This window comes from Macaca mulatta, chromosome 15 (assembly GCF_049350105.2).
Source record: "Macaca mulatta isolate MMU2019108-1 chromosome 15, T2T-MMU8v2.0, whole genome shotgun sequence".
Lineage (NCBI taxonomy): Eukaryota > Metazoa > Chordata > Mammalia > Primates > Cercopithecidae > Macaca > Macaca mulatta.
The window spans coordinates 8,268,371-8,513,598 of record NC_133420.1 but is presented as its reverse complement, the minus strand read 5'-3'; the positions used below and the strand labels follow the sequence as shown (position 1 = coordinate 8,513,598).

At 53.6% G+C, this 245,228-nt stretch overlaps 4 protein-coding genes, 3 long non-coding RNA genes, 1 other non-coding gene and 1 pseudogene across 47 annotated transcripts; 6 read left to right on the top strand and 3 right to left on the bottom strand.

The window, feature by feature from the left end:
• Window positions 1-2,723: 2,723 nt before the first annotated feature.
• LOC114672698 (uncharacterized) lies at window positions 2,724-18,962 on the bottom strand. The gene is made up of 3 exons (XR_013405315.1): window positions 18,815-18,962; window positions 8,680-8,797; window positions 2,724-5,066 (listed from the first exon to the last, which is right to left on the bottom strand). It is a non-coding gene; the product is annotated as an uncharacterized LOC114672698 (long non-coding RNA).
• Window positions 18,963-19,673: 711 nt separating this feature from the next.
• BRD3OS (BRD3 opposite strand) lies at window positions 19,674-24,842 on the top strand. 6 transcript variants are annotated; one of them, XM_077967209.1, is made up of 4 exons: window positions 19,679-19,902; window positions 20,211-20,456; window positions 20,574-21,651; window positions 23,205-24,842. In XM_077967209.1, the coding sequence occupies exons 1-2, from the start codon at window positions 19,743-19,745 to the stop codon at window positions 20,393-20,395; spliced, it is 345 nt and encodes a 114-aa protein (XP_077823335.1). In that variant the 5' UTR covers window positions 19,679-19,742; the 3' UTR covers window positions 20,396-20,456; window positions 20,574-21,651; window positions 23,205-24,842. The 6 variants fall into 6 exon arrangements, with proteins under 6 accessions (XP_077823334.1, XP_077823335.1, XP_028690462.2 ...); XM_077967208.1 differs by lacking the exon at window positions 23,205-24,842 and having other exon boundaries at window positions 19,674-19,902; window positions 20,577-22,477; XM_028834629.2 differs by lacking the exon at window positions 23,205-24,842 and having other exon boundaries at window positions 20,574-22,477.
• On the bottom strand, window positions 24,691-133,805 carry BRD3 (bromodomain containing 3). 18 transcript variants are annotated; one of them, XM_077965421.1, is made up of 19 exons: window positions 133,239-133,356; window positions 123,917-124,010; window positions 123,500-123,549; window positions 123,265-123,381; window positions 97,464-97,528; window positions 89,930-90,047; window positions 88,315-88,405; window positions 82,538-82,804; window positions 47,527-47,852; window positions 46,568-46,705; window positions 45,820-45,967; window positions 44,639-44,853; window positions 42,356-42,727; window positions 39,583-39,711; window positions 36,149-36,340; window positions 34,411-34,646; window positions 30,377-30,669; window positions 29,060-29,188; window positions 27,082-28,080 (listed from the first exon to the last, which is right to left on the bottom strand). In XM_077965421.1, exons 9-19 carry the CDS (start codon window positions 47,737-47,739, stop codon window positions 27,965-27,967), a joined length of 2,181 nt encoding a protein of 726 aa, XP_077821547.1. In that variant the 5' UTR covers window positions 47,740-47,852; window positions 82,538-82,804; window positions 88,315-88,405; window positions 89,930-90,047; window positions 97,464-97,528; window positions 123,265-123,381; window positions 123,500-123,549; window positions 123,917-124,010; window positions 133,239-133,356; the 3' UTR covers window positions 27,082-27,964.
• On the top strand, window positions 48,554-53,114 carry LOC144334974 (uncharacterized). Its single transcript, XM_077967205.1, has 3 exons — window positions 48,554-48,756; window positions 51,017-51,079; window positions 51,325-53,114. Exons 1-3 carry the CDS (start codon window positions 48,714-48,716, stop codon window positions 51,585-51,587), a joined length of 369 nt encoding a protein of 122 aa, XP_077823331.1. The 5' UTR covers window positions 48,554-48,713; the 3' UTR covers window positions 51,588-53,114.
• Window positions 71,584-73,789, top strand: LOC100429123 (ADP-ribosylation factor 4-like; annotated as a pseudogene). Its single transcript, XR_001439849.3, has 2 exons — window positions 71,584-71,730; window positions 72,356-73,789. The product of XR_001439849.3 is annotated as an ADP-ribosylation factor 4-like (transcript).
• LOC144334976 (uncharacterized) lies at window positions 75,715-77,858 on the top strand. The gene is made up of 2 exons (XR_013405317.1): window positions 75,715-76,987; window positions 77,802-77,858. It is a non-coding gene; the product is annotated as an uncharacterized LOC144334976 (long non-coding RNA).
• On the top strand, window positions 133,253-160,450 carry WDR5 (WD repeat domain 5). Of its 17 annotated transcripts, none has more exons than XM_077967192.1 (15): window positions 133,435-133,481; window positions 133,721-133,884; window positions 137,791-137,929; window positions 138,652-138,760; window positions 139,432-139,505; window positions 139,866-139,955; window positions 140,251-140,340; window positions 140,558-140,641; window positions 147,263-147,318; window positions 151,904-151,950; window positions 155,029-155,104; window positions 155,899-155,932; window positions 156,250-156,324; window positions 157,053-157,140; window positions 158,432-160,450. In XM_077967192.1, exons 3-15 carry the CDS (start codon window positions 137,849-137,851, stop codon window positions 158,530-158,532), a joined length of 1,005 nt encoding a protein of 334 aa, XP_077823318.1. In that variant the 5' UTR covers window positions 133,435-133,481; window positions 133,721-133,884; window positions 137,791-137,848; the 3' UTR covers window positions 158,533-160,450. The 17 variants fall into 17 exon arrangements, with proteins under 17 accessions (XP_077823319.1, XP_077823318.1, XP_077823320.1 ...); XM_077967188.1 differs by having other exon boundaries at window positions 133,457-133,592; window positions 137,808-137,929; window positions 140,558-140,638; XM_015116420.3 differs by having other exon boundaries at window positions 133,457-133,592; window positions 137,808-137,929.
• A 555-nt stretch (window positions 160,451-161,005) lies between these two features.
• LOC144334972 (uncharacterized) lies at window positions 161,006-164,814 on the top strand. Its single transcript, XR_013405314.1, has 2 exons — window positions 161,006-161,913; window positions 163,574-164,814. It is a non-coding gene; the product is annotated as an uncharacterized LOC144334972 (long non-coding RNA).
• Window positions 164,815-165,191: 377 nt separating this feature from the next.
• Window positions 165,192-165,317, bottom strand: LOC114672920 (U6atac minor spliceosomal RNA). The gene has a single exon (XR_003723445.1). It is a non-coding gene; the product is annotated as a U6atac minor spliceosomal RNA (small nuclear RNA).
• Between the last annotated feature and the right edge of the window lie 79,911 nt (window positions 165,318-245,228).

Genomic DNA, 245,228 nt, shown 5'->3' with positions numbered 1-245,228 from the left:
AATTAAGTCAAATACCATAATCCATGGAACGTACCCTAACCTGAAATCTTACTGCCAAATGGCCATTGTTTGGACACCTTCTAGTGACTATTTAGGAGACCAGGGGAAGTTTTCGGTGAGCACTGCCTTGAGTCTTTGAGCTCATGAGTTCAGGGTCACCTAATCAAGGCTTTAAGGAAGGGTAGAACAGTCTTCCCTCCGTGAACGTGAATGGACTTCATGCACGTGTAGGCTGGAGGCTGGGCAGCGTGTTGGGTGGACTTGGGATCTCTGCCGGAGCCCTCTCATCACAGCCCAGCCGGCCAACCCAATGCTAGAGAGGAAGGCGAGGCCCAGTCCAGCTAGGAGGATGAGCCAAGCCCCACATGACCGGCTGTGAGTTATGGGCATGGGTTATGAGCTTTGCGATGCGAGGGGGAGGCTGGGGAGCCTCCCCAGTGTGTTCCTTGGCAGGCTCAGCCTGCCGAACTCTGGAAGCTTTGGCTCTTATTGAAAGGGAGGCAGCACACCCTGGTGTTAGGAAGACACGCCCAAGGGACACCGGGCTTTGAGCCTGCCCATGCCCTTAATGGAGTTCAATGCCACCCTGTCCTGGGCCCCTCCAGCTGTCCTCTAGCCACAGCACCTCCTGAGGGGCAGTAAGGACACTGCCAAGGAGACATGGCCACCCCTACCCTGCTAGACAGCACCCCTGCCAGACCACAGTTCACGTAATCCAACTCTGGGCCATTTCTGCCACCCCCAAAAGAGACCCCGTATCCCTTAGCTGCCCTCCTCAACCCTGCCCACCCTCAGCCATGGCAACCACTAAGCTGCTTCCTGTCTCTATGGATTTGCCTATTCGGGACAATTCATCTCAGTGAAATCAGCCAACGTGTGGCCTTTTGTGCCTGGCTTCTTCCCTCCAGCTCAATGCCAACTTCCCCATTCACCACGAACGTGCACCAGGAAGGACTTCATTCCTATTCATGGCTGACAAATAATTCATTGTAAGTGGAATCAACTTTAGTAATACACTGTACTTGACCCAGTATATTTGAAATATTATCATTTCAATACGTAATCAATGTAGAAATTTATTAGAGAGACGTTTGACCTTCTTTTTTCTCACCAAGTTTCAAAATCCAGCATGTGGTTTGCTCTGATAGCATATTTCAGTTTGAACCCTAAATTTTCATCAGATCCATTTGATATGTATTTAGGTTTCACAGAATTCACAGCTGAAAAAGTAGATTTGCATACCCGAATTGTTTCAGATAAACTTAGAAGTTTGCCAAAAATGGAATTGAGTATCAATTTTTAAATTAATTAAAATTATAGGCCAGGCATAGTGGCTCACACCTGTAATCTCAGCACTTTGGGAGGCTGAGGCAGGATTGCTTGAGGCCAGGAGTTTGAGCCCAGCATGGGCAACACAGTGAAACCCCATTTCTACAATTTTTTTGTTTTAAATTAGCCAAGCATGGTGGCACACACCTGTGGTCCCAGCTACTCAGGAGACTGAGGGGGGAGGATCGTTTGAGCCCAGGAGGTCGAGGCTGCAGCAAGCAATGTTTATATCACTGCACTTTCACCTGGGAGACAGAGCAAGACCCTGTCTGAAAAAACAAAAAACAAATTAGATAAAGGTTCAGTTCCTCAGTCAGACAAGCCTCATTGCAAGAGCTCAGAAGCCACACATGCCTGGTGGCCACTGATGTCTTGAACTTGGGCTTAGGTCTGCCTGCCTGAAGCCTGGCTCTGCCCACACCAGCATGACCTTCTGTCTCCTCTCCCATGAGTGGCCATATTGCAATCTGCCCCACCCGTGGCCATGGGGGTTCTGGGAGAGCAGGGATGTAAACAGTTCTGCACTGAGGCTGACCCCTATGTCAATACAAGAACTCAAGGATCTCTACTCAAGAGACTCTTCTCCTCCATCAGCTCAGACCTGGGCCAGCTTTGCCTGTCTCTGGGAGACTCAACAAAAGCAGGCCTTGGAGGCTGCTCAGATGTACACACATACATGTGCACGTGCACGTGTGTATGCTGGGAACTGGGGAGAAAGTGTGGGGTGATACTTCCCCAAGGATTGGCCAAGCCTTTCTGGGCTCTTTTCTCCATCTGACCCCCATCCCCACCTGCAGGAAGAATGACCCCTTTAAATCTGATCATGTCCCCTGCTGCTCAAAGCCCACCTTTGTGTCTACATAAAACCTTGCACACCTGTATTTATAGGAGCATTGTTCAAAACAGCCAAAATGCTGAAACAACCCAAAAGTCCAACAAAACAAAACAAGAGGCCGGGCGCAGTGGCTCACGCCTATAATCCCAGCACTTTGGGAGGCCGAAGCGGGTGGATCACCTGAGGTCAGGAGTTCAAGACCAGCCTGGCCAACATGGTGAAACCCCATCTGTACTAAAAATACACACACACACACACAAACAAAACAATAATCATTAGCCAGGCATGGTGGCAGTCACCTGTAATCCTAGCTACTTGTGAGGCTGAGGCAGGAGAATTGCTTGAACCTGGGAGGCAGAGGTTGCAGTGAGCCGAGATCGCACCACTGTACTCCAGCCTGGCAACAAGAGTGAAAAGAAAGCAAACAAAAAACAAAACATAGATAAACATATGATGGAATGTTACTCAGCCTTAAAAACGAATGAAGTTTTCTGATCCATGCTACAACATGGATGCACTCGAAATTTTGTGTTCAGTGAAAGAAGCCAGACACAAAGGCTACACGTTGTATGATTCCATTTCTATGAAATGTCCAGAACAGGCAAATCCAGAGAGACAGAAAGTAGATTGTGAGGGGCTAGGGGGTGGGAGGGGGTGCCAGGAGGTGGGGGTGGGGAGTAACTGCTCATGGGTACAAGGGTTGGGGAGTGATGAAAATGTTATAAAATTGATGGTGGCGATGGCTGCACAACTCTGTGAATATACTAAGAACCGCTGAATTGTACACTGAATTGTATAGGTGGATTGTACAGTATGCGAATTATATTTCAATAAAGCTGCTTGCTATATTTCAAAACAAAACAACAATCTTGGGTCCCCCTGCCCTCTGAGCACATCCAGCCTCCTGGTCATGATTCTCCAGGCCCTCTGCACCCCTCACAGCCCTCTCTAATTTATGCCACTCTCTAGACCCACCCCAAATCCTACACTCCTCTTGCTCTTGAAATTCTCTTCACACCCAGCTGTGTCTGGCTTTGCCCAGCAGTGGGCCCATGGGAGGCTGGTCCCCCAGGAAATGTATGTGTCTCCTAAAACACAGCTCAGCCATCTTTTCCCTCAGGGACCATCTCCTGGCCTCCCCAGTGCTCTCTGTACCTTGCTTAGAGGTCCTGCAATGTCTACCTGGGTGTGGGGTGGTCTCCTGTGGGCTTGACCTGTGGGTTTACCTCCTTTGTGTCTTCCCAGCACCCAGAACAGGGTCTAGCATGTCTCTGGGCCACAGAGGCTGCCACCGTGGCCTCTTGCCTCCTGGGGAGGTCTCAGAGGTCCCGGAGGGCGCTGTGTTGTTTCTGAGCACAACTGGTGGGAGTTCAACCAGAATGAGTTCATTCTCCCATCCATCCATCCATCCACCTACCCATCCATCTACCCATCCACCCATCCATCCACCCATCCATCCATCCCTCTACCCATCTATCATTCCATCCTCCCACCCATCCATCCACCCAGCCCTCCATCTATCCATCCACCCCCTACCCATCCACTCATCCATCCATCATCCATCCATTCATCCACCCATTTATCCACCCATCTACCCATCCACCCATGTGTCTATCCATCTACCCATCCATCCATCCACCATCCATCTGTACATCCATCCATCCATCCATCCATCCATCCATCCATCCATCTGTACATTTATCCATCCATCCACCCTGTGCAAGGCCTGGGGAGATGCAGAGTCAGTCTAGGATTGTCACAGTGTCAGGAGGGAGGTGTCAGATGTGTCTGAGAAACAGAGGCTGCCGCCCTGGCCTCTTGTCTGCTAGGGAGGTCCCAGGGGTCCTAGAGGGTGCTGTGTTGTTTCTGAGCAGAGTTAGACACCTGCAGATGCCCTGAGCCCCCTCCTATCCCACTGCACACCCCGAGCTTCATGCTGATGGTGTGTGGCAATTGTGCTGAACCTGGCAGAGGTCCCCAAGGCAAGTGTCCTCCCAGGGTCCCCAGGCTTAGCCTGGCTCCAAAGGAGTGAGTTTTGCTGCTGGGGCCAAGGTGAATTTCTTGGCTGCATCCTGTGGAAGAATTTGAAGGTCCAATTGCAGCTTCTGTGAGGCCCGGGGTGGGCTCAGCCTGGAGATGTTGATCTCAGACCCCAGTGGTGGCTGTGACACATCCAGGATGGGAGGGGCCGGTAGGAATTGCCTCCTGAGACTGGAAACCCCTTGAGAAGAACCCCAAGGTCTGGCCTCCCCAGCCTCTCACACATGCTAGGGGCTGACTGTAGGAGAGCTGGGGGCTTCCCCAAGTGGGGGCTCCACCCAGTCACTCTGAGGTCCTGGGCAGGCCAGTCAAACCTCTGGCCTCTGGGTGAAATGGGCACAGCAGGTACCCAGGGCCCTGAGATGGCTGCATGCCCAGCGCTGAGGACAGCTGACCCAATCCCGGCTCAGGGCCCATACAGTCGCCTCCAGGGTCCTAGTTCGGGGCTCCATGCTCGCCTGCCATGACGCTAGGAAGTCCCTCCCATAGCCATCTCCATTTCCCTGAATGGTCCAAGCTCCCACGGGCTTACTCGGCAGAGGGTGGACCCACTTCTCTCAAACACCGGTGGGGCCGCCCAGGGTCTCAGCGCCCCTGCCACGAAGAGGGCGGGCAATGGGGAGGTGGATGTTCAGCCCCTGCATGTCATCTGCAGCCTGGACAGTTTCCCTCTGTGTCTGTCGCCAGGAACCTTTGGCCCAGAGTGCGGCCCAGCTGGCCTGGCTCCTCCCAGGCCCGGCTGCCTCAGACGTGAGCTTGGAGGTGGCCACTCTGAGACCTCTGCTCACACCCTCGCCACTGCCACCTGGACATGGGGCCGTCCCACGGCGACAGGCACATGCACCAAGACAGGCGTGTCCTCCTGCGGAACATTTAACTTGAGTCGCACCAGGCACTGCGTTATTATTTTTCCTCCCCCCACCCACGGTTTCCCTTTTCTGTCCCTGCAGAGCCAAAACACAGGTCACGGTTGTCATGATCTGTCCGCCTCGGCATCCCAGAGCGTCATGAACCCGGCCAGCTTTGTACCCAGGTGCTGATCACTGATGCTGTTACTGTGCTTGGAACAGGCCTTTGTCAATGGCCGCCATCCCCACATACCCACGCCCAACTGTGTCCCCGCCCTCCTGCTACCGTGGCCCGAGAGGGTCAAGCCGCGCTGTCAGCCGCGCCCCAGGAGGCAACTGCTGGCTTCGTGGCCCCACCGCCTTTTCTCCAGGTGGAATGGACCCTGCTATGCCCCAAGAGCCAGTGGCGTCCTGCCCCCTCCCCTCTCCTCCCACCACTTGGTGCCTGGAGGAACCCAAGGACGCTGACCCCTGCATGCTATTACGGGCTGGATCACCTTAAGGAACCCCATTGCCGAGGGCAGGTGGGCACTGAGAGTCCCTAGCACAAGGGAGCAATCATTAAAACCTTCCCCAGTGGAGAGCTGGGATGAGATGCCCATGGGAGGGAACATACTGGCGGGTGCGACGCCTCAGACTTTCGAGCAGTGGGGGTTCATCCTTAGACGAGTGGCCGTGGATGGCTGTTGCAGGGAGCCCTGAATGCACTGAGGAAAGCCAGCGAGCAGCTGAGGGCCATTCATCAGCCTTTCCGGGGAGGCAGGAAAGCCAGAGGACCTCTTTGGCAGCTTCTGTAAAGAGGCTTTCAGGCCGGGCGCGGTGGCTCACGCCTGTAATCCCAGCACTTTGGGAGGCCGAGACGGGTGGATCACGAGGTCAGGAGATCGAGACCATCCTGGCTAACACGGTGAAACCCCGTCTCCACTAAAAAATACAAAAAACTAGCCAGGCGAAGTGGCGGGCGCCTGTAGTCCCAGCTACTCGGGAGGCTGAGGCAGGAGAATGGCGTGAACCTGGGAGGCGGAGCTTGCAGTGAGCTGAGATCCAGCCACGGCACTCCAGCCTGGGCCACAGAGCAAGACTCCGTCTCAAAAAAAAAAAAAAAAAAAAAAAAAAAAAAAAAGAAGCTTTCAGCTCTGGTGGCTGCCAGAGAGAAAAAGCTGAGATCCGGCCCAGCCCGAGCTGAGGAGCTCCAGAGAAGAGCAGATGCACAAGCTTAGCAAGTCTTCTTGGTCAACAGCAGGACCCTGACTGGGACCCAGTGTGGCCACAGACTCAGGTCAGGGACACCTAAGGCAACACACCTGAAAGTCATACTCCTTACGACCCCTCTGAAACCTCTGGGCCTGGCCCAGTGTAGGGGCTCACACCTGTAATCCCAACACTTTGGGAAGCCAGGCGGGCAGATCACCTGAGGTCAGGAGTTTGAGACCAGCCTGGCCAACATGGTGAAACCCCGTCTCTACTAAAACTACAAAAAAAAAAAAAAAAACCTGGGCGTGGTGGTGCCTGCCTGTAGTCCCAGCTACCTGGGAGACTGAGGCAGGAGAATCGCTTGAACCTGGGAGGCAGAAGTTGCAGTGAGCCAAGATGGACCACTGCACTCTAGCCTAGGCGATAGAGGGAGACTCTGTCTCAAAAAAAAAAGAAAAGAAAAGAGAAAAAAAAAGAAACCTCTGAGCCTGTTAGAGGCTGGCCTGGGCCCCTTGCTGGAAGCTGCCCGAGGCCCCTTCCTAGATGCAGTGCCACAGGTCAGCTTCAGGCAGACAGCACCTTGGGCTATTGGTCTGTTCTCTAAACTAAAATTTAGGAATCATAGCTTTTCTTTTCTTTCTTTTTCTTTTTCTTTCTTTCTTTTTTTTTTTTTTTTGAGACAGAGTCTTGCTCTGTTGCCCAGGCTGGAGTGCAGTAGCAGGATCTCAGCTCACTGCAACTTCTGCCTCCTGGGTTCAAGTGATTCTCCTGCCTCAGCCTCCCAAAGTGCTGGGATTACAGGCGTGAGTCACTGCGCCCGGGCTCTTTTTTTTTTTTTTTTTTAAGACAGGGACTCACTCTGTTGCCCAGGCTGGAGTGCAGTGGCATGATCACAACTCACTGCAGCCTTGGCCTCCTGGGCTCAAGCAATCCTCCTACCTCAGCCTCCCTAGTAGTTGGGACTACCGGCACACTCAGCTATTTTTTTAGGTTTTGTTTTTGGTTTTGGTACTTGGATTTTGTAGAGACAGGGTTTTGCCATGTTCCCAGGCTGGTCTTGAACTTCTGGGCTCAAGCCATATGCTCACCATGGCTTCCCAAAATGCTGGGATTACAGGCATGAGCCATGGCATCTGGACTTATTCTCATTCTTGAAGAGCTGTTTCAAAAGTATCCCACACCATAGACATAGCCATTGAATTCTTTTTGGGGCGCCATCTGGAACCCCAGAGACTTTCACTGGGCTCCTCCTCCCAGGGGACCCCAGGAGACCACCCTTTGCCCCATTCCCTGAGACAAGCAGTATCTTCATTGCTTTTTGCCACAGCCTGGCCAGATAGACAATCCCAGATTCTCCCCATTTTTTTCTGCACCAATTTCTGCATTAGGGTTTGCGGTGGGTTGAATGGTGGACTCCCAAAATATACGTCCACATCACATCCCTGAAACCTGTTCGTGTGACCTTGTTTACATAAAGGGTCCTTGCAGATGTAACTAACTAAGTATATCATCCCTGATTATCTGAGTAGGCCCTAAATCCAATGATGTGTCCTTGTTAGAGATAAACAGAGGAGAGACAGACAGAAGAGAGGGATGCTCAGTGACCACAGAGGCAGAGACTGGAGTGATGCCAAGGAAGGCCAAACATTGCTGGCAGCCTCCTGAAGCCAAGAGAGAGGCACGGAACAAAATACCCCCAGAGCCTCTGGAGTCGGGGGAGCCCTGCCAACCCCTTAATTCCAAGCTTTTGACTGCCAGAATGGGAGAATAAATATGTCACTGGAAGTCACCAAGTTTGTGACTTTTTTTTTTTTTTTGAGACGGAGTCTGGCTCTGTCGCCCAGGCTGGGGTGCAGTGGCTGGATCTCAGCTCACTGCAAGCTCCGCCTCCTGGGTTTATGCCATTCTCCTGCCTCAGCCTCCCGAGTAGCTGGGATTACAGGCGCCCGCCACCTTGCCCAGCTAGTTTTTTGTATTTTTTAGTAGAGATGGGGTTTCACTGTGTTAGCCAGGATGGTCTCGATCTCTTGACCTCGTGATCCGCCCGTCTCGGCCTCCCAAAGTGCTGGGATTACAGGCTTGAGCCACCGCGCCCGGCCGACATTTGTTACGTAGCCCCAGAAAGCCAACACGGAGCTCTTACCTGCGAGTCAAAGGATCCAACCCCCTACGAACAGATGAGGAAAGAATATCAGTAGCTCATGGTATCTCTAGGAAGCTCACAAGCCCAGGCTTGGAAATGGGCAGGAGCCATGGAGTCTGGAGAGCAACAGGGAACACAAGCCAGTCCAGGAGAAGCCCCTGCAAGCGTCCCGAGGCCAAGACAGCCGGATGGAGGCCACCACCCAGCCACAGAAACCAGACGGTGCTGCTGTTGCCACATACTACTTCTTAGAAAGGACTCACGAAAGGGCCAGACGCAGGGGTGCACACCTGTTACCCAAGCACTTTGGGAGGCTGAGGCTCACTTGAGCTGAGGAGGTTGAGACTGCAGTGAGCTGTGATTGCACCACTGCACTCCAGCTTGGGCGACAGAACGAGACCCTGTCCCCTAAAAAAGAAAAGAAAAAAAGAAAGGAGTCACTCCGAATAGCACACATTCAAGAGGAGAAGGCTTAGGCTGCAATTTTTTTTTTTTTTTTTTTTTGAGATAGAGTCTTGCTCTGTTGCCCAGGCTGGAGTGCAGTGGTGCGATCTCAGCTCACTGCAACCTCTGCCTCCCAGGTTCAAGCAATCCTCCTACCTCAGCCTCCTGAGTAGCTGGGATTACAGGCGCCCGCCACCACACCCGGCTAATTTTTGTAATTTTAGTAGAGACGGGGTTTCACCGTGTTGGCCAGGCTGGTCTCAAACTCCTGACCTCAGTGATCCACCCACCTCGACCTCCCAAGCCACCACACCCAGCCTGTTTTGTATTTGTTTGGAGATAGGGTCTCACTCTGTCCCCCAGGCTGGAGTACGGTGGTGTCATCATAGCTCCCTGAAAACTTGACTCCCAGGCCTTGACCTCCAGGTGGTCCTCCTGCCTCAGCCTCCTGAGTAGCCAGGACTACAGGTGTGCAATACCGCCCTTGGCTTAGGCTGCAGTTTTGACGAGAGAAGTGTCAAGGCATTTGGCGTGTTTAAATCCAAAGCAGTCCATCCTCTAGCCATGAATTGTTTATATTCCTTGCACATGCAGAATACACTCACTGCTCCCCGCAAAGCCGCATCTATCACGGCCTCCTGCTCTGGTGACGTAATGAGGTCCAGGTGCAAATGAGAGGCCTCAGTGCAGTTTACCAGTTACAGTTCCTCTCCATTGCGGACCGAAGACTAAGAGGCCGACTGTCTGCCCCACACCCAGTGACTACACACCCAGTGGACACAGGACAGGCTGCTGTAGACCCTCCAGTTCGAAGAGTGGGAATACAGGCCCAGGGGAGCGCACAGCAGCCCCCCAAGTCCATCTTTTCTCAAAGCCAGCGGGGCACTTTGCCACTTCCTTCGTGCAGGCTCCAGAAATGATTCCTCATGGCTCTTGGCATGAATTATTTTTCCTTCCTGTAACTGTGACACGGTGTCCCGCACAACATGGCGTCTGTGTTGGGCGTCGAGTGGTATCGGAGGGCTGTGTTGTGTTTGTTGTTGAGCCTAACCTCATCCCTGCCTTAGAAGCTTGGAGGGAAAAGGTCTCTTTTCATTCCGTACCTTCTCTATCCCATTGGGGCCAACCTGGCTGTGTTGATCCTAGTCCAATTCTCTCAAAATCTTTGTAGGAAGTGGGGTAAGTGACTAGGATCAATGAAAAAGCCATCAAGTTCACTGTTCCTAATGACCATCAGCCATTCTTTCTGAATCACTGTTCCTCAGGTGGAACAGTCATTCCTGTGAATTTCCTGAGCTGCCAAAAAAATTTTACTCTGACGATTTTTGCGCATTTTTAAATGTGCCTTTATGAAGGGGCAGAATTGGGAGTTCCTTGCTCCACAATTTTTGCTGAGAGCCTTGAGCAAGCCACGATTAACTTTTTAAAAACTGCTTTATTGGCCGGGCGCGGTGGCTCACGCCTGTAATCCCAGCACTTTGGGAAGCCGAGGTGGGTGGGTCACCTGAGGTCAGGAGTTCAAGACCAGCCTGGCCAGCAAATTTGCTGGGCGTACTGGCACGTGCCTGTAATCCCAGCTACTCAGGAGGCCGAAGCAGGAGAATTGCTTGAATCTGGCAGGTGGAGGCTGCAGTGAGCCGAGATTGTGCCATTGCACTCCAACCTGGGCAACATAAAGGAAACTCAAAAGCAAAAACAAAAACAAAACAACAAACCAAAAACTGCCTTATTGAGATATAATTCACATACCATAAGATTCACTTATTTAAACTGTATAATCCAAAGCTTCCTAGTATATTCACAGACCTGTGCAACCATCACCCAATCGAAGTTTAGCAGATTTTCATCTGTCTAAAAGAAACCCCGTTCCTATTAGCCATGACTGTCCATTCTCCCCCACCCCACCCAACCCCAGCCTCTGGCAACCGCAAATCCACTGCCTGTCTCTCCGAATGTGCCTGCTCCAGACAGTTCACGGAAACGGAGTCATACAATCTGTGTACTTCGTGTACACTGTTCTCAGGTTCACTGGTGTGTTCCAGCCCTTCACTTCTTCCTAATCCCTTGATAGTATTGCCTGCATGCATCCACACTGACTCTTGAGCAGTTGCAAATGTCTGGCTGGATGGTTCAGGATTTGGAAAGGAATGGATTGGGATCAAGGTGTCTGGCAGTTCTGGGACCAAGTACCAGATGGATGGCTGTGGGGACTGCTGTGCCGGGCCAGTGTCTCTGAGGCCAGTTCGCTTCAGAGGGGCTCAGATTTCCATAGCTGCCCCCTCTGCAGATACCATCAGCCTCTTTTCCTCCACCGAGGAATTCAAGGATGGTTCCTCTGATTTGGAAAATGACACTACCACCTGGCAACTTGGTGTCCTCATTCCACTGCATCAAAACACCGATAAGCAGGGCCAGGCACGGTGGCTCACGCCTATAATCCCAACACTTTGGGAGGCCAGGGCAGGAAGATTGCTTGAGTCCAGGAGTTCGAGACCAACCTGGGCAACATGGACAAACCCTGTCACTACAAAAACAAAATTAAATAAAAAATTGCTGGGTATGGTGGTGCACGCCTGCAGTCCCAGCTACTAGGGAGGCTGAGGCAGGAGGATCATCTGAGCCCAGGAGGTGGAAGCAGCAGTGAGTTGTGATTGAACCACTGTACTCCAGCCTGGGCAACAAAGCAAGACCCTGTCTCAAAAACAAAACAAAACCAAGAAGTATGTGTCTTTACCAGCTGGGATGATTGATGCCTAATGCCAAGTTCAAAGTGAGTCGCGGCTCCACACTGAGGCTCAGGATATGCGGGAGCCCAGGGGATTTTCTGACGTGTGTTTTAGCATTTCTACCCAACAGTAGAGGCCAGTAGAAAGCTACAGCAACTGAACACAAACATATAAAGGGCAGGGTAATCGCGGGTTCATGCCCCTGGGGAACGAAGGCGTAAGTCAGCCTGCTGGCTAAAGAACCCTCAGCAGCCGAGATGCTGCTGGCTGGTGCAGGAACCCTGGCAATGCCCACTGCATAATACACTGTGGCCTCAGGACTGTGATATGCTATGGTCTCGGGACTGGTTGCAGGAACAAGGTTTGTAACAGCTCCGTAGATTCCCTTACCTGTTAAGTGCATGTATGTTTGGATCTAGCTATTCCTTTTTTTTTTTTTAAGATGGGGTCAGGCCGGGCGCAGTGGCTCAAGCCTGTAATCCCAGCACTTTGGGAGGCCGAGACGGGCGGATCACGAGGTCAGGAGATCGAGACCATCCTGGCTAACACGGTGAAACCCCGTCTCTATTAAGAAATACAAAAAACTAGCCGGGCGAGGTGGCGGGCGCCTGTAGTCCCAGCTAGTCGGGAGGCTGAGGCCGGAGAATGGCGTGAACCTGGGAGGCGGAGCTTGCAGTGAGCTGAGATCCGGCCACTGCACTCCAGCCTGGGCGACAGAGCGAGACTCCATCTCAAAAAAAAAAAAAAAAAAAAATGGGGTCTTGCTCCCCTCCCCCAAGCTGGAGTGCACTGGCGTGATCATGGCTCACTGCAGCCTCAAACTCCCAGGCTCAATGATCCGCCCACCTCAGCCTCCTGAGTAGCTGGGACCACAGGTGTGTGCCACAACACCTGGCTAATTTTGGTTTTTGGTAGAGATGGCACCATGTTACCCAAGCTGGTCTCAACCTCCTGGATTCAGGTGATGCACATGCCTTGGCCTCCCAAAGTGCTGGGATTATAGGTCTGAGCCACCACACCCAGTCGAAACCTATTCTTAAATTAAGAAAGTTTTTGTTCTTAAGATATCGGGACCGGGCACAGTGGCTCAATTCTGTAATCCCAACACTTTGGGAGGCCGAGACGGGCGGATCACGAGGTCAGGAGATCGAGACCATCCTGGCTAACACAGTGAAACCCCGTCTCTACTAAAAAATACAAAAAACTAGCCGGGCGAGGTGGCGGGCGCCTGTAGTCCCAGCTACTCGGGAGGCTGAGGCAGGAGAATAGTGTGAACCCGGGAGGCGGAGCTTGCAGTGAGCTGAGATCCGGCCACTGCACTCTAGCCTGGGCGACAGAGCCAGACTCTGTCTCAAAAAAAAAAAAAAAAAAAAAAAAAGATATCGGGACATCGGCGTTTCCTGAAGTACTGGGTCTGTTTAGTTAGTAAGCATCATTAACTTGTTCCCTCAGCCATAAGAGTGCTTCACCTCCTGGGAATGTGACCCAGCAGGTCTCACTGTATTTTCCTCTCATTCAAGATGGAGTCACTCTGGTTTGGACACTTCTGGCAGCTCCATGGGGTCCCTCCTCTAAGCATCTAGGTTCTCATCATTCCAACCTCTTCCCTTTGTTCCTTATCCCTAGGGGTAGTGGTAGTCGCTTCCTGCAGGTGCTACCTTTACCTTTAGGATATTTTAGAGTTATTTTTTTCTTCTGAACTTAACAACTTTGTACTTAGCGAACAATTCCTTATATTTATTTCTCCCTGTTCAAATGATTGGTGTGGTTTCTCTCTTCCAAATAGACTCTGACTAATATAAGTTCCATATCAATCATATGTATTGCAAATTTCTTCTCACGTTCTGTGGCTTTCTTTTTCACTCTTAAAAGGTATATTTTTAATAAGCTTTAAAAATCTTAGAAGAGTTTGTTTTACAGAAAAATTGCAAACATGGTACAGTATCCATATAGCCCCAAAACCAATTTTCTCTATTGTTGACATCTTACTTTGGTGTGGTCTGTGACAATTAATGAACCAATATTGATACATTATTAACTCAAGTGCATACTTTACTCAGATTTCTGTAGTTCGTATCTATCTTTTTAATTTAAATAGTGAGATTTAAATAGTGAGGTTTTCAATTCATAAACTTTCTCCATTTAAAGTTCTTGTGAAGTCCTGAATATTCCTAGGTATTTTTTTAATTTTTAATTTGTGTGGGTACATGGTAGATACATATACTTACGGAGTACATGAGATGTTTTGACGCAGGCAGGCAATGTGGAATAACCACACCATGGAGAATGGGGCATCCATCCCCATTTCTAGGTATTTGATCTATTTTGAAATTATTGTAAATGGAATCTTTTTTTTTTTTTTTTTTTTGAGACAGAATTTTGCTCTTGTTGCCCAGGCTGGAGTACAATGGTGCAATCTTGGCTCACTGCAACCTCCTCCTCCTGGGTTCAAGCGATTCTCCTGCCTCAGCCTCCCAAGTAGCTGCAATTACAGGCATGCACCACCATGCTCAGCTAACTTTTTATATTTAGTAGAGATGGGGTTTCACCATATTGGTCAGGCTGGTCTCGAACTGCCGACCTCAGGTGATTTGTCTGCCTTGGCCTCCCAAAGTACTGGGATTACAGGCATGAGCCACCACGCCTGGCCTGTAAATGGTATCTTTTAAAAATTTGTTTTCTGGCCGGGCGCGGTGGCTCACGCCTGTAATCCCAGCACTTTGGGAGGCCGAGGCGGGCGGATCACAAGGTCAGGAGATCGAGACCATCCTGGCTAACACTGTGAAACCCCGTCTCTACTAAAAATGCAAAAAATTAGCCGGGCGAGGCGGCGGGCGCCTGTAGTCCCAGCTACTCGGGAGGCTGAGGCAGGAGAATGGCGTGAACCCGGGAGGCGGAGCTTGCAGTGAGCCGAGATCGCGCCACTGCACTCCAGCCTGGGCGACTAAGCGAGACTCTGTCTCAAAAAAAAAAAAAAAAAAAAATTGTTTTCTGCTTTTTGCTGTCATTTAGAACAGTAGTTGATTCTGTAGATTAATTTTCCATCAAGCAACCTTGTGTCAACCTTGTTGATGAAAAAAAAAAAAAGCTGTAAAATATTTTTAAAAGTTTATTCTGAGCCAATGAGTGACCATGGTCCAGAAAACAGTAATCATGTGAGCCACCGCACCCAGCCGATAATTCTTCTTCCAATGTGGCCTAGGGATGCCACAAGATTGGACCCCCCTGGCTGGGCGTGGTGGCTCATGCCTGTAATCCCAGCACTTTGGGAGGCCGAGGAGGGCAGATCACAGTCAGGAAATCAAGACCATCCTGGCTAACATGGTGAAACCCTGTCTCTACTAAAAAATTTTAAAAATTAGCTGGGTGTGGTGGCAGGCACCTGCAGTCCCAGCTACTCCGGAGGCTGAGGGAGGAGAATGGGGTGAACCCAGGAGGCAGAGCTTGCAGTGAGCTGAGATCGCGCCACTGCACTCCAGCCTGGGTGACAGAGACTCTGTATCAAAAAAAAAAAAAAAAGATTGGACCCCCCTGTATTAGACTCTCATTTAATTTCTCCTAAATCCAGGAAAGGCCTAGAAAGGAAAGGCCAGGCTCCTAATGGAGATGCTTTAGAGATGTAAATTTCCCCCACAGAAGACGGCTTTGCAGGGACATTCCAAAATAAGTCAAATAAATATATTTGGGGGCTAGGCATGGTGGCTCACGCCTGTAATCCCAGCACTTTGGGAGGCTGAGGCTGGTGGATCACCTGAAGTCAGGAGTTCAGGATCAGCCTGACCAACATGGTGAAACCCCGTCTCTACTAAAAATACAAACATTAGCTGGGTGTGGAGGCATGCACCTGTAATCCCAGCTACTCGGGAGGCTGAGGCAGGGGAATTGCTTGAACCTGGGAGGTGGAGATTGCAGTGCGCCGAGATCATGCCACTGCACTCCAGCCTGGGTGACACAGCGAGACTCCATCTCAAAAAAAAAAAAAGAAATACATTTTGGGGTAAAATATTTTCCTTTCCTTCAGGGTCTGCTATCTGTCATGTGATGCTATACAAGGGTCTGGTTAGAATTTAGTATCTTGTTGCCATAAAGAGTCTGTTTTGGCTGGGCGTGGTGGCTCACGCCTGTAATCCCAGTGCTTTGGGAGGCTAAGAAAGGTGGATCACTAGGTCAAGAGACTGAAACTATCCTGGCCAACATGGTGAAACCTCGTCTCTAGTAAAAATACAAAAATTAGCTGGGCATGGTGGTGGGCGCCTGTATTCCCAGCTACTCGGGAGGCTGAGGCAGGAGAATTGCTTGAACCCAGGAGGCAGAGGTTGCAGTGAGCCGAGGTCATGCCACTGCACTCTAGCCTGGCAATAGAGCATGACTCTGTCTCAAAAAACAAAACAAAACAAAAACTCTGTTTTGTCAATGTCACGACCTCTATTTCAATGATGCTGGTCAGTGGTGCCTAAATTCCAAAAGGGAGAGGGAAGAATGAGGCATGTCCAGCCTCCCTTCTTGTCACGGCCAGGAATGCTGTTTTTCAGGTTTCTCTGGGGTTCCCTTAGCCAAGAGGAGGTCTGTTCAATCCATTGGGGGGGCTTAGGATTTTATTTATTTGTTTTTTTTAATTTTTAAAGCCTTTTTTATTTTTATTTTTTTTTTTGAGACAGAGTTTCACTCTTGTCGCCCAGGCTGGAGTGCAATGGCGTGATCTCAGCTCATTGCAAACTCCACCTCCCGGGTTCAAGCAATTCTCCTGTTCCAGCCTCCCAAGTAGCTGGGATTATAGGTGCCCACCACCACGCAGGCGGATGGATCACGAGGTCGGGAGTTTGAGACCAGCCTGACCAGCATGGTGGCACATGCCTGTGATCCTAGCTACTTGGGAGGCTGAGGCAAGAGAATTGCTTGAACCCAGGAGGTGGAGGTCGCAGTGAGCCGAGTCCAGTCTGGGCCACAGAGTGAGACTCCATCTCAAAAAAATCAAAACAAAACAAAACAAACAAACAAAACAACAACAAAAAAACCCCAACCTTTTGTGTAAGAGCCAAAAATCAAAATCCAAAAAGTGAGGTTAGAAAATTGACTTACCTCTAAGTTTTATGTATTAAGCTGAGTCAAAAACCAAAATCCAGAAAGTGAGGTTACAGAATTGACTTATCCTAAGTTTTATGTATTGAGCTATCAGCTATTTAGGTATTTGTGAACCGTCTTTGATTCAGAGGGTCTGAACACATTTTATCCCTCGAAACCAGCCCTTACAATCTCATGAGTTACCTCTTCTGCAATCGTCCCTGGGCCTAGAGGGAGGGTGCTTGATATCAAATCAGATTGGGGCCAATGGGATTTTAAGTCATTTTCAGACTCTGGAGATATCAGGCAGAAAGAGGGGGTAATCTTCGTTTTTTACTTAATTGTTGTAGCTATAAAATAGCTCAAAAGGAAAAACGGTTTTTTGACTCGGGAAAACAAAATATAAGTAATGTTTCAAACAGAAATATGAGTTCTATATAGTTTTGACAACAATAGGAAAAGGAAGCTTACAGGTAACTATTCAAATTATTTAGTTCAAGGCATAGAACAAATCATATTAACTCAGAGGCAAATTTTTTGTTTATTTTTTGAGATGGGGTCTCACTCTGTCACCCAAGCTGGAGTGCAATAGCACAATCTCAGCTCACTGCAGCCTCCGTCGCCTGGGTTCAAGAGATTCTCCTGCCTCAGTAGTAGCTGGGATTATGGACGCTTGCTGGGATTATGAGCGCTTGCCACCAAACTGGAGTACTTTTTATATTTTTGGTAGAGACAGGGTTTCATCACGTTGGCCAGGCTGGTCTCGAACTCCTGACCTCAAGTGATCTGCCCGCCTAGGCCTCCCAAAGTGCTGGGATTACAGGTGTGAAAAACCACACCCCGCCAGATAGAGGCAAAAGTGTTCAATGGGTCTTTGTATACAGGCTTGTTCTTGTGTCTCTTGAAAGCAGTTTATCTTCAGTTGCTGTCTTTTCCCAGGTCGAAAGACTGAGAAATCACGTAAGATTTAAACGCTTTCAAATTTGTTGAAACTTATTTATGGTCCAGCACGCGATCAGTTTTGCTAAACGACCTGTGTAGGTACTTGTAAAGAAAGTGCGAGGCAGACGGATCACAAGGTCGGGAGTTCGAGACTAGCCTGGCCAATATGGTGAAACCCTGTCTCTACTAAAAATACAAAAGTTAGCTGGGCATGGTGGCGGGCACCTGTAGTCTGAGGCAGGAGAATCGCTTGAACCTGGGGGGCGGAGGTTGCAGTGAGCTGAGATCGCACTACTGCACTCCAGCCTGGGTGACAGAGCAAGATTCCCTCTTAAAAAAAAAAAAAAAAAAAAAAAAAAAGAATGTGCGTTCCACAACTGTGGGCTTAGTGCTCACGCTAAGCATCCTCCTTGGATGTCTGCTATGCTCATTTTCTTTCTTTTCTTTTTTTTAGTGATGGGGTCTTGGTCTTTGGTCTCAGTTGGAGCGCAGTGGCATGATTATGGCTCACAGCAGCCTCGAACTCCTGGCTCAAGGGATCCTCCTGCCTCAGCCTCCCAAGTAGGTGGGACTCAGAGGTAAGCCACCACACCAGGCTCCATTATGCTAGTTTTGTTCATTGGCATTGGAGAAAACCATAAAATTAGGGGAAAGGGGTAGATACTAAGAGTGTTATTGGAGTATGATTGGAGGTGGAGTGAAAAAGGAAGTAGATCTCGCGTTCATGGGGCTGCTGAGGAGCCCAAATGAGCACTATAGAGGCCTGGCTTGGTTGGGTGAGATGGAGAAATTCAAGACCTTTTTTTTTTTTTTTTTTTTTTTTTTGAGACGGAGTCTCGCTCTGTCACCCGGGCTGGAGTGCAGTGGCCGGATCTCAGCTCACTACAAGCTCCGCCTCCCGGGTTTACGCCATTCTCCTGCCTCAGCCTCCCGAGTAGCTGGGACTACAGGCGCCCGCCAACTCACCCGGCTAGTTTTTTGTATTTTTTAGTAGAGACGGGGTTTCACTGTGTTAGCCAGGATGGTCTCGATCTCCTGACCTCGTGATCCACCCGTCTTGGCCTCCCAAAGTGAAGACCTATTTTTGAGACAGTATACCCAGACATTTAATTAATTAAAAATAATCGTATCCATTATTGGGAGTAAGAATGCTAATAGAAACAGTAACAGCAGTGGCAAAAGTAACTACACAAGCAGAATTGGAAAACCACCAAGATGGTAAGGCCATACAGTACAGCAGTGTCTTACTAACACGGTTGTGGGCGTCCCCACTCCTCCTCTTCCTCCTCCTCCAGCTCCTCTTCCACGTCTTCCTCCAGCTCCTGCTCCTCTTTCTCTTCCAGTACCTCCTCAGCCCCTTCTCCTCTTCCAAACCCTCCTCCCTCCTCCGCTCCCAGCCCCTCCTCCTCCTCCAGCCCCTCCTCCTCCTCGCGCAGACCCTCCTCCTCCAGCCCCTCCTCCTCCAACCCCTCCTCCTCCTCGCGCAGACCCTCCTCCTCCAGCCCCTCCTCCTCCAAACCTCCTCCTCCTCGCGCAGACCCTCACCATCCAGCCCCTCCTCCTCCAACCCCTCCTCAAGCTCCTCCACCTCCAGACCCTCCTCCTCCAGCCCCTCCTCCTCCAGCCCCTTCTCCTCCAGCTCTTCCTCCAACCCCTCCTCCTCCAGCCCCTCCTCCTCCAGCCCTTCCTCCTCCAGCCCCTCCTTCTTCAGCCCCTTCTCCTCTAGCCCCTCCTCCAGCCCCTCCTCCTCCAGCCCCTTCTCCTCCAGCTCTTCCTCCAACCCCTCCTCCTCCAGCCCCTCCTCCTCCAGCTCTTCCTCCAACCCCTCCTCCTCCAGCCCCTCCTCCTCCAGCCCTTCCTCCTCCAGCCCCTCCTTGTTCAGCCCCTTCTCCTCTAGCCCCTCCTCCAGCCCCTCCTCCTCCAGCCCCTTCTCCTCCAGCTCTTCCTCCAACCCCTCCTCCTCCAGCCCCTCCTCCTCCAGCCCTTCCTCCTCCAGCCCCTCCTTCTTCAGCCCCTTCTCCTCTAGCCCCTCCTCCAGCCCCTCCTCCTCCAGCCCCTCCTCCTCCAGCCCCTTCTCCTTGTCCAGACCCTCGCCATCCAGCCCCTCCTCCTCCAGCCCCACCTCCTCCTCTTCCAGTTCCTACTCCGGGCGGGCCCGGCCCGGCCTCCCGGAGCGATCGATGGCTCGGGCTCGTCGCACCCGCCTGCCCAGCCTCTGCGCTCGGCTCGCCAGGCCTGCGGCGCTACCATGGAGACACGGCCCCGCGGCCCCAGGCCCCGCCCTGGGAGCCCTGCAGCGCCTCGCCCCGCTGCCCGCGTCTCCGAGGCCCACGACGCGCGGTGACTGGGGTGGGCGACGTGGGGGACCCGGGGATGCGGGCGGACGATAGGGGACTGGAGGATGGGGCGACCCAGAGCGCGTGGGGTCTGGGGCACGGGGATGGGGGCCGCGGGCCATGCGACTGGGGCCCCAGGGTGCGCGCAGGCGGGGGGGACGCGCAATGGGGGCTCGGGACGCTGAGGCTGACCCAGCGCGGGTATCCCAGGACGGGAGGTCCCTGACGCTGCGCAGCTGGGAGGGCGTTCGGGAGTGGGTTGCGATGCTTCCCTGTTCGTTTTCTCCTGACATCGTTTTTGTTTGGGTCCAGGGGCCTCCCGGGAGCTGGATGCTCGGAGCAGAAAGGCGGCCCTGGGGGCCCCTTCCGGTCCCGGGGCTGACGCCTGGCGGCGTCGCCGAGAACCCGCGCCCTTTCAAGCGCCGCTGGCTCCTGTTTCACAGATGGAGACCCTGAAGCCCCAACAAGCAGCCTCCCCAGCACCGCCCAGTGACTGAAAAAGCTGGCACTGGGCGCCCGTCTCACTCCCCACCCAGCTCCCAGGCTGCCCCACCGGACGTAAGTAGCTCGATCTAGGCCGCTGACCCCCAGACAGTTGATGCTGCGCTGTAGACTGCCGCCGCTGCCGGGGCGCTTGACTTCCCCTCGCCTGACTGCATGTTCGTTCCTTTGCAGCAGCATCTTTGGGGAGAGACGAGACCTGAACAGACGCTGGGGCCGGATCCCCAGGGTGGGTCAGAACAGCCGCTGCCCTGAAAGCCGGCTCGGACAGATGCGTGCAGGGCGTGCCACCGGAGCTCCTTGCAGCTTGCGTCTGGGGCCACCATGTCCCTTCCTCAGGGCGCTGGATCCATCTCTTCAAACTCAGTGGTCCAGGCCATGGTGGCAGAATCACCCCCCAGGGTGTGACGCCACGTCCTTATCAATTCCACACAGCTGCACCCGGAAGAGCTGTGGCTGGGCGCCGCTCTGACCTGTGTGCGGTCCCCTGAATGGGTCTCAGGTGTCTTCAGAATGGCGAGGCCGCCTCATTTCCTCGCCACACAACCCTCCTGAGGACGCTGCCTGCAAATGGGCTGAATTCCTAATTTCTACCATTCAGTTAAACGAGGGATCCTTAAACCCCAAAGCTGGGAAAGCTGTCCGTTAATTTAGTGCGAAGCCTGTGGCAGCTGTCCACTCGTGGGCCATCTCAGAACAGCAGGATTCCCAGGAGTCCAGCAGGACAGGGGAGGGGATGAGTGGCCGCGTCCCCCTGGCAGAGAAGGCCTTGTCTGAAGGCTACGCCCGCCTCCGGTACAGGGACACCTCCTTGCTCATCTGGCAGCAGCAACAGCAGAAGTTGGAGTCTGTGCCTCCCGGGACATACCTGAGCAGGAGCCGAAGCATGTGGTACTCACAGTATGGAAATGAGGCCATCTTGGTCCGAGACAAAAACAAGCTCGAGGTCTCCAGGGACACAGGGCAGTCCAAGTTTTGCGCAATCATGTAATTCCCATGTGAGCACCTGAGCCCAGGACCACTCTTCAAGGAAAACAGACATGGGTTTCATTCAGTTGTCTTGATTTCTAATCCTTGCTGGAAGATTTTGAATAATGAATGTGAAGATCAAACCGTGGCGTAAGAACCCAAGCAGCAAAGAATCTGCCCCCGAGTCCCTTAGCACAGCCGCGGTGTGACTGGTGCACAGGACACTTCCCCTCTAGAGTCCCCTCAGTTACTAGTCAGCTGTTTCGACATTCAAATTCTCCAGGTGCTGCTAGGGACGGCATAGGCCTGGGCACTGCTAGATGCTTGGTTTAACCAAGCCAAGAGTAACCCTCCCATCCCTGTTATAAACCACCTTTTCAAGTTTGTATAGGTTTTAGTTTTTTGTTTTTAGCATAAATGGCGGAGTAGCAGCAGCATCTCACTGGGAGCTTTGTCGCACTTACATTTTGTTGCTTGCTTTTTGAGACAGGGTCTCACTCTGTTGCCCAGGCTGGACTGCAGTGGTACGATCACAGCTCACTGTAGGTTCGATCTCATGGGCTCAGGTGATCTTCCCAAACTCAGCTTCCCAGGTAGCTGTGGCTCCAGGCGAACTACTGTGTATAGAGACAGGGTTTCCCTATGTTGCCCAGGCTGGTCTTACACTCCTGGGCTCAAGCCTCCCATGGTGCTGGGATTACAGGCGTGGGCCACCGCACCAAGCCCGCATTTATATTTTGAGTTACCAAAATGATCGTCCTGTGTGAAGCATCATGGTAGCTTCCAAGCATTTGCGGCCCACCGGCCAGTGCCTCCAAAACACATTCAGGAAACCTGAGAGTTGTAAGTTGCACATGTGTGGCGTACAGTGATTTCCATGTAGTAACAGGGCTGAGCAAGGCAGGCTCTCCGTCAGACTTAAAGCATTCAGCCTCTGCCCCCAGGCCGCCACTGACGTGTTCACTGTCGCTGCCACAGCTGGCCACCTGTGTGTTCAGTCTCCATGAAGGATTCACCCTCTGCTCTGACATCTCCTTGGCTACACAAATGTGCAGGTGTCTCTTGTCAAAGCTAATTTTTCTTTTCTAAATAAACATCCTTTAATACACTGCTCCCCTTCCTCACGTTATTTTTATCCTTGTTCGTAATATGCTACTTGGCTTCCCATTTTTTATAGCAGTAATATCTAATTGATTGCTAAAAACTGCAATACAGAAAGGCATAAAGCAAAGCAAAAGTGCTCTCCCTGGGGAGAAGCTGGCTGGCAGCTGGGGGCGTGTCCCGTAGCTCCTCAGTGTGCGTACACGGTCACGTGATTCTGACGGCGTCCTCCTGTACCATGCCTCTTGTGTCTGCCATTTTCTTTCTTGCCCAACTGTACAGACTGGGCATTCACTTCATGCTTTTTTGTTTGTTTTTTTGAGACAGAGTCACTGTGTTGCCCAGGCTGGAGTGCAATGGTGCAATCTCAGCTCACTGCAACCTCTGCCTCCTGGGTTCAGGTGATTCTCCTGCCTCAGCCTCCTGAGTAGCTGGACTTACAGGTGCCTGCCACCACGCCCAGCTAATTTTTGTATTTTTAGTAGAGACAGGGTTTCACCATGTTGGCCAGGCTGGTTTCAACCTCCCAATCTCAGGTGATATGCCTGCCTCGGCCTCCCAAAGTACTGGGATTACAGGTGTGAGCCACCGCACCCGGCCCACTTCATGCTTTTAACCTCTGACTCGCAGCTCTCCCGTGAGTCCACAGATGGGCAGTGACAGCGTCGAAGTTGTCATCTGTGCAAACAGCATGTTCTGAATGTGCCTGTACTCGGTTCGTGCTTCTCTTTGCAGCTGTGCAAGTTCATTCGCAAACATCCTAGAAGTGGAACTGCTGGGTCAAAGTGCATTCCCCAAACGTCCTGCCAGAGGCCTGGTCGGCAGCAGCCTCCTGCACTGCCTGGGTCCTTTCTGAGAGATTCCTGGCTTGTTTGCAGCCTGCGGCTGGGAGGTTTGAAGTCAGACTTCCAGGATTGCAGAATGGAGCTGCAGAGTGAGTAAGCATGGGGCTGGAGGACCTGCCCCGCTAGCTGACACACCCACAGCAAGGCGGGCCTGCCAAGGAAGCACTACACATCCACTAGGTAGGGTTTGTCTACATCTTTTTAGTTCTTCAGTTTAAGTCCTGCCTGGGAAGAAAGCAAACTCCAGAGGCAAATCTGGAATGCCTGTGGGCCACCTTCTCACCGCACCACAGACTCCCCCGAGGATGGGTTGTGGCGGGGTTGATGCCAAGCATAGGAGGCAGCGCTGACACGCAGAATGGGATCTGAGATCATGTGCAGCGCTGGGAGGATGTGTGCTCAAGGGCCAGTCTCTGCAGGGGTCAGGGCATGTGGGCCATGCACAAGCCAGCTGGCACTAAGCTGCTTAGGCTGCAGGAAGACACCATCTGCCTGGGGCGGACAAGGCCCCATGTCCATCCTCAAGGAGGCTAGTCTGGATAAGGGTCACAATCTGGCCAAGAGTGACACCGTGCCCCCTGACTCCATCTGGGGTCGAGTTGGACAGGTCCTCAGGCCTAGACGTGGGCCCAGCCAGAATCTTCTCCCCTGGAATGTCTCCTCCAGGCCTAGTTCCAGAGCTGTCATTCTTCAGTGAGCCGTGCTGCACGCCAGCCTCTGCAGTCTGGCAGTTAAACCTATGAAAATCTGCTTTTGGGATTTTATTTGCATGTCCCTTAGGACTGAGCGCATCACAGGAAGCCACTTCAGGATGGACTGAGGTGCAGAGGGAGGGGACAAGTGGCCAGGTCAACTAGAAGAGCACAGAACCTGGCCGTCTCGAAGAGGGCAGCTTGTTCCAGGGAACCAATGAACTGTCAGTAAAGGGGATCGTAGCTTCCTAGTGAGGCCAGAAATGATGCTCCCTTCATCCTGCCAGGGCACAGGACAAGGGCTACTTAATGGTTTGGTTATTATTATTTTTTTGGGAGAGGTGGTCCAGGCTGGAGTGCAGTGATGCAATCACGGCTTTACTGCAGCCTCAAACTCCTAGCCTCAGGCCATCCTCCTGCCTCGGCCTCCCAAAGTGCTGAGATCACAGGCACGAGCCACTGCATTCTGCCTTTAAATGGTTTTGGGGGGCCCCTTTTGGATGCTTTGGGTGTTTTTGCCAAGAGTTACAGGATGTCAAGTGTGGGGAGCTCAGCACCCTCACTGTGGACCAGTGAAGGCTGTTCCAGACCAGGTGCTTCCAGACATTTCTAGGCTCCAGGAGAGAGGCTGGGAGCCCCCACACAAAGCACAGGAAAATGTAAAATAACAGTCCTTTTTTTTTTTTTTTTTTTTTTTTTTTGCTTTTTATTATGAAAACAAAACAAATGCCCCAGGAGAAGGGTCCATGATTACCAGAAACATCAAAGAGTACTTTCTACCATTTTTATTCTGTTGTGTTGAGGCCAGCATTGCAATAAACAAGCTAAACTACTTACATTGGACTCATTTTCAGTAACTGACATTTACAGGAATATACTAGAAACGGCACTAAAAAGTTTAAGAAAAGTTACGGTAAACTTGCATGCACATCATACAGAAAAGTAACACTTTAACTATAAAAAGGAAAACCCTCCCGGAGGCCTTATGCCAGTGTTAAGAAACGGCGCTACTCTGGATGTGACCAATTCTGTATGTAGGTGTTACTCTTTCCCAAAAGACTGTCAGAGGCGTGAGTGCTGCAAAACAACAACAACAAAAACAAACACCAAAGAAAATGTGTCTTACAGTTTGTAAGCAAGATGACACCGCCCAACACAAAGAGGGGTCTGGAGTTCAGTTCACGCCCGAAGCCTGCCCCCTTGGCCTCCAGGGGTCACTCAGAGCATTCTCAAATCCAATTCCGACACACGACTTGTCACTGCTCCTCTCCCCTTGAAAAAAGCATGTTAGAAGCTGCCCTACAGGTCTCAGCAGCGGGACAATCTAATTTAATCACCGCAGCCTTCTAATACAGAAGACGTGGACGTGACTGTCACCCTCAGCCTGCCGGCGAGGGCGCTGAGGAAGTCATCAATCCTTCGAAACTCTGAAAAGAAACCAGTGTTGAAGTCTGGACAGAAAGCCTTAAAAAAGTGACAGCACCAATGCGGCTGCTCAGTGTACCCTCGGGTGGGCCGTCAGGGTCAGTGGCTTCTTTCTAGATGAAAGGAGCAGAGGCGAGCCAACGCCACCATCACAGAGAACCAGCCGAGAAGGAATGGCCCCACGACGCTCCTGCTGCGCTGCCCCACAGCCGGCTGCTCCCGACAGCTCACACAGGCGGCACGTGCCTCACTGCCCTGTGGCTGGAGGGACATTTCAAGGAGCGCCCCCCATCCCCAGGCACCCCCAGCTTAAGGTGTGCGCATCACCCAGCCCTGTGCTGGCAGCACGTTACCAACCAGCCTGCATGAAGACCTGTCCACTGTCGTGTGTGATTTCCTTAAATTCGGTTTAAATAGTCCATTAACAATCTGTTGAGAAAATACCTTTGAAAAACAAGGGTAACTTTAAAAAATGGAAACTTTCAAATCCATTTATATTTTTATTATAAACAAAACTTAATTAAAAGTTTTAACAAACTGGCTGAAAACTCACCAAGTGTCAGACTTACCAGCAATTTAAAAAGTAGTAACTGACCAGCATTTCCTCATCAGAGCCCCCTCTCCAGTAAGGGTGTACCTACATCTGTAAGGGCCAGTGGACTCTGAATCAATTTTATGTTGTTGTTTTTTTTTAAATCACCATGTATTAGGATATTAATGATAGTCCCTCTATCCATCCAGAAGTGCTGGCAGAAAGCACTGGCCACCATACAGGACAGACGACACCACGGCTCCATAGCCAGCGTCTGCCTGGAGGCTCCCCCACGCCCAGGTCCGGGAGAATGCCTGGTTTCAGTCATTTCCGGGCTAACTGTGACAACGCGTGAGCAGGGAGCACCGTGCAAGTCTCTGGGAGGGAATCCTCCTGGGGCCCAGAGACTCCTCTACCCCTGAGGAGGGCAGACAGGCTGGGGAGGGCCTGGCCAGGCCTCTGTAGGCTGGCATGGGGCAGGCATGCCCACCCACGAGCCCGGGAAGCTAACCCTGGCATTCCTGGCCGAAGCTGCCATGCTCATTGGTGGGCCAGTGTGGGGCATCCCCGCACTCAAAGGCCATATGGCAGCCTCTGGGAAAACAAAACCAAAACATAACCTTCTATTAAACTCTGTATATTATTATTTTTTACAATAGAAAGTTAAAAATCAAGACTTAGATTTACTATACATTTTTTCTCTCAGATTACAAAGTTTATATTATATAACTGGGGTTCCCTAAATCGATTTCTTTTAAAACAGTCTTAAAGAGACCAGAAGTGAATACAAAAGAACTAAACAAAATAAAAAATTAGAATGTGCTGTAGCTGAAAGCTGTCTATACCTGTAAGCCTCCAAGTTTCATACAAAAAAAAAAAAAAAAAAACCACAAAGAAAAAACCCAAAAAACCCAGCGAACCCAGGGGCGAGCGCGCGAACACAGATGTGGGTGAGCACCGCGCGGTGGCAGGAGTTAGCACCTGGAGACGACAGGCCGCCGCCAGACAGGACCCGGGCCCGGCACACCACTGACAAGGCCTGCATCTCTGCGATTGTGTGAATGCATTTCTTCTGCGGTTTTTTCTTATTTTTTTTTTTTTAAAAATGACCAATGATGTTAATAAATAACTATTTATATACACAAAAGCTTGGGAAGTGGTTCCCAAGGGCGCAGCAGCAGCAGCAGCAGGGGCGGCGCTAGCCAGGCGGGGACTCACAGCGGGCTGGACTTCCGTAGAAAATTGCCGAACCTTACAAAAAAAGTCTCCTTTTTTTTTTTTTTTTTTTAAATCTTTTCTTCTTTTTTTTTTTTAAAGTTGAGGTAAAAGCTTCAGTGTATGGAAACCTGCAGGCTGCACACACAGCCGCTCTGTTCCCTCCGAGGAGCTCCTGACATCACCACGATCGGAGAACGCACATCCCACCCGACCCCCACAAGGGCTCCACGCTCCGGGCTGGGGCTGTGACAACCCTTCGCTTAGGCCCAGCCTGGTCCCCACAAACAGGCACATCTGTCCTCAGCCCCTCCAGAAAGAGGTGGCCGCGTCAGACACGAGGGTCAGAGCTCAGGGCCCACATGACAAGGACGAAACAGCTTTCAAATACAGTACCCATGGCCGAGACATTTCCTTGGAAAAAATGCTTTCTCGAGCTGTCGACCAGGTTGGGTCTAAGCAAAGGGATTCCACCAGGTTCTTCGGTACGAATCTCACACAGTTTTCTGGGGTCATCAGGTTAGCATGTGAAGTTGTCATCTCCAAGTGACTGAATTCAGTGATGAAGAAGAGACTTTCTGCAGAGTTCACACCTTCTCATCAAGTCTAACGCACACACAAGATAGACCTCTGACCTATGAAAGCAAAAACTGGAAGATATCATAACACTGAATTAAGAAGCAGACCTGCACACCATGGAACGAAAGTAGTCTATGAACCACAGAGGGGCACGGCAGAGTCTCGGCGTGTGCGACATCCATTTGTCCTGTTCTGTCCGAAGCCAGTTCACTCTGAGTCGCTGCTGTCAGAGCTGGACCCGCTGGAGCTGCTGCTCCCAGACTCAGAGGAGCTGCTGCTGCTGAGCCTGGACGGGCCCCCTGAGGGTGCTGAGCCGGGTTTCTCTGTGGAGACATGGACAGGGAGATGCGCTCTGCACACCCGCTCCTTGACCTGCTTGGCGGCACGTCGTCCATGCCAGTGTGACACCACCACACCGCATGCCACGATCCACCCATTTCCTGGCCCAGTCGTTTGATCAGTATTTACTGAAATTAATCAGGTCAACAAGACTATCTGAATATACTTGAGACAGAAAAACTGAATACAGACTACTAACAGGAAACGATGGATGCGAGAAAGGCTGCCCATCAAAAATATCCGCCAGTCACATGGCCACCAGCAGCAACGACAGGAACACCAGCTGCTGGCGTTTCTGGAACGCTTAGTCTGCCTGGGGCGTCCCAAGAGTGACTACAGGAGACAGACCCCTTCAGTGGGCAGGGTCATGGGCCCTGTCTCAACACTGGGCAAACCATGTCGCAAGGCCATGGCCCCCAGCTAGAACATGCTCCAGTCCAGACAGGACCATACTGTCCCCCGTATGTGTCCTGGAAGCCAGGGAAAGAGATGCGTGCTCTAACAGGGTCCAAAAACGGAGGCAAGGGCTCAAATGCTGGCTCCCCTGAACACAAGACCTGGCAATGCGCAGGGCATGGGGCTGGGCCTCCACCTCTGCTACCTCAGCCTGCTGTGAACTGCTGCCACTGCCAGGGAACAGTCAGAAAGCTCACTGCCTAGGGGCTGGGCTGCCCAGTCGAGCCCCACAAGAGCCCTCTCCTGGGGGGTCCTCTGTCTATGGTGCCCTGGAATGGGGTGTATCCACACACCCCCCACATTGCACACCTCCCTGCAGGGTTGGGGTGTGACCCCCGAGTGACAGACAAGGAAATCGCGGTTTCAGGAGCTCAAGAGCTCATCTAAGAACATGGAGCTCATCAGGTGAGCCACACTCAGAGGTGGGCCTGCTTGATGCTCAAACCCCTATTGCTGACAGCCCCCAACCCCCACCAAAGAGAGGTGGCATGGCGGCGCAGGCGGTACCTTTCCGGGCGGGTTTCTTGCTGCTGCTCAGCTGCCCGCTGACGTCCTGCAGACGCTTTTCCAGCTCCTTCTTCTTTTCCTGAGCTAGCTCCTCTTTCGACTTGGCTGCCTGTTTCTTCCCGCTTGCTGCTGTCGGGGAACAAATGGGCACTCAGACTGCAGAGGGGACCGATGGGGCAGGAGCCAGGGCTGCATCCAGGTGGCCAAGGCCCCAGCCCTGCACACTGGCATCCACACCAGCTGCCCAGCTTTCATGGGTCTGGGAGCTGACAGAGACACAGCTGTCACCAGGGCTTTAAGTGGCAGAAATGACTGGGTTGAGACAGACCCACCACCACCCGCATCTGCTGAGCCCTCAGAGTGTGCAAAGCCTGGATCCTAAGGTGACAGAGGCCATTCCTATGGTGCCAGCAGGTGCACAGGCAGAATGTGGTTTGGCCAGTGTCCCTCATGTGCAGGGCCAGAGCCTCTGATTCATGGACCTGCCTTACCAGGGCCGCTGCTCTCCACTGCCTGACACTCCTGAGTCACTCCCCCCAAGTCGACCCGGTGACCTGCTGTGGGTCAGACGCACCATGACCACACAGATATTCCAGCCAGGAAAAGGAGACTTGCTCTGAGAACGAGCGAGGCCCATGCACACCCAAGAGGCCACATGCAAGTTCAAGTGAGCCCTGCACTCACTTGACAGCCTGTGGGGGCTGCCACAAGGGCCACCTCAGGTCTGCCCTCCCTCCTACTCTGCCAGACCTGCAGACCCCAGCAGTGATTTGTTCCTGCCACTGACTTCAGGGAAGCCTGGGCCGGTGCCCCACGGTCCGTCCTGTGAGGCCTCTGGACTTGTGACTCCAGTCAAAGGCAGGGTGTCCCTGTTATAAGAGAAGCCGGTCTGTCCTGCAAGGGACCATGAGAGGTCACCTGCAGCCAAGGCCCCAAATGGAGGGAACCTCAGGAAGGCATGCGGTGAGGACCCTAACTGGGCCCTGAATGAATGGGGTTTGGGGCCGAAGTCCAGCCCCAGGGTCGCGCGTTCCCTGGACAAGGTTAAGGCCAAGGCACGCAGTGCTGCCCATGTCCCCGACAACAGGGCAAGAGGGCTCTGGCTGGGTGGGGCTCAGGCCTGGGTTCAGCCCCAAGCCCACTGGCCCTGGCTGAGCACAGATATCCTCAGGGCATCTGTGGTGGGACCAAGGAGCCAAGACAGTGTGACAGCCCTGTGCCCACGCTCGCTGCACAGGGTCTGTGAGGAGTGACAGGAGGGGCAGGCCAAGGAGGGAAGAGGAGATTCGAGCACCATGCTCCACCCAGGCAACTTACAGAACGGTTTCCTTTGCTTTTTCTGTAAACAAGACTTGACATATCTCTCCAGTTCCCGCAAAGTGGTGGGTTTCAGAGTCTCAAAGTCAATTTCTATCTCGTCGGGGTTGGAGTCCCTGAGCGAGGGCTCCCGAGACTGGATGATGTGTACCACCCGGCCCAGCTTCTCCCCGGGCAGCCGGTTGATGTCCAGGCTAAGCTGGCGCTTTTCGTCGTAGCTCATGGGCAGGCCTTCCTCCTCTTCCTCCGAGTCGTAGGAGGCAGATGCCTGCTTGCTGCCTTTCTTCAGCTGTCTGGGGCAGAAGACAGAGCAACGTGGCGTTGAGTCTCTGTCTACCTGCCCTGGGAGCCCACTGCACACACCCCTTCCTCCCAACAGCAGGCTGTTCTCTGGGACTAAGCTTTCTTCCCAAAGTGGTGCCCCAAGGCAGAAAATCCAAGGTTAGAAAAGTTGCTCCCAGCTGCCGGGTTTCCAGACCTTGGCCAGAAAACAATTACAGAGGTTAGTTCCTCTCCACACCCCATAGGCATCTCAAACTCCACAGGTCAAGAAATGATCTCCGTATTCAGGTAATCCAAAAGAAGGCAAAAAAGGGGGAACACAGGAACAAAAAACACAGAGGAAAAAGAAAATAATAAAATGATACACCAAAATCCAAGTATATCAATAATTACGTGAAATATAAACTGTCTAAGGCCCGGTATGGTGGCTCACGCCTGTAATCCCCGTCCTTTGGGAGGCTGAGGCGGGCGGATCACGAGGTCAGTAGATTGAGACCATCTTGGCTAACAGGGTGAAACCTGGTCTCTACTAAAAATACAAAAAATTAGCCAGGAGAGGTGGCACACGCCTGTAATCCCAGCTACATGGGAGGCTGAGGCAGGAGAATTGCTTGAACCAGGGAGGCAGAGGCTGCAGTGAGCCAAGATCTTGCCACTGCACTCTAGCCTGGGCAACAGAGCAAGACTCTGTCTCAAAAAAAAAAAAAGAAAAGAAAAAGAAAAAAAAGAAAGAAATATAAATGGTCTAAACACACCAACTAAAAGGAAGAGATACTCAGGTTGGATTAAAAAACGAGACCCAACTTACTAGTGTCTACACAAATGCCACTTTAAATATAATGTTCTAGGTAGGTTAAAAAGAAAAAAGTGAGGAAAAATATATACTATGCAAACATTAGTCAAAAGAAAGCTGGGGTGGCTATATTAATTTCAGACAAAGTAGACTTCAGAAAAAGGAATATTTTCAGGAAAAAAGGACAATGCAGGGACAGGCATGGTGGCTCACGCCTGTAATCCCAGCACTTTGGGAGGCCGAGGCGGGTGGATCACCTGAGGTCAGGAGTTTGAGACCAGCCTGGCCAACATGGCAAAACCCTGTCCTTACTAAGAAAGCAAAAATGAGCCAGCCATGGTGGCGGGCACCTGTAATCCCAGCTACTTGGGATGCTGAGGCAGGAGAATCACTTGAACCCGGGAGGCAGAGGTTGCATGAGCTGAGATCGTGCCACTGCACTCCAGCCTGGGCAACAGAGTGAGACCCCTTCTCAAAAAAATTTTTTAAATAAAAAATAAAAAAAAGGTTTCAAGTCAGTAATCTAATCTTCTACCTTGTAAAAAGAAGCCAAGTCTAAGCAAAAGGAAACAGTGAAGATGAGAAATAAATAAAAGTAAAAACATTTTTTAAAAAATCAGTGAAATCTAATTATGTTTCTTTGAAAGATCAATAAAATTGGTAAGTCTCTATCCAGATTCACCAAGAAAAAAGACACAAACTACCAATATCAGGAATGAAAAAGACACACCACTACAGGTCCTACAGACAATAAAAGGATAATAGGGAAATACTAACCAATAAACTTACGTCCGTAAGTTTGACAATCTGAGCGGAATGGATTCATGCCTTCAAAGGCATAAACCTCTAAAACTCACTCAAGAAGAAACTGATAATCTAATAAGTCTATACCTATTAAAATAATTGAATTCATGATTAAAAACTTTCCAACAATCACAACTCCAGGCTCAGATGGTTTTGCTAGTGAATCCCACCAAACATTCAAGTGTTAATATCAATTCTATAAATTTACTCCGGAGAACAGAACAGGGGCAACACTTTTCAAATCTTTTTTTTTTTTTTTTTCTGAGGCCAAGTCTCACTCTGTCGCCCAGGTTAGAGTGCAGTGGCATGATCTTAGCTCACTGCAACCTCTGCCTCCTGGGTTCAAGCGATTCTCCTATCTCAGCCTCCCGAGTAGCTGGGATTACAGGCGCCCACCACTGTGCCTGGCTAATTTTTTCTATTTTTAGTAGAGACAGGGTTTTACCATGTCGGCCATGCTAGCCTCGAACTCCTGACCTCAGCTGATCCGCCTGCCTCAGCCTCCCAAATTTCTGGGATTACAGGTGTGAGCCACTGCACTCGGCCTTAAATCATTTTTTAATTGCCTCTAATCACTCAAATATTATATCCCAAGACTTTTTTTTTTTTTTTTAAAGAGGTAAGAGTCCCACTGTGTTGCTCATGGTGGTCTCAAACTCCTGAGCTCAAGTGATCCTCCTGCCTTGGCCTCCCAAAGTGCTGGGATTACAGGTGGGAGCCACCACACCTGGCCCCAACTCATTTTTCAGGCCAGCATTATAATGATACTAAGACCAGACAAAGATAGTACAGGCTAGGTATCCCAAAACCAAAAATCCAAAATGCTCCAAAATCTGAAACTGTCTGAATCTTAACGTGACGCTCAAAGGAAATGCTCACTGGAGCATTTCAGATTTTCAGATTTGAGATGCTTCAGATTTGAGATGCTCAATGGGGAGTATAATGCAAAAATTCCACAATCTGAAAAAATCCAAAATCTGAAGCACTTTTTATTCTAGAAACACCCTTATTTTAGATAAAGGATACTCAACCTGTATAAGAAAAATGGATTTTTGCATCCCCCTCCAAAAAGGAAAGAGGGAGGGAGGGAGAAAAGAAGGGAAGGAAAGACCTACCCCGACCATTCCACTCACTGTCTCCATCAATGGCTGACCCAGCCGTCCAAGCGCAAACCCAGGACCCCCAGGCTCCTCTCCTCTCCCCTCCAAGCACCAGGACCTGGCCATGCCGCCTCCCAAATTATTCTACCTCCAGAGCCACACCAATTTATCTTGCCTGCACAACCACGATAACCTCCAAAGGGGTAGGTATCCTGTCTTCCATTCCAGATTCCCACTAAGCTCTTCTCCATAGCGGCAAGGATCCGACCATGCTGAGCTTAAATCCTAACTCCCCTTCATCTGCTTGGAAAGGAAGCGTGAACACCTCAAACGAAGCCGGCCGATCTCAGCAGCCTCAACTCACCTCTTTTCCCAACTTTTTTTCAGTGGTGCCAAATTTGCCCTCATTCCCAAAAGGAACACGTCCTGCTGCCTCTGCGGCTTTGTACCCACTGTTCCCTGTTGTTGGAACTCCCTCCCCAGCCCTCGGCTGCCAAGCTTGCTCCCACACAGCTGTTGCCTCCCGCCCCGGGAAGCCTCCCTTCTACCTGGCTGGCAGAGGAATCCTGGGCCTGAGCTCCTTCCCTACTAGCTCATATTGCTTTGTGGCTCCTGCGTGTCCCCAGCAGACACTCTTCAGGGTGGTGTCCAGCCACAGCACGGGCTCAAGGAGGCTGAATGCAGCTGTGCACGATTCCACCACCCCTGCTCCCTGCCTATGGGCAAGCCCAAAATGGGGCATTCAACTCCCCCAAGTCAAGATCCTTGGCCCAGACCAGGAAAACATCCCAAAAGCTTCAAGATGTGGAGACCAGGCCGTGGCAGCACTTCCATGCCCAGAATCCAGGCCTGCCCTGCAGACAGCTGAGCAGCACCACCTGAGCCCCCGGACTTCCTAGCATAGGTCTCATCAGGTCCTCAGTCTCCCCGCCCTCATCACCCTGGTTTCCAGGTGGCCAAGGCACAAAGCCCCCAATCCCAGCACTGCTGCTACGTGAGCCCCCATAGCACACTGAGCGCCGGGCTCTTGCAGCCTGAGCAGGTCTGGAGCCCACCTGCCGGCCACGGTCGTGCTGTTGGCCTTCTTGGCAGGAGCCTTCTTCTGCTGGGCCTGCTTGGCAGGCGGAGCCACCTTGGCCTTCTTCTCTTCCTCGGCCTTCACCTTGTGCTTCTCCTTCTCCTTCTCCTTATCCTTCTTCTTCTTCTCCTTCTCCTTCTTCTCCTTCTTCTTCTTTGGTTTGTTTACGGGGGCCTGAGACAGGGCGGCCAGCTGCTCGTGCACGGCCTTCAGCTGGAAAAGAGCAGGCAGCTGAGCAGGCGTCGGGCACAGCCCACACCACTGGGGCTGCCTGGGGCCCTGGATGGGAGGGGGCTTGGGGCGATGTCGGAGCTGCCTCCGCTGGGCACGGAGGTGAACCAGGAGCACCCGGGCCCTGCTCTGCCCCTCACTCCCGTGACCCCTAGTGAGTCATGAGCCCTCTCCGCCTTGGCTTCCTCACCTGCAGTGGGGAAGAGATGCCTGGCCACAGGTTCAGCACTGCACAGGCAGCACAACAGGGCAGCTAAGGGCAGCTAACTTTTTAAAAAAAACTATTATACTTTAAGTTCTGGGATACATGTGCAGAATGTGCAGGTCTGTTACATAGGTATACACGTGTCACAGTGGTTTGCTGCAGCCATGAACCCGTCATCTACATTAGGTGGGCAGCTAACATTTTTATCACCACTGTTTAGATGAGGAAGGACTCTCTAGAAGTTTAAATGCCTGCACAAAGGAGATTTTCATCAGTAACTTCTGGGAAGCCATTTGATAACACGCAGGTCTCCGGGGTTAAAACAAACCACTGCCAGCAGCCAGCATTCATCCGGGGCCGCCCTGCAGCTGGCAGTGTGCCAAGCACCTTGCCCTCTCTACTGGAGCCACACCATGGGAGAGGAGAGGCACTGCCCAGGTGAGGACACAGCCTGTCCCTGCCTTTGGGTGGTCTGTGCAAGGAAGACAGTGGGTGGGTGGAGGAGCTGCCACCTCACAGACGTCTGCCCCGCTGTGTGTCCTTGCCACTTCAAAATCAAATATCCGACCCAACTCTGGGGTCTGCAGGGCCATCGCTGTCCTTGCAGCCCTGATTCATGCTGTTCCCCTCCTGACTCGACAGCCCTGCTCTATTTTCTCTCAATCTGGGGCCCCAGAAATCATGCACCTGGCTGGCTGCCGGAGGTTTGGGGAAACAATTCACATCTTTCTCAATTCGACCTCGAGACAGCTCAGAGGGGGCGACATCTGTCCCATACTGCAAACGAGGAAAGCGAGGCAGAGAAGGGGGAGGAAGCACAGCCTGGCAGCTGGGCTGGGGCTGGGCTGGGCTGGGGCTGGGCAGCTGCACGGCAGGGCCCTCAGGACCCTGGAGCCCGCACCCCACCCCACTGCAAGTGACTGCTTGGAGCCCAGGCACTACTGCGGCCTCTGCAAGTGCCTCACAGGCCTTTCTCAAGCAGAGCAAGGCACACATAACCACACATGACCACTGAGCTCCCACCTGAGGCCCGCCAGGTCTCCAGAAACATCCCAGCCAGGAGTCAGCGCAGCCACCCATGTGTGCTGTGGGTTAGGCTCACGCCACGCCAGAACAGACCTGGGGAGGGCACTCCGAGTACCTTTACGAGGAAGCACTGCGGCGGCTGCTGTGGGACACAGGGCAGAGGAGGGAACCATGCAAAGGGACAGACCTTGGGCTGCCGTGCCAGCAATCCCGCCTCAGCCCCTGAACCCTACCCAGGTATGCCAGTGCCCACCTGCTCCTGCAGCTCTGCCAGCCTGGTGGCCCGCTCCTCCTCTGAGTCCGAGCTGCCTGAATCCGAAGAGCTCTCCTCGCTGCTACGGCTGCTCTCAGCACCCTTGCTCACCACGGGGGCTGCGGGGGCAGGCAGTGCCGGCGCCTCCACGGGCTCATCCGGCATCTTGGCAAACCTCATCTCAAACACATCCTGCGGGAGAACAGAGGTTGCCCTGAAGACATGGACCCCCATGGGGCTGCCCCTTGGTGTGGGCCCTCAGGGTTCCTGAAGTGCCCCTGGGGCAGCACACACAGCTGTTACAAAGGTCGGGCCAGGAGGAGACAGGGTCCCGCCTGCCTGGGGACTGTGATCGCTTCCAACTCGCCCTCCCTCCCTCCCCAGGCAATTCCTGGGGACAGGCCTGGGAGCAGGGGACACAGGAGCTGGCTCACAGCTCCCTTCACCAACTCCATGAGCCCTCTCTAGAAGATGCACGCATCCTTCTAGCCTGCTGGCCCGAAGCTCTCCGGGCTGCCCCTGCTGTGAAATGGGAGTGTCTTCCTTTGAGCTTGGACAGGGTCCTCCACAGCCACAGGAGTCCGAGTGTTGACCTCTTCCCATCTCTTCACCCCGGAACTGACTGGAGCATCACATCTCATGAAGGGTTAACTCTAAAAGTTGGTCCAAAAGGCCAAAGTCTAGTCCTATCAATATTTTATTTACAAAAAAATATAAAAATTAGCCACTCATGGCAGCACACGCCTGTGATCCTAGCTGCTCGGGAGGCTGTGATGGGTGGATTGCTTGAACCCAGGAGGTCGAGGCTGTAGCAAGCTGAAATCATGCCATTGCACTCCAACCTGGGTGACAGAGTGAGACCTGTCTCAAATATAAATATATATATAAATATTTCATTTTATATACATATATATTTTACTATTTTTTTTTTCTCTCGAGACAGAGTCTTGCTCTTTTGCCTAGGCTGGAGTGCAATGGCATGATCTCAGCTCACTGCATCTTCCACACCCTGGTTTCCAGTGATTCTCCTGCCTCAGCTTCCCAAGTAGCTGGGATCACAGGTGTGTGCCACCACTCCCAGCTAATTTTTTGTATTTTTAGTAGAGCCGGAGTTTCATCATGTTGGCCAGGCTATTCTCGAACTCCTGACCTTGTGATCTGTCTGGGCCTCCTAAAGTGCTGGGATTACAGGTGTGAGCCACCACGCCCAGCCTACTTTATTTTCTGTAAGGACAGGGTCCTGCTCTGTTCCCCAGGCTGGTCTTGAACCCCTGAGCTCAAGTGATCCTCCCACCCTGGCCTCCCAAGGTGCTGAGATTACAGGTGTGAGCCATCACACCCGAACCTCCTATCAAAATTGACTTTGGAAAGCCTTTGGACCAGGACCTAGGCCCTCAGTAGCCCCTCTCAGCAAACGTCCCCCTCCCCGGGGCAGCCCAGGCTCAGTGAAGACAGGGATGCACAGTGACACGGAAATGAGAGATTTCTTTGCCAAGCCCAGAAACCTGAATCCACACCGTCTGCACACATGATGTGCCTCCACTGTTCAGGCTGGACCCAGCCCTGCAAAAGCCCACCCCAGGCTCTCATATCCCGGGCTCTCCTCTCAGATGTCCCCAGAGGCAACCCAACCCACAGAGCAGCGATCCAGGCCCCCATTCGGCTGACAATCTTGAAGGTCATTCAGGTCAGGTCATTTTGCTGTCGGGCTCTAACCCCACAGCTCAATTGATAAAATGGTACAATTGCTAAATAGTGTTCAGTCATGGAAATCCATCAGCCTCAGGGTCTCACTCTGTTGCCCAGGCTGGAGTGCAGTGCAATCACAGCTCGCTGCAGTCTTAAATGCCTGGGCTCAGGTGATCCACCCATCTCACTCTCCTGAGTAGCTGGTACTAGGGACACACCACCACACGTGGCTCGTTTTGAAAATCTGTTTTAGAGACAGCTCATCTCAAACTCCTGGCCTCAAGTGATCCTCCCACCTCCGCCTCCCAAAGTGCTGGGATTACAGGCGTGAGCACCATGTCTATGCAACAGCACCTGTTGCAGGAGTAGGGGGGGCAGAGCTGCCGGCGTCCCTGCTTGGTCTGCAAGCCTGGGTTTCCATCCTCTATGCTCAGCTCCCTCGTTAAACTCAACCCAGCATTTACCAGGCTCCAGAAGACTGGGCTTTGCGAGGTCTTTTGGGTTCAAGACACAGTGAGCAAGGTCTCGGTATAAAACCGGGGTTCTGATGGCTTCCTCTGGATGTAATGGGACCTCCAGGACCACTCTGCCATCATCCCCCGCAGGACCCAGTGCAGAGAAAGGGTGGCAATGGCAGCAGTGCCTGGGAGAGGACCTTGGGCAGGCCCTGTGCACGGGAGGGTGGGAAAGGCAGCAGGACCCGCAGGGCGGGAACGAGTTTCTCTCTCTGCCCCTTTTATGGGTCCTGTGTCATCCGCAATAATACCACGGGCTGCTCGGGGATTTCAAAACAGTCTGTGCAAGGACTGTGAACATCTTACACAACATTCTGGGTCCCGTGAAAAGGAAAAGCACGCTGGAAGAGAACACGTACCCATAATTCTCCCCTTTCCTCCCAAAATCAAGTCCTTTGATTAAATAACATTTATAATAGGGGTGCTGTTATTGATAAAAGCAAACCACCTGCGATCACAATTAGAAAAGGTAAGAATAGATTCTGGCGCATCCACCCACACCAAAATACGTGTGCAGGACCTGGACTTTGGCAGAAAAATGTACATGCAGGCAGGAGCATGCACACAGGTCCACACACGCACACACGTGCACGCACACAGGTCCACACACGCACACACGTGCACGCACACAGGTCCACACACGCACAGATGTCCACACACACACAAATATCTCTGTGAGGTCTGTGCATGTTCACAAAGTCCCTGTGCTGAGAGCCAGACCAAGACACTCCTGTTTTCCCTTAAGACATCCCACTGCTTCCTGCATCTTCTCCAATCCGCCTTTTACTTCTGTTGTCAGAAAAGCAAAATGCTACACAAGCCACTGTCATCTAATTCATCCACCGGCTGCACTGTCAGGCTAGTGTCCAAGCCTCTCCTTGCCACAGAGACTTGCTGGAAACTATAGTCGGTGAAGCCACAGGAGAAAGGGCATCTGCCCTCCCACCTGGTACATGCGCCAGCCCCCGGTGGGAAAGGCTCACTGCTGCGACACCCCCACGGAGTCCCAGCAGTCCCGCCTGCTCACCAGCTGCCCTGCCCCAGCGGCAGCTCCTGGAACCCAGCTCAGAGCCTGGCAGGACCTGGTTGGCACTCGGGAAAAATGTGTTGAGGGAATGAGGCTGAGGCCTTCCTCAGCTGGACAATTACCTGGGCACCCACCCCACACCGAGGCCAGGATGCCCACAGCGCCGAGCTGAGCCGCCCCACCTGTGCCCAACCTCGGGTTACCTGGAGCTTCCGGGCCATGGCCACCACCTCGTGGTCTGGGGGATTGTATTTGTAGCAATTCGAGAACATCAGCCGGACATCAGCAGCAAAGCCCTGTGCGTCTGGGTACTCTCGGCCATCCATCTTCCTCTGCAACACACAGCGACAGGGGTAAGTGAGCATGGCCTGTGGCCTCAGGACTCTCTGCCACACCCCACGAGATGAACACCGGAGCAGGAGCCACTGCCAGCTCCAGGACAGTGCCTACCGGCCTGGCCAGCAGGACACCCCAGCTCTCCGGCACCTCATACAAGGAAGCTCTAAGTAAGGACATGAGAGGATGACTCGATGGCTTGGCAGGGAGGGTCTGGGACTCCAGAGACAGATCTCCCGGTTGGAAGAAAAAGGCGCTCAACGAGAAATCCCGGGTTCCCGCGGGTGTCCCTTAGCCCCTTCCTTGTCCAGAGCGTCCCTTCACACAAAGTGGGTAAATCTTCACACGCCGACATGCCATCGGCAGCCCCGGGGCGGCGTGAGGCTGCGGCAAAGTCAGATTCCACCAACGACAGGGGCCTGCTCAGTCTACACAAGGAAATGTTATTTCTCCCTTGAGGAAGCCAGTAGCTGTTAGCCAGCTTGCGTCTTACAGAAGCACCCCGGTATCCCAGGGGCCTAGCTGGACCTAAGGGACTCCATGTTGTGTCCAGCGGCAGTTACTGAACCCCACAGCAGTGGAGGCAATGGGGGCGTGTGGGCCGACACCCACCCACGTTTACTCGGCCACACAGAGACCCTAGAGCAAAACCCACCGCAGGTCCCACCTGGCTTTGGCAAGTGGAGAACTGAGGCCAAGGCCTGGGCAGACAGTCCCAGGTGGCAGGGGTGAGGAGGGGCAGTCAGTCCCCAGAGCTGGGAGGTGCAGGTGGCTTGGCCAGGGAGCGGCCAGAGGCAGGACCGTCGACGGATGTTTCCAAGGTGGCCACTAGGAACACACCAGTTGGGGCAAAAAGAGGTCACACTGTGCCGGAGGGAGTGGGTTTCCCATCCCGGGACAGCTTCAAGGAGAGGGACCTTGTCGGGGACCTCGAGGGAGGACACACGCAAGGGCAGGGCGAATCTACCCCGACCGCTCCATGGGGTCCAGGCTGCATTCACCCAGGTGCCAGTGAGATGGAGGGGCTGGGTCCTAACCCGCAGAGGGCGCCCGCCAATTCACGGCCTGTACCCTGTGCACTCGGACATGAGACCCATCCAGAAAGAAGGGCTGGCAGAAAGAACCCGGGAGCACAGAGGGACCTGAAAGCCTCTGATGTTGGGAGAAAAGCTTGTTTTTCTGTTTTAGCATGTGCCGGGGCAAACCATCCCCAAAAGCTCCATCTGTAAAATCTACAGGTCCTGAGGCCTCTCTTGCTGATTCATGCCCCTTCCCCGCGGCGTCTGGGCCACACTCGCAGGCAGCAGGTGCTGCCACGGCACCTGGCTTCTCCTCACGCCAGGACAGACAGAGGTGGGAAGCTCCGAACAAAGCAGATCACAACTTTAAAGTGAACTGGTTTTCTAGAGCTTCTTTATTATGGTTTCAAGGGCAAATCAGACCCTTCGACCAAAACGGAATTAAGCTGAGCTTCAGTCTGGCACAAACGCTGGAACCCCCAATGATGTTCCAGAAATTCCTCTTACTGTGCTGTGGTACAGGCACACAAACCCTGGAGCCGACGCTCCTGGCAGCTTCTGAGCCACGTGGCTCCGGCCCTCAGCTTCCCCACCCACGGCAGTGAAGCCAGGCAGCCGCGCTCATCGCTTTCGCCTGACTGTGCACCCGGCACTGGGGCCTGAGCCAGCCAGGTCTGTCCCGGCCGAGATCCAGTCAACCAGGGAAGAAAAGGCTTTCATCAGGGGATCCTGGTGCAGGGGGTGGAGAATAACTGCAACTGGCTTTCCAGGATGAAAACAAAAAACTGCCCAACAGGGCTCCCAGCAGCTCTTCCCAGGGCCACCAGCAGTTGGCGGAGGAGGCTGGCCACACCTCCACCGCCTGCATGTCCCTGGGAGCTGGCTCAGAGCTCTCCCAGAGGGAGACCAGGTGCCAGCCAGAAGTTTGGAAAGGCGCTCAGGCAAGACCTGGTGGAGCTCACCCTGCCTTGGGGCGGCGCAGCTCAAATGCCACTCCCCACCCACCCCGCCACCCCCCACCGGGACCAGACTCACTCTGACCTGCTGCGAGGCACACAAGAGCCCAGGCAGAGGCTGCCGCCTCGAGAAGACGGGCATGGGGGAGGTCAGGCTCTCAGTCTCAGCTCTGCCACCCGCCCAGGGCCCGCTTCCGTCTGGTGAGGGGGTGGGGCTTGGAGGCACTTAAGGGACAGAAGCCAGGCCATCCCCACCGGCCGCCTCACTCCGGTCTGCTGTGAGGCGCCTGTATCCAGGGCTTGAGGGAGGCAAAGTATAGCTTTAAAACTTGAGCCAACTGTGAGAGTGGCCCAGATCTAGGGGCCCCCTGACCTGATGATACAGAATGGGAGTTGGGAAGGAAATCAATTAAATCACCAAATGGGGTTGATGGGAATAAACAACAACAGAGCCACAGACTCCGGGACCCACGGGCAGGGCACACCTTTCTCACTGGGCCCTGCCAGCCACAGCCAGGGCCGCAGGGGCCAGCCCGGAGGGTGCGCTTCTCCAGCAGGCGAGACCCTGCTCCCCGAGAGGCCCCACTCAGCCGGCACAAGACATTAGCACCCACGGCAGATCCGCAGGACGTGGGCAGAGCAGGGCCTGCCGCACAGCCACATACTTTCACAGTGCTGAGGTCCATCGGGTGCTTGATGATGTCGTGGTAGTCGTGCAGCTCCAGGGCCTCGGCGTCCACCGGCTTGTAGAAGGGCCAGGCGTAGGCCGCGTGCTTCTTGGACAGCATCTCCCTGAGGATGCTGTCGCAGTAGCGCAGGTGCTCTGACAGCTTGCCCTTCTTGCCTGCGTGCTGGGGCACCTCGCCGTCCTCCAGGTCCTTCTTGGGAGGCTTGATGGGGCGGCCACCACTCTCCCGCCGGGCCACCACTTTGGCCTGCTTGGGGTCTGACAACGGCGGGGGTGACTCACTCCGGCTGGCAGTGATGGCCGACGTCGTGGGAGTGGTTGTGTCTGCTTTCCGCTTCACGCCCTTTTTCTGCGACAGTGAAATAACCAGTGAGCCCCGGAAACCAGGCCGCCGCCCCGAAGACGCATGTCGCTGCAACCACGTTTCTGGGGCACTGTCTGCCTGCCTGCCTGGCGCTGGGCTAAGCAGCCACATGCACGGCCCCACAGGAGAGGACACCAAGGCTCAGGGGCCATGTCACTGGCCCAAGGTCACACAGCTGGCAGTGGTGAGGCTGGGACTCTCCCTCAGGCTCAACTCTGAAACCCGCCCTCACCTGGGCGTGGGGAGACCCCTCTCTCCCTTAGCCCCGAGGGCTCAGGGGTCCCGGGTGGGCTAGCCCCTCACACCCCAAGCCGTGTGAGGTGCTGCATGCAATTCACCAGACACCTAACAAGCACCCAGGCCAGGACCCGGGGACCTCGGCGTTGCAGAGACCTGGGAACTCCCTGCTTTTAGAGACCAGCAGGAAAGTTCCAGACAAGGGCCTGACAGCGGGGGCTCCGCAGACAAACACAAGTTTTGCGGGACAAGGAGGAGGCAGGAGAGCATTCCGGACACAGGGCAGGGGCAGCCCAACCAGGAGGCATGAAGCAGCCACAGCAGCTCTGGGAACAAGGGACTTCAGGGGGTGAGTGGGCGAGTCTGGACTCCATCCCGGCGGCAATCGGAGCCACTGAAGGCTATTTCAAGCAAGGAGAGGAGGGAGACGACCCACAGAGCCTTCCACGGGTGTGTCCTGGGGGCGGAGCCAGGCACCAGGCAGACACTCATGTTTAATGTCCAGGCCCCCTGGGGGTGTGCAGGTCTCTCTGGGCAGCCTGCAAGGGCCTCAGCACCCAGCACCCATGGGCATCACCTCAGCGTTCCGGGGCCAGGGCTCAGTGTGCACCCTGAGACCAGCTCAGCCGGCTTCTAATCTTAGCCCAGCGGGAGAGGAGCCAGCCCACGGCACCTGCCGTCTAGAGAGCCACCCACAGTCACTGCCCAGCCAAGCCGCCACCCTCGGACTGGCAGGGGCCGGAGCCGGCTATCCACAACACTTGACAGGCGCCCACGGGCTGCCAAGCGCCAGGCGCGTGCCGCAGAGGGCGGGTGGGAGCAGGGACGGACTCATCTGGCCGTGGCAAATGGGACATGCTCCAGAAACAGCCCCCGCTGGGGGAGGCGGCTTGGCCGGGGGCCACCCATAAGTGCAGGCAGTGAAGGCCACGGGGAGGGGAAGCAACGGAGGTGGCGTTTTACCTTGGGCGAGCCATTTAACCCCTTTGAGCGCCCGCTTCCTCATCTGTAAGATGGGGGAAATACTGTCTGCCCAGAGGGTTGCTGTGAGGATCAAATCGAAGAAGATAATACACATAAGTGCCTGGCACGGGCCCTGCCCAAAGCAGGAGACTCACCAGGCCTCGCTAGCCCCAAATCTTGCAGGGAGCACCCACTCCCTGCCGAGACCAACACGGCCCACTGTGAAAAGCTCCCAGCCAAGTGGGGCGCAGGATAGGCGGGTCCCCATGCTCCCATGTGGAGCCCACAGGCGGGGCCGGCTTGGGTGCCGGCACCTCACAATGCACCCAGGTGAGTACAGCTGGCACCACACTCCTGGCTGTGAGCAGGGGAGGACTGGGACCCCCCGACCTTTGCTTCTCTCCCACACCTTCCCCACCTTGACCGAGCCCTTGGCCAGGGCTTCTGGCCAGAGAAGCTGGGGTTCAAGTTCAGCCAGGCCCTCCCTTACCAGCTGTGTGACCTTCAGCTCCCCAGGCCTAGGTCTCCTCATCTGCGTCAGGAACAACGGCCTGACCTCCCAGGGCGCGGAGAGAGCCACTCCCAGGAGCCGGCACTCAGGGAAAGACGGGAGCCCCCCGCCCGCCGCTCCTGCCCTGACCTCAGGAACCCTGGCTGGGCTCGGACGCCCCAGCCGTCCGGACTCAGGGTGCTCACCTTGACGACAGGCGGCGTAGGAGGGACCACAGGGACGATGGGTGTGGCAGGAGGAGGTGGGGCGGCAGCTGGGGGGACTGGGACCGACGTGACGTTTGCAGTGATGGTTGGTACAGGGGTGGCAGCGATGACAGGCGTCTGGGAGACAGTGGGGGGCACGCTCTGAAAGGGGGTCGCTGGGGAGACAGAGGACACGGCCGCCACTTGCTGCGTACCTTCAAGACAAGGAAGGGACATTTGGCATGCCGGGCTCTACTGGTATTTCCAGAAGCTTCCAGTGCCACCCCTCCAGCCAGAACATGGGGGCCAGCTCTGTGCTGCCAAACCCCCAGCCAGAAGAGCCCTCCGTGCTGAGATGCCCCCGACCCTGCATCTTGGGGGCAGGACTGCCCTGGCTCATCTTGGCTGAGGGCTCCCCGCATGAAGGGGAGACCCCGCCACAGACCATAGGAGGCAGAACAAGGAAGCCAGGGCAGTCCCATGGCCTGGCAGTCAAGGGCCACCCTGGAGTCACAGAAAGCTGGTACCGAACTCGGTTCCCTCGGTAACTAGCTGAGTGACCAAGGCTGTGGCCGTACTTAAGCCCCCAGCCTCTCCCATCTGCAACACGGGACAGCACACGGCACTGACCATCCCGCTCGGTCAGCCTTTCCATCTGGACACGCCTGCGGGCCGGGTTTCCAGGCCAGGTGGGATCCCAGGGCTCACAGCACTAATCACCACCGTGCTCCCCAACAAGAAGAGGCGGTCTTACTTGACCAGGGAGCCAGGCAGGTGACAGTGACTCTCAGGTCACAGAGAATAAAATGAGTGCTGAAGAGACAAAGTCCTAGGAGGGGCACAGGCCCCAGGCGTCATGGAAGAAGTGACTTCAGGGCTGGAGCTGGAAGGGGGAGCAGGATTTGGGAGGTGAAGAGCAGGGACAGGCGATCCTCCCAGACCATGAGCTCCTCCCCAGAGTGGGCTCAAAAGCAGCTCCAGCATTAATATCTTCTGTATCCCTGGGCTAGCTGCCCCTCCAACATCACCCACAGGCCACACTCAGCCAAGACCCAGCACCCATGAGCTCTTCACGACAGACGGGAAACAGCTCAGATGGCTAAGGGACTCGCGTCCCAGCCCATCCATCGGTGGGCCGCTGCACAGAGGCCCCGCCCCTTGCCCACCCTGGCTCCCTGTACCTGCGCTCTGGACTCCCGCAGACGGCTTCCGGCCTTTGCCCTTTGGAGCAGGGGGTAATAATTCAACTTCCTCTTGGGGCATCTGGGCCACTTTTTGTAGAAAAATTTTCTCTAAGGCTTGGGCCATTAGCACAATGTCATCTGTGGGCTGAAGACACAGAGAGTCCAGGTCAGGAAAGGAGCTGTGTGCTTGCAAAGGACATTATTAGTTGTAGCTCAAAAAAATACTTAAAATTTAACATTTGGCAGCACAGGAGAGAACTAAATGAATATATATAACATATACACACATACGTATACATACATACATATACATTTTTTTTTTTTTCCAGACGAAATCTTGCTCTGTCACCCAGGCTGGAGTGTAGTGGCACGATTTCGGCTCACTGCAACCTCCACCTCCCAGGTTTAACTGATTCTCCTGCCTTAGCCTTCCAAGTAGCTGGGATTACAGGTGCCATCACACCCGGCTAATTTTTTTGTATTTTTAGTAGAGATGGGGTTTCATCATGTTGCACAGGTTGATCTCAAACTCCTGAGCTCAAGAGATCCGCCCACCTCGGCCTCCCAAAGTGCTGGGATTACAGGTGTGAGCCATGGCACCCGGCCAGGTGATGTGCTTTGAGCCTGCCCAAGAGCTGCTGCAAAGCGCCCAGGTCCACCTGGCACTGGCAAGAATGGCCGGGGGATCCGCGCCACACAGCACCCGAATCCTGACTGCAAGCGGCATTCTGGGCCGGCGTCTTACCTTGTTATAAATGTAACAATTTGTAAACATGGTGTTGAAGTCCTGCATACACTCGCTTGCACTCCAATAATAATTATTTTCTAGTCTCTTCTTAATAGTCCCCATATCCATTGGGTTTTTTATTATTTTATGATAATCCTAGGAAAGAGATTTTCAGAGGCATTACCGAAAGATTCTACATAATTATTTTCGCAATTCCCAAGAGGATACAGCCTGGCCTTCCCAAGTGGACTGAGGACTGGGGCTGGCCCAGAGGCACTTTCTGATCTCTGACAGCAGTGGGCTGTGGTGAGGTGGGCACTTGGCCAGCTCCAAACTCCTGCCTAACCTCTCTCCGGACCCCAAGCATGTGCAGAGGGGAGCCCACAGGGCTAGGGCAGACCCCAGGACAGGTCTACATACTGGAGATGGGGCCAAACCTTCCGGGGTCTAAACCTGCAGGTGACCAGGGCCTCGCAGAGCCTAGAGCCCAGGCCACCAAGCACCAGCCCAGGGCTTCCTCTGCAATGCTCAGGGTTTGTCTATTTGGGCCCAGGTCAAAAACGAGCATGCAGCTGAGGGCACCATCATCCGGAAGGCAGGCCTCAACATCTCTGCCTCTAACTCCAAGTGGGCTCGCCAAGCTGGCAGATGGGCCATCCTGCAGGAGCCAGTGAGGCAGAAGAAGGCCCCAGTGAACCTCGACTCCTAAGCCCCATCACCGTCCACCTGCTTTCCTCCCAGACGCGCGTGGCTTCTCCCTATTTCCTGCACCTGGGGCAGCCGCCCTCGACTCTCCCACGCCCACGTGACCGCTGTGTGCCTTCGTGCTGTGGGCTTCCTGAGGCACAGGCTGTCCCCAGCTTAGCAGCACCTTCCTAAGGCCAGAATGGCAGTCTTTCCAGGAGTGGGGGCAGCACGAGGGGGACAGAGGACAGCAGCAGCAGAACGTGGCTCTTGGGGAGGCAGCAGCTACGCACCGGCAGGTTCAGTTTGATTGCGTCCACGGGCTGGTAGAAGGGCCAGGCGAACTGGTGTTTCCAGAGCGTCTTCACCACCACATTCTGCATGTACTGCAGCTGGTTGGTCTTGCGGCCGGGCTTGCTGGGGTTGGAGACCTCCGGGGGCGGTGGGTTCACAGGCCCCGGGGCTGCCGGGATCCCCGCGGGGGCGACGGTCGTGGTGGTGGACATCCTCTGGCAGCTCGCTCACTTTCTGTCACAGCAGCGGCTTGGAGAGGCCCTGGCTGCTTCTACACTCCCCGAGGAGGCGCGACGTCCCATTTCCGGGCCCAACCAGGCGACAACTGCAGTGAGGACGCACAACAGAGAGGCAGGCCAGTCACCTTGGGGACCCCCACCTCTCCCAGCCACGGCAGGCTCTGGAGGGCACCTGTCAAGCCCCAGCAGGGCCTGCTCCACTCACTCACCCCCGTTGCCCAGCCACCCAGGTGAGTGGCTGTCGGGAAAGCTGCTCAAGCCAAGCACCACCAGCTCAGGACGACTCTCCAACCACTGCTCTCAGGCCCGGGAGGGAAGGCCTGGGCGGTGGAGGGAGCTCAGGCACATGCCATTTGCTCCCAGGTGGGCGCTTGGGGCACACGCTGGGAGGCAGGTGTGCCAAGGGACTCAGCCACTGGCAGCCTTCTGCCCACCAACCAACCACTCGTGGGGGCCGACTAGTTGCTACTGGGCTCTGACAGCTTGGCCACGACAATGTTCTGAAGAGTGACCCATGCGTGGACAGCCACGATGTGGGCCCAATACAGCCACGGGAAGTGGGGCCGGCACAACACAGACGTTTGCAGACCCAAACACGGTGCGGGGAGGTGGCACCCCCGAGCGAGGCCAAGCAGTGAGGTTCTATCGTAACCGGGAGAACAAAAGCCCAGGTTTGTGATGGCAGCGTGGTTGTGACCCGTCCTGACTCTTGGCCAATCAGAGAGGTGGGAGCGGCGGCTCAGACCCTGCCGACCTCCACACCCCAGCTGACCACGGGGAGCTCTGTACATGCAAGATGCTGGGGCTTCCCTGGCCCCGACTGGCTGGCCACAGGCAGGGCTGGCAGGAAGAGGCCACCGCCACCCTGCGTGTCCCAGGTGGGCACAGACAGTCGAGAGCACCCACAGGAACGCTGCAGAGTGGAGAATGTATGCAGGCCTCCAACCATGGCCAGGGCCCTGCGGTGTAGCCCCGGGTCTACCTGTAAAGGTGTGGGGCAGACGTGAAGAGCTCTAACCCAGCCCCTGGGACTTCAACTTCAGCCTCGTCCCTTGCTGCCATTTGAGCCTTTCCTGCGCTCGTATAACTGACAGACAGGTCAGGGCTGCAGGCTCCCCTCGGAGCCCAGGCAGCAGCTCTGCCATGGGAGGAGCCGGCTCCGGCCCCAGAACCAGCCACTTGTAGATGCTCGGGGCAGACAGTCAAGACTAGGGGAAGTCTGTGAGCTGGCTGACATCTGGTTGATCTCCTGAAATCTGCCCCGGTTGGCAGTTACACCCCAGCAATGGGCAAATGCTGCAAACCGGGAGCCCCTCCCCAAGCTGGATGTTCAATGTTGTCAGCACCCTGCATGGCAACCTCACTTCCTCCCACCCCACCCCAGAGTGGAAAGGGCTTCAAAGCTACACGCAACACAGCTCACCCACCAAGCATGCCTGCACGAGAGAACGTGTCTCAACTCCAGGAGCGTCCACCTGTGCCAAGGTCTCATCCAGGGAAGCCCCTCATACCCAACCTCTTCCACGCCCTCCTGGGGTGAGCGGGTGCCTTCATGCCCCTCCATCTCACCAAGCCGCTGCTCACAGCCCCAGGCCGCAACCCTGGTGGGGAGGGCAGCTGCGCCGGTTTCTGTGTCTTCACCCCAGTCACAGAGCTGCTGTGCTGGGCACAAACCTGGGGTCCCCCAAACGCCTCTCTTCCTGCTGCCCCAGGCCAGAGGGTGGCGGCACTGCCCCTCACTACCACCACTTGCTAGGATTTCCATGAAGCCCTCCCAGCAGGGCTCCCTGCTCTGCCCCGCAAGGACCGCCTAGCCCGTACCACAGGGCGATCCTGTTAAAACCAAGTCAGATCAGGTCACTGGTCTGCTCAAAACCTCCCAGGAGCTCCACGTGACTCAGAGTGAAAGTGAGTCCAGCCCCACCCTGGCTGGTGGGGCCTGGGGCGACCCAGAGTGACCGAGTCCTGAGACCTGCGTCCTGTCTCCTGTGACTTGCAGCCCTCCCTCAATGCCTGGACAGCAGCAGGCTCTTGCCCTCCCAAGGTCTACAGGTACCTCCCAGAACACCCGTTCTGCTGGGCCCCAGGCAGCACAGACGCCGGGGCCAGCCACACGACCTGGTCCTTCCACTTCCCCACGAGGCTCCTGAGGGTGGAGGAGTCAGGCACAGAGAGAGCTCACGCCAGTGACGGGCACCAAGCACCACACGCAGCTCCGCTGAGACTGCCGGGCAGCACCGACAGAAGGCCCAGGCTGTGCTGCTGCCGCCTCCCAGGGCCCAGATGTCGGCTCCCAGGTGTCAGTCATGGGAGGAAATTCCCAGTAGCCACTGCTGCTGCACAGGCCCAGGGGCCAGGAAATGGGGCTGAAACTGACCTTTGGGGGTGTGGGAGTGGTCATGGGACAAACGAAGGCTCCCCGGCTGCAGGCCAGCTTCCTCCAAGCATGAGGATAGACGGTCACAGCTCAACATGGGGGCCTGCTTCTCCTGCCATTGGGACACAACGCCTGGCCAGACGAGGCCCTTCAAGCCACCTACTTCCAGCCACCCGCCCACTGTTCCAAACCAGAGGCTGAGTAGGAGCCCAGCTCCGGCCATGGACACGGGAGTGCAGGCCTCGTCCTGGGTGGGGAAGGCAGCCCCGCCCAGCCATGGACTGTGAGCTTGAGCAAGGCAGAGGGAGGGGCGCCCTGGGCTCTGGTTGGCACAAGCCCACCAGCCACTGCAGAGCCACCCGAGGCCCAGCCCAGGAGCCCTCCTGGTGCTGCCAGGGAAATCCCGGCCAATGTGGTTAAAGCTCTAGGGCTGCGCCTGGTGCCAGCATGTGCTCACTGAATGCCAGTGGTCACTACAGGCCCTGAGGGTGCAGCTCGCCTCCAGCTCTGCTACCTGGCAGAAACACACCGACCCCAACAAGACCTGGAAGCTGAGGGGTGCAGTGTAAAAAACCCCTGGCACACACTGGCAGGCGACTGCCCTACCCCTGGTGGCGAGGTATGGTGACCTCACCTCACCTCTCCTGGAACACCAACCTGCCCTCTGAGACACCGACCCCACACACACTCAGATTTTTGCAAAAACTTGAGGACAACATGATGCCATGACAAGTGGCCCTGCCTCCCCAACAAGCCCTCAGCACAGAAGCAGAGCCCCCAGGCAGCCTGGCACCGGCCAGTGGGAGGGGCGGGGAGGGAGGGCAGCCAGAGGGCAAAGGAGTGGCATCCCCTTCAAGCCCTCTCCGCTACCAGGTACCGAGACCCACCACCTGGTAAGGACCACGCCGGGCAAGACGAGACCAGAAGACGAGTCAGGTGAGAGCCCAGGGTGACCCTCCCTGTGGGAGAGTGTTCGACTCCCAGAGTCCTGCGGGGAGGGACCGCTGAGATGGGCTCAGTGCCTCAGGTCCCCGTCCGCGGCACGTTCACACCACATCATCCCCTCTGGGGCTGAAGGCCAGTCCCGTCCGCAGACGCCTTCCCTCCAAGTGCAGTGGGTGGACAGACAAAAACCTCAGCCAGCGCCTAGCTCTGCCACCCTCAGTGTCTCCACTGTCCAGACAGAGAAGATGAAGAAACCCGAAGGCATCTGTGTGAGGGAGCCCCACACGGACGCTGGAAAGAACCAGGGCGACCTGCAGACCGCCTTGAAAGACCTCCCCTGGGGCGGTGGAAAGGAGATGAGGCAAAGAGCTTCCCGACCAGAGCCCACGCACCTTCCACGTCTGTGCGGGGAGCTCAGGGCCCCATCCTGAGATGTGAAAGGCAACTGAGGCTTCCACAAAGAAATTACAATGAAACAGACACCGGCCAGGCCAGCTGAAAATCAGTGATGGACTAAGGTACAAATCGACGTGGAGGTTCCAACAAGAGAAGGACGGTGGTGGGATCACCCTACCCCAGCTTCTGAGCACCCCAGAGGACGCACAAGCAGGACAGCCAGGTGCTTTCACACCACGCTCACCCCACCTCCGCCCTCTGGCCCAGATGTCGGCGGCTCCTCTGCAGGGTGAGGTGGGGTGGGAGCAGACAGTGGAGAAAACACCACAAACTGCACAGGTGGTCGGCCAGGGCCACAAACCCTTCAGCTCACTGATGCCGAGACCCCCGCAATCCCCACAACAAACCTGCAAGGTCAGAATGATTGCGCACATGTACAGACGACTAAGCCGAGGCCCCTTCCTCCTTCACCTCCGGAGTGTTACCTCCGGAGTGCCACCTGAGCGCCGAGGCTTTGGGACACGAAGCACTCAGCAGTGGGCAGTGGAGGCACAGCCTAGGATCAAGACCCTGGGCTTCCTACCCCGGGCTCCTCAGCCTGCAGGCGGCCACACAGCAAGAGGACGCTGGGCAGTTACGGAACGAGGCGCTCCTGCTTCCCCCACCCCCAACGGCCAGCAAGGACACAAAGGCAGCCCAGGGCAGGACCAGCCGCCAGCCACAAGGCCCCTCCAGAACCCAAGGTTCAGTGGAGACTCCGAAAGGGCTGACTACAGGGCCCCCACAGGGTCCACACACCAGCCACAGAGGCCATGCAGAAAGGCGGTAGGGGGCCACTACGGGGTCCGCACACCAGACACAGAGGCCCTGCGAGGGAGGCATGGAGCGCCTGGGTGTCGGCACACCCGGATCCACGGCCCGGCTCGCCACCCCCGGCTGACCTCGCTGTGGAGTGAAGAGATGGTTTGTGTGGAGAGCTCAGTAAGGCCGTCATCTGCCGTGCTTCCCACCATAGCCCACGGGCAGGCATGAAAGTCATGCCCCCCACAGGCCACAGCTTCACTCACGCAAGGACATTCTGGGGGCTGGGACGTCCTAGCCAGCGGCTAGAACTGGGGGTGACCATGGGCCCCCTTGGCTGGGGAGAAAAGGAGGTGCCCCTAGATCCCAAGTCACCCGGGGCCGCAGCAAAGGGAGGAGGACCTTGCATCACTCCAGGGTGCCACGTGGATGAACAGAGGTAACACTGGGAGCGTGGCCGGCAGTGTTGGACGTTCAGAACACATCTGCCCAAAACAAACATGGTCTTTACTTCTCCCAGCTCCCAGAAACAAAGTAAACAGAAGGATCATGTCTGGATGCCAGGGACCAGCCCCTCACTGTTACATCCCTATCCCCCCAGGCCGGAGTCTGACCACTCCGTGTCACCTGCCTCTACTCCTGTCGTGACTGTCAACTTTCTGGACTTCAGAAAGTCAAACCTGCTAGGGGAGCCTTTCCCGAGGGGCTGGAGGTGTCTCTCCTACACGCACCCCTACCCCAGGGTCTGAGATGACATCACAAATCAAACCCAGTCTTCTGCAGATACACAGGTTCAAACTACGGGCAGCCTTGCATCAGCTGTAAAGGGTTCAGTCCCTCGCTCAGCCCACTGTGTCACCAAGAGGGAGGGTGGGCGGGTGGCCAAAGAGGGCTCCGTTTCACAGTTCAGGAAGGAGTGGCCTGGGCCCCACGGCTGGTGTAGGCAGTGGCACTGGGTGTGAAGCAAAGCTGGGCACTGGAGGCTGTGTGCCTTGGGCTGGTGTGCTGGCAGAGCCTGCTGGAGGAGCCAAGGGGCACTGATTCAACACTGGCTGTATTTCTGGAACCAGAGTTAGTATCGAGGGTGCGGTGGCATTGTAGTTATAACCTTTCAAAAGTCCTCATCTTTCAGAGATTTGGACTGAAAGTTCTATGAATTACACGTGTCTGGAATTTGCTTCATGATAACATGAGGGGTGAAAATGAGTGGAGTCTGGAAGAAACGGGCCAGCCCAGAGCTGCCCCTGCCCGCGGAAGCTTCTCAGAGGGAAGAGGGCGCACCTCCCTTCTCCCCAGGCCCCCAGCACCCTGTTCCTCAACACACACACTGCATGCTGTGTCCTCACAGCAACTGTGGGGTCCAGGGTTCTGCCTTGCACCCGCTCTCCACCTTCATGGGATGGGGAGGAAGCTGAGGAGACTCCCGTGAGGAAGTGGGGCAGGGGTGGGGCAGATGGACTCAGGTGGAGTGAGTTGGGCTGGAGGAAGGCAGCAGTGCCAGAGACCCCAGTGCCTTAAAGTCTAGACACATGAAACCTTTGTGTTGCTATCCCTCCTTCGCCCCTCGTACCTGCCCTGCGGGAATGTGCAGCAGAAGAGGGTGTGGTCTCCTGGGGGTAAACTCTTGCTCCTCTTCTCGGGGAGCGGGGGCCCACGCCAGGGCTCACAGGGACCCTGGACACTGGCGGGGCTGGAAGCCAGTGTGCTAGAACGTGAACCTGAAGGGTCTGTGAGCATGTATAGGAGCTCAACCAGGCCTGCCAGCTAAAGGGTGGGAGACAGGGCAGGAGAACTAATTTTACCACTCAGTCCTCCTGTGGTGAGGGGCTCCCACACAGCCTGCTGGCAGCTGCTTCGCTCTGAGGGGCTCTTTGCCGTGTGGGCAAGGCCCCCTCAGGAAGGCAGCCCGGCCATTAGCTGCCTGTCACAGCAGCAGTCTCATCCTCAGCAAACACACTCCGTCCCTGGGACCTTGGCAGGGAAGCTGTGGGTCCTTTGGGGACAGGCCTGGGGAGCCAGATGTGCTACTGCTGCTCTCCCCCGGGCACCACAGGACAGGGATGGAGCTCCATCTCCCAAAGGAGGCGGCGGAGGCTCAGAGATCCTCCCTGGGGCCCACCTCCCTCCCCGGGTCTCCCACTCAGCTGCCCACGAAGCCCATGCTATAGAGCCCACAGGCGCTGCCTGCCCGGCCCAGCAGAGAGAGAGGCAGAGGCCACCCTTGCCAGTCGGGTGAAAGTCGGAGTGAGCAGACAGCCTGCCTTAGACACAAGAGGATCTGAAACTGCCCAGAGAGGAAACTCAGACAAACCACAAAAGTCCTCGAACGCCAAGCAAAAAACTCAGCAGTGAGCGGGTCTGGTGAGATCCTCAAGGACCCAGGCCATGCACAGTGGCTCAGGCCTGTGATCCGAGCACCTTGGGAGAGACAGGAGGATCCCCTGAAGCCAGGAGTTCAAAACCAGCCTGGGCAACATAGTCAGTCTCTGATTCTATGAAAATTTTAAAAAATTAGCCAGGCCTGGTGGTGCACCTAGAATCCCAGCTACTCAGGAGGCTGAGGTTGGGAGGATCACTTGAGCCTGGGAGCTTGAGGACACAGTCAGCTGTGATCGCACTGCTGCACTACAGCCTGGATGTCAGAGCAAGCCCCTGACACACACACACACAGGCTCCCCGAACACTGACTAGCCCCCTCCCTGGGTCCCACTCATGCCCTATCCAGGAGGGGCTCTGTGCTGGACATGGAAGGGATGTTGGTGAGGTGGCCCGAGTCCTACCTATCCTCACCGTTGCTGTGTGGCCCCAGGCAGGCACACCTCTGGCCCAGAAGCTGTGGGTGCTCCCCCGAACCCCTCCCAAGGTCCCTGGATTCCGCCTTTCTCTCCATAGGGCACAGGAGGACCTGAATGAAAAGCAGAAATGCAGCTCCTTTTAGGCTGGCCCAGCTGAGAATTTATCAGAAAAGATGCTGAGTCCTGGACCGTTTCAGGGCTGTGGACAAGCGGGGAAGGAATGCAAATCTGTAAAGTTGCCACCAAAGAAAACACCCAGAAAAGCCGGCAGCAGCCTCCCTGACCCCTCCCGCCATTCCATGGCCCTCCTGGGGGGCAGGGACCTAGAGGGGCAGGAGCGGGCACACCACCTGGCCCGCACAGCAGCACAGCCTTCAGGCACTCCACAGAGGGAGGACAGAGGGGTGCCATCCCCAACGCCACACCCTGGGGCAGACCAGCCAAGGGGCAGCGGCTGGACCATGGGGGCATCTCCAGCCTGGTTTGACCCCAGAACACAAAGCCCTTATTTGGGGGGTCCAGGAAGGAGGAGTCCCAGCTTTCGGCAAACAGGCAGGGCTGGGAGGACGGCTTACCAAGGCCACTGCGGCTATAGCATGGGTCGGGAGGAGCGGTGGCAGGGACGGACAGGCTACACAGCTCTGCAGAGGCTCAGCCAGGCCTGCCAGCTAAAGGGTGGAAGACAGGAGCACTGGAACCAGGGGTGGGGGTGCTGGAGGAAGCTAGGGGAGGCCTTTCCCAGGGGCTCCCATTCCCCAGGGGTCTCCAGCCCTGGGATTTCCATAGCCCTGGGCCTCTGTACCCTGAGGGTCCCCATGTCCCTGACTGGGTGGCCCCCACTGCGGCACTCCAGCCCGTCTCCTGGACTCTGTCCTGCATCAGTGGGGGTCAGATGAGCCCCATCTTCCATAGGTGGAGGGGACGCTCAGAGGTTAAGGGGCACAAGCTCACCCAGGCAGAGAAGGCCAGAGCCAGCTTGAACAAAGCTGGACATCCACGCCAGACTCACCGCCAGCACCCCACGGCCCCAGAATTCTCGGGATAATGCTGGGAGTGGTGCTGTGATTGGCTGTGGCAGGAGGGAGCTGAGACTGTGAGAAAGGACCCCAGCCTGCCACCCCCACACCCAAAACTAACCCAGCCAACAGAGCACCTGTCCTCAGGCGGCCAAAGGGGCCTCCCTGGCCCACGTGGTGACCAGCGGCCACCCTGGGGCCACCCTCCAGGACTCGGGAAACTGGATCTGTCCGGGCAGGGCTGCCTTCAGTGACAGACGGAGCCAACTGCTTCCTTCTGTGGAGCTAGGGGAGAAGTCGGGGGTTGGGGGCCCCCTGTCACCCTGGAGATGGCAGCTGGGCATCATGGGCCCCACCCGAGCAGGCACAGCCAGCCCTGGCGCCTACTCCCCAGGGGACTCTGCCCAGCGCCGTGAGCCCCCCATGCACAGCGCACCTGCTCTCCCACAGCTGCCTGGCCGCCTGTCTACAGACCCAGCCCTGTCCCCGGGCGCTTCAGCAGACTGGTTGGGCTGTCCTGGGGCATGGCCCCAGACGTACTGCGCAGGTTGCAGCTGCCAGCAGCGCCTCTCCCGTGACTGTCCCCTGTACCCCACAGTTCTCCCCACTCTGCATCCCCCAAGTGCCTTCCAGACCTAAGACCTCATACGCCTCCTGCTTTCTGAACCCAGGGCCTGTGCTTCTCCATAGCCTGACGGCCCTGGGAGAGTGGCTTCTCAGAAGGTTTCCCTTCCTGCCATGACGCCCCACAGCCTTCTGGCCACACCCTATCACCCCTTCCAAGCTCTGTCCCCACCCGCCTCTCTACCCCTGTGGGACCCTCATGAGGGATGTAAGGAGGCCTGACCCTCCTCTGCACACGGTGGGAACGAGGAAGCCAGCCCCACAGACACGGGTCAGGCCCTCCCAACCCCAGGCCACTGCCACGTAGTCAGGGTCTCCCACAGGGCTGGGAAGGGCAGGAGAGCCACGACTCAGGCAGGGGACTCTCTTCAGAGGGGCAGTGAGTGAGGACAGCACCTGGCCCTTTACAGGGAAGGGGACACCATGATCTCAGAGGGACACAGCCTCAGGGTCAGGCCCTGGAACTCCGCCGACCGTGCACTTCTTAAAACAAAGCTGCGGCGGGCCCACCCAGCACCCATCTGTCTGCTTCATCTCCTCTTGGCCGGCCTGCTGAGAACCAAACGCACAAAACACCCCAGCCAAGGAGTCAGGCCTGGCCTTACCGCTCTCCCACCCAGCCATGCCAAGCCAGGACAAGGGGCCAGCAGGGCCGCAGCTCTCAGACCATCCCCTTGGTTATCTCATCCATGTTCTCTGCCCGCGCCCAACCACAAACGCGGAGGACTGCAGGGCGCCCCCAGGTCTGTTGCCGGGACAGAGTGGAAGCAGAGCTAAGAGCAGAGCGTGGGCGTGCAGCACATCTGTCCGTAAGTCCACAGCCCACAGAGCCACCGTGCTTGACCCTTGCCTCCTACCCCAGCAAGGGCCTGGTCAGTGCACCCAGGGCTCCGTCCTATGGTGTGGGCAGATGGGGGTGGGTGGCACCGTGGACCCGCAGGCTCACACAGGTGCCCCTTTGCACATTTTGCTCCCTGTAGGATTGTCAGGCCAGGGCTGCAGGGACGCATGGCACAGGGAGGGCATCCCCTCAGCCGCTTATGGTAGATTCGTCTTCCTTCTGCCACATGACAGGTGATAGCTACAACCCTCAACACTCCTGCAGGGGCCAGGCACCCCGCACAGATGTATCTCTGCCTCATCTCGGTCAGTGCTCACACAGAGGCTAAGGACGTCCCGCCCCCGAGCCCCACAGCTCCCAGGTACCGACTCGGAGCCCCAGGTCCTCACAGGTGCACCGAGGGCACTCCCTCTGCCCCAGACTCCAGGCCCAATCAGCAGCCGCCTCTGCAGATCACACCCGAGTCCACTGGGCGCTCTGGGAAATGCTGCAGCTGGTTAACAAGCCACACTCAGAAAGACCCAGCCGGCAACTTCTGAACATCACCGCACCCTCAGCAGGACACTTTTCCAAGTGGCTGGAGAAGTTGTCCCCACAACACCTCGTTAACTTCTGACGAACTCAGTACCTTGGGGGCCTGCAGCAAGGAGGGGGGCGGGGCATGTTCCAAGCCCCGTCTTCCCAACACAAGGCTCCGAAGGCCCCGCGAGGAGGCAGCCTGCGAACTGACTCTCAGGGAACAGCCACAGGCTGGTGCCAGACGCAGACAGCCAACAGCACAGACACAACAGGGTCCGAGCCTCCAGTCACACACACAGGTCCTGTCTCCACTGGGAGCTCAATCAGCCGTGGCCAGAAGACTCACAATTTAAACCATCAACAGGTGAATGGCCCAAAATGTGACACTTTCTCTTTAAAAGAGCTCTCGGCACGGTGGCTCACACCTATAATCTCAGCACTTCGGGAGGCTCAGATGGGTGGATTACCTGAGGTCAGGAGTTCAAGACCAGCATGGCCAACATGGCGAAACTCCATCTTTACCAAAAAATAAAAATAAAAATAGCCAGGCGTGGTGGCGGGCACCTGCAATCCCAGCTACTTGGGAGGCTGAGGCAGGGAGAATTGCTTGAACCCAGGAGGTGGAGGTTGCAGTGAGGGGAAATCATGCCATTACACACCAGCCTGGGCAACAGAATGAGACTCTGTCTCAAAATAAATAAATAAATGAGCTCTTAAGGATCTTCGCCGAGCATGGTAGCTCATGCTTGTAATCCCAGCACTTCAGGAGGCTGAGGCGGGTGGGTCACTTACGGCCAGGAGTTTGAGACCAACCTGGCCAACATGGTGAAACTCCATTTCTACTAAAAATACAAACAAACAAATAAGCAAGCCCTCAAGCACCTCAGATGGCAGGAGTCCAGGAACCGGAGCAGGGAGGCCCGGGCACAGGGGCCCATGATTTCACAGAAAGGAGAGGACAGAAAGCCCTATGCTCCACCACCAGCTGGGCACCTCTACAAGGTGGCAGTACCAACAAAAACACAGGAGCAAGGCCATTCTTGGCAAATGCTGACCCAAATGTACCTGGCGCCCCATCATGCTTTGCCACCTGTACATCTCTTCTGCTCCAACAAGGGGGTGGAGCCACAGGGGTCAGGAAGGCCCCAGGCAGACCAACAAGTTCCAAAACCTTCTTATGGCAAGAAGCCTTGCATTCTGCCTTGATTCATCCAGTTACCTTTTAGCTTCAACCAGATACTGGCTTCGTGATATAAGGGACCTGCCAGCCAGGCGCGGTAGCGCATGCCTGTAATCCCAGCACTTTGGGAGGCCGAGGCAGGTGGATCACGAGGTAAGGAGCTTGAGACCAGCCTGACCAATGTAGTGAAACCCCGTCTCTACTAAAAATACAAAAAAAATAGCGGTGCATGGTGGCAGACGCCTGTAATTCCAGCTACTTGGGAGGCTGAAGCAGGAGAACCACTAGAACCCGAGAGGTGGGGGTTGCAGTGAACTGAGATCGTGCCACTGCACTCCAGCCTGGGTGACAACACGAGACTCCATCTCAAGGCGGAAAAAAAAAAAAAAAGGCACCTGCCTGGGACAGGAACCCCGTCAGGTCAGTTATACCTTGATGATTGGGTCAAGGAAGCAAGAGGAGGATCCTCTGACCAACTGCTTCAACTGCTTTGAAAACCAAGACACCTGCAGCATGACTTCAGGCACACCCCCACCTCCCAGGCAGCAATGCCGGGAAAGGTAGGCTCCGGCTCCCCACACCCCGCCCCAGTACCCTGTGTATCCACCGTAAAACATGGCTCTTCCCATGGAGAACTGGGCCGACGAGCGGCTGGACAGACACAGCACAGCTGTTGGTTTTGTGCCAATCACCCTACTTGGGAAACCCGGAGCCACCATGCCTCAGAGAAAGTGGTGGCACTTCCTGGTGGCATCAGGAATGGGACGAGGCCATCACCGCCCACCTGGTGCACAGGGTTCCTGCTGCTGGCACCTCCAGAGCCTGGAGGAAGAGGGCAGAGGAAGGGACCGCAGGCTGCAGCAGGCCTGGCTGCTCCGCTTTGCACACCCCCACTTTCACTTTCTGGGTATGACTACTTCAGAGTGGAGGGCACGGAGTGTTTGCAAGTCCCGTCCTTCATTCAAAGCTCACTCACTTCCGACGCAGGCGCGAGTTGTCAAAGGAAAGTAATTACTCTGCTTTCTAAAAACAAAACAAAAATAAAAACGCAGTGACTGCCCACCCGGAGAAAGCTTTTGAAATCCCTCCTCCCCGGATGTCCCAGCGGCAGGGCTCAGGCTGGAGCTGCTCCCACAGTCTTTCCAGGCACCCGGTGCCCTGCTGAGGCACCCGGCCTCCGAGGCTACCGGTAAGGTCAGAAAGAAACGCCCCGGCTCGCTGTCCCATCACAGCGAGTGCCTTATCTTTCTTGATCAGTAACGACCAGCACACATCAAGGCCTCAACAGAGAAAACGGCAAACACAGACCTTTATTTGCAAATGAGAGGCTGCATCAGGGCTGCCAGGGAAGGACCCGGGAGGGAGGTGTCCCTAACCCATAAGGCCAGCCCCTTGCAGGGATTTAGACCTTCCTTAGACCCCGTTGGAAGCCAGTAACAAACTACTTTCCGCAGAAAAATGCCACACAACTTTGCACAGATTTCAGAATCTCCCCGGGTCCACTGCATGGACCCAGGAAGAAACCCTCCATTTTAAAGTAAAGAGTAGGCCGGGCACGGTGGCTCAAGCCTGTAATCCCAGCACTTTGGGAGGCCGAGATGGGCGGATCACGAGGTCAGGAGATCGAGACCATGCTGGCTAACACGGTGAAACCCCGTCTCTACTAAAAAATACAAAAAATTAGCCGGGCGAGGTGGCGGGCGCCTGTAGTCCCAGCTACTTGGGAGGCTGAGGCAGGAGAATGGCGTGAACCCGGGAGGCGGAGCTTGCAGTGAGCTGAGATCCGGCCACTGCACTCCAGCCTGGGTGACAGAGCGAGACTCCATCTCAAAAAAAAAAAAAAAAAAAAAAAAGTAAAGTAAAGAGTAAGGGGAAAAGGCTACAAAAGAGCAGGGAAAGAGAAAATTCTTTTCCTCTTCTGTTTCTTCTCACAGGGGAGGGCGGGGGAGGACGGAACACACGAAGCTGTCTCTTGCAGTTCCAGTCCAATTACTCTGCCCACCAATGCACTACAGTCTCCCCTCCTGGTTAACTTTTGTAGACAATGGCCAAGTTTAATCTGAGGAGGAGAAACCCCAGCTATATATTTCTGAGCAGAAAGCTTTCAACCAAAATTAAGGATCGCAACCACTCAAGGACTGGGTCCAATGGAGGAACTCACACGATGGACGCCAGGTCCCTGCCCCCGGTGGGTCTCGGCGGGCCGAGTTCTGGGACGCCCGCCTTCGAGGGAAAGGAGGCCGCGCGAAGCCCCCATCCCGGCCCTGCCCCCATACGAGCAACCGGTGGAATGAGACTTCCCGCACGCCCCAGCTTTATTCACAGGGAGCCCACCAGGGCCATGTGGGTGTACAAGGTTCGGGGTGCGCATTTCTCCCCGGATGGGCTTGTATCACGTTGTCACTCCGGCGGCCCCCAAAAGTGGGAAGGAGGGGAAGCACCCCCGACCCTCCCGCTCCAACTCGCCCTCGCCCGGATTAAGCTATTTTCAGGCTGATTTCAAAACGGGAACTGGGTCTCCCCCTGGTTTGGGTGCAATAATCCGACAACTCAGGGGGGCTCAAAGTCAGCTCTGGGCCCGTAACTCTGGGAGGAGGCCGCGCAGAGCCCAGGCCCGAGCCCAGCCTTGCCCCCCGCCCCGGCAGCGGCGCGCGGCGACGGTCCCCAGGCGCGGGCCCCAGCAACGGCTCTGGAGAGAGGCCGGCGGGACAGGCGCGGGGAAAGTGGCGCCGCGGAGCGCACGGCCGCAGGCCGGGGCCGCCGCGCGCACCTTCCCCCTCCGCGTCCTCCCTGGGTTCCCCCCTTCGAAAGATGGCGGGCGGAGGAAAGGGGGAAAAAAATCCCTTCCGTGAGGGAGGGCGCGCGGAGGCCGGGCTGGCGCGGGGCGCGCGGGCCGCGCCAACTCCGGGCTGCGCGCCCCGGCCGCAGCGACGCCCCCGAGTCCGGGACGGAGGCGGCCAGGCGGGAGCGGGCGGAGGGGAGCGGAGTCCGCGCCGCCGCCGCCGCCGCTACCGCCGCCGCGACCCCGGGCGGCCGCCGCGCTTTGTTGCATCGTGGCCGCGCACAAAGGCGGCGGCAGCGGCGGCCCCGGGCTCCCGGTTCCCCCGGACGCGCCGGCGGCCTGCGCGGGGCGCTCGGGCCGCGCTCCCCGGCCCGGCCCGACCCGCCGCCGCCCGCGCCGCCCGCCGCCCCGCGCGCGCAAGGAAGCAAGAGAAAGGCGTACTTGGCCTCGCGGCTCCAGCGGCCGTCCCCTCCCGGCCCGCGCGGCCGGCTCCTCTTTGGCTCGCCGGCCCCGGCAGCATAATAGACGCGCCGGAGCCGAGCAGGGCTCATGCGCTACGCCGCGGCGCCTGGCGGGAGTCGTAGTCCGCGGCCGGGCCCGCGTCGGGGCCGCCCAGGGGAGGCCGCAGAGCGCGGACTACATGTCCCGGCCCCGCCGGCGCCGCGCCCCGCCCCGCGCGCCCCCGCCCGCCCCGCCGACCCGGCCGAGAGCGGGCCTGGCCCGGGGGGCGCGCGGGGGCGGGGCCCGAGCCCGCCCGGCAGGGCAGCAACGGTGGGACCCCGTGGGCCGTTCCCCGCCCGGGCCCGCGCGGCTCTCCCCACCCCGTGTCGGGGACGGCGCCTGGCGGCGGATTTTCCGGTACCCCAGGACGGCGTGGAAGAAGCGGGAATGCAGCCAGCACCGCGGCCCCCGCCAGGGCACCCCGGGGCCCACGGGAGTCACCCTCGAACCCCGGCCGCGCACGGGCGGGGCGGCGCGCACCTGCCGGGAGCCCGTGTTTGTAAACAAACCGCGCGCCTAATTAGCCTGTCGGGAGCGCGCGCGCGGGGCGGGGGCGGGGGGCGGGGCGTCGGCGCGCGCCGGCAGGTCGGCCCCGCCCGGGGAGGAGCCGCGCTCAGCCGCGCCCTCCGTGTCCCCATCTCCCCAACCCCTGACTTGCTGGGCCGCGGGCGCCCAAGTTCGCTGTGGCTGGAGAGGGCGCCAAGTCCCCAGAGCTGGCGAAGAGTTAGGGGTGTCCCCAGCTCTGCCTGGGGACATTCTCGCCCCAAGCCCCAGTTTCCCCATCTGCCCAGTGAGGGGCAGCAACTAGATACCAGGTTCCCAGGCTGAGATTCTGGGAGAGGGCCACCCCGGCCCTTTTTCTGTATCTTGAAAGGTTCAGCCCGTGGACGCGTTTTGTATCTTGTTTTGGGTGATGACCACTTGCGTTTACACATAAATCAATTTCGTTTGTTTGTTTGAGAAGTAGTTTCGCTCTCGTCACCCAGGCTGGAGTGCTGTAGTGCAGTGGCTCGATCTCGGCTCACTGCAACGTCCACTTCCCGGGTCCAAGCGATTCTCTTGGCTCAGCCTCCCGAGTAGCTGAGATTACAGGCACCCGCCACCACGCCCGGCTAATTTTTATATTTTTTAAGTAGAAACGGGGTTTCACCATGTTGGCCAGGCTGGTCTCAAACTCCTGACCTCAGATGATCCACCCACCTCGCCCTCCCAAAGTGCTGGGATTACAAGCGTGAGCCACTGCACCAGGCCACATAAATCAATTTTAATCCAGCTGTAACTTAAGGTGGTTACACGTTGTGTATATTGACCCCAATAAAAAAGTCAAAAACAAAACAAGATTCCTCGGTGCCTGCTGAACCTGCCAACTGCAAGGTCGAGTTTCTTTGTGTGGGCTGGACCCACCCCAAGCTCCTGGGGTCCCCAGGTGTATTCCAAGTTGAGCAGCAGCTCCACTGCCTGGAATGCACACATCTATGCAATATTCACAAAGTGAGTGCCAGCATAGAGACAATTCAACCCCATGCACACCCAGAAGGCAGGTGTTCTGTTCCAGGCTGACAGGCTCAGTGAGGCAAAGGGTCCTGCCCAAGGTCATGAAGCCAATTTGCAGGAAGGCTGAGACCCCAAAGCCCTGGGGTCTTAGGATGAGTTTGCAGGAGAAGCCAGCACCTTTCCTAGCCCTGCCCCTCTGTTTCTGCTGGGAGCCCAGGACCTTCTTACACCCCAGGACTCTAGGACAAGGTTCCAGCCGTGACTTTCTAGTTGGCAAAATGGACAAAGTGCAGTCCTCAAGCACAGGAAGGTTGGCGAGGGGGAATGTGGGAGGTGAGGATCTGCAGGCAGGTCCCTTAGAACTACCATCTTGGGCCGGGCGCGGTGGCTCAAGCCTGTAATCCCAGAACTTTGGGAGGCCAAGACGGGTGGATCACGAGGTCAGGAGATCGAGACCATCCTGGCTAACATGGTGAAACCCCGTCTCTACTAAAAAATACAAAAAAAAAAAAAAACTAGCCGGGCGAGGTGGCGGGCGCCTGTAGTCCCAGCTACTCGGGAAGCTGAGGCAGGAGAATGGCATGAACCTGGGAGGCGGAGCTTGCAGTGAGCTGAGATCCGGCCACTGCGTTCCAGCCTGGGCAACAGAGCAAGACTCCGTCTCAAAAAAAAAAAAAAAAAAAGAACTACCATCCTGGTTGTGTCCCCAAAGCCCCAGTGTAGTTCCTCAAACTACAGGCTTCTGTGTTAGCCACCTTGGAGGCTGCAGCCCATTCCTGCTGTCTGCATCTCATCTCCTTGGGTATCTTGAGCACTCTGGCCACCAGGATGGCCACTCACCACCTACACAGACCCCACTGCACTCCTTCCGAGGCCAGAACAAAAAGCCTTTCCCCCTGGTCTTGACCTCAAGGAGCCCAGGTGCATGCGCACAGCAGGCTGCCCTGACCAGCCAGCATGTCTGAGGCTGCTGACCAAATGCCCCCAACCCTGATGGGCCTCCCACTGCCCTAAGATGACCCCCAGGAGTATGGCAGGAACCCAGGCCCTCCCTGGGCACTGGCTCAGATGGAAGAATCAAGGTCCCCCTTCTTTCCCTTCCCACTGCCCACCCACTCATGAGTGGCCTGGATGGTTCCATGGAGCCAGTGTTCCTGAGGCTGGAGAAGTCTCTAGGAAGCAGAATCTGTAAGGGAACAGGACAGAAACTCTCATGTGAGCATCTCAGCCCCTGTGCTACTATCTCTGAGGACTAGTTTAGGGGCCACAGTGGCAAACAGCTGAAAGTCAGCAAGGCTGCCATTGAGAAGGGATTTGGGGTGGCTCTGTGGTCCCCTCCAGCCCCCAACCAGCCCATCATCCTCTCCCTTCCTAGCCTCAGGCTCTTGGAGTTTCACCCTCTGGTACTGCTGAGTTTCCCAAGTGAAGCCACTTAATCTCCCCGACCCAGGTTTCCTCCCCTGTCACAGGAGGATAAAAATAGAACCTGATCTCGCAGCTCTGGGAAGGGAGCGGGGTGTGTGCAAAGGCTGGGACTGTGATCGGGAGCAGGCCGCTGCCTTTGCCTCCTTGGCCATCACTCACCTCTCTACCTTGACGTTTTACTTCCTGAGCCTCCTTGTGGACCCTCTCACAGCTCCGTGACAGCAGAGCACCTCGTCCATGAGATATCCCTAAACATCCTTCAACGGTATCTGGTACCTAGTGGGTGCTCAATACATAGTTGTTGAATGAATAAATGTTCTCTTCCGCACCTCTGTCCTGCCCTCCAGCCTCTATTTGCAAACCTCAGTGTAGCCCAGGATCTACCAGTGAAACAGCCACGTGCTCACAACTAAAGGAGGCCCCAGAGCCAGGCTCCAGCCAATACAGGAGCCAGGGCCTTAGCTGCCTCCTCCTCCTTCACCCATAATGCCCCCTAAGGCAGCAGTCTCCAGCCTTTCTGGCACCAGGGACCATGGAAGACCATTTTTCCATGGATGAGTGGGGACGGATAATGGTTTTGGAATCAAACTGTTCCATCTCAGATCATCAGGCATTAGATTCTCATAAACAGCACGCAACCTAGATTCCTCGCATGCGCAGTTCACAGTACAGTTTGTGCTCCTGTGAGAATCTAATGCCGTTGCTGATCTAACAGGAGCCAGAGCTCAGGTGGGAATGCTCGCTCGCAACTGCTCACCTCCTGCTGTGCGGCCCTGTTCCTAACAGGCCACGGACCAGTAACAGTCCAAGGCCCAGGGGTTGGGGATCCTGCCTTAAGGCACAGAGCAGTTACATTATGGCACTAAAATTTATACATCAGTTTCTTGAAAGTTTCATTATCATGTGTCTTTCCCCAGGATGGATCAGCTCTCAGCACAACTTTTTAAGAAAATGAATTTCTGGCCAGGCGCGGTGGCTCAAGCCTGTAATCCCAGCACTTTGGGAGGCCGAGACGGGCGGATCACTAGGTCAGGAGTTCGAGACCATCCTGGCTAACACAGTGAAACCCCATCTCTACTAAAAAATACAAAAAAAAAAATAGCCGGGCGAGGTGGCAGGTGCCTGTTGTCCCAGCTACTCGGGAGGCTGAGGCAGGAGAATGGCGTAAACCTGAGAGGCAGAGCTTGCAGTGAGCTGAGATCCGGCCACTGCACTCCAGCCTCGGCGACAGAGCTAGACTTAGTCTCAAAAAAAAAAAAAAGAAAATGAATTTCTGTCTCCACCAAGCAGAGGCTGGGCTACAGAGAACTCTGGAGGGTGGAGAAGCAGAGGTTTTTAATTATGCAATAATTAGTGCCTACTATGTGCCAGGCCCTGTGTCAACAGCCTTATGTACACCATTTTATTGAATCCCGGAACAGTTCGATGACGTAGGGATGATTATGTCTACTTTACAGGTGAAAATGGAGGCACAGTGAGGTTAAATTACTAGCCTGAGCCATGAACCCAAACGTGGCTTCGTATTTCATTTACAAAATATATTTCAGAAGACTGCACCTTGGTAGGGGAAGGTGAGGCATTAACTCAAGGAAGTAAATGCCCAGATCTAAGTTCATTAAACTTCTCTTAGAAAAGGGTGGGGTGGCTGGGCACAGTGTCTCATACCTGTAATCCCAGCACTTTGGGAGGCCAAGGCGGGCAGATCACCTGAGGTCGGGAGTTCGAGACCAGCCTGACCAACATGGAGAAACCCCATCTCTCCTAAAAATACAAAATTAGCCGGGCGTGGTGGTGCACGCCTGTAATCCCAGCTACTCGGGAGGCTGAGGCAGGAGAATCACTTGAACCCGGGAGGCGGAGGTTACGGTGAGCCGAGATTGTGCCATTGCACTCCAGCCTGGGCAATAAGAGCGAAACTCTGTCTCAAAAAAAGAAAAAGAAAAGAAAAGAAAAAAAAGAAAGAAGGGAAGGGGAGGGGAGGGGAAGGAAGGAAAAGGGTGGGGAGCCCCACGGAAGGGAGGGAACTGAGTTGAGCCCTTCTCACTTTCCTGTTCTTCTCGTCCACAACATGGAAAATTGTTTGCACAAAAATAATAGTAAAGTCCTTAAAGACATGGAGTGCAAAGGTCTCTGGTATAACCTGGGAGCCCAGGTGAACAGGGAGAGAGACTTGTGCTGCACCTGCATAAATTGGTTGCAGAAAGACAGTCAAAAGGAGGCAGGCAGGACAAGAAGACAGGTGGGCCGGGCCCAGGGGCTTCCACCTGCAATCCCACACTTTGGGAGGCTGAGGTAGGGGATTGCTTGAGCCCCGTAGTTGGAGGCCAACCTGGGCAACAAAGTGAGTGCCAGTATCTATGAAAAATCAAAAATTTAGCCGGGTATGGTGGTGCACACCTGTGGTCCCAGCTACACAGGAGGCTGAGGCAGGAGGGTCGCTGGAGCCCGAGGAGCTTGAGGCTGCAGTGAACCGTGTTTGCGTCACTGCACTCCAGTGCATGGGCGGCACAGTGAGACCCCTGTCTGGAAAAAAAAAAGAAAAAAAAAAAGACAGGACAGGTGACCCCCACTGAGTCTTAGTCTTCACATCTGTAAGATGGGTACAATAAATACCTACCTCTGCTAGGCACAGTGGCTCATGCCTGTAATCCGAGGTGGGCAGATCATGAGGTCAGGAGTTTGAGACCAGCCTAGCCAACACGGTCAAACCCCATTACTACTAAAAATACAAAAATTAGCCAGGCATGGCGGTGCACACCTGTAATCCCAGTTACTCGGGAGGTTGAGTCAGGAGAATTGCTTGAACCTGGGAGGCAGAGGTTGCAGTGAGCTGAGATCACACCACTGCACTCTAACCTGGGTGACAGAGCATGACTCTATCTCGGAAAACAAGCTTAGACAAAACTGAAGAAAGAGTTAGTTCCTTGAAAGATAGATCTGAGGAAATCAGCTAGAATGAAGCTTAGAGAAACAGAGATGAAAAGCACAAAAATTGGAAAATTCAGTTGAGAAACAGGAAAGGGATGGTTATACAAAGTTAGTTCAGAAAAGTCACCAAATGAATGACAGCAATTACACTTAGATGGCAGCAACAATCCCTGGTGAGGGGGGAGGATCTGATTTCCAGAGTTGCTGCATCATAATATTTGAAATGTCCAGTTTTCAACAAAAAAGCTACAAGGCATGCAAAGAAGCAAAGAAAGTGTGGCTCATACACAGGGACAAAAAAAAGGAATTAATAGGAAGTCATCCTTAGGAAGCCCAAGCATTGGACTTACTACACAAAGACTTTGAATCGACTCTTAAATATGCTCAAGAGCTAAAGAAAACCATGTACAAAGAGCCAAAGGAAACTATGAGCATGATATCTCACCAAATAGAAAAGAGAAATAAAGAGAAATTATAAAAAGGAACCAAATAGGCCTGGCGCAGTGGCTCACGCCTGTAATCCCAGCACTTTGGGAGGCCGAGGCGGGTGGATCACGAGGTCAGGAGATCGAGACTATCCTGGCTAACACGGTGAAACCCCGTCTCTACTAGAAACCCAAAAAAATTAGCCGGGCGTGGCGGCGGGCGCCTGTAGTCCCAATTACTCAGGAGGCTAAGGCAGGAGAATGGCGTCAACCCAGGAGATGGAGCTTGCAGTGAGCAGAGATCGCGCCACTGCACTCCAGCCTGGGTGACAGAAGGAGACACTGTCTCAAAAAAAAAAAAAAAAAAAAAGGAACCAAATAGAAAGATTAGAGTTGAAAAGAACAATAACTGAAATTAAAAATTCCATCGACAGCCGTAACACCCTGAATGAACCCAATCTCATCTGAAATTAAAAATTCACTAGAGAAATTTCATTGCATATTTGAGAAGACAGAAAAAATAATCAGCAAACATAAAGATAAGTCAATTGAAATTATGCCATTGGAGGAAAAGAAAGGAAAAAAGAATAAAGAAAAAAAAATTAACAAAGCCTTAAAGCTGTGGGACACTATCAAGCATACCAGTATATGTACAATGGGAGTCAGAGAGGAATACGAGAGAAAGAGTAAGGAGGAAAGATCATTTCAGTAAATAATGGCCCAAAATTTCCCAAATTTGTGGTGAAAGATATGAATCTACATATCCGAGAAACTCAAAAAAGTTTTTTCAAGGTGAGATAAACTCAAATAGATCCATATCAAGCTACACTATCATCAAACAGTTAAAGACAAGAAGGCAGGGGCTTGGTGTCTCACACCTGTAATCCCAGGACTTTGGAAGGCTGAGGTGGGTGGATCACCTAAGATCAGGATTTTGAAAGCAGCCTGACCAACATGGTGAAACCCTGTCTCTACTAAAAATACAAAAATTAGCCGGGCATAGTTGTGGGTGCCTGTAGTCTCAGCTACTCAGGAGGCTGAGGCAGGAGAATTGCTTGAACCCAGGAGGCAGAGGTTGCAGTGAGCCAACATTGCACCACCACACTCCAGCAGCCTGGGCAACAGAATAAGACTGTGTCTCAAAAAAAAAAAAAAAAAAACGACAAGAAAATCCTGAAAGTAGGGAGAGAAGCAACTCATATACAAGGGATCCTCAATAAAGTTAACAGTGGACTTCTCATCAAAAACCACAAAGGCCAAAAGGTAGTGGGATGATATATGCAAAGTGCTAAAAGAAACAAAAAAACTTGTCAACCAAAAATTGTATAACTTGCAAAACAATTTCTCAAGAAAAAAGGAGAAATTAAGACGTTCCCAGATAAACAAAAACCAAGATAGCTTACTTCTAGTAGACCTGCCATTTAAGAAATGCTAAAGGGAGTCAGGCTGGAATAAATGAACACTAGACAGTAACTTGAATCCATGTAAAGAGATAAAGAATAGGCCAGGTGCAGTGGCTCATGCCTGTAATCCCAGCATTTTGGGAGGCCAAGGCGGGCAGATCCCAAGATCAGGAGTTCGAGACTAGCCTGGCCAACGTGGTGAAACTCTGTCTCTACTAAAAATACAAAAATTAGTCTGGCATAGTGGCGTACACCTGTAATCCCAGCTACTCAGGAGGCTGAGGCAGGAGAATCGCTTGAATGCGGAGGTTGCAGTGAACCAAGATCGCACCACTGTACTCCAGCCTGGGTGACAAAGTGAGACCCCGGTCTCAAAAAAAAAAAAAAAGACATAAAGAATACCAATAAAGGTAATTACATATGCAAATGTAAAAGTCACCATTAATAATACATTTTTGGTTTAGTAACTCTTCTTTCCCTTTCAAATGAACTGCATAATTCTAAATATATGTCAGTGCACACAATGTATATGTATGTAATTTTTAATTAGAACAAGATGAGGGATAAGCCAATATAAAAGCAAAGTTTTTGGATACTGTTAAAATTAATCGGAATTCTGTTATGAATTAAGATGTTAATTGTAATCCCTAGGGCAAATAATTTTTAAAAAACAAAATATATATTTAAAGAGAAGGAAATCAGAATGGTACACCTCCAAGTACCTAACACAAAAGCAGCAGTGGAGGGGGTGGGCATGGTGGCTTGTGCCTGTAATCCCAGCACTTTGGGAGGCCAAGGCGGGAGGATCACCTGAGGTCAGAAGTTCGAGACCAGCCTGGCCAACATAGTGAAACTTTGTCTCTACTAAAAATACAAAAATCAGCCAGGCGTGGTGGTGGGCACCTGTAATCCTACCTAACTCGGGAGACTGAGGCAGGAGAATCGCTTGAACTAGGGAGGCAGAGGTTGCAGTGAGCAGAGATCATGCCACTGCACTCCTGCCTGGGCGACAGAGTGAGACCCTCTGTCTAGGAAAAAAAAAAAAAAAAGGCAGTGGACGAACAGGGGTATAAAAAAAGTTAAGGTATTTGGGAGTCGCTGTGGTCACCGTGTGACGTGGTGCAGTCTTAGCCTAAAGGTTAGAGCTGGAGCTGCCTTGCCAGTCACCCAGAAGGTCCTCTCCCTGAGAATTCCTGTCCCAGAGCTTCATTGGCACAGCGGCCAGTGAGATGTTCCTGCCTCCCTCTTTCTTCCTCCACTCTTTCTCTTCTCTCTTGTCCAGTTTGCCTGCAAGTGTGTAAGGAGAAAGCAGAGGGCTGCCCCAAACTCCTTCCGCCTCTGCTCATTGCAAGTGGCACTACCACCATGGGCCTCACCATCTCCTCCTTCTTCTCCTGCTTCTTTGGCAAGAAGTAAATGCACATTTTGCTGTTTGGATTGGATGTTGCTGGTAAGATGACCATTCTGTATAAACTGAAGTTAGGAGAGATAGTCATCACCATTCCTACTACTGTTTTTTGTTTGTTTGTTTTTTGTTTTTGAGATGGAATCTCGCTTCATCAGTGGCCCAGGCTGGAGTGCAGTGGCGCAATCGTGGCTCATTGTAACCTCCGCTTCCCGGGTTCAAGTGATTGTCCTGCCTCAGCCTCCCCAGCAGCTGGGGATTACAGGCGTCTGCCACCACACTGGGCTAATTTTTATATTTTTAGTAGAGACAGAGTTTCACCATGTTGGCCAGGATGGTCTCAAACTTCTTTTTTTTTTTTTTTTTTTTGAGACGGAGTCTGCTCTGTCGCCCAGGCTGGAGTGCAGTGGCCGGATCTCAGCTCACTGCAAGCTCCGCCTCCCGGGTTCGCCATTCTCCTGCCTCAGCCTCCCGAGTAGCTGGGACTACAGGCGCCCGCCACCTCGCCCGGCTAGTTTTTTGTATTTTTTAGTAGAGACGGGGTTTCACCGTGTTAGCCAGGATAGTCTCGATCTCCTGACCTCGTGATCCACCCGTCTCGGCCTCCCAAAGTGCTGGGATTACAGGCTTGAGCCACCGCGCCCGGCCGGTCTCAAACTTCTGACCTCAAGTGATTCCCCCGCCTCGGCCTCCCAAAGTGCTGGGATTACAGGCGTGAGCCACCATGCCCAGCCTCCTACCACTGGTTTTAATGTGGAAACAGAGTATAAGAACATTTGTTCACAGTATGGGATGTTAGTGGTCAGGATAGAATTAGACCTCTCTCGAAGCATTACTTCCAGAATACTCAGGGTCTTGCTTTTGTGGTAGATAGTAATGATCATGGAAGAATTCAGAAAGTAGCAGATGAGCTGCAGAAAATGCTTCTGGTAGATGACTTGAGAGATGCAGTGCTGCTGCTTTTTGCAAATGAACAGGATTTGCCAAATGCTATGGCCATCAGCAAAATGATAGATAAACTAGGTCTTCAGTCTCTTCGTAACCGAACATGGTATGTTCAAGCCACTGGTGCAACACAAGGAACTGGTATGTATGAGGGACTTGACGGACTGTCAAATGAACTTTCAAAACGTTAAATGAAACTGGATATCTAACCAAGGACATGTTTGATAAAATTGGTCTAGGCTTCTTACAACAAAATTAGTTTGTATCTTGGTTATTAAACAGTATCTGGGACTGGTTTGGGGAGAACTTATTTTGTTGCCAGTTACTGTTTACCAGGTATAATGTTGCTATTTAGCAATGTGTTTGGTTTTAAAGAAATTCTCCTTGGGAAAAAAAGTATCCTCTTTTAATTTTACTTCCCCTAAGTCTAAATGTCTGGACATAGCTATTGTGAAACCTTTAAATAAATCAATTTTGAATGTTAAAAAAGGGATATTTAGAAAACAAATAGAAAAATAACAGAAGTAAATACTTCTGCATAAATAATTATATTAAATCTAAATGAATTAAATTCTCCAAGTAAAAGGCAGAGACTGACAGAATGGATTTTTTTAAAAACCAGGATCTAACTATATGCTGTGTATATGTAAGATACTCACTTTACAGTCAAACAATAAAATAGGTTAAAAGTACAAAAAAAGATGATATTTTATGTAAACAGTAACTAAATGAGAGCTGACCTGGCTATACTCATATTAGACAGAATAGACTTTAAGACAAAAATTGTTATAAGAAACAAAGACATTATATAATACTAAAATGCTCAATGAATTAAAAATATATAACAATTATAAACATCCCTGCACATAACAACAAAGCTCCAAAACATATGAGCAAAAAGTGACAGAATTGAAGCGAGAAACATTAGTCCAACAATAAGAGTTGGAGACTTTAACACTCCATTTTCTCTTTTTTTTTTTTTTTTTTTTGGGGGGACGGAGTCTCGCTCTGTCGCCCAGGCTGGAGTGTAGTGGCAGGATCTCGGCTCACTGCAAGCTCCACCTCCCGGGTTCACGCCATTCTCCTGCCTCAGCCTCCCAAGTAACTGGGACTACAGACGCCTGTCACCATGCCCGGATACATTTTTGTTTTGTATTTTTAGTAGAGATGGGTTTCACCATCTTAACCAGGATGGTCTCGATCTCCTGACCTTGTGATCTGCCGGCCTTGGCCTCCCAAAGTGCTTGGATTACAGGTGTCAGCCACCGCGCCTGGCCACCATTTTCTCTTCTTTTCCTTTCTCTACTTTTCTTTTCTTTTCTTTCCTGACAGAGTCACTGTTGCCCAGGCTGGAGGATCTTGGCTCACTGAAACCTCTGCCTTCTAGGCTCAAGTGATCCTCCCATCTCAGTTTCCCAAGTAGCTGGGACTACAGGTGCATACTACCACGCCTGACTAATTTTTATGTGTATGTTTTTTGTAGAGATGGGTTTTGCCATGTTGCCGAGAATGGTCTCCAACTCTTAGGCTCAAGCAGTCCACCTGCCTTGGCCTCTGAAAGTACTGGGATTACAAGCATGAGCCAATGTGCATAGCCAACACCCTACTTTCTTTTGTTGTTGTTGTTGTTTTGAGATGCTTGCTTTGTCACCCAGGCTGGAGTGCAATGGCACATCTCGTCTCACTGCAACCTCCACCTCTTGGGTCCCAACAATTCTTCTGCCTCAGCCCCCTGAGTATCTGGGACGATACCCATGTGTCAACACACCTGATTAATTTTTGTATTTTTAGTAGAGACAGGGTTTCACCATGTTGGCCAGGCTGGTCTTGAACTCCTGACCTCAAGTGATCCACCTGCCTCAGCCTCCCAAAGTGCTGGGATTACAGGCATAAGCCACTGTGCCTGGCCAGCCTCCAAAATCTATATGTTGAAGTCTTAACCCTCAGTACCTCAGAATGTGACTGCATTTGGAGACAGTGCCTCTAAAGAAGTCATTAAGTTAAAATAAGATCATTAAGGTGGGCCATAATCTAATATGACATGTGTCCTTATAAGAAGAAAAATATCTAGACACAGACATGCACAGAAGTGAAGATATAGGAAGAAGATGGCTGTCTACAAGCCAAGGAGATAGGTCTCATAAGAAACCAATCCTAGGCTGAGCACAGTGGCTCATACATGTAATCCCAGTACTTTAGGAAGTTGAGGCAGGAGAAGTGCTAAGGCTAGGAGTTCATGATCAGCCTGGGCTATAAATTAGACCCTGTCTCTACAAAAAAAGTTTAAAAATTAACCAGTCATAGTAGGACACGTCCGTAGTCCCAACTACTTGGGATACTGAGGTGGGAGGATCACTTGAGCCCAGGAGTTCAAGGATGCAGTGAGCCTTGATTGCAGCATTGTGCTCCAGCCTGAGTGACAGAGAGAGATGGAAGGAAGGAAGGGAGGAAGGGAGGAAGAGAGTCCCTGCACACGCTCTCTTGCCTGCTGCCATGTAAGATGTGCTGTTGTTCTTCCTTTGCCTTCTGCCATGATTGTGAGGCCTCCCCAGCCACGTGGAATTGTGAGTGTATTAAACCTCTTTCCTTTATAAATTACCCAGTCACAGGTATGTCTTTATTACCAGCGTGAGAATAGACTAATACAATGTGGTACTGGCACAAGCATAGACATACAGATCAATGAAACAGAATTGACAGTCCAGAAATAAACCATATATCTGTGGTCAATTGATTTTTGACAAGGGCACCAAGACTATTCAATGGGGAAAAAATAGTCTTTTCAACAAACGGTGCTCTGGTAACTGTATATTCACATGCAAAAGAATGAAGTTGAAGCTGGTGCATACCTGTAATCCCAGCACTTTGGGAGGCCGAGGCGGGTGGATCATTAGAGGTCAGGAGTTCTAGACAGTTCGGCCAACATGGTGAAACCCTGTTTCTACTAAAAATACAAAAATTAGCTGGGCATGGTGGTGTATGCCTGTAATCCCAGCTACTTGGGAGGCTGAGCCAGGAGAACTGCTTAGAGCCTGAGAGGCAGAGGTTGTGGTGAGCCAAGATCGTGCCACTGCACTCCAGTCTGGGTGACAGAGTGAGACCCTCTCTCAAAAAAAAAAAAAAAAAAAAAAAAAAAAAAAAAAAAGAATGAAGTTGGGCCGGGTGAGGTGGCTCATGCCTGTAAGCTTAGCACTTTAGGAGGCTAAGATGGGAGGATTGCTTGAGTCCAGGAATTTGAGAACAACCTGGGCAACATGGTAAGACCCCCATCTCTATCAAAAAAAGTTTTTTCAAAAAGAATGAATGTGGACCCTTATCTCACCCCATATATAAAAATTAACTCAAAATGGATCAAAGACCTACATATAACAGTGAAAGCCAGGCCGGGCGTGGTGGCTCACACCTGTAATCCTAGCACTTTGGGGGTCTGAGGCGGGTGTATCATGAGGTCAGGAGTTCAAGACCAGCTTGTCCAATATGGCGAAACCCCATCTCTACTAAAAATAAAAACATTAGCCGAGTGTGGTGGCGGCACCTGTAATCTCAGCTACTTGGGAGGCTGAGGCAGGAGAATCACTTGAACCTGGGAGGTGGAGGTTGCAGTGAGCCCAGATTGTGCCACTGCACTCCAGCCTGGGTGACAGAGCAAGACTCTATCTCAAAAAAAAAAAAAAAAAGTGAAAGCCATAAAACTCTTGGAAGAAAACATAGAGGTAAATCTATAAGACCTTGGATTTGACAAAGGATTCCTTGGTAGTAAAGTAAAAGTTCAAGCAACAAATGAAAAAATTGACACATTTGACTTCATCAAAGTTAAAAACTTTTGTGCATCATATCAAGAAAGTGAAAAGACAACCCAAAGAATAGGAGAACACATCAACAAATCATATGTTTGATAATGACATAGTATCCATAATATATAAAGAACTTATACAACTCAACAGCAAAAAAATACATGAAAAGATGCTCAACACCATGAGTCATCAATGATGTGCAAAATCAAAGCCACAGTGAGATTCCACTTAACACCCAGTAGGATGGCTGTAATTTTTGCAAAAAGAAAAATAAATGTTGGCAAGGATGTGAAATAATTAGAGCCCTCATGTATTGCTGGGGAAATGTAAAATGGTACAGTCACTGTGGAAAACAGCTTGGCAGTTTCTGAAAAAGTTAAACATGGAATTACCATATGATCCAGCAATTCCATTCCTAGGTATATACCCAAAACAACCGAAAACACGTGCTCAAAAAAAAAAAAACAAAACTTGTACAGAAATGTTCATAGCAGCATTGTTCATAATAGTCAAAAGGCAGGAAAAAAACAAATGTCTATCAGCCAATGAATGGATAAACAAAATGTGCCATATTCTTTTTTTTTTTTGAGACGGAGCCTCGCTCTGTCGCCCAGGCTGGAGTGCAGTGGCCGGATCTCACCTTACTGCAAGCTCCGCCTCCCGGGTTTACGCCATTCTCCTGCCTCAGCCTCCCGAGTAGCTGGGACTACAGGCACCCGCCACCTCGCCCGGCTAGTTTTTTGTATTTTTTTAGTAGAGACGGGGTTTCACTGTGTTAGCCAGGATGGTCTTGATCTCCTGACCTCATGATCCGCCCGTCTCGGCCTCCCAAAGTGCTGGGATTACAGGCTTGAGCCACCGCGCCCGGACATGTGGCATATTCTTATACAACAGAATATTAGTCATAAAAAGGAATGATACATGTTACAGCATGGATGAATCTTAAAGATATTAGGGCCTACAGGAAAGAAGCCAAAAACAAAAGACCACATCTTGATCCCATTTATATGAAATGTCCACAAAAGGCAAATCCATAGAGAGAGAAGGTGGATTAATGATGGTTCACATCTGTAATCTCACGATTTTGGGAGGCCAAGGCAGGAGGATCAGTTGAGCCCAGGAGTTAGAGACCAGCCTGGACAACATAGTGAGATGCTATTTATCAAAAAAAAAAAAAAAAAAATCGGCCGGGCGCGGTGGCTCAAGCCTGTAATCCCAGCACTTTGGGAGGCCGAGATGGGCGGATCATGAGGTCAGGAGATCTAGACCATCTTGGCTAACACAGTGAAACCCCGTCTCTATTAAAAAATACAAAAAACTAGCCAGGCGAGGTGGCGGGCGCCTGTAGTCCCAGCTACTCAGGAGGCTGAGGCAGGAGAATGGCGCAAACCCGGGAGGCGGAGCTTGCAGTGAGCTGAGATCCGGCCACTGCACTCCAGCCTGGGCGACAGCGCGAGACTCCGTCTCAAAAAAAAAAAAAAAAAAAAAAAAGAAAATTAGCCAGGCATAGTGGTCCATGTCTGTGGTCCCAGCTACTCAGGAGTCTGAGGTGGGAGGATTGTTTGAGCCTGGGAGGTTGCCAGGGGCTGGGGAGGAGACAAATGGGAGTGAGTGTTAATGGGTATTGGGCTTCTGTTTAGGGTGAAGAAAATGTGCTGGAATTAGGCAGAGGTGATGATTGCACAACATTGCAAATATGCTGGAAGTCATTAAATTATACACTTTAAAATGGTTAAAATGGCAAATTTTATGTTATTTGAATTTTACATCCATAGTAAGATTTTTTAAATTTATTTTATTCTCACTCTGTCACCCAGGTTGAAGCACAGTGGTACTTCCATGGCTCACTACAGTCTCGACTTCCCAGACTCAAGCAATCTTCCAACATCACCCTCTTGAGTAGCTGGGACCACAGGAATCCACCACCATGCCTGATTTAACTTTTTTTTTTTTTTTGAGAGACAGGGTCTCACTATGTTGCCCAGGCTGGTCTCTAACTCCTGGGCTTGAGTGATTCTCCTGCTTTGGCTTCCCAAAGTGCTGGGATCACAGATGTGAGCTGCTACACCCGGTCCAATAATAATAATTTTTAAAAGCCGTTGGCTCACCCTCATTCTCATGGCTGGTTGTCTAGAAGAATGCAGAAGAGAAGGAGATGGCTGCACCCTTGGGAGACGCCACCAATCCAAAGCTCTTCAGAAACAGTGGGGCCCTGGAAAGGTTAGCAGTGGGGAAGTGGAAAGAGGCTAAAACACAGAGAACAACCAGTGGAAAAGAATGCATCACCTACAAAAGAATGGCAATAGAGCCGGGCAAGGTGGCTCACGCCTGTAATCCCAGCACTTTGGGAGGCCGAGGCGGGCGGATCACAAGGTCAGGAGATCAAGACCATCCTGGCTAACATGGTGAAACCCCATCTCTACTAAAAGTACAAAAAATTAGCCTGGCGTGGTGGTGGGTGCCTGTAGTCCCAGCTACTCGGGAGGCTGAGGCAGGAGAATGGTGTGAACCTGGGAGGCGGAGCTTGCAGTGAGCCAAGATCGTGCCATTGCACTTCAGCCTGGGCAACAGAGGGAGACTCTGTCTCAAAAAAAAAAAAAGGAGAGGGGATAGAAGAGCAGCAAGGCTGTCCATAGCAGAAAGGGAAGCCAGAGAGAAAATAACTATTCACCTAGAATCCTCTAAATAGTGACACTACTGTTCATGCAGAAGGGCAAAATTAAAGACTTTTTCTCAAACTGCCATGACAACCCTTGACAGAAACTGACCTCACTCTGAGGTCCACTCAAATGGACACTTCAATAAACAGATGTTGAACCCTGAGAAGGAATCATAAGCGAGGAAATCAGACCGTATGGGTAATTGCAGATGAGCTTGGAGTGCAGATACCACATATGGTAGGTGGAGACTTCAGGTTGACCCCAAATGCCCATGCACCCCCTTTCTCAGTCATCGAGTCCCTGATTTCTACTGGATGGAGGCCTGCCCAGATAAAGACCACCTTTTTCAGCCTCCCTGGCAGCTGGGAATGGCCAACAGGGTAGGAGTAGACTTGGTGCTTGTATCTCTGGGAATGATCCTTCATTCTCTCCTCCCCTAATACTGCTGTAATTGGGCCGGAGGACCATGCTATAGTTTGAAGGTGTCCCCTAGAAGTTCACATGTTGGAAACTTGCAACAGTATTTAGTGGTGGGGCCTCTAAGAGGCGAGTAAGTTCCGCCCTCTTGAATGGATTAATGCCAATATCACTGGAATGGGTTTGTTTTCACAAGAATGGGCTCCTGATAAAAGGATAAATTTGGCCCCCAATTTCTCTCTGTCTTGTGTACTTGGCTTGCCCTGCATGGTATAAATGCAGCAAGAAGGCCCTCACCAGGTGCCTGTGCCATGCTCTTGGACTTCACCACCTCCGGAACCATGAGCCAAATACATTTCTGTTCATTAAAATTATTCAGTTTGTGGCATTCTGTTATAGCAGCAGAAAACAGACTAATACAGGCCATTATCTTGGACATAATGCTATTGCTCCTCTGTCTTTAGAAGAGGAGAAACCCCTGCCCAACTTGCCCTGGCTCCTTCCCCACGGGCTTGCTTTCTTTTCTTTTTTTCTTTTTTCTTTTTTCAGGGTCCTGCTCTGTCACTCAGCTTGGAGTGCAGTGGTGTGATTATGGCTCACTGCAGCCTCACCCTCCCAGGCTCAAGCAATCTTCCTGCTTCAGCCCCCCAAGTAGCTGGGACTACAGGTACATGCCACCACACCATCTCTTTAAAGCAAATCCCCATCTCTTTTTTTTTTTTTTTTTTTTTTTAATTCTTTTTTTTTGAGACGGAGTCTCGCTCTGTCACCCAGGCTGGAGTGCAGTGGCCGGATCTCGGCTCACAGCAAGCTCCGCCTCCCGGGTTCACGCCATTCTCCTGCCTTAGCCTCCCAAGTAACTGGGACTACAGGTGCCCGCCACCTCGCCCGGCTAGTTTTTTGTATTTTTTAGTAGAGACGGGGTTTCACCATGTTAGCCAGGATGGTCTCGATCTCCTGACCTCGTGATCCGCCCGTCTCGGCCTCCCAAAGTGCTGGGATTACAGGCTTGAGCCACCGCGCCCGGCCCCCATCTCTTAAAAAAAAAAAAAATCCGCAAAGTTCCAAAAAACAAACCTCGAATTTGTGCACTGAATCCACACAAGTAAAGTGATGTTATAGGCATTGTACTAGGTATTTTAAGTAATCTAGAAATGATTTAAACTACATTTAAACCAGGTGGTGAGGAAAAGTGGCTCATGTCTGTAACCCCAGCACTTCGGGAGGCCCAGGCAGGAGGATCACTTGAGTCCAGGAGTTTGAGGCCGCATAGAAAGGGCAACATAGAAAGACCCTGTCTCTACAAAAAAATGAACAAAATTAGCTGGGCATGGTGGCACATGCCTGTGGTCCCAGCTACTTAGAAGGCTGAGAAGGGAGGATTGCTTGAGCCCAGGAGGTTGAGGCTGCAGTGAGCCAAGTTTTTGCCACTCCTCTCCAGCCTGGGCAATAGAGCAAGACCCCATCTCAAAATGTTTTTAAAAGTATCTGGCCAGGCACAGTGGCTCACACCTGTAATCCCAGCACTTTGGGAAGCTGAGGCAGGCAGATCAACTGTCGGGAGTTTGAGACCAGCCTGACGAACATGGAGAAACTCTGTCTCTACTAAAAATACAAAATTAACCAGGCATAGTGGCACATGCCTGTAATCCCAGCTACTCAGGAAGCTGAGGCAGGAGAATCGCTTGAACCCAGGAGGCGGAGGTTTTGGTGAGCTGAGATTGTGCCATTGCACTCCAGCCTGGGCAACAAGAGCGAAACTCCGACTCAAAAAAAAATAAAAATAAATAAAAATAAAAAGTACATGGAAGGATGTGTACAGGTTCTGTGCAAGTAGCATGCTACTTTTTTTTTTGAGATGGAGCCTCGCTGTGTCTCCCGAGCTGGAGTGCAGTGGCGCGATCTCAGCTCACTGCAAGCTCCGCCTCCCGGGTTCACACCATTCTCCTGCCTCAGCCTCCCGAGCAGCTGGGACTACAGGCGCCCGCTGCCACGCCCGGCTAGTTTTTTGCATTTTTTAGTAGAGACAGGGTTTCACCGTGTTAGCCAGGATGGTCTTGATCTCCTGACCTCGTGATCCTCCCGTCTCAGCCTCCCAAAGTGCTGGGATTACAGGTGTGAGCCACCGCGCCCGGCCTAGCATGCTACTTTACATCAGGGACTGGAGCCTCTGCAGATTTTGGTATCCATGGGGTCCTTGAACCAGTCCTCTGCAGGTGCTGAGGGCCAGCTACTCATGCAGCTGGGAAGGGCATGAGTCTTGGTGTTCCACAGATCGGGGCTTGAGTTCTAGCTTTGCCCCTTGTTGTGTGACCTTCAGTAAGTTATTTCACCTCTGTGAGCCTCAGTTTCCTCCTGTGTGAAGTGAAGATTATAATGGAACTCATGGTATAAGAGTTCCAGGGGATAAGGAGATGGTGTCTATGTGGCGAAGTGGAGCAGCACGGCCAGGGCCACCCAGGTCACAGTGCTGAGAGGCGAGCAGAGGCACAGCAGGACTGTGAGCATCAGGCCTGATGGCCCAGGGAGTCCCGGCAGTGGTGATGTGTGAAGGACAGGCCTTTGGGGCTCCCTGCCTTGGGCATGAGCCCTCTGCCCTCAAAGGCCTCATTAGGAGCTAGTGTCACCCTTGACTTCCCCCAGCCCCACTCCCCACATCCAGTTGGCCACCCTGTCCTGTGGTTTGTACCTCCTAAATATCCCTCCAGTGTTTTCCTGTGTATCTGCAGTGGCCTCTGAGCTTCCACAGAGTAGCAGGAGGGCACGTGTCATTGCTGCTGACAGCGTACCACAGCTGCACAATGTCCCCAGCCTGGCCTGCAGTTCCCGCATGCTCCAGTCTGCCCACTGGCCTGCCCACCCTGTCTGGGCTGCTCTGACCCCTTCCAGATCCTCAGACGTGCCAAGCTTCGTCCTGCCACAGGGCCCTGGTGTAGCCTGTTCTCTCTGCTTGGAACACTCTCTTCTCTTCTGCCCTGCTCCTCCTGGCTTCTGCTGCTCACTCTCCCTGGCTCCCTTCAGGGAAGCCTGCCCTGGCCACACCCCACCCTTTTGAGCTCTCATGTGCACAGCCGCACCCCGCCCATGGCAGGACTCACCCCGCTGCGTATCTGTGGTCACAGGCACGAGGTTTTGACCGCATCTCATTTGCCTTGGCTCCGGGGCTGCAGCTCTGCAGCTCTGCAGCTTTCTCAGCGCCATGTGTCCCCAGTGCTTGTAACCGATGATGAGCTCAACACAAGAGGCTTCAGGCACAGCCCTTGCCAGGCAGCGAAGGGGAGCATGAGGAGCAGGTGAGGTCACTAGACTGGCACACGGGCTCATTTCAGGAGACTCTTGAAGCTCTTCGAATCGGCACTTTAAATCTAGGTCGAATAGTACATCAATACCTTCTCTTAAGAAGGGAAATACAGCCGGGCGCAATGGTCACGCCTGTAATCCCAGCACTTTGGGAGGCCGAGACGGGCGGATCACGAGGTCAGGAGATCGAGACCATCCTGGCTAACACAGTGAAACCCCGTCTCTACTAAAAAATACAAAAAACTAGCCAGGCGAGGTGGCGGGCGCCTGTAGTCCCAGCTACTCGGGAGGCTGAGGCAGGAGAATGGCGTGAACCCGGGAGACAGAGCTTGCAGTGAGCCGAGATCCAGCCACTGCACTCCAGCCTGGGCGACAGAGCGAGACTCTGTCTCCAGAAAAAAAAAAAAAAAAGAAGGGAAAGACAGCCGGGCGCAATGGTCACGCCTGTAATCCCAGCACTTTGGGAGGCCGAGACAGGCGGATTACAAGGTCAGGAATTTGAGACCAGCCTGGCTAACATGGTGAAACCCCACCTCTACTAAAAATAAAAAAATTAGCTGGGCGTGGTGGTGGGTGCCTGTAGTTCCAGCTACTCGGGAGGCTGAGGCAGGAGAATGGCGTGAACCCGGGAGGCGGAGGTTGCAGTGAGCCGAGATCGTGCCATTGCACTCTAGCCTGGGTGACAAGAGTGAGACTCCATCTCAAAATAAATAAATAAATAAATAAATAAATAAATTATAATTTATTTATTTATTTATTTATTTTATTTATTTTTTTTTTTTTGAGATGGAGTCTGGCTTTGTCGCCCAGGCTGGAGTGCAGTGGCCGGATCTCAGCTCACTGCAAGCTCCGCCTCCCGGGTTCACGCCATTCTCCTGCCTCAGCCTCCCGAGTAGCTGGGACTACAGGCGCCCGCCACCTCGCCCGGCTAGTTTTTTTTTTTGTATTTTTTTAGTAGAGACAGGGTTTCACCGTGTTAGCCAGGATGGTCTCGATCTCCTGACCTCGTGATCCGCCCGTCTCGGCCTCCCAAAGTGCTGGGATTACAGGCTTGAGCCACCGCGCCCGGCCTATTTTTTTTTTTTTTTTTTTTTTTGAGACGGAGTCTCGCTCTGTCGCCCAGGCTGGAGTGCAGTGGCGCGATCTCGGCTCACTGCAAGCTCCGCCTCCCGGGTTCACGCCATTCTCCTGCCTCAGCCTCCCGAGTAGCTGGGACTACAGGCGCCCACAACCGCGCCCGGCTAATTTTTTTGTATTTTTAGTAGAGACAGGGTTTCACCGTGGTCTCGATCTCCTGACCTTGTGATCCGCCCGCCTCGGCCTCCCAAAGTGCTGGGATTACAGGCGTGAGCCACCGGGCCCGGCCAATAAATTTATTTTAAGAAATAAAAGAAGGGAAAGACATTGTTGCTCATGTCCCGGCGCTCCCGTGGGGCGTGTCTGCACTTTTGGGGATGGGGAGAGTGATGCTGAATTGAAGTTTCTCTGAAATAAGTCAGGGAGTGGGAATGAGACTGTGTATGTGTGTGTGTGTGTGTGTGTGAGAGAGAGAGAGAGAGAGAGGATACAAAGAGAGAGAGAGAGGCAGAAGATTCTGTCTTCCTAAGAGCCTTGGGACAGAACGGGAACTAGGTGTCAGGAGAGAGAAGGTGAAAGGGGAGGCGCAGTCCTGCCAGCCGCCTCTCGTCCCTGGGGCCTCTGTTCCTATTCCTCCCTGTATGCTCTCGCCTGCAAGTGAGGCACAGCACATCTAAGACCAGACAGCCCTTCCCTGCTCCAGCCCTGGACTACCTTGGATTCAACATGGTGGTTCCTGTCCCACCTTATGTGAGGAAAACACAGGTTAGAGGAGACATGTGTGGATAGGTGTCAGCCAGGAAACAGAGACACACATTGGTGCCAATGCCCGTGGGCATAACCACTCGGCTCCCTGGCCTTGTGCCCATAGGTATGAGGTTGTGCATACACCACCAGGGTGTCCACAGAGGCCAGGAAGTTGCAGGTTAAGACGGGGGTCACAAAGTGGAGACTGTACACAATCATGGTGACCCCTAGAGCTTTGCCAGGCTGAGGTGACACTGCAGAATGAGTTGCAGCCCTCCTGGTCTTCCTAGGTGCCCGGCCTTTTTGGGCCCCACTTGTGCCCAAGGCCGTTCAGGATAGTGACACCAGCTGTAGCCAATAAAGAATGGAAGATGGGGCCGGGCGGATCACAAGGTCAGGAGATCGAGACCACGGTGAAACCCCGTCTCTACTAAAAATACAAAAAAATTAGCCGGGCGCGGTTGTGGGCGCCTGTAGTCCCAGCTACTCGGGAGGCTGAGGCAGGAGAATGGCGTGAACCCGGGAGGCGGAACTTGCAGTGAGCCGAGATCGCGCCACCGCACTCCAGCCTGGGCGACAGAGCGAGACTCCGTCTCAAAAAAAAAAAAAAAAAAAAAAAGAATGGAAGATGGATATCTGCCCAAGAGTGTCACTATGCCGTGATGAGCCAAGGCCCCAAAAGACACCCTCCTGGCCGAAGATCACGTTTCTACTCACTTTTAAAAACCTTTTATTTTAGAATGATTTGATATTTGTAGAAAAGTTACAAAGACAGTACAGAAAGTTCCTCTAGATGCCCCCCGACCCAGTTCCCCCACTGTTAACTTCTTACATCACCACGGCACACTTGTCATTACTGAGAAACCAATGCTGAAGCAGGCAGTGTGATGCTTCCAGCTTTATTTTTAATTTCTCCAGGTTGCTTTGGCTATTCAGAGATTTTTGTGGCTCCCTGTGAATTTGAGAACTTTTTTTCTATTTCTATGAAAACTGCCGTCGGAATTTTAATAGGGATTGCGTTGAATCTGTAGATCATTTTGGGTAGTATTGTCCATTTTAACAATATTAATTCATCCAATCCATGAACATAGGATATCTTTCCATTTATTCGTGTCTTCAACTTTTTCATCACTTTCTTTTTGTTTTGTTTTGTTTTGTTTGATTTTGAGATGCAGTTTCACTCTTGTTGCCCAGGCTGGAATGCAGTGGTGTCATCTCAGCTCACTGCAACCTCTGCCTCCCGGGTTCAAATGATTCTCCTGACTCAGCCTCCCCAGTAGCTGGGATTACAGGTTTCCACCACCATACTCAGCTAATTTTTTGTATTTTTAGTAGAGATGGGGTTTCACCATGTTAGCCAGGCTGGTCTCAAACTCCTGACCTCAGGTGATCCACCCACCTCAGCCTTCCAAAGTGCCGGGATTACAGGCGTGAGGCATCAGGCCCGACTTCATCAATGTTTTATAGTTTCCAGTATACAGGTCTTTCATCTCTTTGGTTAAATTGATTCCTAAGTACTTTATTATTTTGGATGCCTTTATAAATGGTATTTTTTTTTTTTTTTGCTTTCCTTTTCAGCTGTCTCATTATTAATATAAAGAAATAGAACTGATTTTTTTTTTTTTTTTTTTTTTTTTTTTTTTGAGACGGAGTCTCGCTCTGCCGCCCAGGCTGGAGTGCAGTGGCGCGATCTCGGCTCACTGCAAGCTCCGCCTCCCGGGTTTACGCCATTCTCCTGCCTCAGCCTCCCGAGTAGCTGGGACTACAGGCGCCCGCCACCTCGCCCGGCTAATTTTTTTGTATTTTTAGTAGAGACGGGGTTTCATTGTGTCAGCCAGGATGGTCTCGATCTCCTGACCTCGTGATCCGCCCGTCTCGGCCTCCCAAAGTGCTGGGATTACAGGCTTGAGCCACCGCGCCCGGCCAGATTTTTTTTTTTTTTAAGAGAGAGAGACAGGGTCTTGCTGTGTGGCCCAACCTGGTCTCAAACTGGCCTTAAGCAATCCTCCTGCCTCAGCCTCCCAAAGTGCTGGGATTACAGGTGCGAGCCACTATGCCCAGCCAGAACTGATTTTTGTATGCTGATTTTGAATCCTGTGAATTTATTCTGAATTTGTTTGCTAGTTCAACTAACAATTGTTTTGTGGAGTCTTCAGGGTTTTCTACTAATAGACTCATGTCATAGCAAACAGAGATAATTTTACTTCTTCCTTTCTAATTGAGATTGCTTTTATTTATTTTTTCTTGTCTGATTCCTCTTGCTAGTACTTCCAGAGCTATGTTGAATAGAAGAGACAAGAGTGAGCGTATTGTCTTGTTCCTGACTTTAAAGCAAAAGCTTTCAGTTTAGCTGAAAGTTAGCTGTTTTGGTTTCACTGTTGGCTTTTCTTTTTTTTTTTTTTTTTTTTTTTTTTTTTTTTTTGAGACGGAGTCTCGCTCTGTCGCCCAGGCTGGAGTGCAGTGGCGCGATCTCGGCTCACTGCAAGCTCCGCCTCCCGGGTTCACGCCATTCTCCTGCCTCAGCCTCCCGAGTAGCTGGGACTACAGGCGCCCACAACCGCGCCCGGCTAATTTTTTGTATTTTTAGTAGAGACGGGGTTTCACCGTGGTCTCGATCTCCTGACCTTGTGATCCGCCCGCCTCGGCCTCCCAAAGTGCTGGGATTACAGGCGTGAGCCACCGCGCCCGGCCCACTGTTGGCTTTTCATAAATGGCCTTTATTATATTGAGGGAATTTCCTTGTATATCTAAACTGTTGAAAGTTTTTATCAAGAAAGGATGTTGAGGCTGGGTGTGCTGGCTCATGCCTGTAATCCCAGCACTTTCGGGGGCCAAGGCGGCTGGATCCCTTGAGCCCAGGAGCTCAAGACCAGCCTGGGCAACATGGTGAAAACCCATCTCTACAAAAAATACAAAAATTAGCCAGGTGTGGGCCGGGCGCGGTGGCTCAAGCCTGTAATCCCAGCACTTTGGGAGGCCGAGGCGGGTGGATCACGAGGTCAGGAGATCAAGACTATCCTGGCTAACATGGTGAAACCCCGTCTCTACTAAAAATACAAAAAACTAGCCGGGCGTGGTGGCGGGCGCCTGTAGTCTCAGCTACTTGGGAGGCTGAGGCGGGAGAATGGCATGAACCCAGGAGGCGGAGCTTGCAGTGAGCCGAGATCACGCCACTGCACTCCAGCCTGGGAGACACAGCGAGACTCCGTCTCAAAAAAAAAAAAAAAATTAGCCAGGTGTGGTGACACATGCCTGTAGTCTCTGCTACTTGAGAGGCTGAGGTGGGAGGATTGCTTTAGCATGGGAGGCAGAGGCTGCAGCGAGTCATAATTGTGCCATAGCCCTCCAGCCTGGGTAACAGAGTGGCCCTATCTAAAAAAAAAAAAAAAAAAATATATATATATATATATATAGAGAGAGAGAGAGAGAGAGAATATATAGAGTATATATATACTATACTGTATAAACACTATAGTGTATTTACTATATACTATTATTTACTATATACCATACATACTACATACACTATAGTGTACTTACTATATATAGTATACTAAAGCTATAGTGATCAAAGTAGGATGGTCCAGACACATAGACCAGTGGAAAGTCAGCCCAGAAATAAACCCAAGCAGATACAGTCAACTAATTTTCAATAAGGGTGCCAAGAGAACTGTATTAGTCTGTTCACACACTGCTATCATGTGCAAGAACCTGAGACAGGGTAATTTCTAAACAGGTGTAATCGGCTCACGGTTCTGCAGGCTGTACAGGCTTCTGCTTCTGGGAATACCTCAGGAAACTTACAATAATGGCTGAGGTGAAGGAGAAGCAGTCACGTCTACCTGGCAGGAGGAGGAAGAGAGAGTGAAGGGAGAGGCGCTACACACTTTCAAACAACCAGATCTCGTGAGAACTCTATCACAAGACAGCACTGGGGGGACGGTGCTAAACCATTAGAAACACTCCCCCATGATCTGATCACCTCCCGCCAGCCCCCACCTCCAACAATGGGGATTACCATTCAACATGGGATTTGGGTGAGGACCAGAGCCAAGCCATATGAAGGACACAATGGGGAAAGTACAGTCTCTTCAATAAATGATGTTGAGAAGACTGGATATCCATGTGCAAGAGAATGCAATTAAGCCCTTATCTTACACCATACAAAACATCAACTCAAAGTGAATTAAAGACCTAAATGTAAGACCTGAAACCATAAAACTCCTAGAAGAAAACAGGGGGAAGGCTCCTTGTCATTGGCTTTGGCAATGACTTTTTAGATATCACACCAACACACCAAAAGCTCAGGCAACAAAAGCATAAAATAAACAAATAGGACTACATAAAACCAAAAAGCTTCTCACAGCAAAGGTAATAACTGACAAAATGAAAAGGCAAACCATGCATCTGATAAGGGATTAATTATCCAAAATACATAAGGAACTCATATAACTCAATAGCAAAAACATCCCACAAATAACCCAATTAAAAACGGGCAAAGAACCTGCATAGACATTTTTCAAAGAAGACAAAAATTGCCAATGGGTGTTTAATTGTGACATTTAACAGACATCCTTGCGGCTTAAGATGACACTTTCAAAATGAATTCTCTCCTTATGATTACTTGAGCCCTGCCAATCAATGGGAGAATCAGCAGAAACTGTAAGATCTTATCTGGAATTGACATTTTCTATAGTAATTTTGTTCCGGTTTATTTAAAAATTTTCCTTCTGTTTCACTGGAAAGGACAAGTGATGCTCAGTTTTGTTTGTTTGCTTGTTTGTTTTGTTTTGTTTTGTTTTGTTTTGAGACAGAGTCTCGCACTGTCACCCAGGCTGGAGTGCAGTGGCACAATCTTGGTTCACGGCAAGCTCCACCTTCTGGGTTCATGCCATTCTCCTGCCTCAGCCTCCCGAGTAGCTGGGACTACAGGTGCCCGCCACCATGCCTGGCTAAATTTTTTGTGTGTTTTTAGTAGAGACGGGGTTTCACCATCTTGGCCAGGATGGTCTTGATCTCCTGATCTTGTGATCTGCCCACCTCGGCCTCCCCAAAGTGCTGGGATTACAGGCATGAGCCACCACGCCCGGCTGATGCTCAGTTTTAAATGTGCAGTGGTGTACACATGTAATCCCAGTTACTTAGGAGGCTGAGGGGGCCAGGAATTCAAGATCGGTTTGGGCAATATAGCAAGGCCTTACCTCTAAAAACATTATTTTAAAGGCTGGGAGTGGTGGTTCACACCTGTTATCCCAGCACTTTGGGAATCCAAGGCAGGAAGATTGCTTGAGTCTAGGAGTTTAAGACCAGCCTGGGCAACATAGTGAGACCCCATCTCTGCAAAAAAATAAATGTAAAAAATTAACCAGGTATGATGGTATGAGCCTGTAGTCCCAGCTACTCAGGAGGCTGAGGTTGGGAGGATCACTTGAGCCCAGGAGCTCAAGGCTGCAGCGAGCCATGATCATGCTGCTGCACTCCAGCCTTGGTGACAAAGTGAGACCCAATATCTAAATTAAAAAGGAAAAAGTGTACAAGTTGCTTTGTTACAATAAAACTAAAAGTGTACACGCACACACAATGGCCAACCAGTCTATGAAAAGGTGCCCAACATCACCAATGACGACAGAAATGCAAATGCCAGGGACTGAATATTTGTGTTTCCCCAGAATTCCTAGGTTGAAACCCAATCCCCAAGACAATGGCATTAAGAAGTAGGGCCAGCTGGGCACGGTGGCTCACGCCTGTAGTCCCAGCACTTTGGGAGGCCAAGGTGGGCGGATCTCGAGGTCAGGAGTTTGAGACCAGCCTGGCCAACATGGTGAAATCCCATCTTACCTAAAAATACAAAAATTAGCCAGGCGTGGTGGTGCGCACCTGTAATCCCAGCTGCTCGTGAGGCTGAGGCAGGGGAATTGTGGAAACCTGGGAAGTGGAGGTTGCAGTGAGCCAAGATAGCGCCATTGCACTCCAGCCTGGGTGACAAAGAGAGACTCCAAACCACTTGCCCCAAAAAAGTAGGGCCTTTGGGGGTGATCAGATCATAAGGACTCTGCCCTCTTAAAGGGGATTAATGCCCTTGTAAGAGAGGCCTGAGAGAGCTTGTTCACCCCTTTCACCACATGAGAGCACATAGAAGGTGCCATCTGAGGAATGGACCCTTTGCAGATCCTGAGTTAGCTGGTGCCTTGATCTTGGACTGCCCAGCCTCCAGAACTGTAAGCACTAACTTTCTGTTGCTTATAAAGTACCCAGTCTAAGATATTTTGTAATAGCAGTCCGAACTGACCATGGCAGCAAATTAAAACCACAATGAGATATCACTTCACACATGTTAGGATGGCTGTTATCAAAAGACAAGAGATAAATATGAGCAAGGGTGTGGTGAAAGGTACACTTGTACACTGTTGATGGGTATGTAAATTGGTACCGTCATTATGGAAAACAGTATGAAGGTCCTTCAAAAAACCAAAGGTACTGTAATCCCAGCACTTTGGGAAGCCGAGACGGGCGGATCACAAGGTCAGGAGATCGAGACCATCCTGGCTAACATGGTGAAACCCCATCTCTACTAAAAATACAAAAAACTAGCCGGGCGAGGTGGCGGGCGCCTGTAGTCCCAGCTACTTGGGAGGCTGAGGCAGGAGAATGGCGTAAACCCGGGAGGTGGAGCTTGCAGTGAGCTGAGATCCGGCCACTGCTCTCCAGCCTGGGCGACAGAGCGAGACTCCGTCTCAAAAAAAAAAAAAAAAAAAAAAAAAAGAAGAATTAGCCGGGCACGGTGGCTCAAGCCTGTAATCCCAGCACTTTGGGAGGCTGAGACGGGCAGATCACAAGGTCAGGAGATCGAGACCATCCTGGCTAACACGGTGAAACCCCGTCTCTACTAAAAAATACAAAAAACTAGCCGGGCGAGGTGGCGGGCGCCTGTGGTCCCAGCTACTCCGGAGGCTGAGGCAGGAGAATGGCGTAAACCCGGGAGGCGGAGCTTGCAGTGAGCTGAGATCCGGCCACTGCACTCCAGCCTGGGCGACAGAGCCAGACTCAGTCTCAAAAAAAAAAAAAAAAAAAAAAAAAAAACCAAAGGTAGAACCACCATATGATCCAGCAATCTCTCTTCTGGGAATATAGCCAAAGGAGATGAAATATAAGCACTTCATAGAGATACCTGCACTCCCATGTTCACTGCAGCACTATTCACAATAGCCAAGGCATGGAATCCACCTAAGTGTCCACTGACAGAGGTCTAGATAAGGAAATTGTGGTCTATACATACAATGGAATATTTCCAGCTTTATAAAGGAGATTCTGGCTGGACACGGTGGCTCACACCTGTAATCCCAGTACTTTGGGAGGCCAAGGCAGGCAGATCACCTGAGGCCAGGAGTTCGAGACCAGCCTGGCCAACATGAGAAAACCCTGTCTCCACTAAATATACAAAAAATTAGCTGGGAGCAGTGTCGGGCATCTGTAATCTCAGCTATTCAGGAGGCTGAGGCAGAAGAATCGCTTGAATCCAGGAGGCAGAGGTTGCAGTGAGCTGAGATCACGCCATTGCACTCCAAACTGGGCAACAAGAGTGAAACTCTGACTCAAAAAAAAAAAAAAGGAGATCCTGCCTGTTGTGACAACATAGATACGTAGGTGAACCTACCTGAAGACATTATGCTAAGTGAAGTGAGCCAAACCTATGTTTGGAAAAGTACTGCATGATCTCATGTATATATGAAATTTTTTTGGCGGGAGGGGAGGGATGGAGTCTCACTCTGTTGCCCAGGTTGGAGTGCAGTGCAGTAGTGGTATCTCAGTTAACTGCAACCTCCACCTCCCCTCCCGGGTTCAAGTGATTCTCCTGCCTCAGCCTCCTGAGTAGCTGGGATTACAGGTGCTCGCCACCATGCCTGGGTAATTTTTGTATTTTACTAGAGATGGGTTTTTACTATGTTGACCAGCCTGGTCTCGAACTCCTGACCTCAAGTGATCCACCCGCCTCAGCCTCCCAAAGTGCTGGGATTACAGGAATGAGCCACGGCGCCTGCCCAAAATATTTTTTTAAAGTGTTAAATATGGCCGGGCGCAGTGGTTCATGCCTGTAATCCCAGCACTTTGGGAGGCCGAGGCGGGCGGATCACGAGGTCAGGAGATTGAGACCATCCTGGCTAACACAGTGAAACCCTGTCTCCACTAAAAATGCAAAAAAAAAAAAATTAGCCGGGCGTGGTGGCGGGTGCCTGTAGTCCCAGTTACTCCGGAGGCTGAGGCAGGAGAATGGAGTGAACGCGGGAGGTGGAGCTTGCAGTGAGCCGAGGCTGCGCCACTGCACTCCAGGCTGGGTGACAGAACAAGACTCTGTCTCAAAAAAAAAAAAAAAAAAAGTGTCAAAACATAGAAACAGTAGAACAGTGGTTACAGGGGTTTGCCGGTGGGGGAGATTGAGATGGAGGCCAAAGGGTACAAAGTTAAAGTTACGTAGGATGAATAAGTCTAAAGATCTAAAGTCCAGCGTGAAGACTATAGGCATCAATAATACTGTATTTTAACTGCAAATTTACTGAGAGTAGATTTTAGGGGCTCTCAACACGCACACAGAGGGGCAACTGTGAGATGATGGATGTGCTCATTTGTTTGACTGTCATAACCATTTCACGTTACATTCTGCACATTATTATTGTGATTACAAACAGGGTCGCACTTGTTACCCAGACTGGAGTGCAGTGGTGTGATTATAGCTCACTGCAGCCCCAAACTCCTGGGCTCAAGCAATCCTCCTGTCTCAGCTCCCCAAAGCTCTAGGATTACAAATGTAAGTCACTGTGCCCAGTCTGCCCTTTAAACAATCTATATTTAAGTATTAATTATGGCCGGGTGCGGTGGCTCATGCCTGTAATCCCAGCACTTTGGGAGGACATGTCAGGTGGATCACTTGAGGTCAAGAGTTTGAGACCAGCCTGGTCAACATGGCAAAACCCCGTCTCTACTAAAAATACAAAATTAGTTGGGTATGGTGGCATACACCTATAATCCCAGCTACTTGGGAGGCTGAGGCAGGAGAATCACTTGAACGTGGGAGGCAGAGGTTACAGTGAGCTGAGATCATGCCGTTGCGCTCCAGCCTGGGTGACAAGAGCAAAACTCTGTCTCAAAAAAACTCCCAAAGTATTCCTTAAAAAGTACATTAGGTATATATTAAATAGCATATATTTAATAATAAAAAAAGAAACTGACATGGATATATTGCTATTTTTTTTTCTAGACAGGGTCTCCCTCCGTCACCCAGGCTGGCGTGCAGTGGTGCAATCAAAGCTCACTGCAGCCTTGAACTCCTGGCCCCAAGCGATCCTCCTGCCTCAGCCTCTCAAAGTACTGGGATTACAGGAGTGCAGCACCACACCCGGCTGGTACATTGCTATTAATCAAACTCAGGTTACATTTGGATTTCACCAGTCTGCCTGCCACTGCCCTTTTTCTGTTCAGAATCCAACCTAGGGCACTGCTTTGCACTGAGGTATGAGTTCCCTCCCATCTCTGACAGTTTATCAGCCTTTTCTTGCTGTTTATGACCGAGACAGGTTTGAGAAGCGCTGGTGAGGTATTCTGCAGAATGCCCCCCGCCACCTGGGGCTGTCTGAGGTTTGCTCCTGATCAGTCTAGAGAGAAGACCGTGAAGCCAAATGTCCTCTGCTCACGTTCATCACAGCAGGGACCCATGCAGCCCACGAGACCTCATTGCCTGGGGTCACACCCGCCAGGCACCTGCACTGTGACTTGCTGTTCCCCACTCCATACTCTGTTATTTGGGAGAGAGAAGAGAGGCACTAAGTACATTGCACTCTCATGGGGCAAAGGTTTTAGCTCCACCTCCTGGAGGGGGACAGTACTACATGTCACTTGGGATTCTTCTGTTCTTCTCTAAGCAAGATCTGTCTCTCCACCATTTATTCAATCACTATGAATTGATGTATATTTATGTCATACTTTAGGTCATAATCCCATGCTACACTATTTATTTTGTTGTTCTAATCATCCCAGCTTCGGCCACTGGGTGCTTTTTCCAGGTTGGCCCCGTGTCCCTCTGACCTAACCCGTCCTTTTGTTTCTTGAGCAATTCCCTACTTTCTGTCATTACTTAATGCTCCAGGCTTGCAACAAAAGATGTCACTCCAACCGGGCGCGATGGCTTACACCTATAATCCCAGCACTTTGGGAGGTAGAGGCGGACGGATCACTTGAGGCCAGGAGTTCGAGACCAGCCTGGCCAACATGGCAAAACCCTGTCTCTACTAAAAATACAAAGAACTAGCCAGGTGTTGGAGCACATGCTTGTAATCCCACGTACTCAGAAGGCTGAGGCACAAGAATTGCTTGAACCCAGGAGATGGAGGTTCCAGTGAGCCAAGATTGTGCCACTGCGCTCCACACTCCAGCCCGGGAGGCAGAGCGACACTCTGTCTAAAAAAAAAAAAAAAAAGATATCAGTCCAATTCCCCAGCTGATTCACTTAGTCTTCTGGCAAGTTTTTGTTAAGCACCTGCTGCATACCCACTGCTGTAAAAGCACTGGGAACATAGTCGGTGTTCATAAAGCCTTCCTCCAACCATATCTTCAAGCAACAGCTCAAGCCCGTGCTCTGTCCCCACCAGGCTTAGGGGATTCTGCAGAACATGGCAAATGAGACGCTTGCCCTTGTAGAACATGCACTCAAGTGGTGCAGAGAGACCTAAATTCATAATGACAGCAGCAGCTGTGTGCCGTGAACCCTGCTGAGGCTACCAAGGGGGCCAGTGGGGAGAGCTTGGAGCCCTTTGTGGCAGGCAGAAGTGGTAAACCTGGGCTCTACCCTAAATGTTTGGAGCGAGCTGCTTCTGCAATCCTCCCAGTGACTGCGTGGCGCTAGACAAGGCACCTTTCCAGAACCTTCTCTCATTTCACGGGGGCCAGAATGGGACCAGGCCATCTATCTCCACATCATGAGGATGGAGAAACAGAGGCTGTGTTCAGGACCCCAGAGCCCAGGGCCCTCGGCTAAGATGCTCTCCCCCTGGCAGGGTCCAGCGCTCCAGACTGGAAATCAGAGAGGACAACATCCCAGATGCAGGGACCAGCACTGACCAGGAGTTCACAGCAAGGCCGTCCCTGCTCCTAGACACACTGTTATATGTAAATGCTTGCTCCCCGGTGCCACGAAGAAATAGCCCTTGAACATAAATGTAATGCTCTCAGCAAGGCCTTTTGTACTTTCTGCCGAAAGGGTGCTCATCACAGATGGAACAGTGGTGAGAGCACATCCGAACAAAGGAGGGAAGCAATTTTTATTCCTTAGGCAGTTTGTCCCTGCTACTATGTCCTGTCTCCATTGGCTGGAACCAGACCTTACAATCTAAACTAAAACCCGATTGGCTAACAGTTTAAAACTTTTCCAAACAGGTAAAAGTAATGGAAGGATAAAGGAAAAGAGGAAGTTGTTTATGAAAGGACCTAGAAAAGTAATAACATTTCCAAAAAAGAAGGGGTATAGGCTGTGAGCTGGGACATGCCTGTGAGCACGTCCAGCACTCATATTTTGGTTAAAGTACAAGGACATAGAATGTACTACGTGCCTGTGAGCACGTCTAGCATAAATCTAGTCTTTAAAAGAAACTATTATTTCTAACACTTATGATTTATTTTTAACAAGAAGGGAAACTTTGAAGAGGAACTTTTACTTTCTACACACTTCATCCCAAATTTGACCCTGGCTCGTGTTTAGAGCAGGGCAGTCAGTAGAGCCTGCCTTGCGGTTTGACTTAAAGATGAAGCGGGAGTAGACCTGGTGTGGGGGCATCCCGGGCTCTGGTACACAGTAGGTGCACAGTGGGTGTGCTCCGGCCTGGTGATGTCTCTGGACACTGAGGTGGAGGGACCCTGCACACCAGTCTGGCATAGGAAATTGCCCAGGTACAGGATGGCAAAGCTGGCAGACAGACGTACCAGCCTCCCTGCCTGCCCAGCAGCTGTCGGCCTGCAGGCACCACCAATCTCTAGTGCCTGAGCAGGCAGCAGGGACTGGTCAGCAAAGCCATGCGCAAGGGAGGCTGGTGATGTGTGCAAGGTGGGCAGGTAGCCAGGCCTCGGTGCCTGGGGAGGAAGGCGCACAGGGAGCCTGGGATTGGTGTTGGGTAAGAAGCCGACACTCTGAATGGAGGATGGCGGAGCCTCAGGCATTAGGAACGCTGCCTCCCTCTTCACTGAGCCAAGGAGATGGGGAAAGGAGGGGAAAGAGAGGAATGTATGCACTTCTTCATTGATCACTGGGGAAATGGAGGCAAAGAGGGCTGTGGGCGGGCCTCAGGACCTATGGGAACCCCAACAGTCTGGCTCAGTTGGTAGCTGCATGTGTGCAGACAGCGTTAGCGCATACCACAAACGCACAGAGGGACGGGCTGAGTTGAAGAGGGTGCATTTTCTTCCTCCTGTCCTGGAGTTGTAGCCAGGGCTCATATCCCTTGGTCCCTGGACTCCGTTCCCTCTAGGTTTCTTTTCTTCCCAGTTGCCTACCTCTGGTATTCGTTGTTACTTACAGAATCTTTAGGACCAAAGGGCTGAGCACGGGGCCAAGCATCTGGTAAGCAACAAGTCACTGGCTCTGCCCCTTCCGCTTTTGACAGGGTGTACCCGGGGTGGAGAGAGGGTGATCCTAGACCCACTGTCACCTGTGGGGCTGTTCACTGCATGAGGGCAAAGAATGAGTTGGTCCCACTGCTCACAGTTTATCTCTGCCACTTGGCACAGGGCATGGTACAAAGCAAGCCCTTGACAAGTGCTTGTTGGATGCATGAATATACCACGGCCTAGATCTTCATCTTGGAGAGATTTTGGAATGTGCTAGAACCAACAATTCTCTGAGACAGGAAAACCCCTTACCATCAGCAGGATGTTCTGACGTTGGTCATCTTTTCACAGCTTCCTCCGGCCCCGCTAGGCAGCAGCTGAGTGGAAGAGAGCAATGAAGACATTTTTTTTTTTTTGAGATGGAGTCTCGCTTTGTCGCCCAGGCTGGAGTGCACTGGCCCAATCTCAGCTTGCTGCAGGCTCCACCTCCCAGGTTCATGCCATTCTCCTGCCTCAGCCTCCCAAGTAGATGGGACTACAGGTGCCCACCACCATGCCTGGCTAATTTTTTTGTATTTTTAGTAGAGATGGGGTTTCACCATGTTAGCCATGGTGAACCAAGGATGGTCGCGATCTCCTGACCTCGTGATCTGCCTGCCTCAGCCTCCCAAAGTGCTGGGATTACAGGTGTGAGCTCCCGCACCCGGCCAATGGAGATATCTTGAGTCCATACCAGAGGGGTTGGACTTGGATCCCAGTTCAGCACCATATCTCTCTGTCCCTTAGTTTCCTCTTCTTTCAAATGGTGATGATACCTTGTTGGAAGATTAAACAAGGTCATGTGGGTAAAATATCACCTCAGTGTCTATGTATATTACAGTCAGCATTGAATCTGGGATCAGTCTCACCCAGACTGCATTTTGGCCACCTAATGTCCTGTTAATCCATCCATCCACCATCCATCCATCCATCCAGCATCCATTCATCTACCATCCATACAGCATCCATCCATCCATCCATCCATCTGTCCATTCATCCATCCATCTGTCCATTCATCCATCCATCCATCCATCCAGAATCCATCCACTACCATCCATCCATCCATCCAGCGTCCATCCATCCAGCATCCATCCATCCAGCCAGCATCCATCATCCATCCATCCACCACCATCCATCCATCCTTCCAGCATCCATCTATCCATCTATCCAGCATCCATCCATCCACCATCCATCCATCCATCCATCCATCCATCCATCCATCATCCATCCATCCATCCACCCACCACCATCCATCCATCCATCCAGCATCCATCCATCCATCCAGCATCTATCCATCTATCCAGCATCCATCCATCCCGTCAGCCAGCCACCATCCACCATTCATCAGCCATCCATCCATCCAGCATCCATCCATCCATCCATCCATCACCATCCATCCATCCATCCATCCACCACCATCCATCCATCCATCCATCCATCCATCCATCCATCCATCCACCCACCCACCCACCACCATCCATCCACCATCCATCCATCACCATCCATCCATCCATCCAACCAGCATGGATGAATAGTGATTCATCCATTTATCTATCCATGCGTGTATCATCCATTCACCATCCATCCAACATTGATTGACACATGCAGGCATTTATTGGGATGTTCATTAAGTCTACAGCCCATTTTTACATGTATCTTTCTTAAGCCAACTTGAGGTATACTCCCCTCCCTTGTTCAACATGAACGAGCACCCACAACTAACACCATACTGAAATTTAAAGCCTTTTCTCTAAGATCTAGAAAAAGACAAGGAGCCCACTTTCATCACTTTTTTTTTTTTTTTTTTTTAGATGGAGTCTCACTCTGTCACCCAGGCTGGAGTACAATGGTGCAATCTTGGCTCACTGCAACCTCTACCTGCCGGGTTCAAGTGATTCTCCTGCCTCAGCCTCCTGAGTAGCTGGGACTACAGGTGCCCATCACCACGCCCAGCTAACTTTTTTGTATTTTTAGTAGAGACAGGAAATTCACCATGTTGGCCAGGATGGTCTTGATCTTTTGACCTCATGATCCACCCACCTCGGCCTCCCAAAGTGCATGGATTACAGGCGTGAGCCACCGCGCCCAGCATAATCTCATCACTATACAACATAAAACTGGAAGTCCTGGCCAAAGCAAGGAGGCAAGAGAAAGAAATAAAAGGCATCCGAATTGGAAAGGAAGAAATCAAATTAGCCTTATTTACAGATCACATGATCTTATACTTAGAAGAACCTAAAGACTCCACCAAAAAAACTGTTAGCACTGAGAAATCAATTCAGTAAAGTTGCAGGGTATAAAAATAACATACAAAACCCAGGTAGCATTTATGTATATATCAACAGCAACAATCTGAAAAAGAAATCAAGAAAGCAATCTCATTTATACCAGCTGCAAAGAACATATAATACCTTGAAGAAAATTAAACCAAAGAAGTGAAAGATCTCTACAAGGAAACTATAAAATGCTGATGAAATAAATTGACAAAGACACACACAAAAATGGGAAGATATCTCATGCTCATTGATTGGAAGAATTAATGTTGTTAAAATGACAATTCTACTCAAAGCAATGTACAGATTTAATGAAATCCTTCAAAATACCAATGACATTCTTCCCAGAATTAGAAAAAACAATCCTAAAATTCATATGAAACCATAGAAGACCTTGAATAGCCAAAGCAATCCTGAGCAAAGGGAGAACAAAGCTGGGCCGGGCATGGTGGCTCATACCTGTAATCCCAGCACTTTAGGAGACCGAGGCAGGTGGAATACCTGAGGTCAGGAGTTCGAGATCAGCCTGGCCAACAGTAGAAACCCCGTCTCTACTAAAAATACAAAAATTAGCTGGGTGTGGTGACGCGAGCCTGTAATCCCGGCTACTTAGGATGTTGAGGCATGAGAATTGCTTGAATCCAGGAGGCGGAGGTTGCAGTGAGCCAAGACGGTGCTATTGCACTCCAGCCTGCGTGACAGAGCGAGACTTCGTCTCAAAAAAAAATTTTTTTTTTTTTTTTTTTTTTTTTGAGACAGAGTCTCGCTTTGTCACCCAGGCTGGAGTGCAGTGGCCGGATCTCAGTTCACTGCAAGCTCCGCCTCCCAGGTTCACGCCATTCTCCTGCCTCAGCCTCCTGAGTAGCTGGAACTACAGGCGCCCGCCACCACGCCCCGCTAGTTTTTTGTATTTTTTAGTAGAGACGGGGTTTCACCGTGTTAGCCAGGATGGTCTTGATCTTGTGACCTCGTGATCCGCCCGTCTCGGCCTCTCAAAGTGCTGGGATTACAGGCTTGAGCCACCACGCCCGGCCATCAAAAAAAAAATTTTTTTTAAAAGCATATACTACCTGGCTTCAAAACATACTACAAAGTGGCCAGGCACTGTGGCTCATGCCTGTAATCCCAGCAATTTGGGAGGCTGAGGTGGCTGGATCACCTGAGGTCAGGAGTTTGAGACCAACCTGGCCAACATGGTGAAAACCCGTCTGTAGTAAAAATACCAAAAAATTAGCCAGGCGTGTTGGTGTGCACCTGTAATCCCAGCTACTACTAGGGAGACTGAGGCAGGAGAATTGCTTGAACCTGGGAGGTGGAGGTTGCTGTGAGCTGAGATTGCACCACTGCGCTCCAGCCTCAGTGAGAGAACAAGACCCTGTCTCAAGAAAAAAATTATAAAACATACTACAAAGCTATAGTAACTAAAATAACAGAGTATTGGCATAAAAACAGGTATATAGACCAATGGAACAAAACAGAGAACCCAGAAATAAATCCACACGTTTACAGCCAAATCATTTTCAACAAAGTTCTCAAGAACATACAATGGGGAAAGGACAATATCTTCAATAAATGGAGCTGAGAAAACTGGATAACCACATGCAAAAGAATGAAACTAGATCCCATCTCTCACCATACACAAAAATCAACTCTAGTAGATTAAATAATTAAATGTGGCCAGGCACAGTGGCTCACACCTGTAATCCCAGCACTTTGGGAGGCTGAGGCAGGCGGATCATGAGGTCAGGAGATCAAGACCATCCTGGCGAACACAGTGAAACCCTGCTTCTGCTAAAAATACAAAAAAATTAGCCGGGCATGGTGGTGGGCGCCTGTAGTCTCAGGACTTTGGGAGGCCGAGGTGGGTGGATCACTTGAGGTCAAGAGTTCCACACCAGCCTGGCCAACATAGTGAAATCCCATCACTACTAAAAATACAAAAAAAATTAGCCAGGCGAGGTGGCGGGCGCCTGTAGTCCCAGCTACTGGGGAGGCTGAGGCAGGAGAATGGCGTGAACCCGGGAGGCAGAGCTTGCAGTGAGCTGAGATTGCACCACTGCACTCCAGCCTGGGCGACAGAGCGAGACTCCGTCTCAAAAAAAAAAAAAAAAAAAAGACTTAAATGTAAGACCAGAAACTAGGAAACTACTTGAAGAAAACATTTGGAAAATGCTTCCAGATGTCAGTCTGGGCAAAGATTTTTTGGGTAAGACCTCAAAAGCATAGGCAACAAATGCTAAAATAGACAAATGGGATTACGACAAACTAGAAAGCTTGACACAGCAAAGGAAATAACAACAGTAAAGAGGCAGGCCGGGCGCGGTGGCTCAACCCTGTAATCCCAGCACTTTGGGAGGCCGAGATGGGCGGATCACGAGGTCAGGAGATCGAGACCATCCTGGCTAACACGGTGAAACCCCGTCTCTACAAAAAAATACAAAAAACTAGCCGGGCGCAGTGGCGGGCGCCTGTAGTCCCAACTACTCGGGAGGCTGAGGCAGGAGAATGGCGGGAACCCAGGAGGCGGAGCTTGCAGTGAGCTGAGATCCGGCCACTGCACTCCAGCCTGGGCGGCAGAGCGAGACTCCGTCTCAAAAAAAAAAAAAAAAAAAAAAAAAAACAGTAAAGAGGCAACCTATGGATTAGGAGAAAACATTTGCAAACTATCCATCAGACAAGGGATTATTATCCAGAATATATGAATATATAAGGAGCTCAAACAACTCAATAGAAGAAAAACACAAATTATTCGATTTTAAAATGGGCAAAGATCTGAATAGACACTTCTCTAAAAAAGACAAACAAATGGCCAACAGGCACATAAAAAAAAAATGCTCAATATCACTAATCAAGGGAGAAATGCAAATAAAAACCACAATGAGATAGCATCTTACCCCAGTTAAAATGGATTTTACCAAAAAGACAGGGAAGAACAAATGCTGGCAAGGATGCAGAGAATGGGGAACCCTCATACACTCTTGGGGGGTTTGTAAACCTGCACAGCCACCATAGAAAACTACATAAAGGTTCCTCAAAAAACTAAAAATGAACTACCATATGATCCTGCAATCCCACTGCTCGGTCTATATCCAAAAGAAAGGAAATCAATTTATCAAAGGGATATCTGTACTCTCATGTTTAGTGCAGCACTAGTCACAAGAGCCAAAATATGGAACCAACCTAAGTGCCTGTCAATGGATAAACGAATAAAGAAAAGGTGTATATGGGCCGGGCGTGGTGGCTCACGCCTGTAATCCCAGCACTTTGGGAGGCTGAGGTGGGCGGATCACCTGAGGTCAGGAGTTTGAGACCAGCCTGGCCAACATGGTGAAACCCCATCTCTACTAAAAATACAAAAATTAGGCCGGGCGCGGTGGCTCAAGCCTGTAATCCCAGCACTTTGGGAGGCCGAGATGGGCGGATCACGAGGTCAGGAGATCGAGACCATCCTGGGTAACACAGTGAAACCCCGTCTCTACTAAAAATACAAAAACTTAGCCGGGCGAGGTGGCAGGCGCCTGTAGTCCCAGCTACTTGGGAGGCTGAGGCAGGAGAATGGCGTGAACCCGGGAGGCAGAGCTTGCAGTGAGCTGAGATCCGGCCACTGCACTCCAGCCTGGGTGACAGAGCGAGACTCCGTCTCAAAAAAAAAAAAAAAATACAAAAATTAGCCAGGCGTGGTGGTGTGTGCCTGCAATCCCAGCTACTACTAGGAAGGCTGAGGCAGGAGAATTGCTTGAACCCGGGAAGAGGAGGTTGCTATGAGCCAAGATCTTGCCAGTGCCGTCCAGCCTGGGCAACAGAGCAAGACTTCATCTTAATTAAAAAAAAAAAAAAAAAGAAAGAAAAAGAAAAAGAAAATGTGTATATATTACACAATGGAATATTATTCAACCATAAAAAGAATGGGCCGGGCGCGGTGGCTCAAGCCTGTAATCCCAGCACTTTGGGAGGCCGAGACGGGCGGATCACGAGGTCAGGAGATCGAGACCATCCTGGCTAACACGGTGAAACCCTGTCTCTACTAAAAAATACAAAAAAAACTAGCCGGGTGAGGTGGCGGGCGCCTGTAGTCCCAGCTACTCAGGAGGCTGAGGCAGGAGAATGGCGTGAACCCGGGAGGCGGAGCTTGCAGTGAGCTGAGATCCGGCCACGGCACTCCAGCCTGGGTGACAGAGCGAGACTCCGTCTCAAAAAAAAAAAAAAAAAAAAAAAAAAAAAAGAATGCAGTCCTATCATTTGCAGCAATATGGATGAAACTGGAGTCCTTGTGTTAAGTGAAGTAAGCCAAGCACAGAAAGTCAAACATCCCGTGTTCTCCCTCCTATGTGGGAGCTACAAGGTGAGTCACATGAAGACAGACAGTAGATTGGTGGTTACCTGCAGCCAAGAAGGGTAGGGAGGAGGGGGATATGAAGAGAGGTTAATTAATGGGTACAAATATACAGTTTGATATGAAGAAATAGGACCTAGTGTTTGAGAGTTCAGCAGGGTGACTATCGTCTACAATAATCTATTATATATTTTGAAATAGGTAAAAGAGAATAATTCAAATATTTCTAGCATAAAATACAAATATTTAAGGTGACAGATATTTTAATTACACTGATATGATCAATGTGGTCATATCATGATATGCATCAATATATGAATATATCAAATTCATACACATTTATGTCAACATGTGAATGTGTTAAATTATCATATGTACCCTGAAAATATGTACATCTATTATGTATTAAGAATAATAGGCCAGGCACGGTGGCTCACACCTGTAATCCCTAGACTTTGGGAAGCCGAGACGGGCGGATCACCTGAGGTCAGGAGTTCGAGACCATCCTGGCCAACATGGTGAAACCCCGTCTCTACTAAAAATACAAAAAAGTTAGCTGGGCGTGGTGACAGGTGCCTGCAGTCCCAGCTACTTGGGAGGCTGAGGCAAGAGAATCCCTTGAACCCGGGAGGCAGTGGTTGTGGTGAGCTGAGATCACACCACTGCACTCCAGCCTGGGTGACAGAGCTAGATGCAGTCTCAAATAAATAAATAAGAAAAATAAATTTTAAGGAAGATGAACCAGCAACATTTTTGGAAGGCTACTTGGTGTTTATCAAATTTACTTTTTTTTTTCTTTTTTTTTTTTTCTTTTTCTTTTCTTTTTCTTTTTTTTTTTTTTTTTTTTTTTGAGACAGAGTCTCGCTCTGCCGCCCAGGCTGTAGTGCAGTGGCCGGATCTCAGCTCACTGCAAGCTCCGCCTCCCGGGTTCACGCCATTCTCCTGCCTCAGCCTCCCAAGTAGCTGGGACTACAGGCGCCCGCCACCGCGCCCGGCTAGTTTTTTGTATTTTTTAGTAGAGACGGGGTTTCACCGTGTTAGCCAGGATGGTCTCGATCTCCTGACCTCGTGATCCGCCCGTCTCGGCCTCCCAAAGTGCTGGGATTACAGGCTTGAGCCACCGCGCCCGGCCGGTGTTTATCAAATTTAAATGACTTCTGGGAAGCTGGACTACAGACACACTTCACCTTATTTCTCCTGCTAAATACAACTTTAAAAACTGACCACTGTATGTAAAACAAACATAAGAAGACTATGACAGGCAGAGAGAAGACAGCTAGCCTCACAGAATAATAACGAAAATGTCCAAGTTTCAGCTGAAAACTACCCAAGGAGTCCTCAAGGGCAGTGCACTCCCTGCAGTTGGTTTGTTTGTTTTTGCCTCCGGCCTGGGATGAAAAAGCCAGAAACTCAGACATGAACAATGGCCACAGACACAAAAGCTCCCCCAAGGCCAGGCGCCGTGGCTCACGCCTGTAATCCCAGCACTTTGGGAGGCCGAGGCAGGCGGATCACGAGGTCAGGAGATCAAGACCATCCTGGCTAACACGGTGAAACCCCGTCTCTACTAAAAATTAGCCGGGCGTGGTGGCGGGCGCTTGTAGTCCCAGCTACTCGGGAGGCTGAGGCAGGAGAATGGTGTGAACCCGGGAAGCGGAGCTTGCAGTGAGCCGAGATCGCGCCACCGCACTCCAGCCTGGGTGACAGAGCGAGACTCCGTCTCAAAAAGAAAAAAAAAAAAAAAAAGCTCCCCCAAAGCCTGTCCTCTCTAGCCAAGGGACCAGAAAAGGGACAGCCTGGCAAGACTGAAAACTTCTAGACGACAGCCCCTCTGCCACCGCCAAACACCACACAAAGAACTGTGACCTCACCAGCCCAGACCAGCGAAGGCCAACTGGCAAGATAAGGCTTCCGCCTTCACCCCCACCCAGCAACACACAAACACTGTGGGGTGGGGTTGGAGAAGGACAGTTAGGGAGTCAGGACTTTCATCCCTGCTGGGCAGTACCCAGGCTGCTGTCCCACCGCAGCGTCCTTGGAGGCCCTTCTAGCCAGGGAGGTATCCCTGGAGCCTACGAGGAAGCCAAGACTCCTACCCCTCAGCAGCAGCAGAGAGCATCCCGCTCAGCTGGGGGCTGGATTCTGCCTCCACTTGGCAGAATGCACCTGTGCCCCTCCTACCTCTCCCCTGCCAGAGAAGTATCAGGAAGCCAGATAAAACGGTTTAAATAAGAGCTATAGCCTCAGGCTAATCACTTGAGGTCAGGAGTTCGAGACTAGCCTGGCCAATATGGTGAAATCCCGGGTCTACTAAAAATACAAAAATTAGCTGAGTGTGGTGACGCGCGCCTGTAATCCCAGCTACTTGGGAGGCTGAGGCAGGAGAATCGCTTGAACCCAGGAGGCGGAGGTTGCCGTGAGCCAAGATTGCACCACTGCACTCCAGTCTGGGCGACACAGCAAGACTCCATCTCAAACAACAACAAAAAACAGTAAGAGCCACAGCCTCATAGCGTAATAACGAAAATGTCCAGGTTTCAGCTGAAAACAACTCATCATCCCTAGAGCCAGGGAGATCTCAAACTGAATGAAAAGAGACAACTGATAGATGCCAACATTGATATGACAGAGACTTTGGAATTATTTCACAGAGATTTGAAAGTAGCCATCGCAAAAAGGCTCCGATAGGCAACTATGGACAATTGAAACAAATGAAAAATAGTTTCAGCAAAGAAAGGGAATATATAAAGAAGAATCAAATGGAAATTTTAGGATTGAAAAACACAGTAACAGCCGGGCGCGGTGGCTCACCCCTGTCATCCCAGCACTTTGGGAGGCTGAAGCAGGCAGATCATGAGGTCAGGAGTTCGAGACCAGCCTGGCCAACATGGTGAAACCCTGACTCTACTAAAAATACAAAAATTAGCCCAGCATTGTGGTGTGTGCCTGTAATCCCAGCTACTGGGGAGGCTGAGGCAGGAGAATCATTTGAACCCGGGAGGTGGAGGTTGCAGTGAGCCGAGATTGCACAACTGCACTTCAGCCTGGGTGACAGAGCAAGACTCCATCAAAAAAAAAAAAGAAAGAAAGAAAGAAGAAAAGGAAGGAAGGAAAGAAGGAAGGAAGGAAGGAAAGAAGAAAGGAAGGAAAACACAATACCTAAATTTAAAACTCAGTGGGTGGAGACTCAACAGCAGAACGGAGGGGACAGAGGAAAGAATAGTAAACTGGAAGATAGAATAATAGAAATTACTCAATTTGGCTGGGCGCAGTGGCTCACGCCTGTAATCCCAGCACTTAGGGAGGCTGAGGTGTGCAAATCACCTGAGGTCAGAAGTTTGAGACCAGCCTGGACAACATGGCGAAACTTCATCTCTACTAAAACTACAAAAATTAGCTGGGTGTGGTGGCAAACACCTGTAATCCCAGCTAGTCAGGAGGCTGAGGCAGGAGAATTGCTTGAACCTGGGAGGTGGAGGTTGCAGTGAGCTGAGATCAAGTCATTGCACTCCAGCCTGGGCAACAAGAGCGAAACTCCGTCTCAAAAAAAAAGAAAGAAAGAAAGACAGAAATTACCCAATTTGAACAACAGGGAGAAAATAGACCGGAAAAAGCAAAATAACAGCCTCGGGGACCTGTGGAACAATAACAAAAGCTCTAACATTCCTGACAGTATAGTCCCAGGAGAGGAGAGAGGGCAGGGCTCAGATGCATACAAAGAAACCATGGCTGGAAACTCCCCAGATTGGGGAAAAGACATAAACTGACCTAGAAATTCAAGAAGCTGACTGTGATGGTGAATGTTAAGCCTCAACTTGATTGAAGGATGCAAAGTATTGTTCCTGGGAGTGTCTGTGAGGGGACTGCCAAAGGAGATTCACATTTGAGTCTTTGAGTCGGTGGACTGGGAGAGGCAGACCCTCCCTCAATCTGGGTGAGCAACAAACAATCCGCTGTCAGCATAAAAGCAGGCATGGGAAGAGCAGACTTGCTGAGACTTCCGGCCTCCATCTTTTTCTTGCACTGGATGCTTCCTGCCCTCGAACATTGGACTCCGAGTTCTTCAGCTTTTGGACTCTCGGACCTACACCAGTGGTTTGCCGGGGGCTCTTGGGCCTTTGGCCACAAACTGAAAGCTGCACTGTCGGCTTCCCTGCTTGTGAGGTTTTGAGACTCAAAACCTCAGCCAAGACTGGCTTCCTGGCTCCTCAGCTTGCAGATGGCCTATCGTGGGACTTCAACTTGTGATGGTGTGAGTCTGTTCTCCTAATCAACTCCCTTCATACATTCATGTATTACTTCTGTCCTTTTAGAGAACCCTGACTAATACATGGAGGGAAACTAAAATAGGTTAAACTTTAAAAAAACAAAAACAAAAAAACCCACACCAGCTGGGTGCGGTGGCTCATGCCTGTAATCCCAGCACTTTGAAAGGCTGAGGCGGGCGGATCAAGAGGTCAGGAGTTTGAGACCAGCCTGACCAAAATGGTGAAACCTCGTCTCTACTACAAATACAAAATTAGTTGGGTGTGGTGGTGCACACCTGTAGTCCGAGCTGCTCAGGAGGCCGAGGCAGGAGAATCACTTGAACCTGGGAGGTGGAGGTTGCAGTGAACCAACATTACACAACTGCACTCTAGTCTGGGCAACAGAGTGAGACTCTGTCTCAAAAAACCAAACCAACACAAAACAGAAAAACACACACCAAGAAATGACGTCATAATAAAACTACCAAAATCTGGCTGGGCTGAGCACAGGGGCTCACACCGGTAATCCTAGCACTTTGGGAGTCTGAGGGAGGCAGATCACCTGAAGTCAGTAGTTCGAGACCAGCCTGACCAACATGGAGAAACCCCATTTCTACCAAAAATACCAAAATTAGTCAGCCGTGGTGGCGCATGCCTGTCATCTCAGCTACTAGGGAGGCTGAGGCTGGAGAATTGCTTGAACCCAGGATGTGGAGGTTGCAGTGAGCTAGACTGCACTACCGCTGTCCAGCCTGGGCAATAAGAGCATAACTCCTTCTCAAAAAACAAACAAAAACAACTGGCTGGGCACAGTGGCCCATGTTTGTAATCCTAGCACTTCGGGTTCCTAGCACTTCCTAGCACTTGGAGGACGGCTTGAGGTCAGAAGTTCAAGACCAGCCTGGGCAACATAGTGAGACTCAATGTCTACAAAAAAATTAAAAATTAACCTGGTATGTGGTGTGTGCCTATATTCCCAGCTGCCGGGAAGGCTGGGGAAGGAGGATTGCTTGGACCCAGGAGTTTGAGATTGCAGTGAGCTATGATCGCACCACTGCACTCCAGCCTGGGTGACAGAGTAAGACCTTGTCAATAAAAATTAAATTAAATGAAAAAAATTTTAAAAACTACCAAAAACTAAAGACAAAGAAAAAAAATTTTTTTTGTTCTTTTAAAGACAGGGTCTTACTATGTTGACCAGGCTGGTCTCAAATTCCTGGCCTCCAGCAATCTCCCTGCCTCAGTCTCCCAAAATGCTGGGATTACAGGTGTGAGCCACTATGCTCAGCTACAGAAAAAAAAAAAATTTGAAAACAGTGACAAAGAAATAACCCTTATTAAAAAATATTGAGGCCGGGCGCGGTGCCTCAAGCCTGTAATCCCAGCACTTTGGGAGGCCGAGACGGGCGGATCACGAGGTCAGGAGATCGAGACCATCCTGGCTGACACAGTGAAACCCCGTCTCTACTAAAAAATACAAAAAAACTAGCCAGGCGAGGTGGCGGGCGCCTGTAGTCCCAGCTACTCGGGAGGCTGAGGCAGGAGAATGGCATGAACCCGGGAGGCGGAGCTTGCAGTGAGCCAAGATCACGCCACTGCACTCCAGCCTGGGCGGCAGAGCGAGACTCTGTCTAAAAAAAAAAAAAAAAAAAAAAAAAATATTGAAAAAAACTGAATGATAACAGATACCTCATCAGAAACCATGGAGGCTGGAGGAAAGTGGAACAACATTTCAAATAAAATTATTTTTATTTAATTTAATTTATTTATTTAGAGACAGAGTCTCATTTTGTTGCCCAGGCTGAGGTGCACTGGCACATTCTTGGCTCATTGTCACCTCCACCTTCCAAGTTCAAGTGATTATCATGCCTCAGCTACCTGAGTAGCTGGGACTACAGGTGTGCGCCACCATACCTGGCCAATTTTTGTATTTTTAGTAGAGACGGGGTTTCACCTTGTTGACCAGGCTGCCAGGCTGGTCTCAAACTCCTGATCCTAGGTGATCTGCCCGCCTTAGCCTCCCGAAGTGCTGGGATTACAGGCAGGAGCCACCGTGCCTGGTTTTTGTTTTTGTTTTTTTTTTTTGGAGATGGAGTCTGGCTCTGTTGCCAGGCTGGAGTATAGCTGCTTGATCATAGGTCACTGTAACTTTGACCTTCCAGGCTCAAGTGATCTTCCCACTTCAGCCTCCCAAGTATCTTGGAAAACAGCTACTTAGCCATACCTTGTTAATTTTTATTTATTTATTTATTTATTTATTTATTTTTTTTTTTTTTTTTTTTTTGAGACGGAGTCTCACTGTCGCCCAGGCTGGAGTGCAGTGGCACGATCTCGGCTCACTGCAAGCTCCGCCTCCTGGACTCATGCCATTCTCCCGCCTCAGCCTCCCGAGTAGCTGGGACCACAGGCGCCCGCCACCACGCCCGACTAATTTTTTGTATTTTTAGTAGAGACGGGGTTTCACCATGTTAACCAGGATGGTCTCAATCTCCTGACCTTGTGATCCGCCTGCCCCGGCCTCCCAAAGTGCTGGGATTACAGGCGTGAGTCATCGCACCCGGCCAATTTTTATTTTTAATTCTGTTTGAAGAGATGAGGTTTTACTATGTTGCCCAGGCTTGTCTTGAACTCCTGGGCTCAAGTGATCCTCCTGCCTTGGTCTCTCAAAGTTCTGGGATTACAGGCATGAACTGCCATACCTGGCAGAGCAATATTTTTAAAGTCCTGAAAAAGAAAGGAACTCTCAACCCAGAAATGGTCAATCCAGCAAAAATATTTTTCAGGAAGGATGAAGGAAGAGCAAAAGAAATTGTAAATATCTAGGTAAATAGATATTTCTGTCTAAATTCTTTAAAATGTGTATGATGGTTGAAAGAAAAATACTATTACATTGTGTAGTGGGATTTTTTTAAATGTATTTAGATCTAATACCTAGGACAATTACAATATAAAAGCAAGAGGGTAAAGAGACAATATGGTGGTGAGGTTTCTACATGCCACTGGAAGTGGTAAATATTAATTTGACATAGATTATGATACCAATTTAGGTATCCACCTATTTTAGGCTGGGTGCTGTGGCTCACACCTGTAATCCCAGTGCTTTGGGAGGTTGAGGCAGGTGGATCAGTGAGGCCAGGAGTTCGAGACTAGCCTGGCCAGTCTGGCCTATCTCTACTAAAAATATAAAAATTAGCTGGGAGTGGCTGGGCACAATGGCTCACGCCTGTAATCCCAGCACTTTGGGAGGCCGAGGCAGGCGGATCACAAGGTCAGGAGATCGAGACCATCCTGGCTAACACGGTGAAACCCCGTCTCTACTAAAAAAAATACAAAAAACTAGCCGGGCGAGGTGGCGGGCGCCTGTAGTCCCAGCTACTCAGGAGGCTGAGGCAGGAGGATGGCATAAACCCGGGAGGCGGAGCTTGCAGTGAGCTGAGATCCGGCCACTGCAATCCAGCCTGGGTAACAGAGTGAGACTCCGTCTCAAAAAAAAAAAAAAGAAAATGAATAATATAATGGTAGACTGAAATCCAAACATACAATAATTACATTAAATGTAAATAGCCTACACATACCAAAAAAAAAACCCCAAAAGATAAATAGATTAAAATCTATGATCCAATTATAGCTGCCTCTAAGAAACTTATATCAAATATTATACACGTTGGTTAAAAACAAAAGGATACAAAATAATATACTATAAATATAAATAGTATATTATTTATATAGTATAAATAATATACTATATAAATAATATACTATATAAAAATAATATACTATATAAACTCCCTAAATACTTGGACATTAAACAACACACTTCTAAATAACCTAGAAATCAAAGAAGTCTCAAAGAAAATCAGAACACATGTAACAACAATGAAAATACAACATATCAAAATATGTGAGGTGCAGCTAAAGCGTGGTTTAGAGGGAATTTTATAGCATTAAGTGTTTATATGAGAACAGAAGAATGGTCTCAGATCCATAATATCAGCTTCCTCCTGAAGAAGCTATAAAAGGAAAGGAAAGATAAAACCAAAGGAAGCAGAAGGATGGAGATAATAAAGAGCAGAAATCAATCAAACTGAAAATAAAAACAATAGAGAAAATTAGTGAAACTAAAGCTGGTTATTTGGAAAAAAAAATCAATAAAATTAATAAGACTCTAGCCAGACCCACAGAGAAAGAGAGAGAGAGAGAGAGAGAGAGAGAGGCAGAGAGAGACAGAGAGAGAATACAAATGACCAGTATCAGAAGTAAAAGAAAATATCACTGGCCGGGCGCGGTGGCTCAAGCCTGTAATCCCAGCACTTTGGGAGGCCGAGACGGGCGGATCACGAGGTCAGGAGTTCGAGACCATCCTGGCTAACACGGTGAAACCCCGTCTCTACTAAAAAATACAAAAAACTAGCCGGGCGAGGTGGTGGGCGCCTGTAGTCCCGGCTACTCGGGAGGCTGAGGCAGGAGAATGGCGTAAAAACCCGGGAGGCGGAGCTTGCAGTGAGCTGAGATCCGGCCACTGCCCTCCACCCTGGGTGACATAGCGAGACTCCGTCTCAAAAAAAAAAAAAAAAAAAAAAAAAAATCACTATGGATCCCATAGACATGATGAAAATAATAAAGGAATACCATGAACAACTCTGTACACACAAATTCAACAATTTCAATGAAATGGATCAATTCCTGAAAAGCACATAACTTAACCCAAACTCACCCAAGAAGAAATAGATAATTGCAACAGTCCTGTATCTATTAAAAAGGATTGAAACTTTAGTTTACAATTTTATGTTTTTGTTTTTTTTTTGAGACAGAGTCTCCTCAGTCACCCAGGCTGGAGTGCAGTGGCCGGATCTCAGCTCACTGCAAGCTCCGCCTCCCGGGTTCACACCATTCTCCTGCCTCAGCCTCCCAAGTAGCTGGTACAATTTTATGAAAGAGAGAACTGTAGGCCTAGTTCCATTAGAAATTATACTCAGGGCCGGGCGCGGTGGCTCAAGCCTGTAATCCCAGCACTTTGGGAGGCCGAGGCGGGTGGATCACGAGGTCAGGAGATCGAGACTATCCTGGCTAACATGGTGAAACCCCGTCTCTACTAAAAAAAAATACAAAAAACTAGCCGGGCGTGGTGGCGGGCGCCTGTAGTTCCAGCTACTTGGGAGGCTGAGGCGGGAGAATGGCGTGAACCCGGGAGGCGGAGCTTGCAGTGAGCCGAGATCACGCCACTGCACTCCAGCCTGGGAGACACAGCGAGACCCCGTCTCAAAAAAAAAAAAAAAAAAAAAAGAAATTATACTCAGGCCGGGCGCGGTGGCTCACGCCTGTAATCCCAGCACTTTGGGATGCCGAGGCGGGCGGATCACAAGGTCAGGAGATCGAGACCACGGTGAAACCACGTCTCTACTAAAAATACAAAAAACTAGCCGGGCGTGGTGGCGGGCGCCTGTAGTCCCAGCTACTCAGGAGGCTGAGGCAGGAGAATGGCGTAAACCCAGGAGGCGGAGCTTGCAGTGAGCCGAGATCGCGCCACTGCACTCCAGCCTGGGCGACAGAGCGAGACTCCGTCTCAAAAAACAAAAACAAAAACAAAAAAAAAGAAATTATACTCAATATTTGGGCTGGGCGCGGTGGCTCATGCCTGTAATTCCCACACTTTGGGAGGCCGAGGCAGGTGGATCATCTGAGTTCGGGAGTTCGAGACCAGCCTGGCCAACATAGGGAAACCCTGTCTGTACTAAAAATTCAAAATTAGCTGGGTGTGGTGGCGCGCACCTGTAATCCCAGCTACTTGGGAGGCTGAGGCAGGGGAATTGCTTGAACCGGGAGGCGGAGGTTGCAGTGAGCCGAGATCACGCCACAGAACTACTACATAATCTCTTCCAGAAAATAGAAGAGGAGGAAATCCCAACTCATTTTATAAGATGAGCATTAACCTGATACAAAACTTGACAAAGACAGTACAAGAAAACTATAGACCCACATGTCTCATGAACATACATGCAAAAATCCTCAATATAATATTAGCTCATCAACTCTAGCAATACAAAAAAAGATTAATACATTACAACCAAGTGGGATTTTTTCCTTTGAATTCAAGGCTGGTTTAACATTTGAAAATCAATTAATAGGCCGGACGCGGTGGCTCAAGCCTGTAATCCCAGCACTTTGGGAGGCCGAGACGGGTGGATCATGAGGTCAGGAGATCGAAACCATCCTGGCTAACACGGTGAAACCCCGTCTCTACTAAAAAATACAAAAAACTAGCCGGGCGTGGTGGCGGGCGCCTGTAGTCCCAGCTACTCGGGAGGCTGAGGCAGGAGAATGGCGTAAACCCGGGAGGCGGAGCTTGCAGTGAGCTGAGATCCGGCCACTGCACTCCAGCCTGGGTGACAGAGCAAGACTCCGTCTCAAAAAAAAAAAAAAAAAAAAAAAGAAAATCAATTAATATAATCCAGCTTACTAACAGAATAAAAAAGAAAAGCCATGTAATCATAGCAATTGATGAAGAAAAAGCATTTGACAAATTCAACACCTGTTAATGACAAAAACCATTTAAAACTGGGAATGTAAAGAAACTTCCTTACTGTAACCAAGTGCGTCGGCCAAAACCCTATAGCCAGCTTCCTATCAAATAGTCAAAACTGATGCTTTCCTCCCAAGACCTGGAATAAGGCAAGGTGGTCCACTCTTGCTGGAAGTTTCTTGCAATAAGGTAAGAAAAAGAATTACGTGGCCAGTCGCAGTGGCTCACTTCTGTAATCCCAGCACCTTGGGAGGCTGAGGTGGGCAGATCACTTGAGGTCAGGAGTTTGACACCAGCTTGGCCAACGTGGTGAAACCCTGTCTCTACTAAAAATACAAAAATTAGCCAGGTGTGGTGGTGCGTACCTGTAATCCCAGCTACTTGGGAGACTGAAGCAGGAGAGTTTCTTGAACCCAGGAGGCAGAGTTTGCAGTGAGCTGAGATCGTGCCACTGCACTCCAGCCTGGGTGACAAGAGCAAAACTCTATTAAAAAAAAAAAAAAAAAAAGACAGTAAGAAAAAAAGAAAAAGAATGAAGCAGCATCTTTTAAAAGAACCAAGTTTTGGCTTGACTTGGTGGCTCATGCCCATAATGCCAGCAATTTGAGAGCCTGGGGTAGGTATATCACTTGAGACCAGGAGTTCAAGACCAGCCTGGGCAACACTGGGAAACCCTATGTCTACAAAACAATACAAAAACTTAGCCAGGTGTGGTGGCATTTGCCTGTAGCTCCAGCTACTCAGGAGGCTGAGCTGGGAGGATTACCTGAGCCAGGGAGGTCGAGGCTGCAGTGAGCCATGATCATATCACTACACTCCACCCTGGGTGATAGAATGAGACCCTGTCTCAAAAAAAAAAAAAAAAAAAAAAGTGGCCGGGCGTGGTGGCTCACGCTTGTAATCCCAGCACTTTGGGAGGCCGAGGTGGGCGGATCACGAGGTCAGGAGATCGAGATCATCCTGGCTAACATGGTGAAACCCCATCTCTACTAAAAATTACAAAAAATTAGCCAGGCGTGGTGGCGGGCGCCTGTACTCCCAGCTACTCAGGAGGCTGAGGCAGGAGAATGGCTTGAACCCGGGATGCGGAGCTTGCAGTGAGCCAAGATTGTGCCACTGCACTCCAGCCTGGGCAACAGAGCGAGACTCCGCCTCAAAAAAAAAAAAAAAAAAAAAAAGAGGCCGGGCCTGGTGGCTCACACCTGTAACCTCAGCACTTTGGGAGGCTGAGGTGGGCGGATCACCTGAAGTTGGGAGTTCGAGACCAGCCTGACCAACATGGAGAAACCCCGTCTCCACTAAAAATACAAAATTAGCTGGGCGTGGTGGCACATACCTGCAATCCTGGCTGCTTGGGAGGCTGAGGCAGGAGAATTGCTTGAATCCAGGAGGTGGAGGTTGCGGTGAGCTGAGAGCGTGCCATTGAACTCCAGCCTGGGCAACAAGAGCAAAACTCTGTCTCAAAAACAAACAAAAAGAATATAAATAAAAAAAGAATCAACTTTTAGTTTCATCGATTTTCTTTATTGTTTTCCTATTTTCTATTTTATTTATCTCTGCTGTACTGTTTATTATTTTTTTCTTCTGCTTGTCATGGGTTTAGTTTGTTCTTCTTTTTCTGGTTCCTAAAGGTAGACTGTTGATTTGACATCTTTCTTCTTTCTAAATGTTAAGTGATTACAGCTATAAATTTCCCTCTTAGCGCTGTTTTTACTGTATCTGAGGTTTTGGTGTGTTGCGTTTTTGCATCCATTTCTCTCAAGGCTTTTTCTGATTTCTCATGTTATTTCTTCTTTGACCCATTGGTTAGTTAATTGTGTTGTGTTTACCACATACGTGTGAATTTTTCCATTTTCCTTCTGCTATTGATTTCTGGTTTCATTTTATTGTGATTTCAATGTTTTTAAATTTTAGAATTGTTTTGTGGCCTTTCCTAGAGAATGTTCCATGCACATTTGAGAAAAATATGTATTTTTGCCTGAAGCTATCGTTGGATGGAGTGTTCTCTTTATGTCTTTTAGGTCCAACTGGCTGATAATGTTATTCACATTCTCTATTGCATTATTGATTTTCTGTCTTATTTTTCTTTTTTCTTCTTTTTTTGTTTTTTTGTTTTGCTTTTGTTTTTATTTAAAAGTCTCATTTTGTCATCCAGGCTGGAGTGCAGTGGTGTGATCATGGCTCACTGCAGCCTCGACCTCCCCAGGTTCAGATGATCCTCCCACCTCAACCCCTGAGTAGCTGGGACTACAGGGATGCACCAACATGCCCAGTTAATTTTTGTATTTTTTGTAGAGATAGGGTTTCTCCATATTACCCAGGCTGGTCTTGAACTGCTGGGCTCAAGCAATCTGCCCACCTCGGCCTCCCAAACTCCTGGGATTATAGGCATGAGCCACCATGCCTGGCCCTGTCTGATTTTTCTATTCATTATTTAAAGTGTGGTAATGAAGTCTCCTAGTGTTATTGTAGAGCTATTTCTCCCTTCAATTCTGTTGATATTTTGGAGCTCTGATATTTGATGCATTTATATTTATAATTCTTATATTTTCTTGGCGGAACTGACCTTTTTGTAATATGTCCTTCTTTGTCTCTTGCAATAATTAAAGTCTATTTTGTCTGATATTAGTATAGCCACGTCTGTTCTCTTCCAGTTACTACTTTGCAAGAAATATCTTTTGCCATACTTTAATTTCTTTTTTTTTTTTTTTGGAGACGGAGTCTCGCTCTGTCGCCAGGCTGGATCGCCACTGCAGGCCGGATCTCAGCTCACTGCCAGCTCCGCCTCCCAGGTTTACGCCATTCTCCTGCCTCAGCCTCCCGAGTAGCTGGGACTATAGGCGCCCGCCACCTCGCCCGGCTGGTTTTTTTGTATTTTTTAGTAGAGACGGGGTTTCACCGTGTTGGCCAGGATGGTCTCGATCTCCTGACCTCGTGATCCGCCCGTCTCGGCCTCCCAAAGTGCTGGGATTACAGGCTTGAGCCACGGCGCCCGGCCATACTTTTATTTTCAACACATGTGTATGCTTAGATCTACAGTGAATCTCTTTCAATTGATTTTTGACAAAAGTATAAAGGCAATTCAATAGAAGATAGTCTTTTCAACAAATGGTGTCTGTATTAGTTTGTTCTCATGCTGCTAATAAAGACATACCTGGCTGGGCATGGTGGCTCATGCCTGTAATCCCAGCACTTTGGGAGGCCAAGGTGGGCGGATCACGAGGTCAGGAGACCGAGACCATCCTGGCTAACACGGTAAAACCCCGTCTCTACTAAAAAATACAAAAAACTAGCCGGGCGAAGTGGCTTTTTAGTAGTAAAAATACAAAAAATTAGCCAGGCATGGTAGCGGGCGCCTGTGGTCCCCGCTACTCGGGAGGCTGAGGCAGCAGAATGGCGTGAACCCAGGAGGCGGAGCTTGCAGTGAGCTGAGATCGCCCCACTGCACTCCAGCCTGGGGAACAGAGTGAGACTCTGTCTCAAAAAAAAAAAAAAAAAAAAAAAAAAAAAAAAAAAGACATACCTGAGATTAGGTAATTTATAAAGGAAACAGGTTTAATTGACTCATAGTTCCACATGGCTGGGGAGGCCTCACAATCATGGCGGACAGCGGCAGGCAAGAGAGCTTGTGCAGGGGAACTCCCATTTATAAAACCATCACATCTCACGAGACTTACTCACTACCATGAGAACAGTATGGGGGAAACGACTCCATGGTTCAATGATCTCTGCCTGGTCCCACCTTTGACACGTGGGAATTATCACAAGTCAAGGTGACATTTGGGTGGGGACACCCATATCAGTGTTGTGACAACTGCATATTTATTATGCAAAAAATTAACCAACCTTTTTTTTTTTTTTTTTTTTTGCGATGGAGTCTCGCTCTGTCGCCCAGGCTGGAGCGCAGTGGCGCGATCCTGGCTCACTGCAAGTTCCCCCGCCTCCCGGGTTCACGCCATTCCCCTGCCTCAGCCTCCCCAGAAGCTGGGACTACAGGCGCCCGCCACCTCGCCCGGCTAATTTTTTTGTATTTTTAGTAGAGACGGGGTTTCACCGTGTTCGCCAGGATGGTCTTGATCTCCTGACCTCGTGATCCGCCCATCTCAGCCTCCCAAAGTGCTGGGATTACAGGCTTGAGCCACCGCGCCCGGCCAAAATTAACCAACTTTATGTCAGGACCTGTGAATGTAAAGAAAAAAAAAAAAATCAGCCGGGCGCGGTGGCTCAAGTCTGTAATCCCAGCACTTTGGGAGGCTGAGATGGGCGGATCATGAGGTCAGGAGATTGAGACCATCAGGGTTAACACGGTGAAACTCCATCTCTACTAAAAAAAATACAAAAAAACTAGCCGGGCGAGGTAGCGGGCGCCTGTGGTCCCAGCTACTCGGGAGGCTGAGGCAGGAGAATGGCGGGAACCTGGGAGGCGGAGCTTACGGTGAGCCGAGATCGCGCCACTGCACTCCAGCCTGGGTGACAGAGCGAGACTCCGTCTCAAAAAAAAAAAAAAAAAAAAAAAAAAAAAAAAAGAAAAAATAATAACCTTAACCTGTATCTCATACCTGATACAAAAATTAACTCAAATTGTATCATAGATCTAAATGTAAGATGTAAAACTTAGAATTTTTACAAGAAAACACAAAAGAAAATTATTGTGACTATGGAATAGGCAGAGTTCTTTGATGTGATACCAAAATCACAATCCATAAAAGAAAAACAAATTGGCCGGGTGCAGTAGCTCAGCCTGTAATCTCAGCACTTTGGGAGGCCAAGGCAGGCAGATCACCTGAAGTCGGGAGTTTGAGACCAGCCTGACCAACATGAAAAAACCCCATCTCTACTAAAAATACAAAATTAGCTGGGCGTGGTGGCGCATGCCTGTAATCCTGGCTACTTGGGAAGCTGAGGCAGAAAAATTGCTTGAACCTGGGAGGTGGAGGCTGTGGTGAGCAGAGATCGTGCTGTTGCACTCCAGCCTGGGCAACAAGAGCAAAACTCTGTCTCAAAAAAAAGAAAAAAGAAAAAAAATTGATAAATTGGACTTGATCAAAATGTAAAAATCTTTGCCCTATAAAAGATACTGTTGGCCGGGTGCAGTGGTTCATGCCTGTAAACCGAGCACTTTGGGAGGCTGAGGTGGGCAGTTCACTTGAGGTCAGGAGTTCAAAACCAGACTGGCCAATGTGGTAAAACCCCATCTCTACTAAAAATACAAAAATTAGCTGGGTGTGATGGTGCATGCCTGTAATCTCAGCTACCTGGGAGGCTGAGGCAGGAGAATTGCTTGATCTGGGTGGCGGAGGTTGGAGTGAGTTGAGATGGAGCCACTGCACTCCAGCCTGGGCAACAGAGGGAGACTCCATTTCAAAAAAAAAAAAAAGCAAAAAGTTTGAACATACACTTTACCAAGGAAGATACAGAGGTGGAAATAAGACAACATCATAAGTCAAGAGAGAAATGGAAATGAAAATCACAATGAGATACCCAAAAACACTGGAAGCAGGGGATCCAACAGATGCTGATTTTACCTATTGTCTTAGTCCGTCTGTGTAGCTAGAACAGAGTACCTGAGACTGGGCCACTTATAAAGAAAAAAGATTGATTTTGCTCATGCTTCTGGTGGCTGGAAAGTTCCACTTCCGGCATCTGCATCTAGTAAAGGCCTCAGCTGGCGTCCACTTATAGCGGAGATGAAGGGGCGCCAGCATGTGAAGAGATCACATGGGAAAGCAGAAGCAAGGTGGAGGGGTTCACTTAACACCCAGCTCTCCCAGCAACTAAGAGAGTAAGAACTCACCCACCGAGGGAGGGCACTAGCCTCTTCATGGGGGACCTGCCCCCATGACCCAAACGCCCCTCGCCAGGTCCCCCTCTAACCCTGGGGATCGAATTTCAACGACAAACATCCAGACTATAGCACCTATGTCAGCAGCATGATGCACAACAGCCGGAAGGTGGAAACAACTCAATTGTCCATCAGCAGATTAATGGATGAAAAAATAAAGAAATGCTGAAGGCTGGGTGCAGTGGCTGTGCCCGTAATCCCAGCATTTGGGGAGGCTGAGGCAGGCGGGTCACCTGGGGTGAGTTTGAGACCAGCCTGGCCAACATGGTAAAATCCCATCTCAGGCACAAAATACAAAAATTAGCCAGGTGTGGTGGCACATGCCTGTAATCCCAGCTATTCAGGAGGCTGAGGCAGGAGAATCGCTTGAACCCAGGATAGGGAGGTTGCAGTGAGCCGAGATGGTGCCACTGCACTCCAGTCTGGGCCACAGAGTGACTCTGTCTCAAAACAAAACAAACAAAGATAAAAAATAAATAAATTAAAAATAGGCTGGGTGTGGTGGCTCACACCTGTAATTCCAGCACTTTGGAAGGCTGAGGCTGGTGGATCACTTGAGGTCAGGAGTTCGAGACCAGCCTGGCCAACATGGTGAAACCCCATCTCTACTAAAAATACAAAAATTAGCTGGGCATGGTGGCACGCGCCTGTAGTCCCAGCTCCTTGGGAGAGTGAGGCAGGAGAATCACTTGACCTGGGAGGTGGAGGTTGCAGTGAGCCAGGATGGCACCACTGCACTCCAGCCTGGGGGACAGAGCGAGACTCTGTCTCAAAAAAAATAAATAAATAAAAAATAAAAGTAATAAAAATAAAGTTTTATACACATACGTTGCAGCATTATTTAGTCATCAAAAGGAATGAAATTTTGAATCATGCTACGATTCTGAACCTTGGATGAACCTTGGAGACATGATTCTAAGGGAAATAAGCCCGGTACAAAAAGTCAAATATTGTGTAGTTCCACTTATGTAAAGCATTTAGAACAGGCAAATTCATAGAGACAGAAAGTGTAATAGAGATGATCGGGGCTGGGGGAAGGGGAAAATAGGAAGTTAGTATTTAGTGTATACGGAGTTTCTGTTTGGGATGATGAAAGTGTCCTGGAAGGCCGGGCACAGTGGCTCATACCTGTAATCTCAGCACTTTGGGAGGCTGAGGCGGGCGGATCACCTGAGGTCAGGAGTTCAAGACCAGTCTGACCAACATGGAGAAACTCCGTCTCTACTAAAAATACAAAATTAGTCAGGCATGGTGGCACATGCCTGTAGTCCCAGCTACTCGGGAGACTGAGGCAGGAGAATCACTTGAACCTGGGAGGCGGAGGTTGCAGTGAGCTGAGATTGCACCACTGCACTCCAGCCTGGGCAACAGAGTAAGACTCTGTCTCAAAAAAAAAAAAAAAAAAAAAAAAAAAAAAAATTAGCCAGGCTTGGTGGCGGGCACCTCTAATCCCAGCTACTCGGGAGGCTGAGGCAGGAGAATTGCTTGAACACGGAAGGCAGAGGTTGCAGTGAGCTGAGATCGCACCATTGCACTCCAACCTGGGCTACAGAAACAAACAAAAAACAAACAAAAAAACAAAACCAAAAAAAACTGAAACATGCAACATGAAAGATGAATGTCAAGGGCATTGTGCTGAATGAAGGAAGCCAGTCTCAAAAGATTACATATTGCATAACTCCATTTATGTCATTCTGGAGAAAACGACACTGGAGGGAGGTAGAGTAGATTAGTGATAGCCAGGGGTTGGGGATACAGGGTGGTCTGACTTCCAAGGGGCAGCAGGGTGGGGTTGGAGGTTTGAACTCTCCTATAGTCCTGATCATGGTGGTGGTCCACAAATCTACACATGTGTAAAACATAGAAATGTATAATTCCATCCAATTTAATGTTTACAATTTATTTATTTAAGAAAAAAATGTTTTGTCAAGAACTGTACCTGGCTGGGCACATTGGCTCACACCTGTAATTGTGACACCTTGGGATGCCGAGGTGGGAGGAATGTTTGAGTGTAAGAGTTCAAGACCAGATTGGGCAGCATAGGGAGAGCCCTGTCTCTACTAAAAATAAAAAAATTAGGCTGGGCGCGGTGGCTCAAGCCTGTAATCCCAGCACTTTGGGAGGCCGAGATGGGCTCGAGGTCAGGAGATGGAGACCATCCTGGCTAACACAGTGAAACCCTGTCTCTACTAAAAAATACAAAAAACTAGCCGGGCGAGGTGGCGGGCGCCTGTAGTCCCAGCTACTCGGGAGGCTGAGGCAGAAGAATGGCGTAAACCCGGGAGGCGGAGCTTGCAGTGAGCCGAGATCCGGCCACTGCACTCCAGCCTAGGCGACAGAGCGAGACTCCGTCTCAAAAAAAAAAAAAAAAAAAAAAAAAATTAGCTGGGTGTGGTGACATGCACCTGTGGTCCCAGCTACTCAGGAGGCTGAGGCAGGGGAATTGCTCGAGCCTGGAGGGTTGAGGCTACAGCAAACTATGATCACACCACCACACTCTAGCTAGGATGAGACTTTGTCTCAAACAATAAAAAATAGGCTGGGCACAGTGGCTCGCGCCTGTAATCCCAGCATTTTGGGAGGCCGAGGTGGGTGGATCATGAGGTCATGGGTTTGAGACCAGCCTGAGCAACATGGTGAAACCCCGTCTCTACTAAACATACAAAAATTAGCCAGGTGTGGTGGCAGGCACCTGTAATCCCAGCTACTTAGGAGGCTGAGGCAGGAGAATTGCTTAAACCTGGGAAGCAGAGGTTGCAGTGAGCCAAGATCGCACCACTGCATTCCAGCCTGGGCAACAGAGCAAGACCCCGTCTCAAATAAATAAATAAATAAATAATAACAAAATAAAAACTGTACCTTTGGCTGGGCAATGGTGGCTCACACCTGTAATCCCAGCATTTTGGGAGGCCAACGTGGGTGGGTCACCTGGGGTGAGTTCGAGACCAGCCTGGCCAACATGATGAAATCCCATCTCTACTAAAAATACAAAAAATTAGCTGGGCGTCATGGTGAGCACCTGTAAAAAAATTAGCTGGGCGTCGTGGCAGGCACCCAGCTACTCAGGAGGCTGAGGCAGGAGAATTGCTTGAACCTGGGAGGCGGAGGTTGTGGCGAGCCAAGATCGTACCACTGCACTCCAACCTGGGCAACAAGAGGGAAACTCTGTGTTAAACGAAACAAAACAAAACAAAATTGTACCTTTGAGTGCTCGCCGGGGTCTAGTCCCCTTATTGCATAAGAATCCTTAAAACCCCAGACGGGTTGGACTTCCCATTTTACAGCAGAGGAAACTGAGGTGTAGGGAGGTGCCTAGGTGTGTCTGACTCCAAGTTAAACACATGTTTAACCACTGCGCAGTTCAGAGCCTCGTAAACATCTGGCTCCATGAGGATGGACTTGCATCCAGGTCACATTGGGCTGGGCCCAGAGCAGTTTCTCTAAGTGTGGCCAGGAGCTTACAGGTGGCTGGTTAGAACTACTGATTCCGGTCGGGTGTGGTGGCTCCCACCTGTAATCCCAGCACTTTGGGAGGCCGAGGTGGGTGGATCACGAGGTCAAGAGATGGAGACCATCTTGGCTAACATGGTGAACCCCGCCTACAACTAAAAATACAAAAATTAGCTGGGTGTGGTGGCGTGTGCCTGTAGTCCCAGCTACTTGGGAGGCTGAGGCAGGAGAATCGCTTGAACCAGGGAGTCGGAGGTTGCAGTGAGTCCAGGTCATGCCACTGCACTCCAGAGGAAGTGACAGAGTGAGACTCCATCTCAAAAAAAAAAAAAAAGAACCACAGATTTCTGGGCTCCTCCCCAGACCCACCAGGGGCTGGGCAACCTGCATTCCACCAGCTCTCCAGGTCACTCTGTTGCATCCTGAAGACTGAGAGGCACTTTGTCTAAGTGAGGAGCCTGGAAATGTGGCCCAGCCTGTCTGCAGTGACTTTCACAAGGGTTCCCTCTGCTGCTGTCCTTCACCACTTCCCGCCGGTCCTGCTCTCACCTGACTGGCCTAAAGCTCATGGCGTCTCTGCCCCTCACAAACAGCCCTGCGGGGCAGGACCCTGCCCACACCACCCGCCTCGTTCAGGGTGAAAGGCAGAGCCTGCAGGACGTGCACCCAGGCCCCTCCGAGACCCAGCCAGCCTTTGGGCACCAGGGTCCAAGTTAGGGTCCATCATTCTAGACTTCTACCCCAAAGGGATGTTTTTAAATTTTATTTTATCATTTGTTTTTTGAGACAGAGTCTCGCTCTGTTGCCCAGGCTGGAGTGCAGTGGCGCGATCTCGGCTCACTGCAAGCTCCGCCTCCTGGGTTCACACATTCTCCTGCCTCAGTCGACGGAATACCTGGGACTTCAGGCGCCTGCCACCACTCCTGGCTAATTTTTTGTATTTTTAGTAGAGATGAGGTTTCACCGTGTTAGCCAGGATGGTCTCGATCTCCTGACCTTGTGATCCGCCTGCCTCGGCCTCCCAAAGTACTGGGATTACAGGTGTGAGCCACCGTGCCCAGCCAGGATGGTTTCTTTCATCCTTGGGCCTCCTCGGCCTTCCCTAGCTTGGCACGAGGCAAAGGCCTCCAAGTCGGCCCAGTGTGGGTGGCTGGTATCTGTGCCAGCTCAGCTGTCTCCTGGCCTCACTCCAAGGAGGGCTGTGAGCGTCCCCCACCCACGTCATCTGCATCGTTCGCTCACCCTTCCCTGTAGCTTGCTGGGTGGGGGTGGGGGTCGGCCCTACCCATACCCACCTCTCTGGCTGGATCTCCCCTGTGCCTCCAGCCTCACCCCACTGCCCCTACACCCTGGCCTTTGCTGACACAGCCCGCCCTCACCCCAGAGGCCTGCGTGGTGCCTGCAGGGCAGCCTGGCTTTTCCAGCGCCTCTGGTTGAACGCAACCTAGGAAGGGTCCCTTGATTTTCCACCAACTCGTCAGCATGGCCTCCCATTCCAGAATCTGACACTGCGTCCTACAACTGTCACCTGAGGGTCTGGCTCCCCCAGATGGAGCCCTGAGTGCAGGGACCAGGTGGGCCCACTTCAGACCCATGGCACCTGGCAGTACCTATATGCACACCGCTCCAGGGATGTGGGTAACGAGGTGAGGGCCGGGAACTGGGTTGATGGGAGAGATTTGTATCGGTCTAGCAGCCCTGTGTATCACTCTCCTATTGTGGAAGATGAAGGAGGTTTGTTATTTCTTTCATTGCAAAGGCAAGACATCTGCCTGAAGAGTATCGGTGCTCCTCAGGGAGAACTGAGAGACCCCTCTGGTCCTTCCTACTTTCTTTTGTGTGTGTGTGTGTGTGAGACAGAGTCTCGCTCTGTCACCCAGGCTGCAATGCAGTGGCATGATCTCAGCTCACTGCAACCTCCACCTCCCAGGTTCAAACAAGTCTCATGCCTCAGCCTCCTGAGTAGTTGGGAGTACAGGCACCTGCCACCATGCCCAGCTATTTTTTGCATTTTTAGTAGAGACAGGGTTTTGCCATGTTGGCCAGGCTGGTCTCGAACTCCTGACCTCAGGTGATCTGCCCGCCTTGGCCTCCCAAAGTGCTGGGATTACAAGCGTGTGCCACTGCGCCTGGACTCAGTCCTTCCTACTTTCACTCCTTGTGGGCTTCCGCACCCTCCAGAACCTGCCTTCCTCCCCACATCTGGCTTTGTTTTACAAAACTGGTCATTCTGTATCCATTCTCCCATTGCTTGTTTCTTCCTCTTAACAACATGTCACTGCCATTGCTCTGTGGTAGGACTTCCCAAGCTACCTTATCCTTTTGGCAGCCGTGGACTGTTCCAGAATCTGGATGTCCCATGGCGTATTTACCTATTCCTCTACAGATGAACATTTGTCTCCAATGAGTTCATCATTATAAATACTGCTGCCACAGACATCCTGGGGCAGCCTCGGGCCCCTCTGCAGGTGTCTCTGAAGGAAAGATTCCTGGGAGGAAACTCACAAAGAGTTGTACGTTCTAAATGTGCACTGGGGCCAGTGCTGTAATCCCAGAACTTTAGGAGGCTGACGTGGGAGGATAACTTGAGGCCAGGAGTTTGAGACCAGCCTGGGCAACATAGTAAAACCCCATCTCTACAAAAAATTTAAAAAGTTAGCCGGGCATGGTGGTGCACACCTGTACTTCCAGCTCCTCAGGCAACTGAGGCAGGAGGATCGCTTGCGCCCCAGGAGATAGAGGCTGCAGTGAGGTGTGACCACGCCACTGCACTCCAGCTTGGGCAATAGAGTGAGACTTTGTCTCCAATAAACAAACCAACAGGCACTTGGGGTCCATCTTTTATTTCCGTCTTAGATACCACGGTTGTGATTTAAATGACCTCCACGCGCTGATAGTCCCTGCCTCTCTGGTTTCCGACAGCTTTAACATGAGACCCCAAGACAAGGAAATCAATGTCTGAGGTCAGAACTACCCAGGACCAGCCACACCCCATGGACTGTACCTCCTCTGCCTGAATTCGAGCCTGCCCACCCTTCCCATAGCCCACCGTGCTGAGATCAGCTCCATGTGCCTGCCTGCCTCTAGCCGCTGGGACGTGGTGGAGTGACTGCTCCCTGCCTCCAAGGCTGTCCTCAAGCTCTGTGGCCACTGAAAGACAGCTGGGAGTGAGGCCCAGGCTGACTGCCTTGGAAAAGCCTCGTCCGCCGCATTCGTGGAGATGCTCAGGCCTTAGCTGGTTTTTGGGGGAGTTAAAGACCGCAGAGGTACAGGGCAGGAGTGGGCAGACGGAGGGGCTGCGAGCATACTTGGGCGAGCCAGGAAGGAAGGGAGCTGCTGGGAGCCGGAGCCCAGGCCAAGGCCTCCACCTGAGCCCGAGCCTCTCCTCTGTTTCAGCTTTCCTATTTTAGGCAGCTGCTCCCCGCCTAGGGAATTCTCCTCAAGCTTGCAGGAAACCCAGCAGGGCAGGCCCTGCATCTGCGGCTTCTTACTCTCTTCCTCAGCTCCCGCCCCCAGGGCCGGGCCTTCAGTGCCTGGGGCTGGCGAGCGCCGCACCCATCAAGGCTGGTATACTCTCCTAATACCAGGTCACCCCTTTCCTTAGGTTACTTACCCCCTGTGGAGACTGTGCTGCCTCTTAACCAACTCAGGGAGCGCTTCTATTTTGTCCCAAAGAAACACTTCATCACTGTGAAATCCCGGAAACAATGGGAATGGGCAGTGGGGTTAAGATGCAGCCAGGGGCGCAGGAGGGAAGGAACTGGGAGCAGGTGTCCAGGTGTCGGCGTGGAGGGCGGGCCACAGAGCTGCTGTGGGGACAGCCGCTTAGGGATGATGCCCACACTTGCAAGAGGGCCGGTATGACTCCCAGGAAGACATGGAGCTTATGGAGGTCTGCAGAGCAGGGTCAAGCCCCAGCCTGTATGTACTTGCTGTGTGACACTGGGCAAGTCATTGAGTCTCTCTGGGCCCCTCATTTTCCTCATCTACCAGAGCGTGGAGGTCTTTTAAATCATTTTCCTCATCTGTAAAGATCAGAACAGCTCCCACGTTTGGGACTGAATGAGATGGTATCTCAAGTCCTTAGGTGGGCCGGGTGTGGTGGCTCACACCTGTAATCCCAGCACTTTGGGAGGCCAAGGTGGGCAGATCACCTGAGGTCAGGAGTTCAAGACCAGCCTGGGCAACATGGTGAAACCCTGTCTCTACTAAAAATACAAAAATTAGTGGGGTGAGGTGGTGCAGGCCTGTAATCCCAGCTACTCCGGAGACTGAGGCAGGAGAATCTCTTGAACCCAGGAGACGGAACCGAGATCACACCTCTGCACTCCAGCCTGGGCAACACAGCGAGACTCTGTTTCAAAAATAAAAATAAAAATAGGCCGGGAACAGTAGCTCATGCCTGTAATCCCAGCACTTTGAGAGGCTGAGGCGGGCGGATCACGAGGTCAGGAGATCAAGACCATCCTGCCTAACACGGTGAAACCCCGTCTCCACTAAAAATACAAAAAAAAAAAAAAAAAAAAATTAGCCAGGCGTGGTGGCGGTGCCTGTAGTCCCAGCTACTCAGGAGGCTGAGGCGGCAGAATGGCATAAACCTGGGAGGCGGAGCTTGCAGTGAGCTGAGATCCGGCCACTGCACTCCAGCCTGGGCGACAGAGCGAGACTCTGTCTCAAAAATAAAAAAATAAAAAATAAATAAAAATAAATGACGTCCTTATGCGGGTGAAAGGCACACAGTAGGCGCTCAGGAAGAACAGCTGTGGTGGTTTTTAATAGCTCGGACAGATGGAAATAGTTTGGTATGTCGGGGAAGCACGGGTGGAGTACTACTGGCAGCCGGATACAGAGCCCTTAAAAAATGACTCCTACAAACCGCCACTGCACTAGCCACACTCCTCCCACCCGGCCCTGCCAAACAAAACTAAACAAATTAAAGCCTTTGAAAAATCCCCTTGGTTGTTTGGGCCTCTGATTTCCACCTGGCCTGTCCCAGGAGCTGTGTCTTTCACAGTGGTCTTTGCCAGGACTCTCTGTAACCAGTGGGATTATGCTGCCGCCACCACTGCTGCAGAGAACCCGAGGTGGGGAGGGGAATTTGCAGACTGCACCAGGTGCAGCCTGGCTTTGGAAACAAGGGCCGCATTCCTAGAATTCTCGCTGGGAGACCCGCCCAGCTTGGCCTGACCCACCCAGACTGATGCCTGCATCGCTTCTGGGCAGGCGCGGCTGAGCTCCCAGCACCACCTGGGGGAAGAGGGGGGCCATCCCCAGGGACACCCTGGCCTGGAGTGGGGTGGAGGGTGGGGCAGGCAGACGGTCGTAGGGACTTTTAAGCAAGTTTAACATAGGTTTAAATCCCAACAGGAAGCGGAAGGGAACATGCCACGATTCATTCATTGTGAGGGTCTTTATTAAGCACCTGCCATGCGTCCCTCCTGACAGGCACCGAGATGGACAGGGTGTCCCTCTCTCGTGAGCCCACAGTAGTGAGGGAGGTGGACAAGGGAGTGGCCCCTGGTGAGGGCCAGGATGCTGGCAAGGATGGAGGGGCCTGAAGGAAGGGACAACTCGGGTGACCAACCATCCGGGTCTCTTTGGGATTGAGGGGCTGCCAGGGGCAGGGACTCTGGTTCTGGAACTGGGGCTGTGCCAGTCAAAGTGGAGTGTCATCACTGGAGACAGGGGCAATCTAGAGGGGTCACCTTAGAGGGTGGCCAGGGGAGGGGACGTGATGAACGGAGAACGAGGTTAGTGGGAAGGAGAACGGAGTGGAAGGAGAGAATCTGACACAGGGAAGAAACCACACAGTTCTTGTCAAGAACAAGATGGGCTCCTCCGCTGTTTCTGTACCGGGAAGCTAAGGCCAGGGGAAGAAGAGAAGGACAGTGGTACCGTGAGGACCGGAAGTGGCTTTCTGGATACCTGGGTGGAGAGTGGCCAATCAACATAAAGCTGTCAGGCGAAGGGTTGAGAGTGGCCAATCAGCGTAAAGCTGTCAGGTGAAGGGTTGAGAGTGGCCAATCAGCATAAAGTTGTCAGGTGAAGGGTTGAGAGTGGCCAATCAGCATAAAGCTGTCAGGTGAAGCTTTGAGAGTAGCCAATCAGCATAAAGCTGTCAGGTGAAGCGTTGAGAGTAGCCAATCAGCATAAAGCTGTCAGGTGAAGGCCCACATGGCCCTGGTGGGTCCACGGGGAGATCCTGGGGATGGGGAGATGGTAACATGAATCCCCCAACTGGCTGCCCTGGCATAGTTACCAGGGGAAAAGGAATTTAACATAAAATCCCACTGACCTGGGCTGGCAGGCAGCCTTAGCATTTCCAAGCAGCAGCAACAGCCCCCTGCACCGTGGCCAGGTCGAGGTGGCCCACCAGCCTGGAAATCTGGTCAGCAGCTCCGGGAAACCCTGGGTCCTGGGCATTCCTCCATCCCTCAGCTTCCACCACCCTCCCAAATCAACTGCCATTGGAATCTGCTGCCCCCCAAAGCTCTGGGCTGGCCATGAAGGAGCCAGTGCTCCCGGGCTGCCTGCTTTGAGGACACCAGCACTCCTGCCATGGGCCGTTCGTCCATCGCTGCTGGTGGCCCTCCCTCTCAGAGTTCGGCCCCAAGGAAATACTAGTCACTCGGTGACAACACGGTTCTTCGAAAGCCCCAAGTCCTAAAAGAGGCTGGTGTTCTGCATTTCGGCCCTGCTGCAACCTCAGAGCCCTGCCGCCTGCTCCTGATCCCACAGGCGCCGTCTCTGAAGAGGCCACTCTCGGAAGCACTGAGAGTGGACTGGTGTGCGTGTGGGTCCTGCCTAGAACCAGGGCTCACTTCCCTGGTTGTGCCTACTAGCTGTGCGTCCTTGGGCAGCTTCTCAACCTCTCAGAGCCTTGGTTTCCTCATTGTAAAAAGGAGATAATAAAGGCATCATGTCACAGGCTTGTTGGGAGGGTGCAAGGAGGTACTAAATGTAACAAACTGAACACAGAGTTGGGTACACAAGTGCTCCTCAGTGCTACATGTCACCCCCACCATCCTGGGCCAAGTGTCCAGAGTGCTGTGATGAGGGTCAGACTCAATTCAGCCAGACCCAGGGGACACTGACCCAGGAATTACAATGGAAGATGTTTTCACTGTGGAGGAGCTGGGGGCCGGAAGACTCATCAGGTTCAGGGAGGCCCAAGTGGACACTGGATGGTCGGGGTTGCCCTGGGGAGGAGAGCCTGGTGGAGGGACCCGGGTCAGTGAGGAGGGTGGCCAGCAGGCCTGGACTGCAGGGCTGATCAGAGGTCCTTGAGTGCGGGTGGGGAGAAACCTTCTAGAAATGTTTGTATTTATTTATTTAGGAGAGCGAGTCTCACTCTGTTGCCAGGCTGGAGTGCAGTGGTGCGATTTCAGCTCACTTCAACCTCCACCTCCTGGGTTCAAGCGATTCTCCTGCCTCAGCCTCCCGAGTAGCTGGGACTACAGGCGCAAGTCACCATGCCTGGCTAATTGTTTGGTATTTTCAGTAGAGACGGGGTTTCACCATGTTGGCCAGGATAGTCTCGATCTCTTGTTCTTGTGATGGGCCCGCCTTGGCTTCTCAAAGTGCTGGGATTACAGGCATGAGCCACTGTGCCTGGCTGAAATGTTGTATTGATAAAAATCGTTTAGAGAAGGCCGGGCGTAGTGGCTTGCGCCTGTAATCCCAGCACTTTGGGAGGCCAAGGCGGGTGGAGCACCTGAGGTTAGGAGTTCGAGACCAGCTTGACCAACGTGGTGAAACCCCATCTCTACTGAAAATACAAAATTAGCCGGGCGTGACGGCGCATGCCTGTAATCCCAGCCACTCGGGAGGCTGAGGCAGGAGAATTGCTTGAACCTGGGAGGGGGAGGTTGCAGTGATCACCCCAGTGCACTCCAGCCTGGGCAACAAGAGCGAAACTCTGTCTCAAAAAAAAAAAAAAAAAAGAAAAAAAAAAAAAAAGGAAAATCCTCTAACCCCATTCAGCAATTTTTGCAATCCAGCCCTGCAGTCATAGCTAAAATTCTGAAACCATATAACGCCGGCAAGGAAGAGAATTTAACAAAGGCAAGTAATTTGCTTTACTAAGTTTTAAATCCTCTTATAACCTACCAAACTGTTGTCAGGCTCAGGAAAAAATATCGCAGGTGAAAACAGAAGAGAAAATAAGAATCACAGAAAAGGAACAAACATGTTGGATATTTGTTTTTCAGAACATTAACTAGGCTTTGGCCACCAGGAGTGACTTAGTAAATGGAACTGTTTCTCTGAAAAATTTTTTTTTTTTTTTTTTTGAGACGGAGTTTTGCTTTTGTTGCCCAGGCTGGAGTGCAGTGGCACGATCTTGGCTCAGTGCAACCTCCGCCTCCTGGGTTCAAGCGATTCTCCTGCCTCACCCTCAGGTGATCCACCTGCCTCAGCCTCAGACTCAGGTGATCCCGACCTCAGGTGATCCACTCCCCTCAGCCTCCCAAAGTACTGGGATTACAGGCGTGAGCCACCGCGCCAGGTGGGATTATCTCGTTTTTACTAGAAGGCTCTATCTCCTGGGGGTGGGATGGGGTGGTGAGATCAATTCACCTGGAAGTGGAAGCTGGGAACCTGGTTTGAGTTCTGATAGTTCTGGGGTCCAGCCCCTTATCTTGCTTCGCCTGGAGGGCTGAAGGACTGGAAATACTTTTGTTTTGGGGCTGGAACGCGGGCTGCAGTTTGGGAGGCGGCGGTAGTTTGGAAAAGGAGGCGGGGTCTGGTAAGCACTTTACCCGAATTGGGCAGTGGGAATTTGGGAATTGAGGACAATGGGAAGCTGGTTCTGAGTTTTAAACTGGGGAGTGACAGATCAGAGCTGGATTTTTAGGAGTTTCTCTGTCTGCAGGTTTAAAAAAGACCCGGGTGGGAGGTAGGGCTGGGGTGAGGAGGGAGAGAAGTGGACGATCTGAGAGCTGAGGCGGGGTGGAAGGGAGAGCAGCCTGTCAGGGGCTCGGGATTCCGGCCCAGGCGGCCAGAGATAGAGATGAGCTTCTTTCTCCGAACTGGGTTTGCTAACCTGTGACTGTCACTACTCCATGCTCCAGGGCACCTGGCCCAAGGGATCAAGCCTTTTGGGCACACAGATCCACCTGGAGCCCTGAAGGACCAGACAGGGACCTCGCCTTCTCTGTGTCCTTCCTGGGAAGGGGACTCCAGACCAACTGCCAGTCTTCCGGTTCCACCTCTCTGACAACCGCTCACCTCACCCTCCTTGGCATCTTTATTTCAAACGCTCTGTCCTTTTGTTTGCACGGGTTCCTGTGTCACATTCTGTGTTCCCATTTTTAATTGGAGAATAAGGGACTGCGTTATTCTACCCACAGGCCTAGCTGAGGGGATAGGGAGGCCGTGCCTACCTCCAAGGCTCTACGAAGTGAAGCAGGCGAGAATGTGCAGTCGTCGAGGCCAGAGGACCGGGCCTCAGCTTCTCCTTAAGACCCTGAGTCCTCCTCTGGGGACCACCCCGTTGTACCTGGAGGAGAAAATGCCCGCCCAGGAGGGAAGGGTTGGCCCCCAGAGAGCCCGCTGCGAAGTGAGTTTGCGCACTGCGGAGTGACTCCAGCGCGGCTCTGCCAGTCCGCGGGGCTGGCGGGGAGCAGGTTCGTGCACCGCGGGCTCTGCATGCAGAGGCGGGAAGCGCCCGCAGCCCGGCAGCCGGCCCAGCGGGAAGGCGCAGCCCGGGCTTCCGAACCCTGTGAACGAACGCGCAGGTTCCTGGTCTTCCAAATGGGCAGGAGTCGTCCTACCTGCCTGGGGTGGGAGGCCACATGGGGGCACTGCGCCCGGGAGCGGTCCCGGGTGTTTTCCAAATGCCCACTGCTGCTCTCATCCGTACCAGCGATGATCAAGAAGGGGCCTGGTCGCCCGGGGAGGTGCCCCGGTCCGACTTGACTCCGGGGACAACGCCGGGCGACGCCATCTGCGCAGGTCCCGGAAGGCCGCTTGTGTCTTTGTGCAGGGCGTGCTGTCTGTGGAAACGCGAGGGCACACTAGCACTTTCCTGTATGTATCATTATACTTCAATTTTTAGGAAGTACATTAGGAGGGCCTGCACCAGCCAAATTCGGGGATTAAAGCTTTTAAGCGGGAAGCACGCGCCCCGTGCTGTCCCTTTAAAGCGTTGGGCCGGCCCGAGGCATTCTGGCCGCTGCCGCTGCCCGTAGCGCTCCTCCGAGAGGCCGGCTTTGTGAGCTCGCCCCGCCCCCAGGACACCGCCCCCCTCCCCTCGCGCACGCGCACTGCGCCCCCGCCGCCTGGCGCCCGCCCGAGCTGCCGCCTCGTCGAGCTGAGTCCGCGCTCCCGCCCAGGCGGCGGCCGACGCGACGCCCCGAGCGCCCGGCCCCGCCGCCGCGGCCCGGCAGGTAAGCGGGTAGCCGCCCGGCCCGGGGAGCGCAAGGCGGGCAGCGGGGCGGCGCCAGGAGCCGCCAAACCACCCCCGGCCGCCGCACGTGTTCCCCGCCGGGCCTCGGGCCAGGCCCAGCCCCGGGCGCTGCTCCAGCTGCAGCGGCCCCGCCCGGGACCCCCGCCCTGGCCTCTCGGTGGACGGCTGCGCGCGTAGGCCCCTCCACCCCGTCCGCCCCCACTCGCGCCCCCACCTCCGCTTCCCCGGCGGGCCACTGACAAGGCCAGAGCGCCGGCACTGGGGCCTCTTTCCCGCAGGCGGCGTACCGGCCTCACATCGCCCCTCTTCCTCCTCTGCCCCTTCAAGGAAGGACCCCAGACCCACCAAGCCACTCAGTCCCTGGACGTGGTGCGCTTCCCCTCCTCGTAGAAACGCCCCCAGCCCGCTCCCGCCGCTCACCCCAACCCGAGGTAGCCAGGCTGCAGTTCGCTAGGTGGGGTCCTGGGGTGCGGGTCCTCGGTCCTAAACGGGGGGCCCACCGTGCCTCCTCGCGCGGGGCCGCAGACCTGTCCTGGCCGATCTGCGAGAGCCATTTTGAGCGGTTACGTTCCGGGACCAAACTGAGGTCGGCCTGTTATTTATCGCTAACGACACTCCCTGCTGTCTCGCTTGCAAGTTTCCACTCACCCAGGTCCGTTTACCCATCTCTTCAAATGCTAGTTTAATCTGTGACCTGGGCAGGTGCTGTGCTAGCCGGTGGGGAAGACAGGTAAGCGAAGGACCCAGGCGGAAGCCTGTCCAGGATCTCAGAGAGGTAGAGCCGGGTTCCCACCTGTGTTGGGCTGGCCACCTGGCTGGTGTTGAAGATGCAGATTAATTCTTGTCTTTGCACACAGTGTGCTCTCCTGACTGCACGCCGCAGGCAGGTTCCTGGGCTGGATCTCAGGGACTGAGGGACTCAGGCATCAGCCTGTGGCATGCAGTCCAGGAGGCCATACTGAGATTTGGTTGCTGGGCTTCAGGTGGTCAGGCTTACCTGGATGAAAAGCAGTGGCTGCTAGGTGGAGTCAGGCAGCAGCTGGTCTAGAGGTCACCTCCTCATCACCGTGCCTGTAACCTCGGTCCCCCCCCTTTCCTCAGTATCAAGTCTCCAACCTTCCTGTTCCCTCAAAATGATTGTTCCACAGAGACACCTGGTTGGTCATGAAAATGCCAAGCCTTGGCCCAGCGCGGTGGCTCACGCCTGTAGTCCTAGCACTTTGGGAGGCTGAGGCGGGCGGATTTTCTGAGGTCAGGAGTTCGAGATCAGCCTGGGCAACATGGCGAAACCCTGTCTCTACTAAAAATACAAAAAAGTAGCAGGGTGTAGTGGTACGCACCTGTAATTCCAGCTACACAGGAGGCTGAGGCACAATAATTACTTGAACCCGGAAGGTGGAGGTTGTAGTGAGCCGATATCGTTCCGCTGGACTCTTTGGACTCTGTCTTAAAAAAAAAAAAAAAAAATGCCAAGCCTAGATGCCACTACTGAGGTAGAAACTTGGCAGGTGTGTTGGGTCAAGAAATTGCATCTCTCCCCCTACCACCACCACCACGGAATTTTTCACTCTTTGGCCCAGGCTGGAGTGCAGTGGTGCAATCTTGGTTCACTGCTATCTCTGCCTTCCAATTTCAAGCGATTCTTCTGCCTCAGCCTTCCCAAGTAGCTGGGATTACAGGGACCCGCCACCACACCGGCTAATTTTTGTATTTTTAGTTGGGACGGGGTTTCTCCATGTTGGCCAGGCTGGTCTTTATCTCCTGGCCTCAGGATCTGCCCGCCTCCTGCCTTGGCCTCCCAAAGTGCTGAGATTACAGGCGTCAGTCACCACACCCTGCCACTGTATTCTTAAAAGTCAGGTTAAGGTTGTTTTGTTTGTTTCTTTTAAATGTTAATGGTTTTTGAGCCCAAAGGGTTGGGCAGGTTGGGCTTGAGCTGGGAGGGGCTGGGCACCTTTTTTGTAAGACCGCCTACCTGTTGTTCCTCATGTGAGGGTGTTTCCAGGTGTCTACCCTCACCTAGGTGAGTTGATGCTGACGGGAGCTGCTCGGCCCTCTGAGCTGCCTGTTTCACCTTCTGTTCCTCTGGTGTTTCACTTGGGTAGAGCATGGCCACACTTCACTCAGCTTTTGCCCTGGCCTCGCTGTCTCACGCTAGGACCTTTGCAGTGGACTTTGCAGCTTTTTGCTTGGATTTCCTTAGTTCCTCTCTCTCCTTGTATTTGTCCAGCCTGCCAAGGAAAAGGCAGCAGTTGGGTTAAACTGGCATGGCCAGGTTGCACTGATGACAAGCACCACGTAGCTGGCATTTACTGAGGACAGGTTTTGTACTGGCACTTCGTCCTCTGGGCAGTGCTACAGGGCCTGCCCCTCCCCTCCCCCACTCTTGTACAGTACTCGGCCCTAGATGCAGCGCAATCCGTCTTTGCGCAGGGAATCTTTGCTGCAGGTGAAATGGAGCGGTGGCCACACCTGTTCTCTGCAAAGTGGGTGTTGTAATTTCTCTGCCTTCCTCTTGGATGAAGACTTTGAGACGTGCTTTTTGATGCCTTCCATTTCGCGTTAGTGTTACAAGCAGCCTGTGCAAGATTTCAGTTGAAAGCTCCAAGCTAGAATTTCCAGTGTGTAAACTCATTAGATGGATGGTAGCGCTAGCTTCCAGGATTCCGATGGCCAGTGGTATTTGCAAGCGTGTCTCAGTGGCTTTCCCTTTTAATAACGCCGTCCCTCCTTTCTGAGTAACCTGTTGTGCTTTTATGAGATGTATTCAAGTAATGAATCTATTCCCGTGGTAGAGGAAACTAGCTGCTTACTGTACAGATTTGGGGTCATTTTCACTGTCAAGGTGAAACCCATTGAACTGCAGTCTTTTTTCGTTCCCCTGCAGTGTGAGTCTTGCTCGTAGAATATCGTTGGTGGACTTGCGGCTGCTTTTTCAGAAGGCAGGACGTGGAAGTTCCAGCAGGCAGAGCATGCACGCGCCTGCAGCCTGTGCATGGAGGCGCTGGAGCCCACCCATGAGGCGTAGACCACTGGGTGCCTGCGCCTGTGTTTTCAAACATGTCTGTGAACGTGATTGCATCACTTGGGGTGCATTTTAGGATTTGGATGTGCTGCCAAACTTCTACACTCTGAAGCTCAGTCATCTGCCATTTGGCGTGTTAGCTTTCTGTCAGGAAACCCTTTGCCGTTCTTTTTTTAATGTGTCCAGGACTCTGAAGAAAATTGCATTTTGTTTGCACAAACTGCTGCATTCCTGCAGACTTCTGGATGACAAAATAAGAAGCGCCCTTGAGGGTGAGGTGTTTCAGTATGATTACAAAAGGGGCGAGCACAGGGTGTCAGCGGAGCAGCTGGAAAGTATTAGCAACGACTTAGGGTCATTAATAGGGTCCTCGATTTGGAATGGTTTGTTTGCTGCAGGGCTCAATATGGTACTCAAATGTTTTTCTTTTCGTCCTTTTTCCTGGAAATCAATTTTTAAAAATATGGTTTGTTTCTTGGCTTCCTGTTCTGCATCTCAGCAGACTACCTCTGTCACCAGGTCCCTCCGTCCACGTTCCTTGTGCGGCCAGCATCAGAGCCATGGCAACGGAGGAGAAGAAGCCCGAGACCGAGGCTGCCAGAGCACAGCCAACCCCTTCGTCATCCGCCACTCAGAGCAAGGTGCGTGCCCAGGGGCTCCTTGGGCGCCTTCCGGGGGCAAATATGCTTAGAGATTCTTGGAAACGTTTCAAGCTCATAAGCCTTGTCTTCCCTACTCAGTTAAATGTCACTGCTAATTTTGATTTACTGACCACATACCTAATGAGTGCTTGTTACCTGCTGTGCCAGGAATCCCCAGTCTGTCACCTGGAGGAGGGAACAGATTCTCGGTCCTGATTGTGAGAGTCTCTAGGACCCAGAAAAAATCTCTCCATAGTTGCCCCCACCCCGGCTGCGATCCTGAGGCACAGGCAGATCTGCAAGCCCTCCTGTAGACCTTTAGCAAAGGGAGCAGGGCCTCGGGTATGTGTGGGGTGGGGGCAGTGGGACGCTGGACCAAGGCTGGAGCTGGTGGGGGCCTCCTGTGTTGTAGCAGGATCAGAGGTGGGCTTGAGGTGGGGTGATACATTGAGGGGGCCTCAGATGTTTCTGGCTCGGCTGGTGCTGTTGGTACGGAGTTTGGGGACTACAGAAGAGGTCTTGTGGGGAAGTAGTGGGCTCAGATTCAGATGTGTTCCACTTGAAAGGTGACGTCCACATAGGGATTGGTGGAAGGCACTGGGCATGTGGATTTGGAGCTCTAAAGATCTGAGCCGAAATTAAATGCTGGAGTCACAATCCAAACTGGTCACGAGTGGAACGCACAGTGGTGGTAACTTTTCGCTAACTGGTCTCTCCCGCAGCCTACACCCGTGAAGCCAAACTATGCTCTAAAGTTCACCCTTGCTGGCCACACCAAAGCAGTGTCCTCTGTGAAATTCAGCCCGAATGGAGAGTGGCTGGCAAGTTCATGTACGTAGCACTGAGGTCCTTAGCTGCTGGGAAAGGCGGTCTGAGCTGCAGACAACAAACCGGCTGGGGGTGGCTGGTTTCCTCACCTGCCGCTGGGGGGCTGTAGCAGGTGGGCGTGTCTCCTCCTAGAACTGTCACCTTAGTGCCGATTGAAATTGCCCGTGGGGGCTGGGCGTGGTGGCTCACACCTGTAATCTCAGCCCTTTGGGAGGCTGAGGCGGGTGGATCACAGGGTCAGGAGTTTGAGAGCAGCCTGGCCAATATGGTGAAACCCCGTCTCTACTAAAAATACAAAAAAAAAATTAGCCAGGCATGGTGGCACATGCCTGTAGTCCCAGCTTTTGGGAGGCTGAGGCAGGAGAATCACTTGAACCCGGAAGGTGGAGGTTGCGGTGAGCCGACATCATGCCACTCCACTCCAGCCTGGGTGACAGAACGAGACTCCGTCTCAAAAAAACGAAAAAAGAAATAGAAGAAGTTGCCCGTGGGCCCTTGGAGGGAGGGGAAGGGGACTGGTCCTCTCGGGGATGTGGCCGTGCGGAATGGGTTCTGAGCCATGTGGTTCATGCTGATCATCTGGGGCTCATGTGGGAAAAGCCCAGACTTTGGATTCTGGATGACTGGACAACTGTGTCTTGCTCTTAGCCTCAGATCCTTTTGTTTTCTTTCAGCCGCTGATAAACTCATTAAAATTTGGGGCGCGTATGATGGGAAATTTGAGAAAACCATATCTGGCCACAAGCTGGTAGGTTTCAGCCCCGTGCGGTAATGTTGACTGTTGAACAGGGTGGCTCCTAGTGATCAAGGGGTCAGGGCTGCTTCGAGAGCTGTGGGTTCAGATTTAAATTTCCACGTTGTTTTTTTAGAGTTATTTGCATCTTGAACTTTTAACGCAAATACATTTGACTTCCCACGGAGGAGTGTCTGTGAGGCTGGCAGAGCTGTGGAAAGCCTGCTGTTTTCCTCCAGGGCCGCGTGTCTTTTGTAAGGTTAAGGCTAGTGAGAAGATTTCCTGAGGGCAATGGAGATGTTTGGGATTTTGACCTTTTGCTAACCGGTCCTACTTTGTCCTGGCAAGTTACTGACCCTGTTTTTTCTCCCCAAGGGAATATCCGATGTAGCCTGGTCGTCAGATTCTAACCTTCTTGTTTCCGCCTCAGATGACAAAACCTTGAAGATATGGGACGTGAGCTCGGTAAGCAACACTCAGCGCTCCTCTCCAGGGGAGACCGGCAGCGGGGCACAGGGCGGGTGGTGGGGACTGGGTTGACTGCTCGGTAAGCAGCACTCAGTGCTCCTCTCCAGGGAAGACTGGCTGCAGGGGCACGGGGCGGGGGCGGGTGGGGGAGGTCGAGTTGACTTCGGGGAACAGCCAGTTGCTGGCGGGGCATCAGGCATGCTCTGAGCTGTCAGGCATTGATGAATGTGATCCGACACTTATGTTTGGGGAAATAAGCACTGGAGTAATACTACTAATACTCTTGTTTTAGGGGAAGTGTTTGAAAACCCTGAAGGGACACAGTAATTATGTCTTTTGCTGTAACTTCAATCCCCAGTCCAACCTTATTGTCTCAGGATCCGTGAGTGTGGCCGGGGTGTCTTCCCTGGGGGAGGTGGTGTTGGATGTTGGGAAGGCTGTTGAACTTGCTTGTAGCCACTGTGGAGAAGGCAGGTGGGGCCCGAGTCCTTTCTGTGCTGTTTGTGGGGAGGATGGACTGGTGGCAGGTCTTGGGTTCCGGGGAGGTTTGCTCCTTCTCCTTCCTGTAGAATCACTGTCATTTCTTCTTTTGTGTTCAGTTTGATGAAAGTGTGAGGATATGGGATGTGAAAACAGGGAAGTGCCTCAAGACTTTGCCAGCTCACTCGGATCCAGTCTCGGCCGTAAGTCCTGCTGACACAGACGGGGTGGTGTCCGGCACTACGTGCCTCTGATGCTGGATGTGGCCAGCTGTCTCCCCGAGGGGCGTAAGCCTGGACGTTGCCTGTGCCTATCTGATTCCTGCTGTCATGCCACAGTCTAGAGCAATCAGGTTGGAGGCTGGGACCTGAGAGATGAGTCCTGTGTGCAGTAGAGGGATGGCAAGGGGGTGGTGAGGTGTCAGTGGGGTGCCCTGTGGTGAGCACCAAGGGGCCTTTCGTGCAGGCTGGATGGGGGGTGGGCAGTGGCCACAGGCGTTCAGAGGGTAGTGTACCCTGAACTGATGCATGGGACAGGAAGGGCGGCCAGGCTGAGAAGGGTGCTGGGAGTGGGAGTGTAGGTGAAGTGTGAGTTTTGAGTGGAGTTAGCTCTGGGCGGGGATGGCCCAGTCCTGGTGGGAACAGTTGGAAGCTGGAGCTCTCTGGAGAACAGGCTTTGCAAAGGAACACATCCTGCCATTCTGCTGTTGCTGTACCACTGTGCAAAACAAATGACCGAGAGGCCGAGCATGGTGGCTCACGCCTGTAATCTTAGCACTTTAGGAGGCCGAGGTGGGTGGATCACTTGAGGTCAGAAGTTTGAGACCAGCCCGACCAACATGGTGAAACCCCGTCTCTACTAAAACTATGAAAATTAGCTGGGCGTGGTAGTGAGCGCCTGTAATCCCAGCTCCTGGGGAGACTGAGGCAGGAGACTCGCTTGAACCTGGGAGGCAGAGGTTGCAGTGAGCTGAGATCGTGCCACTGCACTCCAGCCTGGGCAACAAGAGCGAAACTCCGTCTAAAAAGAAGAAAACAAGAACAAATGGCCGAGAGTTAAAGTGTATGCAGTATCACAAACCGCTCCATTTCAGAGTGGCCAGAAGGTTCTTCTGTTAACAAAGTGCATGAGGCAGTTTCTCGGCGAAGCCTGCCCTTCGTTGAGAAGCAGAAGGAAAGGTGGATGCAGCGTTTGTGCCATGCTGCCCGCCAGTGTGGCATTCATTTTCTGTTGTCTTGGTGGTGAATGGGTTTAAGCATTTTTACCCTTGCAAGGCTTTGCCCGAGTGAGATGGCAGGCGAAGCCCTGGTACTGGCTGGATGGGTAGTGTGTCAGGCCAGGGCGGGGTGCGGTGTCTGAGCCCCGCACATAACCGGGCCACAAGGCCCTCGCAGGCCCAGTGTCACCGCTGCAGGGAGGCTGTTTGCTGTGGGAATGTCATCATGTGGCCCTGTGCTTGTGGCTGTGTGCTCGTGGGCCCAGCCCCTTGGTGCCAGTCCCCTGCCCTTCAGGGCACCTTGGGTCACAGTCAGCGGAACTGACTTTCAGACTGGGCTGACAAATGAACACTTGTGAAGTAACCTGAGAAAGGGGTTCGCTGGTGGCCTTTGAGTTGGAAGAAAGAATTCCATGAGCATCCTAGAGGCCAAAGATAGTGCAGGTGGGACTCGCAGGTGATAGGCAGGATTTTAAAAGTCTTTTTCCTACAAAAGTAGTTTGCTCATAAAAAGACAAAAACAAAAACAGGTTGGGTGCCATGGCTCCCACCTGTAACTCCAGCACTTTGGGTGGCTGAGGCAGGAGGATCCCGTGAGACCAGGGGTTTGAGACCAGCCTGGACAACAGAGTGAGACCCTGTCTCTATACAAAAAGCAAAAAATTAGCCAGACGTGGTGGTGTGCACGTGTGGTCCCAGCTACTTGGGAGGACAGGGTGGGAGGATTGCTTGGGCTCAGGAGTTTGAGGCTCTGGTGAGCAAGATGGTACCACTGCACTCCAGCCTGGGTGACAGAGTGGGACCCCATGTCTTAAAAAAAAAAAAAGGCCGGGCGCGGTGGCTCAAGCCTGTAATCCCAGCACTTTGGGAGGCCGAGACGGGCGGATCACGAGGTCAGGAGTTCGAGACCATCCTGGCTAACACGGTGAAACCCCGTCTCTACTAAAAAAATACAAAAAAAAACTAGCCGGGCGAGGTGGCGGGCGCCTGTAGTCCCGGCTACTCGGGAGGCTGAGGCAGGAGAATGGCGTAAAAACCCGGGAGGCAGAGCTTGCAGTGAGCTGAGATCTGGCCACTGCACTCCAGCCTGGGCGACACAGCGAGACTCCATCTCAAAAAAAAAAAAAAACAAAAAAACAAAAAAAACAAAACAAAACAAAAAAACCTACAAAGGTGAGCAAATGTAGGAAGTAGAAAATGAATTCCCTGAGTCACCCCTGGGGTCAGCTGCTGGGAGGTGGAGTCGGTCCCTCTGTGGTCTTCTACTTTGCTGTTTTAGGTGCGTCTTTTCCAGCGTAGCTCACTGCTGTCCTTTAAGTAACTGGTACTGCACCACAGCTGCTGCTCTGTAGCCGTCTCCACTGCAGAGAGGTTTGTGGGGGCTTTGTTTTTTCTTTTTTTTTTTGAGATGGAGTCTCACTCTGTTGCCCAGGCTGGAGTGCAGTGGTGCGATCTTGGCTCACCGCAACCTCTGCCTCCTGGGTTCAAGTGATTCTCCTGCCTCAGCCTCCCGAATAGCTGGGATTACAGGTGCCCACTACCACGACTGACTAATTTTTTTTTTTTTTTTTTTTTTTTTTTTTTTTTTGAGACGGAGTCTCGCTCTGTCACCCGGGCTGGAGTGCAGTGGCCGGATCTCAGCTCACTGCAAGCTCCGCCTCCCGGGTTTACGCCATTCTCCTGCCTCAGCCTCCCAAGTAACTGGGACTACAGGCACCCGCCATCTCGCCCGGCTAGTTTTTTGTATTTTTTAGTAGAGACGGGGTTTCACCGTGTTCGCCAGGATGGTCTCGATCTCCTGACCTCGTGATCCACCCGTCTCGGCCTCCCAAAGTGCTGGGATTACAGGCTTGAGCCACTGCGCCTGGCAATTTTTGTATTTTTAGTAGAGACAGGGTTTCACCATGTTGGCCAGGCTGGTCTCGATCTCCTGACCTCAAGTGATCCACCCGCCTGGTCCTCCCAAAGTGCTAGGATTACAGGCGGGAGCCACCGTGTCTGTCCTGGGGCACCTTTGATGTCTGCGCACATCTATACTCTTGGACTGCTGGTGTGGGCCTGCTGTGTGAGCAGGGACTGTGCCAGTCCTCTCAGTGGGTGCTTATGTGTAATTCTCACTTGAACAAAAAGGAGTGCAGCGAACATCCTGTTTGCATCTGTGGCAGTTTGTGAAGGATGACTTTGGAGGGGAAATGCAGTAGTCAGGATATGTGTTTAGCTTTTTGATAGGTACATTTTGGAGCTTTAGAGACTTTGAGGCACGTGGCCCCCTGCTTACTGCCTCCCATCCCTGTCCCATCTCTGGCCAGGGTTTGCCCTCTCTGGCCAGGGCTCCTCAGCTGAGGGTCGCTGCCAACCGCCGTCAGCCACAGCCCTCGCGCCCTCGTTGCACCTGGGACCTGTGTTTTTCCTGCCCTGGAGCTTCTGCTACTGCTTGTCTGCCCAGGTGGACTCCACAGAGCCCTTGGAGTGCTCCTTGGCTAGGGGCCTTGCCATCCCCTGCTGGGTTCTGGCTGATTTCCTTATCTATTTCCTTTTTGTTTTAATACTTATTTTTTTATTTATTGAGACGGAGTCTCGCTCTATTGCCCAGGCTGGAGTGCAGTGGCATGATCTTGGCTCCACCTTCCGGGTTCACGCCATTCTCCTGCCTCAGCCTCCCGAGTAGCTGGGACTACAGGCGCCCCCCACCGCGCCTGGCTAATTTTTTTTGTAGTTTTTATAGAGACAGGGTGTCACTGTGTTAGCCGGGATGGTCTTGATCTCCTGACCTCGTGATTTGCCCGCCTCGGCCTCCCTAAGTGCTGGGTCTTTTTTTTTTTTTTTCTTTTTGGGCACGGGGTCTTACTCTGTTGCCCAGGCTGGAGTGCAGTGGCGTGATCTTGGCTCACTGCCTCCTCCACCTCCTGGGTTCAAGTGATTCTCCTGCCTCAGCTCCCCTGAGTAGCTGGTACTACAGGTTCATGCCACGCCTGGTTAAGTTTTGTATTTTTTTGTAGAGCCAGAGTTTCACCATGTTGGCCAGGCTGGTCTCGAACTCCTGGCCTCAAGTGTTCCGCCCACCTCGATTTCCCAAAGTGCTGGAATTACAGGCGTGAGCCACCGTGTCCGGCCTCTCTTATCTACTTCCTAGCACTGAACTCTTCTGGCAGCCTTCTGCTAGAATGCAGGGGATGGGCTGTATTGCCCCTTGCACCTGAATGTGGATGGAATGGCAGAGCTGGGCCATGTTTGCCAGTGGGTAGTATTGGAATGTGGTTAAGAAGCTGAACAAAGCAAAGCATGGAGTTGGCCTTGTGAGTTTTGGGGACTTGTTTTGTCTTATTACCATCCATCGTAATGGTCTCAAGAAAAGACTTTTTTTTTTTTTTGAGACGGAGTCTCGCTCTATTACCCAGGCTGGACTGCAGTGGCCGGATCTCAGCTCACTGCAACCTCCGCCTCCCGGGTTTACACCATTCTCCTGCCTCAGCCTCCTGAAGAAAAGACTTTTTTTGCACATTAAAGGCAGGGACGAATGTGGTTAGATGGATCCCTGTGAGTTAGAAAAGTACTTTGAGAGGCTGCCAGCCACATGGTTATGATTAGGCACCTGGCACCGTGAGAGCACCCTGTCAGAGCAGAAACAGGTACTCGCCCCTCTCGGTCTGCTGGAGAACATCTAGGGCCGCAGCACCCAGCATGCCCAGCATGGAGGCTGCCAGCCGCATGATGGCCCAGAGCTCAGGCCTGTGTGAGGTACCTGCAGATTTCAGAGACCTGGCACAAAAAAAAAGTGTCTTGTAATAACTTTGTGTTGATTGCGTTGAAATAATATTTTAGATACATTGGGTTACACGTTATCAAAGTAATTTCACTTGTCTTTTTTTTTTTTTTTTTTGAGACGGAGTCTCGCTCTGTCGCCCAGGCTGGAGTGCAGTGGCCGGATCTCAGCTCACTGCAAGCTCCGCCTCCCAGGTTTACGCCATTCTCCTGCCTCAGCCTCCCAAGTAGCTGGGACTACAGGCGCCCACCACCTCGCCTGGCTAGATTATTTTTGTATTTTTTTTAGTAGAGACGGGGTTTCACCGTGTTAGCCAGGATGGTCTCCATCTCCTGACCTCGTGATCCGCCCATCTCGGCCTCCCAAAGTGCTGGGATTACAGGCGTGAGCCACTGCGCCCGGCCCACTTGTCTTTTAAGCTTTTCTAATGTAGCTTCTAGAACAATTACAATGACACATGTGGCTGGCAGGCTCTCGCAGAGTCTGGCCTAGTGCTTCTCCAGGCGTGCAGCAGCAGGCAGCATGCCCCCGGGACCTGTTCGAAATTTACGTTCTTGGACTCTCCCACCTGGACTGGTCAAATCCGAAGCCCTGGGGATGGGGCCTTGCAGTCTGCCGTAGCAACTCACAGGTGCCTTTGATACGTGTGGATTTGCCTCTGGGGACACATGACAATGTCTGGAGACATTTTTGGTTGTCACAACTATAGGCATCTAGTGAGCAAAAGAAAAGGTTGCCACTGCACAGAGGCAGCACCACCCCTTCCCCCCTGGAAGAGTCTGGTTTAAAATGTCAATAGTGCCAAGGCTGGGAAACTCCAGTCTGGACAGTAGAAGCAGACAACCTCAGTCCCATACCCAAATCATTAAACCATGGCTTCCTTGTGTGACTTGACTTCACCCAGGAAATGTATCAGCACCAATAGCCTGAGACAATGCAGTTTCCAAAGGTGCTGTTTGCTTGTGAGAAGGCTTATCCTTGGCTGGGTGCAGTGGCTCATGCCTGTACTCCTAGCACTTTAGAAGACCAAGGTGGGAGGATCATGTGAGCTCAGGAGTTCAAGACCAGTCTGGGCAAGATAGGGAGACCCTGTTTCTCTTATTAAGAAAAGAAAAAAAGGGCCGGGCGCGGTGGCTCACGCCTGTAATCCCAGCACATTGGGAGGCTGAGGCGGGCGGATCACGAGGTCAGGAGATCGAGACCATCCTGGCTAACACGGTGAAACCCCATCTCTACTAAAAATGCAAAAAATTAGCCGGGCGTGGCGGCGGGCGCCTGTAGTCCCAGCTACTTGGGAGGCTAAGGCAGGAGAATGGCGTGAACTTGGGAGGCAGAGCTTGCAGTGAGCCGAGATCGCGCCACTGCACTCCAGCCTGGGTGACTGAGCGAGACTCCGTATAAAAAAAAAAAAAAAAAAAGGAAAGAAAAAAAAAAAAGAGGTGGGCGCGGTGGCTCACGCCTGTAATCCCAGCAGTTTGGGAGGCCGAGGCGGGTGGATCACTTGAGGTCAAGAGTTCAAGACCAGGCTGGCCAACATGATAAAACCCAGTCTCTACTAAAAAAAAAAAAATACAAAAATTAGCTGGGCGTGGTGGCGTGTGCCTGTAATCCCAGCTACTCAGGAGGCTGAGGCACGGGAATCACTTGAACCCGGGAGGCGGAGGTTGCAGTGAGCTGAGATCGTGCTCCAGCCTGGGTGACAGAGGGAGACTCTTTCTGAAAACAAACAAAAAAAGATACCTCAATTTTTGTTTTTGTTTTTTTTTCTCGCGATCAGGTAAGAAGCAGTCGTGTCCATGACTCGAAAGTAAGTTTTTGTCTCTTCTCCCTTTCCTTAATTCTTAGGTTCATTTTAATCGTGATGGATCCTTGATAGTTTCAAGTAGCTATGATGGTCTCTGGTAAGTGAAAATATTTTACTTCATTAAGCAATGAGTACTTTACTAAGGGCCAGCCCTTGCACCGTTCCTGCATCTGGGGGTACAGCAGTGACGACAGACCCAAGTCCTTAACTTCCGAAGCTTCTCTGCTGGCCACACTGCAGACGTGTTCACAGATACGCAGTGCAGTTTCGGGGTTGGCAGCACAGGTGGCGAGGCGGCGTGCCTGGGAAGATGCCCTTGCTGTTAGGGTGGGTCAGGGAGGGCCTCCTCCATCAGACTTCAGCTCCATGTAGACGCTGACGTGTGCTGTTCACACACTCGTGGAAAATGGGTGTTTGGACCCCTTGAGGTGAAAGCTGTGCTGCTTTGGGGGGATGTTGAGTGTGCCACCATGCCCGTGAGGACGCGTCACCATGCCGGGCAGGCGAGCCCGAGCAGATGGCAGTGTGGAGAAGGGCAGGAGGAAGAGTGACGGTCTCCTGCGGAAAGCCCACCTAGGTCTCAGCAGACGTTTGTAGTGCTGGGACTTGGTAATCTGTGTCCAGCACTCCTCGGGAGACACAAGGGCAGTGGAGAAGTAGAGTTAACTCAGCGAAATGTCTGATGGGAGCGAGTGCGGGGAGTGGAGTGTTTGGGTTGTGTTTTGGGTGTGGGGCGGACAGCATCATAACTTGTTCAGATTGGTCTCTAGGGAGGAGGGGGACAGGGGCAGCCACCGGCGGAATTGAAGATCTTACTAGGACTTCCTGCAGGGAGCCCTCAGGTGGACACGCACACTTGAAATCTCTTTCCTGGTCTGACTCCCCAGTGACTGTTGGCATGGGGATCCCCGGGGGTCACAGTCTGTAGTCGCCAGGCATGACCCCCCGTCGGTTTTGAGTAGACGGGTGTGGTGGGAGAGGGTCGTAGTCGAGTTGCACCCGACCACCGGCCCGGCCTCCCATGGGCTCTGCAGCACACACTTCCGGGCCATCGCCTCGCGAGGTTCAAGATGCAGTTGCAGCACTGTGATGGCATTTGGGGCTGAGGTCACTGGAAAGTGCTGTGGCAAAAATTAGGTCATCTGGAGCCCAACATTGGCCAGTAGTGTCCACGGTTAAAGCCATTGTTTACACTTGACCATTTACCAGCTTATTATAAAGGATACAATTCAGGAACAGCCAGAGGGAAGGGGTGCACAGGGTGAGCTATGGGGGAGCGTGGAGCTGCCAGGGCCTTTGGTGCCACCATCCCGGCACCTCTGTGTGTGTGTCACCAACAGAAGTGAGCACGGGACAGTCTCAGAATTACTCATGGACCTGGCTCTAAGAACTTTTTAAAGAAATCAGAAAAAGTACACCAAGGAAATGAGGAGGGAAATGGAAAACAAATGAGACCATTGATGATATAAGGTGTGTTCTTCGATGAGGCTGGTAATGAAAACCTTTTAAGCCCCATAATGGGAAAAGCAAAATAAGCAAGATTTTAACTAGGAAGTGGGTGGAAGCACTGCAGGGGGAGGAAGCGGTAGTCAGAAGACTCTCATCCAGGCTGAGCAGTGCCTCGGCTCCAGCAGTGAGCTCGCTACAGCTCCTAAAGGGGCCCCGGGCATGGCACCTCGAGGGACCAGTCACCGCTGAAGAGACTGGAAAAGGGGATCGAAGGCCTAAAGAGAACATCATTCCCTGTGACTTTATACCTGAATCCAGTTAAATAGCAGACAGACCACAGACGGGAGGGAGCTCCCTGGTTCATTTTCTTGGATTTAGCATGACCTTGCTACCTGAGCCTTGATTGCTGGTCCCAGAGGAAAACCACAGAGGGCAACTCACTGGTGAATGTTGATGCCAGGATTCCAGAGGAAGTAGCCTCCTGAGCCTACCGTGCCCAGAAAGGAATTCCCACAGCCAAGTAATGCAACATTATTGAATAATGAAAGGATTATCACGTAAACATCAGGACAAGTAATTCAACATTCGTTATTGGATAATGAAAGGATTATCAAGTAAACATCAGGAAACCTATGATCTAATTCTGCCGACAGATTAAAGGCGTTAAATGTCCCTGTGATTAATCAGTAGAGGTCAGAAAGGCGCCTGATTGATAATACCCAGCAGCCAACCCTTCGGCGAGATGGAGCAGTATTGTTGACTACTTACTGGTAACTAATAATTTTCACGTGTGGTGACACGCTAAAACTATTTCTGTGAAAATCCGAAGTGGGACAGGTGTGAATGTTTCCCGTGTTACTCAGCACTGTTAGGAGTTTCTAGTTAGTGTAAGAAAATGAAAAAAAAGTCCTATGAAAGTTGAAGAGAGATACACATCTTTGTAGATATGTTTGCGTGTTTTCAAATATTTAAATGCCACCAACACTGCTTTTCAAATACCCATTTAACCCTGTGACGTGGGTACTGTCAGCCTTGCTTTTCAGCCAGGGACACGTACCACGGTCTCTCAGTTGGTCAGCGCAGGACCCAGACCCCGTGTCAGCTCTGGAGTCTGGGCCTGGAACCCCCAGCCCTGCTGGCTGTGTGGTGTGATCTCGCGTTTAGTGCCATCAGTGCTTGAAAATTGACTTTTTTTTTTTTTTTTTTGAGACGGAGTCTTGCTCTGTTGCCCAGGCCGGAGTGCAGTGGCGAGATCTCAGCTCACTGCAAGCTCCACCTCCCGGGTTTACGCCATTCTCCTGCCTCAGCCTCCCCCGAGTAGCTGGGACTACAGGCGCCCGCCACCTCACCCGGCTAGTTTTTTTTTTGTATTTTTTAGTAGAGACGGGGTTTCACCGTTTTAGCCAGGATGGTCTTGATCTCCTGACCTCGTGATCCGCCCATCTCGGCCTCCCAAAGTGCTGGGATTACAGGCGTGAGCCACCGCGCCCGGCCGAAAATTGACTGTTTTTCTCTTTACTAGGAATTGCCAGCTAGAAGAAGGGAAAAATGTTTCCATTTTAACTGTGACAGAAATGCTAAGATGTTTAGGAATGTGGATGGCAAGAAGGAGCAGGACCTATGCAGGAAATGAGAAACGGAACTGAAAGGACACACGGGGGTCAGGTCTTGAGGGTTAGGAGATGAGGCGGCTCCGGAGAGGCCCTGCTGCAGTGATTGCGGAGCTAGAGGATGTGAATTTAAGATCCATGGGGCAGCAGGATGGAGCTGTTGCTGAGAGAATTGAGAAGATGCAGAGATGGGAGGAGAGTTGCTGCTTCTGGGTTTTAAAACCCTGGGTGAGGCCGGACGCGGTGGCTCAAGCCTGTAATCCCAGCACTTTGGGAGGCCGAGGCGGGTGGATCACAAGGTCAGGAGATCGAGACCACAGTGAAACCCTGTGTCTACTAAAAATACAAAAAAATTAGCCGGGCGCGGTGGCGGGCGCCTGTAGTCCCAGCTACTCAGGAGGCTGAGGCAGGAGAATGGCGGGAACCCGGGAGGCGGAGCTTGCAGTGAGCCGAGATCGCGCCACTGCACTCCAGCCTGGGCCACAGAGCGAGACTCCGTCTCAAAAAAAAAAAAAAAAAAAAACCCTGGGTGAAGTGACTGAGGTCCAGTGTGGTCTCGTCCCTGGATTATCGAAGTGTGGGCAGAACAGGAGGTGGGTGTTCAGAGCAGAGAGCTCCCGGGGCCTTCCCAGAGGCGGCTTCTCCATGGTGAGAGATGGGAGGGGCCGTGCGTGGCGGCCATAGGGGTCTCATGCTTGGGAATGGCTCGTCCACGTCTGCCCTGAGCCTGTGCTCTGCTGCTGGCATCTGTGCAGTAGAATTGTGGGTGCTAACACAGTGGGCTCTGCTTACAGAATGCGTCTGTATTGGCGGAAATCACAGAAACCCCGAAACTGGAATAATGTAAATGCCTGGCTCATCCCTTCTGGGAATAGTCCAGAAGACTGCTTACGATACTCTTACATTTTTATTTTGAAAGAAGCCCTCTCATTCCTTGTATATGTTTGCGTGAGCGTGGGCAGATGCCTGCGAGAAGCACTGGGCTGCCGCTGCCCCTCTCCTTGGCCAGGGAGAGTGGAGAGAGCAACAGGCTTGCCCCTCTGTGTTGGGGGTAAACCACAGCTTATGTAGGAGAGATCCAGGGGTACCCCACACATGGTCTGCGCGTGTGTAGCGTGTGTGGACCGTTGATGTTTGTATGGACAGTGTTTAGTCTTTGTCCCTAGAATACAAGAGAATGACTATTAAACGGGTGAAGCATAACTTTTAAAAAAAGGATAGGAAAGGCTGAGTGGGGTGGCTCACGCCTGTAATCCCAGCACTTTGGGAGGCCGAGGCGGGTGGATCACGAGGTCGGGAGATCGAGACCATCCTGGCTGACATGGTGACACCCCATCTCTATTAAGAATACAAAAAAATTAGCCTGGCATGGTGGCGGGCGCCTGTAGTCCCAGCTACTCGGGAGGCTGAGGCAGGAGAATCGTGTGAACCCAGGAGGCGGAGCTTGCAGTGAGCCGAGATTGTTCCACTGCACTCCAGCCTGGATGACAGAGCGAAACTCTGTCTCAAAAAAAAAAAAGTCGGGGGAAGCATGCTAGTCCTAAAACTTAGATCTGATTCCCAGCAGCCTGCGTGAGGTCGTAACTTGTCTGCTTACACTTTTTTGTTCTCTTTGCTTTGAAGTCGCATCTGGGACACCGCCTCAGGCCAGTGCCTGAAGACGCTCATCGGTGAGTGTGGCTCTCTGCGTGGAGGCTGGGTCTGGGGAGGGCCTCCCCTGCTGGGTCCCTGCCCCTGTTCTTCACCAGCTCCTCCTTCCTTCTCTGTCCTGGGTCTGCCCCTGTAGGAGGAACCTTCCTCCTTGTCCGACCGTTCTGCCAGCTCCTCCTGACCACCCGCTGGCTCTGTTGCTCCTTCTGGTGAAGTTTTCCTGCCGTGGCCTTTCTTCTCTTGGGCCAGTTTGGGGCTCCTCGGCCTGTGCTGTCGGGCCTCACTCGGTCCTCTGCTCACTAGCGTCCTCTGGGCACCCCCATCGCCTCCTGGCTTCGGGCCCCTGCTGTCGCGCCAGCCTCTTGGATCATTCCTTGAGTAGACAGGCTGAGCACCTGCCTATCTGCTGGGGGTGCTGCCGAGGTGGATGGAGGTGCGCTGGGGGCGTGGAGAACAGGCCCGAGGTCTTCACGTCTCGGCAGGAGGAGAGGAAGGAGGGTCATGGCGTGGCCTGGGTGGGCAGGCCAGGTGCCGGGCAGGGTGCGGCCTGAGGGTCTGTGGCGGCCCGGGGTTCGCAGCCGCCCCGTGCAGAGCCTGCAGAAGGGAGCGGAAGGGCTTTCATCTGGGGAGTGTAAAGAAGCCTAGGTTAGACGTGCGGGATGGGGCACACCTTAAAGAGGGAGCTGGGGGCGGACCCCCTGTGTGGGGAGGCACCCCGTTTGCGCTCTTCTTCCCCCTAGTCTGTCGTAGCCTGCTGGCCCAGCTGACACCAAGCCCCACAGACTGGGAGGCTTTCAGTGGGAGGAATGTGTTTCCCCGCAGTCCAGGAGGCTGCAGTCAGGATCGAGGAGGCCTCTTGGCTTATAGGTGCTGCCTTACCCTGGCTTCACACTGGTGTCCCTGGTGCCTCCGTGTGTCCAACTGTCCTCTCGTAAGGACACCACCTGGGGCCTCATTTTCACTCTGTTGCCTCTTTGAAGGCCTCGTCTCCAGTACGCTCACCTCTGAGACTCTGGAGGCCTGGGCTTCAGCATGGGTCTCCTTGCCACAGCAGTCTATGTAGCTTCCTGCCTTGTGGGGCCAGCCTTTTGCCATGCATCCCTCCTGAGCGAGATCACACCGTCCTTGGTGTCCCCTGAACGGGCCACCTGTGCTCAGCTGTGTGTGCCACTGTTGTGTGAGCGCACGTAACCCTCACGGCCACCTGCGAGGAGGGATGGTGTTCTCCCCCTGCAGAGAGGCCCCTTCACTAGCCCAAAGCTCCACAGCAAGCAGGTGCAGGGACCGGGATTCCAGCCTGGGCACAGGTGGTTTTGGGCGCCCCTGAGCCCAGGGTGGGAACAGGGGTCGCTGCGTAGCAGTTTTTCCGTCGGCAGCTCCTCAGGTCTAGTGAGTTAGGCCTTTCTGGACTTCACTGAGACAGGTCGGCTGATGCGTTCCTTCTCTGTGAGCTCTGCCCAGGCAGCCTGGGTTAGGCATGCAGACACATTTGCCCTTAGCTGTGTTAGGGGAGCCTGGCCCCCGGCCCTCATGGTGGCCTCGGCCTGCCTGGCCGTGTGATGTGGGGTGCCCCTGAGGGAGGGCCTGCGTGGCCTCACAGAGTCTCCCGTGCCTTTTCAGTGTGTGTGACCGGGCTGAGGGAGCGGAGACGCCAGGTGCCTGGCGAGGCCAGGCGTCCCCGTGGTGGTAATGCCAAGGGCCGCGTCCTTCCCGGTGCTCGGGACACACCAGCGCGTGCACATGCTCGTTGGTGGCGGGGGGGGGGGGTCCCTGATGGGGCCTGGGGTGGGAACTGCACCAGGATACACCTTCCTTGAGATTCCCCCCTCCTCACTCGGGCGAGGGGAAACGCCTTCCTCCGGTTGTGAGGGTTGTGGGGTTGTCACGTCCTGAAAACTCTGACCTGTACATGGACAGCTTCTGGGAGCCTTGACTCTTTCAGCTGTGTGAGAAAAAGTGGCTCTACTCTGCCCCCAGGGCTGCAGGGTCCAGCTGATAGGCCTGGGCCTTAGCTGTGGGTGTGACAACAAGCAGATGGGTTGTGTGGGCATGAATGCCCCTTGCGTCGATAAATTCTTAAAAGGAGAATTTCCGGCCGGGCGTGGTGGCTCAAGCCTGTAATCCCAGCACTTTGGGAGGCCGAGATGGGCGGATCACGAGGTCAGGAGATCGAGACCATCCTGGCTAACACGGTGAAACCCCATCTCTACTAAAAAATACAAAAAACTGGCCGGGCGCGGTGGCTCACGCCTGTAATCCCAGCACTTTGGGAGGCCGAGGCGGGCGGATCACAAGGTCAGGAGATCGAGACCACGGTGAAACCCCGTCTCTACTAAAAATTACAAAAAATTAGCCGGGCGCGGTTGTGGGCGCCTGTAGTCCCAGCTACTCGGGAGGCTGAGGCAGGAGAATGGCGTGAACCCGGGAGGCGGAGCTTGCAGTGAGCCGAGATCGCGCCACTGCACTCCAGCCTGGGCTGGGCGACAGAGCGAGACTCCGTCTCAAAAAAAAAAAAAAAAACAAAAAAAAAACTAGCCGGGCGAGGTGGTGGGCTCCTGTAGTCCCAGCTACTTGGGAGGCTGAGGCAGGAGAATGGTCTAAACCCGGGAGGCGGAGCTTGCAGCGAGCTGAGATCCGGCCACTGCACCCCAGCCTGGGCGACAGAGCAAGACTCTGTCTCAAAAAAAAAAAAAAAAAAAAAAAAAGGAGGATTTCCAAGGTGACTTCCCCAGCTCTTTTTGCTGCTGGTGGAGTTGTCCCTCCGTTGAGTTGGGCATTCGCCAACCTCATCCCTCCCCTGTGAGGCAGGTGATTCCTGAGAATGGCCACTGCCCGGTGCCCGAGGAGGCCTGTATTCCTTAAGTCCTGGTGTCAAGGGGCCCCCGGGGCCATGGGCTTGAGGTGTCAAGAACCTGCTCACGGCTGGTGTGCGTGGCTAGGCCACCCTTCGGGGCACCAGGGGGTGGTGGTGCTGGCACTGGTGGTGGTGGCCGACCTCACTCAGATGTCGCACGTGGGGGACGGGGAGCGGGTCCCACCTCCTGTCCCTGCCCAGCTGTCAGCGCCCGCCCCGTGTCACCTGTCTGTTTTTATTGCAGATGACGACAACCCCCCAGTGTCTTTCGTGAAGTTCTCCCCGAACGGCAAATACATCCTGGCCGCCACGCTGGACAAGTGAGTACTGCGTGGGACCGTGGGGGCGGGCGTGTGGCCTCCCCAGCCAGAGACGCCTGCTCGCCAGCGTGAGCCTTCGGAGAGCATGTCGTGGGCTTGGCACGGGACCCAGGCTCCTGCTGGAGCTTTGGCTTCTGGGCAGTGGCCTGTTAGGTCAGAGGGCAGGCCCCTGCCCATCCCTTCCCGAGGCTGAACCTCAGGTCCGACTAAAGGAGGATTTAGGGTCGGTTTTCTGGTTGAGTGACTGTGGCCGGGGCAGGCCTAGCCATCCCGCATGAAGGAGTAGGTGGTCCGGGGTCCTCCAAGGCCCTTTCTGGTTCTGACCTCTGAGGACCTTGGTTTTACCTCTCACAAAGCCGCTGCCCTCCCGGACTGTTCTCTAAGCTCCAGCTTTCCCACGCATGCAGCCTCAGCCTGTGGGTCCAAGTCTGGGCCCCGATCCTCTGAGGGCTGTGTGATTGGGTGGTAAAACCTGTTCTGGATGTTTCCAGAACCAAGAGGACTTCCTCACCCTTTTGAGGATGACCTGAGTCAGGGACGATAACACCCGTCAGCTTCCTGTTAAAGTCTCTCTTGGAACTGCAAATACTTGGGGCTCTCACACTGTGGCTCCCCAACGCCAAGTCACTGGACTCTGAGCCTGAGGGGCCCTCACCCTGACGGGGAAGGGGGTTGCATCCCCGCTGGCTTTTGCACCTGGCGCTGATGGTGGCTGTGACGTAGTGGCTGCAGAGTTGGGCGTGGGGACAGGACGCCTCCGGCCGTGCCGCCTCACGCCTCTCTCTGTCTTGCAGCACTCTGAAGCTCTGGGACTACAGCAAGGGCAAGGTGAGCTCCCGCAGGCTCGGGCCCCCGTTGTGCGCCGTCCCTGGGTCATGGCCTCTGGTGGGGACAGAGTGGCCCCGCTGATGACAAAGGAGAGGAGCTCAGAGAACCATTTCCACGGGTTTGGTGCAGATTCCTGAAAAACCTGGGTATTCGTAGGGTGGCAGTCTGCAAGTTAAATCTTCGATTGTGTGGGTTTTGTACTTGTACTTTTCAGAAGTAAGTGTAGTCAGTGGTGAAACGCCTTGCTTAGAACGTAGAATTATACAAAATCAAGGGGATCCATGACTCTGTGACCAGCCTGTCCCCTCCTGTTTCAGTGCCTGAAGACGTACACTGGCCACAAGAATGAGAAATACTGCATATTTGCTAATTTCTCTGTTACTGGCGGGAAGGTGAGTCTTATGACCTTGAAGCGTCTCACGCGTTCCCAGCTTACTCTCCCGAGAGGTCACCCCTGTTACAGGTTGCTTTACACTCAGACGCTTTTCTGTGCCCACACAATGAATTTCCATTTCAACCAAAGTGCGCTGCGCCAGGCACCGGGGACACCTTGTCCCGTCTGTTTCTAGGTCCAGCTCCTTAATGGAGGCAGGCAGCCTGTTGCCGGGCTCTGCTGGCAGTGCTTGGCCGATGCCTTCCGAGGGGGTTGGGACCCCACAGGTGGAGCTCCGCGGCTCAGGGTGTCCCTGGGTGGGTGCGCTGGCTCCGAGGCTGTCCACCCGCCCCAGCAGGGAGGGGAGTGTTTTCCCGCCCACCCACACTGGTCTCGATGCTGCTTAGACCGGGGTGACTCTTGGGCAGCATGTGTATGACACACAGACTCAGGAAAGGGGGACCTGAGAAGCATCTTCCAGCCTGGAAGCCTCTCCTGGGGCAAGCAGGTGCCTGGCTTCTTTGAGCGAGGCCCGTGCTGGGGTAGAGCAGGCGGGGCTGTCCGCACTGGGGGAGGAAGCCTCAGGCCTGGCTGGAGGGCAGGCACGGCTTTTTGGTTGAGTTCAGCCAGGCAGCCACCAGCGGGGTGGGCGTGGGGCGGGGCATAACTGGAGATTCTGCCCCTTCCACATACACGAGCGCTGACCTGCTTTTCCTTGCCCTGTTTTCCCTGCTTGTTGTTACTTAGTGGATTGTGTCTGGCTCAGAGGATAACCTTGTTTACATCTGGAACCTTCAGACGAAAGAGATTGTACAGAAACTACAAGGCCACACAGGTGAGGGCCTGTGCTCCCGCAGCCACGGCTGCCTGTTCATGTGAGGACAGTTCCTGTAGGTGAAGCGTGGTCTGCCCGTAGGGTGCCGTCGTCTTCCCCTTCCCTCCTCAGCCCTCCGCTGGCCCCATTGAGGAGCCGCTGCTAAGAGCTCTTGCCCAAGGCATGGAGCTGGTCACTGTGCTGCCGACTCGGACCCAGGGCTCCTGTCTTGAACCCTGTTTCTTCCTGTTCTGCCGGGTATTCTGGTCCGGAAGGTGTGTGTGGCTGTGGGACTTTAGGTGGGTGTAGCGTGTCCCACTTCACGGCGAGCTCCGTTTCCTGGGCCGGGGACAGTGAGGTCATCGCTGCCCCATCCTGGAGGCTCTGGCTCCTTTCGATTACCTGTTCCCTCTCCCAGAGAGACCCCTGCTGCATGCAGGCCTAGTGGGCTCCACAGCGGTGCTGGTTCCCAAGCGACCTGGGGTTGCCCCTCCCTGGGTCCTGGCTGCCCTCTGCAGCCACCACTGCTTCCTCACCCTCTGGCCCTGCATTTCCATGTCTCATGGGGCCAATGAGAGCATGGGGGGGGCAAGCCCTTGTGGAAACTGGGGGAGGTGCTGCTTCTCCCTCTGCTCGAGCAGCTTCACCCAGCCTGGGGTCAGCACTCATGTTCCACGGCGGGCCTGGGCCTTCCTCCGGGTCCTCACCGGTGTTCTGGGGTTTCTTTGGTTTATGTAGAAGTTGTAAACTGTGATTTGATGTGGCCGACCTTGCACCAGCCTGTTAGATCTGACTGCCCTGCTCGGGTGGTGGACTTGTCCTCGCTGTGACAGAGCCAGCCCTGTGGAGCGCTCTGAGGCTCAGCATTGGTGGGAGGTGGCGGGAGTGGGCAGCTCAGGGTCCGAGTAAAAGAGGGACATTGTCGATAAAGGACTGAGGACCGTGAGGGGTCTGACTGGGGTCCTTGTGCGCGCTGGCCTCTGAGCCAGTCCTGCTGCCACGCTCCTCCCTGTGGGTGCCGAGCTGCTGCTAGTAGGGGCATGCGGGGCTCCTGGTCTGCAGGCAGGGCTGACACTCCCTGTGGCCTCCTGCCCCTGCCCCCCAACCGGCTGTGTCGCCCTGGTACCAGCTGCTGTCCCCTCGCTCCCCTCCCCTGGGCTCCCTGTGTCGAGGGTGGGCAGCAGCTGCTTGTCCTGAGACCTCCCGGGTGGTGTGCAGGAGCTACCAGCGTTTCTGGGGAGAGGTGGAGCTCAGTCTGGGATGGCACCCAGGGCACAGGGATGGCTGTTTCTGACTGTGTCTTTGTTTTCAGATGTTGTGATCTCAACAGCCTGTCACCCAACAGAAAACATCATTGCCTCTGCTGCGCTAGAAAATGACAAAACAATTAAACTGTGGAAGAGTGACTGCTAAGTCCCTTTGCGCCTGCCCGCGAGGGACTGTCGGGACGTTGACCCGGATTGGCAAGAAACATGGTGTCTTGGAGGTGGTCCCCAGGGTCTGCGCCTGGGGGTCAGGACAGGGCCTGATCGAGCCTCCTCTTTGAAGATGATTTGGCCGAGCGGAAGGTGTGGACCACCGGAAAGTTCTAAAAGTTGCTGGTGACATTTCTTGCCAATTCTAACACTGTCTAGGGAAGAGTTCCTAGTCTATTGTGTTCAAACAGAGTCAACAAAAATTTTTAATTTTTTATTACAAAAGGGTGAAGTTCAATTTAACATGCGTTGTGTTTTTTCAGTAAACGTTCTGTATCTTTTTGATATTCCATGACCCAGTGCACGCCGTCACCGCCACCGTGGCCCCGCCAGCTGGCCTCCCCTTTGGCCTCGGGCCCTGACTCCTCCGTTCCCGCCAGTAGCCGTTGCTAGTGTGTTTCTGTCTTTCTGGAAAGCAGCATTGTGTGGTGGTTTTCCGTGTAAAGAGCCGTTTGTGTCTCGGGAGCTTGTGGGCCACACGTCGACAGCACAGTCGTTGCGCACGACGCTCCTGTTTGTCTCAGTGTCCCTGCAACAAGCAGCACCACAGACTGTAATAAAAGGTGGGGTTTTGTGAATGGTTGTGGCAAGTGAGTCCTTGTGAAGCTCGTCTCCATGTGGCTTTCTTGGAGAAAGGCTCCCCTGGGGCAAGAGGGCGGAAGGTTTCTTCGGAAAGGTGGTGCTGAGGCTGGCTGCGCCTGCTCTCTGAAGCCGCCTTCCTCTCTAGGTTCACTGTTCAGTGTTGCTGGGGGAGGAGCGGGGGTGGGGAGGTTCTTAGTTGCGAAGGAGCCAAGCTCCTGATGGGCTCCCGTTGGGATGTGGAGGATGCCTGTGGCATGGGAACGCTCCCTGAGCCCTTCACTCCAGGTCAGATGCCAGTGGGACTGATGCGCCCTATGAGGGCTGCAGGGCCAGCGCTGCCCTTCGGCATCCTCGAGGGGTTGGGTGCTAAGCGCAAGCCTCACTGTCCTTGCCGGAACCCTCACTCGCCCGCCCACCCCTCTGTGCTCCTGGCGGTGCGGCTTCCTGGTGCTCACCTGCACAGCAGTTTACAGTGGAGGCCAAGCTGGCACCTCTGGGGAGCGAGGCTGAAACCTGAGCTCCGTGGAGACCGTTGTGGTGAGGGCTGCCACACAGGGCGGAGCAGGGTGGCCGAGGGCACGGGCGCCTGGGTCTGTCCCACGGGGCAGCGCTTTGGGGTGGTGTAGGCTGTGATGCTCTGGGAAGCCCGCTTGGGTCCTGGGTCTACAGAGGGCCCTGGCCCCGGAGCCCAGCCAACTCTTCCTCTCTCAGGGCCTGGAGTCCTGGGGGAGCCCAGCCGGCTCTGCCTCTCAGGGCCTGGAGTCCTGGGTGAATCCTGCAGGTTTTTGGTTGCACTGGCCCAGGGAGGAAGCGGGGGTTGTCAGGTGGGCTCTCCTGGGGGTCCTGCAGTGGCAGAGGTGAGGAGGGGATTATCCGAGGCATCTGGAGATGTATGTCCTGTGGTTTCCCTTGCCCGTCTGTTTCTGATGAGGTGTACGGATGAGTGACCTGCGCTAAGAAGTGAGTTACCACAGTGAAAATGGGTTGGTTTTTGTCTTCGACGCTCAGGGTCTGGGCGCCTCACATTTGCAGTCTGTTGTGACAGACTCGGGAAGCTCCGTGTGCCAGCCTGCGGCTGCCCTGCTGTGGGGGTCCTGGGGGCGGCGAGCCTCCTTCAGTCTTGTTCTGGGGAGGATGGCCCACTCCGGGGAGGGGGTGTGCTGTGCTGAGCGCTGTATCCCTGAATATAGTTTATTTTTTCTACATTTGAATTCTGTTGTAGATTTATGTAAAAATACATTCTTTTTGAAAATAAAAATTTTCATGTCTTCTAATTTTGTCCTGTGAGAATTTCTTAACTTCAAACGTAGCTGTCTCTGTGGGGTGGGAGGGCGGCCGCCCTGGGGCTTTGTCCCTGGTGGTGGGGGTAGTGTCTGGTGTGCCAGTGTGCCCCACAGGACAGCCCTGGGTTTTTACGGTAACCGTAGGAAAGTCATCTCTTTGTGCTAATTATTCTATGTATTTTGTATTGATTTTTCCACTCTTAGGTATATATCTGTGTGCTAATTACTGACAGTGTTAGGCAGGTAGGCACAGATGAGGAGAGGTCCTCCAAAGTCCTGCTGCCACCACCGTGCTGGGGAGTATCTTCCACGGTATGCCTTACAAACTAACAGGAGCTTTCAGATGTGAAGAGCGTGGCGCCCCCAGGTTCCTTCCTGTCCCTGCTGCAGGAACTTCCTTGTTCATGGGCTCCTTCTGTTATTTTAGTACAAATCCCAGACATTCTACCATGTAAGCGGTGAACGTGTGGTGTCTCAAAATAATTCTCCAGAAGCATTATTACCACAATGCCATTTTCATACCAAAAAAGTTCTCCAACCCTCTGCCTTTTTTTTTTTTTTTTTTTTTTTTTGAGATGGGGTCTTGCTCTGTTGCCCAGGCTGGAATACAGTGATGTGATCATGACTCAATGCAGCCTCAACCTCTTGGACACGAGTGATCCTCCCGCCTCAGCCTCCCAAGTAGCTGGGACCACAGACACATGATACCATGCCTGTCTTAATTCTTTTATTTTTGAGACAGGGTTTAAACTCGCCCGGGCTGGAGTGCAGTGGTGCCATCTCAGCTCACTGCAATCCCATATCTCGGGTTCAAGCGATTCTTGTGCCTCAGCCTTCTGAGTAGCTGGGATTACAGGCCCAGCTATTTTGTGTATTTTTAGTAAGAGTCGGGGTTTTGCCATGTTGGCCAGGCAGGCCAGCGAATTTTTTAATTTTAATTTTGCAGAGATAGGGTCTCACTATGGTGCCTAGGCTGGTCTCAAACTACTGGCCTCCAGTGATGCACTTCTGCCTCCCAAAGTGCTGGGACTGCAAGCGTGAGCCACTGTACCCAGCCCCCCTAAAATTCTTTAATTGAATATCTGATGTTCAGATTTCCCGTTGTCTTAGTATGTTTAAAGAAAGTGTTCCCGTATCTGCACACATTCACGCATATACACACGTCACATGCACGTGTACACATGTATATATGCATGTAGGGCACACCTGTACATGGGTGCACACAAGTACGTTTGTGCAGCGAACGACAGCATGTGTATGTGTATGCAGATGTACCTGCAAGGTATGTGTGCATAGGGTATGTGCGCATGCGCAAATGCATGTATGTGCTTGCACACGTGTATGCCTGTGTATGGAATCGGGAGCCAGACAAGGTCTTTACCTGCATCTGGTTAGTTTACCTTAAGCCTTTTTTTTTTGGAGACATCTTGCTCTGTTGCCCAGGCTGGAGTACAGTGGCGTAACCTCAGCTCACTGCAACCTCCACCTCCCAGGTTTAGGTGATTCTCCTGCCTCAGCCTCCTGAGTAGCTGGGATTACAGGCACCCACCCACCCACCACGCCCGGATAATTTTTGTATTTTTAGCAGAGATGGGGTTTCACCATGTTGCCAGACTGGTCTTGAACTCCTGACCTCAAGTGCTTTGCCTGCCTTGGCCTCCCAAAGTTCTGGGATTACAGGCATGAGCCAGCGAGCCCGCCCCTCAAGTCTTTTTAAATCGTCAGGTCCTCCCTCTTTTCTGTACCATGTATCCGTTGAAACCAGGTCGTTTATCTTGAGGCCTCCTGGTCTGGTTTTGCTGAGTGCGTCTCCGTGGGGCCGTTCAGCATCTTCCGGTCTCCTGTGTTCCCTGTAACCTGGCAGTGGGGGCAGCAGCAGGCCACACTCCATGCTTGATTCAGGACACGGCGGGTGGCCGTGGGTGTGTGTTCAAACAGCTGACTCATCAGGAGATTGGTGTTATTTGATAAACATCTTTCCAGTCGTTACTCGAGTTCTATGTTTAAAAACCTACAGGAGTTTGTGCCCAGGACAGACGTGACGGACGGAGACACATGCACAGATCAGGGGAACGCTCTCACCCCGCTTGCCGTTCTCACTCTCTGGGGTGCCTTTCTGGTGGTTTCCATCTATGGGAACCATGCACAGGTGGGGTCCATCTGTGTCATTTAGGAAAACAAGCTGCGTGTCACATCCTGGCACATCCTGCTCTTCAGCCCATGAAGGAAGCTCTCAAAACACTGCGGTGGGGTAAGGTGTTGGCCGTGTGGATTCACCGACCCAGCAAGGAGCTACCTTAGGGTCAAGGATGAGTTCTGAGAAATAGGAGAAAAGAGTCAGTGAAGAGGAGAATCAGGTATGGTTACCCAGAGGACGGGCAGAGGATGCTGAATCCCAGTAGAGTGATGCCCGCTCCTGGGCTATGGACTGAGATGGCATTTCACACCCTCATGGGAGACCCTGACCCTCACCACCAAGCCGGACGGGTGCGGGGGAGCAGGGGGTGCAGGTACTGTTAAAGGCGAGATCCACTTGGCAAAGATTTTACATAACTCGACTAATGAGGGGGGTCTGTAAGATGTTACAACCGCTTGAAAGTACCACACTTACGCAGGCAAACGAATGCTGAGACAAATTGCAAATAGATTCAAAACTGGCAAAAGGTCAAAATCCACAGTAATAATCGCATCCCACTGGGCAGGCACATTCAGCTTCCCACAGTTTCGAGCTGTGAACAGTGAAGAGCCAAGACTCCTTAGGTCGAGCAGAGGGTGTTTTCCTTATGCCTATTTCAAGGTCTCTCTCAGTTTTTCCTGATTGTCAACTCTTAGGTCAAAAGCTTGGTGAGCGCCGGCTGCGGTGGCTCACGCCTGTAATCCCAGCACTTTGGGAGGCCGAGGCGGGCGGATCACGAGGTCACAAGATCGAGACCATCCTGGCTAAACGGTGAAACTCCGTCTCTACTAAAAATACGAAAAATTAGCCTGGCATGGTGGCGGGCGCCTCGTAGTCCCAGCTACTCGAAAGGCTGTGGCAGGAGAATCGCTTGAACCCGGGAGGCAGAGGTTGCAGTGAGCCGAGATCTCGCCACTGCACTCCAGCCTGGACGACAGAGCGAGACTCCGTCTCAAAACAAAAATAAAAAAAGCTTGGTGAGCAGGAGGGAGGGTTCCCATAAGGCCTTTTGGGGAGAGAAATACCAGAATATAGGGTGACCCCAAGGGTAGGGGCTGCAACAGATGAAGGTCGCTTGGCAGCTTCACTGTCGGGGTGCAGGGGATGGGGTGGGCCTCGGTTTCCAGCCTCCAGGCTGAGCCCTCCCTTGGATCGGCCCACCCCCTCCTAAGGGATGCCGACCAGGCTGTGGCTTTAATGTGGCTGGTGTGCTGACCGCGCAGGCTGAGCCCTGGAGCGGCGCGCACTTGGCCTGCCTGTTCTCCGCATCCCAAGCCTCAGTGCCGGGCCCTCCAGTTCCCGGGGCCGGCGCCTCCCGCAGCCTTGGCTGTCTCAGCAGGTGGCACCGCGTCCTTCCCCGGAGGGGAACTGACACCCTGCAGTTACCCCTGACCCTGCCCTCCACGGCTGTTGGCACATCTTCTCCAGAACCCAGGGCTCTCAGCCCCTCCATATGGCCCGCATCCGGCCTCCGGCCTCGCCCCGCCGCAGCCCCGAAGGTCTTCCCGCTGCCATCGTTGCCCGCTGGGCTGTTCTCAGCGTGGTCGCCGGAGGGATGTCCTTTGAGCTCATTCGGTCCCGTCCCTACCCTGCAGGAGGTTCTCCAAGGTCTCGCCCTTGCTGAGGGTCGAAGCTCAGGTCCTTGCACAGGTCCGTGGGGCCCCGGGCCAAACGGGTCATCCCCTGACCCCTCTCCTAGCCCCTGGCTCCCCTCCAGCCCCGGGGCCTTGCGGGGCCCTCCCTGCATCTCAGGGCTCCGAGGTCCTCGCGCCTCCTTGGATCTGGACTTGGGTGTGGCCCTCCCCGTCCGCCCTACTCGCTGGAGCCGGTCTCCACGGGGCTGGGGGCGGAGGCCCTGGAATGGCCGGGAACGCGCTCCGGGCGGGCAGCGGCTTCGCTCGGTAGCTGCTGTAACTCCGTGCCGTGCCCAGTGCTTAGTTTTCTGTGAATGAATCAATGTTAAGCGGAAACTTCCATCAGACTTTGAACGAGGCCCCGAACGTTTGCGATGCTGGGGACGCGCCCGTCAACCCGCCGAGCCGCCCTGTGCTTGAGGCTGCGACCGGGCCGCCCGCGGGAGACGGGCCCTGCCGGGTGTCGGGACGCGAACACGACCCAGTGCCAAGAAGGGGCGGTGAAGAAGAAGGGAAAAGCCCCACGCAGCGGCGGGACGGCGCACCCGTGCACACGCGCATCCCCAGCCCGCGTCCCGGGGAAAGAAGACGAAAGAAGATAAAACAAAAAATGCGCCGGGCTTTGCAGTGGCTCACGCCTGTAATCCCTGCACGTTGGGAGGCCGAGGGCGGGCGGATCACCTGAGGTCAGGAGTTCAAGACCAGCCTTGGCCAACATGGCGGAAACCCCGTCTCTACTAAAAATACAAAAAATTAGTCGGGCGTGGTGGCGCGCGCCTGTAATCCCACCTACTCGGGAGGCTGAGGCAGGAGAATCGCTTGAATCCAGGAGGTGCAGGTTGTAGTGAGCCGAGATCGCGCCATTGCACTCCAGTCTGGGCGATAGCGTAAGACTCCGTCCGAAGAAAAACAAAAAAACCACAAAAAACGATGGTTAGATGCCACGAAGTAGGTGGCAATGCCTTAACCGTATGCGTGTTGTCAGGCCCGAGGGCCTCTTCCATCCTTGTCAAGGGGAGTGCTAACCTTCTCTCCTTTCATACAACACGGCCAATCGTCCGTGAGGCTCCATATTTAAGGGCCAAAAATCCATTCACCTTTCGGTGAGGGCGACTTGTTATTCGCTATCTATGGAGGTACATTTACAGAAATGTCAGGGTCCAGTGTGAAACCACAACTGTTCGCATTCAATCGTCTTTATTAGTTTGAACGTGTAAGAAATAAATCTACCATTTTTCGTGCCTTAATATATTCATAAAAGCAGCCAATTAGAAGCTGAGGGGAACAAACGGAAGTCCCGAGCGTCCTTCAGAGAAGTAGATTCCCCCGGAAACAAAACAGGGCGGGCGCGCACCTCCTGCGGCGACACGCCCAGCAGACGGCGGAAGGCGGGAAGGAACAGTCTACGGAAGTGGAAGGTTGGTAACGAATCAGAGAACAAGGATCGGAAGATCCGCTCCACGGACTTCCGGACGCGGCCCTGCCAGGGGAACAGCGGGTGCTCTGAACGCTATGGGGCGCTTGACGCCGCTGCGCATGCGCCGCGCCCCCTCCGCCACGTTCTCGCAAGCTCTGCGCGGTCTTGGGTGGAGAGTTCGAGCCTTAGCATGGCCGAGTGCCCTGGAGCCGGTTTCGGCTCTGGCGTTCGCACATGCCCTCGGGCTCCAGGTTACAACGTCAGTATTGGCGCTTCGGCGCGGTCCGGTCCTGTTCTCGTCCTCCGTTGCGTGGCCCCCCGGGCGGTTCTGGCGCCCCGCAGGCCGGGCCCCTCCCATCGCCTCGGTGGGCAGGGCCCTGCGAGGCTCGGGGACCGGGAACACGCGGCCTTCCTGACAAGGAGCCCGAGGGTCTGCACGGTCTGGGGCACCACCCGGCCTGGCGAGGATCATCGCTGTGCGCGCGATGCACATGCGTCCTCAACACCTCTGCACATTCATGCACGTGTGCATACATGGTGCACACACGTCCTTACACGTATGTACATGTGCATGTCTACACGCGCACGTCCACACGTGCACGTCTGCACACGTGCACATGTCTGCACACGCACACGTCTGCACACGAGTCACACTTGCAAGTGCACGCATGCATTGTGGACACACGTTTACACACCGGAAGATGTGTATACACATGCAGACATATGTGCCTGCGCACATGGATGTGTGCACAAACAAGCACAGAGGTCCTCAGTGGCCCACTCCTGGTGGCCGTGTGCTGTGGGCTGTGAATGGCCATACTCATTTCTCAGAGCTTTTGGGATGTGTGTGTTTCCAGTTGCGCATATTAATTAGAAAAACCAAAACTGAATTTGTAAGTTAAGGCAGGTTCTTAAGTTTCCTTAACTTCCTCTCCCCGGAGACCTGGTGGATTGGGCTGGGCACTGCTGGAGGAGGCCAGCCCTGAGTCAGGTTTTCTCTAGAAGGTTCAGGGCAAGCCCTGGATTACAAATAGGAAACCAAGTGCATGAGGAAGGCACTGCTCACCCTGCAAAGATGGTCAAGGTGTGGGGCGGGGAGCAGCAGCCTTGAGGTCAGAGCCAGGACCTTGGGGGCTGGGAGTGGTGTGCCTGGCTGGTGATCTTTGGCAGCAGGAGGCCTGGTGTCACCCTGGGGCCCAGACTGTGAAGGACGGGTGGCTTTGGGGCTCTGTAAGTTCCAGGGGGCCCAAGCATCTGTCCAGCCGGCGTTCTGTGCACTGCCCACCTGCCTGTGTTGTCACGAGGACGGGGTTTGCTAAGATGCAGATTCTTGTCTCTTCCCTAGTCTGAGTCCGGGGTCTGTGGTCAGGCCCGGGAATCTGTATTCACTGAGGCCCTTTGGGTCCTGCCTGATATCATAGCAGCCTGTCTTTACTTTGGGTGGAGGTTGGAGGTCTGCACGTCACCCAGGAGACTTACCAGTGGTGACCCAAGAAGAGGGAAGATGGCAAGAGGGTCTTTGCAGGGTTGGGAGGACCAGGCTGGAAGGACCTGGGAGGCCACAGCACCGACTTGGACTCGGTGCAGAACTCGCGGAAGCAGCCTGCGCTGCACGGATGGAGGCTGCTTTGCCCCACGTCTGCTGGTGTCTCTGAACTCCGGCTCTGACAGACGCCACCTCTCCTGCTGACCGCTGCATCCCAAGATGTGTGCACCGCTTGCACACAGGGTGTCCCAAAGTGTTTGTTGAACAAAGGCATGATCAGTATTGGTATTGCCCCGAGACTCATGCCCTCAGCCCTGATTCGGGCACATGCTCATGTCAACCGCTGGAAGTCCCTCTGGGGCCCACAAATGTGTCTGGACCAGAGGAAGAGTCAGCCCAGCTCCAAGTGCCTGGCGTCTGGGGCGGAAAGGTGGACGGGGCAACCAGAGTGATCACCCTCGGGGAGTCCGCTTTGCACTCCACTCGAGTCACCAGGAATATAACTCATTGGATCCTAAGTCTCGCTTTCCGACGGCCGTTCTTAGAGTCCCCCGTATGAAATCAGGCTACAGCCAGAGAAAGTTCCAGAAATAAGAAAAGGTGAGATCGCCTACTGACCCTCCCATTTTGAGCACATGGAGACTGAGGGAGGGGAGAAACTTGCTCAAGAGCACTACACAATTTTTTTTTGAGACAGAGTCTCAAAGCTGGAAAATTCCTCTAACCACGAGGAATTTGAACGCTTATCCTGAATAGTGGAAAATGAACGTCTCATGGAGCTAGGGTCTACCACCACCTGGAGATCCACAGTCAGACGTGGCATAGGGGATGCCCTCCCAGATCCTGCTCTGTCTCCCAGACTGGAGTGCACTGGTGCCACCTCGGCTCACTGCAACCTCCGTCTCCCGGATTTAAGCGATTCTCTGGCCTTAGCCTCCTGAGTAGCTGGGATTACAGGTGCACGCCTCCACACCCAGCTAATTTTGTATTTTTAGTAGAGATGGGGCTTCACCATGTTGGCCAGGTTGGTCTCAAACTCCTGACTTCAGGTGATCCACCTGCCTCAGTCTCCCAAAGTGCTGGGATCACAGGCATGAGCCAATGTGCCCAGCCCACCCCAGAAGTTATTGCTAGAGTGGTGGGGTAGGGACCCGGCCCCCAGCTCCCAGTGCTGGACATGGGCAGGGCAGGCGTGGGTTCCCTTCCAGCCCTGGCAAAGCCCTGGGCCATGCGTGCTTTTCCCCTCAAGTGTCAAGGCAGGCAGGGCTACTGCATAGTATACAAGATGCCCCATTGAGATGGAATCTCAGCCAAATGAGTCATGTTTTACTGTAAGCACATCGCAAATATTTCATGGGACACACTTATACTAAAACTTATTCATTGTTTATCTGAGCCTCAAAGGTAATGGCGTGCCCTGTATCTTTATTTGCTAAATTTGGCAGCCCTAGTAACGGGAGCTGGAGGGCTTTTGTTATTTGCCCTCAAGCAGCATTTCCTGGCATTGGCTTCAGTGACCAGTTGTCTCTTGAAATGTCCCATGGGCAAAAGGGAAGAAAACTGGGAAATACTGTGTTAAACTTGCACAATTCCTTTTTTTTTTTTCTTTAAAGAAAAGCCTAGCCGGGTGTGGTGGCTCACACCTGTAATCCCAGCACTTTGGGAGGCCAAGCAGGGCGGATCACAAGGTCAGGAGTTCGAGACTAGCCTGGCCAATGTGGTAAAACCCCATTTCTACTAAAAATACAAAAATTAGCCGGGTGTGGTGGTGGGCACCTATAATCCCAGCTACTCGGGAGGCTGAGGCAGGAGAATTGCTTGAACCCAGGAGGGAGGTTGCAGTGAGCTGAGATCATGCCGCTGCACTCCAGCCTGGGCAACAGAGTAAGACTCTGTCTCAAAAAAAAAAAGAAAAAAAAAAAGAGAAAAAAACCTATTAGCGAACAGTAGGGCTTATGAAAATGAGGCCGGGGGATGTGTCACTTACTCAACGGTCTTGGCAAATGGGATCTCTAGGCTGGTGAGGTTGCGTTCTTTTTTTTTTTTTTTTTTTTTTTGGAGATGGAGTCTCGCTCTGTTGCCGAGGGTGGAGTGCAGTGGTGCGATCTTGGCTTGCTGCAACCTCTGCCTCCCAGGTTTAAGCAATTCTCGTGCCTCAGCCTCCAGAGTAGCTGGGATTACAGGCATGTGCCACCATGCCCAGCTAATTGTTTGGGTTTTTTTTTTTTTTGTAGAGACGGGATTTCACCATGTTGGCCAGGTTGGTCTCGAACTCCTGACCTCGATTGATCCGCCCGCCTCGGCCTCCCAGAGTGCTGGGATTCCAGGCGTGAGCCACTGCTCTTGGCCCTGTACTCTTATTTCCAGGCTCACATGGCTTTGGGGAGCCTGCGTTTTCCAGAATGCTGATGACATTTCTGCTCCAGATCTGGGGAAGTGTTGGTGAGTCAGTACTCGGCAGGAGAGAAGGCTGGGGACAGTTTGGGCCCCCACAGGTGGCCGTTCTCCCTGCACAGAAACCCGGCCATGTGGTTGGCTGAGGCTGCCTGCTCTTTCTCCAGGCACCCACAAAGAAGGAAGGACGAAGCAAGGGTGGAGTGAGTGCAGGGAGAAACGCTCCTCCCGGCCGCCGGCAGCATCCTGGGGAGTTAGCGATGTGGTGGCGGGATCACAGCTGTCTTTACAGGGAATATCCCCTGGAGACACATCTTACTGACAGCATCTGTGGGCTGCCTGGGGTGGGGTGAGGCAGGAATGGGGTCGCCTGGCCCCTGCCCTGCCCACCTCTCACTCACCTCCACCCACCTGCTGGCTGGTCCCAGAGGCCTTCCTAGGTTCCTGGGAGGCTCTCCGCTGGGAGCCGGGGAAGTATCAGAGCCAAGGCGACATTCCCAGGAATAGCCAGAGGCCCCAAGGACCCATTGCCTCTCAGAACGGAAGGCCTCGGTGACCCAGGACCCTCCTGGGGCCGTCACAAGTCTTTGAGTAACCACTGGGGCCCATAGGGTCAGCTTCAAGGCCACTCCTAATGGCCACCACGCTGACCAGCAGCCTTTCGAATGGGTTGGTCCTTTGGAACTGCCCCTGGCTGGTGGGTGTCCCTACCTGCCAGCCCCCGTCCTGCTGGTCTTGGCCTGGGTGGTGGGTTGGCCCCAGGATGGGGTGTTCCTCCTACCCCTGCCTCTGCTTTGATCACTTTTTTTTTTTTAAGACAGAGTCTCTGTCACTCAGGCTGGAGTGCAGTGGCGCCATCTTGACCCACTGCGACCTCCTGAGTTCAAACAATTCTCCTGCCTCAGCCTCCCGAGTAGCTGGGATGACAGGTGCCCGCCACCACTCCTGGCTAATTTTTGTGTTTTAGTACAGACGGAGTTTCACCATGTTGCCCAGGGTGGTCTTGAACTCTAGAGCTTAGGCAATCCGCCTGCCTCAGCCTCCCAAAGTGCTGGGATGACAGGCGTGAGCCACAGCGCCTGGCTGCTTTGATCAGTTTGGGAGCAGTATTCCAGTGTCAGGCTGCTGTGCTCGGAGGCTTGGGTGTCTGCCCAAGTGTCTGCCCCAGCTAGTCGCCCCTCTTAGGGTGGGACACCCTTTTAGGGCGCAGGGCTGGGCAGTTCCAGCAGCGTCCACCAGGGGGCGGGGCCGCACCACACCAACCTGCGTCCTGGCCAGGGCTCCCTGCTCTCACCACAGCCCTCTCCGCCCAGCTTCTCTGGGCTTAGGCAAGGCCCCTAACTGTTCTGTGCCTCAGTGTCTTCCCGTTGAAGGGACTGATCTGCAGAGTGCCCGCTCTGGGGTTGGGCTCATGGTGAGGGCTCGGTGGCAGTCAGCCCTGACTGTCCTGTTTACCCCATGGAGAAACTGAGGCTGGAGTGTCCACAGGACATGTAAAGTGACACCCTCAGGTGCAGCTGGCAGCAGGGCCCCAGGAGTCCACAGGACATGTAAAGTGACACCCTCAGGTGCAGCTGGCAGCAGGGCCCCAGGAGATGCTGGGAGGTGCCTAGATTTGTGGGGTTCTTGGTGTGCGCCCAGCACGCAGCAGTTCCAGTTGCAGTCCGGACTCTCTCTGGCATTGTGTTTTTGAGGTCATGTTTTCTGTGTGATACACAGAATACCTGCTCACTATAGCGGCATTTAAAGCCACACTGAGCCGGGCGTGGTGGCTCATGCCTGTAGTTTCAACTACTCAGGAGGCTGAGACTGGAGGATCACTTGACTCCAGGAGTTCAAGACCAGCCAGGGCAACACAGCAAGACCCCATCTGTACAAAAAATGTAAAAATTACCCAGGCGTGGTGACACGCACCTGTGGCCCCAGCTACTCAGGAGGCTGAGGTGGGAGGACTGCTTGAACTTGGGAGGTCGAAGCTGCAGTGAGCTGTGATTATGCCACTGCACTCCAGCCTGGGCGACAGAGTGAGACCGCATCTCTAAAAACAAACAACAAACTACACGACATGGAGAAACAGTACAATAGAAACTAAAAGGAGCCCTAACCTCGCCAGTCAGCACGTGACGGGCACCACTGGCGTTTCTATGGAGGAGAGTCGTTGGCATTCCTATGGGTTTCTGTTTCCCATTGGGTCCAGAGTGTGGAGCAGCTCAGGGAGGCCCTGGAGGGCAAGGGAAGGACGCAGCATGCGTTTTTGTGTGTTTGAAGGTTTTCTGGGAGTGGAAGACTCTGTCAGTGATGTGCAGGGGGAGCGGGAGGGTCCAGATAAGGCTCTTCCGGTGCTGTGTATCGATGGCCCAGAGGGTTTAAAATGGGATGTTTCCCCGCGTGCAGATGCCTTCTCCGTCACGTCCTGGGTTCCTGAGGACGAGGCACTTTGCCCGAAGTACACAGTTACCGTGGTTTCTTTTTGCCGCCCCACCCCCTGTCCCCAGCGCTATTAAGAAATGGATGTTGGCCTTGAAGTAGATGGTGTCTTAGGAAGGAGAAAATGCATTTCCCTTCCCAGTGCCTGTGGTGACCTCTGGGCAGAGTGGTAACCGCCCTGCCTGGCAGGCCCAGGACTCCCTGGGTCTCTCCGACTCTGCAGGGATGCCCCCCATGGCCTCCCGGTCAAGCCTGCTCAAGGGGCTGCCGTCCCCTGCTTCTGCAGAGAGGGTGATGACCGTCTAGGGGGAGAAGGCCTCTTCTCAGGGCTCAAGGGCCTCTATTAATAAAGTGACTGCTGACCCCGGACGTACAGGAGGGAGGAGGGGACGGAACGTTCCCAGGGTTGGCGTTTGGCCGGAGACCCTTCTTGCCTGACCCAGCTGGCCTCCGGAGCACTCCAGTTCTGCCCTGGGCCCCGAGGCTCCGATGGGCCGGAAGCTCTGCATGGACCAAGCTCTGGGGCTCCCCTTCCTCAGGGACGTAAATATCCCTGGACTGGCTCCCTGTGAGCATCCCCAGGGCCTGAAAAAAGAAGGGATGGAGCCTCGGGCCTACGGGACCAGGCGGCATTCAGACACAGGCCGTCCACCCTCCAGGAACTGGCTCACAGCCGTTCTGGAAACTTCTCAGGCTGCCCACGGTCTGGCTCTGCCTCTAGATCCCAGAGGCAGCCTGCAAGAGGGCTCTTGCTGTAATTCTCTCTCGTTCAGTTGTTCCCACGGGTGTTTGTGGATATGGGCTGGGGACAGGCGAGAGGACAAGTCCTCTCCATCGTCAGAAGCCCAGCCTGTGCCGCAGAGACAGGAGGATGTGGTGCAGGCCAGTGAGCCCAGCTTGTGTGTCTCGGTTTAGCCACTCACAGACCCCCGCGCAGTTCTCTGGGGCTGAGGTCCTCGGTACCCCAGGAGGGGAGGCAGGCCATTTTAACAAGTCATTCTGAGGACAGCAAGGCTGGCGAGAGGTGGCCATTGCTGTTGCCTGGACAGACAGGTGAGAAACCCAGGGCACAGAGAGGCCACCTGCCGGCCCCAGGCCACACAGGGGGTGTGGAATGACTTTGGGATAACTCCACACACACCAGGGCAGCCCCTACTTAGGAGAACTTTGCAGCAACCCTGAGTGCGGGTTTTAAGCAGAAATGGAGGCCAGGCTTTGGGGATGGGTGGCGCCAAGAGGAAGGGGCTTTTCTGGTCTGAGAGGCCGAGTGGGGCCGGGGTCTTTGGGAGGGAGGCCAGGGCCTGCACGGTCATCACTGTGCCAAGGAAGAAGGCACTCCAGGCGGGGACCTGGCCTAGGCAGAGGCCCCGGGAGGGCTGCTGGTGAGGCTGGGGGTTGGGGCTGGAGTAGGAGGTTGAACCTTCTTGGGATTGGCCCAAAAGATGTCACAGCACCAAAGTGTGGGCCAGCCTCAGGGTTCCCTCCAGGTGACATTTCAGTGCCCCAGCAGACGCCACCTGGGAGACTTGGTGGCCCCGGGAGGCCCTAGTGCACACTGGCTGGGAGAGGCTGCCTGTTCTCCCCGCGGTAAGGCCGACAGGCTGGGCGAGCCCCGTGGGCCTGGGGTCGCTTTGGTGGGTGCCCTCCCCTGCCTGGGCATTTGGGCCGTCCCAGAGGCTGCAGGGATTTAACTCAGGGGTGGGTGCTGGTCCCCGTGGTTGGAGCCCTGAGACCCTCTGGCCAGAGGAAGAACCCAGCATTCCCGGCACCCACGAGAGGACCGGAATAGCCGGTCTTGAATCACACCCACAGCCTTCAAGCCCCTTGCCTGCCTCCTGCGTCCCTTGCCTGCCTCCCATGCCCCACGCCCCGCACCTGCCTCCCTCGCCCCTCGCCTGCCTCCCGCGCCCCTCGCCTGCCTCCCGCGCCCCTTGCCTACCTCCCACGCCCCACACCCCACGCCCTGCGCCTGCCTTCCGCGACCCTCGCCTGCCTCCCGTGCCCCTCGCCTGCCTTCCGCGCCCGCCTTCCGCGCCCCGCGCCTGCCTTCCGCTCCCCTTGCCTGCCTCCCACGCCCCACACCCCCGTGCCCTGAGCCTGCCTTCCACGCCCCTCACCTGCCTTCCACGCCCCTCACCTGCCTCCCGCGCCCCTCGCCTGCCTCCCACGCCCCTCGCCTGCCTCCCGCGCCCCTCGCCTGCCTTCGCGCCCTGCACCTGCCTTCCACGCCCCTCGCCTGCCTCCCACGCCCCACGCCCCGCCCCTGCGCCTGCCTCCCACGCCCCTCGCCTGCCTCCCGCGCCCCTCGCCTGCCTCCCACGCCCTTCGCCTGCCTTCACGCCCTGCACCTGCCTCCCATGCCCTGTACCTGCCTCCTACGCTCCTCTCCTGCCTCCCACGCACTGCACCTGTGCACCACGCCGTGAGCTCTGGGGCTGGGGAGCCCTGGGGAGGCTAAAGGACTTACAGAAGCTTCCCTGGGGCACCAGAGTTCGGTGAGGCTGAAGATAAGTTAGTTTAAAAAATGCCGCCAGACAGAGCACGCGGAGGCACTGGTGGTGCCAGCTTTGTCCTCTCTCGGGCCTGCCAGTCAAGACCCCTGCCTTCTGAGTGCCCGCTGCGCATGGGCTGGAACCAGGTGTCCATGGGCTGGAACCATGATGTCTGGCCCCTGGGGGCTGCGCATTGCTTCCTCTTTGGGACTGAAGAGAAAGCCGAAGTTCAGAGAGGACCCCCAGCTAGTAGGGAAGAGAGAAGGAATTTGAAGGCAGCTCTGTGTAACTGCAGAGCTCAGGCTAGCCCCTGCTGTCTATCAGAGAAGAGGGGTGCTGACTGATGTCTGCGGGGAGCCACAGCCCCCTCATCCCCATGGCTGAAGATGTTTGGGACATTCTGTTCGCATCTCTCCCGGGAAACTCTGAGAAGTCCTGCATGCAATAAATCTGCAGCTCCTTCTGCCCAGCCAGTGCTCCCCAAACTTCTGCCACCACGGAGCAGCACCCATAACCCCTGACCCCTGGTCTAGGGCTCTGCAGACACAAGCTTTGGAAAAGCGCTGCCCTTTAGAGAGCTGGGGGCAGGACATGAGCTTGTGGGAGTGGGAGGCAGACTCATAGCTCTCCTCTGCCCGCGGGGTCCATCCCAGACAGGGAGTGGATGGTCCCTGGAGGTCTGGTATGGAACTGGGCTGCTGTGAGTGGTTGCAGTCAGGCTGTCTAGACGCCCTGGTACCCCAGGGCCACCCATTCCCTTCTCTGCTTCTGTTTTCTCCACTGTAAATGACCAGAGAAGCCGTGGCTGTTGGTAGGGCTGTTGGGGGATGCCAGTGCCTGGTGCGGGGAGGCCCTTGACCATTGGCAGCTGTCGGGGGCTCAGGCTTGCTGGTCTGAGAGGTCTGAGTAGGGCGGGATCCTTAGGGAAGGGAGGTCTCCTTGCTGGAGGGGGGGTGTCCTGCCCTGCACTAGGCCCTGGTGAGAAGGCAGTTCCCAACAGGCACGTGGCCCGGCCCTGTTGGAGCTTCGGGCTGGCGGGGTGGAAGACCAGCTCTAAGCAGATGATTTCTGGATTTGAGCCATGCGGGTTCTGGGAGCTGGGGAAACTCATTTAGGGGTGGTCAGAGCTCATTCCAGAGGAAACAGCATGGAGGATGAGTTGGAGTTTGCCAGGGAAGACGGGAAGGAGAGGGCTCTGGTAAGAAGAGACAGCCCTGCAAAGGCCCTGGGGCCGGGAAGAGCAGCCCCTCCCCAAGGACAGCAGGGAGGGGGTGGAGCCCAGGAGGGGGCGGGGCCAGGGAGGAGGAAGGTGATGGGGTCAAATTTCACAGGACCCAGCTTCCTCCCTGCCCTGAGAGGTAGTTTGGGCAGAGGTGGGCAGCATGGAGGAGGTGGCCCAGGGAGTCCCTGTGGTTGTCCAGGTGGAGTGTGGGACTGGCCTGCCCTGGTGGGGACATACTTGCTCCAGGCACCCAGCAGCCCTTACCCAGCCCATCCGTCTGGCCCTGGGCCCCCAGGTGCTGCCTTCTGGAGGGTGCTGTATCTGGGCCTTGCCCTGGGGAGGTGGCCAGCCCAGATCCTCTGCAAACAGCTCGTCCCTCCCAGCTGCCCCCATCCCCTGATGGTCCCCACTGTAGGAGACGCTGCCTTGGAGAGGGGCAGGAAGTGCCACTGTGTTGGAAATATGGGGGTGCTGGTCTGGAGGTGCACGCTGGATGGCCCTGCCCACGCAGGGTCTGTCACAGTGCCGGGTTCTGAGAGGCTGGGGGGGCCCAGGGTGGGCTTAAGGACCCTGCCTGGTGGGTGACAGAGCAGGAGGCGCTCTAAGAGCTATCCTTGGTGAGGGAGGCATGGAGGTCACTGGAGGGGGCTCCTGTTAACCCTTCCTGCTGTGAGGGGCGTGGAGTCCACTTGGGGCCAGCTCTGTCCCGGCTCCCACCTGGAGGCAGGGCAGGCACTTTGCCCAAGATCATAGGAGGGTCGGGGTGGGTGTGGTCTTTCAGGCCACGGGCCTGGGCCCCAACAGTGAGGACACTACCCAGAGCACCTTGACCTGACCCAGGATCCTGGCCTTGCCCCGTGGCCCCGGCAGCCTCTGCTATTTCTGGTCCTGCTGAGCTGGGGTGGCTCATGGCCGCCTCTCCCTGCAGGTGCCACACGCAGTTGCTGGCTGCAGAGGGGACCCCTGCATATGCTCCAGCAGTGCAAGGCGCCCGAGCACCTCCTGTCAGCTGGCCTCGGGCTAAATGCTGGGGGTGCAGTGTGAACCCTAAATAAAGGCAGGAGGTGCCCTGGCGCTGCCCCACGGAGCTCTGAATCCAGTGTGGTCGGCTCACAGCGGTGTCAGGGACACAGACACGGGGGTCCCGATAATTAAGGCTGGGTCCCGCTTAGTCCCTGGGAAGCAAGGAAAGGTCTCTGTGTGGGTGTCCAGTGGCTGCTGTGACAAATGGGCACATGCTGGGAGATGTGAGACGACAGAGGAAGATTCTCCCCTAGTGCTGGGGGCTGAAGAATTGGGGTGTTTCAGGGCCCGGCTCCCCCAGAGGCTCCAGGGGAGGGTCCTGCCTGCTGCTTCTGGCTTCTAGAGGCTCCAGGCATTCCCTGGCTTGTGGCCACATCGTTCCCATCTCTACCTGTGTCTTCACACAAGCCGCCTCTTCCCCCATGTCGCTCCGCTACTGCCTGTGTCTCTCCTCTGCCTGGTGTCTCTCTTCTCTCTCCCGTGTCTCTCCTCCTCCCCCCGTGTCTCTCCTCCTCCCCCGTGTCTCTCCCCCCGTGTCTCTCCTCCTCCCCCGTGTCTCTCCTCCGTGTCTCTCCTCCTCCCCCCGTGTCTCTCCCCCGTGTCTCTCCTCCTCCCCCGTGTCTCTCCTCCTCCCCCCGTGTCTCTCCTCTCTCTCCCGTGTCTCTCCTCCTCCCCCCGTGTCTCTCCTCCGTGTCTCTCCTCCTCCCCCGTGTCTCTCCTCCTCCCCCGTGTCTCTCCTCCTCCCCCGTGTCTCTCCTCCTCCCCCGTGTCTCTCCTCTCCCCCCGTGTCTCTCCTCTCCCCCCTTGTCTCTCCTCCTCCCCGTGTCTCTCCTCTCCCCCCTTGTCTCTCCTCCTCCCCGTGTCTCTCCTCTCCCCCCATGTCTCTCCTCCTCCCCCGTGTCTCTCCTCTCCCCCCGTGTCTCTCCTCTCCCCCCGTGTCTCTCCTCCTCCCCATGTCTCTCCTCTCCCCCCATGTCTCTCCTCCTCCCCCGTGTCTCTCCTCCTCCCCCGTGTCTCTCCTCTCCCCCCCGTGTCTCTCCTCTCCCCCCTTGTCTCTCCTCCTCCCCCCTTGTCTCTCCTCCTCCCCATGTCTCTCCTCCTCCCCCCGTGTCTCTCCTCCTCCCCCCGTGTCTCTCCTCCTCCCCCCGTGTCTCTCCTCTCCCCTCCATGTCTCTCCTCTCCCCCCGTGTCTCTCCTCTCCCCTCCATGTCTCTCCTCTCCCCCCTTGTCTTCTCCTCCTCCCCATGTCTCTTCTCTCCCCCCGTGTCTCTCCTCTCCCCCCGTGTCTCTCCTCTCCCCCCCGTGTCTCTCCTCTCCCCCCATGTCCCTCCTCTCCCCCCATGTCCCTCCTCTCCCCCCATGTCCCTCCTCTCCCCCCGTGTCTCTCCTCTCCCCCCGTGTCTCTCCTCTCCCCTCCATGTCTCTCCTCTCCCCCCTTGTCTTCTCCTCCTCCCCCGTGTCCCTCCTCCTCCCCCGTGTCTCTCCTCTCCCCCCGTGTCTCTCCTCTCCCCCCTTGTCTTCTCCTCCTCCCCATGTCTCTCCTCCTCCCCCGTGTCTCTCCTCTCCCCCCGTGTCTCTCCTCTCCCCCCTTGTCTTCTCCTCCTCCCCATGTCTCTCCTCCTCCCCCGTGTCTCTCCTCTCCCCCCCATGTCTCTCCTCCTCCCCATGTCTCTCCTCCTCCCCCGTGTCTCTCCTCTCCCCCCGTGTCTCTCCTCCTCCCCGTGTCTCTCCTCTCCCCCCGTGTCTCTCCTCCTCCCCCGTGTCTCTCCTCCTCCCCCGTGTCTCTCCTCTCCCCCCCATGTCTCTCCTCCTCCCCCGTGTCTCTCCTCTCCCCCCTTGTCTCTCCTCCTCCCCATGTCTCTCCTCCTCCCCGTGTCTCTCCTCTCCCCCGTGTCTCTCCTCTCCCCCCTTGTCTCTCCTCCTCCCCCGTGTCTCTCCTCTCCCCCCCATGTCTCTCCTCCTCCCCCTTGTCTCTCCTCTCCCCCCTTGTCTCTCCTCCTCCCCATGTCTCTCCTCCTCCCCCGTGTCTCTCCTCCTCCCCCGTGTCTCTCCTCCTCCCCATGTCTCTCCTCTCCCCCCGTGTCTCTCCTCCTCGCCCGTGTCTCTCCTCCTCCCCGTGTCTCTCCTCCTCCCCCCGTGTCTCTCCTCCTCCCCCCGTGTCTCTCCTCCTCCCCTTGTCTCTCCTCCTCCCCGTGTCTCTCCTCTCCCCCCTTGTCTCTCCTCCTCCCCGTGTCTCTCCTCTCCCCCCGTGTCTCTCCTCCTCCCCGTGTCTCTCCTCTCCCCCCTTGTCTCTCCTCTCCCCCCATGTCTCTCCTCTCCCCCCATGTGTCTCCTCTCCCCCCCATGTCCCTCCTCTCCCCCCGTGTCTCTCCTCTCCCCCCTTGTCTCTCCTCTCCCCCCTTGTCTCTCCTCTCCCCCCCATGTCCCTCCTCTCCCCCCGTGTCTCTCCTCTCCCCCCATGTCTCTCCTCTCCCCCCATGTGTCTCCTCTCCCCCCCATGTCCCTCCTCTCCCCCCGTGTCTCTCCTCTCCCCCCTTGTCTCTCCTCTCCCCCCGTGTCTCTCCTCTCCCCCCATGTCTCTCCTCTCCCCCCATGTCTCTCCTCTCCCCCCTTGTCGCTCCTCCTCCCCGTGTCTCTCCTCTCCCCCCCGTGTCTCTCCTCTCCCCCCCGTGTCTCTCCTCTCCCCCCTTGTCTCTCCTCTCCCCCCTTGTCTCTTCTCTCCCCCCGTGTCTCTCCTCTCCCCCCGTGTCTCTCCTCTCCCCCCGTGTCTCTCCTCTCCCCCCCATGTCTCTCCTCTCCCCCCCATGTCCCTCCTCTCCCCCCGTGTCTCTCCTCTCCCCGCCATGTCCCTCCTCTCCCCCCCCATGTCCCTCCTCTCCCCCCGTGTCTCTCCTCTCCCCCCCATGTCCCTCCTCTCCCCCCCATGTCCCTCCTCTCCCCCCGTGTCCCTCCTCTCCCCCCGTGTCTCTCCTCTCCCCCCATGTCTCTCCTCTCCCCCCATGTCTCTCCTCTCCCCCCCCATGTCCCTCCTCTCCCCCCGTGTCTCTCCTCTCCCCCCCATGTCCCTCCTCTCCCCCCATGTCCCTCCTCTCCCCCCCATGTCTCTCCTCTCCCCCCCATGTCCCTCCTCTCCCCCTGTGTCTCTCCTCTCCCCGCCACGTCCCTCCTCTCCCCCCCCATGTCCCTCCTCTCCCCCCGTGTCTCTCCTCTCCCCCCCATGTCCCTCCTCTCCCCCCCATGTCCCTCCTCTCCCCCCGTGTCTCTCCTCTCCCCCCCATGTCTCTCCTCTCCCCCCCCATGTCCCTCCTCTCCCCCCGTGTCTCTCCTCTCCCCCCATGTCTCTCCTCCTCCCAGTGTCTCTTCTTTTCACCTCATGTCTCTCCTCTGTGTGTCTCCTAAGGACAGTTGTCATTGGATTTAGGGCCACCTGGACAATTCTGACAGTCTTCTCCCCAGTAACTTAGTCACATCTGGGAAGACCCCCTTTCTAAAGAAGGTTCCAGGCACAGGCTCCAGGGGCCACCGTCAGCCCACGACGCTCTCCAAGCCTCGGTTTCCACATCTGTGGAATGGGGATGTGGTGAAGCCTGTCGGGCCAAGCAGTGAGGTGGAGTAATGGCACCGTGACTTTTGTCACCCCCTCTTCTGTGCCAGCCCAGACCCTCCTCCTTTGCCACCCAAGGTGAAGCCGGGTGCCCAAGCTGGATGTGGTCGCCCCACCCTTTGCAGGGCCCTGAGGCGGCGCCCACTGCTGAGGCCCCACTCCTGCCCTGGCCAGGCCTACCGTGCCATCCAGAGGGCACAAGCAGGGGGCCTCATGGCAAAGGTGGCACCAAGTGGCTTCAAGTTCACAGCTGAGGGATGGCAGGGGAGAAGGAGAGGGCTCCAGGTGGGGGCAACGGGAGTGAAGGTGAGAGGGGAGGCCTGCCCGGGCCTGGCATGGATGCCCACCAGTTGTGGGGGTTGCCATATGAGTGTGCTCTGTCCACCGGTGGGTGAGGGGCAAAGCACACTTCTGTGCCAGGGCATCTCCATAGGCCCACGGTGTGCCTGGCCTCTGGGGAGACTGAGATGACCCAGCCAGCCGCAGCCGAGGGCCCCGTCAGGTGGGGCAACTGCCTAAGCAGTGATCCTCCCAATGCCCCCTTCAGTTTGGTGCCACTGGCCCCATTTCAGATGAAGCAATGTTTCCTTAGAGGGGCACATGCACCCCAGTGTCTCCCAGCCAGGCCCTCCTCTCTGCGTGGGGTCTGTGGTGAAGATGGGAAAGGCGGGGGCTGGCGGCCAGGTCACAGCTTTCCACACACACAGTGCCTTGGCCCAGAAGATCCTGCCATCCGGCCCTTCTCGTTAGCAAACAGGCCCGCAGCCCCTCCGCTACCGCCAGTCCGTGTGGCTGCCCGGCTGGCTAACGGATACCTGCATGCTCTCTTTTCTTCCTGCCCAGGTCTCCTATTTATTTAGCCTGGAGTAACCCCTGCTGTTGCCTCTGCTCGGCTGGGAGCTCGTCCTCTGTGCTTGGCCCTGTGACCTTGGGATTCTAGTCCCTGTGTTCCTCTGTCTTTCCAGGCTGCCGTCCAGGGTGGGCCCGAGGGACCCATGGTTCAGGCTGCCGTGTGGACTGAGCACCCGGGGCCGGTGCTGCTGAGTGTTGAGCTCTCTCCCCTGCTTCCTGTTTCCTCCCCCTGTAAATCAGGGTGACCTTGCTTCTCTTGAGGGGTCAGGCTAGGAGCAGACAAGGCCCTGTGTGCACAGTCTGAGTGACACTGGCACACACTGTGGGCATTGGAGGAGACCAGAGGAGGTGATCTGCGGGCTTGGGCTCCTGGAGGGGCCGGATGCGTGCCGTGGACAGTTTTGTCTGAGCTGAGAGCACATTTCAGGTTTCTAGGGAGGCCAGGAAGCCCTCGGGAGGGGCCATCCGGATGTCCCACAGTGGGAAGAGGTGGCATGGCTGGGCATGGCTTCTAGAAGGAGTCTGGGGGCGAGCATGTGAACAGCTCAGGAAACCGCAGAGCACGGGAAGCACCCAAGCAGGTGTTAGCCGGGAGCCTTCCCCAAAGACGTGAGGCTCAGCTTCGACCTGAAGGACAAGAAGGAGCTGGTGACACGGAGATCTGGAGAAGGGGAATTCCAGATGCTGGGGCCAGCACGTGCAAAGGCCCTGCGGTGGGAATGAACCAGTCCTTGGTGGATGAGCCTAGGAACAGGAAGGGAGGGCTTCGGAGCTCAGAGATGCCTCCTTGTGCAGACGGCTCCCCATCCCGGCCTTGAGGAAGCGGCCCTGCCAAGCCTGTCTTCCTCCGTGATCCTCGCGGGTGGCCCTTCCTACCCTGGCCTTGTCCTCTGCCCACCTCAGCCGATGGCTTCCTTGGGCACTTGATTATTGTCGCCTTTGCCCCTCACTCTCCCCAGTACCAAGCAAGTCCCCCAACCCTCACACTCCCGGCCCCCGATGTCTGCAACCCCACCTTCACCCCACACCCATTGACACCCCAACTTTCAGCGTCTCTCACGCCCTCTCACCTCACACCCCGAAATCCCCAGGGCTGGATGAGCCTCACCCCCGTGGTGTCCTCTCCGCGGCTGTCGCTCTTGGCAGCTGCCTACTTCTGCTGTGTCCCTGTGCAGTGAGCTCCCATCCCACCCCGCGCCCCTCTGGCCGTCCTGCCTTTCCCTGGCTCATCTCACAGAGAAACCTCTGGGGGCACGATGCCCTTGCAGCCCCCAGTCCCTCCCCGTTCACCCACAAATCTCCTTCACTCCAGCTCAGCTCCACCTCCCCTGGGGGCCCCGTGACCTCCGCATGGGGGTGCGTCTCCTCCTGAGCGTGGCCTCTTCACCCTTCCTTCCCTCTCGAGGCCTCTGGGTGCCCCCTTCCACTGTCCCTTCTCCATCCCCGCTGGGCTGCCCTGCTTTTCCACCGGGGTGTCTGCAGCTCAACGCGTCCCGTGCCCAAGTCCGATGGCCCCTTGTCCACCGCCCAGGCCAGCTCCCCTGCTCTGTCCGAGGTGCTCAGGCCCCAAATCTCGGATCCTTGCTGGCTTCCTTTCGCTCACATCTGCCCCCATCCATAAGGAATCCCTGCCAGCTCCTCCCTGCAGGCCCAGCATCCACCTTCTTCCTCAGCATGCACCTACGTGCCAGGGTCTCTTCCTGGTCTCCTGTGGCTGCCCTGGTCCTGGCCTAGGTCCCGGCTGCCTATCCACCAGGCAGCCAGCCCAGGTCAGAGCCTGGAGCTCCTCTGCCCCAGCCAGCCAGGGCTCAGCAAACCCCGGATCCTGCCTGGCTTCTGAGGCTCTGTGAGGCTGGCGCCGTCCCTTGGGCCTCTGCTGCCTCCTGCCCCTTCCCTGGATGGCTGAACTGGCTCCACTCCGTGATGGCCCCTGCCCTCCTCAGCCTGGGCAATGCTAAGGGCATCGTACGCCTACTCTGCCCTCACTTCTCTCTCCACACCTGCAAGGCCTTCCCTGGCTGGCCTTGACCTCCCTGTGTCCCATCGGCCCCCTGTTCTTCACAGTGGGGACAGGTCTCCATGTGCACAGCCATCTCTGTGCCCCGGTCTCCTCCTGGCCCGCAGCCTCCTTGAGGGCCGGCTGTTCACGGTGGAATTCTGGGGCTGCAGCAGGGCCTGGTTCAGGGCAGCAGCCCACAGGAGCGTGGGGACTGGGGTTGGGAGGACGGGAGAAGGAGAGGAAGTAAGGAGAGAGGGAGGCAGAGTTCCCCATCAGAGAGAGCAGGGAGAGGGGGTGAGGTGGCCTCCCTCTGCCCCTGGACTGTGTAGGAGGGCAAGTCCCCCAGAATGGCAGGTCCCCAGGAGTGGCAGTTCCCCCGGAGTGGCAGGGACTTAGCAGTGTGCACTCCCCACTGTGCCGCCTGCAGGACCCACAGAGTTTGGAGGTCACTGGGCACACACGCCCAGGCAGCGCTGAGGGTGGACATCCTCTTGCTTTCGGGGGCCTCCCCGAGGTGGCCTGTCTTCGCCTGTGAGGTGGGCATGGCATGCGCACTAGCTGCCACCTGCCCACGGGTCCTGCTGCAGTTGGGCCCAGCTGGAGAGGCGTGCAGGATGCGGGATCCCTGTGCCAGGACCTGAAGGTTGAACAGCAGATCATCAGGTGACACAGGGTGGCCTTGATTTCAAAGGCCACTGCCTGGAACTGAGACAGTGACAGGGCACCGGCCCGGGATGGCCTGGTCACAGCCACACTCCAATTTTGCCCTCTGAGGCAGTGGGTGGGGTCAGGTGTCACCACCCTGGTTCTAGGTGAGAGCTGCAACCAGGGGTGGAGTCACTCATTCAGGAAACCGCTGCTGTTTTTGCAGACAGGACTCCCAGGCACAAGACCACGGCCCCCTTCCCAGCTCTGCAAGGAATTGTTGAAAAGCAGTAATGTTTAGTGTTTTATTGTCATCAGGAAAGTGAAACAGATTCGTTACTCAAAATATAGAAGAATAGGCCAGGCGTGGTGGCTCATGCCTGTAATCTCAGCACTTTCGGAGGCAGAGATGGGCAAATCCCTTGAGCCCAGGAATTCGAGACCGCCCTGGGTAACATGATGAAACCCCATCTCTACTGAGAAATAAAACAAAATGAGCCGAATATGGTGGTGTCTGTGGTCCCAGGTACTCTGGAGGCTGAGGCAGGAGGATAGCTTGAGCCTGGGAGGTCGAGGCTGCAGTGAGCTGTGATTGTGCCACTGCATTCCAGCCTGGGCGACAGAGTGAGAGTGAGACTCTGTCTTAAAAAAAAAAGAGAAAAGAAAACACAAAGAAAACTTAGAGGAATAGAAAAGTAAAAAAGAAAATCATTGGACCAACTCCGTCAATATTTTGTAGTAAATTTTTGCTGCTGTTTTCCCCGTGTGCTGTGTGCTGTGTGCTGTGTGCTGTGTGCTGTGTGGTGTGTGGTGTGTGCTGTGTGCTGTGTGCTGTGTGGTGTGCTGTGTGCTGTGTGTGGTGTATGTGTGGTGTATGTGTGGTGTGTGTGTGGTGTGTGTGGCATGTGTGTAGTGTATGTGGTGTGGTGTGTGTGCTGTGGTGTGCTATGTGTGGTGTCAGTGTATGTGGTGTATATGTGATGTGTTGGTGTGTGTGGTATGTGGTGTGTGGTGTGTCTGTGGTGTGTATTTTGTGTGGCATGTGTGTGGTATGTGTGGTGTGTGTGTGGCGTGTGTGGTGTGTTTAGTGTTTGCATAGTGTATGTGTGATGTGTGTGGTGTGGTGTGCGTGGTGTGCGTGTGGTGTGTGTGGCATGTGTGGTGTTTGTGTGGTGTATGTGTGGTGTAGTATGATGTATGTGTGGTGTGTGTGTGTGGTGTGTGTGGTGTGGTGTGTGTGGTGTGGTGTGTGTAGTGTGTGTGGTGTGTGTGGTGTGGTGTGTGTGGTGTGATGTGTGCTGCATGTGGTGGGTGGTGCTTGTGGTGTGTGTGTGCTGTATGTAGTGTGTATGTATGGTGAGGTATTTGTGGTGTGTATGGTGTGTGTGTGGTGTGTGTGGTGTGTGTGGTGTGTGTGGTGTGGTGTGATGTGTGTGGTGTGATGTGTGTGGTGTGTGTGGTATGTGTGGTGAGGTGTGTGTATGGTGTGGTGTGTGTGGTGTGTGTGGTGTGGTGTGATGTGTGTGGTGTGTGTGGTATATGTGGTGAGGTGTGTGTATGGTGTGGTGTATGTGTGATGTGTGTGGTGTGTATGGTGAGGTGTGGTGTGTGTGGTGTGTGTGTGATGTGTCTGGTGTGTGTGGTGTGTGTGGTGTGTGTGGTATGTGTGGTGAGGTGTGTGTATGGTGTGGTGTGTGTGTGGTGTGTGTGGTGTATGGTGTGGTGTGTGTGTGATGTGTGTGGTGTGTATGATGAGGTGTGTGTGTGGTGTGTGTGGTGTGTGTGTGATGTGTGTGGTATGGTGTGTGTGGTGTGTGTGTGATGTGTGTGGTGTGTGTGTGATGTGTGTGGTGTGTGTGGTGAGGTGTGTGTATGGTGTGGTGTGTGTGGTGTGTGTGTGGTGTGTGTGGTGAGGTGTGTGTATGGTGTGGTGTGTGTGGTGTGTGTGTGATGTGTGTGGTGTGTGTGGTGAGGTATGTGTATGGTGTGTGTGTGGTGTGTGTGGTGTGTGTGGTGAGGTGTGTGTATGGTGTGGTGTGTGTGGTGTGTGTGGTGTATGTGGTATGTGTGGTATGTGTGGTGAGGTGTGATGTGTGTGGTGTGTGTGGTATGTGTGGTGAGGTGTGTGTATGGTGTGGTGTGTGTGGTGTATGTGGTATGTGTGGTATGTGTGGTGAGGTGTGATGTGTGTGGTGTGTGTGGTATGTGTGGTGAGGTGTGTGTATGGTGTGGTGTGTGTGGTGTGTGTGGTGAGGTGTGTGTATGGTGTGGTGTGTGTGGTGTGTGTGGTGAGGTGTGATGTGTGTGGTGTGTGTGGTATGTGTGGTGAGGTGTGTGTATGGTGTGGTGTGTGTGGTGTGTGTGGTGAGGTGTGTGTATGGTGTGGTGTGTGTGGTGTGTGTGGTGAGGTGTGATGTGTGTGGTGTGTGTGGTATGTGTGGTGAGGTGTGTGTATGGTGTGGTGTGTGTGGTGTGTGTGTGGTGTGTGTGGCATGTGCACATGTGTTCGAGGGGGTGTGGCTGTTTCTGTCACTGGGGCCACACCTCACTGTTTTCTCTGTCACACCCTTTTGTGAGATCTTCTGCCATGTGGCTCAGTGGTGTGTGGTTTGTGGTGTGTGTAGTGTGTCTTAGCCTGTGATCCCAGCACTTTGGGAGGCCGAGGTAGGAGGATCCCTCAGCCCAGGAGTTTGAGTACAGCCTGGGCCACATGGTGAGACCCCTATCTCTACAAAACATTAAAAAAAAAAAAAATAGCCGGGCGCGGTGGCTCACGCCTGTAATCCCAGCACTTTGGGAGGCCGAGGCGGGCGGATCACAAGGTCAGGAGATCGAGACCACGGTGAAACCCCGTCTCTACTAAAAATACAAAAAATTAGCCGGGCGCGGTTGTGGGTGCCTGTAGTCCCAGCTACTCAGGAGGCTGAGGCAGGAGAATGGCGGGAACCCGGGAGGCGGAGCTTGCAGTGAGCCGAGATCGCGCCACTGCACTCCAGCCTGGGCGACAGAGCGAGACTCCGTCTCAAAAAAAAAAAAAAAAAAAAAAAAAAAAAAAAAAAAAAAATAGCTGGGCATAGTTGTGCCTGTAGCCCCAGCTACTCCGGAGGTTGGGATGGGAGCCTGAGCAATAGAGCTAGACCTCCCATCTCTAAAAAAAGAGAAAACAAGCAGTAACCACAAAGTGTTATATTTTATAAAACAAGAGAACATGTGCACACTGCACCTGGCTGTGCCCCTCCCACTGAGGAGCTGTCTGAAGGGCTCTGCTTTGGAAACACCTACATTAGACCAATGCCCTCGCCCATTCCTCTGATCAGGAAGGCACAAAGTAAAATTCCTGGGCCAAGGGGCCGCCCACGTGTCAGATATTTTGTGTGTGGGTAAAAATTGCTACTGTATCTCCTTCCAGAATGGTAGTGGGGAAACTGAGGGCCTTTTCCCTCCATGTCTTTTTTTTTTTTTTTTTTTTTTTTGAGACGGAGTCTCACTTTGTCACCCAGGCTGGAGTGCAGTGGCCGGATCTCAGTTCACTGTAAGCTCCGCCTCCCGGGTTCACACCATTCTCCTGCCTCAGCCTCCCGAGTAGCTGGGACTACAGGCGCCCGCTACCTCGCCCGGCTAGTTTTTTTGTATTTTTTAGTAGAGACGGGGTTTCACCATGTTAGCCAGGATGGTCTCGATCTCGTGACCTCATGATCCGCCCGCCTCGGCCTCCCAAAGTGCTGGGATTACAGGCTTGAGCCACCGCGCCCGGCCCCCTCCATGTCTTTAGCATAGAAATCATTACCAATTTAGTAGAAGTAAAGAGATGCCTTTGTCCTTTAAATTGTTACATTTGGAGCTTTGTGCAGTTACACATTTGACGTGCTTGCTGGCTGCATTGTGTGAATTGGTGTTCCTGGCCGTTGCCTGTTTTTTTTCCCTAATGGGATAGCCCTCTTTCTTAAATGCATTTGCGGGAGCTCTTTATATTAATAATATAAAATCTTTTCCAACTGTGTAGTTCCAAATGTTTTCCCAAGATCATCTTTGTCCTTTGTCTTGGTCTATCTAATTTTCATTTGCAGTTGAACTTCCACTCTTTCATTGGTGGTGGTCTCGAGGGTGTGTGTGCTGGCTGGTTTGAAGGGCGAGGCCTGGGAGGGGGGCGCTGGGACAGTGGCCCCGGGCCAGGCGCGGTCGTGGCATGGCTGGGGCTGGGGGTGGCTGCCCTTTGAGGCTCTGCTGTGCCCTCTGGGTCGCTTTCAGCTGAGGGTTACGTGTTGGCCTGACAGGCTCTTCCCGGAAGGGCATTTCGTGGTAGGACGGTTCAGGGTCACCCCTGTTGGCTCATGTCAGCCTAAACAGAACATTCTGTTGCAGTAACACAAATTATGCTTTGTTTGTTGGAAAATCGGCGAGATATGCAAGTGCGTGTGTGAGCTTGTGCAAGGAAATGGGGCAAGAGTCACCCAATTAGCCGTTTCAAAAGCTCATCCTTAAAAATCCACTTCCTTTCGAGTCCGAGGGGCTGGGCGCTTCGCCGAGGGCTCAGCTCTCTGGTGTCTCGGGAAGTCCTTCCGAGGGGGGTCACAGTGAGCACGAGGGGAGCTAGCCCAGGGCAGCAGCCCACGAGTGTCCAAGGCAGACAGGACCCTGGATCCCTATGCCTCTGTTCCCCCTGACCGAGCCCCCCTACCCCCCCAAAAGCAGGCAAGCCAGGGGCTCCCTGAGCCTTGTCCCGTGCACTCCATCAAGGGGCACGGAGGTCAGTTTTGCTCTGGACAGGGTCACACCTGAATGATGCCAGAAACCTGCTTCCTAGCACAGTGTTCTGGGTGGTGGGCCCTGCTGAGGCTTCTCTTCAGACCCATTTTGCAGATGGGGATGCTGAGGTCAGGTAATGGGACCAACGTGCCTGACACCCAGATCAGGCCCAGGAGCGAGAGGCCCAGGCAGGGCAGGAATCCCTTCTGCTTCTGCCCCAGTGTTTTCTGCCCCACTGTCACCGGACTGCGGGGAAAACAGCGAGATGCCGGTCCTGCCATCTATCACATCCTAAGAAAAGGCCGGGGAGCTGATCTCTCTGCCTTTGGAGGAACCCCGACTTCTCGCTACCGAGATGAGGTCGGTTTGGCCGGGCACGGTGGCTCACGCATGTAATCCCGGCACTTTGGGAGGCCGAGGTGGGTGGATCATGAGGTCAGGAGTTCAAGACCAGTCTGTCCAACATGGTGAGACCTCGTCTCTACTACAAATACAAAATCAACTGGGCGTGGCGGCAGGCGCCTGTAATCCCAGCCACTCGGGAGGCTGAGGCAGGAAAATCACCTCTGTGGAATGGGACAGAGCTTCTGGGACAGGGTCACAGATACTGAGAACAAAGTCACTGGCACCCAGTAGGTGCTCGATGGGTGGTGATGATGCTGTAGGACAGGCGAGGGATGCATTTGTACATGTTGATTGTTCTAACATGCGTGACTCCTGGAAGATGGCGCCGGGGCTCTCTGCCTGGAGAGGGAGGAGTGATTTGGTGGTTCTCCTGATGCACCTATCGGGTAAGTGCCCTCCTTCCCAGATGTGCAGAGCTTCAGCCATCTGGAAAGTGGTCAGTTGGCCAGCCCCCAGGATGCGCTGGAGCCAGTCCACCTTGCACCTCCAACCACCTCCCTGGGTGACGAGGATCGTGGCCAGGCCCAGGTCCTCGGACTCCTGAGGACCAGGAAACTTGGAACAGAGGACCCGCTCTGGGGTCCTAAGGCCTGGTAGCAAGTCCTGGCTCCGTCTTTCTCCAGCTGGACGATCACTTGTCAGAGCCTCAGTGTTCCCATCCATAAAATGGGCCTAATGAACACTGTCTGTTTGTCCCACCCCCTTAATGAGACCCGTGAATGGCAGTGTCAGTTGCTGAGGTCACCTTTTAGGCACCATCCAAATGCAGAGCCTTCTGACACCAAGTGTTTGCCCTGTCCCTCCTGTGGGTCCACAGCTCCTTCTTGCCTGCTGCCTCCTGGTCCTCCCAGGTCCCCAGGGAGGTCACAGACGCTCCTCCCGCTGTCTGCAGAGTCTGGGTCTTGGATTATGGAAGCTTGGGGTGGCCGTTTGGGAGGACACGTTGGCTCCCATACCCACGTGGCTGCCTCGTTTCCACGGGCTGAGCCAGCAGACAGGCGGCTCCGGGCCAGCACCCAAATACTTTCCATGGCGGGGGCAGGGCGGAGGCTCAGGGAAGCCGGCAAGGGGCTCTGAGCCCACACGCCACTGCTGCTCACGTCCAGAGCCTAGCCTCGAGACACGCTGGCTGTGGGGGACACGGCGTCCTCAGGACGGAGGCCCGGAGCTTCTGACCTGCTGGGTGGGCAGTGGGAGGGGGCTAGAGGCAGGATTGTCTCCAGCCTTTCCAGACAGGAGAGGGGTGACCCCAAAATCCTCCTCGAGCCAGCCAGAGCCGGCTTTGGAGCTGGAGTCCTGACCCCCAGCCGGGCTTGAGGCTGAGCTAACTGGAGTCCTGACCCCCAGCAGGGCTTGAGGCTGAGCTAAGAGTATGTTATGGGTGGGGGCTCAGAGCCCAGAGGACCCCCCACACCTCAGGCCGGGCAGGGGTTGGCGGGGCGCCTGAACTAGCTCGAAAGCTTCCAGGTACTTAGAGGGTTTGATTTTTCTCCCCATCCCCCCTGCCCAGAATTCAATTAATCAATAGAAGAAATCTCTGCGTCACACCCCTCTGAGCCCCGCGGGCTCCTACAAGATTGATTAACACAAACATCAATTTCTTGGGCTGTGCGCCTCCGAAAACACGGCACTTTTTCAGATTGAATTGCTACTGTGTGCCCGGTGTAAATAAAGGAGAGGGAGTAATATGGAAGATTTGTTACTGTGTGCGGCGAGGCTCCGCTTCGCTTCCCGCTCGCTCGGCTGGTGCTATTAGGGGGCCGTGGTGCGGGGTGGAGGGAGGGAGAGACAGGAGGAGAGTGGAGGGACAGGGAGGGGGCAGACCACTGGGCAGGGCGAGAGAGGACAGAGAGGGAGATGACAGGGAAGGAGACACATACACACAGACAGAGACACAGAGGGAGAGACAGAGAGAAGAGGGAGAGTGGAGAAGCAGAGAGGGCGAGAGACCATTGCGGGATGGGAGAGGACAGAGAGAAAGCAACAGAGAAAGAGAGAGAGGGAGAAATTGAGAGTGGTGGAGGGAGGTTGGGAGAAAGAGAGAGAGAGGGAGAGGCAGAGAGGGAGAGAGAGAGGAAGAGGAAGAGAGAGGGAGGTGAAAGGAGAGAAAGGAGGTGCGGAAAGGCAGGCGAGGGAGTGGGCGTCCGGCGCAGGGTGGCTGGGAGGGATAGCTAATTGCTTATTCATTTTCCCTGGCGGTCTGAAGGGGGTGGCAGCTGAGAAGGGGGTGGCGCTGCTGGTCTTGAAGCAGCAGCTGGTGGGGTGACTGAGGTGACCCTGACATGGGAGGACGGGCTCCCCTGCTCCCTCCCTCCTTCCGTCTGGTGCAAAGCGGGGCCTGATGCAGAGGGCCCAACCCAGGCACGTAGTGGGAGTAGGACCCGAAGACGTTGCTCAGAGGCCAGGAAGGCCAAGCCCTGATCAGGGAGACCAGAAGCCCCGGGTGAGGCCTAGGCACTGGGCAGAGTGAGGTAGGGGCTCCTCCTCACAGCCACATGCCCCCGCCTCACCCCGCTGGGCTCCCTGTGGGCTAGTGCCCTCCCAAGTGTGTCCCCAAGGCCCTGTGCCTCTCCATCCACCATGCGCCTCTCTGTCCCACCCTCCCCCTCCCTGCAGCCGAGTTCCAGACCAGCACTGTACAGGAACCAGAATGTGTGTGAGCCACACAGCAAAGTTTCCATTTTGTAATAGCCATGTACAAAAAGAAAACGGGACAGGTGCCATTAGTTTCAATAATGAGCTTTGAACTCAACATACTGCAAATGTGGTCATCTCAACAGGTAATCCACACAGAACAATGCCTCCTGCAATCATTTCTCATGTCGAGTCTTTGGGACAGGGCTGTATTTCATACGCACAGGGTCCCCTTAAGGGCCGGCCACCTGTGAGCACTCTGGGGCCAGTGAGGCCGGCAACCCTGTGGTGAATGGTGCCGCTCTGGGCCCTGGTTCCAGCCCCTGTGTCCTGACGGTAAATGCTGAGGCATCTCTGAGTGCGGATACTGGGTCCTGGCGACAAAGCTGCCAGCGGTTCGCAGGTCTCCCCTTTACCCGTGAAGGGGCTGCGCAGTGCCCAGCACGGAGATGCTCGCGGCAGAGAAAGAACTGCATGTTTCAGGGCAGAATTTCAGCCAGTTCAGCTCAGAGCCACCCACTCTCGCCCCTCTTCCCAACTGTGGGGGCCCCGGGAGCCTTCAGGGGGCTGAGCACGGGCTCCGGCAGGCCCCAGGCCTTGGGATTACTTCCATCCTTGCTGCCATCCGCTCTCAACGTTCGGTCCCTGGGCTGGCACCTGTTGGGTGGCTCTGTGGGGCCGGGTTCTGGGTGTGGAGTGTGGCCTGGACTTCCCAGTTGTCGGAGTGGCTGGAAGCAGGACCACTGCTCGCGGTGCTTCTCCCACCTCTTCCCAAGGCTGACTCCTGTCCTTCAGTTCCCTCAGAATGGGGCTTGCAGTTTCGGACAGGCGTTCACCAAGGACTCAACAGGTGGGGTCCTGACCCCAGAGCTTGAAGTCTGAGGGTCCTGCCTTCCCTCTGGAGGTGTCCCCCAAAGGGGGTGGTGTGGTCTTCCCTTTATGTATAGCTTTTTAATATTACAAAACATAGATGTTGTATTTTTGAGAGGGTCTCACTCTGTCAGGCAGGCTGGAGTGCAGTGGCACAATCACAGCTCACTGCTGCCTCAACTTCCCAGGTTCAAGAGACCCTCCTGCCTCAGCCTCCCAAGTAGCTGGGACCACAGGTGTGAGCCACCATGCTCAGCTAATTAATTAATTAATTAATTTTTTTTTGGTAGAGACAGGATTCCTACCATGTTGCCCAAGCTGGTCTGGAACTCCTGGATTCGAGTCATCCTCCTGCCTCAGCCTCTCAAAGCACTGGGATTGTAGGCATGAGCCACTGTGACCAGGCCAAAACACAGACGTTAGCAGAGTTTGTAGGAATCAGCGCCATTGTGGTGGTTAGAGAGGCGATAACACCACAGACCAGGCTCCCTTGGCAGAGAACGTGACTTTTACCAGCTCCCTGCTGTCCAGTGAGCCAGGAGTTACTGTTTGGGGCCAACAGGTGAGGCTACTGTGGCTGAGAGAGGGCAGCAGTCGCGGGTGCGAACAGACCATGCTGGGCTGATGCCAGTGTCTCTGGACTCTCATTCCAGTGCTCTTTGCACAGCAGCCCACCCTATCTGGGGTCCCTTCCCCAAGGAGCTTCCCAAGAAACTGAAACCACCAACCCCATGGCATGGAGCTTTGAGAGTGCTGTCAGCAGGCACTCATTCCCTCACTCATTTAGTCACTCACTCATTCATTCATTCACTCATTCCTTCTTGCAGTCACTCATTCATTCATTCACTCATTCATCCTTTCATTCCTCCATTCACTCGTTCATTCACTCACTCGTTCATTCATTCAATCACTCGTTCATTCAGTCACTCATTCATCCTTTCAGTCATTCATTCACTCATTCATCCTTTCAGTCATTCATTCACTCATTCATCCTTTCATTCCTCCATTCACTCGTTCATTCACTCACTCGTTCATTCATTCAATCACTTGTTCATTCAGTCACTCATTCATCCTTTCAGTCATTCATTCACTCATTCATCCTTTCAGTCATTCATTCACTCATTCATTCACTCATTCATTCTTTCAGTCATTCACTCACTCCTTTTTGACTCATTTTTAGGATTACAGGCTTGAGCCACTGCTCCCGGCTCACTCATTCATTCTTTTGTTCAGTTGTTCAACAGATGTCCACAAACTTTGCTGCGTACCAAACACTGGGTGGGTCCTTCAGATGCAGCGATGCAGGGATGATTATTAGACCTGTCGCCGTCTCCTCTTGCACGGGGCGGCTCTTACGGCAGAAGGACCGGGCTGCCCCTGCAGAGCTGCAGCGAAGCTGTGAGCACAGCTGCCTCCTTAAATGGCTGGAGCCCCGACTCTCTGCCCCTAGCCCCTTAAAATGAGCTTCTCCTGAAGCCAGGCCCTTGGCAGAGCCTTGGGTGGAAGGCGAGGGCTTCCGGGGGCTTGTGCGTTTCGATTGCCCTCAAGTGAGTGAGTCAGCTCCTGCAGCGGGCTCAGGCGGCGGGCACTTGAGTGAAGTGTGGCTAATTTGGTACAAGAACACGACGCCACTGGCAGGTTCTGCATCTTAGAGAAGCTTGGGGGCCACCAGCAGAAAGGGGCTGGGAGAGGACGTTGCATCAGGGGCCTAGTGTGTGGGGGTGGTGGGTGCAGCAAAGGCACTCAGGCTAGGGCCCTGCCAGCCACTGCCCCCAGCCAGGGCCCGGGCTGGGCACCTGTGGATGGTGGGGACTCATGGAAAAGGCACCCTCCCGCAGGGCAAGGCAGAGCCTCCTGGGAGCTGCAACCTGGGAGATCTCAGTGCCCGAGGCAGGTCCCACACACCTGCCCACTGCCCGCGCTCTCTCCCTCGCTTCCCTTTTTCGTCCCAGGAGTAACAAGAGGGGTCCGAGGTGAGCATGGTGAGGCGGAGGCTCTGGGTCATCCCCCTGCCCGCCTTGGCCCATGAGCAGAGCCAGCTGCCATGCCAGGGTAAAGCTGGCTGTGGGGTGAAGCTGTGGTTCAGGACTTGGCATTTCTTCTCAAACGTGTCCTTGCCTCTGGGTTCAGAAACACAGATGCCCACTCAGGTTCCATAAGGAAAGCAAGAGTGAGAGCAGCGGGGTGATGCTGGCGCCACACACCCGACCCTGGCTGCCTACACCACTTGTTGCTTCCTGCAGCAAGCCTTCCCTGAGTCCCGGGGACACCTCCGGAAGGCTCCGATCCCACTTCTGCTCCGACACCAGACCCTCCGGGCTGGGTGACCTTGGATGAGGAATCCTAATGCTCCTTACTCCAAAATGAGCGCTGTGGGCTCAGGGACATCATGACTAGGAGGTGCTAACCCACGGTCCCTGGCCAGCAGTGAGGCCAGTGGACACAGAGCTACCCAGGGAAGGACCCGTCCCCCTTGGAACATGGGTGAAGTGGGCCCTGGGTGCTACGAGGGGCCCAGCATCAGGAAGGGTGCAGCCTTAATGCCACCCCAGGCAGGATGGCCTGAGAGAGTCTGTTCTGCCAAGGCATTCAGGAGGGCCTGGGAACTCTGATGCAACCCCTCTCCTTTGTGGTGCTCTCTGGGGATTGGCCTGGGGCAGTGCAGAATCCCAGAGTCCCTGCCTGTGTGTCCCCCAGCCCCTGCTTATCTTGTCTGCCCAGGGCCACAGGGGAACGGTTAAGGGCAACGGAAGTTACAACATATTAGAACTGAATGAAAATTAAAACACAACATATTGGCCGGGCACAATGGCTCATGCCTGTCATCCCGTCCCAGCACTTTGAGAGGCCAAGGCAGGAGGATGAGTTGAGGCCAGGAGTTTGGGACCAGCCTGGGCAACATAGTGAGACCCTGTCTCTTGAAAAAACAGTGGGTGCAGTGGCTCACACCTGTAATCCCAGCATTTTGGGAGGCCGAGTTGGGTGGAGCCCTTGAGGTCAGGAGTTTGAGACCAGCCTGACCAACATGGTGAAACCCTGTCTCTACTAAAAGTAGAAAAATAGCTGGACATGGTGGCGCATTCCTGTAATCCCAGCTACTTGGGAGGCTGAGCCTGGAGAATTGCTTGAACCCAGGTGGTGGAGGTTGCAGTGAACTGAGATTGCACCATTGCTCTCCAGCCTGGGCAGCAAGAGAAAAGCTCTGTCTAATAATAATAATAATAATAATAATAACAATAACAATAATAATAAAACAAACAAAAGCCACAACATATAAACTTTTTTTTCTTTTCTTTTTCTTTTTCTTTCTTTCTTTTTCTTTTTTTTTTTTGTTTTGAGACAGAGTCTCACACTGTTGCCTGGGCTGGAGTTCAGTGGCACCATCTCTGCTCACTGCAACCTCTGCCTCCCAGGTTCAAGCAATTCTCCTGCCTCTGCCTCCTGAGTAGCTGGGATTACAGGTGCCCGCCACCACACCCAGCTAATTTTTTGTATTTTTAGTAGAGACGAGGTTTCACTACGTTGGCCAGGCTGGTCTCGAACTCCTGACCTCGTGATCCCACCTCGGCCTTCCAAAGTGTTGGGATTATAGGCATGAACCACTGTGCCCGGCCCCAATTTTCTTTCTTTCTTTTTTTTTTTTTTCAAATCCTAAAAATTAGTTCTGACTTTAGAATGGAGATTCTGAATATTTTTAAGGCTTTATTATATAGTTGAAAAATAAGATCAAGGTCGGATTAAGCTTTGTCCAAGTTAGCAAAAATACTAATAGTGCCTCTACATGGATTTCCTTGAATCTTGTCGAGTGTTTTATTGATATCAAAAGTGTTTTTTATGTTGCTGTGCCTAATTTTATTTAAAACATTTTTTCTTTGTTTTTTGATTTAAGGAAAGTCATGCTATTAAACAGACAAACCTATGAGCTAAGCTCTGGGGTTATATTTGAAAATAAAAAGTGTTTCCTGGACTAAAAGAGCTCATAAGCTAATTGAGGAAATACACATATAAATAACTCGAATGAAGGCATTAGGTAAAAAAAATGAGATTCTTCCTGTTTGCACATCTTCACTGCCTTAACAACAGCCGAAAAAATCTGCACACACATAACCACAGGAGAAAGGAGGTCCCCTTGCAGTGTTCTTATCTCATCACCTACTTGATTACACAAACCAGAAATCTAATGTTCCTCAACCCTCGCCCCCAAATCTAGTCTGCCCCTGTGATAGTTGATGTGACAACTTTACACTGGTTTTTCCATCGACTTTCCTAGAGCAGCTGCCATCACCACCAACACCAGTGCCAGCTTCTTAATCCACATCATTGCTTACATGATTGAAGTGGCTTCTGGCTGGGCACGGTGGCTCACGCCTGTAATCCCAGCACTTTGGGAGGCTGAGGTGGGTGGATTGCCTGAGGTCAGGAGTTTGAGACCAGCCTGGCCAACATGGCAAAACCCCATCTCTATTAAAAATGCAAAATCAGGCCAGGTGTGGTGGCTCACGCCTGTAATCCCAGCACTTTGGGAGGCTGAGGTGGGTGGATCACCTAAGGTCAGGAGTTTGAGACCAGCCTGGCCAACATGGTGAAAACCAATCTCTACTAAAAATACCAAAAAAAAAAAAAAAAAAAAAAATTATCTGGGCCTGGTAATGGGCACCTATAATCCCAGCTACTAGGGAGGCTGAAGCAGGAGAATCGCTTGAACCCAGGAGGCAGAGGTTGTAGTGAGCCGAGCTTGCACCATTGCACTCCAGCCCAGGCGACAAGAGCAAAAACTCCATCTCAAAAACAAAAAACAAAAACCAAAATACAAAAACCCAACAATGACAGAAATTAGCTGGGCATGGTGGCAGGCACCTGTAATCCCAGTTACTCAGGAGGCTGAGGCAGGAAGAACTGCTTGAACCCAGGAGATGGAGGTTTCAGTAAGCTGAGATCACGCCACTGCACTCCAGCCTGGGCAACAGAGTGAGACTCCGTCTCAAAAAAAATAAAATAAAATAATAAAGTGGCTTCTAACTACTTTGCCCACATGTGCTCTGGCACCTCTGCCTCTATGGAGGGAAGCCAGAGTAACCTTTCTAAAATACAAACGCCATTGCCCCATCCCTTTGCTTAAAACTTTTCAAATATTGCCTATTGTTCTTTGTATTAACACCAACTTTCTTTTTTATCCTTATTATTATTTTTTCTTTTGAGACAAGCTCTTGCTCTGTCACTCAAGCTGGAGTGCAGTGGCGCAATCACATCTCACCGCTGCCTCGACCTCCAGGACTCAAGTGATCCTCCTGCCTTAGCCTTCTGAGTAACCAGAACCACAGGTGTGTGCCACTGCGCCCGGCCAATTTTTGTATTTCTTTTTTTTGTTTGTTTTGTTTTTTGTTTTTTGAGACGGAGTCTCGCTCTGTCGCCCAGGCTGGAGTGCAGTGGCCGGATCTCAGCTCACTGCAAGCTCCGCCTCCCGGGTTCCCGCCATTCTCCTGTCTCAGCCTCCTGAGTAGCTGGGACTACAGGCGCCCGCCACCTCGCCCGGCTAGTTTTTTGTATTTTTTAGTAGAGACGGGGTTTCACCGTGTTAACCAGCATGGTCTCTATCTCCTGACCTCGTGATCCTCCCGTCTCGGCCTCCCAAAGTGCTGGGATTACAGGCTTGAGCCACCGCACCCGGCCTAATTTTTGTATTTCTCAGTAGAGATGGGATCTTGGTATGTTGCCCAGGCTGGTCTCTAACTCCTGGGCCCAAGTGATTCTCCTGCCTTGGCCTCCCAAAGTGCTGGGATGACAGGCATGAGCCACCACACCTGGCCAATATCAACTTTTCCTACCTGACTTGCAGAGACCTGCATAGGTTGGCCACTGCTGACTCCTCCAGCTTCACCACAGGCCCAGAAGGCCCCTCTTCTTCCTCATGCAACCCCTTGAAGGTCCTGCTTCTGTCAAGGGCTCCACGCTCGTCAGTCCCACTGCCGTGCTGTTGCTCTGCACTGTGCTAGCTCTTCCTCAGTCTCCAGAGGCTGACCCATGCTGCATCCTCCTTAACCTCTGCCTCCCAGCATCGTATATTTATTTACGTGATAGTTTGATTAATAGCCATCTCTCTGACCAGACTAGCGTAGTGCTTTATACACACTAAGCATCACAATGTTTGTCAAATGGATCAATAGATGACTAAAAAATTAAACTGGGATTGTAAAGTGGGATTCTGGGGGTCTTCGACAACTTCATGGAAAATGCCTATTATGAATAAGCTACATAGGAATTTCAAAGTTTTTGCACCAAAATAAACTACACTAACTTCTTATAACGTGTCTGAACAGAACATATTGACTTTGCATGATACAGCTAAAGCAATGTTTAAGGGAAAATTTACAGCACTGAATGCTTATATTAATAAAAGGAAATCAATGATCTATGCTTCTACCTTTACAAACTAGAAAAAGAAACAAATTAAACTTAAAGCAGGCTGGGCATGGTGGCTGACTTCTGTAATCCCAGCACTTTGGGAAGCTGAGGCGGGCAGATCACTTGAGGTCAGGAGTTCGAGACCAGCCTTGCCAACACGGTGAAACCCTGTCTCTACTAATACAAAAAATTAGCTGGGTGTGGTGGTGGTGCATGCCTGTGATCCCAGCTACTTGGGAGGCTGAGGCAGGAGAGTTGCTTCAACCTGGGAAGCGGAGGTTGCCATGAACCGAGATTGTGCCATTGCACTCCAGCCTGGGTGACAGAGCAAGACTTTGTCTCAAAAATAAAAAAACAAAAACAACCTTAAAGGAAACAGATGGAAGGAAACACTAAAGACAAGAGCAGAAGTCCATGAAATAGAAAACAGAAAAGCAATAGGAAAAAATAATCAAGGAAACCAAAGTTGCTTCTATGAAAAGATTAATGTAATTGACAAGTCTCTGATCAGACTGATCAAGAAAAAAAGAGACCTATGGGAGGCCGAGGTGGGCGGATCATGAGGATCGAGACCATCTTGGCCAACACGGTAAAACCCCATCTCTACTAAAAATACAAAAAATTAGCCAGGCGTGGTGGCGGGCGCCTGTAGTCCCAGCTACTCGGGAGGCTGAGGCAGGAGAAGGGCGTGAACCCGGGAGGCGGAGCTTGCAGTGAGCCAGGATCGCGCCACTGCACTCCAGCCTGGGCGACAGAGCAAGACTCCGTCTCAAAAAAAAAAAAAAAAAAAAAAAAAAAGGCCAGGCGCGGTGGCTGAAGCCTGTAATCCCAGCACTTTGGGAGGCCGAGACGGGCGGATCACGAGGTCAGGAGATCAAGACCATCCTGGCTAACATGGTGAAACCCCGTCTCTACTAAAAAAATACAAAAAAACTAGCCAGGCGTGGTGGCGGGCGCCTGTAGTCCCAGCTACTCGGGAGGCTGAGGCAGGAGAATGGCATAAACCCAGGAGGCGGAGCTTGCAGTGAGCTGAGATCCGGTCACTGCACTCCAGCCTGGGCGACACAGCGAGACTCCGTCTCAAAAAAAAAAAAAAAAAAAGAAAAAAGAGACACAAATTACCAATACCACAAATGAAATGAAAGCAGGGATATCATTACAGATCCTACAGATATTAAAAGGTTAATAAAGAACATTATAGGTTGGGCATGGTGACTCATAGCTGTAATCCCAGTGCCCTAAGAGGACAAAGCAGGAGGATCACTTGAGGTCAGGAGTTTGAGAGCAGCTTGGCAACATAGCAAGACCCTGTCTCTACAAAAAAAAAAAAAAAAAAAAAAAAAATTAAAGTAGCTGGGCTTGGTGGATATGCCTGTGGTCCCAGCTACTCAGGAAGCTAAGGCAGGAGGATTGCTTGATCCTAGGAGTTAGAGGCTACAGTGAGCTGTGATCGCACCGCTGTGATCGCACCACTGCGCTCCAGCCTGGGTGACAGAGCAAGACCCTATCTCAAAGGAAAAGAAAAAAACAAAAGAAAAAGGAAGTTGGTATTAATCGAAAAAACAATAGAAAATATTTGGAAAGTTTTAAGCAGGGGGATGATGCAGTCAGGTTTGTGACCTTTGGAAGGTTCATTCCAGCTCCCCTCCATAGAGTAGATAGGAAAGTAGCTGGAGTGACGTGGGCAGACTCGTTCGAAGCCGCCTGAATCTTGCAGGCAATGATGTGGGTTGAGCTGGTGCTGGTGCTGGTGGTGACGGCAGCTGCTGGAGGAAAGTCGATGGGATAAACGGTGTAAAGTGATCACATCAACTAATGTAGAGACAGACTAGACTTGGGGGTGAGGGTTTGAGGTTTCTGGTTCCTGTAATTAGGTAGATAACGAGATAGAGAACACTGCAAGAGGATTTCCTACAAAAAACAAACAAACAAACAAATGGCTAGGCATGGTTGTGTGGGCCTGTAGTCCCAGCTACTTGGTAGGCTGAGGTGGGAGGATTGCATAAGCCCAGGAGTTAGAGTCTGCAGTGAGCTATGATCACACCACTGCACTCCAGCCTGGGTGACACAGAGAGCTTGTCTCTAAAGAAATAAACAAAAAGAATGTTACAAACAATTTTATGTTCCCACATTTTACAACTTACAACAAATGGGCAAATTCCTTGAAAGACAGTTACCAAAGCTCTCTCAAGAAAAAATAGATGGCACCATATAAATTGAAGAAATTAAATTTGTTGTTAAAAACCTAACAACAGGCCGGGCACGGTGGCTCAAGCCTGTAATCCCAGCACTTTGGGAGGCCGAGACGGGCGGATCACGAGGTCAGGAGATCGAGACCATCCTGGCTAACACGGTGAAACCCCGTCTCTACTAAAAATACAAAAAACTAGCCGGGCGAGGTGGCGGGCGCCTGTAGTCCCAGCTACTCGGGAGGCTGAGGCAGGAGAATGGCGTAAATCCGGGAGGCGGAGCTTGCAGTGATCTGAGATCCGGCCACTGCACTCCAGCCCGGACGACAGAGCCAGACTCCGTCTCAAAAAAAAAAAAAAAAAAACCTAACAGCAACAGGAACAAACTCTGGGCCTGGATGATTTTTCTTGTGAATTCTACCAATCCTTAAGAAAGAATTAATGCCAACTCTATACAATCTCTTCCAGAAAATAGAAGAGTAGGGAACAATTACCAGCCCTTTTTATGAGGCCAACACTGCCTTGATACCAAAACCAGACATTGCAAAAACAAAACAAAACAAAAAAAAAAACAAAAACTATAGAGCAATATTCCCCATGAGCAAAGACACATAAATCCTCAATAAAATACCAGCAAATCAAATCCAGCAATATACGAAAAAGATAACACATCTGACCAATGAGGTTTGTGCAAGGATGCAAGTCTGGTTCAACATTCAAAAAACAATCAGGGCTGGGTGCAGTGGCTCACATCTGTAATACCAGCACTGGGAGGCCGAGGTGGGTGGATCACTTGAACCCAGGAGTTGGAGACCAGCCTGGGCAACATGACAAAACCGTTTCTCTATGAAAAATAAAAAAAATTAGCTGAGCATGGTGATGCACACTTGTAGTCCTAGTTACTTGGGAGGCTGAGGTGGGAGTATCGCCTGAGCCCAGAGAAGTTGAGGCTGCAGTGAGCCATGACCAAGCCACTGCACTCCAGCCTGGGCAACAGAATGAGACCCTGTCTCAATAATAATAATAATAAATAATAATAATAGTAATAATAATCAGGCCAAGTATGGTGGCTATAATCCCAGCACTTTTGGGGATTAAGGTGATAAGATCTCTTGAGCCCAGGAGTTGGAGACCAGCCTGGGCAACAAAGTGAGACCCCCCATCTCTACAGAAAATTAAAAATATTAGCTGGGTGGGGGAGCACACCTGTGGTCCCAGCTATATGGGAGGCTGAAGCAGGAGGATTGCTTGAGCTCAGGAGATTGAGGCTGCACTGAATTGTGTTTGTGCCATTGCACTCCAGACTGGGTGACAGAGAGAGAGCCTGTCTCAAAAAAAAAAAAAAAAAGGAATTAATGTAATTAATCATTCCAACACATTAAAAAAGAAAAACCATGTGATCATATTAATAGATGTTTAAAAAAAGCATTTGACAAAATTCAACATCTACTCATGAAAAAAGCCTCTCAGCAAACCAGTAAGAGAAGGAAGCTTCTTCAACTTCATAAAAAGCATCTACAAAAAACCTGCAGCTAATGTCGTAATTAATAATGAAATACAAGCCTGTAATCCCAGCACTTTGGGAGGCCGAGACGGGTGGATCACGAGGTCAGGAGATCGAGACCATCCTGGCTAACACAGTGAAACCCCGTCTCTAAAAAATACAAAAAACTAGCCAGGTAAGGTGGCGGGTGCCTGTAGTCCCAGCTACTCGGGAGGCTGAGACAGGAGAATGGCGTCAACCTGGGAGGCGGAGCTTGCAGTGAGCTGAGATCCGGCCACTGTGCTCCAGCCTGGGTGACAGAGCGAGACTCCGTCTCAAAAAAAAAAAAAAAAAAGGAAATACTAAATATTTTCCAAGATTAGAAAGAAAGCAAAGGTATGCAGTGTCATTATTGTACTGGAAAGCCTAGCCAGTGGAATAAGGCAAGAAAAAGAAATAAAAGATATACAAATTGGAGAGTAAGTAATGAAACGGATTCTAAGCCGGGCACGGTGGCTCAAGCCTGTAATCCCAGCACTTTGGGAGGCTGAGACGGGCGGATCACAAGGTCAGGAGATCGAGACCATCCTGGCTAACACGGTGAAACCCCATCTCTACTAAAAAATACAAAAAACTAGCCGGGCGAGGTGGTGGGCGCCTGTGGTCCCAGCTACTCCGGAGGCTGAGGCAGGAGAATGGCGTAAACCCGGGAGGCGGAGCTTGCAGTGAGCTGAGATCCGGCCACTGCACTCCAGCCTGGGCGACAGAGCCAGACTCAGTCTCAAAAAAAAAAAAAAAAAAAAAAAAAGAAACGGATTCTATTTACATTTAATATGATTATATAGAAAATCTAAAAAAATCTATGAAAAAGTTATTAGAACTAATATTAGTGTGTCAGGCATGGTGGTGTGCACCTGTAGTCTCAGCTACTCAACAGGCTGGGGTGGGAGGATCATTTGAGCTCAGGTGTTTGAGACCAGTCTGGGCAACAAAGTAAGACCCTTTCTCTAATAATAATAATAATAATAATAATAAAAGCAGCACACTGCTTCTGGTCATCTTTGAGACTGGCTTACTCTGGATCTGTTGCTCCAGACTCCGCTTTCTTAGACAGAGCTCATTTTGTCAAGTGCAGTGGCTCATGCCTGTAATACCAGCTACTTGGGAGGCTGAGATGGGAACTCCAGGAGTTTGAGGCTGCAGTGAGCTATGATTGTATCACTGCACTCCAGCCTGGGCAACAATGACCCCCATCTCTAAAAAAACCAAAAAAACAAGTGTAGTGATGTCATAAGATACAAGGTCAATATACAAAGAAGTAATTATAATTTTATGGAGCAGAAATGAATCATATGAAATTGAAATTAGAAAAGAAACAACACCATTTACCATAGCATCAAAATCTGTAAAATGCTGAGGTATAAGTTTAACAAAACATATACAATATCATTATGTTGAAACTGAAACACTCTAATGAAAGAAATCAAAGAAGACCTGAATGGAGAGATATGCTATGTTCAAGAATTGAAAGACTTAATATGGTTAAATTGTCAATTATTCTGAAATTTGGGATTTAATACAACCTTGATCAAAATCTCAGCAGAAGTGTTTATAGAGATCAACAAGCCGATTCTAAAATTTATATGGGAAGGCAATAGACTAGAAGAGCCAAAATATCTTTTAAAAAAGAACAAACCTTGGAAGGTTCTCACTGTCCGATTTGAAGACTTACTTTAAAGCTATGATAATCAAGACAGTGCAGTATTGGCAAAGGGTATACAAATAGATCAGTGGAGCCAAAATACACTCCCATGTATATATACTTAATTTATTTTCATCAAAGTTACAATATAACTCAATATAGAAGGATCATCTTTTAAACAAATGATTCTGGAACAATTGGACACAACCTAGGTCGGGCACAGTGGCTCCTGCCTGTAATCTCTGCACTTTGGGAGGATCACCTGAGGTCAGGTGTTCGAGACCAGCCTGGCCAACATGGAGAAACCCTGTTTCTACTAAAAATATAAAAATTAGCCAGGCATGGTGGCCCACGCCTGTAATTTCAGCTACTTGAGAGGCTGCAGCAGCAGAATTGCTTGAATCCAGGAGGCAGAGGTGGCAGTGAGCCAATATTATGCCACTCCACTCCAACCTGGGCGACAGAACAAGACTCTGTCTCAAAAAACAAACAAAGAAAACAAACAACAAACAAAAAACAGAACATAAACTTTTTTTTTTTTTTTTTTTTTTTTTGTCGCCCAGGCTGGAGTGCAGTGGCACCATCTCGGCTCACTGCAAGCTCTGCCTCCTGGGTTCACGCCATTCTCCTGCCTCAGCCTCTGAGTAGCTGGGACTACAGGCAAGCACCACCATGCCCGGCTAATTTTTTGTATTTTTAGTAGAGACGGGGTTTCACCGTGTTAGCCAGGATGGTCTCAATCTCCTGACCTCGTGATGTGCCCGCCTTGGACTCCCAAAGTGCTGGGATTATAGGTGTGAGCCACCGCGCCCGGCAGAACATAAACTAACTTTTAAATCTGAAACTATAATACTTTTAGAAGAAAACATAGGAAAAAAATTTGTGGTTTTGGTTTTGGCAAAGATTTCTTATATCTGACAACTAAAACACAACCTGCTTAAAATTTGAGAAATTAGACTTCATCAAACTTAAAAAAATTAATGAAAAGACAATTTACAGATTTGGTGAAAACATTTCCCAAACACAATTCTGATAAGAGTTTATAGCCAGGATATATGAAACACTCTCACAACCAAAATAAAAAGTGGACAAAAGATATGGACACTTCATCAAGAGAATATTTATGGATACCAAATAAGGACATAAAACGATGCTCAATGTAATTAGTCATTATGCAAATGCTGAGATGAGCTATCACTATACAGTTGTTACAATGGCTTTTTTAAAACCTGATAATGACAAGTGTTGGTGAGAATGCAGAGCGACTGCAACTCTTGTACATTATTGATGCAAACACAAAATGGCATGGCTACTATGGAAACAGTTTGGCAGTTTCTCATAAAGTTAAACATATACTTATGACATAACCCAACAATCCCACTGCTAGATATTTATTCAAGATAAATCACATGAAAATCGGTGGATGAATGTTTATAACAGCATGATTTGTAATTGTCCCATACTGGAAAAACAATTCAAACATTCTTTAAACCATGGTATGTCCATATAATAAAATACTACTCAGCAAGAAAAATGAATGAGTTATAGATAAATGCAAGAACACGAGTGAATTTCAAGTGAATTATGCTAAGTAAAAGAAGCCAGGTCAGGTGTGGTGACTCACTGCTGTAATCCTAGTACTTTGAGAGGTCAAGGCATGAGGATTGCTTGAGCCCAGGAGTTTGAGACCCTGTCTCTATTTTAATAAAAATAAAAATGATTTTTCAAAAAAGAAGCCAGACTCAAAAAGGCTGAATAGTTTGTAATTCCACTTAAATTACTTTATAGAAAAGACAAAACTATGGAACAGACAATAGATCAATGGCTGGGGAATAAATTTACTGGGCTGGGGGAGTGAATTTACTACAAGAGGGCCTGGGGAATTTTGAAGAGCAATGGAAGTGTTCTATAGCTTGATTACCATGGTGGTCACGTGACTATTTCAGTTTGTTAAAACGTATAGAACTATACCCTAAAAAAGGTAAGTTATACTCTAGATAATTATACCTCAATAAAACTGACTTTAAAACAAGAATTTGGGAGAATTAACATCTTCATAATGTTGAGTTTTATAAATTATGAACATGATACATGCTGCTCATTTATTTAGGTCTTAGTTTTCTTATAGTTTTGGTGAGGTTTGATTTTAAATTTATGCTATCCTTGCAAAATAATTGAGGAGTATATCCTCTTTATTTTCTGGTAAAATTTATGCAAGATTGGAATTGCCATAACTTGTACTTAAACATTTGGTACTGGCAAAGTCATCTAGACCTGAGGTTCTCTAATAGGGAAGTTTTTTTTTCTTTTAAAATTACTGATTAAATTCATGGAATGGTTATAGGACTACTTAGTTTTTCTATTTCTATTAGTTTTCTATTTCTTCTTGAGCTTGTTTCAATGAGTTATGTATTTATTCTTAAGAATTTGCCCATTTTGTCCAATTTCATACAATTTTTGGATATATTGATATATTATTTAGTTTTCAATAGATGTGAGACTTTAATTTATGTCATTATGGAACACAATGTTGTTTTGAAGTCTTTGTCAGATCGTCATACAAAATCAGTTTCTTCTTTCTTTTTTTTTTTTTTTTTTTTGAGACGGAGTCTTGCTTTGTGGTCCAGGCTGGAGTGCAGTGGCCGGATCTCAGCTCACTGCAAGCTCCGCCTCCCGGGTTTACGCCATTCTCCTGCCTCAGCCTCCCGAGTAGCTGGGACTACAGGCACCCGCCACCTCGCCCGGCTAGTTTTTTGTATTTTTTAGTAGAGACGGGGTTTCACCGTGTTAGCCAGGATGGTCTCGATCTCCTGACCTCGTGATCCGCCCGTCTCGGCCTCCCAAAGTGCTGGGATTACAGGCTTGAGCCACCGCGCCCGGCCCAGTTTCTTCTTTCTACCATTTCTTCTTGTGTTTTAAAATGTTAGTTTGCTCATTTTGATTTGGAGGAGTTGAGGTTTTGCTTCATCTGGTTTTATATCGTTTGCTCCCTTTCTGTCCCTGACTAGTCTAGAATCAGGTCTTAAGGTGGTGTTTCTGCAATGCTGTGACATGGAGCACAAAGCAGATATGGTCCTGGAGGCAGAAGGCATCTTGGTGGGGCTCCTCATTTTGAGGTTGTGGCATCAGCTCTTCCCTGCCACCCCCACCACCTGCCTCCTCCATAGGCTGCAGTGTCCCTAAACTATAACTTCAGCACCAAGGCTGCTGGGCTGTTTTCTTGCTCTCTCCTAAGCCTGTATCCTGGCCTGAGCTGGACTCCAGTCCCTACTGCCCTTTGGGACTGCTGAGTGTCCAGATCCTGCCACTCCCAACCTGGAGCCCTGTGGGCTGTGGTGCTCATCCCCTGCTCCTTCTGTTTCTGATTTGTGAGAGGCTTATCTTGTTTTCAGCCCAAGCATATGTTCTGGGCCCCCTTGTTTATGTTGCATTGATGGCTGCCTTGTGCTGGGGCAGTGGGTGTGAGCAGCTGTGCACCTGCAAGTATTTTGATCAGAAATCCCTTTGTTTTGAAATGCAGCTTGCTCCTTGTTGGTCTCAGCCTCTCCAATCCAGAGTAGACAGGTGGCCTCACCTTGATAAGGAAAGGCCTTTAAGAGAGTTTTCTGAGTAACAGAGCAGCTTGCCCTGAAATGAATTCTGCTCCTGCCACCCTGGAATGCAGACACGGCTGTGGGTTTTTAAGCCACGTTTTTCTTTCCACCTCCTAGATTTCTGTACTTACGCATTTCCGCTCATGTGGCATTTCAAGACAGTGGTGCAGGGGAGTGGCCTCTCTCAGGCACAGGGCTTTTTGCAGACCCTTCACTGACTGCTACTGTCCTCCTCTACCCTCCTTCCCTGCAACCTCCCTCGTCCTTCTAGTTTCAGCCTAAACACGGCTCCCTCAGAGAAGCCCCGAGTAGCCGGGCCCTCTTTATACTCTTTTGCACTCTCTCTTTGCCTTCTAGGCATTCGATGCCCATGTGGGCACCCTGGCCTGTCATCCCGGATGGTGGGGGTCAGACCCACCCTGCAGCCGAACGAAGGACTTGACGTTTCTCTCCCACCTTCCCAGGTCTGCTTCTGTCCTGACACTGCTGCTGTCACAGGGAAAGGACCGGAATAAGACTGACTCTATCCCCTGTCCCCATCGCTGGGCATCTGGCTGCACAGGTCTCCTCGCCCAGTCCGAGGATCGCCTGCATGCCTTCCCTTCGCCCTGTCTCTCTCTGAAGGGAGCGAAGCAGCTCAAATTCAGAATGTGCCCTGTCTCTTTGAGAGGTCCAGTGTGACTTCCTGTTGGAAGATCTTCTAAGTTTATGGAATTTTAGAAACGCTCTGCTAATAAGGCAGAAGGGACTTTTGACCTCCCCTCCCCGCTTCCATCCTGTAACAGGAAACCAGCGATTCCTTTCTGCCCCACCTACCAGAGGGGCAAGAAAACATCCCTGGGAGGAAGGCCATTGCCTTTTGCTCTTCATCTTCTATCTGGAAAGTTCCGTGCCCTCTTCCCTGGGGGGATGAGTAAGACGGCACACAGGGCTTGGGAATTTTTAATAAGGGCCAGAGCTCTGCAGGGATGCTTGATGGGGGGGTGCTCGTTTTCGAGGCGGGGAGGCTGGAGGAGAGGCAGATGCTTCCAGGAGTAACTGTCTGGTTACCAGACTGCGAGACCCACGGAGCCCAATCCTCCACCCAGGGAGGGGCGGTAGGGAGAGGCCGTCAATTTAAGAGTTTTATTTACCTTGAACTACTCAGCCAGGCAGACACATTATTTAGGGACTAGAATAAAAAGCCATTCACTTTACTTCAATTGACCATTTAGTTCAATTTGTGTGTTACTGCAGGTAATTACTCCAGTAATAACACGCGGTAATCGGCGCTGATTGGGAGCCGGCCCCGGCTCTGTATTAATACCGCGTGCCATATATACTAATTATCTGTGTGTTACCATGGTTATTTGCACGGACGCCGTGTTAACGACACCCTGGAAACACAAAGCAATAGCGAGTTTTGAATTAAATCTTTGTGTTCTCTTAGAGCGAAAAGTGCATTCCACATAAAATAATCATGAATAAAATGAGATCATCTTGGCGGAGTTGCCAGGAAGCTGATTAACCGAACTGCATAAATGTGACTTTATCCCACTCAAGAATCAGAGCCTCCCAAACGTTGTCGGGGTTGCTAGGCAACCCCCCAAGATGACATCACTCACACAAGCGGCGCTGCCGCGATGTCATCTCTACATATTTATAGCGCCTCCGCGGAGAGGGTGTGCATTATGGAAACGACGTTATTTTTCTCCTGGTTGATGGGTATGAATGGCCGTCAGACCCCCGAGGGCTGTGGAGAAAGAGAATTTGGGAATACCTGTGTGACACTTTCCTGGGGTGTGATAGATGCTTTATTTCCACCAGGTTACCCTAATGGGTCCAAATGAAAAGGCGTGTGTCACAGCTGATGAGCCGTCTGGAGCTTGGTCAGTGGAGGCCGCCGTCTTCCTGCCTGTGCACATCAGCTGCGTGTGTGCCCAGGTCTCCCAGGAGGCAAAAGATTGTCGACGCCCCCACAGCTGAGGGGAGCCTCTGCCCCTGCACTACAACGGGCCCCGGTTCCCTCCTCTCACCCTGAACTCATACCAGAGGAAAAACCAAAGCAGGGACACGTCTGGCTTGTGTGGTGCTGAGCACCCCGTCATGGGAGGTATTCAAGAAGAAGCTGGATGACTAGAGCAGAGAGGAAGGGGAGGGTGGGAGGTCGAAGGTTAGGGCTCTGTGTTCGTGTCTAAGTGCCCACCCTGAGCCAGGCTGGACACACAGCTGAGGCCTCTGAGGGTTTGGGACCATGAGGAGTGAGGCTTGCCAGGGGGCATGTGGAGAAGGCCTACCCAGTGCCTGAGGCTGAGGCAGCGCTTCCTACAGGGGCTTGAGAAGGGGCATGGCCGGAGCTTGGGCCTCCTGAGCCAGAGAGGGAGTCAGGATTTGCTTGGGGAGCTGCAGCTCGGTCTTCCCTGAACCCCAGCCTCCTCTGGCTGCAGCATGAAGAGGGGTTGGGGGTGGGGACAAGAATCAAAATGCAGCCAGGGGGAATCTAACGCTGGAGTCAGGATGGCTTCAGAGCAGCTCTCATCTGCCCTTCAACTTCCCTGTGAGCGGGCTCATTCCCGGCCACCCCCAGCCAAGCTGGCCCTCCAACCCCGCATCACCCTACAGCTATTTCTCTTTATAGACTCCTCTTCCTCACTCCCTGTAGAAACGAATCTGGCATAAAAGAAGTCTCACCAAGGTCTCCAGCGTCCTCTGTGTTGCCAAACCCACTCTCTTCTCGAGCAGCCCTGTACTGCCTTCTTCTGGTGCCTTCTGGGAGCCCCCGCCCCATCAGCCCTTTCTACCTGTCCTCCCCACTGGTGCTCTCCACCGATCCTCCCCACCTGTCCTCCCCATCAGTCCTCCCCATCTCTCCTCTCCATCAGTCCTCCCCACCTGTCCTCTCCACTGGTCCTCCCCCAATCCTCCCCACCTGTCCTCCCCAGCTGTCCTCCACCGGTCCTTCCCACCTCTCCTCCCCACAGGTCCTCCCCCCATCCTCCCCACCTGTCCTCCCTACTGGTCCTCCCACTACATAATGGGCCACACCTTCTCAGTCTCTCTCCATGGCTGTTTTCCCTTTTCCCCACCCGGGAGGGCCTGGGTTAAGCCCCATCTACACCCCTCTCACAGGATCCCCCCCCAGTCCAGTCCCTTTGTTTTATTTATTTATTTATTTTTATTTTTTTGAGACAAAGTCTTGCTCTGTTGCCCCGGCTAGAGTGCAATGTCACAATCTCAGCTCACTGCAACCTCTGCCTCGCAGTTTCAAGTGATTCTCCTGCCTCAGCCTCCCGAGAAGCTGGGATTACAGATGCGTGCTACCATGCTCAACTAATTTTCGTATTTTTAGTAGAGACGAGGTTTCACCATGTTGGCCAGGCTGGTCTCAAACTCCTGACCTCAGGTGATCCGCCCGCCTTGGCCTCCCAAAGTGCTGGGATTACAGGCTTGAGGCCACCGTGCCCGGCCGACAGTCCAGTCCCTTTAAATGCCGTTCCTATGGTGATAGCCCCACATGCATCTACCCAGCTCTGACCTCTCTGACCTCCACCCTGCAATCCTCTGACCTCCACCCTGCGATCCAGATGTTTGTCCGCCCACTCAACACCTCAGCATCTCAACAGCTTACAGGCTGAATCGGACAATTGCCAACAGCTCACAGCAGCACGTCCACGCTGGAAACCTGACCTCCCCTGCCTTCCCATTCCTTCAATAGCCCCCATTCTCCATCTGGCTCTGCCAACCCCATGACACCCTCCTGCCACACTGTGTTCTACCAGGTTCCCTGGGTCCAGCGTGTAGCCCATTCCCACCCCAGGGCCTTTGTACTCACCATTCCCTGCACCTGTAATGCCCACCCTGCACCGAGGTATTCTCGGGGCCACCCCCTCACTGGATTCCGCCTCAGCTCAAGCGTCCCCTCCTCAGGGTCCTGCCCTCCCCCACACCCGCTCCCCACTGTTCTCATTGTCAGTTTCCCTTCCTGGAATTGGAAACTCCACTAAACCAGTGGAGCCCTGAGCATCAAAAGAGGTCTCACCAAGGTCTCCAGTGACCTCTGTGTTGCCAAACCCACTCCATTCTCAAGGGGCACCGTACTGCCTTCTCCTCGTGCTTTCCGGGAGCCGCCCCTCCCCACCCCTGCTGCTGTCCTCCGCACCTGTCTTCCCAATACACCACGGCCCGTATGACGAACAAGATGGTTCAAGGTGAGTTGTTGAATGAGTGAGAAACCGAAGCTGGTGGACACAGGTGAGACACCCAGCGTGGCGTGGGGACATTTGGGGGACAGCGTCATGTTGGGACATTGTCTCCTGAAGCAGGACAAAGACCCTTTGTCCCCAGCCTTGGCGAGATGGTCCGAGCGCTTAGTGACTCAGTGACTTACCTGAGAGTTGTCAGGTCAGGGGGTGGCACTGTCACTGGCACAGGAAAGGAGGACAGCGCAGGGCCTGAGGAGCGGCCTCTGTGTCCATGGAGCCTGTGCTTTCAGCCTGTGGGAAGAGCGGTGCGGAGCCGAGGCGTGGTCAAGAGCTCCTGAGGCTGGGCTGGGTGGCATTCCCTGGGAGATAACTTTCTGATCTGGGAGTGTGAAGGAGGCACCACAGGGGGGGGGTCCTGGACCCTGGGAGCCTCCAGGGGAAAGGTCCCTGTCTCTGTCCCTGAGCTGAGGCCCAGCTGTCTAGGAGCTTGGGGAGACTGGCCTGCCCAGCACGCTGCCTGGAGGAGGAGCGGTGAGGCTGGCTTCTGGGGCTGGGGGCTCAGCCAAGCCTGCATGATGGCTGCAGAGAATTCCTACTGGTCCCCCTCCAGGAGGGGGCCTCCCGGCATGGGTTTTGAGAAAAACAAGACTGACTCTGGGACTCAGGCCCAAGATGTCAGGGCTCACGGCCCTGTAAAGCAGGGCGCTTGGGGCTGAGGATTATTGGGGGCGGGGTGCACCAATCAGTTCCTGTCCCCTGGTGACTGTGCCCCTGGCCAGTGACCTGGCCTCCCTGAGCCCTGGAGTAGGGTCTCACTTCAAATGCTGGCCGGCGCCTGCTGCCACTGAGTGCTTTAAGCAGTAGTCAGAGAGGTGGGGGCGGGGCACAGAGACAGCGGAGACCCCCACTCGATGTGTGCCAGGGTGCCCACTGGTGGGCCTAGGTGACGAGGATCCCAGGTTCCCATGGACGAGGGTGGCCATCTCCTGGTGCCCCTGAGCTGCCGGCAGTGGAGACGGTGGATGGCCCCCACACCAGCCTTTCTTCATGAGGCATTTCCAGTCCCTCCTGCCCTCAAGCAAGTTCCAGTGAACACGTGTTGCTTGCTAGGACCTGGATCCCCCAGTGCTAACCCTAACCCTAACCCTAACCCTAACCCTAACCCTAACCCCACAGCAAGTCCAGCCCAAGTCCAGCCCAAGTCCAGGGAGCCATCTGAGGCCTAACAGAGTGACTAATTATTAGAGACACTCAAGGAAACCAACCACATCTCCAGATGCCGACTGCAATCCCCAGGATTGCATAAAATAAAAGACATTTACGCACTCGGAGAGGGGCAGCTGTGTGGACTCAGGGTGCAGAACTGCCCATCAAACTTATTGTTTGAGCATCAGTGGGAGAAGACCTTGTCACCAACAGAACCCAGGCTGGGGAGGGAGCTTGTGAGTCCCTGGTACAAACCTCATCTCCAAGAAGCCCTGGGAATGGAGGCTGGTGGCTGGGGTCCCAGGCTGTCCGCTGTGACCATGGCCCTGGTGCGGATGGGCCACGGCCCCCAGGGTCACCCCAGTTGCAGCCTCCGCTGCAGAGGCTCCCTGGCAGCTGGAATGTGCATCCCTAGTGGATTTGGAAACCGAGTCTCGGTGCCCTCCCAGTTTCTTCATCATATCACCCATGAGCACATTGCAATCATCATTCATGGGACCAAAATGCTCTACAGGGGTCAAAGCAGCCCTAGCAAATGCTGACTCTCCGCTTTCCTTTGTCTCCTTTAGACACAGTCAGAATACTCTTTGCCAACTCTCTTCTAAAAACCTGTTTGGGAAATTATTTGGCAAGGAAAGTCTTGGCACACGCTGGGGGACAAGCAGGGCAAAGAGCTCGGAGCCTCCGCTCCCAGGTCTGCAGCAACTGGACAGTTCCTCGGGCCCTGGACCTCCCACACCAGTGTGGCAGGGTCTCTACGCACTAGAGAGGCCCCCGAGGGAGCTCTCCTGGCCACGTCGGAGCCAGTTAGTCCCGCCGGTTGGAGATTTCCAGTCCCCTCCCCGAGTTCTGGCCCATCAGCCTTTCTGCCACAAACCAACCCAACCACGTGGACGGTGTGTGGCCATCAAAGCCGCGGCTCCACAGAGGCCTCCTTCACTGGGGGTGCTCGGGCTGGAGCTGCCTGAACTTGGCAGAGCTAGGCCTGCGGGGCCCTGTGGAAGAGCAGAAGTGAGCCAGAGCCACCACTCAGCGGCCTCCAAGGCTGTAGTGGGTGGGGGGCTGAGACTCGGGTTGGTGGTTGGAGGGAAGTCCAGGCGGTGGAGCTGGGAGCCAGAGGCTCACCCTTCTCCTCAGGAGGAGAGCTTGGGTGGCTTGTGCCGAGAGGTGGGGTGCTGGGGCATTCCCTGAGCTCCATGCCACTGCCTTACTTGCTGTGCCTCACTGAAAACATACCACATCCTCGTGGCATAGGCACCCATTTTACAGATGGGGAAACTGAGGCCCAGAGGTGCCATCACTTACGAGCTGCTCATCAGCAGAGTCTGGCCTCCAGGTCTAACGCCTCCTCCTGGCCTTTTAGTTGCTGTGGAGACAGAAGGCAGAGGGTAAGACCACAGGGGAGGCCCTAAGAGAGGAGTGACGGCGACTCAGGGCTGGGAGATGGGGCTGCCATTGGAGGCACCCTGGAGTGGGAAGGAGGGATGAGGTCAGAACAGGGAGGGTGTAAGTCTCTCCCACCCTCCCTGCCTCCCTGCACCTGGGGCTTGCTCTTCCCCGCCTCTCCCCAAGAGCTTCACCTAAGTTTTGTACTCCTGCCCTCACTGGCTTCATACCCCAAGTCTGCCTGGCTGGGGTTGTGGAGGAGGCCACATAGCACGGCTACTGTGGGCAGCAATGTCATTGTCCTTCCAGAATCCTTAGAAGCCACAATCCCACTGCCCTCTGGCCTGGCAAGGGTGTGACTGCCCCCAACCTCTGCAAAGGGGATGACATGTCTCTATTGTTGCTGTTGGCACCATGGCAGGAATTGTCAAGGGTGACTCATTCAGGACCAAACGCACAGCCCAGTGGATACTGCCAAGACCCTGCATTCATCTGCTGGTTGCAGGCGGTGGCGTTTAAGACCCACTTTATAAATCATGCCTGTGTGCACATGGGGGATGATTAAAAACCCCACAGGGCTTTGAACAACCGTGAATACAAAGGGCAAGGGAGGCTGGTGCCCTTGCAGATTGAATGAGGATGTGCCCTCTGGGGTAGGTGAGGGGCAGTGTTTGCAACTGGAATAGTCTTCAGGGGCTTTCTGTCCTATGACCTTTGTTGAGCACCTACTATGTGTCAGGTATCACGAGAGCCAGTGTGGGGTGGTGTCAAGACCTGGGGTTCAAACTCCAGGGCTGCCTCTAGCTCCCAAGTAATCACACCTAAGTAATTACACCTGTTTGGGCCTAATTTTCCTAATCTGTAACCAGGGAAGACCATCTGATTCACCAGTAGGAGTTATGAGGGGAGGCATAGACAGAGCAGCTGGCTCCCAGGCCCTGGGGAGCATGTGGTAAAGGGAATTCCCTCACCTCCTGGCCCCCATTCCCTGCCTTCTTGGGCCAGTAGAGCATGTGAGAACCTGGTCTCTGGCTCAACTACAGGGTGGTCCCTTTGCAACTCCAGGAATGGCCTGGTAGGTCAGCATTTTTCAGTACCTACTGCATGCAGTTGGCTGTGCAACATGCTGGGCACAAGAACGAGGAGGAGACACAGATAAGTGTTCTAGGGCTCATTGTCTTTGGGGCAGTGATTGAACTATCCAAGCCTTCTTGTAGAAGTGAGGGCATCTGTGGTACTGAATGAGGGGCCCCTGAGGGGATAAGGAGGGACATGGAATGTGAGTAGCGGTAGACAGGGCCAGGTGGGGTGCCAATTTAACCCTTGGTGTCTCAGTATTCCCATCATGGAAAAAGGACCTTTCATCACTTTCTGAAAAGGAGCAGGAAGTAGTAGGAAAACCAGAAAGTGGAAGGTGGGACCTGTCTGACTTCAGGTCAGATAGTAGCTTGGCCGCCTCCACCTTCCCCAGTGGCATCTGAGGGTGTCAGTGGAGTGCTGCTGTGCATCCCCTGTCCACACGGCCCCTGCTGCTGGGCTGTCACTCAGCCCCTGCTGAGTGGGGTTGCTGTGAGTATTACAGCATTGAAAAGCTTGTCCTCTGGGAAGAGCATTGTGCCCACTGGATTGTGCCCACTGGCTATTACCAGTGTGCATTTTGTTTTCTCTCATCCTGACCTCAGAGTGGGGCTGCCTGCTCCTGCCTGCCCAGGATGCTCATCAGGGGACAGGGACACTCGGCTCAGAGAGTGGAGGGTTGGCCTGGAGGTTCCCCAAGACTGGGACAAGAGGGTCTGATCCACCTGGGGAGGGGCCCTTCCTTCTGAAATCCCAGGGGAGGTCAAGGAGGGGCCAGTGGAGAACAGAGCAGAGCCAAGAGAGAGCCAAGGTTCCCAGGCAGTTTCCTGCAGGTAGCACCCCTGGTTTCCAGCCAGCTCCATCCACTGGTTCTGGACTGTGTGGGCGGGAGGAGCCCGACAGAAGGGGAGACTCAGCCCCGGGACAGAATCCTAGGCCTTGGGGAGGGGAAGCAGTGACAGGGCCATCCTATCTGAATTCTCCCCACCCGCATCTCCTGGGTCTGCTGGGCAATGCCGCCCGCACCTCTGGGGAGGGGTGGGGCAGTACAGGAAGACCCCTCCCCCAACCTGGGAGAGTGGCGGGCAGCCCCCAGCTCCGCCCCACATCCGTCAGCTCTTGGTTCAAGGCCGGGGTCAGCCTGAGGTCGCAATGCTTTTGTGTGTGTCTGTGAGGGGTGGCCCCTCTGCGGGCCTTTTTCACGTGGCTGCAGACCTTGCTGGCCTTTCTGCCAGGACCCTGGAGGGAAGGAGAGCTGTGAGCCCCCAGACGCTCCGACGTGGCCCAGGCACCATTCATCAGAGCCGATTTGATTTGCCAGACGGGTTTGGAGGCAGCCGCAGACAGTGAGGGAGGGCTGGCCTCGTGGGCTCTGCCTGGGCAGGTGCTGGCCCAGAAGTGCCAGCTCCAGGAGCTGAGCAGGGTTTTGCGGTGGACGAGGTTTCCTGACGTTGGACTTGTGACATGTGGCTGTCTTTACACAAGAGTCTGGGGCTTGAGTAGCAGAGGGGCTGCCTGCCAGGGGCTGTCCCATCCTGTGCAGCGTGGCCTGGGGCGAGTCACTTCAGTTTCCATCAGAAAAGGGACTGAGTGACAGCCCCGCAGCAGGGGCCGTGTGGACAGGGGACACACAGCAGCGCTCCATTGATGCTCTCAGATGCCACTGTGGGAGGCAGAGGCGGCTGAGCTACTGGAGATGGGCATACTGAGGCCCCAGTGGGAGCTCAGGTGAGGGGTCCCTTTGTCCCGTGAGAGCCCCTGGCTTCCCCAGCTGAGGCCTCAGCCTCCTCACCACAGGTTGCACCCAAGGCCCCAGGGTGGGGATTTCTTTATCCCTTTGGGGTCCTCAGGCTCTGTTGTCAGGGAGCCAGCATGGACGGATGGCCCATGATGGGGGGCAGGTGGCCTGCAGCCAGTGAGGACAGACAGACGGACAGCAGCACACCAGAGCTCCTGCCCGGCAACCCTGCCCTCGGGCCAGCCTCTCTCACTTCCCTAACTCCTGATTTTTCATCAAAACAGCACACAGGCTCTTAGGCTGTCCAAGGTCGCGGGGCTGCGAGGGGAGCTGAATGAGGCCATTACGTTGGCTTCTAATGTCCCTGCGGCCGCAGCTTGAAAGCTGCCTCGATCAAGCACCCGGGACACTCCAATTTCCGCCTGTCCCACGGCGATCGTATCAGGGCCTGAGTGATCTCTTCGCTGGTGGGCGGCGGAGCTGCAAGGGCAGCCTGTCGGCCAGGAGCCCCCACCCACACAGCCACCCCTGAGCCCAGCCATCCCCTCCCTCGGGAACAAAGGGAGTCGCAGGCCATGGCCGACAGGGCTGAGAAACAGCTGCGTGCTGCCTGTAATCGTCTCCCCGCGTCCCACCTGGACCCTGTGCTGCGGTTGGGCTCAGCTCATCACTAGCTGGGCACCCTGTCATTCCGTTCTCTTTCCCCTGGAGGGGCTGGAGGAAGGCAGGAGCAGCCCTTACATGCCACCCACGTGAGGAGGTGAGGGGGCTCCACGGCTCAGGGGCTCAGAGGGGCAGCAGCCCTCCTCGGGCATCCTCAAGACCTCAGGCCTCTGTCACCCCCTTATAAATGGCCCAGGGTTCTAGGGAGTTGGCTGCAGCTGGGCCTCATAGCAGCCCCCAGCCTGCCAACTGTGGGCAGGAGCTTGGAGCCAGATGGCTTGGGGTTGAGAATGTGCCGGTGCCTGGAGGTCCCTGAGCCTGAGCCTCCCCCCCACCCCGGGGATCTCCATGATCGCCCGGATGTCAGCACGCAGCGATTCATTTGTAAAGAGCTTTGTTTCTGAGCTGGTGGCTGTGGGATGAGAAACCAATTTTTAGAACTTGACTAAGCAAAAACAGGAAACAACCCAGATGTCCCTCAGCTGGGGCTGGATAAACAGGCTGTGGCCTGCCCCTGCAATGGAATACTACTCGGTGACAAAAAGGCGTGTGTCGCCGGAGCTGCCCCGCCGATGCTGGCTCACAAGGCTGTGCTCGTCGGGTTCTGCTGTCGGCACAGAGCTCAGGCTGCCGTTGCCAGGGCCGTGGGGCTCCTTGGGGGGATGGAGTGTCCTATATCTTGATTATGGTCACGGTTACATGACCACATGCATTGGTCAGAACTCCCAGAGCTGTGGATGAAAAAGCGGCATTTTCCTGTATGTCGTATACTGCCTGTAAATAAAACATTGGAAAGGGTTCTTTCTTTGCACGCGACACAGACGGCAGCCTGGAACGGGCCCGGCTGGGCACTGCTGAGAAAGCAGAGGCGGCTCCACGCTCACCGTGACAGCCAGGAGAGGACCTCACGCCGTCTGTCCCTTCGTCCCTCGATGGGCCTGGAGCCCAGGAAGGGCTCTCGGGGTGGGGGTCTTCCCTCACAGGCCTGGCTGCCCGTGGACAACAGTGGCGCCCTCCCCAGCACTTGCCTGGCCTGGGGGAGAGTGGCCGGCGGGGCGGGCCTCGAGTGGGGACTGGGAGGTGTCCTGGGGCTGAAAGGCAGGACTCCGTCGGAGGAGCCCTGCTTCCATTGACATAACAACTGGGGAAGTGTCACTAAACTCACAAACAAGCCAACAGCAGAAAGGTTACGCCATGTGGGGGAGGGGGACAGAGGTCGAGGCGTGGCACCTCAGAGCGCTCAGCCCCTCGGCTTCTCTCCCATTCCAGCCAGATGCCTTCAAAGGTATTCGGCTAAGTAAACATTGGGACTCCCATTTCCTCCTGCACAGCAGCCACAGCTTTCCTGCAGACTGGCTCCCAGCCTCTCCCCCAGGGCCCCCGACAGCCCTCTGCGGGAATTACCTGCGGGTAAAACAGCCTCTGTGGGTCCTCTCCTTCCCGAGAATCGCGGGCCTTTGCCGTGGCCCTAGTAACATGCAGCTACGTACGCTGGGGCCCTATTATCCTATTGGCCAATTATCCTATCAGCCACGTTAGATTGGCCACCTGTCACTGAGTTACTTTCCCTGACAACAGAGGAATGGGGGAGCCCTGGGTAGGCTGTCCCGAGGAGGCGCAGGCTGTCAGCTCCTATGACCTTCAGGTCAGGAGAACAGGAGGGAGAATGAAGGCAGAGCCACTCCCACTGTCTGTGGGTGGTTTTGAGCATGTCTGGAATCTCATTCCCATTTTGCTGATGAGAAAACGGAGGCTGAAACCGCCCAGATAATCTCCCTGATGGGACTCAATGCATCCAGCCTGGGGACTCTTAACCTCACCTGTTCTGGATAATGCCCCCAGCCCAACCCAGGCTGCTCCCGGACCGCATATATCAGTATCCTGGGGTGCAGCCTGGGCACCAGCATTTTGTAATGGTCCCAGGTGAGGGGCTTCCTGGGCCACTGACTTGACCCTCCTCACCCTCCTCAGGCCAGGGGCACTCCCTGTACCATCTGAAAAGAAAATCATAGCTGAGATAACTCACCTCACACATAATTTTGCAAAAGAGTCAATGTAATGCCCTAACCATTATATGGAGGAGGAATTAAAGGGAAATTGTATGATAAAATCATATGTTTTGCAATATGTAAAGGCTTGGTTCTGTCTCCAGGGGGAGCCCAGAAGCCCCGCCCGAGGCGTGCCTAGGTCATCATCTCCCCGAGCCGGCCCCCACGGCCGACGCCGACAGGCCGGGCCTGGTGTTCCGGCTTCCAGCAGCTGCGCACGTGCCTGCGATGTGACTTTCCCAGGTGGTAAAGTTCCAAACGCAGCAACGTGTTCTCCCCTCAGTGGACACGGGAGATGCTTTCCTGAAACGGTCAGTGAGGATTAAACGTGCAGCAAAGGTCCCCGGGGCATATTTTCTGAAGTTCTAGCTCAGGTAATTATAAGCAGCCTCGTCGCGTACCTGAACGTCTGGTGAGACCAGGGATGGTGTTACCTGCAGGACTGGCCTATGTATTTACTGACGGTCATTGTGACAACTCAAAACAGCCCTTCCTGAATTTCCAAAATGCCCGTTGGGGGTGGAGCCATCTAGCGTTCAGCTATTTTGATGTGTCCTGATGACAGACACTCTGGGGACAGGAGGAGCTTGCAGGGAGGGTCCCTTGCTGCAGGGCCTGGGGGGCCACCCGTGTAAAGCTTGCAGCCATCAGTGTCCAGAGGGCTGGAGACGGGTCAGGGTGGCAGGAACATCCCACAGAGAGGCCAGGGTGGGACCAGTGCGAGGAGAGAGACAGAAATGATGTTTTAATGCAATGTTTTATCTTTTATTTTTTATTTATTTATTTTTTTGAGGCCGAGTCTGGCTCTGTGGCCCAGGCTGGAGTGCAGTGATCTCGGCTCACTGCAAGCTCCGCCTCCTGGGTTCACGCCATTCTCCTGCCTCAGCCTCGAGAGTAGCTGGGACTACAGGCGCCCGTCACCACGCCCAGCTAATTTTTTGTATTTTTTAGTGGAGACGGGGTTTCACCGTGTTAGCCAGGATGGTCTCGATCTCCTGACCTCGTGATCCGCCCGCCTCGGCCTCCCAAAGTGCTGGGATTACAGGCTTGAGCCACCGCGCCCGGCCAATGCAATGTTTTAAATAAAGTTAATGTAAAATGAATGCAAGATATCTATGATGAAGGAAATACTGAAGTTTTAGAGGAAAAGGGTTGGTAGTCCTGACATTCCTTTCTGCCCCAGGCTCTGGGTACGCTGCCGGACACTGCTCTCTGGCGGCCTCTCTCCATGGCAGAGGCCTCCTCGGCTCAGGGTAGTGGAAACTTGGTCTTCTGTGCATCTGCAACATCACATCTGGGTGGTCAGTAGCTCCCCAAAGACGGCTGCAGGGCTCTGGGGCTTGGGAGTAACCCTTGCGAGGTGGCTGTCCTTGGTTGGGTGTGTGGCTGACCCTCTTGGGGAGGTTTGCAGCCTTGAGGCCACTTCAGGCAGGCACAGGGGTGGGAGCCACTGGAGGGTGCCCTGTGGGGCATAGGCATCAGGCAGTCTGGGCTGGCAGTTCTCAGCCCAGCCAGACGTGGGGCTGGGTCTAACCATCCTTTGCCCAGGCCACACTCAGACCAGTAAAATCCCAGTCTCTGGGGGTGGTGTCTGGGCAGGAATGTTTCAGAGTCTCTCCCCAGGTGACTCTACCATTCAGCAAGGATTGAGAGCCCTGGGGACCCACCTGGCCCGCCTGTCCGAGTCTGGGTGACCATGCTTCTGCGTGGACAGTGCCACTGCCGCCTGTCCCTTTCCCGGAGAGTCCTCATGGCCAAGGCCTGTGTTATTTTTCCCAGCGCCATCACCACCTGTGTTGTCCTCACTTGAAAGGCGGTCATTGAGATCTGCAGGACCGTGCCTAGTTCACAAATGGGGTGGCCACTAATGTTCTTAGAGTCTGCCTTGTGCTAGAACTTTCCAAGCGTGTTCTCAAAGCTCTCAGGGCAGCCCCGGGCAGTCAGCACTCTCCTATTGCCCCATTTGATAGACCTGGAAGCCGAGGGGCAGAGGGCCCAAGTCTCCTGGCCCAGTTCCCAGCAGGACAAGGAGAGAGGGAGCTGGAACCCAGGTCTCCACGCTCGCTCCAGCCCCTGCCCCACGTTCTCTCCCTTCAGGGTGAGACCTTTCTGTGCCCTTTCTACGTCACCCGGAGCCCGTGACGCCCGCTCATCTGTCTGGCTGGAATCGCCGCCTGGCCCCTCACCACGGTTATTGCCTTTCGTGCCGAGTTGCTTGGGTTTGCTGTGTTATTGGCTCGTTTTTCATTCTGCATCTGCAGTAGCCAGACTTGGAGATGAAAAGCGTGTGGCGCCTAACCATGATGAAAGAGGGGCGCGTGCGAGTGCCCGCGCGTCTGAAAAGGACCTTTTAGAGGCGGAGGAGCAGAGGAGGAGAGTGACTGTGGGCTCAGCTGGTCCCGTGGCCCCGTGGTCTGGATGGCGTGGCCGGAGCCTGGCCTCTCAGAGCCGAGGCTTCCCCAGCTGTGAGGCGAGAGAGGGAGATTGGCCTTGCAGAGTTCTATGGCGCGGCGCGGAGCGGCCACTCCATAAGCATCGTTGCCGTAGCTGTAATATGTTATCACTATAACGTATATCTATGAGTCATAAAATAATAGAACTATTTTATTTTGGAGATCTCTTAGAAAACATAAACAGGAGAAAGAACCGTGAAATGGCTGACTTGAGAATAGCTTCCGCTCCGATATTCAATTACCCTTCCCTCTCTCTCCCCCTCTCTCTCCTGCAATTTGATTATTTCGGGGCCCACAATGCACTTGTGCCAACATCTCTAGGCCTCTCCGGAGGGTGCACACAAGTGAAATAAACAGGCCTTGTCTGCACCCTCTCTCTTTGGGAGTGGTGTGGGTAAGGAGACCCCCTACAAAGTCATTTTATCCCTCAGGTTCATGGGTGAGCAGGAGCGATGGGGACACAGTGGTAGTCTGTATACCCTGGCGGTGTTCTCCCCATTCTGAGAAATTAAGTAATACACACCAGGTTACAGAACAACCAAGGGGCAGGGCTAGGATTCTAACTCAGGTGTCTGGAACACAGTGTTTTCCGTTTCAATATTCAGTCATCATTCAGCAAACAGTGATCACATGGGTTCCAGGGTGCTACGCGTCGGGGGCCGGGCGAGCAAGAAGCCGGGTCCCGTGGCAGCCGCATTGTGGTGGGACAGTCAGAAAATAAACATAGGCCAGGCGAAGGCCCAGGATAACTTCACCGCCACCGAGGGCTTTGGGAAGAGGCCGTAAGGGGATGTGTCAGTGGCGATGGGGTCTGCTGCATGGGGTGGCGGCAGAGGGCTCTGGGGGAGGGCAGGGCCGTAGACACCCGCCGCCGTCTCAACAGTTTGTGAAGTTTCCACATGGGCTCATGATGTGGGGAGATTTGTCCCTTGTTCAAGCTACAGAGGAGAATGGGGTGCAGGTGCCAGCTGTTGGTCAGTTCGCCGCTGGCCACCGTCTAGCCCTGCCCTTCAGTGGCTAGATCCTCATCAGATACTTGGGTGCCAGGGACCCTTGCAGTATATGGGAACTCTGTACCTTCCTCCCAGTTTTGCTGTAAACCTAAACAGTTCTTAAAAAGTAGAAGAAAATAAAAACCCACAAAACCCCAGCCCCCTAACTGGCCCCTTGGAGAAAATGGTGAACCCACCCTGAGAAAAGGCCAGTGCCCTGGAAATCTCTCTTGTTCTGTTCATGAGGCATCATCATGGGTAGGAAAGAAATGTATAGACGTTTCTGTGATATTTCTCTGCTTTTCCCGGGGGTAAGTACACCCCAAAGGGTATCTGTGCATTTGGAAGGTTTGCAGGTTCCGTGGTAGGCCTGTTTCCTGCCAGACAAGCAAGGTTCCCAATACTGGAGGCTTCCTCCGACCTGGTCCGAGACAAACGTGGTGAGTCCGTCACGGCGCAGCTCCTGGAGCCTCAGAACCCCCACGGCCCTGGCAGCCACTGAGCGGCGACGCGGGTCCCGCTGTGCCTCTTTCCAGGCTTCCCTCCACCTGTGCTCTGGCCCCTGAGGTCTGTTGACAGTGTTGCCTCACCATGCATGGATGCTGCCGTGTGGCAGGAGGCAAAGGTCTCAGCTTTTTTTTTTTTTTTTTTTTGAGATGGAGTCTCGCTCTGTCGCCCAGGTTGGAGTGCAGTGTTTTGGTGCATTCGGCTCACTGCAAGCTCTACCTCCCGGGTTCACGCCATTATCCTGCCTCAGCCTCCCCAGTAGCTGAGACTACAGGCGCCCACCACCACACCCGGCTAATTTTTTGTATTTTTAGTAGAGACGGGGTTTCAACGTGTTAGTCGGGATGGTCTCGATCTCCTGACCTCGTGATCCACCCGCCTCAGCCTCTCAAAGTGCTGGGATTACAGGTGTGAGCCACCGTGCCTGTACTTTGTTTTTTTTTTTTTTTTTTTGAGATGGAGTCTTGTTCTGTTGCCCAAGCTGGAGCGCAGTGGCGTGATCTCAGCTCACTGCCACCTCTGTCTTCCGGGTTCCAGCCATTCCCCTGCCTCAGCCTCTCGAGTGGCTGGGATTACAGGTGCTCACCACCATGCCCTGCTAATTTTTGTAGTTTTAGTAGAGATGGGGTTTCACCATGTTGGCCAGGCTTGTTTTGAACGCCTAACTTTTGGTGATCCACCTGCCTTGGCCTCCCAAAGTGCTGGGATTACAGGCGTGAGCCACCGCACTCAGCTAACATCTTTTTTATCCTATTACCGAGGTGGGCAGAAGCCCAGGAGGCCGGGACGGGGCGCAGTTGGTCAGTGGGGATTCCAACGGCTGAGAGGGATCCTGGGATCCACCTCACTGGTGGTCACACGTGTCTGGGACCCTCCTCCGTGGCCCCGGGCCGTGGCAGACCTTCTCTCTGGGCAAGTTGCTGTTTACTGTGCAGCCCTGACTCACTGGCGGAAATTTGGAGTGGGAAGTCTGGAACAGATCTAGAGAAGTCAGGAGGGGACGGCATAGCTGGAGGACAGTGGGGAGAGGAGCAGGCCCCCTGCAAGCCTGGGCAGGTGGCGGCTCTGCCCCAGCCCCTACAGTTTGGATCCCACGGCAGTCACTGTCTGGCATCCATGGCCAGCGTACCTGAGAGCTTGTTTGAGCCGCCCTTAGCCGTTTATAACACATCCCCCCCATCAATGATCTCCAGCTTAATTTAGCTTTTCCTACAGCCCCAGGAGGCAGGCTTCGCCACTGCACTTCGGAGATGCACCAACCTGACCCCCCATCCTCCCATAGGCCACGACCACCGGGCACTGCCTGCCAGGCTCTGCGCTGCCACTGTCAGCTGGAGAGAGAGCCGATGGCTCCTGGCACAGCCTGGAGGGTTAAAGGAGGCACGGTGTCTGGGGCTGGCCTAGTGGGCGTTCCATGTGTCATGCTTGTGTGTCTGAATTTCCTTCATTAAAGCATTTGTTTTTATTGAAGTGAAATTAACACAGCATAAAATTAACTATTTTAAAGCGTACGATTCAGTGGCATTTAGTTCATTCACAATGTTGTACAATCACTACTTCTATCTGGTTCCAAAACATTGTCACCATCCCCTAAAAGGAGGCCTATACCCAGGAGCAGTCAACTCCTTACTGTCCACTCCTCATCCCCCAAAACCACCGGTCTGCCCCCTCCCCTCCCCTCCACTCCCTTCTCCTCCCCTCCCCTCCCCTGCCCTCCCTCCCCTCCCCTCCCTTCCCCTGCCTTCCTGTCCCCTCCTGCATTTCCATCCCCTCATCTCCCCTCCCTTCTCCTCCCCTCCCTTCCTCTCCCCTCCCCTCCCCTCCCTCCCCTCCCCTGCCCTCCCTCCCCTCCCCTCCTCTCCCCTCCCCTCCCCTCCTTTCCCCTCCTCTCCCTTCCCCTCCCCTCCCTTCCCTTCCCCTCCCCTCCCTTCCCCTCCCCTCCCCTCCCTTCCCCTCCCTTCCCCTCCCCTCCCCTCCCTTCCCCTCCCTTCCCCTCCCCTCCATTCCCTTCCCCTCCCCTCCGTTCCCTTCCCCTCCCCTCCGTTCCCTTCCCCTCCCCTCCCTTCCCCTCCCTTCCCTTCCCCTTCCCTCCCTTCCCCTCCCTTCCCCTCCCCTCTCCTCCTTTCCCATCCCTTCCCCTCTCCTCCCCTCTCGTCTCCTCTACTCTCCTCTCCTTTCCTTTCCTGACAGCATCTCACTCTGTCACCCAGGCTGGAATACAGTGGTGCAATCTTGGCTCACTGCAGCCTCGACCTCCTGGGCTCCAGCGATCCTCCCACCTCAGCCTCTGGAGTAGCTGGGAGCACAGACACACGCCACCACGTGTGGCTAATTCTTTTGTATTTGTGGAGACAGATTTTGCCATGTTGCCCAGGCTATTCGCAAACTCCTGAGCTCAAGTGATCTGCTTGCCTTGGCTTTGCCAAAGTGCTGTGATTACAGGCGTGAGCCACACGGCACCTGGCCTGCTTTCTGTCTCCAAGAATTTACTTGTTCTGGTTATTTTGTGTAAATGGAATCACACCGGATTGGCCTTTCATCTCTGGTGTCTTTCACTGAGCATGGTGTTTCCAGGGTTCATCCGCGTTGTGGCCTGTGTCAGTGCCTCGCTCCTTTTCATGGCTGAATCGAATTCCATTGCAGGGATGAGGATGGGCCACATTCTGTTTATCCTTCATCCGGGGAAGGGCCTCTGGATGTTTCCATCTCTTGGCGGCAGTGAATGGCGCTGCTGTGAACCTGTGTGTATGTGGAGCTGCCTGGGTGCCAGTTTTCAATTTTCCTGGGCAGGCATACTGTAACCCTAGGGGTGGCACACTGGGTGCTAGGCTGATTCTATGTCTAACTTTTTCAGGAACTGCCAAACTGTTTTTCTCAATCTCTCTCTTTTTGGTAACATGTCTCAAGTTCCAGCTACCGGCTGTTTTCCATACTTTATTTTATCCTCACGCTGACCCTATGATGTAGGCGCCAGTGTGGTTCTCATTTGAAAGACAAGGACACTGAAGCTCTCCAAGGTCAGGGCCTTGCTGGTGAGCATGGCAGCCAGAACCCCAGGCTCTGTTACTTCCATCCGGCTGCATTTTACACAGCCCTGGGGCCCCGGCCTCTTCCTGGAGTCCTTGTCCCCTTTGCTTCTGAAATGTTAGCTTCCGAGGGTAAGTTCCTCGGGAGCTGGTGAGCTTGTGTCCTATTTCTTTGCACCCCTCCCCACCCCCGACCACGCACACAGTAGGTGTTTCATAAATTACCAGGGCATGACTGTTAATGGACTCTACCAGATTCTGGCTGATCCCCGGACGTGGCCTTGGCCTGGATAGACTCAAATCTCTCAGCAGCCACCGTGGGGGACCGGCGCCTGCTGTGGAGTTCGGTGAACTCTGGGTCAGCCCCAGTTTACTGAACCTCTTTCTGAGTTAAAGGAAAATCGTGTGCTGCCAGGAGAGCCTGAATCTCTTACCTCTCTCCTGGAAAAATAGATCATGTTTTTTTCCTTCCTCCCGACCTCCCTCCCCCCGCCGACCATAGCAAAGCAGATGTTAACTTTCCAATAAATGGGGGGAAAAAAACAGATGAGAGGCATTTAGCAAACGACAGCTCTATAGCTGAACGGGCCGGAGTTAGCACTCTGATTTCAACTGGGACTATAAAATTTTATGAGCTATTAAATTGTCCTAAACCTCCTTTACCATACAAACTCGAGTGTCTGAGATTACCCATTAAGAAAAAGTGGGTTACATCAGGAGAACTTTTACTACTTACACTCAATTGTGTTCAATCAATAAAACTTTTAACTTGCCGTGGTGCTCTGCGCAGAACACGGGCCCCGAGGTGGATGGGAGTCCTGGGCAGGCCCCTGAACTTGGCGGAGCTGGACAGCAGGGCTCTCTGATGGGGTGGTTCACCTTTGAACTTCTGGAAGGTTCTGGCTTCTGCTTGGAGTCCCATGATCATGACATGAATTGAGTAGGAGGTGCAGGCCCAGAGACCGGCACTGCCCACCCAGAATGCGGTAGGGAGCCCAGCAGCCAGACTGAGGCCCAAGTGAGCATGGGGACCTGAGCCCTCCTGAGAGGGATGGGGCCTGCAGGCCGGGGACCCTGACAGAGGGTGGGTGTGTGCAGAAAAGTCTGGGTGGGTCATATGGTAAGGAGGATAGTGTTGTCACCATCAATGCACTGAGAACCCAGTCATGCACCGGCTTCTTAGGCCCCTTTCCTGTTTACAACAGGGCACCGAGGCCCAGAGAGGGCTCTGGCTATCCAGGGCACATGAAGGATGAACCATGAACTGGACCCACCCCTGGGCACCAGCCTGGGGTGTTCCTGCCTCCCCATGTGAGGCGGGGGGTTGGTGATCCTAAGGCTGACTGGGGCCCAAGAAAATCTGATTCTGAGCTGGAAGGCCCAGGAGAAGCCCCTGGATGGCGGAACCCTCACCACGGGAATGAGTGAACTCGGGGTCCCTTAGGAGTGGGGGCCTTCTCTGAGGATGACCACCCAGCCAAAGGACTGTTACAGGGAAGCAGCCCTCCCTAGACAGCTGTCCTGAGCCCTTGCAGAAGCACACCTGGAGAAGCCCATCCCCTGCAGAACCACACCTGGAGAAGCCCCTCCCCCTGCAGAACCACACCTGGAGAAGCCCCTCCCCCTGCAGAACCACACCTGGAGAAGCATCTCTCCCTGCAGAACCACACCTGGAGAAGCCCATCCCCTGCAGAACCACACCTGGAGAAGCCCCTCCCCCTGCAGAACCACACCTGGAGAAGCATATCTCCCTGCAGAACCACACCTGGAGAAGCCCATCCCCTGCAGAACCACACCTGGAGAAGCCCCTCCCCCTGCAGAACCACACCTGGAGAAGCATCTCTCCCTGCAGAACCACACCTGGAGAAGCCCATCCCCTGCAGAACCACACCTGGAGAAGCCCATCCCCTGCAGAACCACACCTGGAGAAGCCCCTCCCCCTGCAGAACCACACCTGGAGAAGCATCTCTCCCTGCAGAACCACACCTGGAGAAGCCCATCCCCTGCAGAACCACACCTGGAGAAGCCCATCCCCTGCAGAACCACACCTGGAGAAGCCCATCCCCTGCAGAACCACACCTGGAGAAGCCCCTCCCCCTGCAGAACCACACCTGGAGAAGCCCCTCCCCTGCAGAACCACACCTGGAGAAGCCCCTCCCCCTGCAGAACCACACCTGGAGAAGCCCCTCCCCCTGCAGAACCACACCTGGAGAAGCCTCTCCCCTGCAGAACCACACCTGGAGAAGCACCTCCCCTGCAGAACAACACCTGGAGAAGCACCTCCCCCTTTTGAAGAGGCCCAAGGAGGCTCAGGCCACAGCTAGTCTGTCTGACCGGATGCTCTGCCCCCAGGGGCTGTTTCCCTGTGCCAAGTCCACTGCCCACCGGAACCGGGTGATCCAGGCTAGCCAGTCAGAAGGGGTCTGAGGCAGGAGATGCTGCTCTGCTGGACGGTGGGAGGTGGGCAGGGGCAGAGCTTGGCTCTCCGTCAGAGCAAGGCAGATGGGCGCTCAACAGAGCAAACGCTGCAGCTCTGTGCTGTGGTCCTGGCCATGTCCTGTCATCTCCCCGAGTATCAGTTTCCTCACCTGTCAGATGGGGTGGTGACCCTTGTTTCATGGTGGGTTCCTGGAGATGAGATGAGACGAGAGAGGAATGGGCTTGGTTTTGCCCGTTGTTCGAGAGAAGAAAGTGTGGGAAGTGGGTGTTTAATGGTGGCCTGTCTGCATTGTGACCGAGGGGAGAAACTAGGGTGCCTGAGACCAGAACAGGATCATGAGCTTGGGGGGCTTCCTGAGGTCAGACCTGCATTGGTGGGGGCAGGTTTAAGACCCGTCCTGCTCCCCAAGGGCCCACCAAGATGTGAGGAAGATGGAGGTCCCTGCTCATGGCAGGACCCTGTGGGAGGGCTGCCAGGCCCCAAGCCACCCAGGAGTCTTTCCCGCTTCCTAGGGTCAAGTGGATGACACCCCCGGGACCCTTCTGGGAACGAGAAATGGTCCAGCCCTGAGTCCGAAGCTCCATTCTGCCCCATGGCCCGGAGGAACCGGGCATTTCAGCTCCTGCTGTGGGGCCGTGGTCTCCCAAACCTTGGGAGCTCCAGGGTGGCTGGGAGGCAGGGGGCTGGGGAGTCGGTTCCACCGGGAGGCTTGGCCCCAGCATCGTCTGGAGGGCCGGTGGCGCACGAATTTGAAACCATTGTGACAGACCCGTTAGGCAATTCCCGCAGGGGAGACGTTGTCTGCTGGGAGCTGGGCGTTCACATCCACTGTTTGGATAAGCTCAGCCACGGCTCCCTGTCACTGTTTACGCAGCCCGCTCCCATCTCCTCCAGAGCCACTGGAGCGTGCCTGTCTCCTGGCTGCCCAACCCCCTGCCTATTGTGACATCCCTGGGTGGGAAGCTCCCAGACACCCTGGGGCCTCCTGGCTGGGAAAGGGCTGGGCTCAGAGGCCTCCTGGGGCAGCCCAGGTGGGATGGGGCGGGGTCAATTTGGATTTTGGGGTGTGTGTCGTGGGAGGGTCAGCATGCAGGGCTACACAGCCAGGCCTGCTGTCTGAGAGTACGCTCTGCCAGACGCCAATTAGCCTGGTATGCAGGACAGTGACCTCCCGCCTGCCTGGTGATAGACCCTTGGGATCCACTCCCAGACCCCTCTCTGCCTTCGCCAGACAACTGCTGGAGTCCCACGACCCAGGGACTCCAGGGGGTCAGAGGGTGCTCAGCTCCCCCATCTTAGCCCCTCACGGGGGAGGGGAGCAGGGACCTGCCTGCCGTCCAGACCCCAGGGATCTCAAACGAGTCCGGCCACCACCTCTCTAAGGTGCTTGTGGGGCCACTGGCCCCCTGAGGGCCTTGGTTTTGAGGAGGGAGGGGAGACTAGGGGAGCTTGGAGGTGACATGACGAGTTAGGCAGTGGAGGTTCACCCAGGCTGCCCCAAAGTCCAGAGGTCTTCCTTGGCCCGAAACTCCATGTCTTCAGCTATGGGGTGACTTCTAGGAGCCCCACATACATAGTGATGTGTGACTGGGGAGAATTCACCCAGACCTCCTTGGACATAGCTGCAGGGGCAGGGGGATGGTGCTGGGGGGTGGGGGTGAGTCATTGGAGGGGCAGGCGCAGACTGGGAGGTACGTTGTGGTGAAGCTGAATGTCTTGGGGGTCTCTGGGAAGAGGCCCTGGGAGGAGGAGCTGTGACATCTGTTTTGGGAGCTGAGCTGGGAAAGGGTCAGTTCCGGGTGGTGGAGCCTGTGGATGGCGAGTGAGCTGAGCTGCCTCGGAACCTTCGTCGGGGTAACGGGGCCGAGGAAGGTTGTCAGGCAAGGGGGTCATAGGCTGGCCTCTGTCTTTTAGGAGCCTGTGATGAACGGGAGTAGGAGAGATGGGCGTAGGGCCCTGAGCACTTAAATGACCACTCAACCCTGTGAAAAAAGATTTGGAGTCTTCCTTGGCCTCTGGAGAGTGGCATCTCCTCTGGGTCACCTGTGGCACTCTCTGCCTTTAGCTGGGTGGCTGTTTGACAGCTAAGGGGCCCTGCCCGGGTGCAGCCACACCAAACCTTGAGCCCAGGGGCACCTTGAAGCACCACACTCTGGGGCAGCGGAAGGCATTCGGTTGCCCAGAGCGTTGGAAGCTGCTCCCGGAGCACCAGCCCTGCGGAGGGAGCACCGTCAGAGCTTCCTGAGGAAAGGGCCCTGGGGTCTGAGGTCTCAGGAACCTTGGTGCAGGTCCAACCCCATCTTTACTGAGAGACTTTCTTTTTTTTTTTTTTTTTGAGATGGAGTCTCTCTGTGTCGCCCAGGCTGGAGTGCAGTGGCCGGATCTCAGCTCACTGCAAGCTCTGCCTCCCGGGTTTTTACGCCATTCTCCTGCCTCAGCCTCCCGAGTAGCCGGGACTACAGGCGCCCGCCACCTCGCCCGGCTAGTTTTTTGTATTTTTTAGTAGAGACGGGGTTTCACCGTGTTAGCCAGGATGGTCTCGAACTCCTGACCTCGTGATCCGCCCGTCTCGGCCTCCCAAAGTGCTGGGATTACAGGCTTGAGCCACCGCGCCCGGCCTACTGAGAGACTTTCTGAGCCTTTACTTCGCACCTGCCTGGCCACCCGCCAAGCCTGCTCAACATGCCTTGTTCATCAAAATTTTGCCACTCTGGGGCCCCAACTTGGGCAGGGACCCCCTTAGGGCAGGGCTAGCCTATGCTTGCCTTCAACTCCTGGGGTAGAGCAGGAAGGGAGGCCCTGGCTGTCTGGGTGGGGGCTGGGAGGGAGAGTCTGGCTGTCCAGAGCTCCGAGGCTCAGCACCGAGACTGCACACCCTGCCTGAGCCTCACAGCAGCCTGCGAGGTCCGTGCTGCAAGGGTGGGGGTTGTACACAGCAGGACACTGAGGCACACAGAGGTTCCCCCGTCCAGGCGACTGCAGCCTCTCCCCAGCCGGGCCCCTCACAGCCTTACCTGATGTCCGCTGGACTGGGAGGAGGGACAAATGTGCACTTCCCCCTCCCGCCCCTGGGTCTGGTGGCCTCTCTGGTGGCCTCTTTTCTTGATGGCCTGCGTCACCCCCACCCCCTGCTCCTGGCTGGCTGCTCTGTCTTTGGGATGCCACTGGGCCCCGGGAGGGCCATTCTGTTGTCGCCTCCCAGCTCACCCCCTGGCTCAGTGCTCTCATTCTCTCTCCCTCAGCAGCCCCCTTGGGGGTCTCTGCCTGGAGAAATTTCCCCAGGGATCCATCCGCCCCTCAGTGTTAATTCTCGTAGGCCCTGGCATCTGAGTGCCCTACCCTTCTCCCTGCGGGTCCACCGCCTGAGCAAGGCCCGCATTCTGTAAGGCAAGGGCTCTGTTGGGTATTTGAGGCAAGGGGTGGGGGTTGCTGCAGTCCCACCCCAGGATGCTGGGGCCCCCTCCCCAAAGGGAGCACCTTCTCCTCCCTCTGCGGGGTAAATGCATGGCCTTGGGGAGGGTTGCCAGCCTCACAAAGTCCTTCATGTCCAGTGTAATTGCTGGGGAGTCGACCACCCGGACAGGGCCTTCTGAGGGCAGGTGGGGCAGGACTTGGGGCTGGACCCCGAGGCCTGGCCCACACCCACCCTGCCTCCTGTGCACGTCCAAGCATACCCCTGGCTCTCCGGCCGAACCCACCTCCCCTCTCCCTGCCACTCCACGCTGGGTCCCTGTCCCCCTTCCTCCTTTTTCCCCTTTCGGGGGATTTAGCTGAGTCTTTGTCCCTGAGATTTAGCTTTTGGAACCCTGGGTTCAAAGCCCTGCCCCTTTATTGACTATGAGCTTGGATGAGTTTAGGTGACCTCACCTGGTGTCGTGGGGCCCAGCTCCTGGGCAATGGGATCTGTGGCACCCAGCGACGGTAGGCCTAGGGTGCTGTGCAAGCACCGTGGGCTGAGGGAGGGAGAGCCAGTCCTGTCCCGTGAACCCCTGGTCTGTGGGAGGAAGATGGTGTGGGCCAGGGGTTGGGTCCTCCTGCTGTCTGGTTGGCATGGCTCTGCCACTTTCTCACCTTGTGGCTTCAGCCCACCCCCACAGGCTGGGACAAGGCTCTCATTGCTCTTTGGGAAGAGAGGTGCCCAGGTGTTAGGCCTGTCAGGGCCAGGACAGCGCTGGACACATGAAAGGGTCCTTACTGCATTCCTGTCACCCGCAGTCCACTCAAGGCTTAGGACTTGGGGGCAGGTCAGGGCACATCCCCCAGCCCCAGGCCTTTTGCCGTTTTAAGTGGGCTGGGGCTGCTAGAACCCAAACCGCAGTGCCTCCCTCTCTCACTGGCCACTTTAGAAAGTGGATTTATTGGCCTTGTGGTTTCTGAGTGGTTTTGGCTCACAGGTGCCCAGAGCTCAGCCCGGCTGGGGAGTCCCCCGCCCCTCACTGGGAGCCGGAGGGGTGGACAGCCTGGCAATCCTAACACTGGCTGGCCCTGGCCGAACACCCAGTTCCCAGCTGGGCCTCTGACTAGACCGTCTCCCGCTGCAGCCGGCCAGGAGGGTGCCCCTCCACCTCCAGGGCTGCCCCCGACGGTTCGGCTGGGGTCTTGGGGTTGACTGTTCTGGTACCCCCTGGCTCGTGCCAGAGGCCGCTCCTGGTTACAAGCTCAGACGTGGGGAGGCGTCTACCCCATGTAGGCAGCGGTGGGCTGTTGGGAGCCAGGGCTCTGCGCTTCCCAGCTAGATCCACCTCCTCCCAACCACAAAGGCAGGGGAGGGCCTGGCTCAGATCAGGCAAAGATGGGGGCATCCTGCTCTGCGGCTTTCCACCTGCCACCCTGGGGGGACACCTTCTCTCTGGGGCTCGGTCTTCTCCTGTCTCGGAGGGTCCATCCAGTCACTCGCCAGGCATTAACTGGGCACCTACTGTGTGCCTGGTGCAGCTCCACTCCCCGTTCTGGGTTGGTCCAGTCCCCACTCCATCTCTCACTTTACCTCCTGCCATGCTTCTCCCTCTGGGGAGCCTTCCTGTCCTCCCCACCCCGAGTTGGGGCCGACATCCCACCGTGGCTCCCCGGCCCTGCGTGTGTTTCTCCCCATAGCTCAACACCTCCCAGGTGTCCAGGCAGGTCCTGGTCTGCCCGTCCCTGGGTGAGAGGACCGGGCCCACGTGGGGTGCTGCTCCGAGGCTCCTGGGTGCTGCTGGGTGAATGATGGTGGGCTCAGGGCCAGGGGGACTCGAGGAGGTTAGCAGGGTGAACCTGACAACCTCAAACAATCAGAGAGCTACCCCAGACCCGGCTGGATGCCCCTGCTGACGCCATAGAGGTGGGCAGTGCCAGGCACCTTGCCTGGCTGCACAGACTCTGGGAGGGGAGGCCACCCAACAGCTGAAGACACTTGGCCTTGGTGGGTGGGAGCCACCCACCAGATCAACAGAGGGTGCCGGGGCTGATCTGGCCTCGGGACTGGTCCCCGTCACTAAGGCCAGCCTTGGCATCTGTGCCGCACGGAGGCCACGCCTGCCCAGAACCTGGGCGATCCCCGAGCGAACTCTGTGTGCCCTCAGCACCATCATTATGGTGTGGAGCTGTCCTAGAGGAGCTAAGGACCGCCCTGTGACGAGGTTCTGCCCTCAAAGAGGGCTACTCGCCAGGCTCGGTGCAGCTGTGTAGATGAGGGTCCCGTTCTCCACTGACCCTTCAGTAGCTATCTGTGGAGCTGGCTCCCGGCTCCTTCCCATCCTTGGGGGTGCTCGGCAGCCTGGGCTGAGAATGACGTTAATCAGGGTTTCCTCCTGGCTGGTTCCAGGAAGATTTAGGGTGAGGAGGGAGGGGCTGTATCTGCGCTTAGGAGCCCTGCATCTGTGTAGACAACCTGCAGACACAGGCGGACCTGGGGCCCTTCCACGGCGCACACACACACGTGCACCCGCAGACACCACATCTGCCCATGGAGGCCATGGCATGGGGCACACGTGCCAGTGGGGCTGTGGGCAGCTCGCGTGCCCCCTCCTGCCGCCACCCGCCCTGGCAGCTGCTAGCCTCCTTTTGCAACTGTTGCGTTTATTTTACAGTCCTCTGTATCGGAAGAAGCTTTCAAAACACTTTCGGCTTGTTTACCGAGCTGTGCAAGAACACTTTGTCTCCACTCCAACTTAGCCTTCCTTCCAGAAGGATCAGGAACGTGCCCGTCTCCAAGCGGCGCCAGCAGTGGCCCCAGCTTCTTAAAGGGCCTGCTGGGCTCACCTCAGAGGGGGCAGTAGGGGCTTGGACAGAGACCAGCAGGCCGGCCTCTTGCCACCCTCAGGAATTGCCGGCCGCTGACACGAGGCTCCCGGTGAAATGAAGTGTTAAAAGGTTGGAGGCTGGGAACCAGCGCTGGGGCGACTGGAGGGGCTGCCTTTCACCCCGGCAGAAGGCTGAGGGGATTGCAGAGAGGACGGCCTCGAGTTACTATCTTGTAACCTCGATTTGGCAAGATCGCCCCTCCCCGGGCACCCTCCGCTTGGCCGCTCCCTGAAGCAGGGCTGGGGTTATCGGGGCAGTGGGGCCTTTTTTTCTGTTCACATCTGCCGAAGGCCTGGGCTCTGTGAGAGGCCCCTGCACACGGGGCCCATGAGGGAAACCCCTGCTGCTCCCCAGGTGACCCCCGCTTTGCCAAGGACCAGCTGACCCCTCCCGTCCCCAGGACCTGCACAATGTCTGCCCTGCAGCAGGGTCTCAGTGGAGGCGGTGGAGGGACTATCCCAAGGGGCTGGGCCTGGCTGCCTGACCCTGGCAGCTGGGGGTCCTGGCTTCCCCGGGAAGGTAGAGCTGCCAGGTGGGGAGGGCCCACTTGCCTGAGACCCAGCTCCCCTCCTGCCCTCCCCTGGGGCTGTTGGTAATTTGGAGGAGTGACCTTTGTCTTGGCTGTCTCACGTGGCATCTTCCTGGAGCTCCTTCCCCTGCCCGGCAATCCCCCACTCCCCTCCAGTTTCCAGCCTTGACAATGGACTGTCTTGACATCCGGAGCTGCCCACCAGCAACGCCATCGAGAGCCCCAGACCTTTCCCTTCACCTCCTCCTGCTCCCCCAGGCCCTGCTGCCTCCTGAGCTCATGGCCCATTTGGACACCAGCCTTGTGGATGCAGTTCCACCGCAGTCGACGTTAAGGAAATGAATGTTGAATCCACCATGGTCTTCCAAAGTCTGAGGAGGTTTGCCAGGGAACCACACATATCCCAGGAAGACACACAGGAGATGGAAAAGCAGAGCCAATCCCAGAGGGCAGGATTAGGTGAGGAAACAAGCAGCGTGACCATGGGGTTGGACTTGAGTGCAATGTTGAGCTTCCTGGCAGCCAGGGCAAAAAGGGAAATGTGACTGGAGAGGGGCTCTCCCTGTTCATGAGAGAAGTCTTTTATGATATTATTTATCAGAGGGTCCTTAACTCCAGGCCTGGAAGAGCATGTAGTTTGAGGGAGACTCAGGCCAGATTCCTCCTGGGGTTCTTGCTTAGAGCAGTTGTGAGCGGGGCTGCCCTCACTTGAGGGTTCGAGCTGTGAGGATTTGCCACCAGCAGGGGAGGAGGCTCTGTGGGGTTGAGGGTCCCTGAAGTCACAGAGCCTGGGTGTGGCGAGCCCCTGTGTGTGTGAGCTGATTCACAGTGGTCACTGTGCTCTGGCCCTCCAGGGGCTACTCAAGGACCCCTGAACCTCTCTGTGAGATGAGAGCCGGGAAGGCAGTTGGCAGACTAGCTTCGGGCCCCGCCTGGCCACCTGACCACCATGAGGCCTTGGGTGGGTTCCGCCCCTTCTGGGCTCCTGGGTCTCTCACCCCTGACCCACACTGTGAAATAGTAAGGGCAACCCATGCCGACTCTGGCCCTGCTCCCTGCCAGTTTGTGCCCGGGAAGCAGGGCACTGCCTGCCCTCGTGGCTTCCTGCCCCTGCCCACGGCCACGCCGCCTCTCACGTCCTGGCACTCCGCCTCGGGCTGGAGGCAGACTTCGCTTTTCCAGAGTTGCTTAAGTAGAAAGTAACTGGCCCGGGTGTTGGCATCTTGTTAACTTCCTTCAGCCCAGGCTGTGATACTGGGAGACACGGGGCCCAGACACCAGAATGGGCAGAGAACCAGCTCTTGGAAGCAGGGAGGGCCCCAGGCCCACCATCCTCACCCCCACAGGGTGCTGCCAGAAGCCCAGCCTGGCAGCTGCCGTGGCTGCCCACCCGCCTCTGCGGCCCCCACTCTGGTGCAGCCCGTTCCTCAGCAGGGCGAGCTCGCTGTGTCTCTGGGGCCTCCAGACCCTCCTCTGAGGCAGAGCTGTGTGACTCCGCCCTTTCTCCTGGCACTTCCAGCCTTAATGGTTTCGAAAGATCCCATTTCTCCCGCCCGCCACCACCCATCAGGAGCCTTTCCTCTCGCCACCTCCTGTGCGTTTTCTCTTCTAAAAACCCCTGTGGACGACCTGTGGCTGCTGTGACCCAAGCAGATGAGGGTGGCTCCAGAACACCCCAAGTCCCTCTCTTTGCTCCCCAGATATGAGCCAGGGTCTGGACTGGGCCAAGCGTCCAGCTCTCCAGCTGCAGTCAGGCTGGCCTGACCTGTTTCCCCATAAGGCCTCTGGGACCTCCACTGTGCCCAGGAATTGGGTCTGACCTGTCTGTTCACAACCAGCCACCCACACACAGGCCTTAGCCCTCTCGCCTCCTCCTGGAGAGTGTGGCCAAGCTCCCGACCAGTCCTGAGAGCAGGGGCTGCCCTGCCCGCCTCCAGGGCCCAATTGTGTGGACCTCAGGGTTGATGCTTCAGGCAGAACACCCGCAGGGGGCCAAGGGCAGAGTCTGTTGGGAACAGGGCCCTTGGTGGGGCGCATAGGTCGGGGTCCCTTTCCCCGGGCTGCAGCCTCCTGGGTTGGGTGGCCGTGGGATGCAGTACAGCTCGACACGGCTGAGCCCACAGCTTTGAGTCAGTGCCTGCGCAGGCCTGGACAGGGGACGCCTGGGCTTCCCCGCTGGAAACGGAACGGAGATCTGCCCGGTGGCTTGCAGGTGACTGTCAGACGCTGGCAGGAGGCCTCGGCTGGGAGGCTGAGGTCCGGAGCAAGCACATCGATTCTTTTGGCGTCTGGAGCAAATTGGAAAAGCAGGAGCCCTCAGCCCCGCCACACACTTCTCAAGGAGCAGAGTGGGATCCCTTCCAGAGCCGGGGCTGCTGCGGGCTACTGGAGACGGGCTTGGTCTGTCCCCTCTGGCCCAGCTGGGGAGGATGAATGAGGAGGAAGCGCTGACTCTTCCTCAGGCCTGGAGTCACCTCCCTGTCCTCCTCGGCTCTCCCTGGATGACAGGTCAACTCCTGGCACCCTCTCGCCTCCGGCTTCCTCTCCTCCTGCCCTTCCCTACACGAATCTGATCATGCCGCTTAGGACAGTGTAGCCTCCCATGCCTCCGCATGGCCCTCCAGAGAATGAGTCCCCAGGAGACCCCACGTCATCCCTCTTCCCGCTGTACCCTTGGTCCCGCCGCCCGCCCCTCTGCAGTTTGGCATACGCACCCCTGTCTGCTGGTGCCCCTCCTCCCCTTCCTGCCCAGCACGCCTGCCTTCTCCAAGTGCAGCTCGGATGTCACCTCCCTCTGGAAGCCTCCTGGGGTCCCTCCCTGACACAGGGGCAGGCCCTCCCCCTGCCAGTAGCGGCTGTGGAGTCTCAGAGATGCTGAGGGACTGTGCTTTGACTCCCCCTCCCTGTGAGCTGAGAGTCCCCGGAGACCCAAGCCTTAGCCCAAGGTATCCTGGGGCCAGCCAGGCAGGGACTGTCCGGCTGCCGGGCCCTCGGTGCCAGTCTCTTGTGGCTGGCACTGCCGTGGCCAAGGCGGGCGCCCACTTCCCAGTGTCTGGGGTCATGTATGGCCCATCTCAGAGGACTTCACTGCCCCTCACCGTCCCCCCGCGAATGTCTATTTATTTCGGTTTCCATGGCAGTGCCCTGGGAGCCAGGGCTCTCGCTCCTGGGCTGTAATTTTCCTCTTTGTTGCCTCTCCTCCCGCTACCCTGCTGCCCTCCACTGTGCCCAGGCCTGGGCTGGGGGTCCGGGACTGCCCATGAGCCCCAAAGGATGGGGCGCTGTGGATAATCCACACAGTCGTGCCTGGGGCTTCCCTGCCTCCTTTCTCCTGGCTACACAACGCCCTGGAACTGCAGCCCTGTTCTTCCCGCAACCCCCACCCAGTGAAGCGTCACCCCTCCCCGCCGCTCCCTCCTCTATCCCGACCCCGCCTGGTGCTCCGGACTCCCCCACCGCCTCAGCCGAGTCTGCGCCTGGCCCTGGACCAGTGGGCCTGGCTTGAAAGCAACGTGGCCGTCTGGGCCTGGGCCGGGGAGCGATGTGATTTCCAGCTGGCCTTGGCGCTGCCCAGGGGGTGCAGAAGGAGGTGTGAGGGTGGGGTGCCCAGAGGGGGTGGGGGGCAGCGCCGTGTGCAATGCCAACAGAGGCAGTTTCACACTTATTTGGTTTCCAAGTCACGGAGTCACTGAGGTGGAGGAAAGCAGTTTGTGGTGAGTTGACAGGAGTCAGAAGCTGTTAGGATGGACCTGCTGGGGGGAGGGGGCAGACGCGCCTGTCCCAGCAAGGTGGTTGTGCCCACTGGACAGGCAGATCAAGTGAGGCCAAGAAGGGCTGGCAGGGGAAGCTCACAGGAGAGGGGTCCCCGCTGCAGCCCCCGATTTCGGCTCCAGGCCAGGGGCTGCTGGGATGCCTCTAGAATGATTCACGCCGCGGAGAAGCTCGGGTCAAAGGTGCCTGGGTCACCTCAGCTGCCCACTCCCTGCAGGCTCTGCCCAGGAGCTGTGGCGTCCCCCAAACATGCTGGGGGCCTGGGGAGCTTTGTGGGGGAGCTAGAAACACACTTCCTGTGAATGTTCCTCCCCAGTAGAGACTGCCGGGGTGTGTCCTCACCCGTTTCTGATTTGTTCGCACAGAACTCCTTCTTCTGCGTGGGCTCTGCTCAGTCCTGATGGGTCTCGCAGGCCTTTTATCTGAGAAACAGGAAGCTGTGAATTTGGCTGGAAGAAAACTAAGTGATCAGCCTTCAGCCATCTGCCTTGAACCTCTGGGTTCAAGTGCCTCCGGATGGGATGCAAGGCCTCTCTGTACCCCCGTGGAGGGCAGGTCGGGGGCAGGGTGGGGACCAGGAGCCCAGGCTCTGTGCTGCCCCTCTGGGGCCTCAGCTGTAGGAGGGGGTCATTGAAGGCACCTGGTGGTGCTGAATGGCCTCCTTTGACCTCTCCTTGGCCCAAATCCAGACCACCCCCCGGGAGACTTTGGTGCCTGCCCGTGCATCTGTCTTCGCTGGCCTGGGCCTGGGTCTCCTGTCCACCTCTCTGGCCGGGTGGCCCAGGCTGTGCCCAATGAAAGTGGGACCCTGTGGGCCTCCACAGAGAGTGGAGTAGGGAAGGGAAAACAAATTCATCTGCATGTCACAGATGAGGAAACCGAGGCACAGTGACTCAGATGGGGAAACTGAGGCACAGTGACTCAGATGGGGAAACCGAGGCACAGTGACTCAGGGAAACGGAGGCACAGTCACTCAGACGGGGAAACCGAGGCACAGTGACTCAGACGGGGAAACCAAGGCACAGTCACTCAGATGGGGAAACCGAGGCACCGTGACTCAGGGAAACGGAGACACAGTCACTCAGACGGGGAAACTGAGGCACAGTGACTCAGATGGGGAAACCGTGGCACAGTGATTCAGGGAAACGGAGGCACAGTCACTCAGATGGGGAAACCAAGGCACAGTGACTCAGGGAAACGGAGGCACAGTCACTCAGGCGGGGAAACCGAGGCACAGTGACTCAGACGGGGAAACTGAGGCACAGTGACTCAGACGGGGAAACCGAGGCACAGTGACTCATGCACAGGCACAGGGATTGGCTCCACCACAAACACACTCCTGTTTCTGAAGAGTTCTGTTCAGGAAAAGGAGTGAGTGGGGGTGCTCCTGGAGGGAGGGAGCTGGGACCACCCTGTGTGGGGAGCTGGAGGGCATCACCATGGTGGCAGGGAGGCCACTCCCTCTGTGAGGGAGGGTTTCTAGGGAGGAGGAGCTGGGACCAGGCCCCTCTTGCCTCCCCAACCCTGCAGGGCAAGGGCAGAGCGCCAGGCACCAGGGGCTGCTCTGTAGGGGGCAGCGGGCATCATCAAGACCCCCATGCCCCAGAGGCCCAGAGGCCTCTGCCCGCAGCATCAGGGCTAGTGAGTGGCAGGGGCAGTGTCCATTCTGCCATGGGCCTTGAGGGCCGGTGTCCACACAGCAGCTGCCCAGCGCTGGCACTCTGGCCTCTGATGCTGCAAAATAATTGGGTAGCAGCCCAGCCATGCGTGTGTCTGTGTGTTGGGTAATCTTTCAGAGACCCGGGGTCCCCCGAGTGGGGCTCACAGGGAGAAGACCCCCATTGATTGGATTGGCTGCTGCCTCCCTCCTGAGAGGGTTAAGGGGCCTGCCCGGGGTCCCCTGCTGCTGTGGTGGGGTGGGCGTGGCCTCCGTGAGTAGCTGTCTTGGGCCCTTCCTGGTTTGGACCCCTCTGACCCTGTCCAGTCCAGGTTCCCTGACTGACAGCCGCCAGTGGAACCCTGTCTGGAATTTAGTGGCCCTAGGAGGGGGAAAGGGACTGGAGTGTGACTTGGACCCTGGAGGAATAGCTCTGCTCCATGGTGGGGGTGGCGAGGGCTGACTGTGGGGTCTGATGGGACCACCGCTGCTGGAGGAGCCCCACCCAATCAGGTCGGGCACCCCCCTTCTCCCTGACATCTGCCCCTCTCTGCCATTCCATCCCAGGGGGCTCCTGTCCTGAACAACTCAGCCACTCCTGGGCACGTGGGGGCTGCTTGTCAGGCCCCCCTTGGGCAAGGCTTGTGCTACTGCCCACCCTCAGGTCAAACCCAGAGCCCCAGAGACCTCGTGTGTAATCGTCTCAAGGCCAGGGAGGTCTGCAGTTCTAGGCATTCCTGGAGGCGCCTGTCCCTGGCCCCTGGTCCCTCCTGCATCGCAAAGGGACCATTTCCTCACCCCAGCGGTCGCCACGAGCCTGGCACTGAGCCAGACAAACCCGGACAACCGACTAGTGGGGGGGTCACCTCCCAGCCTCAGTTTCCCCTGTGGGATAATAATTCGAGCTGCACCCTGGGGCTGAGGTGGGGACCAAGTGAGATGGGGTTTGGAAGGAGACGGGCACTTCTTCTTAGCCACAATGGTGAGTGTGCCTGATGGGCCTGTTTCTCAGGCTGGGAAGCAGAGGCCAAGGGGAGGACCCCAACTTCCTGACTCCTGATTCTTGTCGTTTAGCCCAGCACAGGGCAGGTCCAGTTAAATGAAGTCACCATTTAGTAAGTGCCCACTGGAGCCGGCCTTGAGCCAGGGAACGGTGAAACAGACGGGAACAAGCCACAGCCACTGTTCTGGAGGGAGTTAATTTTCAAAAAGATTGCAGTAGGCATCGTCATCAAAGTGGTAAGGAGTTTGGGGTGACCCAGGCGGGAATCAGGACTGCCCGACCTCCCAGGCCCACGCTGGCAGAAGGCAGTGGGGAGATGGGGACAGGGCGAGGGGAATGGGACAGCTGGCGAGTCCAGGGCCACATCAAAGAATCTGGTCTCTCTCTTTTTTTTTTTTGTTTGAGATGGAGTCTGGCTCAGTCACCCAGGCTGGAATACAATGGCATGATCTTGGCTCACTGCAACCTCCACCTCCTGGGTTCAAGCGATTCTCCTGCCTCAGCCTCTGGAGTAGCTGGGACCACAGGCACGCGCTACCATGCCCTGATAATTTTTGCATTTTTGGTAGAGATAGGGTTTCACCATGCTGGCCAGGCTGGTCTTGAACTCCTGACCTCATGTGATCCACCCGCCTTGGCCTCCCAAAGTGCTGGGATTACAGGCGTGGACCACCATGCCCGGCTAAGAATCTGGTCTTTTGGCTGGGTGAGGGAGGATTACTTGAGCCCAGGAATTCCAGACCAACCTGGGCAACACAGCCAGACCCCCATCTCTATAAGAAATAAAAAAAAATTAGCTGGTCACAGTGGCTCACACCTGTAATCCCAATGCTTTGGGAGGCCAAGGCAGGAGAATCACTTGAGCCCAGGAGTTTGAGGCTGCGGTGAGCTGTGATTGTGCCCCTACGTTCCCGCCTGGGTGATGAAGCGAGATCCTGCTACAAGAAAAAAAAAAAAAAAAAAGAAAAGAAAAAGAATCTAGACTCTCTCCCAGGGCGAAGGGGAGCCTCGGGAGAGTAGCACAGGAGTAGCATTGCTGGGGTATTTGTGGGGACCACCTGCTGTCCCCTCCTGCTGACTGGGCCCCTCCTTCGCCCCTGCCCTGCCTCTTCTTGCCACTCCTGGGTGAGGCTGGCTGCTGCCCTGCAAACAAATGTTCCCTGTGGCCTCAAAGAGCCCCTGGGGCTTGTGAAATAAGAGTAGAGTTTAGGAAGACCCCCCCACAACACCCTGCCCCCAGTGGGAGCCCCTCCTGGCCTGGAAGAGCAGGGGTGCGGTGGCACTCGAGGGGAGAGCCTGAGCCAGAGCCTCACCTCCTCCCAGCCGGCTTTGCGACTGGGCATGTCCAGCCCCTGCTTCCTCGGACCTGCCCCAGGATCCCAGGGAGGGGCGTGTTCGGTTCTCCATACTGACCGTGTTCCCACTGCTGCTCCGTCCCTGAGGAGCGTGTGCTTTGGGTGAGGTCTCCACTCTTCCCAGCTGGCCTGAGCCAGGCCATGTCCTGTCTCAGAGTGCCCGAGGCTCCTCCGTAGAACGAGTTTGGTGCGGTTGGCTGCAGCTCGAGGCTCCAGGTGGGCTTGTCCCTCCTGCAAAGGCTCACACTCCAGGCCCAGGTAGGGAAACCAAAGTCCCCGGGGGCCTTCCTGCTTCCGAGGCAGCCGGAGGCAGAGCTGCGGGAAGGGCTCCAGGGTGCCAGGCCTCTGGAGTGGGCAGTTCACTCACCCCTTTCTGGCCGTACAGCCCGGGGAAGTCTCCTCACTTCTTTGCCTCCATTTCTTCCCCGTAAAATGGACAGAAATCCTCTCTGTGGGGTGACGGGGAGCCAGTGTGTGGAGGTCAGGGCCCTGCCTGGGGCAGGCTGTGACTCCTCCTGGGGTAGCCATGGTTCCCCTGCCTTCCCACCTGGGAGAGACCTCCCCACTGTCGACATTGATTTCCCTGTCTCCCCCTCGAGACTGGTGGCCCAGGCCTTGTCCCCTGCACCCATGGCCTTCCTCCTGGGCCTCCAGGTGTACCAGGCTCAAGCAACTCCCTTCCGGAGTCTGAGGAGCACAGGGGTCCATCCGTGCTCCTGAAGGGCGCAGAGCCTTGGGGAAACGTCTCCTAGAAATGCCCAGGGGAGGAGGCGGGGAGAGCTGGCCCCTCTGCTCATCTGTTTGTGGACTTGTCTGTGCTGTGTGCTTTGGATGCTTACGTGGTGGTTAGAAAGGGCGCTGGTAGGGGAGCCAGATGCCTTTCTGGCTGGGAGCCCTTGCGGGGGCCTCAGCTCCCCGGCACGCTCCTTCTGGGTGGGCAGAAGCTGGAGCCAGCAGGGCCTGGTGGGAACCCCTCAAGTCGGGAGTGAGCCGTGCAAACGAGCCCAGGCCCGAGGGAGCAGAAGAGCTTAATTAGACCACAAGCCAAGAGGGAGTTGAG

What these genes read in the sequence shown, in the direction of transcription:
- WDR5 (XM_015116420.3), top strand. Translation starts at nt 133,504, where the DNA reads ATGCAGAGGCGGGAAGCGCCCGCAGCCCGGCAGCCGGCCCAGCGGGAA. An exon ending in GGGCACACTAGCACTTTCCT is followed by an intron (nt 133,885 to 137,807) that starts GTATGTATCATT and finishes CTCTGTCACCAG; the next exon opens with GTCCCTCCGTCCACGTTCCT. An exon ending in GGGACTACAGCAAGGGCAAG is followed by an intron (nt 155,933 to 156,249) that starts GTGAGCTCCCGC and finishes CTCCTGTTTCAG; the next exon opens with TGCCTGAAGACGTACACTGG.
- BRD3 (XM_077965415.1), bottom strand. Translation starts at nt 47,739, where the DNA reads ATGTCCACCACCACGACCGTCGCCCCCGCGGGGATCCCGGCAGCCCCG. An exon ending in CTACGCCGCCTGTCGTCAAG is followed by an intron (nt 42,728 to 44,638) that starts GTGAGCACCCTG and finishes TCACTGTCGCAG; the next exon opens with AAAAAGGGCGTGAAGCGGAA. An exon ending in TGGCAGAGCTGCAGGAGCAG is followed by an intron (nt 34,647 to 36,148) that starts GTGGGCACTGGC and finishes GCTCTTTTCCAG; the next exon opens with CTGAAGGCCGTGCACGAGCA.
- LOC144334974 (XM_077967205.1), top strand. Translation starts at nt 48,714, where the DNA reads ATGGCCAGGGCCCTGCGGTGTAGCCCCGGGTCTACCTGTAAAG. An exon ending in CCCCGGGTCTACCTGTAAAG is followed by an intron (nt 48,757 to 51,016) that starts GTGTGGGGCAGA and finishes CTCCGCTACCAG; the next exon opens with GTACCGAGACCCACCACCTG. An exon ending in GAGACCAGAAGACGAGTCAG is followed by an intron (nt 51,080 to 51,324) that starts GTGAGAGCCCAG and finishes TCCACTGTCCAG; the next exon opens with ACAGAGAAGATGAAGAAACC.
- BRD3OS (XM_077967206.1), top strand. Translation starts at nt 19,743, where the DNA reads ATGGCTCGGGCTCGTCGCACCCGCCTGCCCAGCCTCTGCGCTCGGCTC. An exon ending in CACGACGCGCGGTGACTGGG is followed by an intron (nt 19,912 to 20,210) that starts GTGGGCGACGTG and finishes GTTTGGGTCCAG; the next exon opens with GGGCCTCCCGGGAGCTGGAT.